Source organism: Notamacropus eugenii, chromosome 1 (genome assembly GCF_028372415.1).
Source record: "Notamacropus eugenii isolate mMacEug1 chromosome 1, mMacEug1.pri_v2, whole genome shotgun sequence".
In the NCBI taxonomy this organism is placed as follows: Eukaryota; Metazoa; Chordata; class Mammalia; order Diprotodontia; family Macropodidae; genus Notamacropus; species Notamacropus eugenii.
In genome coordinates, this window is record NC_092872.1 from 117,257,554 (window position 1) to 117,466,570 (window position 209,017).

At 37.1% G+C, this 209,017-nt stretch overlaps 2 protein-coding genes and 1 pseudogene across 3 annotated transcripts; 2 read left to right on the forward strand and 1 right to left on the reverse strand.

Moving 5' to 3' along the window:
• The first annotated feature begins 20,060 nt into the window (after positions 1-20,060).
• On the forward strand, positions 20,061-155,544 carry TEK (TEK receptor tyrosine kinase). Of its 2 annotated transcripts, XM_072612487.1 has the most exons (23): positions 20,061-20,293; positions 61,737-62,048; positions 72,601-72,711; positions 76,385-76,537; positions 81,011-81,142; positions 81,470-81,610; positions 83,685-83,813; positions 91,043-91,194; positions 93,373-93,514; positions 96,538-96,699; positions 99,387-99,521; positions 103,552-103,839; positions 114,238-114,537; positions 117,010-117,164; positions 120,341-120,551; positions 128,159-128,269; positions 131,645-131,835; positions 133,509-133,622; positions 138,811-138,881; positions 148,584-148,624; positions 150,522-150,618; positions 151,519-151,618; positions 154,460-155,544. In XM_072612487.1, the coding sequence occupies exons 1-23, from the start codon at positions 20,242-20,244 to the stop codon at positions 154,532-154,534; spliced, it is 3,375 nt and encodes a 1,124-aa protein (XP_072468588.1). In that variant the 5' UTR covers positions 20,061-20,241; the 3' UTR covers positions 154,535-155,544. The 2 variants fall into 2 exon arrangements, with proteins under 2 accessions (XP_072468588.1, XP_072468599.1); XM_072612498.1 differs by lacking the exon at positions 72,601-72,711 and having other exon boundaries at positions 20,065-20,293.
• LOC140505931 (signal peptidase complex catalytic subunit SEC11C pseudogene) lies at positions 123,293-124,032 on the forward strand (annotated as a pseudogene).
• Positions 155,545-171,947: 16,403 nt separating the features above from the next.
• EQTN (equatorin) lies at positions 171,948-204,932 on the reverse strand. The gene is made up of 9 exons (XM_072612525.1): positions 204,752-204,932; positions 192,008-192,067; positions 189,580-189,660; positions 188,905-188,964; positions 186,144-186,203; positions 184,086-184,139; positions 183,508-183,597; positions 179,521-179,674; positions 171,948-172,326 (listed from the first exon to the last, which is right to left on the reverse strand). Exons 1-9 carry the CDS (start codon positions 204,825-204,827, stop codon positions 171,948-171,950), a joined length of 1,014 nt encoding a protein of 337 aa, XP_072468626.1. The 5' UTR covers positions 204,828-204,932.
• Between the last annotated feature and the right edge of the window lie 4,085 nt (positions 204,933-209,017).

The following is a 209,017-nucleotide window of genomic DNA, read 5'->3' on the forward strand; positions in this document are numbered from 1 at the left end:
CTTGTATCTCCAACTGTCTTTCAGACATCTCCAACTAGATGTCTAGTTGACATGTTAAATTGAAATCTGTCCAAACCAGAACTTATCTTTTCCTCTACACACTCCCCCCCTCCTACCTCCCCTATTACTATACCATCCTCCCAGTTCTTCAGGCTTACAACCTTGGAGTCATCTTTGACTCCTCACTATCTCTCATTCTCTCCCCACCCCTTATTCAGTCTGTTGCTAAGTCTGTCAATTTCATCTATGCAACATCTCTCAAATATGTCCCCTTCTCTTCTATAACCACCACCCCTTGCAGGCCTTCATTTGAAGACTATTGTAATACCCTCTGATGGGTATTATCTGCCTCAGTTCTCTCCCCACTCCAGTCTATCATTCATTCAGCCATTATAATGATTTCCCTAAAGCATGAGTCTAATCACGTCACTCTCTATTCAATAAACTCTAGGGGCTCCCTAATGCCCCCAGGATCAAACCAAGAGAGAACAGTGTCAAACTGAGGAAGGAGAGAGTATATAGAAAGAGGGTATGGTCATAAGTGTCCAAATCTTCTGAGAGGTCAAGAACTCATAAAAGAGCAATTAAAAAGATAATTGGTCTTGGGAAGAATTGTATGAACTGATAAAAATTAAATGAGCCATAATAGAACATTTTGTAGAATTATCATAATAATGTAAAGGAAAATAACTTTTAAAGACTTTAGGACACTGATAAACCTATGACTGTTCATGGCTTCAGATGATTGATTATGAAGCATACCTCCTGCCTTCTGGCAAAGAGATGAGGGACTAGAGGTGCAGAATGAGACATATATTTTTGACATGGTCAATGTGTTGATTGCTTTTACTTGATAATGTGTATTTATTACAAGGGATGACTTTCACTGGTGGGCAAGAGAAGAAGTGGATAGTGATAAAGTTACAAAAAGAAAATGAAAGAAAAGAACATCAATAAAATATATTAAAGTATACTGAAGAAAATGAAAAGAAGTTCAGAAGGGAAAACACAAAGGAATTTTATTACACTACCTTGATAAATGAAATGCTTTAAAAATACATACTAGAGAGCACACTGAGTACAAAAGAAAGGGGTAGGTAGAATGGGGTAAATTATTTCACATAAAATTGATGAAAGATCTATTACAGTGGAGAGGAAAATGGGAGGGTGGACAATAGGCATCACTTGAACCATACTCTCATCAGTATTGGCTCAGAGAGGGAATAATATAAAGAATCAGTTGAATATAAAAATCTGTCTTACCTGACAGGGAAGGAGGAAGGGAGGAGATTAAGTAAAGAATGGGATAGGGACTGACAGAAGGGAGGGCAGATCAGAAGAGCTGGTAGACAGAAGCTAAACACTGGTGAGAAGGGAAAGTTTGAAAAGAGAGAGAGGAAAAAGAAGGGGAACAACAGAACGGAGGAAAATACACAGGTAGCAATCATAACTGTGAATTTGAATGGGATGAACTCTCCTATAAGTGGAAGTGGATAGCAGAGTGGATAAAAAGCCAGAATCCTTCAATACTTGCTTATAAGAAATACACTTGAAGCAGAGAGACACACACAGAGTAAAGGTAAGGGGTTGTAACAGAGTCTATTATGCTTCACCTGAAGTAAAATAAAAAGAAGGGGTAACAATTCTGATTTCAGACAAAGGAAAAGCAAAAATAGACCTAATTAAAATAGATAAGGAAGGAAACTACATCTTACTAAAGATATCATAGACAATGAAGCAATATTAATATGAAATACACTAAATTAATATTAAGTGTACTAAACATATATGTACCAAGTATTATAGCATCCAAATTCTTAAAGGAGAAGTTAAGTTATTTATAGGAAGAAATAGATAGCAAAATTTATACTAGTGGGGGGCTTCACTACTAGATAAAGCCAAGCAAAAAACAAACAAGAAAGAAACTAAAGAGGTAGATAGCATATTGGAAAAGTTAGATATGAAAAAACTGTTGGAGAAAACAATGGAAATAGAAAGGAATGTACATTTTTCATGTACATAGCACCTACACAAAAATTGACTATGTAATAGTGCGTAAAAATCTCAAAATGTAGAAAGTCAGAAATATTAAATATTTTGGATCATAATGCAATAAAAATTACATTCAATAAAGGGCAGTAGAAAGATAGATTTAAAATTTATTGAAAACTAAATAATCCACCAAAAATGTCAAAAAACAAATTATAGAAACTATCAATAATTTTATTAAAGAGAATGACAACAATAAGACAGCATAACAAAATTTGTGGAATTCAGCTAAAGCAGTACATAGGGGAAAATTCATTTCTCTAAATTCTTACATCAACTAAACAGAAAAAGAAGAGATTAATGAATTGGGCGTGCAACTAAAAAATTTGAAAAAAAAATTTAAAAACCCCAAATGAGCACCAAATCAAGGATGAGATTAATAAGGTTGAAAGTAAAAAAAAAAAAACCCCAAAAACTATTGAGCTAATAAACAAAACTAGGAGCTGGTTTTATGAAAATAAAAACAATAGGACACAAACTAGGTATAGAGCAACATCACACCCCATTTACCAAGATAAGGTCAAAAATGGGTACATAATTTAAATATTAAGGATAACATAATAAGCATATTAGGAGAGCAACAAAGAGTCTACCCGTCCGACGTATGGGGAGGGGAAGAATTCATGGCTAAAAGAGAGATACAGAGCATTGTGAAAAGTAAAATAAATAATTTTAATTACATTAAATATATTTTGTACAAACAAAATCAATGCAACCAAGACTAGAAGGAAAGCAGAAAGCTGGGAAACAATCTTTACAGCAGGTGTCTCTGATAAAGGCCTCATTTCTCAAAGAGAACTGAGTCAAATTTTGAGAGTACAAGCCATTCCCCAACTGAAAAATGGTCAAAGGATATGCACAGGCAGTTTTCACATTAAAACTATCTAGAGACATAAGAAAAATTGCTCTAAATCACTATTGATTATAGAAATGTAAATTAAAGCTCTGAAGTACACCTCATACCTACCAGATTGACTAATACGACAAAAAAGGAAAATGATAACTGTTGGAGAGGACATGGGAAAATTGGAACACTACTGCATTGTTGGTGGAGTTGTGAACTGATGCAGCCCTTCTGGAGGGCAATTTGGAACTATGCCCAAAGGGTAACCAAACTATGCATAACCTTTGATTCAGCAATACTACTGCTAGGTCTGTGTTCCAAAGAGATTGTAAAAAGGGAAAAGGACCTACAGATGCAAAAATATTTATAGTAGCCCTTTTTGTGTTGACAAAAATTGGAAATTGAGGAGATGTCTATCAATTGGGGGAGAGCTGAACAAAATGTGATGTGTGAATGTAGTGGAATATTAATGTGCAGTAAGAAATGATGAACAAGCAGATTTCAGAAAAACCTGGAAAGACTTGTAAGAACTGATGCAAAGTGAAATGAGCAGAACCAGGAAAATCTAATTGTACACAGTATCAGCAACATTGTGTGATGATCATCTGTGAATGACTCACCTCTTGTCAGCAACACAATCATCCAAGGCAAGCACAGAAGACTCATGAAAGAAAATGTTAACCACATCCAGATAAAGAACTGAATGCAAATTGAAGCATATTTTTTCACTCATTTTGCTATCTTCTGTGTGTATTTTTCTTTTGATTTGTCTCTTCTTTCACAACTGTGACTAATGTGACTAATTTTACATGATAGTGCACATATAACCTATATAATATTTCCTATCATTTTCAGAAGAGAGAAAGGGAGGGAAAAGGCAAGAGGGAAAAAATTTGGAACTCAAAATTTTGTAAAAATGAATGCTAAAAATTGTTTTGACATGTAATTTGGGAAAATACACACACACACACACACACAAACACACACATACACACTCTATCTTTCATCCCCTCCATCCCTTCTGCCTCACACCACTTTGAGATAGGAGTAAGAGTCAGCACAGGAAAAGGAAACTGCTTCAGATGGTGTTGGAGAGGGCAGGTGGGTACAGGCACAGTAAAAGACCAAGGCGAAACAGGGCTGTTTAAGTTGCAGCACCAGAGATCCAAGATGAACTGTAGTGCTTAGAGTGTCACAGTATGAGTGACCTGGGGAGTGATAAGGAAGAGGATATTGTGACACCCAGAACTGATACCAAGCTGGACAGAAATGGAGGCCATACATACTTGTGTGCTGCTAAAATGTTCCTAGTATTGTAATTGATATTATCATGTACTCTGATTTTTTTCAACCCTCTCATTCTCTTAAGAAAGAAATAAGCCTGCCCTCCCAGTTTTGGTTCTTTAAGAGTTTGTTTTGCTTTCTATTTTTGCCATTTGTTCTAAAAGAAACTTGTTTCTTCAAGATAGCATGTTGCTCATTAAATTGCTGATTTGTGTAAGCTCTTGAGGGTTGAATGTTGTTGGGAGTAAAGCATGCAGGAGATAGAAACAGGAGATTGTATGCTAATAGACGTATATATAATATTAGAGAGAGTATCAATTATCTAATCCTAACTGAATTCTTAAGATGAACAAATTTAATTTTATTGATTCATATTTTTATAAATTCCTCGAAATAGAGAACAAAGTGAATCTAGACCAACATTTAAATACCTATGAGCCCAACCACTTGACGGGAGTTGTGGGATTAATTGGACATCCAGACCTGCTTCCAGCCAAGCCTCAGGGTTGTTTGTCCTTTGTTCTTGAAGAGAACGGTGACATCAGGGATACAAGTGAATGGGATTGAAGTGACCACTCTCACTTTCTTCTCTGGAGCCATCTGGAGCCAGTCATCAAATTCACATCAGGAGGACTCGAAATGGCCCCAGATGTTATGGACGACCTTGGCCTTTTAAACTCAGTTTGACTGAGGCAATGCTCACTCAGTGATTAAGGCTAGGTTAAAAAAAAAAAAAATGAGGCAAAGAATGGCCTCTTTAACTGAGTCCACAGTACATGAGCAGGAAAAAGGAACCTTTCCCCATAATACCCCACAAAACCAGGCTTAGCACCATTCAGTAAGACCAGAGACTGAACACGTAGCCAGCAAGCTCTACGTTTAGAAGTATTAAGAGTGAAGAACAATAAATCAGCTTCCAGGTCTAAGAAGTCATCACTGAGGGAAGAAATCATAAGAACCCTGGGAGTGGCAGCACCCCTCATTCCCCCACCATTCCTGCTTTTAGCCCTCGCTGTCATCATCTGGGAAGGTTACTTCTATGAAGCAGACAAGTCAGCCTTCCTGAAACAACAAGGCATCCTGAGGGAAAAACAGGAAGGAGTATCAACCAACCAGATCAGACCACCAACTTGATCATCACAACTCCAGTGGAAATAGCAGAAGGCCCTAAACCCCAGAACCTTTGGAATAGCGATGCTTCCAATCTAGTGTCTATAGCCATCATCCTAAGAAGCAGCCCCTGTGGAGATGCAGCCCAACAGCTGTTCCTACAGGTGCTACAACCACATCTGCTTAGTATTCAGAAGTAAAGGTTCTTATTACCAAAGTCCTTGGAATTGTCAAGTGCTTCAGCATCAAAAACTGATATGATATTATCAGTGGAAATGACATTAAAGAAAAGTCATTAACTCTGTGCCCTAAACTTTTCTATCTTACTTGCAGCTGAAACCTTCCATATATGTTGTCTCCTTCATTAGAATATGAATTCCTCAAGAACAGCTACCATCTTGCTTTTCTATTTGTATCCCTATCACTTAGTACTCAGCACATAGTAGATACCTACAACATTTGTTATTTGTTTATTAATTTATCCCACAATCTGTTCTTCTCTCGGTTTTTTTCTGTTCTGTATCTCTTCTTTCATTCCTTCCAGGTGTGCTTACAGTTCCTAGGTCCAGGGTGTTTTCTTCCATCACTTTACTTGGATTTGTTGTGAGTTAGCTATCAAGGTTTGTTTCAAATGAAATTTGCTCATTGTTTTTGTAGTTTTCCATGGTTTGCTTGCTTCATGGGCTGGTCATGGGTCAAGTTCAGCAGCTGAATGGTGTGGGGCAGGCCTTCCTGGTCCTGAGTATGGTGGGCCAGACAAGGCCCCTCCAAGAGATTTTAGGGCTGCTGATGTTGGGAAACATTGAAGACAAAAGAAGAGGGAATAGCAGAAGATGAGATGGACAGTGTCATGGAAACAACAAACGTAAGCTTGGACAAACTGTAGGAGACAGTGGAAGATCGACAGGCCTGGAGTGCTATGGTCCATATGCTCATAAAGAGCCAGATAAAACTGAACAACAGAAACTGGTACTGGACACCTTCTAGCCACCCTCTGGAGGCTCCAGGACCTCTCTCTGCTTTAGGATCTGCTAGAACCTTGCCCCATGTTACTGGGCTCAGGGGACACTTCCATAGAATCCCTCCACTGACTTCAGGTACTACTCAAGCTGGATTTTGCTTAAGGCCTTTCCTCCAAGTTTGGTTCTGGCCACTTCTTTCTTTGCTAAGCTATAGCTGGGTTTGGATCAAATGGCAGTGGACAGCGTCAGATTCCTTTTCTGGGAGTGCTTTGTTGAATCTCCCTCTTCTCAGGGCTCAGGTGGCCAGCTATGGATTTGAGAAAGGCTTGACCTGTGCTCAGTGCTCTTTGGCAGGGAGTAGTACCAGAACAGGCAGCTAGGTGACGTGATCCATAGAGTGTGGACCTGTAGTCTGATACTAGCTGTGTGGCCCTCGGCAAGTCATTTAAACCTGCTTCATTTTCTTCATCTGTAAAATGAGTTACAGAAGGAAATAGCAAGCCCCTCTAGTATCTCTGCCAAGAAAATTCTAAATGGAATCATGAAGAGTTGTACACAACTGAACAGTAACAACAAAGATGGTATCACCATGGACTACCAAGAACTCCCAAAAGCCACTGTAGGTTGTGCAAGGTGAGGTTCGGGCTCTGAGAAGTCAGGCAGAGAAAAATGTAATTGCCTGAAAGGTTCTACACCCTGGTGCTTTGCTTTGGTGCTGTGATATCACCCTGACATGATCTGTCTATCCCAAGATCTCAAAGGATTTCTAGTTTGGGTAGGGAATGATTTCTGTAGAGTGATTTCTATAGGGGCATCTCTGCTCCGGTCCAAACAGGAGTCTGGAATCCTCAGCATCTTAGCATTCTACCATATTCCCCTGTAATAAGAGTCTGATAAAAACTTAGAGATAATAGCTGTACAACCCAGTACTTCTGTGGTAACAAATAAATAAGCAAAAAACACCTAGACTCCAGAAGAAAGCCTCCAGCTCTTTGGGTAGATTCCCTGTGATAAATCAGTGGGGGAATATGTAAACAAGAATCACAAGCTAAGTTGTCATCTGGGAACACACACTTATGTTGATGAGATCATAATCTATTGAAGTCATCAAGAAGAATCTAACAGGAAGGTCACCAATGATCTAGAACAGTGGTTTCAAATTCAAATAGATATGGATGCCTGCCAACCACATACTTACAAAAACACAAATGTTGTATTGAATTTTTATTTATTTTGTTAAATATTTCCCAATTATATTTAATCTGGTTCAGGATGCACTCTGGAATGTAATTGGGCACATGAAGCCTGCCCAGGCATGTTTGACACTTCTAATCTAGAACATGATGTATGTAAGGTGAATTTTAGTGTAAGTAAGGTAGATTTTAGGGTATGTAAAGTGAATTTTTGTTATTATTTCTCGGAGTTCAGTTTCCCAGGATCCTTAGCCATAACAATCTTCGATTCCCAGGTACTAGATATGAGTTCCCACAGTTGTGGTTCAAAACATCTCCACCACGCTTGCACATAGTTATATAATGGAAATAACATAAACATCCACTTGTGTCTATGCAGTGAGATACAAGGATGGGGTGATGTAAACTTGTAAGGCTATTACTGGCAATATGCCTTCTTTGTCTGTTGGCCTATAAAATAGGTGGTCACTGGATAGTGAATGGGGGACCCTTATTGAATGGGGATGGATCTGGAGGCTTTCTTCTGGAGGTCAGGTGTTTTTGCTTATTTGTTTGTTACCACAGAAGTACTGGGTTGTACAGCTGTTATCTCTAAGTTTTTATCAGACTCTTATTACAGGGGAATATGGTAGAATGCTAAGATGCCTAAGGTCCTAGGGTTGAATGTACAAATACTGTGTGTGCCTCCACTGGCCCCCACTGAGGCTTGGGGGAAACCTTAGGGTTGAATGCACAAACTGGAATGCTGTGTGTGCCTTGATCATCCCCCATCAAGGCTTGGGGGGAATCTGTGTTTGCCTCAACTGGCCCTCATTGAGGCTTGGGGATTTAGGGGAAGCACAAGTGGTTGGTCTCTTGATTGACCCCAATGAGACTAGGGCTAGTTGCCCCCCCTTCTCACTGACCACTATGAGAAGGGTGATTAGGGAATGCAGTAGGAGTTTGGTCTCCTGTTATTAGCAATCGTCTTCTGAGAAAACTAGACGAGAATAAAGTAAGATTATTAACCCCTGTTTAGTGTCTTTCCTGTCTGGTCAAATCAAGAGTGAACCTGTACTAGCGGCTGCTAAGTGTGCTATGTTTCATCTGTCTTACACATGATCTCCCCATTTTGTAAAGATGGAGAAAGTCAAAGCCCAGAAAAATTAAGTGGTTTTTCTAAGAACATACAGCTAGTAAGTGACAAAGTTTGAATGTGAACCGAAGTCCCATAACTCCACAGTAATTATTCTACTCCCTGACAACTCTTTTTAATCAGCAATGTCTGAGCAATAAGAAGCTTCTGGGAAAATACATATATTGATTATCTAAGCATTATCAAACATACCATTCACAAGTTATTAATTTTCAAACAATTAAACTATTATAAAATGTTTAATTTGATCTTTCTTATAGCTTTTGTGTCTGGTTTCAGGAAGCATTTCAGGGTCTTGCTGTGTTTCAAAGTTTTCATTCTAAAGATCAGTAATTGTACAGTATAATTAACACATTCTGGTTACTTAAGCTTTGTAGCTTTTAGTTTGCAGATAGATAAGAATTTGCTGCAGTTTGTAGGGACCTACTGAAATTGTTCTCTAGAAGAACCATTATGAATTCCATAATTATTTCACTTAGTGAGGGAGATGTAAGGAAAAAAGAAGGGAGGAGGGGGTCAGTCAGAGAATTTTTTAAAAATCTGTTAGTAGATTATAAAAGCTAAAAAAAAAATTAAGAAATGCATGTACAGAAAGTCATTAAAATACAAAATGTAGTGTGGAATTGAATTATTCTCAAAGCAATTTTTTTTTTAAAGAGGAAAAATAACCTTTCAACATTGTGCTATTGTCTTGAGTATGAATACTGACTTCAGTCTTCAGTGGCTAAGAGCTTGGTAGGAATATTCAAGGCTCATGTTATCTGATCTTGAGAGAAGAAATACTACCCTGATGATTTAGAACTTAGATTTTTGTTCTGATTACAGCAAGGGGATGAGCCAGAGAAGGAAGTCAGAGGGCAACTATGTTAAGAAGAGGAAGCCTGCATACACACACACACACACACACACACACACACACACACGTGAAATCTAAAATAGAATCTTCTACTCCTTATTTTCATTTCAGATTATGTAAACATCTGGTCTTAACTCTTCCAATAAAGAAAATATGTTTTTAGCAGTAAAATGTATTTTAGACATCTAAATTTCTTTGAATAAGTCCTCCAAAACTATGTGGCTCCTCAAGTACACTCAATCATGTACATAATTCAGTATCAATAAAAATATTGAGATGTTTGTGTGTATAATTTTTAAGGATCCTAGTGTTCAAAAAGTAATTTGTCAAGGGTGGAAGTGCAGATACTTCAAAACCTCAAAAAAATTCCTAGGAATTCCTTTCATTAACGTGGAATGCAATCTTTCCAGACTTTAGCAGACTGTATGGTGGCAAAAAAGAAGGAAAGAAAGGAAGGGAAGGAAGGTGAGAGAGAGAGAGAGAGAGAGAGAGAGAGAGAGAGAGAGAGAGAGAGAGAGAGAGAGAGAGAGAGAGGTTTATGCTTGGAGGGGGCAGCTAGGTGGTTAGAGCACCAGTCCTGGAGTCAGAAGAACCTAAGTTCAGAAATCTGGTCTCAGACACTTACTAGCTATGTGATCCTTGGCAAGTCACTTAATTTCCATTGCCTCCCCAAAACAAAATAAAACACTTCGTGGCCAAACTTTAAGAATTTCGTCCAATTTAAGTAGACTGATCCCCAGATGACAGTCCATTGCCAAGTCTCACTAACTATTCATCCTAATCCCATATGACAATTCATGATTGATGTAGAAGCTTCTAGAAGAGCCATGATCCTCCAAGCTTCTCCTGTGGTTCTCATCATTTCCACAGCAGCAACCAATTATTCCCTGTTTATGAGAATGGCATTTCCCCTTGATGGTTCCTCTACCTTTTGAAGGCTAAAATTATTCTTCACAAGAAGAGAATTTAATAACTATACTGCTATTGGCAGAGAAAGATAGTTCCAACAAAATTTTAGTAATTGAAGTCTCCCATCACTACTATGCCTCTCTGAAAGGTTTATGATTGGCTTCCCAAACTCTTCATATATTTTTTTTCTTTCCAAGTGTACTGTAGTATATTTAAATAAAAATCAGTTGTTTCTCCTTGTTACTCAAATAGTATCTGTCATGTTTTTCCCTTCTGATTCCTGGATGTCCTTATATGAATACACCTCCTTAATATGCAATGCTACCCTAACTCCCCTTTACCTATCCTGTTCTTTTTTTAAATAAGGTCTATCCATTCAAAGTGCTGGTCCATCATGAGTTTCTTTCCACCTAGTCTCTGTAATACTCTTGACATCAAATTTGCATCCATACATTGGAACAGGCATTCTTAACTTTATTTTTGTGTCATGGACCCCCTTTGGCTATCTGATGAACCCTATGAAGTTCTCAGAAAAATGTTTTTACATGCATAAAGTAAAATGCATAGTACTACAAAGGAAACCAGTTATACTGAAATACAATTGTAAAAGTATTTTTAACAACACATTCACAGACCCCAGATTAAGAACTCCTGATTAGAATCTTAAGTTCCTCATTGGCTGCCTAAACTATGAACATTGGTGTATAGACATTTATTGCCATGAGTTTTATTACTGGGTCCTATCTTGGATTGTATCTCCTGTGAAATATAAGTATCTCTACTAACAGTCTTTTTTTTGTCAGTCTTCTTTTAAAAAAAATTAATTTACTTGTTTTGTTTTCAAAAATCACTTTCATAAATTTTAAATTTTCTCCCCCTGCCTCGCTCAGACAGCATGTAATCTTATATGGGTTTTACACTTACATTTTATTAAACACATTTTCACATTAGTCATGTTGCATAGAAGAATTAAAATGAATGGGAGAAACCATGAGAAAAAACAAACCAAACCAAAACATAACACAAGAGAAAATAGTCTGCTTCATTCTGTGTTCTCCATAGTTCTTTCTCTAGATGTGAATGGCATTTTGCCTCAAGAGTCCTTTGGGAATGTTTTTGTTTCTTGCATTGCTGTGAAGGGCTAAATCTATCAGAAACAGCTCTTACTGTACACTGTGGCTGTTACTGTGTATCAATGTTCTCCTAGTTCTGCTTGTTTCACTCAGCATCAGTTCACATAAGTCTTTCCAGGTTTTTCTGAAGTACAACTGTTCGTCATTTCTTATAGCACAGTAGTATTCCATTACATTCTTATATCACAGTTTCTTCCACCATTTTCCAATTGATGGGCATTCCCTTCATTTTCAGTTCTTAGCCACCACAGAAAGAGCTGTTATAAATATTTTTGTACATTTCCCCATTTTTATGATTTCTTTGAGATATAGCCCCAGAAGCAATAGATCAAAAGGTATGCACATATTTGGAGCTCTTTGGACATAGTTCCAAATTGGACAGTCTTCTTTCTTCTTTGTAGCTACTTGGTGTCTACTTTGAGGTGTGTGTGTGTGTGTGTGTGTGTGTGTGTGTGTGTGTATGTGTGTGTGTGTGTGCTCAGTTTAAATCATATTTTCTTTAAGAAAACTTTCCCAGTCTACCATGCTTTGAATGTTTTCTCTTCTCAAATTACCTTGCATTCATTCTGCATATATATTCTGTCTATCTGAGTGGTAGCTAGAGGGCAGTGACCAAAGTAAAATAATACCCAAACAAACTCCTTGGAAGGAGATAGGTCTGAGTCAAATTCAGCACCATCCCATCCCCAGAAAGGATTGAATACAAGCCACAACTCTACCTACCTAAGTTAGAACAATTATACCTTAACCTTAAACCACTGATTAAAACTTTTAAAGTTATTTCTCATCTCTTGCTAACTTGACTATCCCCATTCAACGTTCTTCTTTAATCCCAGCAATAGCTCTAGAGACCCATCTACCTCTCCTTTTACCTTCTACCTCTTTAACCATTTTATCCTATCCACCAATCATTTCTATCAATTTGTCTCCTAATTGTTCCAATTACATTTTCTTGTTTACCCTCTCCTTCTTACCCTCTTTATCTTTGTGGAGTTTATCAGTCACACCTGTTACGTTTTTTAAGTCTAGAGGCAATATAATGGCCCTTCAAGTTCTCAGGGTCCTCTCCTTTGTTGTTTTATGATGTGTATGTCAAAAGGAAAGGTATTGGCACCATCATAATAGCTCAGAGCCCCCATTCAGGAAAATTCCTAACATTTAGACAGAAATTCTGGCTCTCTGCTCTAATTTTTTAATGTTTTTTTTTTTTAATCTCCAAATAACTGCTGACTTCCCTATGTTGAGACAAGATCAGGAAAGGAAATATTTAAGTAAAAGAAACAAGCATGGTATATTACAGTGTCTTTTACCACATGGGCATGAGAAAGGGAAATCAATCAACAAGTATTTATTGTGTTGTTTTATCAACTAACCTTTGATTTCTTTCTTAAGGTTCTACTTCCTTCTTAATATTCTATTTTCTAATTCTTCTTGATCCTCCTAAATTCTCTTTAATCCTTTTATATTATCCTGAATTATCCTTGACGTGCTAGGCCATATTACTAATTAGTAGTCACTGAAGTCCAGTTTTGTGTACCTCTCTCTTAGTAGATAAAGCCATCAACAAACCAAGCAAAATGGCACTCCTAAAGAACCAAGTGCTTAATATAGGTGGAGATCCATTAGGCTAGTGGAGAAGACAGGGTTCCAAGACCCAAACTAGAGGCAACAGCCTTTGGAATAGTTGCCATCTCTTTGTGAAGGACCCTAATTCCAGAGAGACACAGGCAAGATTTTGAATATACCATTTCCATTTCAGAATACAAACCTGCTGTTCCCTACCAATCTTGTTAGGTGAACCGTTATCAATCCATAATAGGCAATTCTGAACAGAGAGTCATTGTATTACCCTGTGCCATCCATAACACAGTAACTGATTAGCAATGGCTTTCCCAAAGTGAGTGACCTTTGGAGAATGAACTAACAGTTGATCCAGCCACTTCTTGGTGCCTGCCAAGAAGCACCACTTCTCTGGGTCATTGTGGACAGAAATCTCCAAAAGTATGGACCCAGTAAGATCATAAATGCCCAAGAGGAGAGAATGATAGACAACCTGGCTCTTCTAAGGCTGTAACTTATTCTGGTTCCCACTTGAAATAAACCTGCTTATGACTCAGCAAACAGAAACCATCAGGACACCCAGGTGGGCAATATGGATTCTCTAAAATCTGCAGTATCCAAATATGTCCTTGAGCCTTTTTCCTGGGTCATGTAAAGATGAGTGTTATAGCTTATTTAAGACTGTGCCCAGGATTTTTTGGTTTTTCTACACCCACTATATTTCCCCAAATCCAACGATCTTGGATTTTCTCAGGGTTGATTTCTTGCTCCTTGTTCCTCATGTGGTCCACCATCTGATCTAGGGTCTTGCCTCCTTGGCATTATCTGACCTGGTCAGCATTATTTCATCAATGCAATAGTGTATATCAGTGTTCTCTGAAAAGTAAGTGTCTTTTAAGTCTCAGCCTACAATAATGTGGCAGTATGAGGGAAGAATAAAGAATCCTTGGGAAAAGTGATAGTATATTGGACTCCTTTCCAAGTGAATTTAAATTTTTCCTGACTAGTTCCAGTCATAGAAATAAAGGAAAAAGAATTGGTGAGGTCAATAATCCCATACCACTCGTGGGCCTGGGCTGCCTGGTCTACAACATTATTGAAGGAATGAACAGTCTGCACCGATTAACATAAGGACTTTGTTGCCATCTACCTTCTTCATGGACAACACAGGGTTGTTGTAAGGGAAGCTGATATACTGAACTATTCCAGCTTCCTTTCTCTTTACCACTAGAGAAGAAAATTAGATATTGTTTGATATTAACTACAAACTCCAGTGGTCTCCTTTTGACCCTATTTTTTTTTATTTTATTTGTTTTCAGTGTTCTACAACCACTTCCATATAGCTTAGATTTTTCCTTTCCCTCCTCCCTTTCCCCCCTACTTTCCCACTCCCTCTCTGAGATGGTATACAGTTTTATATATATACATTCCCATTAAATACATTTTCACCTTAGTTATGTTGCATAGAAGAATAAAATGAATGGGAGAAATCATAAAACAAACTAAAACATAATACAAAAGAAAATGATCTGCTCCATTCTGTGATCAAATTCCATTCCCTTTGGCCCTATTCACAGTAACCTACTTTGAGGTTGCTGAAAGAGGACACACAGTTAATCTCTTCTTCCATGTTCTTCCTCTGTAATCTCCCTTGAATAATCCAAATGGGGCAGAGGATTTAGAGGTCCAGGGAGTTTCAATGATTTGCCCAAGGTCACATAAATACTAGAATAAGTTTCACAGACTAGATGTATCTCTTCACTTCCCATTAGCTACACTGCTTTTGGATTCTTTTGGATTTCTCCATCATTTGCCATCATACGTCAGGAAACTCATCACTGGAAAATCTCTAATCTCATGAAGGCAAATTGGCCTTGGTACTTGCATCTTATCAGTACCCTCTGCCTCTCTGATTGGGCCCTCTGACTGGAAGGCAGAACCATCCAATACCTCAATTTAAATGGTGTCAGGCAGGTCAGTCATTTTCCACCAGCTGCCCCTCTGTATCACCTACTCCCCACACCCAGTTTTTCAACTTCCTTTTGAGTAATGTCTTCCTCCCCCCCCCCCCATTATATTATAAGCTCCTTGAGGGAAGGATACACAGAGACAGCAAGTACAGTTAATGTTGTTGTTCAGTCATTTCAGTTGTGTCCAACTCTTTCTGACCCCATTTGGAATTTTTTTGGCAGAGATACTAGAATGGTTTTCCATTTCCTTCTCTAGCTCATTTTACAGATGAGGAAGCTGAGGCAAACAGGGTAAAGTGACTTATCCAGGGTCACAAAGCCAGTGAATGTCTGAGTTCGAATCTGAACCCTGGTCTTTCTGACTCTAGGGCTGGCACTCTATCCACTGAACCACCTAACTGCCCACAGTCAGCATGGTCATGTTCAAATGGAAAAACAATGCAATAACTAAGACTATGCACAAAAACTCTAAACAGGATCCAAAATCAGTGTAATGGTAATTTGAATTGAAAAATCTTTCCTATTCATTAATAGGCCCATTAAGTCACATGGAGCCTGTGGTGGGAGGAGTTTGCTAAATGTATGGAGCAGGAGCAGAGCTGAGAGGAAGGATGCAGGCTCCTGGGTAGCAGTGAGTGATTTTGTGATTCTTCATGATTTTGTTTAAGAGACCCTGTTTGTGATGAGTGTAATGGACATGGTTTATGGGAAGCCTAGCAGAGGAAAGGCTTGGAGATGGTATTGTCCTCTGCATTCTTACTGTGTATAGATTTTTGTTGCTGTGATGGATTTGGGTCTGAATAAATGTTCTGCCTTCTTTATAGAGAGCCTGTGGTATTTCGTAATTCTGAATTGCACCCCAGTATTCATGACTGCTGTGGGTGCTATGAATATTGCATTGGCACTACAGTCAGTCAATAAGTATTATTAAGCCTTTACTATGTGCCAGGTACTGTGTTAATGATGGGGATACAAAGAAAGATAGTCTCTGCCCTCAAGGTGTCCATAATCTAGTGGAGGAAATAATGTAACGATGTACAAACAAGTTCTACACAAGGTAAACAGGAAATAATAATAGTGGGAAGGGACTAGAATTAAGGGGAACTGCTACAATCTTCCTGCAGAAGATAAGATTTTAGCTAGGACTTGAAAGAAGAAGACAGGGAAGCCAGGAAATGGAGATGAGGAGAAACAACATTCCAGGCATGGGGAACAGATTTTTTTAGATTCTTTCCACTCCACACCATGGGCAGTTAGGTGACACAGAGTGGATAGAGTGCCAGGCCTGGAATCAAGAAGATTTATCTTCCTGAGTTAAAATCTGGCATCAGACACTTACCAACTGTGTGATTAAGCTTAACCCAGCTTATCTCAGTTTCTTCATCTGTAAAATGAGCTGGAGAAGGAATTGGCAAACCATTCATTATCTTTGCCAAAAGAACCCCACATGGAGTCACAAAGAGTCAGATGCACCTGTAAAACAACTGAAAAACAACCACCACCATCACATCTATTCCTCTGCATGCCCTACTGTGTGTATATACATGTGCACACACACACATATGTACATTCAATGAGAGTAGAACAACATGAATCTCTGTTAGTAGCAAATAAACCACCTCCCCTGGTACTATTGTTGGAGGTATAATACAAATGTACGGTGGTTATTCAGCAAATGTAGTTTGTAGAAAAATATTATGTGATTCCAAGTGTGCCTGGATTGTTACTGTTATGCCAGAGCCAATTCAGGATGATTCCAAGTCGGATCTTTCAGGAGCTGGCATTTAACAGTGTCTCTAATAAGCTTGCTGTTTTAAGACAGTGATGATTGTGGCATCTCCCAAGCACAAAAACTGGAAAATGGCAACAACTCTGGAGTCAAAGGACCAGGGCTCAAACCTTGCTTCTGTTGCTTATTTACTGTGTGACATTCAACAAATCACTTAACCTCCCTGGGTCTTAGTTTCCTCATCAGTAAAAACAGGGTTTGAACTGAGGTCCTTTCCAGCTCGACATCTATGAGCCAATGGCCCTTCTCCATTTCCTTGAAAATTTTGTCGTGATCTCTGATTCAGTGACTTTCAGTGCTCTGGCTATGGAATTGATTTCCTTAAAGGTTGAGGGGTGACATTCATATTATTGCATGTTGGCACAATTTCTACACTTTGTAGATTTGTGAGGCAGGAAGCCAGAGGAAAACTGACTATACTCTCCTTTGATTGCCTTCCCCTCCCATAAATGATTTAGCTCTCACACGGTATAGCACATCCAAGAAAACATCCTTCGATTCTTAAGTAAACATGCAATAATAACACTAATAATCATCACTAATATTCTTCAAACATACAAAGCCCGTTTGGAGAATTTCTGGAAGATTTCAGAAGAGGAGGCATGATAGCACGTTCAGGCTCCAAAGAACTTGACCCATTCTAGGGAGTGTTAATAAAACTTACTTCCTTGTTGGCATATGAAAAAACAAACAAAGGAAATTTGGCCTACTGGGTAGAACAGGGGCTAGGAGGCAGGAGTCCTAGGGTTTGTTTATTTCTAAGTCCTTCCACTGCCTCCCTATGTGGCTTAGAGCCAGCTCATCTCAGGACATTTCAGTTCCCTTATCCTTAAAATAGAGAGCACACTTCTGACCTCCTAACCTTTCATAAATGCTATGAAGATGCACATTACAAACATATTTGTACCTTCTTTGAATTGCTCTTGGAAAGTACAGTAGAAATATCGTTAATGGAAATTTAGGTACTTTATTTTCTCTTTATGGTCCCAGAACCCTAAACAACACCCCAGAATTAACCTCAGACAAGATTTCATAGTATCTTAACTTTCTTTACCTTACTTTTCTTAACCTTGCTTTGGTGAGCCTGAAAAAAAGAGGCATAAAGAGCTTATGCCTTATTTATGCTACATATTTTCTCTCCACTTAAGTTATAGGCATCCTCATGGAAATACTATTTTATCATCAGGCTAAGACTGTCATTCCTGCTTTCACTAGGTGTTTTCATTTTAAATATCCAAATAGGCTATTGTATTTACTTTTTGACTCTATTTCTTCTGTTCACAAATTATTAATCCAATTTTAAGCTATGCTTTGATGTTCTTATCTCTGACCAACCACCACCAACAGGACAGGCAAGCCAGCTTAGCTGAAGCAGCAAGACATCCTGAGGAAGAGACAGGAAACAGCATACAGCAGATGGGTCAAGCAACCACTACCACCTTGAGCACCATCCCCTTGAAATCAAGTAGAAACAGAGCTCGAAAGCCCCAGGAATTTTGTTGCCCCTCCCCACCAGAAAACAGATTTCTATTGTAAAGGCCACAGTTATCACTGAAGGAGATAACTCTAGTGCAAAGTAGGCCAGTCATCCCTAACGTTACTAACAATTATTGAACGAACTGCTGCCAATGGATAGGTAAGCCTAAGAGCCCCAGGAATAGTGATGTCCTCTAGACCATCAACCCTGCTACCAGCCTGGACCCCTCATCTTCCAGGCAAAAATGTAGCTGTGACCTATTAATTGCCTCTATAGGTGCTACATCCCCCACCACCTCAGCAACCATAGCTATTGAAGACTGAGAAAATATGTTTTGTCCACCTTAGCCTTTTAAAATAATTCAGCATTGGAAACAGATATAGTTTTATCACTCTCCTACTATAACCATCTCCTTTGCAATTACATTCTAAAGACTATGAAGGCAACTAGGTGGTGCAATGCATAGAATTCTGGTCCTAGAGTCAAGAGGACCTGAATTCAAATAGGGCCTCAGACACTTCTCAGCTTTGTGACCCTGGGCAACTGACTTAACTTTTTCCTGCCTCAGTTTCCTTAACTATAAAATGGGAATAATAGAATAGCACCTACTCTTAGGCTTCTTGTGAGGATCAAATAAGATGTTATCTGTAAAATGCTTACCACAGTGCCTGAAACATAGTAGGTACTTAATAATGCTTGATCCCACCTTCTAACTTATAGCTGAAACCTCCTGTGTGTGTTGTCTCCCCCTATTTGAATGTGAGATCCTTGATAGCAGGAACTGTCTTGTTCTTCTGTTTGTATCCATAGCACTTAAAACAGTGCTTTGAACATTGTAATCACTTAATTTTTATTCATTCATATGGACTCATTTTTCTTGTATGTTTGTAACTTATTTTGGATTTCCCTAGAAAATAGTGGCTTATAACCACAAAATCGATTGCACAAATTACCTTGCTCCAGGACCTAAAGAGCCACAAATGAATTTTAATGAAGATTTAAAATACAGCTCACAGCACTGGTATCCTTAAGCGTTTTTCCAATAGATACAACATCTGATTAATGGGCACTGTGGTGATGTAGAAAGTAGACAGACTTTGGAGTTAGAGTATGTAGCTTTGAACCTACTTCTGTCACTGCATGAGTGACCTTGGGCATGCTGGGCATACCGGACTTCTTTGGGTTGAACTAGACGGTCTCTAAAGCTCCACCCCGCTCTAAATCCTGTGATTCCTATGACATCAGCAAGTTGTAGGGAGAAAAGGGAGGATTTGTGCATCATGTAAACTTTGGAGCTAATCTAAAGGCTACCCAGACTGATATCCCCACCAATGACAATTATATTAGATTCAGATAGGATTCCATAGTCTCAGCATATAAAACTTCTTTTCAAATTTAAACCATGTGGAGCCAAAACATGTTCACCACACCCCAAAAAAAGCCTTTGCCAGGGAGTTAAGTGAACAGTAAGGGCCTTTGGGAACAGCGAACAACTGGAGAAGAGATGACCATCATCACATACCATACGTAGGTGGAGGGCTTGTTATTTCCAGGATCCTGCCTACCAGAGGATGCTCCCATTGTTTCTGACAATGCTGACCGTGACCCATTACTGGTTCTCTAAATACAATTCTCTACCCCAGAAGCAGGAGCAGAGAAGTGTTTTGATGTATTGCAAGATGGACAAGGCTTGCGAAACCTCCCAGTCCTGCTGATACCAATTGCCTTTAAGATCCAGCCTTTCCTATCCTAATCTACAAAGGAAACAGGAAAAAGGAACTTCAACTCCCTGTGCTCAGACAGCAATGAGACTGTTAGAGCCTGCTCTAGTGCTTCTCTTTCTTGCCTCTAACGTGTAAACAAGATTCCCTAGAATATGCCTGTGGAAAGTCACAAAGACCAGGGTTGGTGAAGGAGCATTGGGAACCCATGTGTGGCTGTGGAAACTGGATGGAGAGATTTGGAAAAGCATGAACTCTTTAGCCCGATTAGTTCTTTATGGTGTCAGCCTGATCATTTCAGGTAAGGTTTGTCTTTACTTAGAGAAATGCTGAATTTTCCTGGAACTTTCCCACTGAATGTGATTTTCAATTGTCCCCCCACTAATTTAGCTGGAAGTATCTGAAAGTTGTGCCAATTTTCTGTTACATTTAAAATTTTTAATAAAATCGGTGAATATTAAAATGTAAGACATTTATCATGCCAGTTAATTTTTTAGAGTGCTGTTCTGTCCTAAGGGTTATAATAGATGGTGTTCCATTTTTGGTCCTTTGAATAAACTCAGCTAATGTTACATAGCTTTCGCAGCAACCACTTTTGTAATCTTTTAGTTAAAGATGCATCTACTTGCCTCTTACAGGAGCTTGAGAGATGGAAAAAGAAAATTTTCAGTGATAAATGCAAAAATAATTTAAATTCCATTCTGAGCAAAACAACTACCTTAAGGTTGAGAGAAAGTTATAATCATTAAATATGCATAGAAATTATTAGATCTAGGGTTTCTGTTTATTTCTCCATATTTGACCATAGCATTAGTAAAAAATTGGTTTTGATTTTTGGTGATGGAGGTTTATAAACTTTTCATTTAAAACAATAAAAAAGTCCACATTTCAATTTATAACAATTCTTAGACTGTCTATACAGATTAAAGTGAAAATTAGGCAATTATTCAGAAAATTTAGAGGAGAGGGACAAACACATTACTTTAAAAAAAAAGATTGGTTTTTTTTTTCAACTTGGATTTTCCAAATGAGCTGCATTGGATACTCACATTCCTAAGATATTAGGCTGTCTCTGCACATCAAGTTGCCCGCATAGACAGCCAGAAAGGAATAAGGAAAATCTGATATGCAAATCACAGATGTTGTAAGCCTCAGTAATTTTTCTTCTTTCTGAGAATGAAAAGTAAAATAGGATAAAAAAGAAATTTTATAGGATTGAAAGTTACTATATGGGAATAAAAATTACCCCAAAGAGGTGACATCATAATTTAACTCTCTGTTTTCTGAGTTCATTCTTGGTGAATTATTTTTAGATGAAATTTTAGGAAAAATTAAAAGGCCTTCATAAAGAAAATTATAAATCCATGAAGAAAAAGAAAAATTTACACAAATATAGGCATATGTATGTATATCCATGTATATATACTTATGATATATGCAAATATATAACATATATATATATATAAACTTGTTTATATGCACCCATGTTAAATGTCATATTCTTACAGTCATACTCAGAATCATTGATCCTTAGATGTTATAGACAATTATGGCCATATGTTATGACAAGCCACATCTTCAAAGGCCTAATCACTATCACCTCCTTCCCTCCCTGAGAGTATCACTTTATAAAAAAAAATGAACTTCGGCTAGAGAGGTTATTAAAGTTTTCTGTATGATGGATCTCCTTGGTAGTTGAGTGAAGCCTATGCCTTCTTCCCCTCCCCCATCCCAGTATGATGATTTTAAATGTATAAAATGAAATGCACATTTAGGTGAAAATAAAAGAATAGGGTTTTTTCCCCCATCCATGTTCAAAGACTGCCTGAAATCCATCCTTGGATCACAAATTAGGAATTCGAGGTTGACTGGGAGTAAAGCATGGTGTGAGGCACCTGGCCAAGGCAAAAATCAATAAGACATAGTTCTTGCTTTTAAGAAACTTTCAGTCTAATAGGAGGAGACGTGGATGCAAACAACTATGATAAAAGATAAAAAGTCAAAGTAGACAGAAATCTTCAGAGAATGGGCTCTTTGACTTTAAAGGAGGGTAGAATCTCTTCCAACTAGGCTTCAGAGAAGGGGTAGCTTTTGAGTTGGGCCCTGAAGAAATGGTAAAAAGTTAGTCAGCTGGGTTTATGGAAAAGAAAGAGCATTCTGCAGAGGGAAATATGAGTAAAAACATGGATGAGGGAAGCATTGGCTATCCTTTGGAAATGGTGTGTGGTTTTGTTGGTGTACAGCATAAATAAGGCATTATAGGAACGGTTACAGGAGACAAGATTGGAAGATCCAAAGTGGTCTTTGAACTCCCACTTACAGAATTTGTGTAGTACCCTCCTGAGCTATTCTCCAATGTGTAAGTGAAAGGGGAATAACTTTTTTTTTTAAGTACGAATGGGTCAACTGGAATTTCATGCTGCAGATTTTCAAGCTACAGATTCAAACCCCTGAAAATTCAAGAGGCGAATCCATATATCTCATAGTTTTTCTTATCGGTCTGTTATTTCTTTTAATTTCATGAAGTGGATTTTGAGGACTCAACATCCCTGGATCAAGGCCTTCTCACACCTGGTGGAGAATGGGAACATGTCTCTATGCATTGACAATAAGACCTGTGATTTAGAAAGCAATATTCAAAATAAATCAGACTGGAGAGAGATGGGAAGCACTGAAACCAGTGAGGAGACCTCAGCAATGCTCCAACACTGAAATGAATGCATTGCCTTATGGATTTGGGAGTTTCCTATAATGACATGCATCCTAACCCATCTATGGCTACCCATTTTGTAAGACCTTTGTCCATGCTCCTCCCTAAGTCAAACATTGGGACCTACTCAACATTTGGGAGGCCTTCCTCACTTTCTCCTGACACTGTAAGCGTATCAGTGGAGCATTCCAGCTCTTCACATTTCATGTTGCTCCTGAAGATTCTTTCCTGTCATACATTTCCTTGAATACATCTTTGCTGTTGCTCTTTGAAGTTCCTCATTGGTTAATATATTGCAGCTTGATTACTCCCACCATGGACCTCTACATTGCCGTCTGTGTCATATTCATTTTTAACCTTTCTTAAACTGTTATGTTTCATGTCTTGTTGTCACAGAGCAATGCTGGTAGAATATTTAAAAGATGGTCCTTTGTTTCCATGGAAAGTCTGGGGACACTAAAGGACTTTTTTTCATTTCATTTCAGCCTACTTTTCTCCTTTTTAACTCCAGGCCCAATTCATTGTCCATTCTCTGTCTCAGATATACATCTTTAAGGACAAGCTCTTCAGGTTTCCATCTAAATACATTTGGGAAAATAACATTTTTCATCCACTTGATTTTTCCTGTGTGGATAGTCAGGCTAAATTCCTTTGAGTAGTTACAGATCTCTTCCAAAAAGTTCTGCAGCATTACAGAGTATAGCAATAGCATAGATGAAAGCTAGCAAGATTTCAACTAATATAAAAGGATTTGAAATAGGAGGGGATAAATATTAAAGATTTGGGGAGAAGAATCAAACTTTGGTGACTGATTGGATGGGGAGGGAAAGGGAAAAGGAAGAGTCAAAGACAACACCAAGGATTCTATCTTATACACACACACACACACACACACACACACACACACACACACACACATCTTATATATATAACTAAATTAGGACCTCTCTACTGGGGTGACCTTAGTAATGCTAGGTTCTGAGATAGATTTGCTATGTTGAGCAATTGACCCCAGATGAATTTCCTCACTTGTACCACCACAAATATTTATGATCCTGATTTTGTGAGCCACAAAAAAGCATATTCAACTTCAAATTCATCTAATGGCAAGAGATCCCATTTTGCAACTTACATTCCACTGATGGCCTGCCTAGTTGAAATCAAGGACATAAAAGTTCAGTTCTATAATCCAACCTTGCAAATCAATTCCAAGAAATGCATCTCAGTTATTTATCAGCTTGCCTTCCTTACTAAAAAAAGACAATCAGCAAAATGGAAAGAATTTTTTTTCTGTTTTCCTTGAATTATCATCTCAAGTCATCCTGAAGGGAGGTATTGAGTGACACTGCTGCAAGGATCTTATTCTTGAATATGTCTTTTTGGTTGTTTGTTTGTTTGTTTGCTGTACTTTTGTAAATCCTTTCTTAGAAAAGAAATAGAAGGTATGTTTATCAAGTTTATAGGTGGAACAAAATAAGGAAGAATAAAAATCACTAAGCAGTGGAGAGAAGAGCTTGAGATAATATTGCCTAAAGAAAAATGAAAAGAAAGAAAAGGTCATCGAAGCTGTTTTTCTAAATGTACCAAAGAGAAAAGATAGAAATTCAGAATGAAAAGAACAGGTCAGCTTTGAAAACAAAGTATGGCATTTATGATATACTTTTAAGAAGTAAACTATACTAATAGAGATTCTCTGTCACATATAATCCTTTTTTTCTGTTCTACTTTTTATATGGAATTTTTTTTTTGGTATGTGTTGAATTCCAAATAAAAAAGAACCAAGCAAACAAGTAAACATACATATCAGGTACAGAACTTGAACTCACATCTTATTCCACTACTCCACAGTATATTGTATGATAATTATAACAATGGTAGTTAACATTTATATAAGTACTTCTTATGTGCCAGGCACTGTGCTAAATGCTTTACAAATATTGTACCATTTTATCCTCATAACTTCTGGGAGGGGAATAACAAGAATAAAAATAACAATATCCTCATTTTACAGATGAGAAAACTGAGGCTGATGGAAGTCAAGTGACTTGCCCAAGGTTCTTCAGCTAGTAATTGATTATGCTTGAACTCAGATCTTCCTGATTCTAGGTCTACTACTTTAATCATTGCACCACCTAGCTGTCCTTATGACTGAATCAGAATTAAAAAAAATAATTTCAATAAACTTAAATGAGGAGCTGAAAAAAAAAGGAAAAAATGTAAAGACTTACCTTTTCATTTTTAAAGTATAACTTTCATTTTACCTTCCACTGCAAAGCACAAGTATTTAAATATGTGTACCAGAAACATAAGAAAGGAAAATAAGAAAAATGAGTGTGCAAGTTCAATTGATCAACAAACATTTATGGAGCTTTGTGTCAGGCACTGGGAATACAAAGACAAAAATTAATTAGTCTTGCCCTCAATGAGCTTATATTCTGTCAGGAAAGACAGCACTCACATATGCAAGTTTTTATATTAAATATATGTAAAATGAATATAAGATTTTTTTTGAGAGGGAGAGTGGGTAAATCAGGAAGTCATAAAGGCTTCATGTTGGAAGCAGCATTTTACTTGAGTTTTGAAGGAAACCAGGGATTCTAGGAAGTGGAGATAAGGAGGAAATGTTTCCAGGCATAGGGACAGCCTGTGTTAAGGTATGGAACAGTAGCTTGAATGTCATATGAGATGTAAAACAAACAAAAACATCCCAGAAGATTATAAATGATTGCCTGTCTAAAAACTTCTCCTACTTATAATTTGTTAAATCCACTCCCAAACATGTATATGTTGTCTTTAATATGGTAGCCACCATGTCATCCTTGCTTTGTCAATCCTTTCTGACCTTATTTACTGGGTAGGTAATGTGCATTTGTGTTGCTTTCACTTTTGTGTACATGCTTGCTTCTTTTGAAGAACATACTTATGTAACTGGCACTTTAAGAAACTTCTTAAGAGCACCAGTCACATGAATATGCAATGATGCTTCTAAATATCTGTGATTTCACAAATATGGCTATTTCCCTGGTGTGGTGTATTGGATAGAATATTGGACTTTTGAGTCATGGTTGAATCCTGACTCATTTACTTACTAAATGTGTTACTTATTCTTGGGGCCTCAGTTTCTTCACCTGTCAAAGGGAAATACTAATATTGCCTTCCTCAGAGGGTTATCGTAAGGATAAAGAAGTAATGTCTATAAAGAGCTTTGCAAATGCTAAAGCACTATATGAATGTGAGCTAATTTTTATTCCTCCACCAATGCAGATTACAACCTCTCTATGCCTTACCGGATGATCTTTATGAATTGCTATGGAAGCCAACCTTCTGGTTACAAATAGAATGGGGAATACTTTTGGTAACAGCTTATTCTCAATAGAAGCTAATACTTTGACAGAGCTGTTAAAAATGTTAATGCAAGCTTAAGCTCCATTTTTTCAAGAATATTGTCCTAATTAAGGGAGATAACAGTCCCACATCACTCTTCATGATAAGACTACCTTTGGAGTACAATGTCCCATTCTGAGCACACCACCTTTGACAGAATAAGGTTGGCTAAGAGAAGGGCATCTGGGATAGTGATAGAGATGAGTGGAACTCATCTCATATATGGAATGAATGAAGGATCTAGGGACATTCAGCTAGAAGTAGAAAAACCTTGCAGACAACTTTAATCAGGTATGTTTCATGAACAAGAACCAATCACCACACTCACTTATATACTAAAATGTAACTCTGCCTTGAAAGAAAAAAATATATTTGCAAATACATATATTGTCATTGTGCAAGTTCAGAGTGACATAAAATTATGTCAGAGACATCATGTGTCTGATAAAACAAAAACATAGCCTCTAAGAAGAAATTTTCTCTCCAGACTATACACATATTTCCTAGTCTTCTCCAAGACCCAGTGAATAATTCTAACATACTGGCCTCAGGATTTGAGTGTAGAGATACTCAAAGTCTCACACTAACAGGGCATTGCCCATATTGTGTGATCTCACCACAGCTGGGTTAATCTACCTTGTAGGCTTGGTTGTCATTTCCTTGATCAAAAGCCTAAAGTGGCTTCCCAATTATCTGTTAACTCAAACTTTCTATCCTTGGAGTCAAAGCCCTCTATAAACTGGCTTCCTCTTTCTTATCTAATCTATCTACCATATGGCTCCTCCACTCCAATCTGGCTGATCTTCTTATCCACCTGGTAGAATTGCTCTGAGCATTCTGTCCTTTGTGTTTTTTGCTCATGTTGTTTGCTCAAGTCCTTTAGAATTTCCAACACTTTCTCAGACACTTATTAACTGTATGACCCTGGGTAATTCATTTAAGCCCTGTTTGCCTCAGTTTCCTCAATTGTAAAATAAGGATAATAACAGCATCCAACTCAGAGTATTTGTGAGGGTCCAATATGAGATAAAAGCACTTAACACAGTGTCTGGTACATAATAGGTACTATATAAATACTTATTTCCTTCTTCCTTTCCTCATCATGTGCTGGCTTATATGAGGGTACTTGTGTATCCAGGAAAAAGCTACATACCTCCCTTTTCTATTCAAAAGAATCTTGTGTTTTAAGGATTCGGGGCTAGCTGGTCAACTTATGGATTTTTCAGCCACATTTGAATTTTAGTATAGCCCATAATTTCAAAATGAGCAGGGGAGGGAAGGGCTACTTAATGATAAATGATGAATTAATTGTCTGATTTTCTTCTCCTCCTATTTATTAGGTGTGAATGGTATAATTTATCAAGCTATTCATGAGAGATACAATCAGGAAATTAAAGCGTCAGTCATATCTCCTTGTGCTTCAGTGTGACTGCGGGCTCTAAAATAACAGCATCAGGCCACCATTGAATATTAGCTATAGTAGGATTATAGACTCAGAGGGACCAAATTTCCCCTTTCTTTGTATCTCTAGCTCTCAGCATAGTGCCTTGCATAAAGTAAGCACCTAGTAAATGTTTTTTGATTAATGACTTCATAAAGTCTACAAAAGTCCATCTAGTCTGGCTTCTTTATTTTGTAGATGAGAAAATTGAAGTCAAGTGACTTGTTTGAGGTATACATGTTATATATGACAAAAACAGAATTTGATTTGTACGATACTCTTTCTCTGTATATGTATATATACATGTATGCTTATATATGAATATATTATATGTATAGATGTGTATATGTGTGTAGAAGTTATCAAGTTAGCTTCAATGTATAATCTGTCCAGTCCCTCCATTGGAAAAGTGGTTCCTTTTTAATGGAGTGAACACAGGTAGTATAGTTTATGGAGGGTAAAAAGAAAATGAACCATTATTTCTGTCTCACTGACAAGAACAGAAATAAAAATTTCCATTATCTATTAATCTTCTCGATACCTGTTACCTAAGCCATTCTTGCTTATGGCCTTTGGTGGCCAGATGGCACAGTACGTAAAGAACTAGAGTTGGACTAAGGAATAACTGAGTTCAAATCCTGATTCATACACTTACTAGATGTGTGACTCTAGGTAAATAACACCTCTTGGCCTCTTTCTCCATCTGTAAGGGGATATCTATGGCATCTACCTTGCAGGGTAGTTGAGAGGATTAAATGAGACAACATATAGACAGCACTTTGTAGATTTTAAAGCCTTGTATAAATGTGATTTAGGGGCAGCTAGATGGTACAGTGGATAGAGCACTGGGCTTGGAGCCAGGAAGATCTGAGTTCAAATCTGGTCTTAGCTATGTGACTCTGGGCAAATCACTTAGTCTTCTGTAAAATGGGGACTCACTGGAGAGGGAAATGCCAAACCACTCCAGTATCTTTTCCAAGAAAACCCCATGGACAAAAGTCCAAAAGAGTCAGATACTACTGAATGAGTACTGAACAACAACATAAACGTTACTGCTATTTGTTGGGAAATAGTTTATCTGATGCTTGAACAACGAGAGGACTGGTGATCTCATGAACCTTCAGCTTCTTTCAGTGAAACTGGTTTTACTTCCCTCTGGTCCATTCTAGCTCCTCCATTTGGTTTTCCAGGAAGCTGATCTTCCTATTCATGTTCCGAAAGGTGGCTAGCTCAGAAGCAATGGGGCCATCTAGGCGCAGAATTCTTAGCATTTCCCACAAATCTCTAAACAAGGGCAAATAGAGTTTTTGTGGCCTATAGCTGTAGGGTCTGATTGATGGTTGTGAGAGGATTACATGCCAAAAGAAGATAATCAAGTGTACCAAAGCAATCTCTTTGGACAGTGCTGAGAGGGCACATTCAGTTCATTATTCAAGGGCCTCGGTTAGATCTCTTTCAGTCACAGCCCTTTCCACAGGGCTTGACCAGTTAGGTGTGTGTGGTAGTCACACCCATCTGAATAGATCTGTCAGCTTTCCCGCTTTTGTTAGAGTGTGATATCATATTTCCTGGGGGGAGCAGTGGAAGACAATGCTAAACCACTTTCCTCTAGATACAATAGGCGGAGTTCAGGAAAGCAGTATTGACATTGCTGTGAGCCAGGGAGGCACTCACCCCCATCTCGCAGTCAGACAGTGAACTAATTTAACCTTATTGCAGAGTGGTGGGCTTTGCAAGGCATACCACTGCAGAAGAGAACTTGACTCCACCCTGGTGACAATGCTTGTTCCAAGCATCTGGGTTGGGCTCCAAGTTACATCAGTTACATTAGAATTGCAGTCCTACCAAACAACATTTTTGCCAACAGGCAGGCCACTAGATTCCTAAGGAGAATGTTTATAAACAAGGGTGGAGTCTTAGTCAATCAAATATCTTCGTGTGTCAGCATACACCCACATAAAGTGTATAGCACAAACTTTCAATAAAGTTTCAGTGTACTAAGGACCTAGCTAATGTTTCACATTAAATATCCCAATGACAAGAACCTCTGATCTCCTGGGAATGGACTGAGGGTAGAAGAAACTAAAGAGAAAAAACAAAGCTGCTCAGTGGAGAAAGATGAAGAGACAGTCAAGAAGTAACTGGCAGTTAAAAGTAACTGGAAGTTTTAGGACCTTGTAGAGGACAGAGAAGAGTCAGCTTTGGTTTGTTAGTTTTTATCAAGAATGTGTTAAATATGGATCAAAGGCAAGGCTGAGTAAATTGGAGTCTGATCTTGAGAAAAGTCAGGGAAGTCTTCAAACAAATAAGGCCTGTCTCAGGAATTCCCAGTGACTGAGCTCCCAGCCAACAGGAATGGTGTTCAGGTAGCTCTCCATAGCAGCTAGACACAAGAACTGTAGGGAACTAAGAATGCTGCTTCCAACAAAAGGGCCAAGGAGAGGATGCCATGATTTGCTTTTTACCGGTTTCAAATAATAGGTACAAATGCTTAATGTACAAGTTGGTTTTCCTGCTAAAGAAGATAAGGGACTAAAGGAACACATCTCTATTGTCTTTGGGTAGAATGAGGGATTCACTGAAAGAATGGAAAATAGACTTCGAAGAGAAAATAAGGGAGAAGAAAGCATCTAGAATCAAAAGTGAATTTTAACATATGTTAAGAGAATGGTTAGAAGAATGAGCCATAGAGAAGGATGGGGCAAAAAAGGGACCACTAAAACTTTGCAGGTGTATAACAAGTATAAGAGAGACGTGTGTCATAGTATGTAGAGGGCTGGTTTTAGATTCCAGAAAATCTGGTTTTGAGTCCTATCCCTAATATAGTGGTAAAGTGCAATCCCGGACATAATTTCACTTAACTTTCAATGTCCCAAGTAGCATTTTAGCACTCTAAATTGTAGCATAGCATCATATTTGCATTGGTAGGTCAGGTTTCCTCACTGGGTATTTACTACTCCTGTGAAATTACAGCTCTGGATCATTGAAAAAAAGTGATATGAGGGTATTCTACACAAGATGAAGCTTAACCCTTTTAGGAATAAGAAACTTCTTGGGCTCTAAGGAATGATAACTTAAATCCTCAAGCTACCACCAAGAAAAATATCATTTGCTACTGGTTAGAAGTCACCAAGTCAATTCAAGAACATTTGTTAAGTACTTACTATATGCCTAGGCAGCTAGGTGGTGCAGTAGGTGGAACCCTAGGCCTAAAGTCAGGAAGACTTATCTTTCTGAATTCAAATCTGGCCTCACACACTTGCTAACTGTATGATCCTGAGCAAGTCACTTAACTCTGCTTGTCTCAGTTTCCTCATCTGCAAAATAGCTAGAGAAGGAAGTGGCAAACCACCTTAATACCTTTGTGAAGAAAACCCCAAAAGGGGTCATGGAGAATTGGGCATGACTAAAAAATGACTAAACAACAACTACATTCCAGGCATTATACAAGTGATACAAAGAAAGGAAAAACTAGTTCCTGTCCTCAAGGACCTCATATTCTAGCAAAGAGACAATGTGCAGATAATTGTATACTTATGAAATACAGATACAAATTGTCTACTTATAAAATAAAATGTGCTAAGTTATATACCACAAAAGGCAGAAAATATTATGAATGAAAAAACTTAGGATAAAAAAATTCATAGGAGCTAATATTTAAAACAGGAAAGCTGAAATGAAGCCTAAACATACAAAATACAGTTTATTCAAAGAGGTGAACTTAACGTAATTACTACTGGAATGAGATACTTGATTGAAAATTACAGCTATGGAAGGGACTTCCTTGAAAGTAGAGAAAATGGGTGGAAGAGTAACAAGAAGACATGCTTATCAGGAAAGTCTAGAATCGGAGGACTGATGGAGAGGTTTTTTCAGTGCAGAGCAAATTTATTTTGTCCTGGAAGTATATAATAGACACCTAACCACAACTAGGATACAGATAAGGAGTTCAAGAAATATCACAAGCCTGGTGTACAGGGAGGATATCACAGTGATGTGTGGTTTTGTCAAGATATCTGCTGAAGATCTTTATGTCAATAGAAGGCATCTGGTAAAGTTTTGAATACCTTAATTTTATCATTCAAAAGATAGAGGAAGCAACAAATGCATTTAATCTCCTATACTTGATCCTAACCAGTGGGGCACAGCTGGTTGCCAAAGTAGAAATGATGGGCATTTTGGGAATAAGTGGTCACTTCACATGATGGGAGAGAGGAAAGCTGGGCTTAGCCTTTTAGGGGAGGGTGAGTTTCAAACTGTTCTGAGAAAAGATAAGTAAGATTCCATGGTTTAAAATTTTATAGATGATTGTTATTATTATATTATATATTGTTATTATCTATTATTATTATAAGTCTAAGAGAGAGGAGAAGCCTCAGGAAGCAGCACAGCATAATAGAAAGAATATTAGCTTTGGAGTCTAAATCCTTCCTCTTCAGGAAGAAAGGAATGCCTTGCTACCTGCATGACCGAGCACATATCACTTAACTTCTATGGGCCTCAGTTTCCTCATTGATAAAATGAAGGCATTGTATTAGACGGCCCCTGAGGTCCCTTCCAGTTCTATGTATATGAGACCAAAATTGATATTCTGAAGATACAAACAAAAATGATTCAAATAAGGAAGAAAATAGGGAATTGTTTAAAGAGAACAGTGTAGATCCATAGGGAAAATATCGATCAACTTAAATTGATTTAAAAAAATGGGTACAAAACATGACAGCAAGGGCAGGTAATTGAGTATGAATATAAAAGAATGCAGCTTTAGATTGTTAATATAATGCTATTAATAGAGCTAAATTTCAGAGTAATTTGAGGTGGATAGTGAATGCTAAAGACAACAAAAAAGGTATTTTATTTGTTCTTTGTTGTTTTTTATTTTGTTTATGTTGGGGGTAAGAAGAAATTCAGAAAAGGCTAGAACTGGTATCAGAATGGATGAGATGATGATAATAGATGACAGCAAGAAGACAGGGTTTATTAACTCTTATCTGCTTATTTTCCATACCAAAACAATCAGCCTGGAATAGCCGATATAATGCTGGGCTTGGAGTAAAGACGTAGATTCAGCTTCTGCCTATGATACTTACTGGCTCTTGTCAATTCACAGAACCCTTACATTCCTCAGGCAACTTCCTAGGGATTATCTATTAATTCAGTAGTCCCCAACATTTTTGTTCATGAATTTTATCATTACATTATTTTAGCATGTACCCCAAAATATCTATGTTTACTTCGAAATTACATTAGTACAATTTTACTGTACTAATAACTATATACATTATAAAATATTCACAAAGCTAAACATTTTTAAAAGATAAGATACAGATGATCCCTAGGATCAAATATTAATTAATTAATAGGGATGCACGGAAATGTCTTAAATGGGGGAATGAAATGCTTCAACTTGAGCTTTTGGAAAATCACTGGCAAACAAGCAGGGGATGAATTTAGAAAGGGGAGAGAGTCAAAGCAAGAAGATAAAAGGAGGTTATTATAATATTCTAGAGGAGATGAAATGGAAACTTGAACTAGGATGATGGTTACATGAATAGTGAGGTGACATATATGAGAAACATGGAGGTAGAAATGACAAAATTAGGCAACTTATTGAATATATGGAGTGAAAGAGAGTGTAGAGCTGAAGATAACACACTGGTTGTGAACGTGGGTGGCTGGAAAGTAAAAGGGAAATCTGGAACCCTGGGCAAATTTTGGGTGAAAAATAATATCTGTGATTTGTTTTAACATATCCATGGCTGCTCCTTGTTGGGAACTCACTCTATACCAACCAAAATAAAGAAGGGGATAGTTGGAATTATAACAAAAAAATATGTGGAGATTTATGAATTATTTTAGGATTCTGGCAACCACTTAGTAAATGATTTCTTTTAGTGGCTTAAGTAACTCATTTTTCCAAAATTAATCCACTTGTCCCTCTTTGAGCAGAGAGTCTTCTACACAGAAGCATTTAATAAACACTTGTTGAATTCAGTTAAGTTGAATGAAACTTCTAAAACCAAATTCTCCCAGCCTAGGAGCTTTTCCCAAATGAAAATTCAACTTAACAAAAATACCTAAAGTCATATTAAATGTGACTATGTCTCATATTCAATATTTAATAAGAATAGAGATCACTTCCAACTGAAGTCCATGAGGAACAATAAATATTTAATATGTCTGTCTGCAAAGATGTAGTCAGTGACCACTAATATCTATGAGTTATTCTTCCTGAAGCATTAATGGGTTTGCCTTGATGAATCAGTCTACACTTCCTTGCCTATTTAGTTAACGGTCAGCATTTGTGACACAGTAAGCCAGAATTAAAGATCTACGGCTCTGAAGCAGTTTATTGACCTCCATGGAAATTACATTTATGATCTTCAGCCTCATTAACCTCATGATCTGGTCAACTAGATTACCATGCTCAAAGGGGAACCAATTGCTACACTATGGACCTAAGGGAGTTTGACTACTTCTTAAGGTGTCCAACCTACATCTAAGACACATCATCAGTTCAGGCAGAATCTAACTGAAAGCCCATTATTTTTTCAGATATGAAAGATTACAAGCTCCCTCATAGTGTCACCTCAGTTCTTTCTGTATAAATTGGGCTAACAACTTCAGAGGGGCATAAAGTGTGAAAATCATCTAACCATAGAGACAGCAATTCTATCATCTGGCAGAGGTTCCCAAAGTGGATGATACCACCCCCTGGGTGGAGTTGGAAATATGGCAGCGGGGGGGGGGGGGGGGGGGGGGAGAGGGGGGGGGGGGAGGAGGGGGGGATGATAGTAGCCTCAGGTGCAACCAGGAAGCAATGAATAAAAATAAGGGGGCAGTGGAAGCATAAAAAAAGAAGAAGAGGAAATTTTGAAACATCATTTGTACTTGCTTCATATGTTGTGTTACAGAGTTAAGAGTCATAGTGATTTCATTATTTTCCAAATAAACACTCAAAATGCAAGTTATCCACCAATAAAGTCTTAACAAGCAAGTGCTGGCAGATGAGCATGTCACTCATTGTCAGGAAGTCCAGCAGGCATCATCAAGAATATGTGTATGTAATGACTTGTTTACAATATGATAGGGTTACATGATGCAATATTGCATCATCAAAGTTTCAATGCAGGAAAAAACACCACAAATTTATAATAAATGATTCAATTTAAGATATGACATTTAAAAATATATATTTTATATTTTTTTGAAATGACACAAATTTAAAAAAAACATTCCAAGTTTAAAGAAAGTGGATTTCCAGGCCTTGGGTGGGCAAGGGTGGACACTGAGTAATTTTTTTTAAAGGGAGTGGTTTGGTAACCTCTGAAGGGAACAAACTTAAATTAGTTCGGGGAATGACTAACAGTCCAGTTTGGTTAGATTATAGAAGTGTGAGGTTAAAATGCTATGCTGAAGCTGAATTATGGACACCAAAACTGACTTTAAAATGACCCTATTCTAATAGGAGTCACTTAGGGTTTTTTATTATGTAAATTGGGTTATCACTTGGCAGAGGTGATTAGGATAGTCTAGAGGTAATGCAGTGGATAATAATGTGGTCAAATCACTTAATTTATGTTTTAGTTTCCTCAACTGTAAAATGGGAATAATCCAAGCACATTCCTCCCTGGGTTGTTTTAAGGATCCAAGGAGACATCGTTTGTAGAGTATTTGGCACCGTGTTTGCCTCATAGCAAGAGCTTAGTAAATGTTTACTCCTTACCCCTAGGGATAGATGATGCTTGAGGAGAGGCTAATGCAGAGTCTAGTGTAGAGGCAATGAAGAATGGAAATAGAGAATAAGGAATAGGCTTCCAAAGGCTGGATTATGATTTAGTGAATAGGAATTGGGAAGGGGAGAAGGAATCAAAGGAGGAATGTTTCAATTATAGGTGAAGCAGTTTGGGCTCTCATTTTTCTGGGCAAATCCTAAAATGTTTTTCCTCGGGAGTTCTAAATTCATTTTAACAGGCCAGAGATAAGAAATTACCTGGAAAGTAATGTGCTACTAGAATCTAAAAGGAGGACATGTAATTCCATCAGGTAGAGTACTTGCTCCACCAGTAGTGGATAAGTTCTAAGGAATTGTCTGAGTGACATAGTGATGAAATGACTTGTCTAGTGTCACAAGATCAAGAAATGCCAGAGGGAAGATTTGAGCCCAAATCTTCCTCTTCATGACTTCAGGCTCAGCATTCTATTTTCACTAAGTCATTTTGTCTCTAGCTAATTTCCCTGATTAACCCATGATCATCCATTGCCAGGTAGCAATAGCATTTCAGAGCCTTGAAGGAGTGGGTTGGTACAGTCAATGGAATGCCATACTAGGCAGCCAGGTGGCAGCATGAGGACACTGTAGGCCTTGCTAAGTGCCAAAGCCTCTATCTCAGTTCATAAAATGGGAAAACTTAAATGGATTAACTTGATTGTTTTACAAGTTTGTCTTCAACCTCTCTTGATTTCATTCTGTTTAGAGAGTCTTTAAAGCACAAGCCTTTTGAAGAGACTAAGAATTATCCATTTGTAGATTCCTTTCATAAAACCATAGGTTTAGACTAGAGCAAAAGGGAATCTTAGATATCTTTTAGTCCATCTTCTTCATTATACAGATAAGGAAGAGGAAAGAATCTTTGTACTCAGAAGGGCTAGGTTCAAATTCTGTCTGTTACTTATGAATTGTGGGACCTTAGGCAAGCCAATTAACTTTCCTGGGCCTTAGTTTTTTCATCTGGAAACTAAGGAGGTTGTATTGGATAGTCTTTAAGGTCCTTTAGAACTCTCAATTTATGGAACTATAGTCCACAGAGGTTGTGATAGAGACATAGGTAGTTAGTCTGAGATTTGGACTCAGGCTGTTGAACTCCTGATTGACTTCACTGAGTTTTTAAACTTGTAAATGGTTAATCCCACAAATTCATGGCTTTTAGTCAGTCTGTGGAGTTGCTTAATACTATCTGACCTTCCAGCAACGGAAACCCTTCGCCTTATCCTCCTCACACCCAGAGTCAGCAATGACACTCAGACACACCATCTGCCAAGAGATATGTAGCTGGAGCCAGAAAAATATAGCAGCTGCATGAGCTCAGCCACATCCTCATCAATGATGAGAGGCGCCTGCTGGAATATTCTTAACCTGCTTGGACATATTACAACCCTAACTGCTGAGGAATTCTGGAATACATAAACTATCAGCAAATGTGTTTTAAAGTAACACATGAGCTCTCCCAGCTGTCTCTGGAAATTGAACAAAAGATAATCACTAAGTTGCTGCCAAATGCACAGAGTCACCTTGAATTATATCATTAATTTCCTTTTTAGATTAGCAAAGCAATTACCTACAGACTGCATTTCTCCACAGGCCTGTCTCCCCTCCTACAAACCACCTCCTGCTAGAGCTCCAGGTAAATAATCCTCTCTCTATACACCTTTGCCTCTTGAGATCCTCAAGCCCTTTAAGGATCAGTGTAAGCATCACCTTCTACAAGAGGTATTCCCTGATTTCCACAACAGTTAAATCCACCACCCCTAGTGAAATTACGTTGCATTTATTTTCTGTCTTAAAGGCAGGAAGGTGGCAATGGGAAAGGAATGCTGGGCTAGCTATGTGACTGCTTGATGTCTCTCAGCCTTCGTTTTCTCATCTATGAAATGGGGATAATAACAGCACCCACCTCACAGAGTTGTTGTCAAGATAAAATGAGATAACACAGAAAATGTTTTTCACATCTTAAAAGATTATATAAATAATATTTATTATTATTTTGTATTTGCTTATTGACATACACCATTTCTCCCTGTAGCAATGAAACTCCTAGAGAACAGGATCTTTTCCATTTTTCTTTCAGTATCCTCAGGACCTAGCACGGTGACTGGCACATAGTAAGTAGGTAGTTAATAAAGACTTGCAGAATGAGGTGAATGGAATCACTGTCATAGAGGGAAAAACTGCTAGAAGCAGAAGTGACTTTAGAAGTCCTCTAAAGTGAAATTTTCATTTTATAGGGGAAGAAAATGAGGCCCTGGCTTGCCGTATCACACAGTTAGCTGATTGGCAGAAGCAGCTCAAGAGTTCACGTCTCGTTCTTTTCTCTCCATCATACTGAATCTCAGAGCACTCTGGAACCAGGATTCTTCAGTGACTCAGCCAGATTAAGGAGGCAATATGAAGGAGGCATGGAGTAGTTTGCCATTTCCATCTCCAGCTCATTTTACAGATAAGAAAACTGAGACAAACAGGCTTAAGTGACTTGCCCAGGTTCGCACAGCTACTAAGTGTATGAGGCTAGATTTGAACTTAGGAAGACGAGCGTGACTCCAGCCCCAGTACTGTATTCTACTGTGCCACGTAGCTGCCCTAGTCACTGTTCTAGGTTAAAATAACTCTTGGAACAAAACATTTTTCCTTACTAAGATAGGTTGGAGGTAGGGGAAAAGGAGCAAGCATTTATTAAGCTCCTACTAAATTCACAATAGAAATTAGAGTTAGAAAACAAATTTCTTGAGAAGAAAATTTTCTCTGCTAACTTCTTAAGGTGAAACACTTCAAAAATCACTCTTATTAGTGGGAAAAGTTTAAAATTCATATCTTAAAAGATAAATTTTTGCAAAGACTTTCTTGCCTCCTACCTTTCCTTTTCCTTCAGAATCATCCTCACAATGCATCATGATTAACTGAGAGGCCTCTGCCTGTTCTCTGCAAGGTCTGTGCTACAGTAAACTAGACTTGGCCCTTTTTAGCATGACACATTTTGATATCTATTGCTATCCATGAATGAAATAAGAATTTGAAATAGTAGCTATGGGGATCATAGAAGCATTTCTCACTATTACAGGTAAATAGAATGGACATTGACTTGGTAATAGATTCTGGAGTACTCAGATTCTCCAGAGTACTTCTTAGTAGCCTAATGAAAAGAGCATGAACTAGAAGTTTTAAGGAAGACCTGAGTTTGATTTCTTGGTTTGTCACTAACTTAAAGCAAGTCATTTCACCTATCTAAACCTCATCGTTCTCATCTCATCTCAAGCAATATCCATTATTTTACCTCACAAATTTGTTTTGAGGACCAAATGAGATAGTAATGTCAAAACTATAAATTTCAATGTGACTGCAAATAATAATGTATGATACCAATAAATTTGAGTGATTTCCTCAGTAACACAAATAGGCTTAGAAACTGAATTTGAATCCAAATTTCTGTCTTTCAATACCACTGAGGAATTTTAAAGCTGGTTCCTTAAAAGCATGGAAGTGAAAAGGAAAGGAATTCTAAAGTGAAGTTTTCATATCTGCTTAAATTTGGTCTGACCTTATGCACATCATAGAAATGCTTGAATAACTCTGGAGAAGAAATAAACTACAAGAAATAACATGAAAGTGACAAGAATTCATAGGAATTGGATTGTCACCTGGGTTCCATCAAGGTCAAAGCTTTTTATGGATCTGGATCAATCAATCAATCAACAATTATTTATTAAGTGTCTACTATGTGCCAAGCAGCTAGGTGGTACAGTGAATAGCGCGATGGACCTGGAGTCAGGAAGACTTCTTCCTGAGTTCAAATCCAGCCTTAGGCACTTTCCAACTGTGTGACCCTGGGCAAGTCACTTAAGTCTGTTTGCGTCAGTTTCCTCATTGGTAAAATGAACTGGAGAAGGAAATGGCAAGCCTCTCCAATATCTTTGCCAAGAAAACCTCCAAATGGGGTCATGGAGAGTCAGACAAGACTGACAAAAGACTGAACAATAACAACAAACTGTGCTAGGCACTGGGCTAAACTTTGGGGATAAAGAGACCAGAGTAGAATAAATCCTGCCCTCCAGGAGCTTACATTCCTAAAATGGAGACAATCTGTATACATGTAACAATACACAGAATATATATGAAGCCCCCTTTTGTGTTTGCAGTGAGAGAGAGAGTAAAGGAGAAAGAGAGAATTTAAGTATGAGGAGGAGTGGTACACTACATAGAATAATTACAAGGTGATGCAAATCAAATATTATCTCATTTGATACTCATAACAACCCTGGGAGTTATTATAGTTCTTCTTTTAGAGATGAAGAAACTGAGGCAAGTAGAGGTTAAGTGATTTGTCCAGAGTCATATAGCTGTAGTATGTGATGTAGCATTTAAACTCAGGTCTTCCTGAAATCAAGTTCAACACTCTCTGCACTGCATCACCTAGGCAGTTTTAGGAAGGAAGACAATGGCAGATGAGTACAGAAGAGATCAAGAAAAGATTCTTGTAGATGACAGTGCTTGAGCTGAGTCTTGAAGAAACCAGGGATTCTAAGAGAGAGGTGAAGAGGAAAGACATTCTAGACTTGAAGACAGACAGTGTCAAGATAGGGAGATGAGAGATAGAGCCTAGGGTGTGAAAAACAGCACATAGGACAGTATGACTAGACCAGAGTGCATGGAGGGAAACAGAGTTTAAGAAAACTGGAAAGGTAAGAAGGGTCCCATTGTAACAAGCATGGAAGTCACATAGAAGAATTTCTGTTTGATCCTGGAAGTAACAAGGAGATACTAGAGTTAAGTGAGTAGGAAGGTGACACTTTAGGAAAATCACTTTGATGGCTATGTGGAAGATAGATTGGATCAGGTAGAGATGTGAGGCAGAGAGATCATATAGGAAGCTATTAACGTATAGGTGAGTGGTGATGAAGTCCTGACCTATGGTAGTGGCTATTTGAAGAGAAGAGGATATATGAAAAAGATATTGTGATGATAGAAATGAAAAGATTTGACAACTGATTAGATTTATAGAGGGTTACCCAAATTCATATCATTCATTTTATCCAGGATTCTTTCTTCAGCCCCACCATTCAGCTTCCTCCCCACCCCAGTATCAAATCAGTTATTGCATCTTGTCTAATTGGGCTGTGCAATGTTTCTCGCATGCATCCCCTTCTTTCTACTCTCATGGCCACCACCCTAGGCTCCATCACTTCTTACCTGGACTATTTCAATAGCCTCCCAATTGGCCTTTCTACCTCATGTTTCTCCTTTCTCCAATGCATCTTTCACACAGCTTCCAAAATAATATTCCTATGTAACAGGTTTGCCTATGTCACTCCCCTGGTCAAAAGCCCCAGTGGTTCCTATATTGCTTAAATGCAAATGCCTCTGTTGCACTTTTAAAGCTCTTCACAATCTAGCTGTAGCCTATCTTTCCTGGCTGATTGCACATTGTTATTTATGCAGTCTACAATTCATCCAAACTGTCCTACTTTTTCTCAATACATGATTTACATCCCTTGTCTCTGTACCTTAGTATAAACTGTTCCCAGTGGCTGGAATGTTCTCCCTTCTCAGATCAGCTCTGTGGAAACTGTAACTTGTTTCAGGGCTCAGCTCAATGTCACTTGTTACAAGATGCCTACCCTGGTTACTTTCTTTTAACTTTGAATATATTTTTTATTTCCCTATCTGTGTGTAATTTGTTTAATTTAATTATATGTAAAACTGCTTGAGGTAAGTGACTGGTTTGCCATTATCTTTCTACCCCTAGTACCTAGTATGGTATCAGGCACATAGCAAGTACTTAATAAATACTTGTTGAATATATCAGTTAATGAACATAGCCCGTCAAAGATACTGTAGAAGACTGCATTGGGCTAGTTGGACTCCAAAAGGACCAAATTTTAGTGTCCATTAAACACTCATATCAGCCTCATTAGCACCATGCTGTAAGCAACTGAGTTAGCCCGCCTAGATAATAGTGCTCCATGGATGCAAACTAAGCAAGCTGTACAGTAGGCTAAATAAACAGACCTTGTTGCCTCAGCTGGAGCATCTGCTTATCTATGAAGCCTTCTTCCCAACTTCTGTTTGCTGGTTGGGAATCTTCTTTTCTAAAAATCTCTTACTTGCATATGCAGCAAATTCATTTCCTGACAAGGTCAGCCCTGCAAGGAGCCCCAGCAAGAATCAAAGGATTTTGTAAGGAAACACAGGGAACCTTCAGGCATTCACAGTTAGTCTGTTTCCTGGCTTGTGTTGGTTTTTGCCATAAGGAAGTGTAGGCAGACAGTTAAACACAAAACCATTCTCTTCTCAATATTTTGAGAAAGCAATGAGCTCCAAGATGACATAACAACCCCTCCCCCCCCAGTTTTATTATCATCAAATCATTTTAAAATCCCTTTCATTTCCTTTCTTTTCTTTTCCTTTCTTTTCCCTTCATTTCCTCCATTAGAGGAAATAGTCATTAGAGTAGTCAAGCAATTCCCCATATCCAAGTAGCTATAGGGTTGAGACCTCATTCAATAGACAAGGGCTAAGAGATTGTTAAACCTTAGATCAATTGCCCATTAAAACTATTAATATCTCACAGTTTGTATAGGATGGGGAGAGGGTGGAAACTGACATTAGGAAGACCAAACAATTAATGTATATATGAATTATCAAATAGTGGTGGGAAAGGGAAATGTTTTAGAGAACTACAGGGAAATTTGAGGGAGCCATGAAAGTTAGCAGGCACTGGTGCCATAGTGGCCAGAGAGCAGGCTTGGAGTCAGGAATGGGTTACCACCTCGGATACTTTTGGCTGTAAACCTCAGGGCAAGTCACTAAGTTTCTCAGTGCTTTCAGGCAACTCTAGAAATCTATAAATTATAGCTAAATTGCTGATCAGCTTTAGCAGATGGATCATGTCCTATAGGTCCAGCCTAGCCTCATTCCCCAAATGGGAAAATCTCCCCATGGTCATTTCTCCCATAGAATGTAAGTTCCTTGAGGAAAGGCACTGTCATTTTTTTTTGGACTAGTGGTCCAAGAGTGTAGCAGGAACCATTATTTAATTAAATTATTTAATAACTGTTGGTTGCTAGGCAAAAGGTGATGACAGGAATGAAAAGCAGTCCATTTATTTGGAATTATATAGATGTGGTCCACATTTAAAGTTTCTTATCCTCTGGCATGACGTTATGTTAATATTTTTCACTACCCTACTACAGGTACAATTCAGGCAGAATTACTTGATAGGACCAGTTTGGGGCCAAATTGTCAAATAATTGGCATTTGCTTTTGATGCCCCATATCTCCATTTGCTTGTATTCCCTCCTTCTAAGCCCTCTGAGCCTATTCACATTAAAGTCTTGCCCCTCCTAGGAGGGATTTGCTCTCTAAACAACTGCTCATGGGAGAAGTCAACCCCCCAAAATGATATGCCGGTGGGAAATTTCAAGAAATTACAGGTTTTTACATAAATCTATAGTGCAAATTTATACAAATTGTGCGTACATATAATAAGTATATTTACATACACAGAGGTTGTTGGGTATGGCTTAATGAGAGAAGATGGAGCATAGTGAGGTAGATAGAGAACTGACTTTGGAATATAAAGATGTGCACAAATGACGCCCTGGCTGTGTGATGCCAGAAAAGTCACTCTCTAAGACTCTAAGTCAGAGAATAGCTGTGATCTGCATTGGTAGAGTTATCCTTCATAGGATAACTTCATCCTGCACTTGAAATCACACAGACACAGACACAGACACACACACACACACACACACACACACATACACACATACAGAGTGAAAAAGAGGGACTTCCCCATTATCCTTTCAAATCACCTGGATAGGCTATATTCTATACATTCTCCTTTTATATACATACATATATACATACATACATACATATACTTCTACTTTCTCAAAAGGCAAGTAGCCCAGAGGAGTTGTCTAAGAATTACAAGCTAATTCCTCCAGCCCTACTCCAAACAATCCCCAAAGTGAAACAGCTTCTCTTGAGTCCCAAAAGAAAAAGAATATAAACATGCCTGTTTCCTCTAGGAGAGGATTGAAGCAATAATAGAGGTTGAAGCTATCTTGAGGAAGATAAACAGGATAGGAGGCAGATAGGTGGAGTTAAGGAAGACCTGATTTCTAATCCTATCTCAAATACTTACTGTCACTTTGGGTAAGTCATTAAATATCAGTCTGCCTCAGTTTACTTACATGGAAAATAGGGATAACAATTATCATCTACCTCACTCAAGGTTTGTGAGGATCAAATGAGATAATATTTGTAAAGCATTTTATAAAACTTAAAGCACCATAAAAATGCTAGCTAGAAGAGACTAGAAGAATAGTTTAGGAAGAAAACTGTGCTAAGCTGCTGTATTTTCCCCAGTGTGACACATATGTGCATGGATTTCCTGATAGCTCCCCCAAACACCACAATTTAGAAATTACCACACACTAACCGAGGCAGCATACTGCAGTGGAATGTGTCCTTGGAGTCAGCAGATGTGGATTTAACTTTGAGCTTTATCAGTTACTGTTGTGTGACTAACTTCTTGGGTCTTAGTTTCTTCACCTGGAAAGTGAATGAGATAGATTAGAACAGAGATTCCTCAACTTTTTGTGTGTCACAGTTCCTTTGGTAGTCTGATGAAATTTATTAATCCTTTTTCAAAACCATGTTTTAAAATACTTAAAATACATCATGTTTCAAAGGTAACCAATCATATTTCTATATAATAATAAACAACACCCAAGGTCAATTTGATTTCAGTCACTTACAAGCTGTGTGACCCTGGGAAAGTCATTTAGCTTCCATCTGCCTCAGTCTCTTAATCTGTAAAACAGATAACAGCACATGTCTCCTAGGGTTGTCAAGAGGATCAAATAAGATAACATTTATAAAGCACTCTGCAAGTCTGAAAGTACATATAAATGTAAGTTATAATCATCATCATCATCATCTTATCATATCATCATCATTAAACCATCACCAGATGGTTTCAATGACTTTTCTTCTATAACCTGAGATCTGAATTACTACTTTTTTCATTATTATCCTTGATATTCTAGATCTTTCTCCAAATGAATTTTGTTTTATTTAGTTAGATAAAGCATCTCTTTGATAATTTGATTACTATAGCATTAAAAATGAAAATTAATAAGGTAAATTTGGTAGCTTTATAATTTTATTAAATTATGTCTATTATTTTTATTGTATCACACTATCATTTCTATTATATAGGCATGTCATACCCATGATCACTGAATAGTCCTACTATTTTAAGTTGTCTTTATTTCTTCAACAAGCACCTGTAATTGAATTTATTCAAGATATTCATTAATGATATTGATCTATAGTCCTTGGCTTTATCCTTTACTGGTCTAGTTATTAGGACTATTTTTCTCATAAAAGGAGTCTGATAAGGTGTTTTCTTTCTCAGTTTTGAGAATAATTTGTTTAATATTGGTACTAATTGTTCTTTAAAAATTTGATGGAATTCTGTGAATTCAGGAAAATGAGTTTTTCTCCCTCCCTTTGGCAGCTCCTTTTCAGTGAGTTCTATTTCTTTTTGAGAATGGATTCTTTCGTTCTCTAGTTGCTATTCTATTACTTTGAATATTTTATATTTTTGAAGGTATTTCTCCATTAAGGAAGGATCAGAAACAATGGAATTCAGAAATATACTCCTTGATGAACTGGAAAACACATTTCTTAGGAGAAAATGTATTTGACAAAAACTGCTAGGGAAATTGCAAAGTAGTCTGACAGAAATTTGGCTTAGATCTGCACCTTATTCCATATTCTACAATATATTCCCGGGGCAACCAGGTGGTGCAGTGGATAGAGCACCAGTGCAGGAATCAGGAGGACCTGAGTTCAAATCTCACCTCAGACACTTGACACTCACTAGCTGTGTGACCTTGGGCAAGTCACTTAAACCCAATTGCCTCATCCTGGGTCATCTCCAGTCAGCCTGATGAATATCTGGTCACTGGATTCAGATGGCTCTGGAGGAGAAATGAGGCTGGTGAACTGCACAGTCCTCCCTCACTCAAAACAAAGTCAAGTGCAAGTCATGTCGCTATTTCTCTGATGGCATGGTCTTCTTTGGCAACGAAGGATGAACACATACAATTATCAAAATATTTTAAGAAAAAAAAAGTAAGTTCACAGACCACAGGTTAAGAAACTTTGGACTAGATAATGTCTGTTAGGATCTTGTGATTCATAATATATTTTTCCAGTACACATCAGAGATTTGTTCATAAGTGAGTTCACACAGCAACCTGTGTGGAAAAGTCTCCTTCTTTGAAGGCTACACCTGATCCCTGGAAAAAAAAAAAAGCTTTCCAGCAGCTTACACTAGAAGCTGAATAGAGTGCATAGTATCTGTCCTGAGTGGAAGATTCCTGGCTTTGGAAGACAGGGAGAGGATACCACTCCCTCCAAAGGACAGATAATGACCTTGGTTTGGCTGAAAAGTAGAGATGGGAAGCCACCTTGGGAAATTAGCCTGACACATCTCCCAGGGGAGAATAATTTGAAATCAAGATCTTCTGTTTTGAGATACTTTCCAGCATTATTATCTATTCAAAAATTTGCAGCTATCACAAAAACGTTGGCAGCTTTCTTAGTTTTGAACATGAATCATTTATGTATTTTACTACAAAGCATCCTACCTCTTCTTTGGAGAGACACTGAGAATTCAGTCAAATGAATTCAGCTGAAACCTCACTAGGAAAACCTTCCAAAGTTTCTAGTATGTTCTCCAACTTGTGAACTTCCTTCCTCAAATGTGGCATCCAGAACTAAATATGACCTTCCATACATGATCTGAGCAGAGAAGAGTCCAGCAGGACCGTATTACCTCCTTAGTCCCAAAGATTGTATTAGTGTGGGGGCCTGCCATATCGTAGGATCAGCAGGAAGTTTGATATAGAGGACAGAGATGGATACTCAGTACTGTCCCATACTCAAGGTTGATCCATAGGATCTACCAGACCTTGTACTCTTTTAGCAAAGTCTTAATGAGGCAATGGAGAAAGATTTTAGTGGAGCTGATATCAGTCACTATTTGAAAACACAGCATTTTAGCAGCATCATTTGAAAGATATCCACATTAATGCCTTGAAAAATTAAAGTCTTTGCGAATGTAGAATGGTCAAACATAGCTTCCTTGAATAAATTGTGATACATTGATCTAAAGTGTTAATGGAGAAACTTAATCAAACACTGTACTTTTGTACATCAAACATAGCTGCTTGTTCTCATCTCCTCATAGTCATTTAAGCTCCATCCTCTCCTTGGTCAAGGTTCAGACTAGTGGTTCTCAACTTTTTCAAGGTTGAAGATCCCCCTTTAATATAAAAAAATTTCACAGAACTGCACATAATAATTCTATTACAAGTTTGCATTGAATGAGAAAATAAATATTAATTCAAATATACTTTTAAATGAATTTACATTTTATCTATCACAACAATATATGCATATATTTGTAAAAGAGTAAGATGTATAGGCATGAGATAATATTTGGTATGCATATGGATTCACAAGCCCATTACAATACATTTGACACTTTCCCATCCCCATTCCCTCTACCAATACCACCACCTCTATGAAAGGTTTGTACACAGATTGGGAAACACTGGATTAAGTAATTAAAGATGTGAACAAATCAGGTTTTGAATACCTGTAACTTTACTGGATTTGTACATGAGAAAATAGGAAATAGATTCAAGTCGGAATACTGTGGTATAGTCTGTAAAATATTTTCATATACTTATTATAGTATAGCAATAGATATGTTGAGAGGAAGAGTGACAAAAAGTCTGGGCTTACAGTTAGGGAAACCTGCATTCGACTTGCCTCTGACATTCAGATATGTAAATCAGGGGCAAGTTAAGTTCTCATACCCTCCAGGAATTCTCTAAGACAGGGATGGTTAAACATTTTTTTTTCTAGGATCATAGACCTCTCTTCTCAAAATAATATTTTAACACTTTGAAAGGAATGTTAAATTTTAGTTAGAGGTTAGTGAAAATGAAGATGTATTTTTTTTGCCCATCCAACTCCATGGATGCCCTGAAATCTATTCACAGACCTCTTTAGAACTCCTATTCCAAGAAATAAATTACACAGGAGATGCCAATCTATACCAGAAAAGGGATAGTTCACATTTGGAGCTCGTTGCAATAATGAAATTACAGGTCCAAATGATATTAATTACATATTTAAGTAGGTCCCATATCAACAAAATGCTATACTTGCTTCAATACGAATTTATGATGCATGAATTCAATTGGTCCCTTGGTGTTGCCTGATATTTCTTCTAATCCACTCTTATTAATTTTTTGTCTTGCTCCCACAACAACTGTGCCAAAACTATTCCTTTCTCCTGAAGTCCCAGCAGCCCTAATGTACTCTTGCCCCTTCAAACACATACTAGCAGCAAATACCAGCCTCTTATTTCACTGAGATTAATGTCATCCTCTGTTAGTTCTTTCAGTTCCTTTCTTTCATTCCTCAAAACATCATTGAAGGGTTACCCTTTTTTGTATGGAATATTTCTTCTCCTTAATATTATAAACTCTAACAGTAATCCTTTCATATATGTGCCCTTGACACTATTTCCTCTTATTCTAGCAGTTACAGCTCCTAAATCACATATCTTCCAATCTGTCTTCCTCCATTGACTCCCAGATTCCTGTAAATATATTCCAGTTTTCTCAACTCTTTAAAAAAAAGAAAGAAAGAAAGCTTCTATAGGACTAAAGATTTAGAAGTGACCTTCCAGGTCATTTTTCCAATGCCCTCATTTTATAGTTGAGGATATAAGGTTCAGAGACATTGTCCTTTGCTCAGAGTTACATACCTGTGAGTATTAATGTGAAATTAATAAAAATGAAGATGTAATTTCCACTCTCACTTCCCAATTCAACCTTACAGAGACCTCATTAACACTATAACCTCAGGAGTGAGTTTAGAACTCAGGTCCTTCTTGCTTCATGTCCAGCTTTCCATCCAATTCACCTGGCCACTGGCTATTTTCTTTCCTTCTCTTCACTACTTAAAAGTTTTTAAATCTGTTTCTGCCCAAGGTCTCAATTTCTTTACCACTTACTCTGTCCAGTCTTTTTTGCAATCTGACTTCAGCCCTTATCACTCTAGAGAAACTTATTTCAAAATTCACAATGATTTCTTAATTGTCAAATACAGTCATTCTCCCCTTCTCCCCATATTCTTTGACTTCTTGCAGTATCTGATACATTACTATTCTCATTCGATATTTCTGTTCTTTGGCTTCAGATACACATATTCTCCTATTCATCTCATACTTGTCTAACCACTCTTTCCATACTATCTTGGCAGTCTCATCATTCTCTTACCAAACCCTTAATGGAGATGTTAGTCCTCTCTCTTATCTCTTGATGCTCTTTCCCTTGACATTTTCATTTACTACTATGGTCACCACTTCTATATAGATGACCCAAATTTATATAGCTCTGATCTCTCTTCTCAACTTCACATTATGCACTAGAAATCAGAAAAAAACCTAATAGACTGAAACTAAAGATAAGCAAAGAGATAGTTAGAGAACACTTATTTGTCTTAGTTCAGGTGAACTACATTCTTGGGTCCTGAGAGACCTAGCAGATGAGAGCTGAGCTACTAAATAATTGAAAGGTCATGGAAGATGGGGAGATGTATTGTATGAGATGGTTAAAAGTCTTGAGTTTAAAAAAAGGGGTGGGGAGAGGACAGAAATAGAGTCTTCAAACTATAGACTTGTGAGCCTGACTTTGATTCCTGGGAAGTTTTTAGAATAAATTTTTAAAGAGATAATTATTGAACATCTAGGAAAGGAAGTGGGAATTTCAAGGAACCAACATGGCTTCATCAAGGGCAGGTCATGCACAACTAACTTAATTTTTTTCTTTTAAACAGGTTACTAAACTGGTAGGTGAGGGGAATGCTGTAGTATCTCATACTATTTTTAGTGGAAAGGAGAGATTTCAGATAGATGTTGATGTCATCAGATGGATTTGAAACTGATCAAATCATTAATGAATTGGTGTGACCTTGGCAGAAGTTCTCCAGTGGAGTGCCCCAGGGATATGTATCTGGTCCTGGACTATTTAACATTGTTATTAATGACTTGGATAAAAACATATATTACGTGTTTATCAAATTTGCATTTGACATACAGCTGGAACCAGTAGCTAACATTAGATGACAGGATCCAAAAGAAAATTTTGACAGGATGTAACATTTTAAGCTGAATTTAATAAAATTCAGAGAGATAAATGGGAAGTCTTATAAATGGGTTCAAAAAATCAATTTCTTAAATTTAAGATGAGGAAGGCATGATTACATAGAAGTTTGTCAAAAAAAAGTAGAGTTTTAGCAGACTGAAAGCCCAATTTGAGTTAACAGTGTGATATAATAATGAAAAACAATGTAAATGGGATTTTTGGCTCCATCAAGAGCATAGCTGCCAGGAACTAGAAGTTAACAGTCCACTTGTATGGTCAGAGGACATCTGAAGTTTTATGTTCATTTCTGGGAACGACAGATTAGGAAGGGCATCAATAAACTGTCCATTAATAAGATATCTAGAGGAAGGTAACTGGGATGGTAAAGGGCTTTCAAGTACATGTCTTATAAGGACTGACTGATGGACTTTGGCATCTTTAACTTGGAGAAGATCCAGGACCGATTTGATATCAGTGTTTTTAGTATTTGAAAAGCTATCATGTGGAGGAGGGCTTAGATTTGTCCTATTTGGCCCAAAAGGAAGAACCAGGAGCAAAAGTAGAAATTGCAAAAAGGCAAGTTTAGGCTTGATATCACAGGCAAATAACACAACAAACTTCTATTAGCACTCCTCCAAAATGGAGTGGGTTGCCTCAAGAGGTAGTAAGTTTTGCCCCCACTGGGGGTCTTCAAGGAGAGACTGGAAAACCACTTTTTAGGAATGTTGCAGTGGAGATTCCTTTTTGGTATAGCAGAAACTAATGAAACCAGATGGCCTCTGAGGTCCCTATCAATCCTTAAATTTTGTGATTGTGGAGTCGTAGCCCCCGACAACGAGGCCCTATCGCTTCCCCTATATGCTGAGCAGGCAACTTCACCATTCCATAGCCAACCCTATCATCAGCCACCTTGTGATCAAAGGACTTTCCCAAGACCCAAGTCTCATTCCCAACTGCAATGAGACTTCTCACTGTCTGATAGTAACTTACGTAAAATCAAAGCCTCCATTAACATCTTATGAATATGATAATGAAGGAACTCCCAAGAGTGAAAGTATGGCTGTTCCACAATAACCACCCAGAAGACCCAGTAAGCAAAAGCGCAAGTCTTTTTCTTGCTTGCATGTCACAAAAATTATGTCATTGCAAATTTTCATAAGTCACTCCTCCTTCAGCTTTGATATAAGCAAATCCCCATTCCCCTTCCACCCAATCAAAAAGTCCCCTGACACTGCCTGGTTCCATTTGCTTTTACTACAATAAAGTTTCACCCGCTGAGAAACTAGTCCAGCTCTCTGGTAATTTTTACCCTTCAAACTTGCTCTCCCACTGCATTTCTATGATGTTCCACCTCCTCTTCAATGACCTAGAGCAGTGGTATCAATAGCAAATAGAAACAGATCCCAGTGGACTACATATTGACTTAAAAAAAACACAAATTAACATTATGTTATACAGTAGTTTTGTTTATCTTGCTAATATTTCCTAATTACATTTTAATCAGGTTTGGGCTGCTCTGAAGAAGTTTGCAGGTCATCTACAGCTGTGGTTGAGTATGCCTCTCAGCCTAGAGGACATAAAGGGTTACAAGTGATAACTGTGGTGGTTGGGGGCATTGCTGTAGAGATTACAGTTGGCAAGTGATTCCCATCTCCTTCTTACTCTCTTTACCTCTGGAGATTTAATCAGCCACACCCTATTACAACAATAAACTTACTTTTCCTTTTTTAGCATGGGACAATATAAAGATCTCTCAGAATCTACATGGTCCCCTGCTCTACTTCTTTGGAGTTTATATCAAATAAAAAGTTAGGAGTACAATCACAAAAACTCAGAACCCTCATGTAGGAACATTCCTTATATTTAAGCAGAAGTTTGGTTCTCTCTGAACTGCTTTCAATTTATGCTCATCTCTTGGCAAAGTTCAGGATACAGGAAATGTTCAGGTAAAAGAAATGATCAGAGTATATTACAATGTCTGATACTAGATAGGCATGGCAAGAAGAAATTAGGGAAAGAACAGCCAGGTTGGGTTTCTGTTTATTTTCCTCAGTTTGGGAAGAGGTGGATAGAACTAGTAGCTTCAACCTGAGTCTTCTCCTCTTGGATATCCCACTAGCACTTTAAACTCAACCTGCCCTAAACTGGGCTCATTTTCTTTCTTCCTAAACCTATTTACCTTTTGATAATCTTTTCTCTCCATGGTACTCCCATTTATACATTCTCCTTTATTACTTGGGACTCCCCTTTCACATCCAATCAGTTACCAAGTCCTGTTGATTCAATCCCTGCAACATTTCTTGGCATCTGTCCCATCTTCTCTTTTTCCATTTCCACTACCCTGATAGTCTTATTACCTGAATTGCTGAAATAGCATAGATAGGTTTTCCCACCTTCTTTCTTCCCTTCAATCCATTCTTCACATCACCATCAAGATAATATTTCCTTTGCATAATCACTTATTAACCCCCTTCTCAATAAACACTGTGGCTCCCTATTATCTGCAGGAGCAAATACAGAATGATCTGTTTGGCATTCAAAGCCCTTCATAAGCTAGCCCTCTCCTACCTTTCCAGTCTTCTTTCACCTCATTTCTTTGATCCAGTGACACTACCTCCTGACTGATCCACAAACAAGATATTCCACCTCTCAGCTCCAGGCATTTTCTCCACTGTCCCTCATTCCTGGAATACTTTCCCTCCTCTGCTCTAATTACTAACTTCCCTAGTTTCCTTTAAGTCCCAATTGAAATTCCAACTTATATAGGAGGCCTTTCTTTACCCCCTCTTAATTTATAAGGCTTTTCTTGTATCTTGCATATAGCTTGCTTTGCATATATTTGCTTGCATATTGTTTCCCCTACTAGATAATAATCTTCTTGAAGGCAGTTACTTCCTTTTGCCTGTGCCTGGCACATAGTAGGCACTTAATAAATGTTTATTGATTGATTGATTGATTTCTTACTGTTTAAAATTCAAAGTTCTTTGCTTGGCTTTTAAGGCCTTCCAAAACCTAACCCTCTCTCCTTCCTACACATAATGAAATTTTCTCTTAGGCAAACTCACGTTCCTGCCAAAGTGGGCTATGTTCTGCCCCCTGAATATTATTAGTGCTTATGTAGAATGTCTTTGCTACTCTTATTTGCTTTGTTTTCATTCGCATTCTTTAAAGCCCAACTCATATAACATATTTCCTCCATGAAGCCTTCCCTGATCACTGTCTGTTGGGAATCAGCACTCTTCTTTCCCCATGTGGCATTTTGTTTTAATTCTAGCTCAGCTGTTTACTAGCTCTGTGTACTTCAGGAAAGTCACATACTCTTTCTGAGCCTCAGTTTTCTTATCTGTAAAATGAGGGAATTGATCAAGATGATCTCTGAGGCACTTCCAACTCTAAATTCTGTGATGTTCTAATTATATTCATTGTATGATGCTGTATATTCTAGTTATTTGTGTTTTATCTTTCTACCAGAATGAAAATTCCATAAGGCAAGGGATCCTTCTAAGATTTCTATATCCCCTACTGCCTAGTATAGCATTTTATACACAGTAAGTACTTAATACAAGTCAAATTTAAGAAATATTTATCACAAGAAAATTTAAATTGCCAGGCCTAGAGGCCTGTGTGGGCTACCCGAGTCTTCTTACCTCACTTCCGAGGTCTTCAGTTGGCCAAAACCTGATGCTCATATGAGAGAAAGGACGTTCCAGAGTCGAACAAGGGTTGAGCTTTATTTCAGGGTCTAGGTTACAAGTGCAGGGGGTCTTCCTTAGGAGGAAGAGGGGGAGATTTCCTAAGGAGGCTAAGATCTTAAGGGATTGGAAGTAGAAGTACAAGCGGGGAGAGAGGGGGAGGGGAGAGAGGAAAGAAGAAAGCGGAGCCTACTGTCCTCTTGGCTCCTCACGTGCTAAGAGAGCTTTCAGGCTTCCTCAATCCTACTTAACCTTCAGCCGCATAGTTTGCATCTCAATACCGTGCTGTTAGGTAACAATAGTGTGCCCAGATCCGGGACGACCTCGAGGGCAGGGAGACTCCACCCATCACGTATCTCCCGGGGAGAGGCGGAAATACCCGAGCTAGCCGAGCTAGCTCAGTCTGACCTTCTCGAATCCCCGCTGTTCATGGAGGGCCTCGTAAGACTCTAAGATTTAGAAGTCCCACTTTTACCTGCCCGAGACCGTCCACACGGAATTGAGTTTCCAATCGAGAACAACGTTATAAAGTTTATAATAATGAATGACTTAGTAACACAGTATCATGATTGATGACTCATTATTACCTAATGGCCTCCAAAAGAATTAAGAATTAGCAAATTAGCAAAGGTTTTATTAATATTTCTATTATGTAGGATAATTATTCACCAATTTGACAGACCACTTTCCTTGATTGCAAATATTTCTTACTCTATAAGACAGTACTCTATAAGACAGAAAATTGTGACTGAGCTAGAATCCCTGCTCTAAAAGGACAGATGTTTGGATTTTACAGGTGTTAAATTCCATACATCCCATTTACTTATAAATGCTGATGACTTTAATCTGGAGTGATATCTTACTTGTTAAACCAAATGATGAACTTGTAAAAGTTAATGAAACATGACTAATTAATGAATTTACTCATGGTCTTATCCCTTTTGTCATCCAGTAATGATAGGCACACAATTTTAGCTGAACAGGGAAGCAGTACAGTGTAATGAGAAAAGTGTTAGATTTGTTTTCAGAGGATGTGGATTCACAACCCAAGTATATGATGATGAGCAGGTCACTTAACCTCTCTAGCTTTCAGTTTCTTCAACCATAAAATGAGGGATTTGAATTAGATGAGTGATGTCCAACTCAACTAGAAAAGAGACCACTAAATGGTACATAAGGATCCCTACTGGATGCATGTTGACTTAGAAAACTACCAATTAGCATTATCTATATTCTACTGTATTTCTGTTTGTTTTGCTAAATATTTTCCACTTACATGTTCATTCCAATTGCACTGGGAGCGTTGCAGGATACAATGCTGGTTAGTGACTGTGTTGTTGACCCTTGTGGACCAAATAATCTTGAAAGCCCCTTCCAGCTCTAAAGCTATGATTATATCATTAGCTTTAGAACTTTGAGAAATTATATAAAAGTGTATTATAAAATTAGAAAAGGTTGGTCAATTTAGGCTTCTTGTAGAATTAATGACAGAACAAATAGAAAATATAAAGTAAACTAGCTTACTAGGGAATTTTTCAGCAGATAAATGTGTGTTAGCACATTCTCTTTGTGGTATCATGCAATTAATCAGTTTTAATGTCAGAATCCATAGGAAACAGTTGCTTCTTTTCATAACAAGAGTTTTGACTGCTCTGGATCTCACTCCAAAGTTGACTTTAAAAAAGTTTGAATTAATTTTCTTTGCCAGTATTGAGGAATTACACCTGGAAAATATCATGACATTTTAATTAGAAGCTTCTCTTGCCATTATTGTCTCTTAAGGAAGCTAGTATCCAATTCCAAGTCTATATACCTGGGGGTGGGGAGTATTGTTAAGTACCATACATAGGAGATAGCTATGAGCACAGCAACAATCTAGTTGGAATCTTGGGGCTCATTAGTTTCTATAAATTCCCCTAAAAACAAGATTCTGCAGCACTCTCCTTCCCAGTGTGGAAAGTCCTCCACTGATGAAGATTGGCAATCACTCCTATGTAAGTTATTGTCTAACACGTTTATCTCCCAAACTCTTGCTTCCTTCTTCCCTGTAAATGTCAATGCTTCCTCCTAGTATTTCCTTCTATTCTCTCATCTCCATCCAGCTCAAACTCCTTAACATATGTTATGTCTTCTCCTTCTAATACTCTTTTACTGTTTCTAATATAATTCCTTTTCTATGGAAAACCAATAACTAGTTCTCCTCATGCAGTTGTCATATTATTCCCATCTTCATTGCTGCTCCTACATTATTGATCTGTTAGCATTATTTAGCAATTAGGCTCATGTGATTTACCTACACCATTTTCCTCCCATTTTTCATCACTCCCTAAGTGGGGCAGCTAGGTGGTGCAGTGGATAGAGCACCAGTGTCTGAGTCAGGAGGACTTGAGTTCAAATCTCACCTCAGACACTTGACACTTACTAACTGTGTGACTTTGGGTAAGTCATTTAACTCAATTGCCTCATCCTGGGTCATCTCCAGTCATCCTCATGAATATCTGGTCACTGGATTCAGATGGCTCTGGAGGAGAACTGAGGCTGGTGACCTGTACAGCCATCCCTCACTCAAAACAAAGTCAAGTGCAAGTCATGTTATTATTTCCCTCATGGCATGGTCTTCTTTGGCAATGAAGGAGGAACACACTCCCTAAGTACTGTCTCCAAGACACTTTCCCATTTATCCATGACTTCAACCCTCGGTTCAGAGCCTCTTTATCCAAATTCTGTCCTACTATTGTTCTTACCAACTTTGGTATAGCTGTTATGAACTAGACATGACTCAGATCAGATCTCAGGTTTGAAATTGGAGTGAAATAAGGTACTCATAGATCATTTAATAGTGGATAAAAGGAGGCATGATTAGCAATTGCTAATCAGTTAGGATATAGCACTGGTTCAGGAAGAGTCAGCCCTTCTTTTGGATTGGAAGGGGTGGTAAACCTTATGGAAGTGGGACGTTCTTAGGATTGAGGAGCCCTGACTCTTCAGTGCATTGGACCCTTGATCTCCTTAAACAACCAGGAAGCCACGTGAGTGGCTTTTGCTTTAGTTCCTTGAATTAATCAAGTCTTGCACATAGCTTCTTTACCATTTAGGAAAATGATAAACCCAGCCCAGCCTACATGGAGGAGATCTAGGTAGACAATACTTCTACTACATGTTGATGACCTAACTCCCTGCTATCACAATTTCTGTTTTTTAAATTTCTTTTTGTTATTATGAACCTGACAAACACAAACAATATGAATACTTCCTTATACAAAGCAGAGGAAAAAAGGTCTGCTTATGAAGTTGTGAATATCCGCTACATATAAAAAGCCTACTAGCTTATATTTCAATTATTTTTTGAACTATATGAAGCTTTTTCAAGTTTATTGTGTTTCAATGTATACAGTTTAGCACTGTAGTTCCAATAATGCCCCATATGTCTGTGATCCTTCTTGAGTGTCCTTCTGCTCTCTTCCATACTTTTTAATGATTAATTGAATTAATTTCTTTCTTTTTCTTGATATTGCCACCATTTATTTCCTTCTTCTCTCCCATCTCTCCTACCAAAATAGTTCTCCCATATAACAAAGTGTAGGTACTCAAAACATTCTGAAACTCTAATCTGATACCTCTCCGTTGGGGAGATAGGCAACATGTTTCATCATCAATCTTCCAGAGTTAGGATTGGTCATTTGCATTGTTCTGCTGCAGTTCATTACTTCCAGTTTTCTTTGATTTCATCCCTTTAATCATTTTTGTGATGCCATAATATTCCATTATATTTCACATATAATTTTTTCAATAATTTCCCCCAAATAACCTGCTTTCTTTTCAGTTCTTTGCAAAAAGAAAAAGTACTGCTCTGAATATGTTTTCATATATGGATCCTTCATCTCTATCTTTGATCTCTTGTTATATGCTTAGAAATATTATTGGATCAAAGGGTATGCACAGCTTTAGTGATTTAGGGGATTTAATTTCAAATAGATTCCAAGGATGGCTAGACTAATTCATAGTTCCAATAATGGTGCATTAGAATTCCATAGGACAATTACCATTTTCTTTCTTTGTTGTCTTTACCAATGTGATGAGTATGACATAAAACCTCAAAGCTGTTATAATTTGCAATTCTCTTATTGTTAATGTTTTAGAACTTCTTTTTATATATCAGTTGATAGTTTGGGTTTCTTCCTTTGAAAACTGCCTGGTTATATCCTTTGAGCATTTATCTACTGGGTGCTACATCTTGCTTTTATACAATTAAATCAGTTCTTTATATAACATGGATATGAGACTTCTATCAAAGAAATTTGATGTGAAGATTTTTTTCTCAGTTACCTATTTTCCCTGTAATTTTATTCTGATTGGGTTTTGTTTGTGCAAAACTTTTAAAATTTCAAATAATCAAAATGATCCACTTAGTTATCTTCCATAATTCTCTTTACCCTTTGTTGGGTCATGAACTTTTCCCCTGTCTTTGAATGTGAAAGGTAATTTATTCTTTTCTCCTCAAACTTGCTTATGTTTGCTATGCTTTATTCATGTGCCCATTTTGGAGCTTATCTTGGTATGTAGTAGGAGAAGTTGGTCAACACCAAATTTCTTCTGTATTCACTTACTCATCACCCATTCACTCCTCAACCTCTTCCAATATGATTTATGCCCTCATCATTCTAGTAAAACTGCCCTCTCACAGGTCTACACTGACTTCCAAATTCTCATCATCATATCTAGTGACCTTTTGCCAACCCTCATCTTCATTAAACTCTGCATCATTTGACACACTTGACCACCTCTTCTTTCTTAAAACGGAATCTTCCTTCTTTTGGCCTACATCAGGACAGGTAGGCATGAAGAGGATACTTCACTATTCTGATTCTACATCTCTTCTTATTCTCTCTCTTTTCTCTTTCATCTCCTTTTCCATAGATGTAGAGATTCCTCACAGTTCTATCCTCACCCCTCTTCTTTTCCTTCTATATACTCTATTTCTCAGCAATCTTGTAAATTCTGCGGTTTCCCCTCTATGATCAACTTTCACACGCTATTACTAACCTTGATTTCTCTCTCTTGAGGTCATATTCATCATTTTCTTTTTTCCCCCAAATTCAATTTTATTTTACTTCCAGTTCCAAATTCCTTCCTTCTCCTACCATCCCTGTCAATTAAGAAGGCAAGAAAAACAAGACCCATTACAATTGTGTGTAGTCACGTTGAACGAATTCCTGCATCAATCATGTCCAATAAAAAAAAAGAAAGAAAAAAATCCTCAATCTGACCACCAAGGCCATCATTTTTTCTTCTGGAGTTGGGTAGTATATTTCATAACGAATCCTTTGGAATTGTGCTTGGTTGTTGTGTTGATCAGTTTCTAACTCTGAGTTAATTGTTCTTGTAAAATTGTTGTTATTGTATAAATTGTTTTCCTGGCTTTGCTCACTTCACTCTGTTTTAGTTCATGTAAGTCTTCCCAGGTTTCTCTGAAACCACCCCCTTCGTCCTTTCTTACAGCACAGCAGTATTCCATCACATTCATATATCATATCTTGTCTAGCCATTCCCCATTTGTGGGCATCTCTTTAGTTTCAATTTCTTTGTTACCACAAAAAATTATTTATAGCATAATTTATGCTACAACTATTTTTGTACATATGGGTCTTTTTCATCTTTCTTTAATCTCTTTGGGATATAGTGGTATTGCTGAGTCAAAAGGTATGCAAAATTTAATTCTCTTTCTGGTATAGTTCTAAATTATTTTCCAAAATGGACTGACCAGTTCACAGCTCCACTAAGGGTGCATTATAGGTCCTGTTTTCCCCAAAACCTTCCAAACTTTTCCATTTTCTGTATTTTTGTCAACTTAATCACTCTGACTCATGGGAGGTGAGACCTCAGAGTTGTTTTAATTTGCATTCTTCCAATTATTAGTGATCTAGAGCATTTTCATATGACTATTGATAGTTTGGATTTCCATTCATAATTTTCAATTGTCTGTAGAACATCATCACTTAGATGTCCTAGTGTATCTTAAATAAATGTCTACAGTTGAAATCATTTCCTCAGAAACCTGTGCCTCCTCCTAATTTTTGTATTTCTGCTTACTAAACTGTCATCCTCCTAGTCACTCAGAATAATGATTTGTATTTTATAGGTGTGTTTAAGCAACATTGAACTGGATTCACTAAAAAAGTATGAAACTAGCCACCACTCATATGCATTCATATATAAATTCCTGATCTATATATGCTGAAACTTTTCTTGTTTTCTTCTAATGTGGGTTCTGTCCAACCTTGGCGCTGAAGTAAACTGGATAATAAATTAAATGTAGGATTTTACGTGAATGCCAGTATTGGAGTGCCCCAGCCTGAGTCCCATTTCAGGCTTTGTTACACGGTTTTTGGTAGAACGATATTCACTAACGTGACAAGTTGATTTGTTCCTTGAAGTTAATTGGGCCAATTTAGGAGATGAAACTTTGTAGAAGCTAGATTCTGCAATGGATTCCCCAGAGTCATATTTTCAGAGTCTCCCTGTGATAGGAGATGGGAATCATCCTGTGATGAATCTATGTTTTATTAGAATATTTTGGCTAGAGGAGCTCCTTTCAGCCTCGCATCAACCCACGGAAGAATCTTGGTTTGTTGCTTATCCCCTAGAAGCCACTTACATGCTACAAATGTATGTGGATGTATATGTGTATGACCAAAAGGATTAATCACCTTGTCAAGGTTAATCCTCAATCTATGAGCTAGAATGGCCCTCAGATACTAACTGCCATCTGTCACTGGGGTCATGCTTGAGGTCTTTTAGTAGAATCTAACAGTGCTTATACATCCCTGGCAAAGCCTCCAGGAGCCCAAGGTCACCTTCATGCCATAATGAGCCATTGGAAAAGTAATATTGTGGAGGGCATATTCATAATTAGCTTATTTTAAATAGGACCCCCCCTTTTATGTTACTAACATCATTAAACAAATCCATTCCTATACAAGGCACTTAGGATAGTTCCCAGAGTTTGGGCACACGATTCAGTTGACTTTGTTGCCAGAGTTGGATCACACCTAAGTTCAAAGAAATGCAGTATTTCCTTCCTTTTAAAGATATTTTCTTAGAACAAATCCATAGATGAATGAGGGTGAAAGAGCAGTGTGTCTTTTAAGCTGAGACAGCACTTAAGGTAGAAATAGAAAGAAGGTAGTGATATGTTTTTCTTTTCAGAAGCTTTTGTTCTTCACTGCCACTTTTGAGCATGTGTAACCTGTTTTGGAGACCCTCTAACTTGCCTCTTGTATCCTCTCTTTCCCATTTTCCCCTTTCCCTGCAATGCTCCTTAGATTTGGAAGACATAGGTTTTTTGGCCGGCAAAAAGCATTGAACAGGGTATGGTCAGAGTAGTAGAATGAAAAATAATACCAACTCTCTTTTGGTGCTACACACTCCATTTCTACCTCTGCCAACTACATGTTCAGTCTAGTGGACTACCATGAAAAGTGTAAACTTATATCACACTTCAATTGAGACTCTGCCATTCTTCCCACTAAATAGTAAATATGATGACATTATCACCTTTTACAGGAGCAAATCTAGCATCAATAGAAACCTAAAATATGCTTCAGAAAGTTTGGTGGATTTGTATGAAAACTTACAGCATTTTCATAAAACTTTTTGAACTTCAAGAGTTCAACAACTGTTACATTTTGCAAACAGCATTATCACTTATTTCTTGGCTCCCCACCATATCCTTATGATGAACTAGAAAATTTAAAACAGATTTAAAGGTAAATATTTTTATTATTAAACTATCTTCCTTACCCATTGAAAGAGATTAAAAGGCAAGTACTTAATTGTACAGTTGTACTTAATCAGTTTGTATTCACACATCTGTCTCTTGTTAATATTTATTATATTGTTGTATGTTGTTATTTCATGTAATATTAAGTTACATTATGTTACATTACATTACATTATTCTATTCTATTCTGTTATACTATTTTTGACCTTGTGATTCGATCTCCTAAGTATTATACCCTGAGGACAAGACTAATCATCGGTAAATCCAGGCTGCCCTTATCCCTACGGTTTCTCTTTTTAAGGGATGGATAAAACAAGAAATAGTTTCTATTTCCTCTGTTAATAAAAAAAATAGTGTCTTCAAGGGGAGGATTCTGTAGAAGATAAATGCTAATATCATGTGAACTTGTGTAACTTACAGATTGTGTAGACTTTTTGGGTGCGATTGGACTGTGCATTGTCTTCATAATTTCAACCAAAGAATATTTATTAATTGACTAGGTAGACATTCAGTTAATCCTGCTGATTTACTCAGCAGGAGTAATTTATTCACCTGGCAATAATTTCTATCTTATTGATACTAAATTATCAAAACAACTGCTGCTATAGATAATATTTAAATACGGGTGACTCCATCAATACCATTAAAAAGTGAACCCTAAATATTTGATAGTTATGCTTCAAATACTACTTCCTTTCATGTCCCCTCTTTTTTCCTCTGTAGGTAAAGTAGAAGCTGCAATGGATCTTATCCTGATCAATTCCTTGCCCCTCGTCTCTGATGGTGAAACATCTCTCACCTGTATAGCCACAGGCTGGCGTCCTCATGAGCTCATCACTATAGGAAGAGATTTTGAAGCCTTGATGAACCAGCACCAGGAGCCCCTGGAAGTTACTCAAGATGAATCTAGAGAATGGGCTAAAAAAGTTGTTTGGAAGAGGGAAAAAGCGAGCAAGATCAATGGTGCATACTACTGTGAAGGGAAAGTCCGAGGAGAGTCCATAAGGATACGAACAATGAAGATGAGGCAGCAAGGTAATGTGATTTCAAGTGATAGATAAATCAGATCCAAGTAGAACTGCATGCATTCATATAGTAACTGTTTTGGAAAGGAAAATCATCAATTGGGCATGAATTTGAGATAAGTGGCTATATTTTTGCTTGTTTTCTGTACACAGCATATATAGAAAGATGTAATAGCTTAAAATTGTGCTAAGACTTTTGGGACATCTATTATTCTTTTGGGTACATCAAGCTGCTTGGTATTATCTGAATTGACTTCTTTCTAAAAAGAAGTGTATTCAAAGTTGAATGTTTTCAGGGAAAATCAACAAAATCAATTAATGTTAGAGTTGTTCATTTCAGGAATGTTTAAATTCACTACACAGGACTGATTCTTTGCTTCTGGAGATTAGTTGCTTCCCATGGGCTACTACGATGGTGTTAATAATCAAGAGGTGAAGAAAACAGGAGAAACACATACACACTGGAAGATTTTTGTCTTCAAAATAAGTCAGAACTTCCTCTGACTATCCCCTGATTGTCAAAACCTAAAATGAAAGCATACTTCCTAAATAAACTCTTTTGTGTCCCTTTGGGGTCATAGAACCGTTTGGGGGGAAAATGGAAATTTCACAAGATAGCCTAATTTTATCACGATTTCCAGTGTGGTTTACTAGGGCCAGCCACATGGAGCAGGGGATAGAGCATGGGGGCCTGGAATCATGAAAACCTGAATTCAAATCCAGTCTCAGACATGAGGTATGTGACCCTGAGAAGGTCACTTAACTTCTATTTGTCTCAATTTCCTCATTCATAAAACGAGGATAATAATAGCACCTACCTCCATTATAAATTGGTTAGCATAGTGCCTGGCACATAATAAGAGCTATATAAATGTCAGCTATCATCATTATTATTCCTATTAATAATAATATACACATATAGTATATAGTACAGATGAGTGTCAGCTAAATAACTGAATCTCTGATATTTTTCCTGCATTTCACTTCCTTAAATAAGGCTATCTATGGGGAATGCATACTGGAAAAGATTATATGACCATGGGTTTAGAGCTAAAAGGAAAGTTAGAATCCATCTAATCCAGCCCCTTCATTTTACACATGAGGAAACTGAGGTCCAGAAGTTAAATAGCTTGCCCAAGGCCATCCAACTCAGATCCTATGACTCTAAGTCCATTGTTCCATGTAGATTTCTTTGGAATCTCTAAGAGTGCTTATTAACTGGGAAATCCTAGAATTTAATTGAATGTACATCAAATCAATTTTTAGATCAAAGAGGATGAAATCTCTGCAAATGAGGGTCAAGTTTCTTTTACAAGACTATAGTATATTCACCTCTAAATGACATCAGAGTGAGTGGGAAAAAGGCACACCAGAAATTCCCAGGAATGCAGCTATTCAGCACCAGGCTAAGAAGGAAAAGAGGTTGAGCAAAGGGATGTTAGGTGTGCCAAAGCCATCACATTTGAAAATTCAGCTCTATTTTTTTTCCCTTACATCTGTCACCTTGGTTTGGCTTGTGTGAAAAAAGTTATGCTAAAGTTTCCATGGTCTCAGTGAAGAAAATCTGGAAGTTATGTAACTATTGTTTTAATGGAAAAAGCTCAGTTATGTCACAGATAACTGACGTTCTCTCTCAATTTCTTAATTGGCCATTAGTTAACATGATAATGTCGATTCTTCTAATAATTGAACTACAAGTGAGAGTTGGACCTTATATATGTTTCATTCTAAAACCATAGAATTTTACAGCTAATAGGAACTTTAAAAGCAGGTAGTCCATTTTAAAAATGAGGGAACCAAATCCTAGAGCAGTAAATGTCTTTGTCCAAAGTCGCAGAACTTGTTACTATGAGGAAGCAGCTAGATGTCACACAGTAGGAAGAGCTCTAGGCCTAGAGTTAAGAAAACTTGAGACCAAATCTAGCCTCAGACATTCACTAGCTTTGTGTCTTTGGGCAAGTCTCTTAACTTCTATTTGTCTCAGTTTCTTCAACTGTAAAATAAGGATAATAACAGTTCCCAGGGTTGTTGTAAAGATCAAATGAAATAGTAATATTTGAAGAATAAAAAAAAGTACTTGGCACAGTGCCTATTATATAGTAGACACTATATAAATTCTAGATATTGTGATTATTGTTACCAAAGTTAGGGTTTAGTTTCTTCTGCAACAAGCTGAACCAAGGCATGGGAATTCATGGATTCAACAAGCATTTATTTATTAAGTAGCTATGTGTCAGATACCATGGTAGGCATTGACTTTAGCAGTATATAGAAAAACTGTCTCTGGCCCTGTGCTGAGGGGCCAGATCAAAAGGGCTTAAGCAAGAACTACAGGTCATTAATTCAAACAAAATTGGAATATGGACTCAATTTTCTCAAAGAGATTACTTCAAATTTGTACTGAAGAGAGATAGATAAATAGATGATAGATAAGAAAAAGAAAGAAAGGAAGGAAGGAAGGAAAGAAGAAAGAAAGAGAAATAGAGAAGAATGCAAGAAAGAAAGGTGATAAAGAATTTATTAAGCACTATGTGCCAGGAACTGTGCTAAGTGCTAGGAATACAAATACAAGCACATAAGACAGACCATACCTTCAAGGAACATACAGTCTAATAAGGGAAGAGAACGAATAAAGGGGGTCTAGAGAGGTATGAGTGAGATGTTGGTTACTGAACTGTTGGTCTAGGGATGAAGTGATGAAGAATCCAGGGTGGAGATTTTTTAAGTGGGTAATGAGGCAAGTGAGGAGAAAGAGAATTTGGAGCAAGTCCAGGGGTGAATAAGGAAAGCATGGCTGAAGTCTTTTCTTAAATTGCCTATTGTGAATATGAGCATCTTACAACAAAGATTTTGTATCCAAAGATAGACTCTCAAATAAGGGTATAGAGCATTAGTCATGCAATTATCCTTTGATAAGAACTGAAATCATCTAAGCAAAATCTAGTAGCTTTTAGTTTCATATTCTTTACAGTTAACAAATTTCTTTTATATCCATTAGCTAATTTTGCCTTGTTGAATTATCATCTCCACTTTATCAGTGTGGAAACTGAGACTTGGGGACAGCCTACATGTCAGGGCGTAGACTTATGCCAAGATCTCACTTATTCCCACTTCTATACTTCAGCCATTATGCCACAGCTACTTCTTTTTTTCTTTAAATTTATTTGGTATTTTATTTTTTCACATTATTTTTAAAAACAATTTTTAATCTTTATTTTTAAAACTTGAGTTCCAAATTCTCTCCCTTCCTCCCTCCTCACTCCACCCTCACTAAGAAAGCAAGCAATCTGATATGTTATACATGTTTAGTCATGCAAAATCTCTCCATAATAGTCATGTTGTGAAAGAAAACATAGGCAAAAAAAATTCAAGAAAAATAAAGAAAGCAAATAAAAATATGCTTCAATCTGTATTCAGACAATTTATCAGTTAACAGTATATCAGTTCTTTCTCTGGGAATGGTTAGCATTTTTCATTATAAGTCCTTCAGAGTTGTCTTGGATCGTTGTATTGCAAGAATAGAGAAGTCATTCACAGCTGATCATCTTGCAATATTATTACTTTGTATGCACTTTGCATCAGGCCATGAAAATTTTGTTTGGTTTTCTCTAAGAGCATCCTGCTCATCATTTCTTATAGCACAATAATATTCCATCATCATCACATACCACAACTTGTTTAGCCATTCCCCCATTTCTGGGCATGTCCTTAATTTCTAATTCTTTAACCACAGAAAAGAGTTGCTATAAGTACTTTTGTGTATTTCCTTTTCCTTTTTTTTTGTTTTTTTTTTCAAATCTCTGTTGTGATACAGATCTAAGTAGTGGTATTGCTCAGTCAAAGCATGGTTTTATAGCCCTTTGGGGGCATAGCTCCAAATTGCTCTATAGAATGATTGAATCAGTGTACAACTCTGCCAACAATGCATTAAGGTCTCATTTTTCCCACATCCTGTCTACCACTTGTCATTTACCATGTCTGTCCTATTAGACAGTCTAATAGGTATGAGGTAGTACATCAGAGTTCCTTTAATTTGCATTTCTCTAATCAAGAGTGAGTTAGAATATTTTTCTTTTCATATGGCTATGGATCACTTTGATTATTTTATTTTATTTTTTTTATTTAACTTTTAACATTTATTTTCACAAAATTTTGGGTTACAAATTTTCTCCCCTTTTCTCCCCTCCCCCACCCAAACCCAAGCTTTCTAATTGCCCCTGTGACCTATCTGCTCTCTCCTCTATCCTCCCTCCCTGCCCTTGTCTCCGTCTTCTCTTTTGTCCTGTAGGGCCAGATAGCTTTCTTGACCCCTTAACCTGTATTTCTTGTTACCCAGTGGTAAGAACATTACATTTGGTCCTAACACTTTGAGTTCCAACTTCTTTAGCTCCCTCCCTCTCCACCCCTTCCTCTTGGAAGACAGGCAATTCAATATAGGCTATATCTGTTTAGTTTTGCAAATGATTTCCATACTAGTTGTGTTGTATAGGACTAACTATATTTCCCTCCATCCTATCCTGTCCCCCATTACTTCTATTTTCTTATGGTCCTTTCCCTTCCCATGAGTGTCGACCTCATATTGCATTCTCCTCCCCATGCCCTCCCTTCCATCCTCCCCCCCACCCTGCTTGTGCCCCTGTCCCCCACTCTCCTGTATTATGAGATAGGTTTTCCTATCAAAATGAGTGTGCATTATATTCTTTCTTTTAGTGGAATGTGATGAGAGTAGACCTCATGTTTTTCTCTTGCCTCCCCTCTTTATCCCACCACTAATAAGTCTTTTGCTTGCCTCTTTTATGAGAGATAATTTGCCCCATATAACTTCTTCCTTTCTCCTCCCAATATTTCTCTCTCACTGCTTGATTTCATTTTTTTTTAAAGATATGATCCCATCCTCTTCAATTCACTCTGTGCACTCTGTCTCTATGTATGTGTGCGTGTGTGCATGTGTGTGTGTGTGTACTCCCACCCAGTACCCAGATACTGAAATGTTTCAAGAGTTACAAATATTGTCTTTCCATGTAGGAATGTAAACAGTTCAACTTTAGTAAGTCCCTTATGACTTCTCTTTGCTGTTCACCTTTTCATGGTTCTCTTCATTCTTGTGTTAGAAAGTCAAATTTTCTTTCCAGCTCTGGTCTTTTCATCAGGAAAATTTGAAAGTCCTCTATTTCATTGAAAGTCCATTTTTTCTCCTGAAGTATTATACTCAGTTTTGCTGGGTAGGTGATTCTTGGCTTCAGTCCTAGTTCCTTTGACTTCTGGAATATCCTATTCCATTCCCTTCTATCCCTCAATGTAGAGGGTGCTAGATCTTGTGCTATCCTGATTGTATTTCCACAATACTTGAATTGTTTCTTTCTAGCTGCTTGCAATATTTTCTCTTTCACCTGGGAATTCTGGAATTTGGCCACAATGCTCCTAGGAGTTTCTCTTTTTGGATCTCTTTCATGCGGTGTTCTGCGGATTCCTTGAATATTTATTTTGCCTTCTGGTTCTAGAATCTCAGGGCAATTTTCCTTGATAATTTCATGGAAGATGATGTCTAGGCTCTTCTTTTGATCATGGTTTTCAGGTAGTCCCAGAATTTTTACATTGTCTCTCCTGCTTCTATTTTCCAGGTCAGTTGTTTTTCCAATAAAATATTTCACCTTATCTTCCATTTTTCGAATCTGCGCGGTATGTTCTGAGATATCTGTCTTTCTCATAAAGTCCTTAGCGTCCATCAGTACCGTTCCAGTTTTGAAAGATCTATTTTCTTCAGTGAGCTTTTGAATCTCCTTTTCCATTTGGTTAATTCTGCTTTTGAAAGCATTCTTTTCCTCATTGGCCCCTTGCACCTCCCTTGCCAGCTGAGTTAGGCTAGTTCTCAAGGTGCCAATTTCTTCAAGATTTTTTTGGTTCTCCTTTAGCAGGGAGCTGATCTGCTTTTCATGCTTCTCCCTCATCCCTCTCATTTCCCTTCCCAGTCTTTCCTCCACCTCTCTAACTTGATTTTCAAAATTCCTCTTGAGCTCTTCCATGGCCCGAGCCCATTGGGTGGGCTGGGACACAGAATCTTCGATTTCTGTGTCTTTGCCTGATGGCAAGCATTGTTCCTCCCCATCAGAAAGGAAGGGAGGAAGTGTCTTTTCTCCGAGGAAGTACCCTTCAATAGTTTTGTTTCTTTTCCCTTTTTTGGGCATTCTCCCCAACCAGTGACCTGACCTCTGAATGTTCTCCTCGCACCCACCTCGCCTCCTGGTCCTCCCAGCCAGCATTTGGGGACTGAGATTCAAATGCTGCTTCCCGCCTTAGGGTTTTTGGCGGGGGCAGGGCTGCTATTCAGTGTGAGAATTAAGTTCAGGTGGTCAGGGGCAGGGCCGCCTCTCTGGCTCAGTTCCCTCTGGGGGTTTATGCACAGACCTTCCACAATGGATCCAGGCTCCCGCCTGTTTGGGGAGCCCCTGTCTGTAGCCGCCTCTCAGCTTCTATCTCCTGGGGGGGCCTAAGCCATGGGGGCACCCCACTCCCCTCTCAACCCGCCAAAGAGACTCTCTCACCTACCCCCGTCAGTCACCTGTTGGTGGGGGGGCTTGTGCCGCCGCTGGAGATCCCGTCTCTGGAGCCTTCTAAGATCTGTGCCTCTCGGAGCCACGGCCGCTGCAGGTCCGGGCTGGGCTCCGCGTCTGCAGCCTGACGGACCTTTTGTGAGAGGTTTGCAGGTCGTTCTGTGGGTGGGGGGACCTGCGTGGCCGCTGGAGATCCCGTCCCCGTAGCCCTCTCGGATCTTTTCCTCACGGTGTCGTGGCTGCGTTAGGGCTGCCCTCTGCTCCCCGTCCCGGTGCCCAGTCCACGGTGCGAAGGACCCCCCGCGAGAGGTTTGCAGGTCTCTCCGGAGCAGAAATCTCCCTCGCTCCAATATTCCGTGGTCTCTGGGTGCAGAATTCGCCCTGGGTTGGTCCCCTCTAGCCGTTCTGTGGTTTGTGGGTTCGGAGCTATGTGTATGTGCGTCTTTCTACTTCGCCATCTTGGCTCCGCCCCCCCACTTTGATTATTTTATCTGAAAACACATTCTATCTTTTGACCATTTATCAACTGGGGAATGGCTCTTATTTTTATGAATCTGATCCAGTTCTCTATATGTTTGAAAAATGAAGCATTGATCAGAGACACTTCTTTCAAAATCAGCTACTTCTTTTTGTACAAGACTTTGAAATGCCAAGGTAACCAACTCATACCCAGAAAAGTAGAGCCAAAGTGACAAGTCAGTGCCTTCTAAAACCATCTTCCTGAAATGTAGGGTAAGAGCTAAATTTATGGAATTGGTTCACTAGATTTACTGTGCTCCTAATACAGAGTTGTCTGTAGAGAGGCACCTGCTGACTAAGGCCTAGGCAAGTCTTAAAGTCAGGAGCCCTGAATTCCATTTTTAATTTTATAATATGTTTGATTTCAGTCTTTCCCAATTCACTATATCTGCCTTTCATTTAGTTTTTTGGTCTGCATATAAAAAATGATCCTGGATAACCTAAAGAAATGAATTTTTAAAGATTTTTGTCAATATGAGGTGCTGAAGAGAATTCTAAACACCTTTAGGGATGGCTACTTACATTTTCAATGGCATTAATTGTTTTGGGCACATAAAAGACATTAGCAAAATCAAAACTAAAAAAAAAGTTGCTATAGTATGACATATCAGATGGAATGGCCCTGTCTTCTGTGACAAAATATTGAACAAGTCAATTTAAATACTAGACATTGGACAATGGTACATGTAATTTACCCTGACTACAAATGAAGGTAATTCTTGATTGTTCCCGCTGATAGAGAGGAGTAAAAATAATGGTAATGTATATTTATTTTGTGCTTTAAAGAATTGATAGTGTGGACAATAATGTAAATATCATGACTTCCACTTCCTAAACGAGAAAACTGGGATCCAAAGAGGTTAAGAAGTTGTCCTGGGCAACACGATTAGTAAGTATTGGAGCCAGGACTCAGAGCCATGCTTCTAAATCCAAGACTTCATGAACCCTGACTCCACTGAGCAGGGACACTGATAGATATTACTTACCTTCATCTTCCCAAGCTGGAGATTATGACATCACGTACTGCCCGTTTCTAATGTATCTGGAATTGTACTTGAGTCATGTGTGGACAGCTGTGGATATTACACATCAACTGAGGATTTATTTCCTAGTTCATTCAATCACTGGCTACTTTGATTCATTTATGTATTACCTGTTGTATACAATGTGGCAGTTCAGTGGTAAAGTAAAAGAATGCATAAAAAGTGGGCAATGACATGTATTGGGAAAAATAGAAAACCTCTAAGAAGGTACCTTTACATATTTATATGGCAAAATACTATAAAGAACTCAGAGCATATTAACCAATAACATGACAACATATCATAAAGAACATCGTATTCCTGCTCACTGCTGAATATTGCTTATGGAAATTCATTTGAGATATTCATATGCCCAATTGGCTTAAAGAAGCTTAGACACTCAGAGTCTCATCAAAATGGCCAATTGCGTTCAACCCATGATCACATGTGAGTCAGCATGGCACAGTGGTTAGAATGCTGGACTTGCAGTTATTAAGATCTGGGTTCAAGCCCTACCTTCACATACTTATTAACTGTGGGACTCTGGGCAAATCATTTAATTCTTTTATCTATGGGAGGGTTGGATAAAATGGTTTCTAAAGTCTCTTTCAATTCTAAATCTCTGATCCTGTAACAATTTTGGAATTCAGGATTTAGATGTCAATTCACAAAACTGTTTAAATCCATATTCCATCTTTCAGAAAGTGATACTGCATGGCACAATTGTAGAATTGTTCTTTGCATTTACAGGAAGAGAAGGAGAAGGGAACTCCCAATATATGTCAGGCACTGTGCTAACTAAGCACTTTACAAATATCATCTCATTTGATCCTTACAATAACCCTATGAGGGAGGTGCTATTTTCACCTCCATTTTACAGTTGAGGAAATTGAAGCAGAGAGAGGTTAAGTTAGGTGCCCAGGGTAACACAGAAACTGTGAGGCTGTATCTGAACTCAGGTCTTCCTGACTTCAGCTTCAGTGTTCTCTCCACTGACCATCTCTCTGCCTCTTCTACTTGTGACACTGAAATAACTGTTAGCATCCAATTATAATACCCGAAATACTTAAGACACAGAGAAATTAAAATTTACTTCTTATAATTGAATCATCTTCTGGAAATAATTAAAATATATTTAAATTACTGTGTCACTGTTGGAAACTGATGATCAGATTTAACAATTTTATAGCCACTGGTTATTTTCCTACAATTCCTAAAGAATATTGGTGCAATAGCAGCAGAGTACAGTGGAGAGAACATTAAATTAAAAATTGAGAGACTTGAGTTCAAGACTGCTGCCAAGTCTATGTGGGGGTTGATGATGTCCAAAGGGGGTCAGCTCTTTCTCTACGGTCTCTTTTAGCTCTAATATCATATGATCTTAAGATGTAAAGATTCATATGCTAACTTATAGCAGAAATATCAGGTTGACATCAATACTTAGGGAACTTTTAAGCACTATTGCAGCAGGTTGTTGTAGATTCTTAGGAAAAGCTGCTTAGGAAAAATGGAGAGAAACCAAAAAGGAAGAAAGGCAACATTTGAACCGTGATTTGGCTAAAACCCCAATTTGGTTGAAATTACCTGCACATGAACATAGGCCTCTCATAATACAAAGTTAGCTATACTTAAAAGTTGCCAAGTTAAAAATACACTGGAGCTGAGCCCATTGGGGAATCTAGGTTCCTTTCTAAAATACAATGTAGGGAGGAAAAAGTCCCACAGTAAACTAAACAACATTCATACAAAAGAGCAGATAATTTAAACAAAGCACATAGCAAGAACCAATGACAATTAAATATCCCAGATTGGTTTCTCATGAAACCAGCAATGGGTCGTAAATTAGCAAAGAAAAACTGATGTGGCTGGCTAAATGAAGCTTGCCTTCATCAACCCCGGTGAAGAAGCATAATCTTAGGAGGCTTTTCAGTTCTCTTAATCTAAATCTTTAGTCTGGTGTTTAGATTTGCTAATTCTAGTAACATGTGCCCAAAGTGATGAGGATATCTCCTAGATTTGCCCGATTCCATGGCCATAGCCTTCACCTACACCCCAGCCACCGTCTTGTGGTCTTAGGTTGAACTAAGCAAATAAGGGTTGCTGGATCACAGTATAGATCTTTCTTCACAAAAAGAGACAGTATCTTAAGAACCTGTGAATTGTTTTCTTAGCCTATCCTCACAAATATGAGAAAGAGGAAAGTGCTAAGAATGATTGTTTTCCATTATAAATGAGATGAAGAGGCTAAGTGACCTACTTTAGGTCACACAACTAAGTTTTAGCATCTTCTGTATCCAATGAACTGAGAGACCAGAATGAGGGTTATTTATCAAGACGCTCCACTTCATACAAATGAGTCCAACAATTTAAATCTTGGAATTACTCATATGGTATACCTAAGATCAAAAGTTCAAATGTCTTTTGGAGTAAATATGGTATTAATTTAGATACCTTTTTTGTGTTGTTGAAGCTTCCTTCCTTCCTGATACTTTAACTATGACTGTGAACAAGGGTGATGATGTGAATATTTCCTTCAAAAAGGTGTTAATAAAGGAAGAAGATGCGGTAATTTACAAAAATGGTAAGTAGGACTTTCATATCTATTTGGGCAAAACAAAAATGGAACAAAAAACCCCAAAATATCACCATGGTAAACCTGATGATTAAATTTTTACTTCAGCAGATTGAATATTGGACCCCAGACACAATCCATTGCCTATTTGTATATGAAGTTTTTTGGAATGGTAGAACTAATCAATGTTTGTTCTCCATTAGTATACTGAGAGATCGATATCATAAGAGGTCATAGTAGAATCTGTATGTAGTCTTTTCAATGATACCAAGCTACTCTCTGCTGCAAGGATCAATCTTTTTTTTTTTTTTAACACTAAAAGTATTCTGGTCATGCTATGTGGAGCACAGCAATCTAAAAAGAGCCAAAATTGTTAGTGACCCAAAGGGTGATGGAAAGATGCATTAATGATGGAAAGATGCATAAGTAGATTGCAATACATCACCAAGAAGATGTTCACATATAGAGAAACATCATCAAAGAGAAACATGACTAGAGAAGAAGATGGGTCAGATGTACATTAAAAATGTCAGATATTATGATAGACAGTCCCAGTGCTGTGCTTATATCTCCAACTCATTAAAAGAAGCAGAGAAAAGTCTCTCTAAAGAATTTGTTTAAAGAAAAGGACAAGAATCATATGGGTTAAGTAGATATGGATAAGTTGTGACCTGCAATAATAAACTGTATTATGTGGAATAACCACATTTAGTGAGATCATAGATTCATGAGAGTGTCAAAGAAGTTTTTAAAATTTACTTCTGACTTTGTAGTGGTGAGGAGAGACCATTTCTTCTGAAATGCAATACTGTCTGCCATATCAGACAAGAAGTGGATGTAGGAAAAGCAGACCCGAGTACTCAACTGTCAATGTTAAATTTTTAAATTCAGACTTTGAAAAATATGCTTTGCAGTAATATCAATTTAGAAGGCAAAACAACAGTAATAATAATATTTTTCTAGTTAAATATTAATGATTTTTTCATCACTTATTTCTTCCTCCTCCTCCTATATCCCTTATTACAAAGAATAAAAAAGAGCGAAAAACACTACACTTTGTTAAATTAACCAACATATCAACCAAGTCTGGCATCATATGTAGACTTTCACATCCATAATCTTCTCTCTTCTCAACTTTTTGAAAAAAGATTGAGAGAGATATATTTTCTTTTCTCTTTTTTGGACCAAGCATGGTGATTATAATTTCACAGTATTCAATTTCATTTGTCTTTTTCTGTTGTTCTTTCCATTTACACTGTTTTAGTCTATTGTAGTTCATTGTTTTCCTGGGTTTGCTTACTTCTCTTACATCAGTTTACATAAATCTTCCCATGATTCTCTATATTTTTGATATTTATCATTTCCTACAGCACAAGCATACTGTATAACATTCGTGTAGCACAATGTGTTTAACCATCTTCCAATCGATGGGCATTTACTGTACTTTGTTTGTAATGATTAATTCTACAAAAAGTGCTGCTGTAATATTTTGGTTTACATAGGGCTTTTCTTTTCATCATTAACCTCCTTGGAAGTGTATATGTCTAGTACTGAGATCTCTGAGCCAAAAAATACAGATATCAGTAATTTTTGCTAGCATCATTCCAAATGGTTTTGTAGAATGATCAGACCAGTTTCTAGCTCTAAGACAACCTCACAACATTGATGATTTTGAACTTTTTTCATCTTTGCCAATTCTCTAGAATTTGCAACAGAAAAAGACAAGTGAAATTGAATACTGTCAAATTATAATGACCAAGTTTGGTCCAAAAAAAGAGAAAATAAAATATATCTCTCAATCTTTTTTCAAAAAGTTGGGAAGGAAGAAGATTATGGATGTGAAACTCTACATATGATGCCAGACTTGGTTGATATGTTGGTTAGTAAAACCTTAGATAGGTTTTGATTTAAGTTTGCCATTTTGTTAATAAACTGGAGTGACATTTCATATTATTGTTAATAATTTCTTATTATTATTTTGAGATGTAGTTGCTCATGTCCTCAGACCACACATCTTTGGTTTTCTTTTGTATGAGTATTTTATTGCTAAGGCTTTTATTTTTCAGGGGAAGAGTTTCAGGGAAAAGTACAAAAAGAAAAAGAGAGAAAGGAGTGTTAATGAAATATTTTAATAATACTCAAAAGATAGAAGAGCATAAGGAAATTCAAAAGGAAATAAACAACCAGGGCAATGTTAGTACTACCATGTTAAATTTAATACATACTTTTTAAAAAGAGGCAGTCTATATGGAAAGAGAAAAGAGAAAATGAAGATGAAGCAAGGTAAAAGAGAAAGATAAAAAGAAAAAGGAGATGACTGGCAAAGCAAAGTTTTAGAAGAAATAACATCAAGGGCACTAGTGGAAGGGTTACTATTGACAAGGAAGAAGACTGTCTCATCCTCTGAAACTATAGGGAAGAAGGAGAGAAATTATAAAAGTCAGTGTGTGTAATGTTTTTGCATAGATCTATTTCTGGCAAATAATGCTTTAATTTTGAAATAATGTTTATTTAGAACAATCATTTTTCCATATTCTCTAGTGATAAATCAGATAAGCAAGAAGAGGCAGCATTTAATTCTGTCAAAAATAGTTTCAAATTCATTAAATAATTTGTTCTTTCATGAAGCACATATTTATTCAGCACCTACTGTATGGAGAACATTGTTATGGAAGAAGTATAAAGTTTATATATGATTTAGTCCTTTTTCAGAGAATCATCTTTGAGTATTCCCATAAATACTTGCCCTCATAGCAGGGGAATAACTCACTAAGACAGGTAACTATAGTATACAAATTATATAAGTAATAAACTTAGAAAGCCAAGTAGTATGCCAGGTGCATGGGGAAAAGTCATTAAAACAGAGATGGAGTAAAGATTTTCAGATCACAAATGGTGGCAGTTTAGGGGGCAAATGATTCTAAGACCTTAGCTAGTAAAACATTAGTATAACTGATGGTGTGGCCAGGAACAGATATTGAGGCAAATGATGCTAAAGTAGAGAAGATGGAATAGGAAAATGGGGATATGTCACTTGACCAGAGGTCACAATAAGGAAAAAGGATAGGCATAGTGTGAATGGAAAAAGAATAAGGAAAAATTGTGGTTGTAGAGGGGAATGTTAAAGTTCAGGATCTAGTAAACTGCAAAATACAGGGCACGAAGTGTTGTTATGTGTCTAAAGTGGAATGGAAAAGGAGGTAACTCTAGTGGGGTGGGTGGAAGAATTAGATGTGGTTGGGTTGCTTAAAAGGGTTGACAACATGGATAGTGAAGACTCCAAAAATGAAATTAGGAGAAAAAAATGAAGAGAGTTGTATGAGAGTCACTGAATTAGAAGCATGATTGACAGTAGACAATAAAGATAAAGAGAGCTTAATATAAATGTATTGCTCATCTCTTTTTTGTTTTCTTTTGTATATAAAACTGCTCATCCGGTTTGATGTATATTAAGACAAGAGTTTTTAAAAAAATGTACTGCAGGAAGCATTTCTCTACTCTAAGTACTACTCAAAACTACTCAATATTCTCATTCTTTCCCATATTGACAACATGATGCCATGTGTTTTCATTAATAGGTATATGACTTTTTTTAGAGCAAACTGTTGGAGAGCCTGGAAAAGGTAAGTGTTACTACCTATTTTGTGCCCCACCAAAATTTTTTGTGGTTCTCTCTTCCCAGGATCTTTCATTCACTCAGTACCTAAGCATGAAGTACCTGATATGCTGGAAGTAAATGTGAAGAGTACTCAGCCTCAGGATGCTGGTGTCTACTCAGCCAGGTATATAGGAGGAAATCTCTTCACCTCAGCCTTCACTCGTTTGATAGTTCGAAGTAAGTTATTAGTCATCAAATTGCTAGTTTTTGGCACTGTGGGTTCAAGACGGGTTCAGTAGTTGTTTTCCTGACTGTCTAAAGTATAGTTAGACACAATGGATTCACATTGTTAAGCCCTGCACAACTCTTCAAATTAATCAGCTCTTCTTACTCCTAAATTGTGACTTTCAATTATAGATAAAATAAACATTAGAACCAATGAAACTCCTTTCCATTCCTGATTCCATGGAAAAAATTAGCATTATAGATATGTTTCTCATATAGCTAAAGTTAGCTAAAAAGCAACAGGCAGCTTGGTGTAGCAGACAGAGAGCTGACTTTGAAACCAGAAAGGTGCAGATAGTACCACTCTGATGGTAGAAGGTGAAGAAGAATTAAGATGTCTCTTGATGAGAGTGAAAGAGGAGAGTGTAAAAGGCGGACTGAAGCTTAACATTAAAAAAACTAAGATCATAGCAACTGGTCCCATTACTTCTTGGCAAATAGAGGGAAGTGAAATAGAAACAGTGTCAGATTTTATATTCCTGGGCCCAAAGATCACTATAGATGGTGAATCACTGCAGTGATCACTGCAGCCATGAAATTAAAAAAAATGTTTGCTCCTTGGAAGGAAAACAATGGCAAATCTGAACAGCATTCTAAAAAGCAAAGATATCACTTTACTGACAAAGATCTGTACAGTCAAATCTATGGTTTTTCCAGTATTCATGTATGGTTGTGAGAGTTGGATTATAAGGAAAGCTAAGTGGCACAGAATTGATGCTTTCAAACTGGGGTGCTGGAGAAGACTTTTGAGAGTCCTTTGGAGATCAAAGAGATCAAATCATCAATAGTTAAAGTTATTAATCAGACTATTCATTGGAAGGGTAAATACTGAAGCTGAAGCTTAGGTACTTTGGTTGTGTAATGAGAAGACAAGATTTATCGGAAAAGATCATGATGTTGGAAAAGGTTAAAGCCTTGAAGGGGATGGCAGAGGATGAGATGGATAAATAAATGTCATGGAAGCAGTGAACATGAGTTTGGACAGACTTTGAGAAATAATGGAGAATAGAAAGGCCTGGAGTGCTATGGTTCATGGGATCATGAGTGGCAGTCATGAGTGAACTGAATGACAACAAAAAAGGATTTCGAGCATAGACGTGACATAGTCCTATTTATTCATGAGAAGATAAGTCTGGCAGTGATATGAAAGGCAACTTGGAGATTCAGAGAATGGAGACTTGAAGACCTATTAGGAAGGAAGATATTGTCCATGAGGGTAATCCTGAAGCAGTAGGATGGCTGCATAGGAGGGAACAAATGCAAGACATGACAACTAAGTGGACATAGAGATATTCAAAAGAACTTTCTCAGGAAGTGAGTGAGAGGGAAGAGTCAAAGAAGGCTACAAATAGAGAGCCATAGAAAGTGTTCAACTAGAAAGAAAAATAGATTTAGGGGGAAAATAGTATGGTTGCTTTTGAATTTAGAATGTTCTTGGGATATCTCAGTTGAAGATGTCCTATAGATAACTATAGATCTCAAGATAGAGGTCAGAACAGAAGAAATGGAATCAGGGCATTTGGATATGAAATCTGGGCTCTGCTTTTAACTCATTATGAGACTTTGGACAAGTAACTTCATCTTAAATTTCAATTTTCCTCATCTGCAAAATGAGGAGGTGAAACTAGCTGAATAAGTAGATTAATAAGCCGAAGAACTTCCAGAGGAGAGCAACCGAGATGGTAAGGGCTTTAAGGTATGAAGTAGTTGAAAGAAATGATGTTCAGTTTGGAGAAAAGGAGATTTAAGGAATTCATAACTGTTCTGAAGTACACAGAAGAGGGAGTAGACTTATTCTGATTGGCCCCCAAGGGGCAAAACTCAGTTACAATGGATGGAAGTTACAAGGAAGCAAATTTAGGCCTGATATAAAGAAAAATTAACTAATAAGCAGAGCTAACCAAAGGTATGATAATAACAATAGAAGCCACAGCAATAATAATAACATTTATATAGTGCTTATTATGTGCTAGGCTCTGTGCTAAGTGCTGTATAGTAATTACCTCATTTGATACTCACAGCAACCCCGGGAGGTAGGTGCTGTTATTATTCCCATTCTACAGATGAGGAAAATGAGGCAAAGAGAGGTTAAGTGACTTACCCAGGGTCACACAGCTAGTTAGTGTCTGAGGCTCAATATAACTCAGTTTTTTCCTGACTCCAGGTCCAGCGTTCTATCTGCTATGCCACCGTACTAAATATATAATGGAGTTCTTCAGGAGATAGTTCACCCTTCTTGGCCCTCTCTACCCCCACCTCCCAATCATAGGAGCTCTTCAAGCAATGACTAGATGATCACTTGTCATGTATATTGCAGGAGGGATCCTAGTTCAGATGTAGCTTGAACTTGGTGCCTTCTGAGATCTCATCCAACAATAAGATTCTGCGATTCTGCCTTCTAGCCTTCTACCCTATAAACGACTCTTTTAAAACTGCCTAGTGTGATTGGGGGTGAAAACAAAACCTCACAACGCTAGAAGCTTCCATCTCCATGACTGGTTCTCATTGTTGTTGGGGCATATCAACTGCAGACAAGTTTCTGAGCAGTCACTAACAAATTGAGCAGAATTGGTTCCTTTTTCTACATTAAGATAACGTATTTGGTCTCAGACAGTTGGTGTCTGACTAAGTGGTAAACTACGAGACATAGTCCTACACTGACAGTCTTCCTGATTATTTTAGAGTGAGCAGTGATAACAATGAGTTCTTGCCTAAATTGAATAACACTCACAGTGAGGGAAATTGTCAGCTTTGGGCAAAGAGCCAATCCTACTACTCTGAGAATGAATAGCCATGAACAAAAATATTGACTCCTTTCTGATGAGCTGTGAGAACCTGGCCATGGCTGGTCATGCAAGTCTTCCCCAAAAGTTTTGTTTTTCTTAGCAGAGACTTTCAGAGTCTTTAGACTTACCAGCATCCAAATAGCAGACTACGTGGGAATAAAAATATAAGTTGATAAATATCCAGAGAAAGATAGGAAATCTGAGACCCTTACACAGGTTTACAATTGAGAAGTAGTATTGTATATTGGACAGAGAATTAGACTTGGATTTAGGAAGTCCTCAATTCTAAACTCACCTCAGAAATTTACTATGGGAATAGCACCTAACTCAAACTCATAAAGTTCATATGAAAAAGTGTAGGCACAAGGATTGTGGAGCAGCGAGGTGGTGCAGTGGAGAGAGCACCAGTGCAGGAGTCAGGAGGACCTGAGTTCAAATCTCACCTCAGACACTTGACACTCACTAGCTGTGCGACCTTGGGCAAGTCACTTAACCCCAATTGCCTCATCCTGGGTCATCTCCAGTCATCTTGATGAATGGTCACTGCATTCGGATGGCTCCAGAGGAGAAGGGAGCCCTCCCTCACTCAAAAAAAAATGAAGTCAAGTCATGTCATTATTTCTCTGATGGCATGGTCTTCTTCGGTCATGAAGGACGAACACACACAGGCATAAGGATTAGATTTCTAATTTCACTGGCATAGTGAACTTCCAGGTGGAGGGAACTCCCTCTACCAATGTGATCTGCTCCTTCTCTGAAGATTATAGCCTTAGGGAGTTGCCTAGAGCCCTGAAGCATTAAGTAACTTTCCCAGGGATGCAGAGTCAGTATGTGTCAAAGGCAGGACTGGAACCTAGGTCTTCCTGGTTTCAAGGTGAGCTCTTTATTCACTCTGCCATGCTGCCTCTCATATAAAATATCTCATGTAAGATAAAATGCATGTATTCTGCAAAACTAAAAGTATTATATAAATGTGAACTGTTATTATTAGTAGGCAGTGTGTTTAATGAAAGAAAGTATCCATGTGTCCTATCTGTGCCTCAATTTTATCACCTATGAAATTTATGTAATAATATTTACACTACTTATCTCAGTGCTGTTGAGAGGGAAGTGTCTTATTAATTGTAAAGTGACATGTAAATATGAATTCATTGGGGATGATTTTTTTTTCCATCTGAGAAATGAGGCTAATGCTGTTATTGCACTAGCAACAAGAAGGCTGAAATGATGAATTAGTATCTAAATTCCCCTAAAGGAGTTGGAATAGAAAGTGTTCTAAAACTACCCTCCTCTTACGGGATGCAAAACCCTAAATTAGAGCAGAGAACACAAAAGATGTCAGTTGGTGTAGTGAAAAGAACACTGGTTTTGAAGTCAAAAGATTCAGTTCAAGCCCTCGTTCCAATGCTTTTTGGATGTGTAGCTTTGGGAAAAACACTTCCCCTTTTGGAAGTTCAGTTCCTGATCTATAAATTAAGATTAATGATATATTTTTAAAATATCATTATTTTATATGAGGTAGACTCCCTCACAGCATTGTTTGAGGAAATAATTTTGTAAAGTACACAATGTTAGTGATTGCAACCAACTGCCTGCCCACTAGAGCCTTATTAATCACTGACTTGTTTTGGAATCCAAGGATGTGAAGCTGAAAAGTGGGGACCTGAATGTAGAAGCTCCTGTAATCCTTGCTCAAACAATGGCATCTGTCATGAAGATACTGGAGAATGTGTTTGCCCTCCTGGATTTATGGGGAAAACATGCGAAAAAGGTAAGTAAAAGACCCACTGTTATCTTGAAACATAAGATATATATGCATCTAAAATGCACAAAATTCATTGACAAGAAAATGCAGAAATACACTTGGTAGAAGCTAGCCACAGAGATCATTTGGGGAGTTCAGTTTATATTAACATTTTTGTCCTTTGATTTTCATGCCATAAAATTTGACTTAATGATTTTTTTCTGCCTCTACTTAAAAGATGATCTGAGATATGTCTATCACTACATTTACCTTCCATCTATTATTTAAGGCCCAACCTCTGTAAAAGGGATGGTGCCTTTTGAGAGTCTGAAGGAGCTCTTTTCTTTTCCAAAGCTTGTGAAGAACACACGTTTGGCAGAACCTGCAAAGAGAGATGTGGAGGACCAGATGGATGCAAATCATACATGTTCTGTCTCCCGGACCCTTATGGTTGTTCCTGTGCCACTGGCTGGAAGGGCTTACAGTGCAATGAAGGTATTGCTACATAAAACAGTCTGGAAGGTGGCCAGATGGTCACTTTAAAGGATTACAAGGTTGAAAGGATGGTAACAACTGATTTGATCACTCTAGTTAGGAACATGGGTTTGAATTAGAGTTACTTTTTCTTCTATCCCTGAGTTAATTTTTTTTCACATTAATATATGGTGGGTAGTTTTTATAATAGACCATAAAAATTTTTTCACATCAGATTGAGGCTTTAAAGATTTGAAGTTGGGATTCAAAATCAGTTTCTGGACAAGCTGAAGCATCATCCTATAGTTTAAACAGAGGTATGTAATTTTCTTACCCATAATATTTAATTCTGATGCCCTGGACAAGTACCATAAAATGAGCTCCAGGCAAGTACAGTCTAAGCAACTTTTTAAACAAATTCAGTTGAGAGGGGTGAGGTGGGAATAGGTAAAGAAGCCTCCAACCTTGGGACACAGGATACCATGGAGAAAAGAGATCTTGGGACATCTAGGTAGGTGGATGCTGTGGAGGTCATCACGAGGTCAGGATATTAGGGACAAGACTCACACCTGGGATGTGGACATTATGGGGAAGGAGCATGCTAAATGATAGGTTATTGTAACTAGTTGTTGTTACTATCTAACTGTTAAGCTCAGTTGTTTTTAACTCCTGAAGGAGAACAAGTGTTGTCAGCACCCTCCACATTTTGGCCCCTTACGTCACTTTGGCCTCCAATTGCCCCATCCTAATTTCAGATTTGCCACCCATTAATCCTCTGTTTTCTAAAAATGTTGTCTTCTGCCTAATAAAACACACTTCAGTGCTTCTCATCAGCTTTCAAACAGTAGTATAATATGAAGACACCTCCCAAAGCACACAAACTAGGGAACACAAAAGCCTCTGAGTACTTGGAGAAACATTCTTCACCTAAAGAATATCCTTTATATGAATGCCAGGTTGTTAAGTACTTATTTTTCACCTGAAGAACTATAGCTTTCCTAGTGGCTTCCAAAGTATGTAACTAAGGGTTAGGAGAAGGGTCCAATGTGTGGGAAATAAACATTTCATCCCCCTACTGCTTGCTAACAACTTTCCACGAATTGTTTCATAACTCAAACAATTCAGTATATACAACCACTGCAATTGTTTTTGACTTTGGAGGAACAATCTGGGAAAGGTCAAGAATGCCTTTTGGAACAACAAAAAGGCTGTAAGTTCAAAGTAACATTAACCAAAAGTAAAATCATTACTAGTGTACCTATGTCTAATTACCTAATTTAGAAATCGTATCTACAGAAAATGAGATTTTTTTTTTTAGTGAAAATGCTTGTAGAAATGCCTTGATTCACTTTTCACTGTAGTTAATCAATAGCATTCTTTGAGCACTGACTAGAAACTATGGATTTTCCTTAACTCCTAGCATGTAATAGCTGTAGTTTCTAGTCATATAATCTACCAGCTATAGACTACAAATTGTACTTCAGTTGTTTTCAAAAAATCTATGATTTCTCCTGTAAAGATTTTCCCTGTGCTGGTACTGATCAGAACTCCTCTATAACCCAGCAAAAGAGTTACTCAATTTCTATTACCCCTGTAAATCAAATCATCTAACTGGCAGTTTTTTGCTGCTCAGTGTATTTGTGCTTAACTCTGTTGGTCCTCAGATGTCAGCCATGAATTCTATTACCAGACCTGGTATTCTCAGATTATCTTCATAAGACCTTGTAATCTACTGATTTAGACTTCTTGAATTCAGTCATGTTTACATTATGATAGGGTATAAGAGTACAACTTTAGTAGAGAAAAATCTTAGTATTTGGTAGAAGAAATTATACATCCTACCACATAAGTACTATAAACTTATTTAGAATCAATAGAAATTGAAGACATTTTAGAAAACTCTTCCAATTCATATTTAAATTATAAGCTTCCTTCACTACTAATTAAAAAAAAAGTTTTGTTTTATTTTTTTAAGTGGCAATGAAGGCAATCTCTCTTTTATGTCAAGCACAGAATATTTTAGACAATAGAACCTTGGTTTTCTCCATTTGCTTCATTATTAACACTTCTTCCTCTTCAATGACTGTGTTTGCAGCTTGCCAAACTGACTTTTATGGACCAGATTGCAAACTAAGGTGCAAATGCACCAATGGGGGAACGTGTGATCGATTCAAAGGATGCCTATGTCCTCCTAACAGACATGGTCTACAATGTGAGAAAGAAGGTAAAGCAAGGTAACACTGTAATCAAAAGCCTTTTTCCAGGGTGATAAAGTCAATAGAATTTGCTGGTGTAACCTTTCTGCCCAAGGGACAAGAGAAGTCTGAAACTCCTACTGCTATCTCATCATCATTACAGGTAGGGAAGATGCCTTATCCTAGGGTTGCAGACTATAGCACTCCAATTAATCTTCCAGGACTTAGGTAATTGCCCACCATATTCTCTTCAGTGCTCCCAGATAGGAAATTTGGTGTTCAGGGAAGCAAAGCAGTCAGGCATCCAGCCAAAGACCCCAGAGAATCAAATTAAATCTGATTTTTCCTAAAGGTTCACAAAGCCCCCTACTCCACCCTATAATATCAAGAGAGAATGAAATAACCCTTTATTGGTCCAAGTTATTTATTTGCCCTAAATTCTTTGAGTGACTGAGGCCTTGAGGAAAATATAGGTCACTTCTTTGTCATTTGGTTTTCCCCTAGTGGAACCCCCTTAAATTTATGTTTTCTTTAAACCTACAGACAAATAATTAAATTTTTTTCTTCCCTTGTAGAATAAACGCTAACAAATGTTGATAAATAGAGATTATCTTTAAATAAAAAGACATTATAGGCCTCCCTTTACTAGTCACTAAAAATGGTCTTGTAAGGTCATGTCAGTCAGTAAATAAATATTAATTAAGTTTCACTGTGTGCCAGGCACTGTGCTAAGTACTGGGTGTATGAGACAAGACAAAAGACAGTACTTTCCTCAAGGAGCTTTCACTTCTTTTCAACTAAAAAATCCTTCAGTAAGAGCCTATGAGTGTCAATCATTGAACTAAGTAGGAGACACACCACACACACACACACACACACACACACACACACACACACACACACACACAAAGAAATTAAAGTCTTTGAACTCCTATGAGTTTTTATTCCACTGGGAGAAGGAGGAGGATGGAATAAAACATGTAAACCAATAAAGAAATGCAAGGTAAGTAAAAAAGTAATGTTGACAAGGGTGCGACAAGATTGTAAAAGGCTTTGAAAGGCAAACAAAGGAGCTTTTGTATTTTTTGTAGAGGCAATAGGGAAACCACTGGAGCTTTTTTTTCTTTTTTCTTTTTAATTTATTTATTTAACTTTTAACATTCATTTTCACAAAATTTTGGGTTCCAAATTTTCTCCCCATTTGTCCCCTCCCCCACCCCAAAACACTGGCATTCTAATTGCCCCTATGACCAATCTGCTCTCTCTTCTATCATCCCTCTCTGCCCTTGTCTCCATCTTCTCTTTTGTCCTGTAGGGCCAGATAACTTTCTATACCCCATTACCTGTATTTCTTATTTCCTAGTAGCAAGAACAGCACTCAACAGTTGTTCCTAAAACTTTGAGTTCCAACTTCTCTTCATCCCTCCCTCCCCACCCCTTCCCTTTGGAAGGCAAACAATTCAATATAGGCCAAATCTGTGTAGTTTTGCAAATGACTTCCATAATAGTCATGTTGTGTAAGACTAACTATATTTCCCTCCATCCTATCCTGCCCCCCACTGCTTCTATTCTCTCTTTTGATCCTGTCTGTCCCCATGAGTGTTGACCTCAAATTGCTTCCTCCTCCCCATGCCCTCCCTTCCATCATCCCCCCCACCCTGCTTGTCCCCTTCTCCCCCACTCTCCTGTATTGTAAGATAGGTTTTCATACAAAAATGAGTGTGAATTTTATTCCTTCCTTTAGTCAAATGTGATGAGAGTAAACTTCATGTTTTTCTCTCACCTCCCCTCTTTTTCCCTCCACTAAAAAGTCTTTTGCCTGTCTCTTTTATGAGAGATAATTTGCCCCATTCCATTTCTCCCTTTCTCCTCCCAATATATTTCTCTCTCACTGCTTAATTTCATTTTTTTAAAGATATGATCCCATCCTATTCAATTCACTCTGTGCTCTCTGTCTCTGTGTGTGTGTGTGTGTGTGTGTGTATGTAATCCCACCAACTACCCAGATATTGTAAAGTTTCAAGAGTTACAAATATTGTCTTTCCATGTAGGAATGTAAACAGTTCAACTTTAGTAAAGTCCCTTATGACTTCTCTTTGCTGTTTACCTTTTCATGCTTCTCTTCATTCTTGTGTTTGAAAGTCAAATTTTCTTTTCAGCTCTGATCTTTTCATCAAGAATGCTTGAAAGTCTTCAATTTCATTGAAAGACCATTTTTTCCCCTGAAGTATTATACTCAGTTTTGCTGGGTAGATGATTCTTGGTTTAAGTCCTAGTTCCTTTGACTTCTGGAATACCGATTCCACACCCTTCGATCACTTAATGTAGAAGCTGCTAGATCTTGTGTTATCCTGATTGTATTTCCACAATACTTGAATTGTTTCTTTCTAGCTGCTTGCAATATTTTCTCCTTGACCTGGGAACTCTGGAATTTGGCCACAATGTTCCTAGGAGTTTCTCTTTTTGGATCTCTTTCAGGTGGTGATCTATGGATTCCTTGCATACTTATTTTGCCCTCTGGTTCTAGAATCTCAGGGCAGTTTTCCTTGATAATTTCATGAAAGATGATGTCTAGGCTCTTTTTTTGATCATGGCTTTCAGGTAGTCCCATAATTTGTAAATTGTCTCTCCTGGATGTATTTTCCAGGTCAGTTGTTTTTCCAGTGAGATATTTCACATTATCTTCCATTTTTTCATTCTTTTGGTTTTGTTTTGTGATTTCTTGGTTTCTCATAAAGTCATTAGCCTCCATCTGTTCCATTCTAATTTTGAAAGAACTATTTTCTTCAGTGAGCTTTTGAACCACCTTTTCCATTTGGTTAATTCTGTTTTTTAAAGCATTCTTCTCCTCATTGGCTTTTTGAACCTCTTTTGCCAATTGAGTTAGCCTATTTTTCAAGGTGTTATTTTCTTCAGCATTTTTTTGGGTCTCCTTTAGCAAGGTGTTGACCTGCTTTTCATGCTTTTCTTTCATCTCTCTCATTTCTCTTCCCAGTTTTTCCTCCACCTCTCTTACTTGATTTTCAAAATCCTTTTTGAGCTCTTCCATGGCCTGAGCCCATTGAGTGGGCTGGGATGCAGAAGCCTTGACTTCTGTGTCTTTCCCTGATGGTAAGCCTTGTTCTTCCTCATCTGAAAGGATGGGAGGAGATATCTGTTCACCAAGAAAGTAACCTTCTCTGGTCTTATTTTTTTCCCTTTTCTGGGCATTTTCCCAGCCAGTGACTTGACTTCTGCATGTCCTCTCCACACCCACCACGGCTCCAGATCTGCCCAGCTAGAGCTTAGGGGCTAAGATTCAAATGCTGCTTCCCAGCCTCAGGGCTTTGGGCGGGGGCAGGGCTGCTATTCAGTGTGAGATCACGTTCAGGTGCTCAGGTTGGGGCAGGACCACCACACACAGGGCTCAGTTCCCTCAGGGGGTTTATGTGGAGACCTTCAACAATGGATTTGAGCTCCTGCCTGCTTTGGGAGCCCCTGTCTGCTGCTGCCTCTGCTGCTGCCTCCCAAGGGGACCCGAGTTATGTGGACACCCCGCGCCCCTCTCAGCGAGCCAAAAAGACTCTCTCACTGACCTTTGCACCTGTGTGGCTGCTGGAGATTCTGTCCCTGAAGCCTGCTCAGATCTGCTCCTGTTGGTGCTGCGAAGCCAAGGCAGGGCTGGGATCTGCTCTGGGTCCAGTGCGCGACAGACCTTTCATGTCAGTTTTTCAGGGCTCTCTGGAACAGAAATCTCCTCCACTCTGCTGTTCTGTGGCTTCTGCTGCTCTAGAATTTGTTGGGAGTTCTTCTTTACAGGAATTTTATGGGCTGTGTGTTTGGAGCTAGCATATGTGTGTCTTTCTACTCACCATCTTGGCTCCTCCCCCTGGAGCTTTTTTTCTTTTAAATAAGGCATTGGCAGTGAGAATTGCCATTTAGGGCTATCGCTTTGGCATCTGTGTGGAAAATGAATGTCCAAGAAGAAGCAGGGAGACCAAATAGTCAACTTTAGCAATAATCCAGTCAAAAAATGATGAAAACTTGACAGCTAGGGTGGTGGCTATGTGAGTGCATAGAAGGAGACAGATGTGAAGGATACTATGGATGCAGAACTTATAACACTTGGCAATTGATAAGGGAGGCCAAGGAGACTTTGAGGTAGTGAACTTGAATGACTGGAAGTATAATGACCTAAAAGAAATAGGGAAGTTAGTCATTTCCATCTTGCCCAACACCCTTCAGCAACATCCTATCCTAAGTCTCTGCATTAAGATAGTTCCACTTTGGGGTATATTTTTCCACAATTCTACCTAGCATTGGAACATTTCCAATGATGCCAAATGACACATTGTTAACATTTGGTTTCCTAAATCTCTATAATAGAGAAGAGTAGCAACATGGTATAATGGATAGAGTATATCCAAGAACTGTGTTCAAATCCTCCTTCTGACACATACTTAGCCTCTAAGTACATCAGATCTCTAAAACTGTGAGGTACATATAAAATGTTGTCCTGTTTTTGTGCAAAGAGTTTCAATGCTAAGAGTTCTCCAAACAGATGAAGTTATAGGTCCTGACCAAAACATAGCAACAATAATTTTTGAACTCAACAAGTTTATGTAGATTCTTAATGTATGCTAAGGAAAGACAGACACTGAAAACCTTAAGTTTGGCTTTGGAGAGCCATACCTACAAATGCCTTCTCTGAGCAGAAAGATATCAAAGAGAATGTTGTGGCTGAATATGTTGAGACTTGTTATTCATACTGAAATCAAAGCTGAATTAGAAGAATGAATGAAATGCCTTTAATTAAGTGGTACTATGGACCAAGCACTGTTGTGCTAAACATGACCTGAGACCATCCCTTCCCTTAAGAAGCTTCCATTCTAATGGAGGCAACAACACATTGGGGAATGGTGACTAGGGATGGAAATGTTGGTCTTTGAAGTGACAAAGATGGTGAGTGGATCAATAGGGCAGTCTATCATCACAACCTTTGCAAAAGCAATGGCAATAGTGATTTAATTATTTCCTCAGAAAGAGATAGAAAGTAGCAGAGTAGAAAATGCCTGGAGTGAATATGAGAATTCATGATTCTGTGGAGTACAGAACCTAATGACAACTTTTCCCATGCATATTCTCTATTGGTCAGGTTTGAAGGGTGAAGCAACAGCAGTAGTAGGAAGGGAAAGTCAAAATATATGACTACATTCAAAGTCTCCTGCATTAGACTGAAAATTCCCTGAGAGCAGAGAATGTCTTTTGACTTTTTTTGTATCTCTAACACTTAGCACAATGCCTGGCATAAAATAATTAGTTATTAATAAATGTTTATTGACTGATCGACCTATGCAATACCAGTCTTTTGATGTTAACACCTTCACAACTGTAAAGTGGAACATAACAGTCTTTGAAAGTATCTGAACAAAACTCTATGCAACGTTAACAAATTATAGGGCCTATCTAAATAAGGTAGCTATAGAAAGAATAGCTTGACAAAAAAATGAATATGTTTTATAAGGCAGTGACAGTAGGACATGTAATACATGGGTCCCAAACCTACAGAAATGCTTTTGAAATAAGCAAACATCACTTCACCAATCAACAGTTAAGGCTAATAATAGGCACACACCATTGAATTTGTCAAATATAACCTAAGGTGGCTTACCTCCAGATGATGCCTATGAAATGCCAAAGATTTAAGAGAATTCTCAAGATACTCTCAATCATTATCATCTGCATGAACTTAGCAAAAAAATATGTTAGCAAAGAAGCATTGAGTCATGACTGAGTCATGTGGACTTTTTTCTGAACATAATATTTATGATGGTGCGTCAAGAACAGTCTATTATCAGCATACTACAGGAGAGTTGTGTTTAAGAAGCCAGACTTAGTGATCAAGGTAGATTATGCAGGAAAATGGTGGAGACAGTTCAACATACCATTGCAGGCTATAAAATTTAGCTTCTACCACATACCTAAGAAGATATGACCTTGAATTCTTTTGTAGACAAATAGATGATGACAAATCCTCATGATACAAATATAGATCCAAAAATATCCCAGACAACTCAACCAACTCAAATTGGACCATCGTCATAGACTGACCACAGTCTTCTTGACATATTCATAAAAACAACATGGACAGATGATAGATAGATAGAAATAGATATCACCATTGTCAATCCTTATAATCTCCAAACCACATAGAATAAAAGTTTCCAAAGTATAAAGACTTATTTGAGATCAAAATCAAATGGGATTAGAATGAGGTACATTTTATGCTTCTTGTCCTGTCCACTACTGGAGTTGTTCCAATGGATGCTTCCAATGAACCTACAAAAGATGACCTTACATACTAGAACTTTTATTCATCTATAAAAAGCAGTTGCTTTATTCACCTTTGCAATAGTCTACAGAACTTTGAATACAGAGGGATAAAAGCAGGAGAGTGGTCCTTCTCCCAGGACTATTTCTAGCTAAATTTCACCAAGAAAGAAAAGAAAAAAGCTAATAATTAATAAATAATTCAAGAACACAGCTTTGCCCTATTTCAGGTTTTCCTCCCTAAAGATTTTCAGCCAAGTAAGCATTTAAGTTATACATACCTCTGTTCCAACCAAAAAACAAACCCAATGACTTAAAAAAATTAAACATGTTCTCTCAAAAAAGTACCAGCATTTGCAATCTAACAGTTTATTAAGAATTATGAAGGAGTTTTTAGTTTAAAAAAAAAAACATTTTTCTTCTTCATTGAGACTTTGAATCCCTTCTACATGAATGTTAGGTTATCTTTCTTTTTTTGGTTTGTTTTTTACAATCATCCTTATACTTATAACATCCAGCATAGTTTTCACTAAAAACAAATTGATTTTGCTGATATTAATTAAAACAAAAACCGCCCATATTTTATTTAACGGCTAGAAGAAAAGATGACTGATGTTTTTATCTTCATTTTTACAGCAAGAGGAAAGAGTTCTTCTATAAGGTCTAAATGTATCTAGGGAGGATTTGGGGGAAGAGATGTCCATTTTATTCCACAAATGTTTCTACTATGTGCAAGGCAAATTTCTACATAGTTCTTATGATGTGCCAAACATATTTCCACTTAGTTTCTATTATGTTCCAGGCACTGAGATAAGAGCTGAGGATACAAAATCAAAACTGAAATAACTGCTGACCTTGAATAACTTACATTCTACTTGCTGCATTTATGCCAGCTGGACAGTATCCTAAAACCAGGTTTCACACATACCAGCTTTCCCTTTATCTTCAGGTTCTCCAAGGGTGACTCCTCAAATAGAAGATTTGCCTGACCACATGGAAGTAAACAGTGGTAAATTCAACCCTATCTGCAAAGCCTCTGGCTACCCACTGCCTGATGCTGAAGAAATGACCTTGGTGAAACCAGATGGAACTGTCCTGCAAGTAAGATACAATAATACCATTATTATTATTATCATCTGACATGGTCAAGTGCTTTTATTGTGCTATCCCTCCTGAAGAACATTGCTTTAAACTAGATTTTTGATAATTTTTTTTATTGCCTACCTTTCCCCAATACAGGGGTTGAACTTGGGTTTTTTGAATCGTAAGACCAGTACTTTTCACTCAACCTTGTTTCCTCCCATAATCAATGGACTTGGAGTCTATATTTTAGTTCTCCAATTTAGGAGACAGAAGTCTCTGAGTATCACATGGAAATATCATTCCAATTTAGACAATGACAATGTAGACATGAAATAGTGACATTCTTTTTTGTTCTCTATTTCAATGATAATTTCTTACTTGCAGCATTGCTTAATAAAAGGTTTTTAGACAATGTTCAGGTTCCCTTTACTGTAGATCTCCTTTGCTGGAAAGAAATGCGTTGTCTTCCCACTGACCATTCCTAGCATTGCTGGGTATCAAAAGTTACTCAGCAATTCCCTTTCTCTAAGATGATGTTCAGAAAGTTTTAGAGAAGATATCTTTGGAGATACAAAAGGAAAAACAAAGTATGTCCCACTCTTTTAGGGACAGATAAAATTCAGCTTGACCTGGAAGTAAATGGATATTATCATCAGTTCAATGTTTCTTTCTTTTAAAAAATGTTTATATGCTTTACTGTTACAAAATCTTCATTTCTGGGTGTATCCCTTCCTCCTCCTTCTGACCAAGGAGCTATCCTTGTAACAGAAAACCAAAAAAGGACAAGAAACAATTTCAAACCAACATATCAACCAACTATAACACTATTTGCAATATTTCGCACTCATAGACCCTCACATTTGCAAAGAAGGAAAGGACACAAATTTTCTCAATTTTTCTCCAGAACCAAAACAGGCTATTAGAAATCCAGAGCATTCAGCTTCATTTTGTGTTTTTTTTTTTACTTTTTGATTTATATTGCTGAAATAACTGGGTATGTTTTCTTGATCCTATTTACTTCATTCTCCATTCATTCATATGAGTTCTCCCATGCCTCCCTGAATTTTTCGTATTTATTATTTCTTATGACACAATAATACTCAATTACTTCCAAATATTACTTGTTTACCCATTATTAATAAGCATCTACTTTGTTTCTAATTAAAAGTGTCATTCTTGAAGTCTATAGCGAGTGCAGTTGAAAGGTGGGTCAGCTATAACCAGTTAGAGTCAAAATAACCTGTTAATCATCTGGAAATTCACTAGCCTTACTGAAGTCACCTGATCTCACTAGCTCTTTCATTAAAACTTAGAGTAGAGATGCATTAGAATAGCTCCCCTTTCACACACACCCCCCAGACCATACTGAGTCATTAGTTAGCCTCAGCACCCACATTTTCCTGAAGAAAAGAAAGTGTTACAGTCATTGGGGTTTAAAAGTTAACTCTACCCCTTATTCTAAAGAGAGACTACCAAAATATGTCTTCTTGTCTTCCCCTAAACAGAGCAAAATTGCAAACAGGAGTGAATGTACAATCTAAGTGCTGGACATGAATTCAAATTCTGCTTCAGACGCTTCCCAGCTGTATGATTCTGGGATAGTCACTTCAACCTCCTTCAGCCTGAGTTTCCTCTTCTGTAACGTAGAGATAACAGTAGCATCTACTATCCAGGGTTGTTGCAAGGATCAAATAAGCTTAAATACATAAAGTGCTTTGCAAATGTATATGCTTTTTACTATTATTGTTAAACTCATAGTAGCAGTCACCTTCCTGGAATCTCACTTTCCTCATCTATAAAACGTAAAAATGTTTAAAACGAAGTGATAGCACTTAACTTCACAGGACATGAAATAACACATGTAAAACATTTTACAAACTCTGAAGAACTATAGAAGTTTTAGCCATTATTTTTCCTCATCCTTAAAGTTAATATGGTGCAATCAAATAAAGGTTTAATTATTCTTTTCTAACAATAGCATTAGAGTGGACAGTCTAAGGGAGGTTTCACACAATGTAAACTTTCCTTATAATTAAAGCTTGGGAAATGAGCCAACAGTGACACCCTACACTATCTTTAACTTTTCCTCATTAGAAAGCTTATTCCTTAACAAAAAAAGAAGGTTGTAGATCTGTGTATACTTGTGATACCAATACTTTTTGCATATCTTTATTTTCTTTGGTTTGTTCATTTTAGCCTAAATCCTTTGTACGAAATAATCGATCCGAAGCTGAATTCAGCATCCATCGGATTCTACCCCCTGACTCAGGTGTTTGGGTCTGTAGTGTGAGCACAGTGGCTGGAATGGTGGAAAAATCCTTCAACATTTCTGTTAAAGGTAAGCCTCACTTTCTTGAGCTAAAAGATGTCTTCCTCAAACCACAATGGCAACTTAGCTTATGGATTCTTAATAACATGAACTTGTTTTCCTGGAAAAAAACAACCTGATAAATCTTTTGATATAATTGGTTTTCTTTGTAATTTTATATATTTTATTAATTTTAATAACCTTATTAATATTTTAATTAATTAAATAATTTAATTGATTTAATCCTTTTATTAATAAACATTATTCTGAGAGAAATTCCATAGGTTTTTCTAGGGGCTCCAAAAACATATAAATAAGACAAGAACCCTTGATCAAGTTAAAGTACTGAAAATGTTCTAACAGATCATAATCTGTGCCAGAGTGGGTAAGAAGATGTTTTTAATGTATGGAGAGCATTTCATGTTGTGATGTATTCATTGTTTTACAGAGCACCAAGCTTTGACTTTTTACGCATTAGATATGAAGGAAGAAGGTTGTTATAATCTTATCACACAAGAATATTGTTACTTCTTAGCTTATAAGAAGTTTGGAAAATCTTTTGTGTAAGCCATAACTAAGCAATCATTCATTATGCTATGTCATGTTGCACAAGTAACAAACATCATTTTGCAGAAATTCAGAAAATTTTGGTGACTACTATGCTATGCTAGAAATGTCCAGATTTTTTTTTCTCATGATCAAAATATTTCAAATGGATATGTACCTATGTCTAGTGGGAGTGGGGAGGCTGGGGACCTATTATCTAACCCAACTACCTCATTTTATAGATAAGAATAATGAGATGCCAACATGATTTACATCTGGCTTCACTTATTACTTATTTAGAGATTCTTTGGGACAGATTCAGAATTCATTCCATAATGGAGTACAGGATTGCATTCATAGTTACTTTTTTTTTTTAAGGTCAAGGACTATGTTAGGGTGGATACATCTTTATAAATGAATTTGGATTCTGTTGCCAAGAGAGTAAGAGTCAGTGTCGTCCTAAGAACTCTTAATATTCTTTGGATGTTTTCTGAACCCTCTACTTTATTCAGTAGAGCGTTCAGTGGGTCAAAATAGTTTCTCATTTTGTGCTCCTCTCAGGGAAAGAGAAAATAGTGTGAAAATAATCATCTTGTCTAAGACCCTAGAAGGACCATACTCATTGGTGAATAAATAGCAGTAAGTTCAAAACAAGCCAATTTGGGGCCAGTTGTTGGCTCCAGGATTTTATCTTCCTTGGCAAGATTCCTCATGCATTTAACAACAGCATCTATGGCTCAGTGGGTAGAGTGCTGGGCTTGGCATCAGAAAGACCTGTGTTCAAACCTGCCTCAAACCCTTAGCAAAATGACTGTGGGCAAGTATGATCCTATGACCAAAGGTCACATGCAGAGACCATACTAGAATTTGTCTAAATTTAAAGTTAGAAGAGGAATAAGATATCATTTAGTTAACTCCTTATTTTTTCAGACTAGGAAACAGACCTCAAAAGGTTATGTGATTCATCCAAGGTTAAGTAATAAGTGGTAGAACTAGGAAGTGAACCTTGGGCTTCTGACTCCAAGTCTAGCTTTGGATAGCACGTATGGTTTATCATTTATCCCTCCATTAAAGCCTTATTCTTTGTTTCCCAATAGTGTATAAGTGAACTGGGTTATACCAATGAAATACTCAGACAAATCTAATGCCAAACAAAAAAGGATTTGAGAATGGGTTTGACCAGTAGACTATGGCTTTCTTCCAAGGATCAGCCAGGTTGAGTTTTCAGAGGCCAAAAAGTTGGTTACCAGGTGCTGAATTTTAGGGGCTATTCCAATTTATGAAACTGTCAACTACAATCTGGCAATGTTATGATCTGGTCCCTTTCAATGAAATAAGCATACGTATTGAGAAAAATCACCATCTTTAGAAAGACTCTCACTTATTAACTTAAGGTAGAATTCTGTAAAAAACTGTTGGAGAGTAGGCCCCCATTAGCTGATAAATGCAAACCTTTAGTCCATTTAATTACACATATGAAATTTAAACACAGTTGATCTTGTTCAATAGTGGTAATCACTCTGAAGGAGGAGAATCTCAGTTTAAAACAACTAGATATTTTGATTACCAGACCAAAGCAACCACCAGAGAAAGGTCAACATGATTATAATTACATTATTATACTGTTTTCCTATTTAGAGGAATTAACCTGCCCAATCACTTGTACATACCTTCTGTTTATCTGCTCAGTTACCACATGTAAATAGATCAGGCCTAAATTTGAATCTGACAGGTCTGATTTTGATTTGTAGATGACAGTTTGCAGCCTTGGGAAATTCTCTACATTTTCATTTCATAGAGGGATGAAAGGGGAGAAATGAATGTGTTAAATTGAGTATGAACACAGGAAGGAGAAGAAGGTTGACTGGCAAACATTTGAAAATTGTTTGAAATATGAAAGACTAGGGGCAGCTAGGTGGCACAGTGAATACAGCTCTGGCCCTGGAGTCAGGAGGACTTGAGTTCAAATGCAGCCTCAGACACTTGACAGTTACTAGCTGTGCGACCTTGGGTAATTGCCTTGCCTTCCCACCTCCAAAAAGTAAAAATAAAAAAAAAGAAATATGAAAGACTGGACATCACATGATCAAAAAAGGCTGTTGGGTTATTCTAAAATAGTCTTCTACATGTTTCTGAAAAAAAGGACAGTTTTTTTTTTTAATACAGCAAATATTTCCTAAGGTATTCTGTTTAAAGAATAAAATAGGGGTAGCAGCTAGACTGGTGATTTTATTTGATATAAGACAATGCCAGGTAAAGAAAACTCCTACAAATTCAGGGTGACACCTTCTCTGCAATGTACAATCTTGGAGAGTTTTCTAGAGTACTGAAAAGTTAAGTAACTTACATTTATTATATGTCAAAAGGACGTTTGTATTCAGGTCTCCTGGACTTTGCAAGGCCAGTTCTCTATGCACTATGCCTCTGAATAATAAAAATTAAAAAGAAACTTTAAAATAAAAAGTCCCTACATGTGAGAGCCAACCTAATTTTGTCACCCTAATTAGTTCCCCCAGAGCCTCTGAATGCACCGAAGGTGGTGGAGACTGGTCACAACTTTGTTACCGTCAATATCAGTTCTGAGCCTTATTTGGGAGATGGGCCGATCCAGTCCAAGAAGCTCCTGTACAAGTCCAGTAAACAGTATGAAACCTGGAAGCATATGCAAGGTAAGGATCTGACTCCAAGAGGTCAGTGGAATACAAAGCAGATTTTTTGTGTGTGTACCATGTGGTTAGAAATCACATCCTCTCTTGTCCTCAAGCTCCTCTCTCATCCCCCCTCCAGTTGTGGGACAAAGTTCCACTGCCAGTGCTTTCCCATGCATGTGGTAAAATGAAGTCATACGAACTGCTGCTGAATTAGGTCATTATTAGGTAGCAAACCTGGTCAGATGCAAACCCTAGAGTGGTGGTGAGATGTTGTTGTGTTTGTCCTTTGTTTTCAAAGAGGCCCATGACATCAGAGAAATGATAACATGACTTTCAGTTGACTTTGTTTTGAGTGAGGGAGGGCTGTGCAAGGTCACCAGCCTCACTTTCTCCTCCTGAGCATCTGGATCCAGTGACCAGATATTCATCAGGAAGACAGGAAACAGCCCAAGATGCAATGGGAGACCTTGGCCTTTTAGACTTAGGCTTTTTCAGGTATTCATTTAAAGTGAGGTAATGCCCATTCAGTGAATAGGCCTGTTTAAAAAGTGGTCAGTGAGATGGTCCCTTTAATAGAAAAGAAAAAAATAAATAGCAGGAGACTCAGGGTTGTTGTTTTGAAGAGAAACTGTTGCTATTGACATTCACTCTAAGCCAGGAGGGTCCAAAAACAGCCATTGTGTGGAGGTTGGGCAGGGACCCTTTGTGGTTCAATCCGTGGGCTTCAGAGTGCATGGGGTCTAAGGTGTTAGGGGAAGAAAGAAAGAAAAGAAAGGAAGGAAGGAAGGAAGGAAGGAAGGAAGGAAGGAAGGAAGGAAGGAAGGAAGGAAGGAAGGAAGACTAGAGGGGAGTAAAGGAAAGGATTAAGCATTTATACAGAGCCTATGTGCCAGGCACTATTCTAAGAACTTTGCAAATATGATCTCATTTGATTCTGACAACCACCCTGGGAGAGAGGTAGTATAATTCTTTCCATCTTACAGTTGAGGAAGCTGAGGGATAGAGTTTGACTGTGACTTGTTCAGGGGCACATAGCTAATGAGTGTCTGAGGCCAAATCTGAACTCAGGTATTCCTGACTCCCGGCCCAGCCCTCTATCCATGGGGCCAACAGCTGCTTCAGGGACTATATAGAACTGAACTATAGAGCTGAATTTTCTTATTTTGCATCCTGCTACCTTATTTCTAAATGCCCAGTTTATTTTATCTATCTATCTATCTATCTATCTATCTATCTATCTATCTATCTATCTATCTATCTATCATCTTTCTATCTATCTACCTATTCATCAGTTATATTTTTGGACAGACCTGTAATTTCTTTGGTATATGGAACTCTCAAAAAAAGGAAATTTCCTCTACCAAAGCAGGTTAGTATGTATTCCATAACTAAAGAATATTAAAGAGTCATGTGGGTCTTAGTGATTTGCCCGGAAATCACAGATTTCTAGAGCATTTACGTGAGGATGGAGAGGTGACAGAGCTAGAATAAACAAATATATTTCTGACTTGTAGAAGGAAAGTATACATATGAACCAGCTGTTGGGAAATAGATGGTCTGCACAGGAAAAGCAAAGTACTCAAGCAATTGTGATGATGGAGGAAGGTTTTGTAGCCCAATAACCCAGATGACTACATTTAACAAATTCATCAGACTATTCCTCAACTTTATACTTTGCCTCTGAAGGCCCAATCAAAAATTCATAGACCACAGAGTCTTAAAACTAAGATGCTAAATTATTGTTTCTAGAACCAATGTTCAGTTTCATTAGAAAACAGCTTTCTATCACTACCCAGAAGTATCTGACACTGATTCCCTAATATTCACTCCACTATTCATGCTTCCTGGAAATAGTCAGCCTTAATGAGGTCTTCAAAATACAGTAAAGAATCTAATAAAGCTACTGTCACCTGGAATTAGTAGTAACTCTAATAGAAACTAAGAAGCACATAGATAAATAAAATATAGGGCATGTATGTTTCTTAGTTCTTTGGATGAATCCATTTACATAGAAAGGCATCCTGTGTAAAATGTACATAGGAGCCATATAAACCAATTATCTAGACATTAAAACAAACCTGAAAGAGCCTTTACTGACTCTTTGCCAGCCTGGTTCTGACTCTTCTATTATATCTATTTCATAAAATCATACATCTAAAACTGCAAGGGAATTTAAAAACCACCTAGCCTTGTTTCTTCGTTTTTCATATAAGTTAAACTGAGGCCCAACTAGCAATTGCTTCAAGTAAGATTTAAACTAAGGTCTTCTGACTAAGGCCAACTCTCAACTGTATTTAAGATTATTTAAAATTTTTTACTACTTCAGATATGCATGTGCTTCCCTCCCATATATTCCCATTCTACTACTACTTTGAATTAATGAGGTCTTACCAGATAGAGGAATATGCAACTATATATAAAAGGTCTTTGCAAATCTTGAAGGACTGTATAATGCCACCTATATTTACAAACATAGCTTATGGTATTAAGATATGAGCCCCAAAGCTTTGCCAATTAGGTAACCCCAATGCCATAAGATCAGTAAAGACTCTTTTCACTTACATTAGGGTCCATAACAATCTACCCCTAGAGTTTAAGTTTTTGAACTTATCTCCAAAACATCCTTTTTTAAAACTAACAATTTCTTGGTCTAAAAAAATATAAAACTAATTACAGTTTCCTGGGCTTTTCTTTTCTTTACTCAGTAAATAAAGAAATTGTAATACTGGACTCCTTGGAACCAAGAACAGAATATGAGCTCTGTGTTCAGTTGAGCCGCCGAGGAGAGGGTGGTGAAGGACATCCAGGACCTGTCAAACGTTTTACTACAGCATCCATTGGTAAGTAGTAGGGGAAGAAACAGTCTCCATATACAGAAGCTCAATACTTGGTATTGAACTGCTAATTAACTGGCTTTTTAGGATTTTTTTATGGGGCAGATTCATAGCTTGACTGTTGGGAGACTAGGGATATATCTTCTTAAAAGATCATGGATATAGAGCTAGAAAGGATATTAGAGGTCATCCACTCCAATGTCTTTATTTTAGAGTTGAAGAGATGGAGAATGAAAAGAGGTGACTTGACCAAAGTCATCCAAGTACTAAGTATCTGAAACAGGATCTGAACTCAGATTTTCTTGACTCCTAAGTCTGGTATTTGAATCCACTATTCGACCAAGCCAAACCACTACTGATCTCTTGCACACCCCATTCAGCCACGTGATACCAATACATACCTGTATCATCTAGACCAGTAGCGTCAAACTCAAATAGAAACCATATATAAGAATTCCTGTGGGCCACATATTGATTTTAAAAAACCTACATATTAATATTATCTTTGTTCTATTGTATTTTTAAATTATTTTGCTAAATATTTCCCCATTACATTTTAATCTGGCACTAGTCACAATGGCCCACTGCCCATTGTTTGACACCTCTGACCTAGATTACTCCTTTTTGGGGATAGGTTTATGCCACACGGGAACCATAAGGGAAAACAGAGAAACAAAGATTCATTAACTCTAGCTGAGGTACTTGCTACTGTTACCCTACTGCATAAACTATACTATGGCCAGTCAAACTACTTTCCTTGGGTAAATTTTGTGTCTGCCCACTCCTGTTGTCATGCCTTTTTGATTTATCAGTGCTTTGAGCTAGAAACGAAGGGTCTTTCTAGCCCAACAGTTAAAACCCTCCTCTCTGAGACCTTGTTGCCTGGTGTTCTCTGTAACTGATGTCTGCCCTACTCTGATTCCTGATTCAATTCAACAAAACTTGATTAAATGCCAACAGTGTTGAAGGCATTGTGCTTTAAACTCCTGTGTTTGAATCCTACCTGAAACTACTAGAGGTATGACCCTGGTAAAATCACTAAACCTCTCTAATCATCAGTTTTCTAATATATAAAATGAAGATAATAATAGCACCTACAACACAGAGTTATTATGAGGTTCAAATGAGATAACAAAAGGAATCACTTAAGATAGGATGCACTGAATAACTGTGGCTAACCATAAGATTCAAAATTGATAATGTTTAACTTTGAGAGAAGAGATTATGTTAGTGTGTGACCAACCAGCCAGCTACTTCCTTATAAGCTTCTTGTAATGCCTCAGAGCCAGATTTCTGAAATAAACTACTATTCCACAATGATTTATCTATATTAAATTATTTTTAAATCAGAATTGCTCATAAGTGACCTCTTTCTAGTTGCCCCTTTTTGGTCTACAAACTTTATCTAGCTAAAAAGCAAATTTGTTGATGTTAAGAAGCACAGAAAATGATCCGTATATCAAATATACTGCATTTCATCTAGAATTTCCCTCCCTCCCTCCCTCCACCTCAATGAGGAGTCTGGAAGACATTTATTATTCTAATTGATAATACTTTCCTACTCTCAAATCCTGCTTTTCCCACAATATACTCCAGTCCCTAACCCTAATTTGAAAATAGAGAATATAAGGTACTAGATGAATAAATTCAGTGATGAAGCCAGGAATAGTACTGAGTTTTTAAAGGGATTCTTAAATGAAGATTTGTGAATTTATTTCTTAAAAATATTTTGAAAACTATATTTCTATGCAATTAATTTCCTTATGTAATGTATTTTAGGAGTTATAGATATGTATATTTTTGCGTATATATGTATATACATATGTACATTTATGAGTGTATACATTATATATATATGTATATGTGTGTGCATGTGCATGTGTGTGTGCATTTGAAATCATTATTTTGAGAAGAGGTCTATAGGCTTCACCAGATTGCCAGAAAGGTTCATGACACAAAAATGGGTGAGAACAGTTGGGTCCTTAACAACTCTGTGTTTCCTTCACAGTTACCTAATTCCCCAACATTTAAACTTGTCACTGAGAAAGAGACAAGATGAGTAATTTTTTAAAACCTTATTTTATTGATATGTTTAGTTTTTACATCACTTTTACTTCCAAGTATATTCTCCTTCCCCTAAGTGCGGCATCCTTTATTTAAAAAAAAAAAAAAGACTTCTTAAAGAGAGAGAAAAAAAAGTAATTTAGTAAAACCATCCTCTACATCAATTGTATCTGACCATGGATTCCACATCTATAGTCCCTCATTTCTTCAGAGAGGAGTGAGAGGTTAGACAATTAATTTTCAACTCATTATCATCCCTGCAAAAAACTAGTTGGCACTCAAGTGGTATCATGACCCCAAAGTAGTTCAACAGAGATGTTGAATGAGGAAGAAATGAGCTTTGTGAGTCACTTTCCAAAAGTACAAAATGCAAAAGAAATAGAGAGCCTAGTCACTCTAATAGGAAATTATCTAGACTTTGGAGAAACCCATGATCTAAGATCAAAGTGGGTACTAATTTGTTTTACACTTCAATCAACAAGAGTAAAACAGGGAGCCATTTTCACCCTGGTAAAAGATGATGAATTGAAAATTGGAAGTCAGAATATGACTCAGATGAAAAGTATTTCTGGAAAAGATTATAAAAACTTGACAAAGTCATTCCATACTATCCTCTTCACTTAAAATAAATTCAAACCAGAACATATTTGGAATTCTCTTGGAATATGTTAGAATAATATCAAAGTGGACAGAAAGAAGGCAGTTCTTGAAGGTGATAATAATTTATCACCATAATTTGAATTTTGTGATGTTTAGATTTTGTTTGTTTTTGATTGCACACACAAACCATCCACAATTATGTATGTGTATCGGGAAGAGGAAGAATCTTTTCTGAACACTTTTCAGAAAGAAGAAAAGAAAGCTTGCTTTTGCCTAAATGACCCAAATAATGACAACAATTCTTCACTCTGTGATATCTGTGCATACTTAGCTATTCTGTTTAATAAAACTTCATAGCTTAATGAAAGACAGTCATCACCCATCATGAGGAGCAGATTATAAGAGATAAATTGACCATTAAGGATAAGAGTTTTTTCCACCAAGATGCATCAATAAAAGTAGGATATTAAACTTGGAGTCAGGAAAATAACTTATTTTACACACCTAGGTATGACTTTGGCCATGTTACCTTTCTGGGTCTTGTTCTTCCTATATGTTAAACGAGGGAGTTGCACTCTATGACTCCTACTATCCCTCCCAACTCCGAATCTATCATCCAATTATCAGGATTCAGAAGATGTTGACCCTACATATTGATATGCCACATTGGTGAGAAAATTGGTCTTCTGTACGTAAAGGTTCATCTTTCAGAGAAAAAACACATAGGTAGGCACAGAAAAATCATACCAATTATAGATTCAAAGTTGCATTTTATAAAACAAGATTTTGGGAAAGCATTGCTTATCTTTGTACCATTTTAGTGCTTAATACTTTGACCTTAAAAGGAGGTGAGGTGGGTGGAGAATGGCCATTGTGTATTGAGAATTAATTCTGGTCTTATTTCCCTATGTTGATCAACTAGAGACCACAACTTCCATTGATAACTGAATTAGCTTTTTCTGGATTGCTGCAGCAAGTAGTTTTCAGAGTATGCAGTTTACCCACTTTGTACGACTTGAAATGTATCAAGCTGGGAACTCCAGACCCTTAACTTATCAGGATAGCTAAAATTCTAGGGCAGGCAGGATTTTTTTATGAGTCATCCACTAAAATGCAGATACAGGTGGAAGGAATAATATCGTAAGCTGCTATCACAGAATTCATTCCCAAGCTGTAGAATAGTGAGGTTCTTAGGCAGAAGGTGTTGTTTTGGTTTTGTCTCTGACATTCAACCTGAATTACTAATGTGGATATTTTGTGTTACTAGTGTGAACTAATTCCAAAGTTTCTTTCCTTGGAAAGGCTTTCTTAGGAATCTCCTTGTGTTTACCTCCACAATAAAGGAAAGGAAATCTCTCTTTCTTGTTTCAAGGACTTCCTCCACCAAGAGGTTTAAGTCTCCTACCAAGAAGTCAGACCTCTTTGAACTTAACATGGCAACCAATATTTCCAACCTCTGAAGACGACTTTTATGTTGAGGTGGAAAGGAAACCCACACAAGGTCAAAATGAGCAACTGAACATTAAAGTCCCAGGAAACCAGACCTGGGTGATTCTTTACAACTTACAGCCCAGGGAAAAGTATACGGTGAGAGCCAGAGTGAATACCAAGTCCCCAGGAGAATGGAGCGAATATCTTGTTGCCTGGACTCTTAGTGACAGTGAGTAACTAAACTTTCTCAGTCTTCATTGTATCTTGTTTTCCTTCTACTGTTATTTTAGAATCTCTATATGCCACCTAAGGAGTTGATTCAGAAATGATGGCTGATAACCATGATAGGGTAGCTATTAAGTGTGAGGAGTAGAATGGAATGTTAGTGAGATTATTTTGTAGTTTGAATCTCATAAATTGGACTGCAAAATGAAAGAAAAACTTCATACAACTTCACTAATTTTGAATTCGTGATAATTCAGGGAGGGACTGTGTGAAGAAACAGAAACACTGAGCTTGAATCCTAGCTAGACCATTGCCCAGCTGTGTGACCTTGGGCAAATCCCTTCCAGAATCTATTTCCTTGTCTGTATAATGGGGAAAAAATTACTTGCACTACTTCCCTCCAAAGAATGGTTGTGAGATCAAATGAGTTAAAATGAATGAAATGCATGGTTATGTACAGCAACAATGTGCTTCTATGCCAGAGCATAAATTTGCTGTTATGTATGACGGAATGCATGAGTAGGCTTTTCCCTGCAGGACCCAGATCCACTCTTGTCTTTGTTTTCCTTTGGTTCTCTCAAGTGAAAAAATGTTCCCTGCAAAAAAAAAAAAAATAGGTATCACAACTCAAAACATACTCTGTTAGCCAGTTCATCACTGATTAATCCATACATCTTAAGTTAAACAATTCACTTAATCTTCATTCAGTATGATTTAAAGAGATGATCTCATCCTCAGTAAGGCACCAATGGGCATGTATCAGTAGATGTTCCCAAATCCTCTCCAGAATATTGTCGCAGGATATGTCCACAACCTTCACAGTTAAGTTCACAATCTAAGTTCCAAACAAAGCTCCATCACCATGTAACCTGCCCAGAATTATCATAGAATACCTATAACCAAACACCTACATTAAAATGTAGCTCCCAGGAATGAAAACAATGTTCAAGATTTGGTTTGACCGGGGCAGCACTGTCCTTGTTCAGTACGTCATGCCTATCTTAACATCTCTTAAGATTGCATTAACTAACTTTTCACTAAGTCACACCATTGAATCATATTTACTTTTCAGTAAAGCTGCAGGCCCTGGATCATTTATCAGTTAGTTGTCTTGCCATGTATCTTCTGCCTGATAGCTGTTGAATTGAGTTTTGAGTCTGACGTATAAGACTTGATTGATTGACTGATGCCTATTGAATTTCAACTTAACTAGTTTCAGCCCTCTTTTTCTAGCCTATGGAAATCTTTTTCCATCCTGATTCTGTATTCCAACATGTGAATTTCTTCACAGATTTTTGTTGTCTGTGACTTCATCCTAGTCATTGATAAAAGTATTAGAAAACAGGACCAAGGACAGACTCCTGGGTCAATTCACTGGAAACCTCCCTCCAGGTTGACAATGATCAATTCATTACTCATTTGCATATAGCTTTTCAGTCAGTCCTGGGTTCATAATTGTGCTGCCATCTAGTCCACATTTCTCCTTAGGAACACATTATTAGCAATTACTTCCAGTAACTCCATTTACTTGAAAGCAATATAACTAGATTTTTTAAAAAGAAGACTATAGTTCAGAATTGTTGTTTCAGATGGAAAATGCTCACAGTTAGCCACTATGTGTTGGTGAGCTTTTATTTCACTGTTCATGTTGTTCCTATCCTACCCTCTGCATCTTTATAGTCCAAGTATTGCTTTGAACCTGTGATAAGAATATTTTTTCTTCTTCCCAACCAGCACTCAATCTAGTAATACCTGCTATCCTCTCCAGCGAATGACCCAGAGCATGGTAGTTTATAACTTCCACACCCTCAGTCTGGTCCTGCACAGTCACCTAGCTGTAAAATGTAAAGCTGATGTTTTTATCTCACTTTTATCACTTGTTCACATAAATGGAGCCCACTCAGAACTTTGAACATATAGTTTATCCAAATGTAATACCTACAGTTGGCAATTATTTAGCACTTTAAGGTGTGCAAAGTGCTTTACAAACATCATTCCATTTGATCCTCACAATAATCCTGGCAGGCAGGTACTATCATTATCCTCCTTTTGCAGATGAGGACACCGAGGCAGATAGAAGTTCAGCAACTTCCCTATGGACACACAGATAATAAATATCTGAACCTGAACTCAGGTTTTCTCGACTCCTGGTCCAGAGCTCTATCCACTACACCACCTAGCTGCCTAGTCACTAGTATTAAGAAATCCTTGGGTGTTTGAGATACCTACATTGGATATGTTTAGTGTAGAGAAGACTCAGGGAGGAAATAATAGCTATCTTTAAATTTATCAGGATCCAAAAAAGTTTTGACATGCTATAGCATTGGGCAAAATCTAATAAAATGAAATTCAGTTGCAATGAATGGAAAGTTTGACATGATAAAAACAATCAATTTCAGAAGTACAAGAAGAATCAGGGATGGTTGAGTGCCACTTCTGAGGTAGACTGAAAACTTGATACGAATTAGGAGTGTGATGTGGCAACCAAGAATACTATTGTTTTAGGTGACATTATAGAATCATACCTTCTAAGAACAGAAAGGTTATAGTCCCATTGTACTCTGCCCTCTTCAGGCCTCATTTGGAGTACTTTGCCTACTTCTGAGTGCTACCATTTAGGAAAGATTGATAAACTGGAGAATCAGAGGATGGTAACCGGTAGTAGTAAAGTGCCTAGAGTCCATGTCATTTGGGATCAGATGAAGGAACTGGGAAGGTTTACTTTGGAAAGATGAAGACTTGGGGGTCAGGATAGCTTTCTTTAGATCTATGAAGGGGTTATCATGTCAAAGAAGGCCAGGAGCAATGGGAGTAAGCTGCAAAGAAATGAATTTCAGCTTGATATCAAGGGAAATTTCCAACAGAGCCCTCCAAAGTGGAATGTCTCATGAAGTGGTGTGTTCCTTCTCCTTGGAGGTAGTGTTTGACATTCTCTGCTTCAAGTAGAGAATGTATGACCACTCATAATATATATTATAGTGAACATTTCTTTAATAATTCCTTTAACAAACTAGACAGCAAATTTCATTTCTTCAGTCCAAGGATTGTGTGAATATTTGAAGGACTGTCATGTGGTAGAGAGGAAGATTTATTTTGTTTGACCTGACAATGCATAGCTAGGAACAATAGGTGGAAGTTAAAAAAAAGAACATTCAGTCTTGAAGTAAAGACAAGTTCCCTAACTTTTAAATCTAACTTAAAGTGGAATTGATTGTCTCAGAAGGTGAACATACAGGGTGTGCTAAGTCTGTTGATGCACCCTATTCCACTGCTGAGACACTTATGTAAAATGAATAAGGCTTGTCTATAAATGTGGCAAATGATTAAGTGGGGGTCCACTGATGAGAGTAAGAATAAAACTCGTTGGCTTTAGAGACACAACATTTTCCTAGGTGTCTTACTATCATAATATCCTTTTTTGGCTCCTCATTTCTCTATAATTCCTAATTCATGTGATCTCCAAAGGCTGACCTTCTCTCCTGTGTATATTCTCTCCCTTGGTAACCTCATTCTCTTCTGTGTGTCTGTAAATAATCTCATTATCCTATCTTCCAACATCTGTCCTAATTTTCTTGGGTGTACCAAGCATGCAAGGAAAATTAGCACCTCTGTTGTGAGGGCTTGTTGAGCTCTTTTCAGGGCTGCTCATCCACCTTTGGTGTTCATGTGGTACTTACTCAACTCTTATGAGTGGTTATAGAAAGCTGTAGCATGCATGGCAATCACAACCCAGCAGACAGGATTAAGGTTGAGGGTAACTGACAGGTCTCAAACCCATTAGTGAGTGTGTGTGTGTGGGGGAGTGGAAGGGAGTGGTGTCCACCCCAAGCACTTCTATGGAATGAGCAGATGAGAATAATTTGTTCTGATGGCCTTGAAAAAGGCTCTGTAGAACCCTTAGAGCTTAGTCAGACACAAAAGACACCAAGTTAATTCACTGTATCCTAGGCCATTGACAGTCTTCCTGGCTTTTGTCTTCCCACGGGACTTGGGTGACTCTGGAAGAGAGAGACTGAAGACTGTGTAATTCTTCCTCATTTAAATCCAGCTCAGGCACATGTTGATACATTACCCCATGATGTCACTGGTCCTTTTCAAAACAGGACAAACGATAGCGACACCTCACATTTCCCATGTACATAGTTGTCTTCAAGATTTGAAGGACTCTCATGTGGAAGAAGTATCATTAGATATGTTCTACTTTGCTTTGGAGGGGAAAAACCAGGAGCAATGGATGGAATTTGAAAAAGGGCAAATTTAGGCTTAATGTTAAAAAATTCTAATAATTAGAGTTTATGCTCCAAAAAAGTAATGGGCTTCTTTGAGAGACCAAATGAGGGCTCCTTTCTTGAGCTCTTCATGTGGAGGCTGGATGCCCACTTATCTGGTATTTATAGTAGGGCATACTCCACTGGGGTGTGTCTTGGACAAGATGGCTGCTGAAGCGCTTTCCAATTTTAAACCTCTCTGACTCTGTGACTTGCTTTTTCATTTGACATTGAAAGTGCTATAAAGTATTTTTCCAGAAGAAATCATAAAAACATTGCTTTTGTTTGATAAGTTTCCAAGACCACCACTTTAAGTTCATCTCTCTTTTTAGGTATAGATGTCAGGTTAGAAATGCTTCCCCCCAGAATTCACATACCTCATGGAACAAATACCAGGAACATTTTTGCATGCCAGAATCTGGTCTCTTATACCTTGCCACAATATAGTATTGTGCTCATAATACAAACCCAGTAATACAGTTAATCACAATTTAAGAGGGAAATTCTTAACCTGTTTTATTTTTTAATATACTTTGATATTTGCATTCCAATATTTCTTTGGAATTTTGTTCATTTTATTTTACGCACTTAAAAACTATATTGAGAAGGTATCCATACACTAAACCAGGGACCAAAGGGATCCATGATACAAAAAAGGTTGAGACTCTAACCTATGATGTGTGTGCATGTATATATATACACATGTATGTATACACATGTATAATATATGTGTGTATATACACATATGTGTGCATATAACATAACATACACACAAATATATTGAAATGACATCCTGTTTTTACATAATTAATACTAGTAATTAATTCCCGAGTACAGTTGCTTACAAGCATAGTGGAGAGATTTTAGGATTGAGCCGAAAGAACTAGCTTCTAATTCTGGTTTATTCACCAGGTAGGTGTGACAATTTGAACAAGTCACTTTGCTTGATCTCAGTTTCCCTACTCTGTAAAGTGAGGGAGTTGCTCTAGTTCATGTCTACAATTCTTTTCAAGTATAAACAATCTATACTAACATAATCCATGTTCTCTCAATGTTTCATTCAGTTGTCATAGTAGGTGTGAGGGCCTATGTAGGAAGGAATTTTGCAGTGAATTGGAAGTCAAAATTTACTTCTGCATTTTGCAGGGAGGCTGTAAGTGGGGGGACACATGGTAATTTTCAGGAATACCTGTTGAGACGAGTTAGCTCTGTTGATAAGAGTATTATTTTAATGAGGTCAAAGTCTTGTGTTCAATTCTCATGTGAGATAGTTAGCTCTACTTCATCTCCCTTAACCCTTACTCTACATTTCACATATCCATCCTTTTTATTACATAGGAAACTTGAGTGAGAGCATATGCTATGATAGTCCCAGGGGATTTTCCTGGCTCACATTATACTCCTAACTCCCCCTATCCCCCATATCCAAAGCCCTTTGCTGGCTAATGATGCACCTTTCCATTTGTGGCCAGAACCCTTCTCTCCCTTCTCTTGGGTTCAGGCTGAAACTCTTAACCCATTTAGCCCTTCTCACCAGGCAGCCTGTGTATTCTCATTGACATGTGGGGTTGAAGAACTACCATTGTGTCTCCCCCATTGCCCTCCCCAACTCCCTACCACTCCTTTACTGGTATTGGGTAATCTATAGGTCCTTGGCTACACCCAGGGGCATGGGCTGGATTTCTTAGGGAATGAGCCACCCCTTTCCCTACACAGTTATATTTAGCTAGAGTTTCCTGGCCTACCCTACTCACTCCTCCAGGAGTAATGTGACCCTAGCAACAACCTCAGAGTATTCAAAGTCCTCTCCTCTTCCCCTTACTCCACATGTTTTTTTGCTCCAGGCACTAGGATTTTTAGTCACAGTTCTAAGCATATGGATGATTTCTCTAAAATCTATCCCACTTTTGAGAAAAGAAATAAAAGCATATGCTATACCAGTGATGGGGTTGGTAGCTATTTAAATACTAATTCATTTGAATTGAATATGCAGGACAGAATATAATTTTATTGTAATTGTGTAATGCCAATGTGATACCCATAGTAGATGCTATGAGTATGTATATGTATTTCATGGGTAGATCGTAAAATGTAATAAACTCTCTTCCTCAAAGGCAAAACCCAAATATTTATTTACAGCATCACTATTAGGATACCAGCAGGTAAGATTTAGCAAGGTACTCATCACCAGTCCAGAGAGCACCAACATCTTGAGCATTCTTTCTGTCAGTTAGGCCTCCCTACAAACAAGTTCCCTTAGGCAAAATTCCTCCCTCTGCCTGCCCACTCTCAGTTCTTTCTCCTCAACATTCTACTTCAGTAAAATTCCATAGAGCAAGTTCCTCCCACAATGGGCTCCATGCAACTCAGGCTGTATCACAGCTGTGAGCTAGGTCAGAATTCACAGCAGATCACATAGGCCTATTAATGGACAGGAAAGGTCTTTCTATTCCATTAAGATTACATTTGGCCCCAGGATCTTTCAAGTCCATTACACAGGCTGATGGGACTTTAGGGATAACTTGTATCAACATAACTCCATAACAATATAAAAGTGATAACACAAAATAAACATATAAAACAATCTTAGAATGGGGGCTTGGGCACAAGCACCCCATCATTTGCCCCTCAAACAAATGGGACCCAAAATCCCTTGGGGTAAGGAGCAAAAGTCTCATCTTCTAAAATTACTTCCTGCTGAGATTGGACATAGAGCTGTCCCTGCCTCGAGAGGTTACATTGAAGGGTCAGTTTCTTAGCTGGCATCCAGAGCTTAGTAGATACCAGGTCTCGGGGTGATCTATCATAGTCATGGACAGAGGGTGACATTCTGGAGAAGACAAATCTAGCAAATAGGCTAAACTAATGAAGACCAAAAAGAATGAGGAGAAAATAGCCAGAAGCAGGGTAAACATAGCATCAGTCATTCTTCTGGAGTTCACAAGCCATGCCATCATTTCTCTGATGGCATGGTCTTCTTCAGCAATGGACAGATACAATCCTGTGAATAGACATAGCTGGTTGAGTAGGGACCCAGCTAGTTGGGTAACTCAGCTTCTCTTCTCCTGCCTGCCTCCCCCTCCCCTTCCTTCTCCTCTCCAAAAAAAGGTAAATTTGGATGGCCAAAAGATGCCCAGTTAACTTGGGTTTTACTGGCTAGTTTCCTCCTTTCCTCTCCTTTCCTTGCCTTTCCTCTCCTCTGCTTTTCTTTCTTTTTCTTCTTATTAAACAGTCTTATTCAATGAATGGGCGTTACTTCACCCTAAGTGAGTACCTGCAAAAACCTTGACCTAAAGGACCCAAGGTCTCCCAGTGCATTCTAGGTCATCTCCAGTCACCCTGATAAATATTTGGTCACTGGATTCAGATGGCTTTGGAGGAGAAGTGAGGGTGGTGACCTGCACAACCCTCCCTCATTCAAAACAAAGTCAAGTGCAAGTCATGCCATCATTTCGTTGATGGCATGGTCTGCTTTGGCAATGAAGGACAAACACAAACAATCATAGCCTTCTTCATGGTAAAATATATGAGTAAGGGCACAATTCGTTAAATGAATAATCAATAGTTACAATATTATCTTTTCCATGTGCTATAATCTCTGGAGTCTTTGGAACACCATCTGGCTTCCATTTTACCCATACTTTAGCTCCCAATTTTATTCTGTCAGTAGAAGCAAACCCTTAAATTCCTCTGATAGTTATTTCAGAAGGAAAGTCAGTTTTCACAAGGAGTATTATTTCCCAAGGAGTAATGATCACTTGAATTATTCTGTCATCTCTACAAACTGTTTAGGTTCTTCACCTAAATTTTGGAATAGCGCAATAATTTCTCCTTGATAATTAGAATCTATTATTCCAGCCAATGTATGTATTCCTCGAGCTGCTAATCTTGATTTAGGTAATATGTGTCCAAAATGATTTTTAGGGATTCTCATATATATTTCAGTAGGGATTTTCCTTATTTCTTTCCTATCCAACAAAAAGTCTTCCAAGCTAATGTAAATCATATCTACTTAGCAAACCAGGTGTTCCTGGATACAGTTCTGGGACATCTTTCCCTACAGTCCAATACTTGGTATTTGGGATCTTATGTGTTTGCTGTTTTCTAATTTGCAGATTTAAGGTCATCATTCTTGCTAGAGGTGTATTTTCTTCCAATGGTCTATTATTCAAATTATGTAAAGCAGTGAAAAATTCTCTCCTTGTTAATCTATTCTGATTTTCAATCCACTGGCTATTTTATCTTCTCTCTTGAGGAAATTTATCTTTTTCCCATTTCCCTAAGTTACCTAACTATACAATCTTATCTAGGACCTCTGAAAGAGGGTACCCATTTCCCCAATTAGTAAAGTCAGAATTATGTGTTTATAAGTGGGAGGAGCAGTCTTAACTATTATGTTTCTATGAGGAAACTACTAGGAAGTGCTGTGATATGTGTCTGCATCTCCCATCATAATTGCAGTTTTCGTTACCTCTTCCAACTTTCCTATACAATCTCTAAGTGAAAACCAGGGTCTATCTCTACAAGGCCACATAGAGTCAATGTAATACTGTTTATTGCATCCCTTGGCAGCTAAAGCTAAAAAATTAGGCCCATTCTGACATACCTATAAATTTCAAACAATCTATATTATCTATCCATACTTCTCCAGTCCCCTCATCACTGATTCTCACCATCCAAGATACTAGTGATTCTCCGATTTTTTTGGGTGAATTGACAATATATCTATAACCTCCTGTTGAGTGAAATCCTCAGTTACTTCTTTAAACACTGTGTGGCCCCCCTGGTTCTCCTGCTTCCTTCATATTATTAAATGAGTGTCCACATTCCTAGAAACCTCCTCATCTGAATTTGGTTCATCTTCCTCCCCTATGTCTTCCTCCCATGTCTCTGAGTCTCAATCAGACCCATAGCAGCTGCTATGAATATGCATACGTATTCCCAGGGTAGATTCACAAAATATAACAAACTCTCTTTGTCGAAGGCAAAACCAAAATATTTATTTGGAAAATCTTTATTAGCGTACCAGAAAGCAAGATTTAGTGAGGTACTCTTCACCAATCCAGGGAGCACCAACATTTCAAAACACTCTTTCAGCTAGGCCTCCCTTCAAACAAGTTCCTCCCTCAGCTCTGTCTACTCTCACTCTCTGCCTGTGCTCTCTTACTCTACCCATGCCCCTCCCTCTCCAGCATTCTATTCTGTTAGGCATTCTTTTCAGTTAGGTCTCTTTTCAGTTCGGCCTCTTTTACTATTAGGCCTCTCCTCCCTCCAGGCAAGCTCCTCCCTGAGTCACATGGGCTCCATGTGACTCAGGATGTATCACACCTGTGAGCTGGGCCAGAGCTCAAAGCAGGTTACATAGGTCTATTAATGGACAGGGAAGATCTTCCTATTCTATTAACATTACAAATTGTCCATCAAAAAGAATTAGTGCTATGGAGGCTTCTTCTGGAAGAATGTGTTGTAACTTTTTTGGTGTCACAAGATGTGAGTTCACTTGATTAGCAAGCATGGATTCCCCCTCCACCTCCCAAGACAGCCACTCTCTAAAACCCCACTATGTTTTCTCTCTCTCTTCCTCTCTCTCTCTCTCTCTCCCCTCCCTTTATCATATGCTATTTTACAGCTACATTTTGTTTCTGTTTTTCTTCGTATATGTTTATTTGTATATATATACATGTATATATGTATGTACACATGTATATATACATATATACATACACAGATACACACACATATATATATGATACAGAGAAGAGGGGTCTTAGAGGGACATATAATTCAGCCCCCTAATTTTACACTTAAGTGAACTGAGGCCCCAATAGGTTAAAGTACTACTCTAAGGACACACAACAAGTAAATGGCAGAGTTTGAACCTAGGTTTTCTAATTACAGATTGAATATTCTTTCCAAACTATACATTGCACCATCTTAAGCCTGCTAGTAGCATTCATCACTTCAAGTAGGAGGCCTAGCTAAAAGAGTTAACTACCTCATTAGCATCCCACTATCTAATTCAGAGATCCCTTGTTTGCATTTGATTCTCATAGAGGCCAAGTTAGTTTTATATGTTGAATTGTGTTAATAAGTAATAATAGCTGGCTTATGTCAGGGACTTTTTTTTCTGACAGAACTTCCTCCTCAACCTGATGGTATCAAGATTTCCAACATCACTGACTCCTCTGCCATCATTTCTTGGTCAATATCGGATGGTCATTCTATTTCTTCTATCATAATCCGTTACAAGATTCAAGGCAAGGCTGAAGAAAACCACATTGAAGTGAAGATAAAGAATGCCACCATCACACAGTATCATATCAAGGGTCTAGAGCCCCAAACAGCTTACTGGGTCGACATTTTTGCAGAAAACAATATAGGATCAAGCAATCCCCCTTCTTCTCATGAACTGATAACACTCCCAGAAAATAAAGGTTGGTGGAAGAGATCCTTGACTGCATAATATGATTTAAAAGATGACAACAAGGCCCTACTGCCTAAAAACAAAAATCTTCCTTGTCATCTCATCTGCTTGAAATTCGTTCTTTTGGTTTAAAATATTGTTATCTACAGGTACACTTATGAAATAAATGTGCTAATGACTTTAACCAGTTTACTTTTTCTTCAAGTAGCTAGAAACAGGAATCTAGGTAAAGAAAATTGTGACCAAACAGGGAAGAGAAAAATGATTTTGGATTTTACTTAGCCTGGATCATAGGGGCTTAGAGTCAGAAGAGACTTTAGATATCATCTTATTATTCCCTGAAATTCTATAAATGAGGAGACAGGAGTAGAGGGATTAAAGGATTAACCAGAAATGATCCTAATATGTCTAAGTTGTTATTTATGCCAATTCTTGTACTTGAATCATCATTAGTAACATGATATTTACACCCACTCTGAATCTTTCTATGTTCTTTGAATTATCAATAATTCTGATTCTTCTAAGATCATGATGTTCCAGCCAAATAACATTGCCAGGAGAGTATTTGTGTTCAAACAACAATGGACTTTTTGTGGAATGGTAAGCATTTATATTGAGGCACATAGCAAACACTATGTACTTCTGTGCTATTGTGAGCCCTCCTTCAGAGACTTAGCCTTTGATTGTGTTGGGCAGTTTTCCCTTTTTTTTTTCATCTATCCAAAACTCAATTTATTTTTAAAGTCTCAGTTCTTGATCCATTTTTTAATGAAGCTTTTCCTGACCTTCTTCAGCCTATGCTGCTCCCTCCCTCTCTCAACTCCTCCAGCACATACATGTCTATTGCACTCTGTTGTTTAAGTATACACTTTAGCAGCATTATTTGAGTGGGGGGTTTGATTATACTTCTCTGTATTTTTTCACAGCAGTGATCCCAGTGCTTGGCCCCTAGTGGTTGCTTTATAAAATCCTTTGTTGGTTTGAACTGAATAAGGTCACCAGGCATCACTGTTATGTGAAAGGGAAGAGAAGGAGAAAGGATAAAAGGCAGCTGGTTGGGCAAGGGGTAGCCAATAAAATGCAGGAGAGGGAGGAAGACAAATTGCCTCCCTTGCAACTTGTCTAGAATCAGTCTTGAAGGATGTCCTTTTCAAGTCAATATTTCTTTTGTAGTGTTGGAGACTCCCTGAGACTTGAGAAGTGGAACAATATAATCTCTGTTTTAATAATTGCTCTCATTTTATGACACTTTAAAGTTTTAAAAATCCTTTTTTCTACCCTGTTTCTTTGTAAAACCTTAAGTATAAATGTGAAGCACAGAATTTCAGAACTGAAAAGAACAGATGGCTACCTAGTACAATGGACTTAGAGCTGGAGGACTTGGGTACTGGTGTGATCCTGAGCAGCTCCTTTGTCATTTGTCAATTACAAAGCACTATGTATATTGGAGCGATGTATATCAGTTCTCTGGGACCTAGCCTCTCTCTCTATAAAATGAATGGACTGAGCCAGATGACCTCTGAGGTCTCTTCCAAATCCATGATCACCTAGCCATGCCAACTTGTAGAAGAAACTGAGCTGACAAATAGGTAAGGTAACTTTTCTGAGGTCCCAGAGCAAATTCATTCCAATATTAGGAATATAGCTTCTCCCTCAGCTCAGTACTTGTCTAACTGATCAGGCACTGATAAATTAAGAAATTGTTATTCACTGAAATCACTGCCTTTTGCAACTCTATATTCTCAGGCTTCCCTTATACCTCTTCAATCCCTATATTAAATTAGAGTTGTCCATTTGTTTAGAAACAATTCTTTGAAAAAATGAGAGACATTTTCTGGACCATAGGCTCATCAAAATTTATCTCTATGCTTGTGTAAAACTGGTCATACATTTGACTCTCTGTTTCTCTGTAGCACCCTTAAGGCTACCCTCAAGTTAAGGGTGAATGAAGCTTACAAAAAATAGATAAATGATCTCTGCCCACCTTTGCTAGAGTTTAAATGCCTATCCAGTGCCATAATTAGGGTGAGGCCATTGATCTCTTCTGCCTAAGGCACCAATATCTAAGGGGGTGCCCTCCACTACCACTTTTTACATAGGTCAGTCTAGAGATTACTTGGCCCCTCTGCTTCTCCAGTCATCCACCAATCTTCACCATACTACACAGCATGATTTTGCCCTTTTGTCCTATCCTTAAGTTCCCATTACCATGGTGCTTTTTCTTGGGGGTCCAGATTCTCTACCCTATACCCCTGTGGGGATACAGATTGGTCACAATGGGAGACAGACCCTGTCCTGATATACCTGAGGTTGAATAGTCACTTGTCCTGATGGTCCCCCCACCTAGAGAATGTCCTCTGTGGCTCTGCCTACCCAAACTATTCCCTCTGCCACTATACACTCTGGAGCACCCAACACTCCAAGTGAAAGAATTTCTAGCTATGTCTGTAACTATTTGTGTTTTATTTTCCCCCAACTATAGAACCAACAGAACTAGGAGGGGAGAAGATGCTGCTCATTGCCATCCTTGGCTCAGCAGGAATGACTTGTTTGACTGTGCTGTTGGCCTTCTTGATCATGTTGCAGCTGAAAAGAGCAAATGTCCAGCGAAGGATGGCCCAAGCCTTCCAAAATGTGGTACTGTGTTGTTGACCATTTTTAAGTCTACTTCTGAACTTAGAAAATATAAGTAGCTTTCTCTATATAAATATGTTCCAACAAATTTGGTCCTCTTTCTAACTCTCCAACAATTCAATCCAATAAACGTATTTTTTAAATAGTAGTAGGCTTCAGTTGATACCAAGGCAATAATGAAAAAGGCCGTATCTTCAAAGTCCTTCCATCACCAATTTCCCAGTGTCGTGAGGAACAAATGAGATAGCATGTATACAACACTGCAAATTTTAAAGCTTTATATAAATGCTAGCAAACATTCTTCTTTTTCTTGAGACAAAGAAATATAGTACAAGGAAAAATAAGAAGGAATCAAATATTAACAAGTAGGGGAATCATGGAGTGGGTGACATCATAGCCTTGAGAAAGACAAAGGTATTGGGAGATGGAGATGAGTCATAATTGAGTACACAGAGGCAAGATACAGAAACACCAACTTCAGGGAATAGATGGTTATTAGACCTGAGTGGGACAGAATACATGAAGGTAAGTAGTATAAAAGGATATTGGAAAGGTAGATGGGAGCCAGATGAAAGACCTAATGACCTAAAGAGTTTCAAGAATTTTTATTGTATCCTCTAGTCAATGAGAAACCACTGAAGATTTCAAGCAAGTCTTATTTTTCTTGTTGGTTTCCACTATGAAAGGAAACTGGAGCTATGACCCCATCCTCCCCAAATAAACCTTCCAATAGAATAGGAATCTTTTGTCAAGGAAGTCAGTCCATAGCATACTGAGTGATATTTTACTAATAAGCTTTTGTAGTACTTTCCCTACTTCATGATTTCTAATTTTCTAGACCTCCCTTTTCTCAGGTTATTGCAATTTCATGTTTCAGTGTCCTTCACACCTATAGTCACATCTCATGGAATTGATGCTGTTTATTCCTTTGGCCTAGGCATCATTAGTGGACCATGATATCATCCTTTGTTAATGTCCCCATCTCAAGAATTTTGTATTGCAGCCTGAAATGTTCTTCAGCTTGAGGCTTCCACTTCTGCAAAATTAACAAACACCTTATTTTATCAGTTTTTCAAATTTACAATTTGAGGAATGACTCTCAAAAGTGACTCAAAATAAGATGCATGGATATACACAGAATCCGTTTCTTTCCTTCATTAAAGGTTACTAAAGATTCTTTGCCTGGATCTGTGACTTGATTTGGTCTACAGCTTATCTTTAGCCAGCCTAACAGTCACCCTAATGGGGATGACTAGCAGATTTGTGAAATGTACTCTTAGGGGTCCAGGGCCTCTGCTAGTTTTGCTCTTCTGGAGGCAGAAATGCCTTACTTCTGGTGGATTCACAGAACTAGCTGAAGGTAAGTGTATACCACATGTAAGCTATTTTCATAAATAATCAGTGACCCAGTTCCCTGTCCTGACAGCTTCTCACACATCTTCTCACAAACAAGTAGGAGCAGAAATAATTCCCAGAATTCAGACATGCCCCCTGGGAACCCAACTAAATCTTTCATGGATGCAAAGAACATATATATAAAGAAAGGGAACCCTGGACTTCCTAAAACACTGTGATAGCTTCCATATGAGGTCATCATGAGGGCAGGGACTGTGCCATTTTAAACTTTTATCACCTTCAGCACTCAGTGCTGCACCTTTCACACACGTGCACTTACTTGACTTGTCTAGGGTCACACAGCTAGTCCATAGTTAATTAACATTTATAAAGTACCTGCTGTTTGCTATGTTCTGGAGAAGGAAATGGTAATTCTTTTATATTTCCAATCTCTTTGCCAAGAAAACCTCAAACGGGGTAGCAAAGTGACAGGCACTGTGCTAAACTCTGGGAATACACATACAAAAAAAGACAGAATACAAAAGGAAACTGAAAAGGGGGCTAGGAAGATGGTATCTAACTAAGATCATAGTGAAGAAATTAGTAAAGAGAAGTCCCAAAGTAGTGTAGCCCAGCCAAATGAGAAATGAGGAAATTTCTAAGCTGAGCTTCCTCCTTAAAGAAGGTTTGGAGTTCATGATCCCATCCTTCAATCAGAGAGGCAGAGAGCAGTGAGGAGGTGAAGTACAATGGCTGATCTTAACAGTGTGATAGGGTTATCTCAATAATGGGGCATGGTGGAGAAATCAGAGCTATCCCAAAGTGGTATAGCTAAGTGAGAAATGAAGCTAGTAAATGTCTGAAATGGAATCTGAACTCGTTTTCCTGACTCTAAGTACAACATTCTCCATCTAATGCACTACCCATTTACTTTCACATACTGAATACAGTTCACAGTCCTATGGGATTGCTTATTTGTGCATTCTGCCTTCTCAAATTCCATGTATTTTCTCCTAAGCTATGTAGATCCATTATCAGCATCCCTGAAATGGGAGATTGATGAAGAGAGAGAAAGTAGGAATTTTCTAAAAATTTTGAGGTAGCACTTTGGAATACATCTTGTCAAACACCAGGATATTATAGGTTGGACTGTTCAGGTCAACATGGGAGAAAAAAATGTCATACTAGGACAGATTTTCCCAATCATCAAAAATCTAAGTACTTCCCACTTACTCCAGGCTAGACCTAGGTGACTCCAAGACCTAGAACAGACCAAACCCAACTTGAGTAATTCTAAAAGGCAGTTAGGCAGAAATAGCAATGTACACTACAGAATCATACCCTAGGCTTCTGTTCTCACAGGTTTATTGATAATTTATTGACATAGATAGAGAAATTTATCAATCTAGCTACATGTACAATATATGTATATGTGTACATATATGTGCCACTTATGTATATATGTGGGGTTATATATATATATTATTTGTGTGTGTGTGTGTGTGTGTGTGTGTGTAAAATCACCCAGACACCTCTCAAACAAGGCTTTGGATGGGACCTCTATGACAACACCAAACTTTAACACTGGATTCAATCAATCAAGAACCTAGAATCTTCCAGGGACCATAAATTCAAATCCATAAATGAAATATACACACCCAAGAGACTTATATTCTAATAGGAAATTTCACCCTAGAACAAAAAGAGGAATAAGCTTTTCAGTCACTGCTTTGACCCTCCCACATTTTTTCCTCAAAAAGGATTAGAAAGAAAAAAAAAAGAAAAAAGAAAGCTCTCATGTACCTTGGTATTATGCAACTTGTCATTTCTTTTCCTTTTCCCAGAGGGAAGAACCAGCTGTGCAGTTCAACTCAGGAACTCTGGCCCTGAACAGGAAAGCCAAGAACAACCCAGACCCCACAATCTATCCAGTCCTTGATTGGAATGACATCAAATTTCAAGATGTGATTGGAGAAGGGAACTTTGGCCAAGTCCTTAAGGCTCGTATCAAGAAGGATGGCTTACGGATGGATGCTGCCATTAAAAGAATGAAAGGTCAGTACTGGGCCAGATATATCAAGTCTCCATTTGACTGGGGTAGGTCAAAAATTCAACTTCCTATTGAAATTGTCCTCTATGTACTAATTTTCTTGGGGGTAAAAAAGATAATATCAGATATAACCGTCATGTCAAACTAGAGGCAATATTTTCTTTCAAGTGATACTATTTCCTGTGATACTTCTGGGATGTGTTGGCCTGCTAACTATTCTCTAGACATTCCACTTCAGGCTTTCCCTCTAAACTTTTACACAGATGGTCTTAGTTGTCTTGAATGCACTTCTTCCTTACCACCGTCTAATAGAATATCTAGCTTCTTTTGAAGCACAGGTATTGCCTCCTACATGAAGCCTTTATTGTTTCCCTGCTCCCCTCACTAGAGCAGTCATCTCTTTCTCTTGAAATTAATAGTAACAACTAACATTATATAGTAGTGTGAAGTTAGCATTTATTATCTCATTTGATTCTCATAACAATGCCATTGAGATAGGTACTATTATCCTATCTATTTTTACAGATGATAAAATTAAGGCATAGAGAGTGTGTGATTTGACTAGGATCACACAGCTAATAAATGTCTGAGGCCAAATTGGAACTCAGATCGTTGTGACCCAGTACTCTATACACTGTGCTTCCTAGAAGATTATCAGTCTGTGAATTCTTATTCATTTATTCCTGTTCATACCTTTAGAGATTTAATACAAATTTGCAAACATTACTGTATCATAGGGAAAAGACCATCAGATTAGGATTAGAAGACCTGGGTAGAAATCCTGGCTCTGCCACTTACATTTGGAAAATCACATATTATCACTGTGCCTTGGTTACCTTATCCATGAACTGAGGTAGTTGGAATAAGTAATTTCTAAGGTTCTTTCTAGCTTGAATATCCTATGGTTTCTTTGTATTTAGCATGGAAGTAGAACAGGGAATCCCAACAGTTTAATGGCAAGTATTCTTTAAGTGCCTACTATGTTCAAGGCACTATGCTGGTAGCTAGAGATGCTGCCCTCTAGGAGCTTACTTTGCACAGGTAGCACAATAATAGCATTATAGTTAGCATTTATTTGGCACTTTAAGGCTTGCAAAGTACTTTACACATATCATCTCAATTGATCCTCACAACAGCTTTGAGAGGTAGGTGCTATTATTGTCCCCATTTTACAAATGAGAAACTAAAGCAGGTGGAGGTTGTGCCCAGGGCCACACAGCTAGTAAATGTCTGAGGTCAAAGTTGAATTCAGATTTTCCTGATTCCAGGTCCAATACTGTATCCACTATGTAACTGAGCTGCTAGGCATGATTGGTAGGGTAAAGAAACTCATATCAACTCATAATCTGGGATCACAAAGTTAAGAACTCTCTGATCGAAAAATTTCATCTTAATAGATGTTGGAGACCAAATTGATTTGTATAGACTTGGAAGAGTTTGATAAGTTGTTTAATTCTATTACCTATTATACCCAGCTCTTTTTCTCTTTTTTGCTTATTTTCTCTCAGGACACAGAATGATTTGTTTCTGCCTTTTTACCAGCACTACCACCCCACCCTGTTCCCATTTAACATGATGTGTTGCACTTAATAGAAGGAAAATAAGTCATACTCTTTTCTTCTTCATTACCAAACTGATCATCCCCCAGTGTGGCATAAATCATGGCCATTTGAGTTATAACAGCTTAAGTAGCAAAACAAAATTATTTGTGTGGGCTAAAAGGGAAGGATGTTGGACACAGGAGACCAGGGACAGGAAAGGCTCAGAGATGTAATGTAATATCTTCATCTGAGGCAAAAACATTTGGGAGAGGGGAGTGGTGCCAGGTGGTAGTAGTACAGAAGATAGTCCTGTGAGTGTGGGCAAACTGAGAGAGGGAAAGGTCTGACCATCACATTCTTGGGTATTTAGTTGGAAGGCAGGCCCTGTGGGCCCTAGGGGTGCCATAGTGACAAAACCAGGATATGGTCTAGGGAAGGTTGTGAAGTACGGATCAGTGTAAGATTGGAAGACTATATAGGGATGTGATGTCCATTCCATTAAGGACACTTCCCCAATGGGAGAAAATACCTTCTTCCCCCTATCTGCCCAGATGTCAGCACAATGGAGTAAGGCCTCTTTCACCAGCTCCATTTGCTGGTCTGGCAAGGCTTCAGAGGTGTTTTGAATGTGGGATAAAGTTTTGATAAAGTTTTGAATGTGGGAAACTAAATGATGCCACAAACTAACAAAATATGAAATCCAAAGGAGGAGTAGTATTGAGGAGGTGGTGGAATATAATAAATTTGGTTTTAGGTATGTTGAATTTGAAGTGCAAGTGGAACATTCCACTGGAGATATCTGAAAAAGCTGAAGTCACTCACAGGTCTAGAATGGTAGGATAGAGCAGATTGTAGAGATTCAGACAAAGGAGTTTAAATTTTATTTGATGGGTAGCAATGGTGAGATGTGGGTGGGAACCAGAGTTATTCACCTCTATTTGTCTTTTTCACCCTACTGCTGACTCATTACCTGGATGGATTTCTGAGTATAAAAGGGCACTTCTCTAATCTGGGAAGTTAAATATAATGTAATTGTCATCTTTTGTAGTTCTGAGATCTCAGCTATAGTTAATGAATGTCCTGGCAAAATGCTTTAGTTTCTGGAAACATTTCTTCTCCTCCCCCCCCCCCCACTTGGAGATGTCTCCTCATTAATTCATCAATTGCTTCCTCTTCACTGCATTTCCAATGAGTACATAAAGACTGGGAAAGACCCCTGGTAAAACTATTTACTCAGAGTATGCGCCCTTGCCTGAAGCGCACTGGTCTGCTCTGTCCCCTTCTTCCCTAAACAGGGACCAACTTCTAGCTGGGGACCTAAGGAAGATGAATAAGTACCAGCTGTATCACCAGGTTTTAGGCTTTGCCATGATTGTATCTTCTTCTCTTATGATATAGAATGACTTGATGTTGGTGGGAGTGAAAGTCCCATTGTGGTGGTTCTGCTTGACAGTATGGAGCCAGCATTTCATAGAGGAGACCTTTTTAATAAGTTTCTGAGAAGATCTTATTAGAGTTAGAGAAATAGTTGTCTTCAAAGTTAAAAGAAAGAGATATTCCTATAGTTCACAGAATCATCAAAATTAATGAAAAAGATGATGGAACTGTCAAATTTCTGACTAAAGGAGGTAATAAGGAAGTTGATGATTAGAGGTTTGTACAAAGAAGTGAAAACTGTTCTAGAAAAGAAGGATGTTATAGAAAGAACAAAAGGGTTTTTGCCATAGGTTGGGATGGTCACTGTAATCATGGCATGAATGATTATACAAAATTCAGTCATGCTCTTTTGGCTGCAGTGGGTGTAAATGTAAATTCAAAAATGAGAAGCAATTTTTGGAAATGGTCCAAAATGCATTCTATTTAAAAAAGTACTAATATATGTGAGATGTTCCATTTCTATATAAAAGAAAACAGTGTGCAGATCTTTCTGTTTTGTCCAAACAAATCGTTCATGAGTTAAAAAAATTAATTTTCATCTCAGCATTCTTTTTTTCTGTAATAAATTTTTGGATTTTCAAGGACCAACTCCTCCACAGGAGTCTTTTGAAAAGTTTTGAGCAGAGAAATGGCATAGTTAGACCTGGCATAAGAAAGATTATTCTGGTGGCAGTATTGTGAACATGCTAAAGGGGAAGGAAGGAGAGTCAAGGTAAGAAGAATAAGAAAATTATGTCAATTGTCCAGGTAGATAGTAATGAGACTCTTGGCAACATAACTTGTTTCACATCTGAGTACTTCCCTAATGGCATAGTGTGATTGAGATAATAGATGTGGGTTAAGTGCTTTCTCTCCTTCTTTACTTCACATGCCCAAACCAAACACCCATTTTTTTTCACCATTGTTACACTCTGAATAGAAGCATTTTGGAGTGATGGAAGTTGCCAATGGATTTGAGAGATATTACTAAGCAAAACTTTACTTTATAAAGTAATTGAATATAAGAAGTGAAGACAAGGTAACATCAAAGTTACCACAAAGATTCAAACATGGGATACAGTTGGCACAGACAAAAGTAGTTGTCAAGTAGAAGTGGTATTTGAAGCTGTAAAAGGTAAGATTGTAGGGAGGCAAAGGTGAGATTGTAGGGAGAGAAAAGAAGAGAGTGGAGGATAATATCCATAGTAGAGGGTTAGAAAGAATGTGTAAATATCTCTGAGCCTAGGAAGGAGATCTAATAAGAGGCAAATGTCAACTGTGTGAGAAGCAGTCAGGAAAGATGAGGAAAGCTGGACTGAAGGAGGGCATCATGGAAGATAAAGGCTGAAAAGAAGTAATTAGGTTTGATGATTCAGATGTTGTTGGTGACCTTTATTTTCTTAGTATTTTGGGGGGTCTCCTTTAGCAAGCTATTGCATGATTTTCTTGCATCTCTCTCATTTCTCTTCTCAATTTTTCCTTTACTTCTCTTACTTGATTTTCAAAATCCTTTTTGAGCTCTTCCATGGTCTGTGACCAATTCATATTTTTCTTGCAGGCTTTTGATGTAGGAGGTTTGATTTTGCTGTCCTCTTCTGGTTGTGTGTTTTGATCCTTTTTGTCACCAAAGTAAGATTCTACAGTCTGAGTTCTTGTACAGTGTTTACTCATCTTCCTAGCCAAAGACTTGACTTTCTAACTCTTTTCAAGGTAGGACTCTGCTTCCAGTGGAGATGGGGGCACGTGTGGGTGTACTGTCCCAGGCTTCAGGGACAGTATCAGCTGCTGGATCCACCACTATCTGGGGCCCAGAGCTCTAGAAGCAGCCTCTGTTACTGCTGCTGCCACAGAATTCTGCAACCACTACCACCACCCTGGGGCTGGTGCTGGACCAGCCAGACCACGTACTTCTCTTTCACCCACATCCCACAGAGTTTTCCTACTGACCTTTTTGGCATTTGTGAGTTGAGAAGTCTGAAAGTGTCACAACAACTGCCAATGATTCAGTCCCCTGAGGCCTGCTCCAGCCAGACTGTGCTCCACTCCCTGCCTGGTGCGATAGACCCTTCCTGTCAACTTTTCAGGTTGTCTTGGACTAGGTATTTGTTTCACTCTGTCATTTTGTGAGTTCTGTAGCTCTAGGATTTGTCTAGAGTCATTTTTTAGAGGTGTTTGGAGGGCTTTGAGGGAGAGCTCAGGGAAGTCCCTGCTTTTATTCAGCAATCTTGTATTGGTGACCTTTAATGTAACTATTTCAATTGAGTGGTTAGGGAAGAAGTCGAATTAGGAGATACTAAAGTAATAATGGGGTGTTGGTGGTAGAGTGGAGTCACATAGAGACAACATCTTTCAAGAAATATGTCATTTCAACTCTGAGTGCAGATTGAAGCATACTTTTTTACTTTACTTTTCTTCCATTTCTGTCCCACCCCCACAACATGGCTAATATGGACATGTGTTTTGCATGTCTTCACATGTATAATTCCTGTCATCTTAATGTGGAAGGAGGGACTGGAGGAAGGGAGGTAATCTGACACTCAAAATTTTAAAAAAAGAAGGTTAAAAGTAAACAAATATATTTCTTTTAAAAAGACATTTATCAATAAAAATAAAGAGAGGAATGGAACAGAAGCCTTTTTTTAAATATTGTAGAGATAGATACTTCTTTGTGACCAGAGGAAGGGAGGAGTTATTGAATGAAGATGCTTAGATATTTTGAGTAATTAAGAAAGGAAATTGAGATAATATGTCCCACCTCTGCCACCTGTGTGACCTCAGACAAGTCATTTCACCTCTCTTGGCTCACAATTTCCTGGATATAACACTGAGTCATAAAAACTTGAGAACAATATTTTTAATAGATGTTGCTATCCAAGATATTCATAATCTCCAAGGCCCATGAAATGGAAAACTTTCAAAGATAACCACCTAGCTGTAGAGATCAAAATCATGTGGGAACAGGAGGTTTATGTATAATCACCATTGTCCTTTTAGTTATATGCTGTGTTGGTATTCCCACTGTTAGAGGAAGGCCCCCAATTATGTTCAGCCTTTGGGCATAAGATTTGCTCAAGATGAGATGACATGGCTCACTTATAGGCAGTATACACAACAGTAAGACCTCAGATCCATTAAAGAAGCATTGTTTTTTTTGTTTTTGTTTTCTTGGGGTTTTTGTCACATAAGGAGACTAGAACTTAAAATGATTCTAAGATTTTATTGAAAGACCTTGTTATGCCAGGTAAAGTCACCTAAGAGAATAAAGAGCTCCATTTTTCAAAATTTTGATTTGCATTAAAGTTTTCTATAACAATTTTACAATCATTATTCAGTAAAATCAGTAAATTCAATGATCGTAAACTTTTTGTATTTGTATATGTATATGTGTGTATCTACACACACACACACACAGACACTCACAAGAAACTAAGTACTATACTAGAATATTGAAGACATTTTGGAACATAATTTTGTTGTCAGGAAAGTCGGATAATGTCCCCACCCCCTCACAAAAGATTTTAAATTACTGAAAAATTTTATTTCTTATAAGGTCATACAATATGGACCTTGAAGAGGGGGTAATAACAATTTTTTATGTATTTTCAGTAAGATTTAAACATTTAGAGATTGCCTTCTTCAGGGTTGTGCTGGAATGAAACATCTTTTTGTGTACAGCTGTTGGAGGGAATTTATTCCATTTAATTACACATTTGTTAATAGGAAATTTGCCTTTTTATTTTTTTCCAGTGGGCTGTGGGATGGGAGAGATAGAAAATAGATTTCTGCTATTTTTTTTAATTTGGAGGGTGTTGCTATAGATATGAAATGATATGATTTTTTAGATGAGCTCACTATATCATTATTATTTTTACTTAACTGTTTTCCTTTGTTACAAGGGGCCTCTCACAAACTGAGAGCAATTTGTAAATATAATATAAAAATATACATAAAGCTGAAAGTATAAAAATAAAAATAGTCTAAAAGACCATAGACCTTTCTCAGAATGTTTTCACATAATTGAATGAAATGCCACATTTCAGCTAGAAGTTGGAGAAAATGAAGATGTAATTTTTTTTTCCCCAATCAGGCTAATGTTTTGAAATCTATCCTGGGACTCCCTTGTGTGTCTAGGTTAAGAACTCCTACTTTGGAACTTTTCTTTGTTTTCTCATACCTGTAATAGACCATCTTCTCTGATTGGTGTGCTCATGGGTATGGACATACATAAGAAGGAGCAAAAAGATGAGATCACATTTAGACAGTTTTCCTCATCTCAGATATCTTCTATAAGAGATTTAGGGAGTGGTATATAGGGTCAAAACTGTGTAAAGAAATTAGATTCATGGGTTGGTTGTTAATTCCAGTTGTCAGAGCTATTCCAGCCCTGTTACCTAATAGATCACTTGGTCACCTGCCTCCCTGTCAATAGATTTAACTACAAAACTAAAAAAGTTAGGAATGAGATGCCAGTTTAGCCATTGGATCCAATTAGATTTTGCATAAGATAAAGCCTGAAAATAATCTATTGGTTTAATTTTTCTCTAAGACTTGAAGGTAAGTGGGGGATCAAGGTATGTACAAGAGAGAAGAGAAAATTGATTCTGAGAAGATACAATTGTGAAAAGAATTTCAATCAATGACATTTTCCCCTCCAGAATATGCCTCCAAAGATGACCACAGGGACTTTGCTGGAGAACTGGAAGTACTTTGTAAGCTTGGACACCATCCCAATATCATCAATCTACTGGGAGCATGTGAACATCGGGGTAGGATGCTTTTTACTACCAGCTTAAAATATAGATCCTAATTAGAATCCAGAAAGATAATAATTGTCAAGAATATAGGCAAAAATATCACCCTCATACTAAATGCTTAATAAAAAATTGGGTACATCTCCTGATTGCCGAGATGCATGATGTAGTGTTGTTTGACTAAATATCAAGCCTGGAATACTAGCATCTGACTTTAGTTTATTCAGTGCTGCTTATGGGAACTCATCACTAACTTCCCCTACTCCAAACACTCACAGAAGTAAATCCTAGCTGTCACTACCTCTAAAGAATTGTTGCCAACAGAGATAGTGATAATTTATGTGTCCTTTCTAACATTCCTGAAACTTTCTTCTTCCTTCCAATTTAAACTATTCCAGTAATTTTTAAGCATTGATGATCCCCAGATTGATGGTTATTATTCACAAAAATAATAATACCTTAATATATACTTTTATGCTTACATGGACATATGTTTTTATGGATGTGGGTATTCCATTCAGGTGCAGATTGCAGCCCTTCCATACCTTCTCACTTTATACCTTTCTGGTCTATGTCTTTCCATAAATTCTCTATAGAGGACCCCAATCAACCATCAAGGAGCTTAAATAATTCTTGTTTCTGGTATAGTACTAGACAATCCATATGTTATCCCTAACTCTTCTTATATGGTAGGGTCACCTCCTCATTTTCCAGTCAAGCATGTCTCCGATGATGTCTTCTGTGCTACCCAAATACCAATCATCCATGATAATATGCTTCACACACTCTGGGATCCAACCAAAGCTGCATTCTCACTATTCTTCACACATGACATTCCATTTCCTGTCTTCATGCCTTTGCAGAGACTGGCCCCAAGCTTGGACTACACAGCCTCACCATTGAACCTCTAGCATCCTTCAGAGTTCAATGCCACCTTCCACTTGAGGCTTTTTCAGACTCTCCTCACCCCAAACAAGGATGAGAAACCTATGGCCTAGATGCCACATGTGGCCCTCTAGGTCCTCAAGTGTTACCTTTTGACTGAATCCAAACTTCACAGAACAAATCCCCTTAATAGAAGAATTTGTGTCAGTCAAAAGGCCACACCCAAGGACTTAGAAGACCACATGTGACCTTGAGCCTGTGCTTGCTTCTATTCACTCCTCATCAAAATTATCTTGTATTTACCTTTTATATATATTTTTAAAAATGTGTACATGTTGCATCCTCCTACACAATGTAAGGTCCTTGAGGGTAGAGACTTTCATTTTATCTGTGTCTCCTCAGAACCTAAGCTCCCAGCACATAGTATTAGGTAGTTCATAATTCCTTGTTAACTGATTGAATGACAGCAGCCTACTTGAATCACTATACATTTTTTTCTCTGATCTTTGGGTCACCTGAATTTTCTGAGAATTTTGTATGCCATGAAGACAAATGATAATAAAGCATTATAATTTTTTATATTTTGCAAAGTATTTTCCTATGCATTCTCTTTTATCCTAAAAACTCTATAAAACAAAAGCCTTTAACATTAATTTAAATATTAACTTCAGAATCACCAAATTTTAGAGTTGACAAAGACCTTAGAAATCTAATCGAACTTCTTTTTGCAGATGAGCAAGCAGGAGGTTCAACAATATGCCCCCAGTCACATGGCCACTTACTGACAAAGTTGACCCTATAACTCAGTCTCTCAACTTAGTCCAGTGATGTTATTCAACAAGAATTTGTTGTGTCCCTCCTATGTGAAGCATCATGAGAAAAGTTTTACTCAATGAGCCAGGGTATGAGTAGGTGATAAAAATCTTCTATGGGTTCAAAGTGACATTAATACTTGTCAAGGACTTCATTTTTCATGGAAAAATTTGCTTATCTAGCAATTACTTACAAATTTGGCACCATTTATTGGACTCTGCAACACAAACATCAACAACGGAAGCCAGGACTCCTTCCTTTTCCTCAATTTATTAAACTAAAAATACCTGTATCTGAAACACTTTAAAAAAATCACTCACTAAGCCAATGGTAAAGCCAAACAACCTCCCTCAAGTTAAATGACAATGACATTTATTTTAGAAAAGAAAAAAGAAAAGGTGGGATGTGTTTCTCAGAAACAATGGTATAGTTCTTGGTCATCTTGGCTACAGCAATTAATCAAAAGATAATGTGTCAACATATATTTCATTCTTGTAAATCCTAGTTTAAAATGGAGGTGGGGAGGAAAGAAGAAATGGGAAGTGAGAAAATAGATTCCTTACATTATTTATGTACATACTTTCTTATATTGAAAGCAAAATTTAATTCAAGGATATTTTAATTATAACTAGTATTTAAAATTGTTCATCTCTGAAATTAAAATTTTATTTAAAGTTTTTAAAATTGTGATACACTTCATTATGTATTAAAAATAGGCAGAATACCTTCCATTTTATGTTACTTTTATGTCATTTGAAATTCAGTGTTATGAGGAAGGCAAATTGCTTTCCAGTGTGGTGAGAAAGGAAAACTTCTTCATTTCAACAAGATACATGGATTTTACTCTTTTGAGACACCACAACTTGCATCTAGCATTGTTGCAATGAGCTTCCTGGTGTCTTAGTGGAAATGATAGATTGCTGAAAAGGTATTGTACCTACTAGTGACCATTTGTCCAAAGTTTTCAAATGCAGAAATCCTCTAATGCAATGCTTTTTCTCCATAGTCTTTCCCCTCTTTCCCACCTCCACCCAGGGAAAGAACTACATCCACACATAACCAGCGGTTGTTTTTTAGCTTTATTAATACAGAGATACACCTGAAACCCCAACTCACTCAAGCAAAGTTTTGTCTGGATGGAGGAACTATGCTTTTTAAGAAAGACTTTAGTTCCAATCCCACTATTTCTGAGGGAATAAAGCACTCCAGAAAACTTTCTCCTTTTTTCCATCTCTTCTTTTGTGTCTAGGTAGTTTGGGGGAGAGAATACTCTTATCCTTCTTCCACAGATGCAACTGAAGTCATGTATTACAGCATCAGAGAGCTAGACCTGGACAAGCCTCAAAGGTCATCAAATCCAATCTCTCTATTTTACAGATATAAACTGAGGCCCAGACAGGTTAAGTGACTTGCTCAAAGTCACATCGATAGTATCAGAAATGTATCACTAGGTATTGCACTTACATACTATAAATATGGAACAGAAGCTTGATTTCATCTACCTTGCCATTATCCTACAAAGTTACCTAAATTGTTAGATGAAGGAAGGACTTAAGCTCCTTGTGGAGCTTACTCTCTGTTTGAGCTGCGTCCCCTTAACAGCCGTGAACACAAGACATCTTATATTTTAGAATCCATATTTTACCAGTTTAGAGCCAATGGAATGTTGATGCCATGTTATTTTCCTTCCAGGGTATTTGTACCTCGCTATTGAATATGCTCCTCATGGAAACCTGCTTGATTTCCTGCGGAAGAGTAGGGTACTGGAGACAGACCCAGCATTTGCCATAGCCAACAGCACAGCTTCTACGCTGTCCTCCCAACAGCTGCTGCACTTTGCTGCAGATGTGGCCAGGGGCATGGACTACTTGAGCCAAAAGCAGGTTTGCCTTGATTACTTTGTGCCATACAAATCTTCTCTGATTAAAAATTTTTCACCTAGCTCAGAATGTAGGTGGTTTTATTGTTTGTTTTTTAAGACAGCTGTTTTGAAGCAAACCTGTCTTCTTTCATTGACTCCCACAATTTCCCCCTCCAGACCTCAATTTCTTCCCTAGTATGTGTCTCTTTTTAATTCTTTGATTTTTATTTATTTATTTACTTATTTTTGGAGGCAATCACGGTTAAGTGACTTGCCCAAGGTCACACAGCTAGTGCAAGGCCAACTTTGAACTCAGGTCCTCCTGACTCCAGGGGCAGCCACTTAGCTGCCCCTAATACGTGTCTCAGTTTCAAGTTACATACACTCTGTGTGACTGATATTTTTTGCTGAGTATGATGTGTTCAGTAAGTTTCATTATAGGGCTTAATTTCTGGGGTATTTGGGGCAAGGTGTTAACTGTTCTAGGCTACCTAGGCTCCAAATCAGGTGCTATAATGCTAAGTTACTAACTTTGACCTAAATGATTTAATTTTTTTTCCCATTAAAGTATTGGTATAGGGAATTCCTGGTGTAGAAATGCCTTTCATGAGTGTAGGTTACAACTTATCTATAATTCATAACCTTAAAGAGTTGCTAGGCCACAAAAGGTTAAATGTCTTACCCAGGAGTCACATGTGTCAAAGGCAGGTCTTCTTGACTCTAAGGTCATCCCTCTATCTATTTATTGATCTCCATGCTATCATTCATTCCCTTCTTGTTGTGCTTTGTCCTTTCTTATAATAACCTAAAGGAGGGAGGGAGGAAGAGAGAGAGAGAGAGAGAGAGAGAGAGAGAGAGAGAGAGAGAGAGAGAGAGAGAGAGAGAGAAAGAGAGAGAGAGAGAGAGAGAGAGAGGAGAGAAGGAGAGGGAGAGAGATTAGATTATAAGAAGGGAAAGTATATATGCATATGTGTCCAAGTATACATATAGTGAATATATGGATACATATGTGCATATTTATATAGGGCTTCAGGGTTTGCAAGCACTTTACAAATATTACCTAATTTCATCCTCACTAAAATCCTGGGAGGTAGTTGCTATTATTATTCCCTTTTTACAAATGAGGAAATTAAGGCAGACAGAAGTTAAGTGACTTACCCAGGACCACTCAGCTAGTACATATCTGATGCCAGATTTGAAATCAGGTCTGACTCAATCTGACTCCAGTTCCAGCCTCGATCCTACCACTTAGCTGCCTCATATACATACATACATACATGTATGCATTTACATATACATATGCATGTGGATCATTTATTTTTTATTTATACTGTATATTTTTTACCTTTACTTACTGCTCTCTCCCCAAACACAATATTAAAAAGTTTCTTGTGAGTAGCTTTTTTGTACTCATATCCCTATCACGCAGCACAGTACCTGGCACATAATATACACTTACTAAATACATATTGATTACTGTGATACCCCACAAATGATTTTATAACCCTCTTAAAGTGATTTCACCCAAGATACAGCAGTCCAGCAGGATCTAATCTACTGAATTTTTATTTTCTACGTTCTTAACCACAACCTAACATATCTTCTTCTCTTGTCCCACCTTGCTTTATCAAAATGAGCCTGACGCAATAGCAATCCAAATAAAAACATGTAAATTTATATATAGTTTTATTCCAGTTTATTCACAGGGACTTGGCCGCCAGAAACATTTTGGTTGGAGAAAACTACATAGCCAAAATAGCAGATTTTGGATTGTCCCGAGGTCAAGAAGTATATGTCAAAAAGACAATGGTAAGGATGCATCTCATCAATAGTGACATTTTTTCCAAAAGGACCCACAAGAGGTTTTTTCATATTATTTTTTTTATGTTGGTTATAGTACTAAGGTGAATTCCTTGGTAGATATTACGTTCACTGAGCAAATATCCATTCAAATAAATTGTAATCTGCTTCTCTATGTGACTTCAAGAACAATCAGAGGTCTTTAAAACTAAGGTGATCAACAGTAAACCAATGTTAAGCAATCTGGTAGAATGTGAATTCCTTGAAAGTAGGGACTATATTTCATATTTGTCCTTTTATTCTCATTGCTTTGGACAGTATCTGACACATATTTAGGCAATTAGTAAATGTTTATTGAATTAAATTGAATCAAATTAGCCTGGTTAATAGGCAAAAGCCTGGAGTTTACACCAAATTCATATTTGTAGACATAAGACCTAGAATTTCCAGGAAGTGTTTATATCTTATACATACTCCCCATTAAGGAAACAATGATATTTAGAATGCTTCTAAAAAATTAAAGGCAGTAGAAACTAGAAGCAATCATATTAGCAGTTTCTCTGTGACTGGAAGGCCTAACTTTAATAGATGTCTCACAAAACTAAGCATTGTATTTGTAATCAAGGACCTGAGTAAAAATCCTAGCTCTACCACTTACTACCTGTGTGATTTTGGGCAATGCATTTACAACCTTTTGGGCCATGAGTCATCTATAAAATTAAGGAACTCTGGCTTCAAATCTATAATCCTGTGAAAATGATCGCCATCCTCACCTTTATTCTTACTCAACTTTTTATAAAAATATCTCTAATTCAGCTTTAGTGATATTATCTTCCTTGATCTTCATAACAACTCTATGAGGTGTTAGAATACTCATTTTACAGATGAGGAAACTGAGACTTACATGACTGCATCATAGGATCATGGACATAATTCATAAGATTACATGACTTACCAAGGGTTACAGAGCTAATAAGTGCCCACATAGAGATAAAGCTCAGGTTTTCCTGACTCCAAGTCCAGAATTCTATTCTACTCCATAATGTCTCTGAGTTTTCATAACAGCTTGCATATTATGTAGCTCTTTAAGAACTGCTGAGTGCTTTATAATTATCTCATCTTGTCCTCACAACCACCTTGGGAGATATATGCTATTATTATTCCCATTTTACAGCTGAGGAAATTGAGGCAGACTGTGACCTCCCTAGGGTCACATAGCTAATAAGTGTCTAAGAACTAGATTTGAACTTGGGTCTTCTGGAATCCAGGTTCCAGGTTTTATCCCCTGTAATACCTAGCTTCTTGATGGCTTCAGAATGTTTAGTAATCATATATGTTTCTCCATAGGCCAATTTTCCTAGTACTATTAGTCAGGAAAACTACATTTCTTATCCTTACTTAACCAGACACCACTCAACACTGATCACTCTCTTATCATAGTTGACCTTGCTTACAAATATAATATCTTCCAGACATAGTTGGATGTTTGTCCTACCAGAACAGGACTGAGAGTTCTGTCAGGTGAGAACTATGTTTAAAGCCTAGCTGCTTGACCTGTGGCAAATAAACCTCTGAGTCTCAGTTTCTCATCTGTTAAATACTAATAATAATACTTGTAGCATTACCATGGGTTCTTATGAGGTTGCTATGACACCTTGAATCTCTATGTAAATCTCAACTACTATTACACCTTGAGAATAGGTTCCAAGTCTGTTATACCATTAACATCATTATAGCATTTGCATATTAATTTATGATTTGCTAAGTACCGTACAAATGTTGTCTCTGTGATGAGAAAAGAAAATTTATTTATTTCAACAAAATATATGGATTTCACTTTTTCAAGTTGTTCATTTTAACCACCCTGTGCCATAAGTGCTGATATTATTACCCCTTTACAGATGAGGAAACTGAGACTGGCTTGCTCATGGTCATTCAATTAGTAAATGTCTGAGGTTGTATCTGAAGCCAGGTCTCAAGGACAATGCTCATCTACTATGCCTTTTAGGGGTGAACCTGTTGGACTTCCATTTTTGTTGAACCTTCCTAAGATTTCCAAGCCTAAAATGAAGCCACTTACCACCAGTATAAAGTGGGATAGAGAAGAAGCAGAGTTCTACTCCAAATCTAGGTTACAGCCCAAAGACCTAGCTGGTTATAATATGAAAGTGCACAATAGCTCAACTAGAAAGAAAAAGATTAGTAGAGTGAGAGGAGCAGAGTGCAAGGAAGGCAGAAAGTTGGTAAGATACCACTAGGAGGCAGTATTTAAACTCTTTGCCCATGTTCAAAATGATTAAAGTCTTTGCCTCTATTTTAAGATTTGGTTTTACCCTGTAGTTATGCTTCTGGAAGGGGCCTCATGGTGCACTTAATTTCAGCCTTCTCATGTTACAGATGTATTAATTGAGACCTGAAGAATTTACACAGCTAGTTAAAGGCAGAAACTTTTACTGTCTAATAAGCATTTCAGATTATTTTCACATGAAAAACATTTAGAAATACAATCTATTCACAATGAATTGAGGATTAAATGACTGTTTTTGTACTTTTTGAAAGGCATTTATAAGGCTAAGGACAAGAATATATAGGTATATAATCATATATTAAAAAGTTATCTATATATAAACAGCGATATGTAGATTGTGTGTATATATAACATACCATGAAGCCAGTATATATGCATACACATGTTTTGTATGCTTGTTTATACACACATATGTATATTTGTATGTATATATGCATGCATACATGTTGTATACCTGCATCCATAGTGTGATTTCAAGTGAGATCAAGTCCCAAAGTTTTAAGTATCTGCTATGTGCCAAGCACTGAGAGGAACAATGGGGATACTAAGAAAAGTGAAAACAGTCCCTCTCCTCAAGAAGTTCAAAATCTAATGGGGGAAGGGGAACTATATAAATAACTTGAACAAACAGTATATACATTGGATAAATTGGAGATAATCTCAGAGGGAAGACGCTATCATTTAGGGGTACCATCGTTCAAAAGGAAAAATCATTATGCAATTATATCTTGGTGACATTTATTTATCTAACAATATTTACTACAGAAGTATTATGTACAAATAATTATGCTAAGCTCTAGGAAAGATTTAATTTCTGGCTTTGAGTTTACAGTCTAGTAGAGGGATATGACACACACAAATAACTAACACTGAATAGTAAGCATAAATGTAAAAAGGAAATGATGTATACATGAAATATTATATGCATTTCTGGGCTAGGAGGAGAATTTTAATTATTTAGTGGAAGGAATCAAGGAAGTCTTACTAGAAGAGGCAATTTTTGGGTTGGGCTTTAAAGGATGGGTAAGTTTTTTAGCAGGAAGAAAAGATGAAAGGAATTCTGGATATAAAGAAGATTGTGAACAAAGGCAGAGAGGAACAAAACACAGGTTATGCATGGGGATTGTAAGTAATCTAGCTGGAGCCCCAATAGGTTGTGTCAATAAAAATAATTAGCATTTATTTAGCACTTACATGTTTGCAAAGCACTTTATAAATATCTTAGTATATTTCTGCAACAGCACTAGGAAGTAGGTGCTATTATTCTCCCCATTTTACAAATGAGGAAACTGAGGTGAGAGATATGAAATGACTTGCCCAGGGTCATACAGTTCTCTGAGGCCAGATTTGATCTGAGTTTTTTGAGTTCTGTGTTTAGTGCAGTTTAGGTAGGTGGCCTACAAGGCATACCAAATAAAGTTTTGGACATAGGAAGATCTAGGTTCTTATCCTGCTTCCACTAACAATATGACCATGGATAAGCCATTGAATTAGAGCTGGAAGGGACCTTGGAGGTCATCTAGTCTAGCCTTCTCATTTTATAGTGGAGGAATCTGAGGCCCAGAGAGGTTAGGTGGCCATCCAAAAGCCGTGCAGGCTTAAGTGTCAAAGAAGGGATTTAAATGTAGGTCCTCTGATTATAAATCTAGAGTTCATTTAATTGTGCCTTGCTACCTCTCTTAGAGTACCAGTTTCTCTATCTATAAAGTGGGTATAATAATAATAGATGTAGTATACACCTCACAAGATTTTTATGAGGTTCAAATAAAATAATGTATATAGAATCCTTTCATGGAAAGTAGGTGGGGCAGTGGATAGAGTCCCAGAACTGGAGTCAGGGAGACTCATCTTCTTGAGTTCAAATCTGATCTCACACACTTTCTAGCTCTGCAACCTTGAGCAAGTCATTTAATGCTGTTTGCCTCAGTTTCCTCATCTGTAAAATGAGCTGGAGAGGGAAATGGTGAACTACTCTAATATCTTTGTGAAGAAAACCCCAATGTGATCACAAAGAGATAGATACAAGTGAGCAAAGTAAAGTACTCTGAGAACTCTAAATTGGTATATAAATGTCAGCTATTGTTATTACTAAGATGATGGTGTAAAGAGAGAACAAAAGAAGACTGTCAAAAGCTCTATTCAGGATTGCTAGGGACCTTAGAGACTATAGAGAACAATTCTGTCACTCCCCCAGTTTACAGATGTGAAAATTGAGGGTCAGAGAGAGGCTTGTCCACGTATTGGGAGCTAGGCTTTAAAGGATTCAGGTCCTCTGACTAAAGACACTGTTCCTTTACCACACCAGTCAGAGGAGAAAGGGAAAAGACTAAGCTTTCCAGCATGCACAACTGGGTTGAATTTCGCTTCTGAGAGAGAAATATTGAAGCCAGGAATAGAAGAGATTTGCAGTGAAAGATGACCAGTGTAGTTGTAGACCTGTTAAATTTGTGATTCTGGTTGGAGACATCTGTGGATAACTCTAGGTGGAGAGAAATTATAGATTCTGTAGGAGATATTTTATAGTTGGAGATGTGGTTTGGATCTTAGAAAGTCAATGATGCAGATAAAGATTTGAGAATTATCTGCTTAGGAGAAGCAATGAGAACAAATGAGGTTGCCAAAGGAGAAAGTATAAATACAGAAGAGAGCAAAGGATAAAATATAGGTTCCAAGCACTACAGCTCTCCTCTAGGTACAAATATATGCATGCATATATGTATGTGAATGAGTTAGTTCTACCTTACCAAGGCATAATGCCAAATAGATAGTTTCCTATGGACATATTAATGAGCAATAAATTCAGACAGAGTAGACACAGAACAATATTTTCTTCATCAAAAAGCTTCCATGTTTCCAAAGTGAGTAATATTTCCTTTTTGTTCTTTTTAGGGCAGGCTCCCAGTGCGTTGGATGGCAATTGAATCACTAAATTACAGCGTGTATACAACAAACAGTGATGTGTGAGTAAGCCTTTTATATATTTGTGTGTGTACATATATACACACACATGTACATAAAATATGTACATGTATATTTAAAAGTTTTATGGTTGTTTTCAAAAACATTTTTTATTGTCATTTTTTAAAGAATTAAAATATTTTTTTAAATCAGTCAATGACTGTCCCTAGACCCTACCAATAGAACTCTCCCTTGTAACAACAAAAATACATAGAATTAAGCAAAACAAAGACATTCACAATGTCTGACAACATATACCTCATTTTGTGCTCATCATCTGCCATCTCTCTGCCAAGAAAGGCATCCTTTACCACAGGTTTCTGATGTTACAGCAGCCACTATGTCAATTACTTTCTGATGTTCAAAATGGTGTTTTCCTTTACTTTGTTGGGGTTATTATGTGAATCATTCTTTTGATTCGGCTTATTTTGTTCTGCTTCTGTCCACAATATTTTCCCCAAATTTCCTTGAATTCATCATATTTAGTCATTTCTTATGGCACAATAATAATTTTCTATTATGTTCATATACCACAATTTGTGTACCCATCCTCCACTGATAGGTACCTACTCACTTTCTAGTTTTTTTGTCACTAAAATACAGCTGACTATGAATATTGTTATATATGGAACTTTCCCCTCTTTCTTTCATCTTCTTGGGTCACAAGCCAATCAGTGATGTTGCTAGGATCAGAGGATTATATGTCTGGAGGTAGAAGAGACCTTAGAAACCTTCCAGTACAACTTCCTCATTTTCTAGATGAGGAAACTGAGAATCAGAATTGGTTAAGTGACTGTCTCAAAGTCACATAACTAGCAAGTTGAAGAACTGAGATTCAAACCCAGGTTATTTAGTTGCAAATTCAGTACTGTTTCTATCATGCTTTGCATAGTTAAGTCTTTTCTTGTATAATTCCAAACTATTTGCTTTAGAAAAATAACTTAAAATCTTAAAGATTCCTTTATGAGAAATAGGAATGTTGTATTCATCCATATACTAATAGTCATTGGAAAGAAAACAGCAGAATCTGAGAATGTTAAAAGAATCGTTAGTAACATTATTTAGAGCACAAGCTTGAATGCAAGGGTCTTGGGTTCAAATATTAACTCTGTCAATTACTGGTTTTATTATGATGATTCACTTGGGTCTCTGAGCCTTGCCTTCCTTAGCCATAAAATAATGCTTGCACTGTCTACTACATAGGGTTGTTGTAAGGAAAGAATTTTATGTCTTAATATTGTTAATGTTGTTATTGAGAATAAGAGAAAACTGAGGCCCAGAAATTTGGAAGAGACTTTAGAAGTTATTTTAATACAATCTGTACCTAAACCAGGCTCCCCTCTACCCCATTCTTGACAAATGGTCCTCAGATTTTGACTCAAAACTTCTACTTAGGAGAAATCCAGTACTTTCAGTGTTAGTTTCTTCTATTTTGAGATAGAAAAAAAAAGAAAGAAAAACAAAATCCTTGTAACAAATATGCAGTCAAATAAAATAAATTTCCATATTGACTAGAACTCTTTGTTCTAGAGTCAAATTTTTTTGAATTCAAAAAATTCAAAAATTTTTCTAATGTCATTGTTACAGTAAAAAATACACTCTTGGATCTGCTTACTTCATTCTGCATCATTTCATACAAGCTATTTCTGATGGGAGTAAGGTTCATTCACTCCTCTCACTCCCCCTCTTCCCTTCCACTGTAAAAGCTTTTTCTCTCCTTTTTTATGTAAGATAATTTACTCCTTTCTACCTCTCCCTTTCTCCTTCTAGTACATTTTTCTCTCTCCTTTTAATTTTATTTTTTAGATATCATCCCTTCATATTCAACCCACACCTGTGCCCTCTCTCTCTCTCTCTCTCTCTCTCTCTCTCTCTATGTATATATACATATATATTCCTTCTGACTACACAAATAATAAGAGAGGTCTTACGAGTAAAAATATCATCTTCCCATCTAGGAATGTAAACAGTGTAACCTTGTTAAGTTCTTTATGATTTTTCTTTCTTGTTTACGTCTTTAAGCTTCTCTTGAGATTGTATTTAAAAGTCAAATTTTCTTTTTTTCTTTTGTTAAATATATAATTTATTTATTTTTCAGTTTTCAACATTCACTTTCACAAGAATTTGAATTCAAAATTTTCTCCCATCTCTCCTCACCCTTCACCCCAGGACAGCATGCACCCCATCCACTCCTTCCTCCAGTCTGTCCTCTCTTCTGTTATATACCCTTCTTCCAAACCCATTCGCCTCTGTTTTCCTGTAGGGCAAAATAGATTTCTATATTCCATTGCCTGTATAACTTAATTTCCAGTTGCATGCTAAAACAATTTTTGACATTCACTCTTAAAGCTTTGAGTTCCATATTCTCTCCCTCCCTCTCCACCCACCCTCATTGAGAAAACAAGCAGTTCAATATAGGTCATATATGTGTAACAATGCAAAATGCTTCCATAATAGTTATGTTGTAAAAGATTAACCACATTTCCCTCTGTCCTATCCTGCCTTTCATCTATTCCATTCTCTCCCTTGACCTGTCCTCCCACAATAGTGTTTGTTTCTGATTATCCCTTTTCCCAATTTGCTGTCCCTTCTATTGTCTTCTCTCTCCTATCTCCTTCTCCTTTGCCTTCCTATAGGGTAAAATAGATTTCCATTTTCAAATGAATGTGTTATTGACTCCTTGAGCCAAATCCCATGAGAGTAATGCTCAGTTACTTTCTTTCATCTCCCCCCTCTTCCCCTTCATTGCAAAACTCTTTTTTCACGCTTTTATGTGAGGTGTTTTGCTACATTCTACTTCTTCCTTTCTCTTACTTCTAGTACATTCCATTCAACAGTAAATTTTATATATTTTTAGGTATTCTCCCTTCATATTCAGCTCACCCTGTGCCCTCTGTATATATATATATATATATATATATATATATATATATATATATATATATATATATATATATATATATATATATACACACACACACACACACACACACACACATATATACACACATATACACACACTCATATATATACATATATGCACATACACACATACACTCATGTACATATACATACCTACACATATATAATAAATACATACATACACACTTACATATTCCCTCTAACTACCCTAATACTGACAAAGGTCTCATGAGTTACAAATAACATCTTTCCATGTAGGAACATAAACAGTTCAACTTTAATGAGTTCCTTAAGGCTTCTCTTTCCTGTTTACTTTTCCATATTTCTCTTGATTCTTGTTTTGAAAGTCAAATTTTCTATTCACCTCTGGTCTTTTCATCAAGAATGTTTAAAAAACCTCTCTCTCATTGAATGTCTATGTTTTTTCCCTGAAACATTATACTCAGTTTTGCTGAGTAGGTGATTCTTGGTTGTAATTCTAGCTGCTGTGCCCTCCAAAATATCATACTCCCAGCCCTCTGATCCTTCAATATAGAAAATACTAAATCTTACATTATCCTGACTGTGGTTCCATGAGATTTGAATTGTTTATTTCTGGATGCTTGCAATATTTTCTCCTTAACCTGGGAGGTCTGGAATTTAGCTATGATATTCCTGCGAGTTTTCATTTTGGGATCTCTTTCTGGAAGTGATTGGTGGATTCTTTCAATTTCTATGTTACCCTCTTGTTCTAGAATATTAGGACAGTTTTCCTTGGTAACTTCTTGAAAAATGATGTCTAGGCTCTTTTTTTATCATGGCTTTCAAGTAGACTAATAATTTTAAAATTATCTCTCCTGAATCTATTTGCCAGGTCACTTGTTTTTCCAGTGAGATATTTCACATCGTCTTCCATTTTTTTAATTCTTTTTTTTATTATTTCTTGATTTCTTATAAAGTCATTAGTTTCCATTTGTTCCATTGCAATTTTTAAGAAATTATTTTCTTCAGTGAATTTTTATATCTCCTTTTCCATTTGACCAATTCTGCCTTTTAAGGTGCTCTTTTCTTCAATATTTTTTGTGTTTACTTTATCAAGTTGTTGACATTTTTCATGATTTTCTTGCATCATTCTCATTTCTCTCCCCAATTTTTCCTCTGTCTTTTCCTTGATTTTCAAAATCCTTTTTGAGCTCTTCCATAGTCTGAGACCAACTTATATTTTTCTTAGATGCTTTGGATGTAGGAGCTTTGACTTGGTTGTCTTCTGGAGTGTGTGTTTTGATCTTTCTTGTCACCATAGTAACTTTCTATAGTCAGTTTTTTCCTATTTTTGGCTCATTTTTCCACCTTATTTCTTGACTTTTAGCTCTTTGTCAAAATAGAGCTCTGCTTCCAGGGTAGAGAGAACACTGTCCTAAGCTTAAGGGGTTTTGTACAGTTGTTTTCAGAGATACTTCTAGGGACCTGTAAGTTTTTAGTTCTTCCAAGGTGGCACCATCTAAGGAAAGCTGTGTTTACTACTCTCCTGGCCTGTGCTCTGGTCTGTGAGCCACCCCAAGAACTCTCTTCTGCCCTGGAACTGTGAGGAGGATCCCTCCTCTACTGTACCAAGCTTTGCTGTACTTCTTCTAACCCTAGGACTGCTATGCAGGACTACAACCTGAATCTGAGTATGGGGAAAGAAACAGAGTCCTGTCTCAGTGCTAGTAAAAAGACTCCTGTAATCTCCTTTGGATCACTTGTTTGACCCCCTTACCATCTGTGGGCTGAGAGCTCCAGAAGCAGCCACTGCCACTGCTGATTAAGACACTCCAAAGCCTGAATCCTGGTTTGCTTGTGACATGGTTATACTTGCATGGCCAGGGGCAAGACACATTTCCTGCTGATTTAAGTTGTCTTTGGTCTTTGCTCGGGGTCAAGGCCCAAGCCCCCTGGATCCCCCTGACCCACGGGCCCTTAATCTGTGGACCCTGAAGGAAGGAGACCAGAGACAAGATGATCCAGGCAACAACTCTCTATTCAGCTGAGGGTTAGGGTTTATAAAGGCTGATCCACCAATCACATACATGCTGAGCTCATCCCATTACTTCACCATCTCATGACTGTTCCACATCCTTACACCCGCAGTAAGGAAGAAAGCTTATCTTGTTCCTGCAGCTAGTTCCTGGGTTCCCAGGCTCACTTGTAACTTTACTGTACAGGGCATTGGTATCTGCAGGAACATCAGGTTCCAGGGCCACACAGAGCTTCTGCCAGGGTGTGCATCAGCACCGTTCCCACGAGAACAGGCTTTGCCTCTGACTTGCACCCCCTGGGACCCTCTGGGCCCCTTACAGGTCTTTGTGGGTTGAGAGGTCTGTAAACCATCACTGATGCCACTGATTCAGTCACCCTGAGGCCTGCTCTCAGTTTCCTGGGGCTAGGACCTGGTCTTCTCTGGCATGGCCTATGCCAGACTGTGCTCTTCTCTCACTCTGGTACAACAGACCATGCTGAACTTCCAAGTTGTCTTGGGCTGGAAATTTGTTTCACTCTGTCTTTTTGTGGGTCTTGCTGCTCTGGAATTTGTTTAGAGTCATTTTTTTTAAGATGTTTGGAGGGGTTTGGAAGAGCTCAGGCGAGTCCCTGACTTTACTCTACCATCTTGGCTTTGCCTCCACTGTTTCCTTTCTGATTTTAGTTGCATTGGGTTTTTTTTGTGCAAATTTTAAAAATTTATGTAATTAGAATGGTTCATTTTACCTTCTGAGATCCTCTGTCCCTTGTTAGTCATAAACGTTCCCCCTTTTCCATAGATTAAAAGATAATTTCTTCCTTATTCCTCTTTCTTTTTTATGTGACCTTTTACATATATAATCATATATCTACATTATATAACCTTTATTTTGGCTCATGATGTGAGTTGGTCTAAACCTAATTTCTGCCACATTCTGTTTAGCTCTAATTATTAGGAAGTTTTTGTTTACATAAAGCCAAAATCTACTCCCTACAACTTTCAAATATTGCTACTACCCTCTGAGGACAAGTAGAACAAATCAAATATCTCTATAATGTAATGGTCCTTAGATATTTAAAAGGGACTATCATCCCACCACAACCATTGCTTACAAGTCTTTTTCTCCTATTAATTGAATAGTTTTTTTTTAATCTAATCTTTTGATGGCACCATGTGTTATGGACTTCCATCCTCCAAGTATCCTGGTCAGCCTTCTCTAGATGAATTCAAATTTGTCAATATCCTTCCTAAAGATGTGAATCAAATTCAGTGCTATAGATATGCTATGATGACAGCAGAGTTCAAGTGGATTCTCGCCTATGAATTCCAGAACACATACTAAGATCACATTTTTTAAAACATGCCACACTTGTTATTCATATTGATGCTGAAGTTCTCTAAACCTCCTGTCTAGTCACATAATTTCCCTATTCTGAAATTTTTTCCTTAAATTCAAGGGTGGTGCTCAGTTGTTTCAGTTATATCCAACTCTTTGTGATGCCCATTTGGGGTTTTCTAGGCAAAGATACTAGACTGGTTTGCCATTTCCCTCCCCAGGTCATTTTATAGACAAGAAAACTGAGGAAATCAAATTGCAGTGACTTGTCCAAACAGCTAGTAAATGTCTGAGGCCAGATTTGAACACAGGTTTTTCTGATTGATATTAGGTCTAGCACTCTATCCACTGTGCTACCTAACTTCCCCAAAATTCAAGGATAGAACTCTAAATTTATTTACATTAAGATTTATTTCATTAGATTCAGCACATTATTCTTTTTGATCCTGACACTATATTCTCTGTGTTAGATCAATTTACTATTGTAAATTTAATAAAACAACCATCTATGTCTTAATCCAAATCATTGATAGCTATCAGATTGGCTAAAATGATTGAAGGGGAAAGTGACAAATATTGGAGGGGATGTGGAAAAATTAGGACATTAATTCACTGTTGATGGAACTCTGAACTGATCCAACCATTTTGCAGAGCAATCTGGAAATATACCTAAAGAGTTATTAAACTTCCTATACCCTTTAACCCAGCAATACCACAACTAAGCCTGTTTACAAAGATGATATGGAAAAGAACCTATATGTTCTGAAATATTTGTGGCAGCTCTGTATGGTGACAAAAAACTGGAAATTGCAGAGGTGCCTATCAATGGAGTTGAACAGATTGCGGTATATGATCATGATGGAATACTACTGTGCTATAAATGATATGTTCAATGATTTTAGAAAAACATGAATAGCCTTGCATGAAATAATGAAAAGCAAAATGAACTGAGAAAGAGAAAATTGTATATAGGACCAGCAATATTGTTTTAAGAACAACTTTGAGTGACTGTCATATTGACTATTATAAATACCCAGATTAACTACAAAGGACCTATGAAGAAAGATGCTCTCTGTATCCAGAGAAAGAACCGATAAATAGAAGTATGTATAGAATGATTTTACATATGTGTATATATATATATATATATACATACATATATATGTATACACACATATTTGTTATAATGGTAGCCATCTTTAGGGTGGGGAGGAGAGGGAAGAAGAGAAAGTTACACGATAACTTTATTATATATTTAAAAGAAATAGCAAGTTGTGCATAATAGATTTGTAGTTTCATTTGCAAGCATCTTTTTTTTTTTCTGTTCTATTATGTTAGTTAGGGAATGACATGTTTTATTTCTTAAGTTTAGAACAAAAAAATAATTTTAACTAAGGTTAGATCCCTGGGATACTCCATGGAGATCTTCCCCCATGTTAACATTTATGCAGTAATGATTATTCTTTGGGTTTGTGTAGCCATCCCATCAGTTCTAAGCTCACCTAGCTGTATTACACCTCTTCATCTTGCCTATAACAATAATGTTTGAGATTCTGGTAAATGCTTTGCTGAAATCCAAGTATACTGTATCTGTAGTATTATTCTTCCCTATCAGTTGAGTAACCTTGTTAGAAAAACACATATTTTTAATAATATATTCTAGAATTTGGGTCAGGAATTGAAGTTAAGTTCATTGGCTTATTAAAAACTCTCTCTCTTCCAGTTTTTTTTAAAATTAGGACAAAATTTGTCTGCCTCCAGTCCAGTGACACTTCTCCCATTTTGAGTGATTCTTTTTAAAGAGCCCAGGCAGCATCTTAGTAATCACACCTACTAGTTCTCTTGTCTCTCTAGGATGTAATTCATCTGAATTTGAGAAATTGAACTGATACTTTGCAAGTCTCACCATTTTCTGAGTTGTCATGGGTTTCAAGTCCCTATTAAGCAATTTTGTTATCTTTCCCTGTTTCCCTGAGAAGGATAGACTTCTCAGTTTGACCATTATTCTCCTTGACAAAGAAAACAAAGCAAATGCAGAGTTGATTGTTTCTCCATCATCCTATCCACTGTGAACAGGAGTCCTCTCTTTATTTTGATCTCATTTCCAGCATAATCCTTAAATTCATTGTTTTCATCACCAGTATCAGTTAATTCTGAGCTTTGTCCTCTTGTCGCTAGTCTAACAGGACTGTGCCATTCTTTTGTACTGAGTCAACTAGATGGCATAGTGGTTAGAATGACAGACTTGGAGTCAGGAAGACTTGAGTTCCAACCCTATTTCAGATACCAACTATCAATATAACCGTGAGAAGTCACTTCATCTCTTCTTAGCCTTGGTTTCATCATCTATAAAATGCAGATAGTAATAGCACCCATTTCTCCAGGATTGTTGTGAAGTTTTACAAACTTTAAAAAGCTTTAAAAGTTTTGCAAACCTTAAAGCACTATATAAAGGTGAGCTATTATTATTTTCCTGTTACCTACTCTTTTCTTTTACACCAATCATCTATATGGTATACATACATCTATACATTCACGTCAGTCCCTCTCTTTCTCCTCTGAATCATTTATTTTTGTGCCCTCATAAATTTCTTCTTGAGAACTTTCTAACCTCTTGAACCAATTTCGTCAGCAGAACTCTATGTCATGGGCTTTTTCTTTCAAAATCTGGGGTTGTATAATCAGAATCTTTCAAAATCCAAGTTATACTCATTGGCATTCTTTGCCCTTAAATGGTTTCTCCTATGAAATTTCCTCCCATTAGTACATACTAGTCTACCACCCCTTTTTATCTTTTGAATAAGATATCCTGTTTTAGTGATAGATTCCAATAAGTCCTATCCCATAAAATCCCAGTCATGCAGAATTGTGTTAAGATCTGTTTATAACTCCTACTTGATACTTACGTGTACTGCCATTTTTGTGTGTGTTTTATTTTGTTTTCCTTTGAAGTACTCTTTACATTCTTTCCAAAATAATATTTCATTCTCCCTGTTAAGCTGTTGGGGTGGGGAACCTGCGGCCTCAAAGCCACATGTGCCCCTCTAGGTCCTTAAATGTGGTCCTTTGAATGCAATTTGTTCTGTGAAGTTTGAATTCAGTCAAAGGGTCACACTTGAGGACCTAGAGGTCCACATGTGGCCTGAAGACCACAGGTTCCCTACCCCTGAAGACAGTGGAAAGATATTCTTCCAGTTCTTTCACCCCTCTTATGCAAGAGATACTGTGCTAAGCACTTTACAAGAGAAGGGAGAAGAATCTCTTCAGAAATGAATGTGATATAAAAATAAAGGATATCAATTAATTTTAAAAATTTGATTAGCCAATTATTAAAGTAGAACTTTGAATTATTCTCTCTCAGTTCCAGTCTCATTAAAAAGGAAATCTTGTATTTTTAGAGTATGGTGCATGGCTTTTTTTCATTAGTTTGCTAATTGATCTTTTGCCTTTCACTTCTCCTTTGTACAGGTGGTCCTATGGTGTGTTACTATGGGAGATTGTTAGTTTGGGTAAGTACTTTCCTGTACAATACCGCAAGACATCCCATATTTTAATAATGTGACTTTATATCTGTGTGTCTTAATAGTGATTTGGTTATAACAATTTAAATAAGTTTTTTTTCAAGATTCTCAGATGTGCAGTTGCTTATCTTTTTGAAAATCCCATCTAATGCCTATTTGAGACAACCAGTGCCTATATGAGAGTAATGCTTGTGATCACATGTGTTTATGTCTCATGTTAAAAGTTTGTAAGAAGCAGGAGAGTCAGTCAACAATTTCAGGTGATTGAACACAATATGTGTTTAAAGTGGTATAAGACAACTTCATTTTATAGAATTATTATACTCCTGATAAGATATGTGAAAACCAAATTTTTAAAAGCAGAATAATACATCATGTCATTTATAAGAACAAATCCCAAAATCTGAAGTAGTTTTAAAAAGAAGTATATCAAGCCATTTAGTAGAGGAGAACATTTGGTAGAGAAGGAGACGTGATTCCTTCCTGTTCTGGCTTTGGAAAGTTTACATTATATAGGATTTAAATGAGAACTCACATATAAACCACCATACACAGTTAAGTAATTTTGCTGAGAGGGCAACTTGAAACCAAGGTAAATTGAAATGGATATGAGTAAATGTAAGCATTCAATAAAATTTGAATAAAGCCAAAACAGCAGACTTAGGTGGACCCAAAGTAAGATTTGGGTATAGATATCTGAACGAGAATGTTTTGGGTAGATCCAGAACCTGGGGGAACCTAAAATTCTTTGTCATCTCTAGCATTTCTTGGTAGTTCCTGGGATGAGGGTGACATTCTGAGTTCAAACAATCTCTAGTCACATAAAGTTAGGTTCAAATAATATTAATAAATGATGAATGATAATACATACTCATATCACAGATTTAGATCTGAAAATGACTACAGAATCATCTAGTCCAATCCTCTCATTTTACAGATGAAGAAAAAGAGGTGCAGAGAGGCAATACATAAAGGTCACCTAGATAGTCAGTGGCAGAGCTAGGATTCAGTCTCTAACTAGTCTCCTGACACACAGTTCCTCTTACTTTAAGTGGCCTAGGGAAACTGGTCATACAAAGGAACTATTTGGTAAAGACTGTAATGAGTGTTTATTAGCACTTAATAAATCCCTTTTCTTTCTCTCTCTCTGCCTGTCTTTCTTATCCAGAGGTCCCAAACTTATTTGGCCTACCACCTCTTTTAAAAAAATTACTCAGTACCTCCTGTAAATCTACTTTTTTTAACTCTTTAACGGTTTCTTTAAAAATTTTCATCATTTCAGAAAACATATATATGTATATATATTTTTTAAATCACATCTTAAATTTAATGTTTTATTGTAAATTTGTGGAGTTTTTCCTGAACTGAAATTTTGATGATGCAATATTGTATCATGTAACTTTATAGTATCATATTGTAAGCAAGTCATTACATGCTCGCATTCCTATTGATGCATGCTGCTCTTTCCAACAATATGCAACATGCTTGTCTGCCAATACTTTCTCGTGAAGACCTTTCCTCAATGTTTTGTGTGTTTATTTGGAAGTGATGTAATCACCATGACTTTGTTGCAAAACCAACATGTACGAAAGATTTTTCAAAATTTTCTTCTATCCTTATTCTTGTACTGCCCCCGTATTTTTACTCAATGTCCCCCTCAGCTGCACCCAAGGCTGCTACCACCTGCCCTGGATAGACCCCCTAGGATGCAGTATGTCCCAATCTGGGAACCTCTGATTCTAATCTGTGTTGTAACACCAGATTATCATATAAGGAATTTCCTTAAAACCTCCTACATTGCCTCACCCAACCAGGAAATTAATTAGAATACTTAATTTGGTGGCTCAGATTCATGACGACAGAAGATCTACTTCCTGTCTTTTAGGTGGTACACCGTACTGCGGAATGACATGTGCAGAGCTCTATGAGAAGCTCCCACAGGGCTACAGATTGGAGAAACCCCTCAACTGTGATGATGAGGTGTAAGTGTGCAGATATGCCTAAGGTTCCAGGATGACTGGGTCACTATATTCCTGACTGACAAAACTCATAGCCTAAAAAACAAAGGATTTATAAGTAGTGAGATCTGTGCTTGTTCACATTAATGGAACACATTCTCTATAAAGAATGGAAACTGACAAGATATTATTGTAGACATTTAAGGAGGGTCATGGTGATCGCTTAAGGTGAAAATTAGAATGGGACAACAAAAGGCTAGGTCATGGAACCTTGAGACTTTACACAGGGAAATCTAAATCTTTGAGGTAGTATTTTAAAGAAATTTCATTTTTTTTTCTCTTTAGGCAACCTTCTTCCATGAAAATTCTTCATTACTAACATCATATTACAGGACTGGCTAGTCATAATTTAATTCATCCATCACAAGCCTAATTTTTTTTCCCTTTGTGAAAAGAGTTTTACTTTAACATCCCCATTCCCAGTCTTGTTTCTAAGAGTACGTAACTATCTTCATGAAATAATTGATTGAGGGTAAATCATTCAAAAATATCTGCCTTTCCCAAATTATTGGAGATTAATTTCTTTGATTTTTTGAAGACTTTTCAGTCTTTGCAAGGATATCATTTCAAATACTCAATGATGCATTGGGCCATTGTTGGTTATTACCATTGAGAGACAGTGAGTTTGTGGCATCTAAACTTAGAACAGAGACTTAGAAGAATGGGATACAGACTAAACAAGATAGGGGAGGCAAGAAAGTTACATATTTCCATGGAGGGGAAAGCATCAGAAAACTTTCAATCATTCTACAATTTGCCACCTCAGTTGAGAGCAACACATTTGCTGTTTCCTTGCTTCTGATGTCACTTCCAGGTATATACAGAATTAATGGTTCTTAATATTTCACATTTTCATGTTCAAAGGTATGACCTAATGAGACAGTGCTGGCGTGAGAAACCTTATGAAAGGCCATCATTTGCTCAGATACTTGTGTCCTTAAATAGGATGTTAGAAGAACGAAAGGTAAGGATCAAGGCACTCCTGGCTTGTACTTTTAAGTGTTCTATTCTGTCTTCTGAATAAGCAGCCCTTTCATCCTAGGCTAATATAAATAAATTTATCAGTTATTTACTATTTATCATGTGCCTAGCTCAGTCTTTTTTAGGAAAAAAAAGTATATCACATGTTATCCTTCCTGAAGGAGTTTGCAACTTTATGACAGAGTTGATCAAATATGATAACTTATAAAAAAAATACTTTGCAAACCTTAAAATACTATATAAACTTCCAGATTATTACTATTATAATAATTCATTTAAACTTAAAAAAAGTAATGAGTAAATAAGATATACAATTGAATATTTAATAAATTATTTATTCCCAGAATTTAACACAGTGACTTATAGAGTTTTGTTGTTTAATTGTTCCAATTGTGTCTAACTCTTCATGACCCCATTTTCTGATTTTCTTGACAAAGACACTGGAGTAGTTTGCCATTTCTTTCTCTAGCTCATTTTACAGATGAGGAAACAATGGCAAACAGAGCTAATGGACTTGCCCAGAGCTGCACATCTACTAAGTATCTGAGGCCACATTTGAACTTAGGTCTTCTTGACTCCAGATCTGACACTCTATTTACTATATCACCTAGCTATTAAATGGAAAAAGTATTATAGTTAATAAACTTTGCTTAAAAATTTTGTTTAAAAATTATTAGAAAGGGAAAAAAGCCATATTGGACAGAGTTATTAGGAAAGTCTTAGGTTAGGTCATATCAGATCAGAGAACCTTCATCAAGAGTTTAGATTCTGGATAAAGTGATGTTTCTATGAACATCAATCTAATGGATTTGGGGGCAAAGTGACAGAACAAGAAAGATTGGCTTGAAGGTAATCGACGTTAGAAAGAAAATCATAAATCTCCAAGTGGATAGAGAGCTGAAGTCACCAAGACCTCAATCCAAATCCTGCATCAGATACTTCTTAGCTATGGCCTTCACCAAGGCTTAACCATTCTAGAACTCAATTTCCTCATTTTACAATGGGGGATGATAGTAGCATCTGCCTCCCAGGACTGTAGTGGCCTGTATAAAGTTTTCAAACCTTGAAGTACTATGTCAATGCTAACTATTATGATGATGATTAAAACTGGAATGAATGAATGGATGAGCAAAACACACGTTACACACTTCTCTGTACTTTTTATTGCTAAGAGCTGGGAATGCAAATACAAAGGCAAAGACAGTTTCTTCCCTAAAGCAAATTTATATTATAATAGTGAAAATACACACTGGGGTGGGGGTGAATTGAGCCACAAAAGAGTAGGTTTTGACGTGATTTTCAGGGATTACAGCAGAGTATATTGTATTTGACAAGTTCCAGAACTGGAGTGGGGCAGGAAAGGAGGAGGAGATGGAAAAAGATGGCTTGGGAGTAGAGAAAGAAATGAAGCATGTCAGAGGCCTACCTGAAATAATGAGTCAAGTAAGCCTAATAAAGACAGAGTTTGCAAACAACAATGTACATTATCCATACATAAATATATGTATATATATGTACATATATATCAGATAAATTGGGGAAAATCTCAGGAGCACTGCATTGACATTAAACAGGACTGGGAAAGACTTCTTGCAGAAGATGAGATTTTTAATGAGACTTGACACAAGCTTGGGAGGCCAGGAAATAGAGAAGAGGAGGGAGAGAATGCCACGCATGGGACACAGCCAATGAAAATATTCAGAGTCTGGAGATGTAGTGCTATTTTCAAAGAACAACAAGAAAACCATTCTCACTAGATCACAATGTATTGTGGGGGTGAGTGAAGTATAAGAAGATTGAAAATGTAGAGCTGTCTAGATTATGAAGAGCTTTGAATATGAAACAGTATTCTATATTTGATCCTGGAGGTAATAGGAGTCCATGAGCTTATTAAATAGAGGAAGGAACAGCCAGATTTGCACTTTAGGAAGGTCAGTTTGAGAGATGAGTGTAGGATGAAAATGAAGCTGGAAGAGACAACATAGAAGGCAGTTGTAATAGTCTAGGCTTGAAGTGAACAGGGCCTGCATCAGAGTGGTAGCAGTATCAAAGGAGAAAAGAGAGTGCATACAAGAGTTGTTATTCAGGTTGTTATTCAGAAATGACAGGACTTGAGGACTATATTTGTAGAATGAAAGTGAAGAGTCAAGGATGACACCTAGGAGGATGGGAGTACCCTTGACAGTAATAGGACAGTTAAAAAGAGGGGAAATGTTGAGTTTAAGATCTTAAGTCTATGAAGACATTTATTTTGAAATGTCCAAGTGTATAGAGTACTGGACTTGGAGTCAAAAAGACCTGGATTCAAATTCTATTACTGATACTTTCCAGCTGTGTGATCATGGACAAATCACTTCATATCCCTCAGCCCCAGGCAACTAGCTAAGACTTATCTACTAAGTTAAAGATGGATTCCATCAGTTTGGTGAAAAACATTCCCAAACCAATCAAATCACAGGTTCCTGATTTAATGAAGAAGGCAACTCAGTCACCCAACAATGCTGTATTTATTTTTGTTGTACTTATCTCCTCCCTTAGGGTGTAAGCTCATTGTAAGCAGAAATTGTATCATTCATTTTTTATACACGTATCCTTAGTGCCTACCACAGTGCCAAGCACATAGTAGGCTTTTAACAAACTTACTGATGGATACACATCAGCAAACTTTTTCGACCTGGTTTTAATCACTACAGGAATAGTGCTCTTATTTGAGGGAAAGCAAATAGAATCTTAAACCACTTCTATTTTACTTTAGTGACTATTTTCTAACAAAAGAATGCAGTTACAAATATGACCTGAATCTGAACTCTTCTCATTCTTCCAGACCTATGTGAATACCACTCTTTATGAGAAGTTTACCTATGCAGGCATAGACTGCTCTGCTGAAGAGGCTGCTTAGGAAAGACCATCTTCATTGATTGTTCCTCAAGAAAGTCAGCTTTGCCAGCATGCAATGTGATATAGGATGTAGAAATGTGTATATCTTCTGTATGTATGAAACACTTTCACTACAGATACCTATGTGTATATCTTACAATAGGCTCTGACTATAGAACTGTATATACTGTTTTGAGTAAGAATGTATTAAAACCCAGAATTCTTGTTATGCATTTGCATATACAATAATATATTTTTATAGAAATTGGGCCCCTTCTGGGAAGGTCCATGGAAATACATTTATTGTCATGCATTTTTATTACTGTCCTAGATTTGTTTTTATGTTTTCTTTAAGATTATATTAATAACAAACAAGTATTTCATAGCAATGGATTAAATTTTGCTATAAACTTAATACAACAATAAACCACATAAGAAAAATCTGATATTTTAACTCTATTAAGCCACAAAACGACATTGAGTAGACAGGGAGGTCATTAATTGATTATTCATATGGTTTGAGAGTTTCTCTCTCTACAAAGGGAAAAGAAAATGATCTTTTGATTCATAGGAACAGATGTGACACTATTCATGTTCATATGAAGATTTAGTCATGTGTCTTTGGTGAACATAAGATGCGTTCAGAAAAGCAGCTTTCAATAGGTGACTCAAACTCATTTTTCTGTGTGGAGAGGCTGGTTCAAAATATTGGAACTAATGACAAATTCTAAAAATATTTTGCATTCCTCAGTTCATATGTTTAACCAACACCTTTTTTTCCTAGGGAAACTGATGCACTTAAGCAGTGCTTAGCTTTAAGATATAGAAAACCTACAGTTATTTTAGAGTGCCACATGATATTTATCATGCAGAATAAACTTCCATAAATGTATTACACATTGTAAAAATAAATTTTGATATAATTGTCAGTTTCTCCTTTTTGTAGTATGTGCTCACACCGCACTGAATGAAGTCATTTAATAAGAGAATAAATGTTTGCCTACCCTTTTTAAGTAAAAGCTTATGTGTTGAGTTGTTGTGTGTCCTGTTTATACTTAAAACACCTCTTACAGGTTTTCTTTCTGAAGGAAAGGGAAGATCTGGGCTTAGGACTGGCCCTTTCATCTTTGCACACCTTGTACCATACTGAGCTTCAGTTGGTCAAAGGTAGTAGCAAACACCCTGGTACTGAGATCTTCTCGAGGTTTGACTGGTGGATCTCTTGAGTTCAGGAGTTCTGAGATACAGTAAAACTAAAGATGACAAGGTGTCTAGGGCATGTTGAGCCTCTGAGAGCTGGGGGACACCAGGTTTCCTAAGGAGGGTTGAACTGGCATAGTTCTGAAACAGAGCAAGTCAAAACTTCCTTGTCTGTCAATTGATTAGTATTCGGCCTATGAATGGATGCTGCCTATTTTTTAAAAAAACAAAAGGGCACAGTGGGATGATTGTGCCTGTAATCTCTACAGCTGGGGGAGGCTGAGTCTGGTGGAGCCATTGAATCTGGGAGTTCCAAGCAGAACCAAAGCAGATCAGCATGTTCAGGCTAAGGTTGGTGTCAATATGGCTAGGTGTTGAGAGTGGAAGGCCACCAGGTCACATAAGGAGAGGGATACCCCAACTCATGTCTGAAAAGAATGGAGCAGGTCAAAATTTCCAAGCCATTTGAGTGTATGACTTGTGCATGAGAAAGGGCAGTCTCAACAAATGCATGAAAATTAACAAAACCTCCATTATACATGTGTTTTCTCAATCAGAAATGATCACGATTACAAAAGAACCTACAGAAGTGATTTAATCAAACTCAATTCCCTTGTATCGCAGTACATCCAGACTGAGAGAGGCTCAATAAGGTAGAGGCAGGAAGGGAGGGTGAAAGGGAACAGAGAAGGAAATAGCCAAGATGAGTTTTAACTTGGACCAAGCATGTTTATAGAAATGAACTAGTTTGAGGAGATATTAGAAATAAATAGTGGTTCAGCTTGATGGTAACCATCTAAAGATCTCTGTAAGACTGAAAAGATTAATACATACCCAAAATGTGTTCCAGAATGTTCCTTACTTATTATTCGCTCAAATATTCTGCTTTCAATTTTTGTTAAAGAATATCTGGTTGCCTAAAGACAATACACAATTGCCAATACACAAAGACAATACACAAAAATGCCAGGCTGCTAGCATTCCAGAGGACCCTAGAAAACTGAAACAGAATACAGAATTCCCTTTTGCCTTTTGGCTGAATGATATGCATATACTCTTTAAAAATCTATGCTTACTTGGTTAGCAGTTTATAATGGTAAATATCGAGAGAATAATCCAAAAGGCCATGTATTATTGGGACATATTTGAGTACACCATATATCATGATTCCATCAATAACATTCTTTCTGCTTATATTTTTGTTGATTTTAAAAATCAGTTGAATTTATTATTTGACATAAATGTAAAAAGGTGTTGTCCAGAGGTATTCCAGGTGACTAGTTGAAAAAAAAAAACCTTAAAATTTGGAGATATAAATTTTAAGTTTTTTGATTGGAGGAACAATGGCAATCATTAATTTGCATAGATGGATTAATTAGTGATTTGGTCCTATCATGGGGGGTTGATAATGTAATGCTTAACAAGGTTTACAGGCATAGTTTCTAGGTAATTAAATGTTGGGGGTGTAAGCTCAGTTTCATGTGGACAGTCTCGGGCAGGTGAAAGTGAGGACTTCTAAACCTTAGAGTTCTCATGAGGCCCCCCAGGGAACAGCTGGGAATTGAGGTGTGAGACCCGGGCTATCTCGTGCATTTCCGCCTCTTCCCCATGGGAAACTTGCTGGGGAGAGCAATTAAACACTTTATTAATAATGCTAACATGTTATTAATAGAAAAAAAGTGAATGGGGCTCTTGGGGGTCACAGTTTATATACCCTTGGAAAAGTGTTTATGAGGATGGCAATCAACTTAACAATTAATGAGAAAATTAATATTATAATGGGAGGTGGGCTCATTTTGAGAGTCTTGAGGATATGTGACTTGGTTCACCCAAGTCTTGTTCAAAGACACTTATCAATTTCCATATCACTTATCTGAGAAAAGGGAGAATCCACATTTTCCTAGATCTCTTTGAGTAAACAATGAGCAGAAATCTGCCCAATTCTCCTAAACTTAGAATTTCTTTTACTGTTTTTGATCAAAAAGTAACCACCAAAAGAAAACAGATATTGGAAACACAGGTTTTAATTTACTACACAACTTTGGTATAATTTGTCATTCCTGACAGTATATAAATAAAATTAAATAGTTTTCTCTCTCTCTTTTTTTTACATACTGTCCTCTCCCCACCCCACTCCCATATTGACAAGTTTACTGAGTACTTCCATGTACTTTTACACTTACAGTTCTATATTTTAGCAACAACAAAAAGTTAAATACATAAATAAAAATTAAATAAAAAGTTAGCTTTAAGAAATGATATACATAACAGAGACTCTTCATTCCAACTCTGTGTGCACCCAAAAGGTCCTTAACTTTGCTTACTTTCAAATTATTTAGTTACTGTAAAACATAAGTGTGAGGAAATACAATTTCAAGGGAACACTTTCCCCTCAACTTGAGCTATGAAATAAACTACAATTTTACTTTTTGGTGGGTGGGGGAAAGGGGCTTTTGGAAAGGACAGTAGGTAAGATTTTCTTTGTAAATACCATTGTCACCAATGGAGATTCAGGAAACTCATCAAATTGCCAGATAAGTGATTTTTATAGTGATCATTTCCTTACTTTTGCATCACCTTTAACATTCCAGGAGATATACTCCATGCAAGCAGTCGCATTTTCACTGGAGTCATGGCCTCCAACTATAGTGGGATGTAAAAATGTTACATATTATAAGACAATATCTATAATATCACCCTTCATCTTTCTGACATTAAGCAGAATTTAAGGTTTGAACAAATGCAATGATACTCATTGCTTATGAGATATTTGGTTTTAAGACCCCAAAATATCTCTTAAATAAACATTCATATGAAAAGAAATAGAAGCAAAATCTAATGTTAATTCTTTAATATAGTAAACATATTAACCTATGTCTTTATTCATGGTCAGAGTGTATACCTTGACATGGTTAATGTTATTAAACATCTACTATTTGCTGCCATGCATAGAGTATATGTTCAATGTTTGTTAAGTGAGTAATATTATAAATTTTCTGTTCTAATATTCAATTACAACCATTACAAATGAGTTAATCGAAATATTAGTTATGCAAATGTAAAGGAAAACCTGGCTAGAAGATCTTAAAATTAATTTAACATTTAACTTGATATAGTTATATATAGATGTGTGAGATAGAGGCTTCCTGGAGTCAGGAAGACCTGAGTTCAAATCCACCCTCAGACACTTCTTAGCTGTATGGCCTTGGGCAAGTCACTTAACCTCTGATTTCCAGACAAAAGTATGGGAAACAAAAGATGGAATTCTGTTTCCACAGGATTTAAACTTCTCCCAGCCTTGAGTAATAACAGAATGTAAGTCAGAGGTGACTAGTTCTAATCAGAGCTGTGACCTAGCAGAACTAGGGTTCTGATCACGTAAAAGGTCAGAAACTTGTAGAAATGCATAATGAAATGCTTGAAAGGGAACCTATCAGGGAGGAGAAGATGAAGTAGGAGGTTCAGGAGGTTGCAACTAGCCAATAGAGAAAAGGGGGGAAATTCAAATCTTGATGGTTATAAAAGAGTTTGTAGTTGTCTTGAGAATGTGCTTGGACCTACTAAGTAACCCTTTTTCACAAGGGGTTAGAGACCAAGTCACCCATCAGATAATTATGTGAAGTAAAAATCTTTTTTTCTAAATTCAGTCATGGCAAGGTAGAATTCTTGGTAAGATAGTTATTTCTGACAAATGAGGTCTCAGTCAGGATCTGAAAATATAGTTAAAGAGGCCCTGTGAAGAAAGAAAAAAATAAGGGGAGAAAGAAAAAGAAGGAAAGAAAGTAAGTAGGTACCTGGGGTAGCTGGGCAAACTGCACAGATCAAGGTAAAGGAATTGGACTAAATACTACCTTGATGATTAAGACCATTCTATGGGCTGAGACTGAGTGTGTGTATGACTGAGATGTATGAAGCAAGCATGGACCCTGAATCTGTGGTTCTGTCCTTCCTTGAGGGAAACAGCCAGAGAAGGGCAAAGTGGGAGTCAAAGGGTTTATCTGAAGTCTCAGAGGGAGAGTAGAATGGGGAAAAAAGGAAGTAAGGTGCCAGAAAAGATGGATTACCCTGAAATGAAAAAAGGGAAGTTTCTCTTAAGGAAAAGGGAAGGAATTCTCTTGTGAGCCTAATTCCTCTTAGGAGAAATACTAAAATACTGGAAGAGACCCAAGAACAGAAAGTTAGCTCTAAGGCCTTCAAGACAGAGCAGACTCAAGAGGAGATACCCACAGTCTTTTGACAGAGGCTGAGGGAATCAAATGAGTAAATACTTCGGGAGGTACCTGAGTCCCCAGTGACAGAAATTTTCAAAGTGCACTTTGTGACTTAGGCATGGCCTGATATAAGAAAGGAAGTGCTAAAGGTAGAAGGCTGGAGTAAAGTCATTAGAGGAATTGGTGAGGGATGCACAAGCAGAAGGCTAGGATTCTGTGACTACGATGAATGAGATGGTGAAGAAAAAGCCTGAACAGGGAGGAGATAAGTACAAAGGTAGAAGGGGCCAAGGAGGGGCTTTTGGCCCCATCTGGGAGGCTGGATGTTTCCATTTTGGAAAACAGTGACATTTTAAAAGAGGAAAAGAAAGAATTATTTCCCTGATGAATTTTGAGGCTTACATTAGGTCCTACTTGGAAACTCAAGTGAACATTAAGGTATGGAACCTAGGAAGTGGGTGTGTGGAAATATCCCAGCATGTCAGAGGTGCTGGGTTAGGTTGGGGTCAGAGATGTAAAAGTGGTCTTTAGGAAGGGCATCTTTTTGAAATTGGCTAAAATTATAATTGAGTTTTTGATCAGTCTGAATTAGAATTCCAAATTGGTTTCTAAATTGATTTTTCACTTGCGCTTCTTTATCAAATGTCTTATCTGTGTGTTTGAGGAATGTTTCTTGTTTTGCATAAGTTCCTAAGGTCTGTAATTAGAGAAAGACAACATTAGGAGAGAACTTCCACCTTAGACTTTTAGTGGGAGACTAAGATTCTTTTTCTTGGGTCCCAACACTGGCCAAGTTGGGATACCAGAATAAAGTTAAATAATAAATAGCCAGCAGTTTTTAGGCCTGACGGAGAATCAGAACCCAAGCAGCCCAGAGGAAGCAGGGGCTGAGAGGGAAAATAAGGAAATTCACATACTTGCATTATGCTCACATTTTTCACTATTTGTTTTGATTACAGAGATCTTCCATAAAAAGAAAAAGCAACAACCTGATTAAAGCTTCACAGCCTTCCATATGCAGTATCATGCCTAGCTAGACTCAGGAATAGTTAGGTGGGAAACATTCCTTTTCAAAGGAACACATTGGTGAAACTGAGTCAGAAAGATCCCATCCCAGGCTGAGACTAGGATGGTCCTTTCAACTTTTTCCCAGATGCAACCTCCTCTACATTCTCTCTGAGTAGCTCATGGCATCTCCCCAGATGGTGGGTTATTGAGCTCAGAACATAGTTCATTATAGTCCCAGAAGCTTTTATCTCAGATGGCAAGGCTTACCTCTGATGATAATAATAAAAATAATATTAACAGTAATAATAGCCAACATCTACATAGCATCTACCATGTGCTAAGTCCTTCATAAATATTTTCTCATTTGATCTTCACAATAACCTTGGTACATAGGTACTGTTATTATTGCCATTTTACACTCAAAAAACTGAAGGTTTAAGGGTTGTGACTTGTCTGGGGTCACATAGCTAGTAAGTGCCTAAAAATGGATTTGAACTCAGGTCTTCCAGGGTCCAGGCCTAGCACTCTAGCCACTGTACCACCTGACACATGGACTGTGATTCTGGGTAAGTCACAAACTTTCAGTGTCCCAGGCAACTCTCTAAGACTATAAATGATAGAAAAGTGGCACAGGAGATGTGCTTTGTGGATGGAATTTCTGCATGGTTGGGGGGGAAGGAAGGGGAGGAGGGGGAGTGTGGAGAACTCCTTATAGCAATGCAGTCATTGGAGGAGACAGCAAAAATGCTTTGCGTCATCCTTAGTAATATCCATGACAATATTTAGAATATTGTTAAATTTGAATCTCTCACTCACAGCCAGCTGCCTGCTTGCTTGCATCCTTCAGTTCTGACTGCTCCCAGACTAACTTCCTCTCAGCTCTGTTCTAGCTCCATTTATTCCTGTTCCATCTATTCAGCAAACTCCTGCCACCACAGGCTCCATACGACTTAGACGCATCCCCCTGCCTCGCCGCCCGACACACACACAGAAGACACACAGTAAGTTGAATATAAAGGGATGATATCTAAAAAATAAAGTTAAGGGGTGAGATAAGAATATATTGGGAGAAGGATAAAGGGAGAGATACAATGGAGTAAATTATCTCACATAAAAGAAGCAAGAAAAAACTTTCACAGGGGAAGAGGGAGGAGGTGAGAAGGAATGAGTGAACCTTACTCTTATCAGATTTGGCTTATGGAGGGAATAACATAGACACCCTATTGGGTATGTCATCCAATAGCAAAGTAGGGGAAAGAGGATAAAAAGAGGGGATGATAGAAGGGAAGGCAGATTGGGGGAGGGAGTAGTCTGAAGTAAACCCTTTTGAAAAGGGATAGGGTCAAAGGAGAGAATAGAATAAATGGGGGATGCAGAGTAGGATGGAGGGAAATATAGTCTTTCAAGACATGACTATTATGGAAGTGTTTTCCATAACCACATATGTATAACCTGTATTGAATTGCTTGTCTTGTCAATGAGGGTGGGTGGAGAGGGAAGAAGGTAGAGAATTTGGAACTCAAAGTTTTAAAAATAAATGTTAAAAATTGTTTTTACATGCAGCTAGGAAATAAGATGTAAAGGCAATGGACTATAAAAATCTATCTTGTCTTACAAGAAAATGAGGGGGAGGGGGTTGGAGGCATGATAGAGGGGAGTGCAGACTGGGAGAAGGGGCATGCCATCTCAGGATGGTGGGGAGGGGAAAGAAGGGGAGAAAATTTGGAACTCAAAATCTTGCTGAATGTTGAAGACTAAAATAAATTAATCGACCCCTAAATCTAGATCCCGGGACAGCTTCTTTCAGAAGTTTCCTTACTTCTCCCTAGGTGAAGAGGATCCTAGATAACTCTTTTGGGGTATGTAATATTTTCAGACTGCTTGGAGATACGACTATCTATAAAAGAACCTCCTTCTTTTAAAAAATGAAAAACCTGGGGGCAGAGCCAAGATGGCGGACTAGAAAGACACACTTACACAGAGTCCTCCCTAGAGCCCATAAAATACCTGGAGAAAGGGGCTCTCAACAAATTTTGGAGCAGCAGAAGTGGAGAACAACAGAGTGGAGGAGATTCCCAGCCCATGGTGACCTGAAAGGCCCACGGAAATGTTGGTTGCACTGGACATGGAGCTGAGCGCGGAGCCCAGCCCAGCCTTGGCCGAGCAGCGGCAAGACTCCTGGAGGAGGACACCTTGGGGGCGGAATCTCCAGTCACAGTAGCGGGTCCTCAGGTCCCTCGGCCCACAGGCCCCAAAGGTCAGTGACGGGGTTTAATCAGCAGGCCAGGAAGGGAGAAGGGCTTTCCCATAGCTCCAGCAGCAGGCAGCAGCCACAGAGCCTGCACAGCAGCCCTTACAGAAGCTCCATTGTTGGAGCATAAAAACCCCTGGGGGCATTGAAAAGCTGAGTCTTACCTCCACCCCAGGTGGAGGCTCTGGGAGAGCTGGTCTTTGTCTCACACTGAATGGTGGCCCTGCCCATCCAGCTTATCTGAAAATCAGCCCCCAGTGCTAACTTGGGAACTTGAGGCCAAGTGGCTGTGGAGAGGTATCTGCTAAGATTCTGGGCACAAAAATCCCTCTCTGCATCCAGACTAGTACACACTTGATTGTGCCACCTTGGAGGAACTGAGATCTTGCAGATTCCCAGAGTATACCCTACTCTTGACAAAGGACCCAAAAGTCAAGTAACTGGTTGGGAAAATGCCCAATAAAGGTAAAAAAAGTAAAACCATAGAAGGTTACTTTCTTGGTGAACAGATATCTCTTCCCATCCTTTCAGATGAGGAAGAACAATGCTTACCGTCAGGGAAAGAGATAAAAGTCAAGGCTTCTGTATCCCAAACACCCAAAATAAATATCTAGTGCGCTCAGGCCATGGAAGAGCTCAAAAAGGATTTTGAAAATCAAGTTAGAGAGGTGGAGGAAAAACTGGGAAGAGAAATGAGAGAGATGAAAGAAAAGCATGAAAAGCAGGTCAACACCTTGCTAAAGGAGACCCCAAAAAATGCTGAAGAAAATAATACCTTGAAAAATAGGCTAACTCAATTGGCAAAAGAGGTTCAAAAAGCCAATGAGGAGAAGAATGCTTTCAAAAGCAGAATTAGCCAAATGGAAAAGGAGGTTCAAAAGCTCACTGAAGAAAATAGTTCTTTCAAAATTAGAATGGAACAGATAGAGGCTAATGACTTTATGAGAAACCAAGAAATCACAAAACAAAATGAGAAGAATGAAAAAAAATGGAGGATAATGTGAAATATCTCATTGGAAAAACAACTGACCTGGAAAATAGATCCAGGAGAGACAATTTAAAAATTATGGGCCTACCTGAAAGCCATGATCAAAAAAACAGCCTAGACATCATCTTTCATGAAATTATCAAGGAAAACTGCCCTGATGGTCTAGAACCAGGGGGCAAAATAAATATTGAAAGAATCCTCCAATCACCACCTGAAAGAGATCCAAAAAGAGAAACTCCTAGGAGCATTGTGGCCAAATTCCAGAGTTCCCAGGTCAAGGAGAAAATATTGCAAGCAGCTAGAAAGAAACAATTCAAGTATTGTGGAAATACAATCAGGATAACACAAGATCTAGAAGCTTCTACATTAAGGGATCGAAGGGCATGGAATAGGATATTGCAGAAGTCAAAGGAACTAGGACTAAAACCAAGAATCACCTACCCAGCAAAACTGAGTATAATACTTCAGGGGAAAAATTGATCTTTCAATGAAATAGAAGACTTTCAAGCATTCTTGATGAAAAGAGCAGAGCTGAAAAGAAAATTTGACTTTCAAACACAAGAATGAAGAGAAGTATGAAAAGGTAAACAGCAAAGACAAGTCATAAGGGACTTACCAAAGTTCAACTGTTTACATTCCTACATGGAAAGACAATATTTGTAACTCTTGAAACTTTTCAGTATCTGAGTAGTTGGTGGGATTACACACACACACACACACACACACACACACACACACACAGAGAGCACAGAGTGAATTGAATAGAATGGGATCATATCTTTAAAAAATGAAATTAAGCAGTGAGAGAAATATATTGGGAGGAGAAAGGGAGAAATGGAATGGGGCAAATTATCTCTCATAAAAGAGGCAAGCAAAGACTTTTCAGTGGAGGGAAAAAGAGGGGAGGTGAGAGAAAAACATGAAGCTTACTCTCATCACATTCCACTAAAGGAAGGAATAAAATGCACACTCATTTTGGTATGAAAACCTATCTTACAACACAGGAAAGTGGGGGAGAAGGGAATAGGAGGGGTGGGGGGGATGATGGAGGGGAGGGCAGTGGGAAGAGGGAGCAAATTGAGGTCAACACTCTTGGGGAGGAACAGGATCCAAAGAGAGAACAGAAGCAATGGGGAGCAAGATAGGATGGAGGGAAATATAGTTAGTTTTAAACAACATGACTATTATGGAAGTCATTTGCAAAACTACAGAGATATGGCCTATATTGAATTGCTTGCTTCCCAAAGGGAATGGGTGGGGAGGGAGGGATGAAGAGAAGTTGGAACTCAAAGTTTTAGGAACAACTGTTGAGTACTGTTCTTGCTGCTAGGAAATAAGAAATGTAAGTAAAGGGGTATAGAAAGTTATCTGGCCCTACAGGACAAAAGAGAAGATAGGGACAAGGGAAGGGAGGGATGTTAAAAGAGAGGGCAGATTGGTGATAGGGGCAATTAGAATGCTCGGCATTTTGGGGAAAGGGGAGGGGAGAAATGGGGAGAAAATTTGGAGCCCAAAATTTTGTGAAAATGAATGTCAAAAGTTAAGTAAATGAAGAAAGAAAGAAAAAAAAATAATTAAAAAAAATGAAAAACCTGGATCCAGATTCATGATCCTATTTTTGGGCCCATGTACTTCCAGCTGGAAATAGTACTTTCGGTATATCCCTACTGAAGAAAAATTGTCACACATCTTGAAAACGGGTCATCCATCCTATTTGGAGATTGTAGATCTAGAATAGATAGGTGTCTCTTGGTAGGTACCACTTAGGAAGCCTCTTTTTCTCCCTCTATCTCCATTCCCCTTGTTTATGCTTTTAGTTCTCCTTCTCCCTTTGACTACCGCCTCCCTCAGTCTTCCCTCCCTTCTTTCAGCCCCCCTCCCTTTTAATTCCCTTTTCCCTTATGACTTCTTCCCTCCCTTTTAGCCTCCCCACCCTTTTCTTTCCCCCTTCCCCTCCTATTGCCTATGGAGTATTTCTATACTTAACTGAATTTGTTGTACCCTCCTTGAATCCAATCAGATGAGAGTACCTCTCAAACAATACTCATCTCCTTCCCCTCTTCCTCTCTATTATAATATATTTTTGTTCCTCTTTATTTGATGGAATTTATTTGTTTTTCCTTCTCCTTTTCACGTCACCCATTGCAATATCTTCACACTCTTAAATCACATTTGTTATCATCACATCATTTAATTTATAACCACTTCCTCTATTGATGTATATCCCTTTTGCATTTCATAACAAATATATAATTCTCAAGCTTAGCAAGTATCATGTTCCCTTATAGGGATGTAAACAGTTTGCCCAGATTGTGTTTTTTTTCCCCCTGTTTAACTTTTTATGCCTCTCTTGAGACCTAGTTTTGAAGACCAGTTTTTCTATTTAGTTCTGGCCTTTTCATCAGGAAGGTCTGGAAATCCCTTATTTCATTGAATATCCATCTCCTTGCCTGAAGTATAATGTTCAACTTTGCTGGGTAATTAATCCTTGGTTGTAGTCCCACCTCCTTTGCCTTATGGAAATTATTTCAATTGAAATATTTGAATATTGGAAAATATTCCAATTCCTTTGGTCTTTTAATGTAGAAGCTGCAAGGTCCCATGTGATCCTGACTAGCTCCTTGATATTTGAATTGTTTCATTCTGGCTGCTTGTGGTATTTTCTCCTTCACTTGATAGTTCTGGAATTTGGCAATGATATTCTTTGGTGTTTTTAGTTTGAGGTCCCTTTCAGGAGGTGATTCTTTCAATGACTATTTTTCCCTCTGATCTAGGACCTCTGGGCAATTTTCCTTGATGATTTCTTTGATGATATTGTCCAGGGTCTTTTTTTTTTTTCACCATGGCTTTCTAGTAGAAATCCTTAAATTTTCTCTCCTGGATCTATTTTCCAGGTCAATTGTTTTTCTAATTAGATATTTTACATTTTCTTCTATCTTTTCATTCTTTAGATTCTGTTTGACTGATTCTTGATGTTTCATAGATTCATAAGCTTCTACTTGCTCAATTCTATTTTTTATCAAATTGTTTTCTTCAGTTAACTTTTGTATCTCCTTTTCCATCTGTCCAATTGTTCCTTTTAAGGAGTTATTTTTCACCAGTTAGGTTTTGTACTTCCTTGTCCATTTGTACAATTTTGCTTCTTAAGGAGCTGTTCTCTTCAGTGAATTCTTTTTTCATATTTTTAAAATCATAAGCCAGTTTTTCTTCTATTTCTCTCATTTGTTTTTTAAAATCCTTCCAGAGCTTCTCCAAGAAGGCCCTTTGTGCTTCTGGTCAGTTCATATTCCCTTCTGAAGTTTCAGATGGCAGTACAGTCTCAATGCTGACCTCTTTGGTATTTGTGTTTTCGTCCTTGTCCCCGCAGAAAGATTCTATGGTCTTTTCTTTTCTGTTTTGCTTTTTACTCATGATAATAACCCTTTTCCTGGCTTTTAAGGTAGATCTCTGCATCTGTGGCATAGAGAGCTCTGTCCCACATTTCTTATGCCTAAAACTTGGGGCTTTGTGTGTTGTGGCCTCTGGTTCTTTCAGCTAGAAATTAAATGCTGCAGCTTACCTGGTGCTGAGCTGGCTGATGTTTGAAAGCAGAGGATGGTTAGGTCTTTTTGGGTTTACCTATTGTCACCTTGGAGGTAGCTCATTAAGTATGGGGGAGGGGTGGTTTGAAAGCTGGAGGTCTCCTCTGCTGAGCTAGAGCATAGGCAAGTTCAGCTCTCTGCGCTAGTATATTCCCTGTTCCACTGGGGGTGCTGAGGCACTTGGGGGTCCTGGTGTTGGCAGTTGCTGGCTTCCCTCCCCTGGGGTTCAGGATCTTCTCCTGGTTTGTTGAGGCAGAGGACAGCTCTGATCCTTCACTGGTTGCCTTTGGCCACAGCAAGAGGAACCCTCCTTAGTGATCTTTCTAGTCTCCTGAGGAATCCTCTTTCTCAAGCAACCCTCTACTACAGGTACATACCTCCTAAGACATCATGCTAAAGAATGCATTTCAAGTGAGATAATTCATGTGAGAGTACTTTATAAACCATGAAGTATTTATTGTACAAATGAAAGTTGTCATCATCATCATCATCATTGTCCCTGCCTGCCTAAATATTTAGAAAGGAAACTATCAGTGAAGTAATAATAATTTGCATCCATATAGTGCTTTGAGACTTGCAAATTGCTTTTCTCACAATGACCTTTTGGTTTACGTATTGTGAATATTATTATCCCAACCTTACAGCTGAGGAAATTGAGATTGAAAGCAAGTTAAGTGGTTTTCTTAACAGCACATAACGGAAAGTGCCAGAGTCACATTCAAACTCAGAACTCTTCAAGTCCCCTACCTCTCCTGCATGCCTTATTGCCTCTTCAATATGACAAAAAGAATACTAGAGTAGGAGGCTGGACCAGATGCTGGTCTCAGTTTTGTCACTTGGTTGAGTGACCTTGTGTGCAAGTCATAAAAAATCCCATTATAGCAAGTCCCATTAAACTACGAGCTCCCTGAGAGTAGAGACTGGTCTTCTTTTCCTTGATAGGTATCTCCAGCCCTTAGCATAGTGACTGGTACATAGTATGTTAGCTGATTTATTGAGTGGCAACTCCCAGACTCAGTTTCCTCACCTGTAAAATGAGACAGTTTGAGCAGATAATCCTTAATACTCCTTTAATTGCTAATGCTGTGTGGTGCTATGATTTATTTACTTTTAATGCAATACTTTTCTTGCTAGACTTCTTAACAACCTTCTCTTTCTTTTTTCTTGGCAAATTTAATACATTATTGATGAACTGAATATGAAACAATTATTTTCTATCTCATCTTTGGTTTTGCAAGGACAGCTCAGTTTGAACTTTCAAGAATTCAATGATAGAAATGCCTTAGACATGAATAATTTAGTCTCATCTCTAGAACAAAGCAATTGATTGACCAATCCATGAAAAATCTTTTAAGATGACCCTTGATGGCCTAACTTAAAGATAAAATCATCCAAGGTGAATAATTTTCTGAGGTCTTTTACATAATTTTTGGTTCCTATCCAAAAGTGATAAATTGTCCATTTAAAACGTTGTATATATTTTCCTTACAAATGCAAGAAATATTCATAACCAAGTAATTCAATTAATTTATTTATCCAACAAATACTTATTAACTGTTATTAGTAGGGAAGAATTGAAGTGTTTTCAGTAACAGAAGGAAGTTGTCTATCAGGAAGACCAATCTAGTTGGGATATGTAGAATGAATTAAAGGCAAGCATTTACTGGAGGCCACTTTGGAGAATGGATACACCTCCAGGGGTATGCTGGTAAATCTTTAACAACTGGCTATCTCCCCTAAAATTGTATGGAGGACACATTTTTAAGTTTAATATATACTATTAATAGTTTCTCCATCACTTTCTTAAATGTGGTAAAGCAACAAAACAATAAATCAACCCCTAATTTGTAGCTGATTTCTGAGGTACAAAAGCTCACATTGAAAATTTAACAAATGACTGTCTCTAGGCTGTTTGAGTTGATTTCCACACACCCTTGGATGCCCTTAACCCTATGTTAAAAGGAAAAGAAGGAGGAACCTTCCAAAGGAGGATTTAGAGAGGAAAATCCGATGTTATGTCGCTGAAGCCAAAGGAAGAAAGAATATGTGTGCAATGCTGCAAAGAGGTCAAGGGGGATAAAGAATGAAAAAGGTCATTGTAGGAGGCAGAGCGATTTTGTGGAAAGAATACTGAATGAGGATTCACACTGAGGTTAAATCATGTCTCTGCCATGTAATAACTGAATATTGGACCTCCCTTTCTCAACCTCCTGTATTGTGAATGCATTTTTAATGGAATTAATGCATTTTTAATGGAATGGAAAGATCTTTCCTGTCCATTAATAGGACTACGTGACCTGCTTAAGTCAAATGAAAGCCTGAGTCGCATGACTTTGAGTCACATGAAACCCGTGGTAGGAGGAACTTGCAGAACAGGAAGAGTTGGAGCAGGAAGGGTGGAACAAGAAGAGGTGGAGCTGGAGCAGAGCTGAGAGGAAGTTGTTCAGACTAGACAGAGTTAGGAAGGACAGAGAAAGCAGGCAGCAGCTAACCTGAGTCAGAGAGCTTGTTTGTGATTTTAAGGGAGTTGGTTTATGGGAAGCCTAGTAGAGGGAAGGCTTGGAGATGGTAGTGCCCCCTGCATTGTTATTGTGTATAGACTTGGTTTTCTGTGTTAGGATTTGTCTTTCTGGTATTTGAAGAAATATTTTGGTTCTATCTTCCATATGAATGGTCTGTTATATTTTGTCATTCAGAACTGTGCTGGCATATTCATAGCCACTTTAGGCGCTATGACTATCACATTGGCACTATATTTGGTGATGAGGATGGGATCATGAAATATCAGACCTCTCCTTGAAGTCAGAAAGGTTTTAGAGAGAGAAATGGATATCCCATGATGGGAGGATTTATGTTATTCCTCCCTAGCAAGAGAGTGGGTTAAAAGCACAGGGCTCTATGAAAACTGGAAACCAAGGCTACAGAAGGGAGAACCTAGAGATTTGGAAAGATGTTTGGAAGGAATACTAATAGAACCAAGGAAAGAATTGGCAGCAGTGTGTAGGAGAGGTTGGGCATTGCTAACAAGTTATTGCCTCGTGTGTAGAAGCAAGCTCCAGCTCAGATTAAAGAAAGTATACCTTTAGCCAGAATGATGACCCCAAAACTGCAAATTAGAAAATAGTAAATAACAGTGAATGAGGTGATGATAGTGGATTCATAGACTCCAGAAGCATGGATGACCCTTTATCTACCCTGCTTCTGATTATTGTGTCCTTGTTTCTTCTTGATTTTTTGTTGGTTCACCTGGAAAGATTTGTTTTCTACAAAATTAATACCCTCCACTTATAGATGCCTGATCATTTAAGCTGGATGTCAGCCCCTGTCCACAACTGTGATGTGTCACCCCTGGACCTGTTGTCAACCAAGCTCCAGATGCTGGCTGAGGAACTGATTCCTCGAATGGGACCTCTTGGGGCAGGAACATACATCCACTTTCAGTAGGAAGTAGCTATGGGAGAAGAGACCTTCACCACTTCCTAAGATATTGCTTTATGTGCTTATTTTGTGTTATCCTTGTTAAATTGCTGTAAAGTTTTGTTGATACCAGTTGCCCCATTGACCTATAAAATGGATATGAAAGATCTTGGAGCCAAATGTATAGTTAGTATATTTTTAATGGAATGGGAAGATCTTTCCCATCCATTAATTGACCTATCTGACTTGCTTAAGTCACATGGAAAACTAAATCACATGAGTTTGAGGCAACTAGTATGAGTGGGAGAGCTTGTCTGTGATTTTGTTTAAGAGGGTTGGTTTGTGGGAAGCTTAACAGAGGGAAGACTTGGGGTTGGTAGTGCCCCCTGCATTGTTATTGTGTATAGATTTCCTTGTTATGATGGATTTGGTTTTCTGGTGTTGGAATTCAGTATGTTTTGGTTCTGCCTTCCATGTGGAAAGTCTGTTGTATTTTGTGATTCAGAATTGTGCCAGGACATTCATAGCTGCTGTAGGTACTGTTAATATTGTGTTGACACTACATATTCTTGAGCCTCAGTTATTTCACCTGCAAAATGTTGGTCTGGAGTGGGTGGGGTTGGTGGATTAAATAACCATGAAATTCTCTTCCTGATCTAAGTCTATGATTTGGAGATTAAGAAGTTTCTCTGCCTACAATACTCTGTCAAGACACACAATTATAACATAAAAATGGTTCACAAAGATAAATCATTTTTATTTTTATGAAAAAAATTAGTCTATTTTCCACTATCTTCAGCCTCTGTACTGGGCAACTCCCCACTGGGTAACTCCTTACTGTGCCTCTCATCACTGGATATTTCCATACTGTGCGGCTCAACACTGCTAAGTTCAAGTTCCCCACTGGGTGATTCATTGCTGAAATCTAGTTCCGTGCACTGTGCATCAATTTCATGTAGAAATGGTACTGTAGCTGGCGCATTCATTGCTCTGGAAGTTCCACTTTTAAAGTCTAGAGATTGAGGCCCCCACAATGTGCTACTAGGCGCACTTTTAGAAAAGGAAGTTTCTGATACACCTTCTGCTGGTTGAAAATAAGACATGACTGCCAGTTCAGGTTTGGTGGAAAAATTTTTTTTAAATCTATATTTTTTAGGACTGGAAAAAAAGAACACATATTTGATATATTTCACCAAAACATTATCTCCAATTTTATAAGCTTTTCAGAACTAAAATATTCTTAAACTTCAGCAAATATTTTTTGCAGTATAATATTCAATACAAATATTTAACCTATAACTGTTTACTAGAGTAATAATGTGCTATAAAGTAATAATTGTAATATCTTTATCAGAAGATACTAAAATTTCCTTTCATCTAGAATGTATAAAGTTTGATCATAATATTGTGAGGCCATGTTAAAAATCTAAAATTGAATCACTTAAATGTTAATATTTAACAACCCTGTGATTTTTTTTTCCTTTTCTTATGTGTGGACATACATACATATTCAACTCATCATTTAAGTACCATAGATTTAATGCTCATTTAAGTAGGGGACCTCAGAAACCATCTAATCCAATTCCCTCATTTTATCTTTGAGGAAACTGAGACCTAGGGGTGATTAAGTCACTTGCCTAAATTTATACAGATAACAAGCATCAAAGGCAAGATTTAAACCCAGCTCATTGATTCAAGAACATGTGCTTTTCTCATGGTATCCCCCATATTACCTCCCATGGTAAGGTTGTCCCTAAACAAGGGAACTTGAAACAACAATTTGGACTGAATCAAATGGTTAAGATAATCAAACAGGACAGTTCATAGGAATATAACCTTAGATGTTTTTTTTTTAAATTCTGGAATTATTCTACAACTAACAAATACATCTAAAGCTATTTTCACGCAAGTATTAGATCTAGCACACAATTTAGACTTTTGTTAAAATAGAAGAGGAAGGAAATAAGCATTTATTAAATACTTATCGTAGTATTTACCTAATACCAGGCATGTGCTAAGGGCTTTAAAATGTTATCTCATTTGATCCTCACATAAATGCTGGGAAGCAGTTGCTATTATTATTCCCATTTTACGGTTGAAGAAACTGAGGCAGATAGAGGTTAAGTGACTGGTCCAGAGTCATACAACTAGCAAGTGTCTGAGACTGGATTTGAACTCAGGTCTTCCAGAATTCAGACCCAGTCCTCTATTCATAGAAAGACAACACTCTGGTAGATAGAGCACTGGACTGGAATCAGAGACTATTCTATCATAACCCTGCTATGCTAATTACTGTGCAGCTAGGTAGTACCGTGGATAAACCATCAGACCTAGAATTAGGAACACTAACCACTCTAGTATTTTTGCCAAGAAAACTCCAAATGGGGTCATGAAGAGTTGGACCAGACTGAACAAAAAGAACAACAAAATGCTACTTGTTACCAGGGTGATCTTGGGTAAGTTATTGAACCTCCATGGGTTTCATTATCTTCTTCCATCAAATGAGGTGATTGAAGTGGATGATTTGTAGGATCCCTTCCAGCTTTAAATCAACAACTCAGAGAACTTTAAAGATACTTTCTCTCTTGTTTCTAATAGTTTTTTCTTCCAAAGCCCTCTTTGTTTTTCCCATAGTTTACCACATGTGAATACTTTTTTTTTTTTGCATGAGTCCTATCATTAGGTAGAAGGGAGTCAATTATTGTTCAAAATAACATTTGTCCTTATTAAAAAGAGTGTTTGAGCTAGTGTCACCAAAGCATATGCTGCTTATTCCTTTTGAGAATAGTTGCTTTTAAAGAAATTTTGAAAGACTAGATTTCATAGGTATGAATTTATTAACCCCTAAATTCAATCACAACTGATGCAGAGTGAAGGGAGCAGAACTAGGAGAACATTTAATACAATAAGGGCAACATTTTAAAAATAAACAACTTGGAAAGATTTAAGAATTCTAATCTACATAGCAATCAACCACAATTCCAGAGGGCTCAGGGTGAAACATGCTACCCACCTCCAGTTTGAGAGGTGACGCAGATTGAGACCTTTTTTAAAATGTAGTTATTGTGGAAATTTATTTTGCTTGATTATATGTATTTGTGAGAGAGTTTTTGGTTTTCTTGTTTTCTCAGTGAGGGATTAAAAGACAGGGAGATAGGAGGGAGAGAGTGTGGATCCGAAAATAGAATTTAATCTTTAAAAATTCAATATGATCTATCGATGCCAATATGTTATCATTTACTATTTAGTTCATCATAGTTTCATGATATAATCATACTTCTTTGGACCATCACGCAAATAAAAAAATTGACCTCATGTGGCTCCTTCTTTCCATTTTAGTCTGAGTAATTAAATATTTCTAAAATGCAAGTAAGTTTTAAAACCATGCCTATAACTGAATAAAACAATTACAATTTTAAGAAATGCTGAATAAAATGTTATAGGAAACATTTACAATGAAATTCAGTTAGAAGGAGCTTAATAGGCAGGACCCATTGTATCGTGGAAAAGAGAAGCAGGTGCAGCCATCACATTTGTACAGCAGAAACAACTCTTCTGAGAGAGAGACAGAGAGAGGGAGGGAGGAAGGGAGGGAGGGAGAGAGAGAGGGAGGGAGGGAGAGAGAGAGGGAGGGAGGGAGGGAGAGAGAGAGAGAGGAAATTACTGTAAAACAAATCCACTAGGTTGTTGACATCAACTTGTCATATTAAAGAAATAATTTTAATTTGATAATCACCTAATTTAGAACTAATTTAAATGTAATTCCTTTAAGAAGAAAGAAAGAATAGGCAACTAACAAATAAATCTGAAAGGAAAGGGTTGTTATGCAGATCTCCAAATGCTTTTCTAGTATGAAAGGAAATTCTGGAAATACAAAAACAAGTTGTTAAAGACAACAACAAAGGAATAGTTCATAACCTTTGTTTCCTATGACCACAAAATAAGAAAGTCATATCTAATTTGAGATTCCATGAAATACTATTCTATTTAAATCCAGTCACTCTCCTTTTAAAGCAGGATTCCATCTAAACACCCAAAAGATGAATGCATATGAATGCATACATACACACACACAAACACACACGGAGTAGACACTGTTTTATGGGAGGTTAGAATATTTTCTCATGTGGAATAAGCATCCCAATTCCAAGGCTTGGAGGGAAAATGACCTGAATGCCTTAAAAAACTCTATAGCTTGGAGATTTCCTGCAAGTTTGTATAGTGAAAGGTCTAAGACAGTCTTGCTCTCCCACTGTGCATCATGGTACAGTGGAAAGAATTTGGAGTTAGAGGGCCGAGGTTCAAATAATGGTTCTACCACTTACCTTGTATAACCCTGAAGAAATTTCTTAGCCTTTCAGGATTTTAGCTTACTCATCTGCAAAATGATTTGGAGGATTGGGCTACATGAACTATAACGTTCCTTTAAACTCCAGATCTATAATCTTATAACCCCTCAAAAACACAGATATACTAAATAAAAGTAAAAGAATAATGATAAAATCTTCATGAAAAATTTCTTTGCACAGAAGAAAAGAGAAAGATTAGAAAGTTATAAACAGAAAAAAATTTAAAGCTCCAACTTAGTGAATAAATATTATGGATTAAAAGAAACCAAGGAGAAAAATCCAAAAAGAAAAATGAAAATGCAAGCATGTCCTCCAAAACAGAAAATGGATCTATTATTGGATAATTAGAAGAGGTAACAGATTTGTCATCAGCAAAGATGGAATTGAAAATAGCGAAGGAGGAACAAGAAAAAAATCACTCAATATTTTGGAATAATCAATAAAATATATTAATAAAGCAACATATAATCAATCTACCACACAGGACACCAAAGGAAATGAAACACAAATTCAGCTTTTGCATAGGTATCGAAAAAGGAAACGTTAACAAAAAACAATCAGAAACATGAAGGATTTTTCACTGAGGATGAAAGAACACTATGTGCTTTTTAATCATATTTTAATATTTTACATGTATGTCAAAAAGAGGCACCATTTGAGAGGTAGGCAGGAGAAAGAGTGGCCTTAGAGATGGGAAGAACTGTTCTGTTCCTACTAATGAGACCTTGGGTTTATTATTGAACCTGCAGAGCAATTGCTGGTTGGTGTTACTAGAGGGAGTTTTCTAACCAGTAGCTCCCTATACCAATGAAATCATAGCTTTGAGCCAAACAAACCCCCCCTAAACCATAGAGAAACCCTTATTACAAGAAAAATATTCCCATAGAGTTCAATGTAATAGGTAACTCCTGCCAAAAAAAATTCTATCACAACACAAGGATTTCAGATGTTAAAACTGAGGTTTGATTCTGCTTTTAAGAATAGATTCAGGGCTCAAAAAGGATAACTCTGAACAAAGATTAGGATTCTAAAAAAACTCTTTATAAACAAAATTACATCAGAGAAGCAGATAAATAACTTTTTAACATATAGTCTCATAATCCTCTCCTCTTCATAGGTCATAAAAATCTCAGACACCTTTATTTTAGTGAAACAAACTTAAGTATATATGAGAAGTTAAGTTTCCAGTGTTGAAAGTTTACAGCGGGTTAACAGAAACGTGGAGATTTACATGCCACAAAGATATCCAAAGGGTCAGAGTGAAGGGGATTCTTCCACAAACAAAGCAAGTTAAATTATCTGGGGAAGTCCAATCTCCCTTTTTTCTTTTTATCTCATTAATATGCCAATTTTCAGTCATCTTAATAACCTCCTAACTAGGAAAAATGACCCTGAACCTCAAAAATAAAGATTAATAAAAGAAACTTAAAAATTATTAAAATAACTCCTGAGCTACTTCAGCCTGCTCTCACAAGTTGCAGGTTGGGTCGTCAAAGGGATGTCTACTTAACAAAAGCATTTGCTAAGATGCCAAAGTAAAAATGATGGCTACAGATATTCTCTCCTCCCCCCCACCTATCAATGTGATATTCAATCTTCTACAAACACATGGAGAGAATATGGGCAGAAAAGGCTTAAACTTGCGGCTATTATTATAGTGATGCATACAAGCGTAGTAAAGGTATCTCTAACAACTTCTATCAGGGACTAGGAGGCCTTTCTTCTCTACCCAAAATCTTCCAACAGTGTCCATTGGGTTTAGCATCTCTACTGATTGAGTTGCTGACCCAGTTTCCCAGCCTGCTCTTCTCCAGAGTCACCTCTTTTCTCTGATGCCAAAGACCCTGCTTCATTAAGGTGTTTCCTTCTTAGAGTGACTGCCATTTTTTATCTAAATCTGTCTGAAGTGCTTCTGCTACCTCAGTTGTGTCTCATGTTCTTTTGAACTGAAGAACTCTCAAACTTCTGGATGCCAGGCCTGATGGGGGAGGGAGAGTGAAAACCCCTGCACTGAATATATCTCCTTCACCAAGCTTTCTAGAGGATGGATTCTATTGGAACTGAGCTCCTTCCCTAGGACTTGGTTATTTTAAATCTTGATTGTCCAAATAGGTTGCACTTTTGCTTCTGTCTGAGAAAAGTGTTCATACATTCCAAAAAGGCATTGATACATATTTATAATATGATTAAAGCCATGTTAACATTTTGTTTACATTCTAGACATTCTATGACTATATCAACTGAAGTTGGGAGAAGGAAGCTTTACACTCCCCTCACTTACACATTTACTATCCCCAGATAAATTACCTAGAGCATGTTCTGGCAAAGTTCATACAATACAGTTTACAAATTATCTGGAAATTAACATTCTTCCACAAAGATACAAGCCCATCATAACTTGTGAGTCTGGAGATTATACTCATATCCAAATTCATTGTTACACAGTTTTAACAAGCAAACATCATTTTGCAAAATTTTCAAACGTTACTGTTTATCATTGTGATTGCAAAGAACTTCTCCAGTCCAAAGTAAAAGAAAAGGGGAAAAAAATCAAGCTTTTCATCTCAGAGAGGAAGCCTGATCCCTACAGAGCTCCAAGAACATACAATACTTTTTCAGTAGGGATTAGGAACTTGGGGCCAATTTGAAATCAGCCTCTCATGTTTCAGGTGAGAAACCAAACTGTCTTTTCTTGGTGCTTATGTAACAATATAGGTCTCCCTGGGCTCAAGAAAGCTGGGACATTCAACCTAAGGGGTCCCTCTGCTTTGGATGCACTTGTGTAGACAAGGTTTAATCCTAGGGAGGGTGAAAATTCTCCTGGACATAGAACATGAATATCTATATGTTTCCTGAAATATGTAATCTAACTAGAGGCCTGAACTTACCCTTTATTAGGCCAGTCAGGTTAACTTAAAGCAGAAAAAAATTTTTTTTAAATCTCAGAGATATGGGGCTTCCAAATTGGTATTAAGCACTTGGGATTGGTTGTTCAGAGTTTCTAGGCCAATCAGCAGTCCATACAGCTCTGAAATTGTCTGGACTTATATAACAATAAGACAAAATGTCTGATTCTACTTAAAAGCCAAAAATAAAAAAAAAAACATCTATAAATCTCTGCTTCTTGTGTTTTAAGTGAATTGTTAAGTACCAATATTCTACACATGACAATACATACTGTTCATATTAGCTTCTATATTCGTACAAGAATATAATCAATATTAATACCAAACCTTTCAATCATAGAAAAAATTATCTCAGAAGAACTGGCATTAACTTATAAAGGAAAAAACACAAGAAAGCAGATTCTTCTTGGAACAGTTGGGAACCCCTAGGAAGAGTAGGTTCAAAGCTGGAGTCTAAAGATAGTGAGGCAAAAGAGTAATATATATGTGTGGCAAAGGCAACTGCTGGTATTAGGGAGCCTGGAAAGCCTTCCTCATGCAGTTCCCCTTAGGTACAACAGCTCTGCTGGGTAAGTTCCTAGCTGGGCTTCTAGGATCTACTCCTCTCCACAGCTGGGTTCTTTTCTATTGAAAGAGGACCAAAGTTGCCTCCTCTTTTGAGAGTATCCCTTTCTGTATCCATGTTTGTCTGGAGATTGTTCTCTGTTCACTCAATGGCGTCCTGAACTCTTAAAACACTGAACAACATTTCTTCAAGATGCCACAGCTCAACAGAGAAGATTGTTTTTTTCTCTTTGAAAACTGATTTAATGAAACAAAACATTTTGGCCATTATCCTCCTTCCTCTCTACCCCTCTCCAAGGAACTTTGAGCTCCAGTTCCTGGTTTTCTGAATACATCCCAGCCTCTAAATCATTTCCTGTCCATCTCTGTATCGTCTCAATATCCTCCCTCCTAGGTTCTCTCCCTTTCTAACTTCCCTTTAAAATGCCCCCAATTAAAATGCAAAATCCTTTAGGTCATGGACTATATCTTCTGTGTATAACACCGTGCCTGGAATTCACTAAGTGACTACATCCAAAGTTATGAAAACTTACCTCTTCTTCTGTACTTGGGAGTAAGTGAAACAACTAATACACATGAAGAGTAAGAAAAAGACGAGCGTCAACAATGATATACCCAGCATTAATTTTATCTTTATGTCTTCTCTGTGTAGTGGTTGGGTAACAGTCTCATTAGGGATGTCAGAGACTTAGAGACAATGAAAAGAAATTAAACAAAAGTAATTAGTTATATGAGTTACTTTAATATTGTCACACTGAAAGAGTAAAATGTTAAAAAAAAAATTCCAGAACAGAAACTGCTCAGGTCTGAACAAAAAACTTTTACAATGGACTGATCTATGGGGGCTGGTTAAGGCACCACAGTATTAGAAGCCTGTGTCATACTATACACAAAAGAACAGTATTTACTAAAATGTCAGTTAACTTATACATAATTGACATGGCCCAGAAGAGACAAACAAGAAATCTTACTGTAAAAGATTTTGACTAATTAGTTCTCTTGAATATTTCACCACTAGTCTCTGAAGTCTCCCCAGTATTATCTATTTAACAAAGTAGAGATGCTAGCTCTTCTATTAAAAACTTGTGTGGTTTTTGAAAGAGTCACCTAATTTTTATGGACTTCAATTCTTCATATTCAAAATAATATTGTTAGACTAGATAAGTCATTCACTAGAAGTTACTTCTAGATCTAAATGTTAAAGTTTTATTTTTCTTTTCTACAGTAAATTGTAAATTCTTTAAGGTTAGGGTCTATTTCTTTTTGGCCCTTATATCTCCAGTGCCTAGCACAGTTCTTAGATATAAGCAGAACCTTAATAAAACATTTCCTGAATTGAATTGTATTAGAAGAATACCAGTATGCTTCAAGACTGGATTATTTTTACTAATTATGTTTTTAAAATTTTCCTCAATGGGAAAGCTCCTCTTTGCTAAGATTTTTCAAAACTTTGGAGGGGGGGGTTGCTGTAAGTCAATTTTAACTAACATATTTTTATCCAGTTCTAAGCTTATTTTTTCTCTTTGAAAAGTATTGATTTAATGAAACAAAGCATTATTAGATTGAATGTCCAGAGTGCTAGCTCAAAAAAAAAAAAAAAAAAAGGAAGATTTATATTGGGTATCTTCTAGGTTCACATGACTTAGAGTTGTAAGAACACTTAGGAATTATATAATTCATACTTTTTTCTCATAAAAGGTGGGTCTCAGTTAAGAAAACTGGTAAGAATATGTTGGAAAATGAAGGTTATAAAAAAGCAAAAGAATATCAATAAAGTTCTTTTTAAAGAAAAATTATCTAGCTCCTTCTTTTAGAGACAGATACAAAAAGGTAAACTTCAGAAGGGGAAAAAAGTTATGGAGGTAAGATTTGAAATGTTGTCCTCTGAGAACAAATCTAATCTGTTAATTATATATTTCTGCCTTCTGGATCCTGTCAATTAGGAAACAAGGAGTGACATTTTCCTTTTTCCCTGTGTTCTGATACTAAAAAAAAGACAACTCACTTTTAAAAAACACAGTCTACAAATCAAGGGAAAGAAATGGACAATTGTGTCTCTAAGATCCTATTCTGACTTAGAAAATATTTGTTTTACTAATAGTAAAATCGGTTGTCCTATAGTTTTGTTTTCTGGAGGGAAAATGTTGCTCATTAGTTATAGCTTTCTTTACAAAGAAAGTTTTTGGCCAAAGGCATTTGTAGTAATTTATAGTTATGTAATGGAAACTGTCTTGGCACTAATATAATCTTAGAATCTTTCAGGCTTTGTTTGGTATCTCATATCTAACCAATATTCTGATAATCTGAAATTTCACATACCTTGCTGATCAATTAATCATCTCAAGAAGAATTAAAAAGATGGATGTTAGAACTTTGAAAATTTTTTAATCCAAAGCTAAATGATTAACTTATGCTTCAAAATTTTATTATCATCCTGAAAAGGTTCTTTTCTCAGTTGCGACAATTTTCTCTTTTCCTCTTCCTTTCATTTTGCTCCTTTCCCTCTCCCTCTTTCCACCCCTCTGTCTCTCTCTCTCTCTGTCTCTCTCTGTCTTTCTCTGTCTCTCTGTCTCTGTCTCTGTCTCTCTCTCTGTCTCTTTCTCTCCTTGTCATCTTATTTAAAATTCCATGGCATCTGGGAAAAATGATTCCCAGATTATATTTCATGTGAATTTCACTTTTGCATTCATTTTCTTACCTTTACATATATTTAATTGACTAGTGAAACATCCTCAAACTTCTCTGCACAGTTCCACACAACTACCTTAAATTATAAGTCATTTGATCTTCGCAATAATCCTGGAAAATAGAGGCTGTTATTATCCTTGTTTTACAGTTGAGGAAACTGAAGCAGACAGATTATGTAATTTGCCCAAAGTTACACAGCTAGTTAGTACCTGAGACTGGATTTAAACTCAGATCTTTCTCACCCGAGACTCAGTGCTCTATCCACTGCATTCCTAACTGCCCCCCAATAGGTTAATAAGAATGAATGAATGTAATTATTTTGTGCCATATAAAAATCACATATTTTTATAAACTATATGTGTATATGAGGAACTTTTGAGGCTAATACATAGCACATACAAGGCTATGACTAGGTGTGTTTGAACCTTTGACAAGGCAGTATTCAGATAATCATGGAATCAGAAAAATCTCAAATTTGTAAGGAAATTCAGAGGTGCAAGAGATATTGGAATACAAATGCCCTCTACAACATTACCAACAAGTGATTATTCTGAAGATATCTAATTAAAGATAACTCACTACCTCCCAGTGAAATTTTCTTCTATTTTGGAATAGCTTGAATTTTTATCAAGTTTTTCCTTACTTTGAACCTAAAAATATACCTCTCTGAAACTTCTGCTTTATCTAATGCTGCCTTTTCTACATGATAGCTCTCATGTTCTCCTCCTGCCCTCCTTCTCTTTGTCTTCTCCAACCTAAGTCCTTGTTGCTGTTGCCACAACTTTAATGGCATGGTCCTGAGGTCCCTCATCTTCCTTTTTACTTTAAGACACTCTCTGCCTTATCAATGTCTTTCTTTAAAAAAATGTGGCACCTAGCACTGAACTCAATATTCCATATATGATCTGAGCAAGACAGTATAGTAGAATTATTTGAGAACAGAGGATGAACAAAAGCAAGGGTTCTAGAACTATGCACATTTGTATAATATTGCTGTGTAAACCTGTCTTTAAGGACTATTTCATTGATAAACTTTGTGCTAAGGCAGATGCCTTGACATTCTCCCTCATTTCTTTTTTGTACCACTTTTCCTTCTAGTATTCCCTCACCTAAATTATTTCCACCATTCTTTCTCCTTCTAGTTCCTAGGTGGTTTCTTACCACCTTCCATTTCTTCTGTCCCTTTTGAATAAAGATTGCAAAACAATATTCTATTCAGAAGAACCATCCTACCAGATTTCAATATTCCTGAGCAATACTTCTCCATGAATGGGCAGCTAGGTGATGTAGTGGGTAGAGTACCAGAGTCAGGAAAACCGGGGTTGAAATCTGGCCTCGGACACTTACTAGCTGTGTAACCCTGGGCAAGTCACTTGACCCTGTTTGCCTCAGATCCTCCTCTATAGAATGAACTTGAGGAGGAAATGGCAAATCACACCAGTATCTATGCCAAAAAAACCTCAAAATAGGGTCACAGAGTCAGACATGATTGAATGATAACAACAAGCCTCTTCTTTAAAGACAGAATGGCATCATTGAGCCTCATTGTATTTATATTCATCACTTTCCAAACAATTCCTCTGCCCCCAAATACACACTTTTGATTTCCTGAACCAGGCATAGACATTTCAAACCAGAAAGTTCAGAAGAAACACATAACTGAAAAAGATTTTTATTTGCCATTCCTAGCTCTTTTGATGCTGTGAATGCCCTATAGGGCACTAAAACTCTGTCCCACTACAGTAAATAACATTAATATGCAAAACATTGAAATGAGCACATGATCTGATAGTCATTTACTTATATGTTCATCTTGAACGCTTTTTTCTTACTTGGAGCTGGTAATTCATTTTTATCATTAAATGCTTTCTCATCCTTTTCTGTTTCCTTATTTTTAGGTTTCTTGTTCAGGTCCATTGACTCTGTTAAATTAATAAATAAATGTAAGTTTAATTAAAGTAAGTTATCAAAGCATCATCTTTTTAAATTTTTAATATGAACTTTTATGTGTATTATGTGTGTGTGTATCTATTGATCTGTCCATGTATTCTCTCTCCTCTCTCCTTATATAAAAGGTTTACAAACTGAACACATTGGAAAAAAAAATTGATGCACCCCCCACCCCCCAGACACAATGAAATTTAGAAAAACTTTAAGGCAATGACCAGAGCATACATCTTCTAGAAAAATGTGATTCTTTTTGGTCTTACTGAGTAATGAGTGATCATTTTACATAATGCTTTATAATCTTATCCTTTACTTTTATGCACAGGAATAATAACACAAGTGTTGACCTCTTTGATCATAGAATTAGTGGGATTTATAAAAATGTCAGTTTTCATAAGCTAAAAATTATTTTTGTTGGCTCACTCCCAAGAATTATCTCAGATACTTCACTGTATATGTTTACCCTTATTTAACTGGTTCCGGGATTGGCTCTTTTCAAGATCATGATTTCTTTCTTCTGTTAAAAATACAATAAGATAATATAATCAAAAGACTTGATTCCATTAAACTTCTGGTAGAAAGAGAAAAAAGTATGTTACTCATACTTTAGCAGTAATGAAATATCAGAATTCTTTAACAATTACCACATTTTAGAAACATTTTTTTCTAGTCTAATTTTCATTAACTGGAGAAAATCTAATTTCAGATCAAGCCAGATCCAAATACCTTAAGAAATGCCAACAATTGTCCATTCTTTCATAGCAGAAGGAACAATTGACTTGGAGTCAGAAGACATGGGCTCAAACCCCACCTCTTCTACTTGAGTGAATCTGGGCAAGCTACTTAACCTTTTGGGGGGTTAAGATATTTTTTACCTGTAAAATGATGAGGTTGGGCCAGATGATCTCTAAGTTTCCTTGAAACTCTAAATTCTATGATCCTATAATTATAAATAAGGAGGATAAGCTTGTTCTACAAAAGAAATCCCTGCCTCTATCTGGAATTCTCTTTCTTTAAGGTCCAATTTTGGTATTACCTTCTCAATGAAAAGTTTGGTACAATGAAAAATCACTGGCTCTGGAGTCAGAGGATCTAGAGCCAAATCCTACCCTTGACATTACCTATGTGACTTTGGGTAAGTCAGGCAACCTCTCTGGGTCTCAGTTTCCCTATTTACAAAATGAGAGGTTTGGCTTACTTACTTCTGAGTTGCCTTTCGGCTCTTTCATACTCTCAGTTGAGATCTTTCCCTCCTCATATTTCTCACTGGATTTTGTCTTTTGCTCAAAGTTCTTAGCAGTAATCACCTTGTACCTTTTCTATAAATTGTGTATATGCATATATATATGCATATATGTTTTTATATATATATAATGCATATAATGCAAATAGATATATTGTGCACACATGCATCTATACATACATATGTATATGTTTTGTATTACATAAATAGATACATAAGTGTATTTGTGCACATATATGTGTATGTATATGTGTGTACATATGTATATAGAGTGTGTGTACATATACAGATACAGACAGATATACACATATGTTTGTGCACAGTACATATACATACATATGTGCATATAATACATATATGTGTATATATGTATATATACAAGACCTGTGATTTCAGATTTCATCCAAGTAGTGAGCTCTTGGTGAAGAACTTCCTCTACCAAAAAAGGTCTACACCTTTTCTACAACTTAGAGTCTTAGTTACCCAGGGTACAGAGAGATTTGGGGGCAGCTAGGTGGTCCAGTGAATAGAACACTGGGATGCAAATCAGGAAGACTCATCTCCATCAGTTCCAATCCAGCCTCAGACGCTTATTAGCTGTGTGATCCTGGGCAAGCCACTTACTCCTATTTACCTCGGTTTCATCATCTGTAAAAGGAGCTAGAGAAGGAAATGGTAGACCACCCAGTATCTCTGTCAAGAAAATTCCCAGATGGTGTCATGAAGAGTTGAACATGATTGAAATGACTCAAAAACAAAAAAAACAGAGAAGTTTAGAAACTTTAGGATCACATAGTCAGAAAGTGTCAGAGGTGGGACTTGAACCAGGTTTTCCTGAATCAAAGGTCAGGTTTCTATCCACCTTATTATCTTCCCTAATAAGATTATTAGGTCTGGAATTGCATCATTTTATTTATATACCCTCAACACTGAGTACAATACCTTGTATAAAGTAGGAACTTAGTAAATGTTGGTTGAACTGAATGGAAATGAACTAATGAAAATTATATTATTTCAAGTATTCGTACAGAAACCAATAAAAATGCCTTTTCAACCCAATTTGACAGTGAACTGAACTCTTAATTCCAGACTCAAAATGGATGTAGTAAGAAATTTTCCAAGCATCCTGTTAAAGTGTTTTTTTAATGATTTTTTGCCTTTCTCTAATGAATTTGTTCATTACATATAGAATTTTGGCTATCTAAAATCTATTTTCTTGTTTTAAAAACTTTATTGTGATTTTTCCTCTCTGATTATTGTGGAGGTAGTTTTACCTACCTTCATTAAGTTTATCTGGATGTGTGAGGACAGGGGATTCATTTGGTCCCAAATCATTATCTAGGAAGAGGACGATGAAGTTTATTTTCATCTCAAATTACTCAAAATCTAGAATGACTCACAAGTAGAACAAAGAAATCACCATTATTATTATCATAACTTGCATTTATATAAAGTGTCTTACATACATCATTCTCATTTGATTTCTGAGAAATGAGAATGAGAGAAACATTAATCATTTTCCAAGGCAACTGGACAGGAAATGGTAGAGAAGGGAAACAGAAAGATCATTGCCTTGATATGACCCTGTTTGTAATTCTAAAGCGTAATATCAGTAAAATGTTAATATCTTGTATTTCATGTTCTTAGTTATGGTGAAATCTCAAAGTCACAGAACAGCCACATTCATGTGAAACAGAGATTACCTAACATGGAATCAACTGTGAGTGGTGGTGAGGATAAGAGGTAGGGGTAGAGGACATCCATGGGATGTTTATGAAGATGGAAAGGTAGAATGGAAGTTGGCCAGACATTTCCCAATGTGGCCACGAGGTGTCTCCATAAACAAAGGACAATTCTGGGAATTGTCTAGCTTGAGGACAGCAGAGGGGATGTGCAGATGGAACATTCAGAAATGAGTATTCATAACTCAAGTAATACATCTTTAGGTAAGCAGACACAGAGACAAAGTGTTGGGCTATAAGGCAAGGACTGTGTAGGTGTGCCTTACTCTATGGCTCTGCCTGAATGTGGAGTTAATACTAACAAAATCTAAGCTGACATTGCTTTTCCACTTCTAGCAGTTTTCTATTTCATTTGCTTTTGTTTAAATTAGAAAGCCTAAAGTACTTCTGAACAGTGTAGTTTAAACCAGAGTTTCTTAAACTTTTTCTACTCTTGACCCTTTTTCACCTGAGAAATTTTTACGCAACCCAGGTATATAGATATATGAGATAAATATACAAATCAAACAATAACTATAAATCACAAAGACATTTTTGTGATAATAAATTGCAAAGAAATTTATTTTAAAACAAATCTTTGGTATACATATAATTTAACCATTTACTTAAGATGAAAGCACATTTGCATACCAATGAGATACATGTGCTTGTTTATTTTTACATAAAGAATTAAATCTTGGCAGAATATTTGATACTACAGGACGTAGAGCATCTTCAACAATTTTCAGAGTTGAATGATATATTCATTTTAAAATCATCAACACTGAGAATGTCACTTGCATTAATATGTAGTAGAAAATGGCAGAAGTGTGTTTAGGGCCATTTCAGAAATTGTTGAAAATTCTATCCTAGTCCCAAGTCAAAATTCATTTAACAATTTTGTATGTACAGTAAAAACACTGCAATTCATAGCACAATAGTCTCGAATGTAAGCTGAAGTGTTTCTGGTAGTGTTCATTGACATTGCATGGAATTGTATGTGCAATGCAAAGTGTTCATGATGTATGTTCAGAACCAAGGCTGCAGTGAAGTTGTGGAATGCAATACAGTCAAATGCTGCCAGAGACACCTTGGATTCATTGTGCATTTGATTTTGAATCAATTTTTGGTTGTTGTGACTTCAGAGACTTTTTACTATTGCCAAATTTTTTGAGACCCTCACATGTAGTTATGCAACCCCATATGTGGTCATGTCCCACAGTTTAAGAAGTGCTGGTTTAGACTACTGTGAGAAGAACAATGAGTTCATTATGATCATCCACACAATAATCTTGATGACAGAAAAAAATATTGATTTGGGATATTGATTTAGAATAAGATTTGTAGTCACTCTAGCTAAAGTCCCTCAAAAAAATAGGTGACATACAACACCATCTCTACACTTTATTTTGGGGGAAGGGTGCTTAGATTACCTGATCCTATCTATTTTCCAGAGTCTCAGGGGCTGTGTTATGGGAGCACCATATATAGGACCTCCTTTGGGAATATAGGGATAAAATATGCACAAGGAATCAGTTATCATTACTCTAGAGTGGGAATTTTTTGTATTGTTTCATTTTATTTGAATCAGCATAATACCATTTAAAGTGGCAAGAATTCTATGTACTCTGGCAATCAACATGGGCAATGTTGGAGTTGAATCAGTATTACAAAAGCATTGGGCTCTTAAAGCTGTGTTGAGGGTTCTGGAGGTCCCAATAAAGCTCCTCTCTCTCTAAATCAGGGGTTCTTAACCTGGCATCTGCAGAGTCCTTAGGCATAGAGACAGAGTGATACTGATTTCAGAGGGCATATGAACTTGAAACTGTAAATATTTTTATAATTATATTCCAAAATAATTGGTTTCCCATGTAATCCTATATATTTTATGTTCTGCATTGAAAATATTATTCTGAGAAAGGGTTCACAGGTTTCAACAGACTGTCAAAAGGGGTCCACAACACACACACACACACACACACACACACACACACACACACACACACACACACGGAATCCTTGCTTAGAGAGAGATTCAGAATTTTCCAGGCTGCTCAAATTTTGACTTTCTACTTCTTAAATTCCAAATACTATTTTGAGTATATTTTGTATGTGGTTTAAGAGATTCCTAATGTTGAACTTCCTTCTCAAATGGTATTTCCCTATGACATATTGCTGAAGTTTGAAACTGATTCAAATGCTATAATAAAAACTAGTTATAAAAAGAAATTGGATCAATCTTCATTGCCTTTTCCAAATACTTAAATTTACTATTGAGAATCACGTCAAGAAATGCTTAGTCATGCATATGAACTTACAGGTTTGTATTTCAGGGTGCTCTATTTCTTCCTCGGGTGTTTCATGTGAAAGCTTTTCAACTACAAAGTGAAATACATATAAATGGGTGTGGTCTTTTCATAATCTCAAAAGTCACTTATTGTTAGTATCGCTCATCTTTGAGGAATAGTCATGCTTGGTGGGAGAACAAAAGGTGAAAATTGAAGTTAAAAAAAGAAAAAGTGGGAAAAATAAAAAAATGGGAGAAGATCTTTACAAATATCTACTCATTGACAAATTCTAGCTTCCTGAACATCTTCTACTGTAATTGCTCTATGGTCTTCTTGGAACACAGAACCATGTAATCAATGTCCTTTCATCTTTGAAATTCATCGGTGCCATGGACCACTGAGTTCTGAGTGTGTGGAGAGAAGTGCCTCCTAAAATATTATGCCCCAGAGTAAAAATGTCCTGAAAGCCCAGTGTAATTGCCCTGTCTTGAGAAACTATAAATCAATCTACCACAAGAATCAGTTCTACTTCACAGGGAAATCATTTGAATTTTTTAGAATCAATAAAAATAAAAACTACCTTGTTTGGGCCCTGCTTCAACCTTTTTTCTTCTCTGATCATTTTAGAGACTTTGATGACATCTTACCCTTTGCTGCTTAGGGGTGGGGACCTTAAGACTTGACATACTGACTTTTAACACTTACGATAGGATCGAAGTCTCTTCATACTGTCTCTTAATACTTGATAGCTTTCAGCAGAAAAATTCTTTTTTTTTTCAGTTGTCACTAAAAAAATAAAAATTCTTCAGCAAATTACTTAAGTCCTCATTTTTGGCAAATTTCATTTCCAAGAAACATTCAGTAATAATAACCTACATCTGTATAGAGTTTTAAGGTTGGCTAATTACTCTATGAACATTATCTTATTAATGTCTCACAACAATCATAGATTTTATGCATAACAGTATCTAGGTGACACAGTTGATAGAGTGCCAGATTTGGATTCTGGAAGACTCTTCTTCCTAAGTTCAAAAGTGGCCTCAGCTGTGTGTCCCTGGACAAGTCACTTAACCCTATTTGCCTCAATTTCTTCATCTATAAAATTAACTGGAAAAGGAAATGGTAGACTGCTCTGGTATCTTGGCCAAGAAAACCTCAAATGGGGTCATGAAGAGTTGGATACTACTGAACAACAACAAAATGAATTTAAATAGATACACCATGAGTATAAACAATTTTTGCAGGCATAAACATTCTAATCCAGTCTAGAGCATCATGTAATAGCTAAATTGAGCTAAAAAAATCATTGAACTGGGACCCTGAAAAATTAATTTCAAATCTTAATTTCACCACTTACTAGCTATGGAAACTTAGGTGGGTTATTCAACCTTTCTTCCTTTTAGTTTCTTCTCTTGTGAAATGAGATAATAATATTTTCCTTTTTTTACTTCAGAAGATCATTCTAAGTTTCAGTTGAAGAAATGTATGTGAAAGCACCATAGAAATTTTTATTATATTTCTGGTATCCTTTCTACCTACTTCTCCTAATCTTATTAATCTCATAATTTTAGTAAAAAGGGTAAAATAATAGTAAAGGTCTCAGAGGAATTACAATGAAACTTGTAAAGCAATATTTTTCTGCCTCTTTTCCATAGGACATTTTATGCACCCTTTGTAAATCATATACCTGAGCCTATTCCCATCTAATATCATCACCAAGCTGGTCCTTGATGTATTTATAGATTATTCTCATATAATTTAAAATAGATTGCAAAGTAAGCAGCCAGGTTTGTACTTGTTGATGGTTGCCTTTTTGTTGCAGTCATAAGGTTCAATCATTTTCTACATTTATTTATTTCTCTCTCTCTCTTTTCTTGGTGCTAATAACTTGTTTGAATAGGTCAGGTTGGTGATGTTTTAAGTGTGTTGAACATTTTTCTTATTTCATTTTATCTTTTAGCGTTTATGAATTTTTAATCTTTGCTCTAAAAAATTAATGGTCTGATTACACATAGAAAGCTGATTCAGAAACAACTCCACATCAGTGATGAATCATTTCATTTCTGTTAATAAATATAATCAATTTTATTTTAGTAATGTGCAATGATAATGATACTTATTAATTCTAGCATCTTCAGGCTTTTTCCTTGAAAAAATTGCTCATAATGTCTCAGCATAAGTTATCTTTGTAATCTGCAAGACATTGGTTTTTCTCATTCTTTACTCCTGAACCATATTTTCCATCATACATACATATACATACACATACAATCTCACATATATTCACACACATTCACAATGCCTTCCTTTCAAGATGCCAGTGCGTATGAATGTATATTTAGAGGGAATTAATTTTTTATAGACATCCTCTGCCTCTTCCCCCTCTATATTAGATGTTAATGCATAAGCTGCACTTATTTTCATTATGGTCTTTTTGTAGATGGTTATCACAGGCATTGCAATATCAGATAATCAAATGCCTCATGAAATGATGTTTCTTATCTTCAATGTACAATAAAACTCTGACAACTCCTTAAAAAAGGAGAAAAATGTATACATGATAGAAGGAGAATTCTTACTGTGAATATATGGGGGTTGGTTGGTTGTAAATTATACTTTAAAATCCTTGGAATTCAAATGGACACTTAGCAGGCATCTCACAATACTTCCATGGATTATTAATTTGGATGATTCCTGCGCTCATGCAAATTGTAACCCATTTACCACAAATATTAGTTAACTTACCATAGGTCTGTCAATTGTTGATATTTTTAGGTGATAAATAATCATAAGACTACAGCAAGCTATGATAATAAAATAAGCATTTCTAGAGCTAACCTTGTTACATTTCATAAGGTGAAAATAGTAGGACAAAATGAGTCCTATTTAAGAAGTAGCCTGAACTACAGGATGAATCAGAATAAAAAAGAAATGTAAAATGAATATTAACCTACATGGGGACATATAAAACATGACAGTAAAATCAAATTGTTGTAGACAATCATTATAAGCACAAGCCTATTAACTTTTCCTTTACATAAGTAAATTGTAAAATCTGACATTGTAATGGATCTATGTCATATTCCTAAGTAAAATAAAAGTTCGCACTATTGTTAATGTCGACTATTATCACCTTCAGTGCTTGTGTTACTGTCTTCATTGTAGCTTGGTGAAATAACAGTTTCAGGGAGACCTAAGAACATGAATATATCATTTATTAGAAACATGACATTAATTTCTTTTCAAATATAATAAATTTTTTTATCCTTACATACTCATTTCAGTGAGACAGCTATGACATGCATTTTTTGTTTTAATTTAAAAAATATTTTAGAGGTGTTTTTTATGGAGTTTGCATTTCCATTATATTCTGGGAAATCTCTGTGCCTGGATTATACATACATTAATATTATACTGTTATTATACATGAAAACTTACTTTTACTTGCTTTGTCAAGTTCTTAAGAAGTTCTCTGAAAACAGTCAAAATCATATCAAATAATATGCAAGATACAACATTGGAAGAATGAAAATGAAAGCCCTCTAGGTGCAGTAGTGAAGTAGGAAAAGGAAGGGATAAGTGCAATGACTTGCATAAAGCAAGTAATGAAATGAAAAGATATAATTTCTTTCATCTAGCTGTATGAAGAAAATTAATAGAACATAGGGGCAAGACATTGAGATGGTGAGAATCTTAGAGCCAACAAAGCAAATGTTCCTGCTGTTGCCAAGTGGGTTTTATGCTATGATATCATAAAATGTTAGTAGCTGTGTCACCCTGGGAAAGCCATTTAATCCTATTTGTCTCAGTTTCTTATCTATAAAATGAACTAGAGAAGGAATGGCAAACCACACCAGTATCTTTACCAAGAAATCCCCAAATGTTATCACAAAGTCAGATATGACTGAAATGACTGAATGTCAACAATCATAAAGCCAATATATCATTTCACAATTATTTTAAGATTTTTTTAAATACCAAGTTTAATGATAAGTCAATTAAATTATCTCAGAGGTCATTTTTCCATTTTATTTTTTCTACTAACATTTGCTAAGCTTATATGCAAGGTACTATGCTTAGAGTCAGAGGATATAATGATGAATAAGACATTTGCCTGGCCTCTTATAAGTTAAGGGGATAGAAGATTCAGAGTTAGAAGTGACCTTGTAAGTCATCTAGTCTCATCTGTTCCTTTTTTCAGATAATGAAACTGAGTCATAATATGCCTATGGTCACATGGATTATAAGCAACAGAGCTAGAATCCAAATTTAGGTATTCTGATTCCAAATCCAAAACTTTTGCCATTGACTCAATAACACATAACAAATGTGTAATTATAATACAAAATAGAATGTAGTGTCATCCCAAGTTCTCCAAGAAAGTAGGGACCCCAGAGCTCTTCTGGTGCAATTTATATTTAATTAGAAACTATGGGAGGGTAGAACCAAGATGGCAGAGTAGAAGTGGGGACCTGTCTGAGCTCTCCACCCAAACTCCTCAAAACACCTGTAAAAAGTGACTCTGAACAAATTCTAGAGCAGTAGAAGCCACAAAATGACAGAGTGAAACAGATTTCCAGCCCAAGTCAATGTGAAAAACTAAAAGTAGGTGTCTTTTACACCAGGCTCAGTGCAGAGTACAGTCTAGCTTTGGATGTGCCAGTACAGACGAGACTGGAGCAGGCCTCAGGGCACCAAATCACTGTGCTGGGTTTCCAGACTTCTCAACCCACAAACACCAAAGACAGCTTCAAAGGCCAGTGGAAAAGCTCTCTCACTGAAGTGAGAGAGGAACCTAGTCAGACCCTAGCCCCAGCTCCAGCACCAGGATGGTCGATAGATAGTGCGAGAATCAAGCCGATGATCTGGGTCACAGTACTGGGTGGCAACCCTGGGGCAAGGAGTGCTGGCAGAACTGGTGGCAGCTGTAGAAAGGAAATCCTGCTCACAGATCCAGGTCAGAAAAGAGTGTTTGTGGTTGTTCACAGACCACAGTGCAGGCCAGGAGAGAAATAAACACCTATCCTTTGATCATACAACTTTGTAGGAGCTGAGAATTTATAGTCCCTGGAGATATCTCTGAAAGCAGTTGAACAAAGCCCCTGAAATTTGGGGCAGGGCACCTTCCTCTTAACAAGGAGGTCAGAGGTCAAGTAATTGGCTGGGAAAATGACCAAAATGGGAAAAAAATAAGACTACAGAAGGTTATTTTCTTGGTGCAAAGATATTTTTTCACAATGAGGAAGATCAAAGCATACAACCGGAGGAAGACATTGTTACATTCAAAGCCTCTAAGAAAAATATGAAATGGTCTCAGGCCATGGAAGAGGTCAAAAAGGATTTCAAAACTGAAGCAAGAGTAGTAGAGGAAAAATTGGGAAGAGAAATGAGAGCAATGTATGAAAATACTGAAAAATGAGTCAACGGCTTGCTAAAGGAGACCCAAAAAAATGCCAAAGAAAATAACACCTTTAGAAATAGACTAACCCAAATGGTAGAAGAGGTTGAAAAAGTCAATGAGGAGAAGAATGCCCTAAAAAACACCAATCCAAAAGCTCACTGAAGAAAATGATTCCTTCACAATCAGAATGGAACAAATGGAAACTAATGACTTTATGAGAAATCAAGAAATTATAAACCCAAACCAAAAGAATGAAAAAAATAGAAATATCTCATTGGAAAAACAACTGACCTGGAAAATAGATCCAGGAGAGATAATTTAAAAATTATTGGTCTACCTGAAAACCATGATGAAACAAAGAGCCTAGACATCATCTTCTAAGAAATTATCGAGGAAAACTGTCCTGATATTCTGGAACCAGAGGGTAAAATAGAAATGAAAAGAGTTTACCTATCATCTCCTGAAAGAGATCCCAAAAGGAAAGCTCCTAGGAATATTGTAGCCAAATTCCAGAGGTTCCAGGTCAGGGAGAAAATATTACAAGTAGCCAGAAAGAAACAATTCAAGTACTGTGGAAACACAATCAGAATGACACAGGATTTAGCAGCTTCTACACTAAGGAATCAGAGGGCTTGGAATATGATATTCCAGAGGTCTAAGGAGCTAGGATGAAAACCAAAAATCACCTACCCAGCAAAACTGAGTATAATACTTCAGGGGAAAAATGGAATTTCAATGAAATAGAGACATTCCAAGCATTCTTGCTGAAAAGATCAGAGATGAATAGAAAAAATTGACTTTCAAATAAAAATATTAAGAGAAGCATAAAAAGATAAACAGGAAAGATAACTCATAAGGGATTCATTAATGTTTAACTACTTACATTCCTACTTGGAAAGAAGATATTTGTAACTCATGAGACCTTTCTAACTCAGTATTAGGGTAGCTAGAGGAAATAGGTATGTGTGTGTGTGTGTGTGTGTGTGTGTGTGTGTACATATATATAATATATGTGTGTTTATGTATATATGTGTGTATTATATATGTGTAGGTATATATGTGTGTATACATATATACATGCACATATGTGTATGTACACGCACATGCATGTACACATATATACACACATACGCATATCCATACACATATATTATATATAGAGAGAAAGAGACAGAGGGCATAGGGTGAGTAGAATATGAAGGGAGGATACCTAAAAAATAAAATTAAGTGTTGAGAGGAATGTAATGGGAGAAAGAGAAAGGGAGAGGTAGAACATAGTAAAGACTCTCACATAAAAGAGTCAAGAAACAGCTTTTACAATGGATGAGAAGAGGGGGGAGCTGAGAGGGAATAAGTGAGCCTTACTCACATTGGATTTGGCTTAAGGAGGGAATAACACACACTAAACTGATTATGGAAATCTATTTTACCTTACAGGAAGGCTGGGTGGAGAGGGGAGGATAATAGAAGGGACAGCAGATAGGGGGAAGGGATAATCAGAAGCAAACACTATTGTGGGGGGACAGGTCAAGGGAGAGAGTGGAATAAATGGAGGGCAGGACAGGATAGAGGGAAAGGTGAGTAGCCTTTGGCAACATCACTGTAATGGAAGTGTTTTACATGGCTGTTCATGTATGACCTATATTGAATTGCTTGTTTTCTCAATGAGAATGAGGAGGGAGGAGGGAAGGGAGAGAATATGGAACTCAAAGCTTTAAAAATAAATGTAAAAAATTGTTTTTGCATACAACTAGAAACTAAGTTATACAGGCAATGGAGTATAGAAATCTATCTTGTCCTACAGGAAAATAGAGGCAAGGGGGATGGGAGAAGTGGGAGTGACTGAAGAAAGAGCAGACTGGGGAAAGGGGTGGTTGGGGTGCATGCTGTCTTGGGTTGTGGGGAGGGGAGAGATGGGGAGAAAAATTGGAATTCAAAATCTTGTGGAAGTGAATGCTGAAAATTGAAAATAAATAAATTATACTAAAATTTTTTTTTGAGAAAAAGAAACTGTGGACAAATGATAATCCTGGCTCTCCTTGAAGACCTTCAGTGAGATGAGACTCCTTAACTTCCAAAGAATTCCATTCCATTTTTTGGTGGCTATACTTGTTAGGAAACTTTCCCTTTTATTTAGTTGAAATTTTCTCTAGTTCTTTAGATCTGCTCTCAATGACCAAACTCCTTCCAACCTCAAGGCTAATACTTCTTCCATTGTGGCTCTTCAAAAATGTATAAAAATCTGTCATGTTTACCCTTTATTCTTTTTTTACCTAAGTATCACTTATTCCTTCTACTGATTGAATTTATTAAGCCCCTGCTCATAGACTTGCATAGAGCCTACCCTGCCTCCTGATGTTGTCAGTTCCTGGGAGAGTATCCTCATTACTCTTGCCCTGAGAGAAAGGGGACTGCCCAACAGAAATGCTTCACTGAGGTATACAGGTATACCTGGCTCAGACTTTATGTCTACCAATACACCTATTGTGCACAATGTAATCTGCTATGTGAAGGGTGTACAGAGACAAAGTACATAAGTCCTTAAGAAATTTGCATTCTTTTGGCGGGTTATGACCATACATTGTAATTTCAGGAAGAAGAGTATTTGCTAGTAGGGGCAGTGGATAAAGCATTGTGAAAATATACCACCTGAAATGAAGCTTAAAGGGAAACTAGAAGGATTCTAGGATTGAAAGGAGAAAGGAATGCTTTCTAGTCATGAGGGAGGAAAGGCTATGTTAAAATATGGTGGCCAGAAATTAATTTAAGAAATAATCTTCTTGAGCTACAATGTAGACTGCTTGAAGAGAAATAGTTTGAGGTAAGACAAATGGGAGCTTGAAGGCAAAGGGAATAAAATTTGCATTTTGAACTAGATGCAACGAGGAGTCACTGAAAATTTGTGAGCAATAGAGTGCCATGACCAGACCTGTGCCTGACAAAGATTATTTTGGCAGCTATAAGGAGGGTAGATTAGAAAAGGAAGAGAATAAAACAAGGAGACTAATAAGGAGGCTATTATAAATATAATATATGTTATGTAATATGTATACATAATACATATTATAATAAATATATTATATGGATAAAACCTTAACTATGGCTGGTAATCTCTCTGGGTGAAGAGAAGGGGAGGGGTACTAGGTGGTGCTGTGGATAGAGTGCCAGACCTGAAGTCAGGAAGAACTGAATTCAAATCCAGTCAAACACTTATTAGTTGTGTGATTCTGGGCAAGTCACAAGTCTGTTTGTCTCAGTTTTCTCATCTGTAAAGTGAGCTAAAAAAGGAAAATACAAACCATTCCAGTATCTTTTCTAAGAAGATCCCAAGAAGGGTCATGAAGAGTCAGGCATAACTGAGACGACTAAACAGCAATAATAGTTTTTCAGGTGAGAGGTGCAGAAAGGCTTCCCAAAATGTAGTGCCTAAAAAAGGTGCAAATAAAATACTAGAAATCTGAGGAGGGGAGGATTATATCTGGTCATGGGGAGCAAGGAAAGCTTCACAAAGGAACACATGCTTGACCTAGATCATGAAAGATAATAAAAGTTAGTCAATCAATCAATAAACCTGTATTAAGCACCTATGTGCAAAGCACTATGCTAAACACTGGCAATAGAAAAAATGGCAAAAGATAGTCCCTAACCTCAAAGAGTCCAGAATCTAAAAGGAGAGACAACAAGCAAACAAATACAAACAAACTCTATACAGGATAAAAAGGAAAAACTTCCTGTAGAAGACGGAATTTTAGTTAGGACTTAAAGTTTATTAGAAAGTGGTTTGAATGAGAAAAGAATTATGACAGCAAGCCAAGGAAGCCAGAAGGCAAGGATGAGGAGGGAGAACATTCCAGGAGTAGAGGACAGTCAGAGAAAATGCCTGGAGAGGGAAGATGGAATGTCTTCCTCACAGAGCAAGGAGATCCCTGTCACTGGATAGAAATGTGAGAAGGTGTGGAAAAGACTGGCATGGTAGGAGAGGACTAGGTTATGAAGGCCACACCAAACAGAGTATTTGTATTTGTGTTCCATCCTGGAGATAATAGGAAGTTACTGGAGTTTATTGAGTAGGGTAGTGGGGAGGGATGATGGACCTGTGCTTTAGAAAAACCACTTCAGTGACTGAATGGAGAATGGTTTGGAATGGGGAGAAACTAGGAGTAGGCAGACCCACCAGCAGGTTATTGCAATTGTCTCACTGCCACATTCAATGTGACACCTCACACAAGGGCCTGCACCAAAGTGGTATCATTGTCAGAGGAGAAAAAGGGGCATATTCATGAGATTTTTGCAAAGATGGAAACAGATTAGATACAAGAGATGAGAAATGGAGAGAAATCAAGGATGACCCCTACATCAGGAGCTTAAGGGTCTAGAAGGATAGAGTTGCCCTCTATAGTTATATGGAAGTTCAGAATGGGGAAAGGTTTGGAGGAAATATAATCAGTTCCATTTGGACATATTGAGTTAAATATGTCTACTGGATATCCTGATTAAGATGTCTGAAAGGAAGTTGGAGATACAAGATTGGAGGTCAGCAAAGAAGTTAGGGCAGGTTAGGTAGGTTTGAGAATCATTAGCATGCACATGGTAACTAAATAAGGTGAAGATAACCATAGGAGGGTGCTGATGGTGGGTTACGTAATCAGGGACAATGCAGAGTAAGGGTTCTGTCATGGGGCAATTGTTTTCATGACAACAGAGATAATTGACATGGTTCCAGGAGTAAGGCACAATGGAAAAGGAGAGTCAACAGAGTAAGCTCTACAAAGCAGTGGCAGAAATCACATGGGAGAAAGTCTACATTTGCATGAGGAACCTAGAGAAAAGAGAGAGATGAGATATTTATAGGGACTATGAATCAGATAATGAGTGTCTAGAGTAGACAGAAAGAGTAAAGAGAATGAAAGAAATCCTTTTTGGAAAGGGGAGCAAAAAAAATGAAAATTTAAAAACTAATGAACAGGACTAGTTGAAGGAGACGAGAGGAATAAAGGATCTACTTAACTGAGAAGAAAAAAGCAAGGAGAAGAATTATATAATCAGATAAAAGCAGGAGAGAAAAAGGAATTTCTTCAATGGGAAAAGGGTAACATGAGAGGTGGGGCGAGTAGGTTAGGAGAAGAAAGCTAGGGAGGATCAGTGCCACCTTAAAAAAAGATTAAAGTAAAATAATTGAAGGAACATTAATACTGTATTTACAGAAAAGAAGGGAAAATCATAACAAAAATTTTAGAGATGGAGGAAAATAAAAACTGACTCATAACTTTAAATGTGAATAGATTAAACAATCAATAAAATGAAAAAGAGTGACAGTTTGGATAAGAAAACAAAACCCTAATGTTGCTGACAAAAGCAAGTGTAAAAATCAGACATACAAAAAATAAAGTCAAGGGGATGGAAAAAAATTTCTATACAATAAGTGAATCTAGAAAGCAGAAATTGCCATCATACTCGCTTACAAAGCAAAAAAATTTTCAAAAAAAAGGGATTAACAAGAAAACTATATTATGCTGAAAGAAATCATAGATAACAACGCAATGTCAGTGATAAACTTGTACACTCAAAATGTCTTAGCATTTAAATTTATAAAGACATAAAAAGTAACACAATTGTGACAGGGGACATTAATTTCCCTTGCTGAGTTTTGGATCTGACATCCAAAGATGGGCAAAAGGGAAAATATGAAACTGAACAAATTGCTGGAAAGACTTGAGTTAAAAAACTTATGGTATCATCTAAATGGGATAGCAAAAGAATATACATATTTCTTAATACCCCATGAAACTTTTATACTAGTACCCAGAGATATTGCATATAAAAAGACAAAAATAATTAATACATCCTTTACAGACCATAAGGACAACTAAGTGACACAGTGGATACAGTGCTGGGCCTGTAAAGGCAGTTAAATTAGAATCTTTTGTTGCTTCTGTTTTACTAAAAGTGCCTCTGATTGAATAATGTGATTGGTGAGGATCTTTCCCACCTACTGATGGGCCTGCCTGTTGTGGGAAGCTTGATTAGGGGAGTTGTTTTGTAGGAGGGTCCCAAGTACTTTTTTTTTTTCTGTTGAGGCCCTCTGGCTCTAAAAAATGTCTAAATATTCTGAGGGTGAGGTTTTATTTGGGAGCTTTCTGACTGGGAGACTCTGGGAAGTCGTTGTTAACCCCTTGACAGTTGCTTTCCTTTTATGAATGCAGATCTAAGAACCTGTGGTAGCAGGTCCCCCTGTGTATGTTGGGGTGCTTACTGATACAAAAACCCATCTTCTTGAGTTCAAATCTGGCCTCAAACAGTAGCTGTCTCACTCTCAGCAAATCACTTAACCCCATTTGCCTCAGTTTCCTCATCATTAAAATGAGCTAGAGAAGGAAATGGTAAACCACTCCAGTGTCTCTGCCAAGGAAACCCCAAATGGGGTCGCAAAGAGCTGGACATGACTGAAAAATGACTGATCAACAGAACATAATGCGGTAGAAGTAAAAATGGGCTCAGGCACCACAAACGGAGATACAACAATTTCAGTGGGTGCACAACAACTGAGAGAGGACTGTATAATTATATTGTTGTTCAGTAAGAAGAATGACTGTGAGATTCTTTGGAAGATTTATATGAACTTTTGTGAAGTGAGGTAAACAGAACCAAGGAAACAATGTACATAATTACTACAATAATGCAAACAAAAAGAACACTAAAGGTCATCAAATTCAGACTAACTGCAAGAACCAGTCTTGTTCCTGGAAAGAAGAATGACAAATAATGCTATCTTCCCCATACAGGTGAGGAACTATGGCAGTAGAATGCTTCATTTTTCAGGCAGACATGATCATTTTGTTGGTCAGTTTTGCTGAACCTTTTGTCCCCTTATTACAAGGAAAGATTCAGTAGGGGAGGGTGCCATATAGGGAAATGACTATGTATAAAAAAACCCATTCATTTATAAAACTTTAAAATTTGGCTTTATGTATGTTTTATATTTTTATCACATGTTATGTGTCAGAATCATTTGTGCATATGTTTTATCCTGATACTGGAATGCACTTTTGATGAGGACAGTGATTATTATGTATTACCTAGATTATGTCCTAGTCTCTAGTTAAGTCCTCTGAATTCAGTATGTGTTTACAAATATTAATGGAATTGAATGTCCACTGTGGAGGATTAGCTGATGGAGTGAGAGATGGGAGTTACTGAGAGGCAATACTGGTACTTCTAATCCTGGGTCTTTACTAGTTGGCTGTGTGACTTTGGGCAAACGATTTCACCTCTCAGTGGTTCAGTTTTCTCATCTGAAGAATAAGATGGTTTCTAAAATCCTTTCCAACTTGAAAATTCTTTGATTTTCTATTCCTAAGAATCTAATTTTTATTAAATTTAAAATTAGGGAAAGATAAAATAAAATATTTTAAAATTTTATATTAGGACCCAGATTAATATTTTTAAACCAAAACTCAATTTATGAGCATAATATACACATCTAATTTTGAAGTTTAAATCTTTCATAATTTAGAATGTGTAAAAAATGAAAAGCAGTTATGTAGTTTGTCCAGAGGGAGAAAAGATGTTTTCAATTAATAATGTTAGAAATTCTTATCCTCTGACTCTTTCAGCTACTATTTTTATGACCTTGGGCAAGACATTTCTGCTTTCTATGTCTGTTTTCTCATATTTAATATGAAGAGGTTGAATACTAGATGACTTCTAAGATTCCTACCAGCACTAAATCTTTCATACTATGATTCTCTGACTCTTCATAAGATCAGTAAGAACAGAAATCTGAGCTATAAACCATTATTCTGATCAGATATCTTAGTTGCTCTGTAAATTAATTGACAAATTTGTTGCTATACCAATAAAACTACCAAAGAATTACTTTTTGAAATTGAATGAATGATTACAAAACTCATCTGGAGGAACAAAAGGTTGTGAATGTAAAGAGAAATAATGAGAGGGGTGGGGAAGAAGTAGGAGGAATGGGGTCTTAGTAGTGCCAGATGACAAAGAAGTAAAAATCAGTGTTATTTGAAACTGGCCACAAAATATAGAAAATTTATTCAGTGGAACAGTTTAGGTAGATAAAATCCAAGAGCAACTGAAATCAGGGTCAAGGCCTCAATATCTGGCAAAAAAGGGCAAAGAAAATTAAAAAGCATTCTGGGAAAAATTAGGCTTATATCAACATTTCATAGCACATTCAAATAGATACATGACCTACATGTGAAAGATCACAGCATGAGCAAGTTAGAGGACCAAGGAAGAAAATACATTTTACAACGATGAATAAGGGATGAATTAATAATTAAACATGGCTGAGATAAGATCGCAAGTGGTCTTTGATCTGCTATTGGTAAAAAGAGATTGAAGACAGAGGGAAAAGATAAAGTATTTATTACAAACTCTTTTTCTTGGTAGCAAAAAACTGGAAACAGAATGGATGCCCATCATTTGAGGTATGGCTAACCATGTCAAGCTATAAAACTGTACTAGATTATTATTATACCAAATGAAAAGACAAAAAGTACTTATTTAGAGAAACCTTGGAAAACCTGAATAAACTAATGAAACGTGAAGCCAGCAGCACCAGCAGTACTATTTATACAACGACCCTGATGTTTATAAAGAACAGCTTTGCAAGTCTTCAGTGACCAACCACAACTTCAAAAGACTACTGATGAAGCATGTTTACCACTTCTAAGTAGTGAAAACAACTCATGATTCAATTGTCCATTTGTATTTAGATTTAGCTCTTTAATTCAATGATTCATTGTTACCTGATCCAAAGAACTATCTATTTATTTATTGTCATAGTTAATCTTGAGCAAAAACGACTTCCTAAAATGCTCTACTAAAATGCTCCATGGGGGCTAAATATTTGATATTTTTACACATAATTTAATGGCTCAGAGTTATCTGAGCCATTAACAAGATTAATTAAAATGAGCAGCTAGTTGGCACAGTGGATAGAGCGCCTAGCCTGGTAGTTAGTTGGACCTGAGTTCAAATCTGACCTCAGACACTTACTTGCTTATGATCCCAGAGAGGTCACTCAACCCTGATTGCCTTATTTTCTTCATCTATAAACTGAGTTAGAGAAGGAAATGGCAAATCATTCTAATATTTTTACCCAGAAAACCCCAAATGGGATCAAGGAAGAGTTGGACACAACTGAAAAACGACTGAACTTAGACAAGATATTGTAAGAGAAGTCATTGCTAAAATCAGTGGGCAAATCAAACAATTATTTTTTAAAGGACAAGTCAGCTTTAAGACCAAAAGCTAAAATTAGGTACACAAGTACAGATCACTATGTGTACCTACAAAGTAAAACATCTAATTCCTAACAGAAAATAATACTTTGTGAAAAGCAAATGTTCTGTGGTTATTGTTCATATCACACACAAAGCACATGGTTGTGACTATATAATTATTGGACAGTCTTTGAAATATTTTGCCAGGTATTAAAAAGAAGAAAATTCATTATTAGATATCCTTCATGTTCTTGACAGCCTTTCTCAATTTTCTATTTTCTCATTTGCTCCTCTTTCCTACTCTCTTTATTCCTCTTCTCTTCTTTCACTCACCTTTCTATCTTAAAGGACAAATGTCAGCTCCTATGTCAAAGGAGCAATAATTAAAACAAGGTCACCCATAGGCCAGAGTGTTAGGAGGTGTTGGGTATTTAGCCTCTTTCTTCTTGGTGAGGCAGGATGGCATAGTGGAAAACACAATGGATTTGGAATTAGAGGACCTAGATTTGAATCCTGGGAATTTACTTTCTCTCAAGCCTTCTCATTTGTTTAATGAATTGGATCTCATGCTTCATCGAGTCTATTATGCCACATAAGGACTATGTTTACATGTTTAGCAACAGAATATTCTAGAACAACTCCAGCAAACACTAATGGCCGATCTAATGACCTGCATCTACTCAGAGCTAAAAAGGTGACAGCCATTTCTCGGTCTTATTTCAATGTCAGCATGCAAGAAGGATCACTGCTGAAAGTTTCTATTGTAGTCTTTCTCTGTTAGTTCTACCTCGCTTGAAAATAAAATAGCAAACGACTCAAAAGATTCATTTCTATATATTTTTACCACCTTCTATTTTTAAGAAATCCACTTGTTTCTTTACCTCAGTGAAGTAGTAAAATGCTTGTAATTGAAAAATAAAAATTAAAAAAAATAAGCCAAACTTTCCTCTGCCCTGCAGTTAATGAGTTAAAAGTAGAAATTCCCTCACATTAGAAAGCAGCGATCTAGAACCAGAAAGGACCTGGCTGACCCTCATTTTATGGGTAAGGACCCAGGGAGATGAAGTGACTAGGCCAAATTCACACAGAGGAGGAATTAAAGTCAAGGTCCTCCCACTTCAGGCCCAGCACTCTTTCCGCTGCACTCTGCCGTCTCAGAAAATACAGTTGCTCATCTTCCTTCTCTACTATTAATGTAGAAGATTTAACCCAAACAGGAGCTCACCTATTACACTGCCGAACTTTTTGCTAATCCCTGGGGGGGGAAGTCCAAATAAAAAAATGATCAAAAAGAAATTCATAGGGAAAATTATGACTTATCTGATTATTCTCTTGGATCTGCCTAGAGCTTTCTTTGTATTTCTCAAAGCATTCCTTTACTCAGCCAGAACACTGTGACATCACCACTCAATGGAAGTTAGAATGTAGAGGGAGATAAGTTTGAGTCAAGACTATTTTACACTCAGTGATTTCTTTTATTCTTTATTAATTTGGGACAGAATGTATATGAATTAATAAGAGGAAATATATCTGAATGAAAACTCGATTTCAGCCTTTTCACTGAAAACATTAATAATAATGAATTAGGAATGGTTGTTTTTCAGTTTTCAAAACTTTTTAGTTCTGTACATCCTTTGGACAAGTGACAATTGAAATAATTATCTTTTAAAAATAATCAGAAATGATAGGTTTATGCTTAAGAAGGTCTCACTCATGCACATGCCCCTACTTTTCCTTCAGGAAAAAAAGTCTTGAATAATTCACTGAAATTTTTAAGTTACTTAGTCCTATTTTGTTGTTTTTGCTCAGGTATTTTCAGTCATATTTGACTGTGACACAATTTGGGATTTTCTTGGCAGAGATACCGGAGCAGTTTGCCATTTCCTTCTCTAGCTCATTTTACAGATGGGGAAATGAGGCAAGAAGGGTTAAGTGACTTGCCCAGAGTTATGCAGCTACTAATTATCTGAGGCCAGATTGGAACTCAGGAAGAGAAGTCAGGGGCTGGCATTCTATTCACTGGGCCACTTAGCTTTTCCACTTAGTCCTGTAATATCTAAGAAAAGATACTTGTCTTATAAAAGATAATCAAATTTCTTCAAGTGTAAATATAGATATGTGTACATAGAAAGATAAAATGAGCAATAATGCCAGATTTTAGGTATGAAGAGAGCCTGTTTTAACATCCTAAATGTCTTATCAGTTGTCACCAAAAGACCAAGGAAAATCTTGGGTCAAGCATCATTTACGATCTACAGGGACACCAGTATCAGAAGAAACAATGAATTTAGGGTAGCTTGTGAATAATGATTTCCAATGATTTGTTCTTGCTTAGTCATTCAGTCATGTCCAACCCTTCATGATATGCTGGCATATACTGTCCAGGAGATTTTCTTGGCAAAGATCCTGGAGTGGTTTGTCATATCTTTCTCCAGTGGATTAAGGCAAACATAAGTTAAGTGACTCGCCCAGGGTCACACAGCTAGCAAGTATCTGAGCTCAGATTTGAACTCAAGTCTTCCTGATTCCAAGTTCAACATTCTATCCACTGAGCCATCAAGCTGCCTTTCAGCTCTCTCATGATAACTTTAACTAATTCAATGTCATTCTAAATATACAGGGCTCATAGACTTATGGATAGATATAGAATGCACATTTAAATTTTTTTTATTTTTATTAATGTTTTTATATAAAATTTATTTCCAACTATCTCTCTCCCCCCCTTACTCAGTGAACCATTTTTTGTAACAAAGATTAAAAATGAAAAGGGTAGGGGAAAAAAATTCAGCAAAACTAACCATTCTGCTGTCATGGTCCTCCTACCTCCCCAGTGAGGGAGGTATCAGAGGATCATAGAGTGAGAGCAAGGAAGGACCTTAGTGGCCATCTAGTCCATCTCCCTCATTTCACAGACGAGAACCAAGAAGGAGGAGTTACTTGTACAAATTCATCTGGTCAGAATGGGATTTGAATTCAGGTCCTTTGCCTAGAGCCAGCTCTTTTCACTGCATCAAGTAGGTACCTCCATTTATTTCTCATCGCACTAGCAAATGTTTTATATTTGCTCATACATAAAATACATTTTATATATGAGGTATCATCTAGGCATTTCCGTGACTTAAAATACATAACAAAAAAGTAGGTGATCTGCAATTCACTCAACACATAATTATTATTTGTTTTGTATGATTTTGAGCAGTGAGAAACCTTAAGATTTACATAGTACAAGCTCTTAAATTTCCATAAGATGCAGAATGAGGGTGAACTAAGATCTCATAGGTATTAAATAAAAAAGTTAGGATTCAAACTCAAGTAAGTCTTCTGACTCTAAAGTTAGTACCTAAATTTACATACAATTTAAATTTTAATATATATATTTGCATGCAACATACCCTATGCTAGATGTAAGAAAAGATACATAAAAAACAACACACCATAAGTTAGATCTCAGTGAATTTACATTCTAAATGTTAGGATCTATACATAAATTGCCATGAAAGAAATTAGTACACAGTAAAAGCATAAGAGGAGTACTAGTGATGCTATTAGTTCAGATATGGGTGAGATCACTATGGGCTGTAGAACTCAGAAAAGAAAGTTATTGTCACTCAAGTTCTTGTTATTGTCTAATGGTTCAACATCAGAAACTGATGTGACTTTATCAAAGGAAATGACATTAAAATAGCGGCATTAACACCTCTTTTGGCCCTGTGCCCCAAATATCATGGGAATCTTGTGATTTACAGCTGAAATCTTCTATCTGTGTTGTTACCCACATTAGGGTGTGAGGTCCTTGAAAGCTAGGACTGCCTTAATTTTCTGTTGATATCTTCAGAGCCTTATACATAATAAACAATTACCAAGTGGAAACTGAAAAAAGTGTATGTTTCTCAGCCATATATGACACTTTTACTGAAACTGATTTACAGAAAAGTATAATTATTAAATTTCTCCCTTTTCTTCCCACAGAGTCATTTATTATGGCTTTTTATAATCAATTATAATAGATTCAAAATCAATTTTAATTTATAATCAATAGAGAGTATTTGAAAAGAGGATTCCAACCTAAATGAAGACTGAATCATATGATCCTAAGGAAGATGTAGATCAAAGAACAGATCATAGAAACAGTAAATAATAGAATCAAAGAAAATGATACAAACCTACTAAAACTTTTGGGATGAAGCCAAAGCATTTATTAGGGGGAAATCCATAATTCTGAATATTTTCATCAATAAGAGAGAAAAATAACAGATCAACCAATTAGACTGGCAACTAAAAGAACACATATGAAACTGGTACTGAAGTCATGGATAAACAAAACAGAGAAAGAAAACAGTAGATCAATAGCTCTAAGAAATATTCATGTAAAAATTGAATAAAATATTAGCAAAAGACTACGTTCTATTTTTAAAAAATTTAGAAACAGAGGAGCAAATGAACTGTTCCTTAATATGGTAAAGGGCATTTATCCTAAACCAAGATTTTTATTGTTGCTAGTATTGTTTGATATAGTTCTGGAAATTCTAGCTATAGTAATAAAACAAGAAAAATTTAAGGAACTAAGCATGGGCAAAGAAGAAATAAAATCATGGCTTGTGCAGATTCCAGGATGACTTACTTAAAGAACCCTAGAATTCAATTAAAATAATTAAAACAATATCAGTAAAGTAAGAAGATATATATATAAAATAAACTCGCAAAACCATCAAACTGTCTCTGTTGCCAACAAAACACAATAAGAAAACAGACAAAAAAAATTCTATGAAAAATAACTGTAGAATAGATACAATATCTGGGAATACGTTCACTAAGACATAAGATAGAAATAATATGAAAATAGCTACAAATAACTCTAAAGAAATAAAGGAAGAAAAATAAGTAGAGAGCATTTATTTTTTTCATATTTGGTCCTTGGAAATGTTTATCACATTATATAAATTATTTTATAAATTCACTTCAATGTCAATCAAACTGTGAAAGGATTACTTAACATAAGTGGGAGAAATAAAATTCATCTATAGGAATAAAAGCTCAAGTATCTCAAGAAAATGATCAAAACAGTTGCAAGGGAGGAGGCCTAGCAGTAGCATATTTCCAACAATTCTACAAAGAAGTAATCATAATTATGTACTGCTTAAATTTTTTAAAATTGATCAGTGTACCAGATTAGATATACAAGATCCAGATGCAATCAAGAATAGTAGCACAGTATTTGATAAAACCCAAGGATTTACTATTTGACAAAAGCTACTGGGAAAGCTGTATATCTGTCTGGTAGAATAAATTTAGACCAACATCTCATGTCAGATAAACCATAATAAGCTACAAATGGATAAATAATCTAGATATAAAAGATCACATCACAAATAAATTAGAGGAGAGGAAAGAGCAATATCTGCCATAACTATGGTCAGAAGGAGAATTCTTGACCAAATAAGGGATAGAGAAAATCAGAGGAGATAACATGGACAAGTTTGATTACAGAAAA

Excerpts from the sequence above, each read along its gene's own strand:
- EQTN (XM_072612525.1), bottom strand. The coding sequence starts at position 204,827 with ATGAATTTCTTTTTGATCATTTTTTTATTTGGACTTCCCCCCCCAGGG. Across the intron at positions 192,068-204,751 it reads AAAGTTCGGCAGTGTAATAG|GTCTCCCTGAAACTGTTATT; the intron begins GTGAGCTCCTGT and ends TCATGTTCTTAG. Across the intron at positions 183,598-184,085 it reads CCGGAACCAGTTAAATAAGG|AGTCAATGGACCTGAACAAG; the intron begins GTAAACATATAC and ends TTAATTTAACAG.
- TEK (XM_072612487.1), top strand. The coding sequence starts at position 20,242 with ATGAACTCTTTAGCCCGATTAGTTCTTTATGGTGTCAGCCTGATCATT. Across the intron at positions 99,522-103,551 it reads TTTTACTACAGCATCCATTG|GACTTCCTCCACCAAGAGGT; the intron begins GTAAGTAGTAGG and ends TCTTGTTTCAAG. Across the intron at positions 151,619-154,459 it reads GGATGTTAGAAGAACGAAAG|ACCTATGTGAATACCACTCT; the intron begins GTAAGGATCAAG and ends TCATTCTTCCAG.